At 40.7% G+C, this 288,358-nt stretch overlaps 2 protein-coding genes and 1 long non-coding RNA gene across 6 annotated transcripts; 2 read left to right on the top strand and 1 right to left on the bottom strand.

Moving 5' to 3' along the window:
- The first annotated feature begins 4,097 nt into the window (after positions 1–4,097).
- GC (GC vitamin D binding protein) lies at positions 4,098–35,159 on the top strand. Of its 2 annotated transcripts, XM_025174174.2 has the most exons (13): positions 4,098–4,237; positions 17,151–17,220; positions 18,261–18,393; positions 20,350–20,561; positions 21,239–21,371; positions 22,814–22,908; positions 26,169–26,298; positions 27,499–27,701; positions 28,822–28,954; positions 30,712–30,809; positions 32,421–32,562; positions 33,500–33,585; positions 34,997–35,159. In XM_025174174.2, the coding sequence occupies exons 1-12, from the start codon at positions 4,174–4,176 to the stop codon at positions 33,551–33,553; spliced, it is 1,467 nt and encodes a 488-aa protein (XP_025029942.1). In that variant the 5' UTR covers positions 4,098–4,173; the 3' UTR covers positions 33,554–33,585; positions 34,997–35,159. The 2 variants fall into 2 exon arrangements, with proteins under 2 accessions (XP_025029942.1, XP_007439893.3); XM_007439831.4 differs by lacking the exon at positions 33,500–33,585.
- Positions 35,160–71,135: 35,976 nt separating this feature from the next.
- On the bottom strand, positions 71,136–254,664 carry SLC4A4 (solute carrier family 4 member 4). Of its 2 annotated transcripts, none has more exons than XM_088133174.1 (26): positions 254,104–254,664; positions 218,666–218,739; positions 204,809–204,967; positions 163,057–163,192; positions 155,767–155,927; positions 154,045–154,224; positions 143,015–143,091; positions 133,177–133,334; positions 127,831–127,918; positions 125,763–125,917; positions 123,076–123,189; positions 122,667–122,841; positions 115,509–115,642; positions 114,965–115,236; positions 109,051–109,112; positions 104,383–104,571; positions 103,104–103,217; positions 101,816–101,977; positions 96,431–96,609; positions 95,273–95,345; positions 87,946–88,014; positions 83,807–83,980; positions 81,760–81,921; positions 80,543–80,639; positions 79,312–79,388; positions 71,136–77,966 (listed from the first exon to the last, which is right to left on the bottom strand). In XM_088133174.1, the coding sequence occupies exons 2-25, from the start codon at positions 218,736–218,738 to the stop codon at positions 79,348–79,350; spliced, it is 3,204 nt and encodes a 1,067-aa protein (XP_087989300.1). In that variant the 5' UTR covers position 218,739; positions 254,104–254,664; the 3' UTR covers positions 71,136–77,966; positions 79,312–79,347. The 2 variants fall into 2 exon arrangements, with proteins under 2 accessions (XP_087989300.1, XP_087989301.1); XM_088133175.1 differs by having other exon boundaries at positions 154,072–154,224.
- LOC148216899 (uncharacterized) lies at positions 254,547–258,795 on the top strand. Of its 2 annotated transcripts, none has more exons than XR_015794643.1 (3): positions 254,547–254,646; positions 255,046–255,472; positions 256,391–258,795. It is a non-coding gene; the product is annotated as an uncharacterized LOC148216899 (long non-coding RNA). The 2 variants fall into 2 exon arrangements; XR_015794644.1 differs by lacking the exon at positions 254,547–254,646 and adding an exon at positions 254,749–254,804.
- Positions 258,796–288,358: the final 29,563 nt, after the last annotated feature.

Genomic DNA, 288,358 nt, shown 5'->3' with positions numbered 1-288,358 from the left:
CTGTCTTATAATCTCAGTGACTAACACCAGAGCAAGATGCAAAGAGGAACAGGCAACCTTTGTTTACCAGCAGAATTCTGGCCCATCATTATTGCAATTTTCTTTTGCCAACTGCTGAGAGGAGAATGTTTCCCAAAGTTATAATCATTCTGTAAACAGTAAGTGTAATTTTGCTTGACTGTATATATCTAACACATATTTGTTCCAGTAGTGTACACACATCCATCATATTTTGGGTGGGTGGAGGGTGATATTAGCATGGTACGTTAATGCTAAATTATACATCCAGAGACAATTTCTGTATGAAATTATATTACATTAGATTAAATGTTGTGGGTATCAAAACAAATGGTTATCTAACTTTCTGTTACCAATCCAATTGTGCCAGTGTGGGCGTTTATGCTTTGGACCCATACCTTCATTATATAATTATAATTCATTATATAATGAATATAATAATTATATTCATTATATAATGAATACCTTCATTATATATTCTACAACACATTATATAATGTGTTGTAGAAGGTGTACAGTACAATAGCATTTTGTATACAAGTATGGAAAGTTGCTACTTTTAAAACAATATTCCTGATTATCTAGATTCAGCAGCAATCTGGCTCAAAAATGGAGTGACTAGAACAACTGTGAAGGAGTAGGGGGAAAGACAGTAAATTTGCAGATGGAAAAGGCATTACCTTTTACATCTCTTTTTTGCAGGTTGACGTTAATGAATGGGTGTTGGAACTGTCAACTGAATTTTAAACAGCAGGGTGTGAAGTAAATGAAAACATGCATACATAACTGGGGAATCAAAGATCTTACATCAGACATTGCTATCCAGGAGAAACCATTAAGTGGGATCTGGAACACTATATGGCTTTGTGGTGAGCCTCCATAGTCCATTGGTAGCCCCAGATCAGTCTTGTCTTTTAGCTAGACAGAGGTTTGTACAGTATCTGCTGTAGCTGACTTCTGTATGAAGCAGAGTTTCTCCACTGCCTGTCTGCCTACTTACTTCTGGCCAAGGATTTTTTGCTCTCTGCTTGCTAATCCTCTCAATCCAGCAAAAAACTTGTGAGTTTTGCCATTGGCAAAAGACAGACTGGAGCAATAACCTTGGTGTTTTCAGAACTGAGGGGGGCCACCTTCTTCGTGGCTTGGTGTGATCTCAGACCTACAACACCTCCCACTGATTAATACTATGAATTTCTTCTTGGATTCTGAACTGCAGTTTTTAATGGCTGAAATGCCTCATTTCAGTGACCTTACTTGCTTCTTCCTCACCCCTTGCTTGCTGCAATATCTTGCCTTAGGAAGAGTTCTAGAGAACTCAAGAACCTGCACTCTTCTTTTGTGACCTTTTGGCTGTTCCCAAGAAAATGGAACTATGGATCTCAGATTTCTTTTTTTCACTGATCAGCATGAGTATGATTGTTTTTTACATGGACTCAGAGACATTATAGTTGAAGGGTAGGAAGACCACAGCTAGAAGTTTTTTAATGAAAGAGCTTAATGAGGCAAGGAAACACTTGATGGGAAGCTGAAGCATTGTGATTGACCTTATATAACATTGATTATTGATTAACTGCTATATTATCTGTATAATTTTCTTTACAACTTGACAAGTAGAGGTCCCTAGTATGGTGCCACCACTCCCATTTGAACCATTATCTTTATTCGGCCTCTCCATTCTATCCAATGTGATGATTCCAATCAATCTGGAAAATAAATTTATTCATTCAGTTGATTTATATCCCACTGTCCAGTTTGGGTGAGCTTGATTCAGTTTTCCAAATAAAAGCAGCTTTGGCACAAGCACAAAACCTTTTCTGAATTATCAAATTGATTCAGAGGCATCCAATTCCATTCAACTTTACATACAAATACTCAGTTTGAGTATTTCTTCTCAAGGGGTAAGGTCTTGCTCAGGTAGTATGTGGAGCTTGTTAGTGAGTTGAAACTTTTCCTGCACCCTGGATATCCTTTGGAGTTCTCTGATTTACTTTAGAACTGACCACAAGACATAGAGGTCCAGCTAAGATCTTTCTAGCAAGCCTCATACAGTGCAAAGGTGGCCTTTTCCATTCATAGTAAGAATGGCCCTCAAGAAGTAGTTGGATTACAACTCCCATCAAACCCTGAGCAATGGTGGGAGCTGATGGGAGTGGCAATCCATAAAAAAATTGTAATTGCCATGTTTGTTTATTTATTTACTCGATTTATATAGCTGCCCATCTCATTTTTATGTGACTCTAGGAGGCTTACAATAAAACAAATAAAAACACAAAATGCATAATATAAAACAAAAATAAAAACACATAGCAGCTAGGCACAATCTAATCCAGTGTTTCTCAACCTTGGCAACTTTAAGATGTGTGGACTTCAACTCATGGCTGGCTGGGGAATTCTGAGAGTTAAGTCCACACATCTTAAAGTTGCCAAGGTTGAGAAACACTGATCTAATCCATCATCCATACAACCAGGAGACTGGCTCTAACTCACACCCAGGGCCCCAAGCTCAACCACAAAGCCAGGTTTTCAAGGCCTTATGAAAGCCCATCAGGGATGGGGCCAATATAATCTCAGGGAATGGTGCTTCAAAGGGCAGGTGCCATAGCAGAAAAGGCTCTCCCTCTGGGCCCCACCAGCCATCACTCCCTACCCAGATATCCAATCAGATTAGATTGGTAGAAACCTGCTTTATGGGATAGGAAACCTTAATGAAATAAGGTGCTCTTCCGTTACCTTTATATTATAAGCATTGGACACTTAATAGAAGTTGACTTTTGGAGTGGATGGGGACCTACTGGTTTTATTAGTTCATGCTATGATCGATATGTTAATGCACTGGTAGAAGTCATCATCTTTGACTGCTATCATTGTATTGTTTATTACTGTTAATTTTAACAATCTGCCATCCCTTTGAACTGAGGTGTGATTAAGGGCATAAATAAATGAAGTGCAATAGCATGGGTTCAATTTAACTTTTTAAGAGTGATATCATGAACATTTAGCAGTAAATTTAGTTTACTTACTAATAGAAGAGTTTACTTAATAGTTCACTTAGTGGTTTCTTTAGTAGTTTCCTTAGTTTCCTTAGAGGTTGAGGTCCAGTCTGATAAGAGTGGACCTCAACTGATAGGAAATCAACACTGTGAGGAATGGTTGAAGTAGCTAGGCGTGTTGCAAATGCGGCTAAATGTAAACATGATAGTGGTCTGCAAATATCTCAAAGTTCGACATAGGCAAAAGAGTTCATATTTATTCTCTCTTGAAAGGACCAGGACCAGTAAGTTGACATTAAAAGAAAAAACTTTCAGGCTGAATATTAGAGGAACGTTCTGATGATAAGAGCTGTGGAATAGTGGTGGACTCCTTTTCACTGGAAGGTTTCAGATGGACATTAGATGATCACCTGTTGAGGATGGCTCTGTGGATTCCTGCTATGAGCAGGAAGTTGGACTAGTTGATGTGTAAGGCCCCTTCCAACTTAAACTTTCTATAATTTAATAATCTAGAATCATATCCTTGCCCAGCCAATCAGTGGCAGAGGGCCCTGAAGCAACTGCACAAGAGCGCCGTATAGGATCTATACAAAAGAGAACAGCCTACACTTTCTCCAGAGTTCTCATGGCAGCTATGGCTAAACCAGAGGCCACTAATTGGAGGGGGCATTGCAAAAGAAACCAGCCAATCCCAAACTTGCAACATCTTCAGGATAGGTATAAAACCACCTTGGCAAATTTAGCAAATGGGGACTGCAAGGGAGAAGTCAAACCTCTTTCTTGGAGGATGTTTTGCACCAGTTGTGAAGTGTGGATATCTGATCCTGGAAGAGAGAAGCAATGTTCCTTCTGTGTGGGCAATTCTCCTATTTCAGGCCCTGAGCATTTAAGAGTGCTGAGTTAATGTTTAAACCCGAGCATGGGTTGGGGTCAAGCCTCACCTATTGCTATGTGTTTGCCTGTCTCTGGACCTTTGCTTTATCTCTGCCAGGCCAAGGATGCCTGCTCCCTGACCCTTGCATGGCAATTAATCATTGATCAAGAAATTTGGAGGAAAGCAGTATATAAATAAAGGGGTTTGCTCATCAAGCCTCCGCTTGCGAAGCAGCCATAGAAAGCAGACCTCAATCACACGACAATCCGGTGTGATTGCAAGGGAACTAAAATGAAGGCAGGGATCGTAAGCATCTTGCTGCTCCTGATCTCATGTAGTCATGGACTTGAGAGAGGTACGATTTATATTTATCCTGAAGGTGGGTCGGGTGGCCAGACACACTCACATGCACTGTATTTATGTATTATTTATTCATATATCAAATTTATATAGCCACCCATCTCATGTAAAATGACTCTGGGAGGCATACAACAATGAATAAAACAATAAACTTATGAAAAGCAGTCATCATTAAAAAATTTAAAAGGCACAAGGTGCAAGAGAGATTAGATGTTAACCGCCATACTGGAGCTACCTCAAGATCTCACGCGTGCTGTATTGATGCTCCGAGATGATACACTTTGATTCTCTCTGATAAAAAGAAAAAGAGGGTGATTTTCCTAGCCATCATAGAACAGGCAGAAATGTGGACAGAAACACAATTTGTCTGCTGCTGTACAGTAATTGGAGTTGAATGGGTTGGTAAGCTGCATACTTTTGGCTTTTGTTTGGTAGCGAGAGAAGACTGGTTATTGTACGCTGGAATAAAATAAAATATTCGGCCAAATCTATCAGTGCTCCACCCCGCCAGGGCTCTTGTTCTGTCTCAGATTTTGATTTGTTTGGTACAAACATGGGAAAAAGAAATGAGACTTTTGTGCCTTTGCTCAAACACGCTCCCCAAGGGTTCCCCAGACTAGCAAGGAGACCTGTAGAAATGCTATCCTTTGCTCAGAGACACCAATAAATGTTGAGCTAAATGTTGGAGATTTTGACTTCAGCAAATTCATCCTTGTTAGAGGATATGCTTCTGAGTATATGAGCTAAAGGAATGCCCAGTCATTTAAGTAGCAGAACAATACAGTAAAAGAAAAATGCTCCTAATATAGTCGTCTTGGATCCTTGGTATGGTCTTCCTTACTACCAAGGAATGCTAAAAGGCATTCATTATATCTGAAGTAAAAGGTAGATTTATTAGGAATACCTTGGCAAGGAAGCCTCGCCAAACTAAACTAAATTAAACGATATCTTCAAGAGAGGGAAAGACCAGAGGGAGACAAGAGGCAAGAAGTTCCATTAAGAGTCAAAATTTGCTTGAGATTTGTTTTACTAGCGATAGATCAGGTGAGCAACGACCACTAGGATGGTATGTAAAGAATGTTCTCCTTATCTGTCTATTGCCATTTGCAGTCAAAAGAATCATAGGTGCAACAACTTGATGCAGTTTTCCCACAATTATTCTACTGCTCCATTCCATGCTGTCTTCCTGCTCATTAATTCTTAATCCTTCTTCCTAAAGAGAAGCAAAGAAAGAAACGGTTTGCAATTGCTCTCCATTGTTGGGGTGGATTTTCAACCATTTTCCATCCCAGATGTAATTATAGTCTAGAAGTACAGAAAGGCAGGTTCCAATTGAAGGTTTGCAGAAACTTCTTGAAAGTAAGAGGAATTCATCAGCTAAAGCAAATCCAATTGCTGGAAAAAAAGCATAGAAGAGGACAACTGAAGTGATGGGGGACCCAAAATACCTTCCTTCTGAGCAAAGGACAGAACTGGGGGGGGGAGGAGGGGGAAGCAACTCATAGTCATAGTTGTGTAATGGAAAATGGGTGAACATTCTCCTTCTCACTCTTCTTAATAAACCCCAAAGCTTTTCCAGAGCTTAAGGACTACAAATTACCTGGTAATTAATATTTCCACTACACTGGAGTTAAAGCAGTCCTGGCTCTGTCAATCCTCTAATTGGCATATTTTTGATGTGATAAATGGAAAGTCATCCTAAAAGGGGTTCAAAGCCACAGAAAGTTCTGAGAAATAATACTGATCAACTCCACAGCAGAGTGGGAAAAAACAGGGGACTAATGAGTGTCATGCAGTTTGCCCTTTTTCGACCCGCCTGCCACCCAGGCTTCAAATGAATCAGCATTCACTTTTTCTGAGAACAGGTGTTGGGAATGACAATAGCATCTTGATCTCCAATTTTCCCCCCTGCCTCTCCATTATGAGTGATCAAGGCAGTTTTGCAATGCTTTCATTATGACTCAGCGCAATGTGGTTTGTTTGATGAGAAGCAAAGTACATTAGTTCTTGGCGCAGGTTGGTTTTCAGGGGAAAAGAGTCAAAATGGCAAGCTATGCCTTGCTTGCACCTCCTCCGTTTCCATTTGTTCTGTTACAATTTACTAGTGATGGACCCTGACTGTAAGGGATGTCAACTAAGCTGACCTTTATTCTCCACGAAAGGAAAGAACAGATTTGGGGGCTGAGTTAAAATCTGTACGTCAGAGTGGCTTATAGGAATTTAGAATTTGGCCAAGCCAGATCAAAGACAGCGATCTATTTGCTTGTTTGTGGAGTTAGGTAACTGATTTCTGGATGGCTTTTTAGCTGTGAATCTAAACTGCCAAGTGACACCTACCATCAAATTAGACAAATTAGGTAGAAAAAAATCAGTTGTTCTGTTTGGGAAGATATATTGAGCATTTTTGTGGGAGGGAGGGAGGGAGTTCCTCAGGTTTTTAATGGGTTGTGAGAACTGCAAGATTGGTGTCAGCCCTTCAAGGCGGTCCAGACCAGGAAACCAAAGTTATGAATCCTGTAATTTTTGTTGGTCACACAGTCAGCCAGATGTTTAGACTGGATTTGGCATTTTTGTCCACTTATCAAGCCCTTCCCAAGGACCTGGGATAGGCAGATGTTGTTGTTTGATGGTGTTAAAGGTATCGTCACAGGATGGAAGCTGTTCCAAGTCAAGCTGCCTTGTGCAATTGACTGATGGCCATTTTGTCAATGCCGATGGTCTTCAAGGGGTGCTCCAGATGTTTTGGGATTGCATCCAAGGCACCTATTACTATTGGGACTATCTTTGCTTTCTTTTGCCACAGTCGTTCTACTTCTATTTGCAGGTCTTTGTATTTTGTGATTTTCTCCAGTTCTTTCTCTTCTCTTCTGCTGTCTCCAGGTATTGCAATGTCCACTATCCAGACTTTTTTGCCTTTCTTATCAACAATTGTTAAGTCTGGGGTGTTGTATGGCAGGTGCTTGTCTGTTTAAATTCTAAAGCCCCAGAGCACTTTAGCTTCTTCATTTTCTATTGCCTTGTCTGTTTTGTGGTCCCACCAGTTCTTGCTTGCAGATAAATGGTATTTCTTGCAGATATTCCAAGGCACCAGTGTTGCTGCTTTGTCATACCGTTGTTTGTAGTCAGTCTGTGCAATCTTCTTGCAGCAGCTAACTAGGTGGGCACTGTTTCTTCAGCTTCTTTGCAGAGGTGGCATTTGCTGTCTGTTGCTGTCTTCTCAGTTCTGGCTTTGTATGTATTTGTTCTTAAGGCTTGGTCTTGTGCAGCCAGAATTAGCCCCTCTGTCTCTTTTTTCAACTTTCCTGCTCTTAGCCATTGCCAGGTTTTGTTCTTATTTTCTTGCCTGCTAGTTCTTTTGTGTACTGGCCATGTAACACTTTGTCTTGCCATGTCTCTTTTCTGTTCTTCATTTGGTCTTTCTTGAAGGCCACTTTGGTCTCTTCAGTATTCAGTAAGCTTTCATGGTGTATTAGCTTCAGTGCATCTTCTTGGTGTTTTTCACACTTTCTCAAATATCATTCCTGCTTTGGACTCAGATTTCTCTTATCTGACCTTTGGCTTGGTTGCAGTTCTTGTTCCTCAAGGTTATTCTCACAGCCCATTACAGGTTTCTAGCCACTCCCACCTTCCACATTGGGACAGTTGTGAAAATTCATCAGGTGAAGTTTTCACTGATCTTCATATGAGGAACAGATCTGATTGTCACAGGCCCAGAGAATCAGGCAGGAGTACTTGACCTCTACTGTTTTGCAACTGAGCAAAACCGAGATCTGGCTACTGACTTGGCAGGAATCAGGGGACCCCATCCAAAGGCAATAGGACCCTAGTTACTCCTGAATCATGGCTTTCTGCAACTTGGGTCCTCAGTTTGAACTGTTCTACAGCTCTCACAGAAGCCCATGTTATGACTGCTAGAAGAGATGGGCTGGATCCTTCATTAGCTGTTTTATGGTAATACAGTTTGACAAAGTAATATCTATATCATTGGCTCAGTACTTCCAGCAACAGCAAAAGTGTCTGTCAATTACTAAATATCAGTGTGCTAATAAACTCCTCATCAAATCAAGTGTCAACCAAATGTTTTATTCACATCAGAAGAATGGCCTTTTTTAGTCCCTCGCTCATCAAAAATAGATTCTCCTTGCTGCTTTCCCAGCAGATAGTTTTCCAAGATTTTCAAAGGTCCATTTAAAATTTTTCTTCCATAGGAGATGTTTTTTCTCTCCATGGTCCTACTTTATATTATAAGATAAAGGAATTGTAACATCCTTACCACCACCGCCATTTCCGTTTCCAGCTGTTATGCTTGCATTGGATCGTTTACTTTAATTCTTTTATTTATTAGCCTACTTTTCAGTTTGAGAAATAAGTCCCCCAAATGCAAAGCAACAATGACAAGAAAAGAACTAAAATCTCCTTTGAGTTGAGCCTGACTCCTGAATGACTTCCTGGATAAATCCATGTATTGTTCTTTACAACTGTACAGGTGGTTTGCCATTTTTTCTTCCTGAAAACTTCCTGCTGGTCCAAGTACTTACCAGATCTGGTCCTGCTCACCTTTTGGGGATCAACCAAGGTTGGCTAGATACTGCCACCTAGCTAGGTTAGCCAAACAAATGATGTCTCCAAAGCACATGATATCCCTGAACACTTGAAGAAAGAATCAGAACACCGAGCACTTGGAGTATTCCAGCAGTTCTAAAACTGAGTTGGTTGCAAACTATAAATAGGAAGGAGCAGCTGTTCTCAACTTTTTCTTAGTTAGGTTGAGAGCACTGAAAAAGTTGGAGGGGGGTAGGTTCTTTCAGATTCTTAGCCCCTCTTGACTCACCCATCCTCTGTCAGGAAGCTTTCTGAGACTGAAATTTTGCAATCTCTAAAACAGTCAGCTTTGAAGGTTATGAAAAGGGAGAAGCTGATGTCAGGTTTTCCCCACCTGTGAGGAGCTCTCTTTTCAGCCTTGGAGAGAAAGAACCACACAATTCCTTGCCCTCACCCCAAGAACCTGGAAGCAATATAAAATAACAGTGAACACTTGAAAAAATAAAAGATAAGACACAGAAGCAAGAAAAAAACCACCCTTATTTATCTACATAATTTATGGCCTTGATTACAGCCACTCTGCTCAGAGCAATTCAATTAAAACTATTAAAAAGATCAGCAGAATAAAATTGGGTATTATACTAAAAGCCAAACAAACAAACCCCTCAACCAAAGCATTTAGAATTTTTTTAACTAGGTTACCAACACTGAATATTTAAAAAGAAAAAAAAATCCATCTCAGCCCTATGGGTGGTCTGTGTCTTCCTCCATCTTGGGTCCCCTACCAGAGGCCTGGGAGTTTGAGGGTTCTGCACAGCATCTGAGCTGTTCCTAGCCCTGCATTCTTCTGCACAGAGAGCTCAGATGTTGTTCCTGGGATCTGTTGGAGCCACTCTCCCAGCTTAGGAGTCACGGCCCCGAGTGCTCCTATCACCACTGGGACCACTTTGGCCTTTACTTTCCACATCCTCTCCAGTTCCTCCTTCAGGCCCTGGTACTTCTCCAGCTTCTCATGCTCCTTCTTCCTGATGTTGCTGTCACTTGGCCCTGCTACATCTATTACTACCGCTATCTTCTGGTCCTTGTCTACTACCACGAGGTCTGGTTGATTGGCCAGTACCTGCCTGTCTGTCTGGATCTGGAGGTCCCACAGGATCTTAGCTCTGTTATTCTCCACAAGCTTCTGTGGAATCTCCCATCTGGACTTGGGGGAGTCTAGCCCATATGCTGTGCAGATGTTCCTGTACACAGTGCCAGCTCCTTGGTTGTGCGGTTCAGTGTATGCTGATCCTGCCTGCATCTTACACCCTGCCACTATGTGTTGGACTGTCTCTGAGGCCTCTCTGCACAGTCTGTACCTTGGGTCCTGTCTAGTGTGGTAGACCCCTGCTTCTACGGATCTGGTGCTTAGTGCCTGTTCTTGTGCTGCTATGATCAGCGCCTCAGTGCTGTCTTTCAGTCCAGCCCTTTCCAGCCACTGGTAGGATTTCCCAATGTCAGCCACCTCAGCTACCTGTCAGTGGTACATTCCATGCAGGGGCTTGTCTTGCCATGGTACTTCCTCAGTTGAACTTCCTCCCCTGTCGTCTGCTGCCTCGGGCATTCTCTCAGCAGCTCATCTTTGGGTGCCATCTTACTGATGTACTCCTGGATGCTGTGGGTTTCATCCAGGACAGTGGCTTTGACACTCATCAGACACCCCCCCCCACCCTCTTTGCGGTTGGTGTACAATCTCGGGGTGTTGGACTTGGGGTGGAAACCTCCGTACATTGTGAGGAGCTTTTGGGTCTTCACATCGGCAGCCTCCATGTCCTCCTTTGGCCAGCTCACTATACCAGCAGGGTATCTGATGACTGGCAGGGCATACATGTTGATGGCATGGATCTTGTTCTTCCCATTGAGCTGGCTCTTCAGGACCTATCTTATCCTTTGGTGGTACTTGGATGTTGTTGTCTTCCTTGCCACCTCATCATGGTTCCCATGTGTCTTTGAGATTTTGTTGTTCAGTCGTTAAGTCGTGTCTGACTCTTCGTGACCCCATGAACCATATCGCGCCAGGCCTTCCTGTCCTTCATTGCCTCCCTGAGTTTGCTCAGTTTCATGCTCATTGCTTCAGTGATGCTATCTAACCATCTCATCCTCTGCCGTCCTCTTCTCCTTTTGCCTTCAATCTTTCCCAGCATCAGGGTCTTTTCCAAAGACTCCTCTCTTCACATTAGGTGACCAAAGTATCTGACCTTGAGCTTCATTATCAGTCCTTCCAATGAACAATCAGGGTTGAGATACCAAGGTATTTATAGCTAGTCTATATGTCTTCTATGTGGCTCACTGGCAGTTCCACCCCATCAATCTTAACTACCTTCCCACTCTGTACTACCATCCCTCCATATTTCTCCAGTCTGAATGACGTCCCAATGTCCTCATTGTAGATCCATGTCAGGTAGATCAGTGAGTTGATGTCTCATTCACCCTTAGCATGCAGCTTGATGTCATCCATGTAGAGGAGATGGCTGATGGTAGTTTCACCCTTGAACTTGTATCCGTATCCAGTCCTCATGATTATCTGGCTGAGCGAGGCTCAAGTCTATGCAAAACAGTAGCAGGGACAGTGCATCACCTTGGTATATGCCGCACTTAATGGCCATTTGTGTGAGCTGTCTTGAGTTGACATCTGGTGTTGTCTTCCACAGTCCCATTGAGTTCTTGAGGAAAGTCCTTAGTGTCCTGATGAGACAAGAAAACCTGGAGATGATAGAGAAAGGGGAGGAGGGGGGAGGGAGATAGATGACAGACAGACAGATAGATAGATAGATAGATAGATAGATAGATAGATAGATAGATAGATAGATAGATAGATAGATAGATTTAACACAGAATACTTTGAATAGGGTATGTAGAAATGAGACATAGTGTCTACTGCTGTTAGGTTATAAAACAACACCCAGAACCAAAATCTGCTTTGCGTCAATGTGCTGGGAAAACCCTAAGGCGTACATATGGATAGGAGTTGAGATTCAATAATTTTGTAGACCTCCCTTGACAGTCCTCTACAGCTATGAATCTGTAGCATGATAGTCCCCCACATTAGCACCTCTCAGGTTAAGCTATTGCTCCCATCATCCCTGACTCTATGCTAAATTAGTTGGGTTTATGGAAGTTGTAGCTACAGAAATTCAGAAAAACTTTCCAAAGCAGGGATCTATTGATCCATCTAATGCAAATTTACCTACAAGGTTTGGCAATTGTTTGCTTGCATCTGCAGCCAGAAAATTTCTCAGTTTATGGGCAGAGGTGAGGCATTGAGTTTTCATGTGTGTTCCTGCTCTTTGTTTTGTTTTGCTTGTACCAATAGAAGTGAATATGTGTAGCTCAGGGTTGAACTGTGGAGTCCTTGGGGTCCTCTGAGCTTGGTTGTTTTCTTGCAAACATTTCATTACCCAGCTAGGTAACATCTTCAATGCTGTTTTATTTGTTTCTATATCATATATTCAAAGCCATGAAGCCAGCAGTCTATTCCCCAATATTTGGGATCCAAAATTAGAGTGGCTTAATGGTTTCTCCACTTAAAATGGCCTATTTCCACTTTCCTTCTCTACTGGCTTTCCTCAAAAGAAATGTCCCATCTGTGGAAAACCTGGTACCTGAAAGCAGAATAATTGCAAATGTGGTAAGTGGAAAGATTATGCCAATCAGCTCCAAATCAGCCCTTCTGGAGGACCGAGTTCTTTTTTCAAAACACCAGACTCAATTGGATCTGAATCATCAGTCCAAGTAGAAAAGTTATTTCAATTCAGAGACTCCATAAAATCTCCATTGAATCAAATCTCTGGATCAAAGCTTCATTCAGTCTTATGATGTAGATTGGTGAGAGGTAGAAGTCCACATCCATATCTGGGCCTTGTTATATGGCCATCTTCAGATTAATCCAGATTGTGACTCAGACACTCTTCCCCCTCAAATACTGCCTCATGGCAGTTAACATAAAGATCATGGCTAGATTTCCCATTCTAATTTCTACTTGGTGATGATGGTTTAGGAAGCCCAATCAGCCCACTTTTCCAACTTAATCAATACCACTTTGTTGGATTAGCCATTCATTAACAAGTCCTTTGAGACATACTGCAGATACACACATCACAACATTTTCTTTGGAGCGTTAATAACAGAGGATATTTCTTTGAGATGAGTAAACACAGAAGTGAAGGGCTTATGAAATCAAACATTTTCCACTGTGACCATGCCCAACACAAGTCTACCCTCTTCAGGTTCTTGCAAGAATAGCACATTTATTGTTCAGTTTTGCTCAGTACAAAGAAGGTTCTCCAACATCCAGTTTGTGAAAAGTAACCTCCATATAAATACATTAAGGTGGGTAAAGGAACAAGTTGCCAAAAGGGAATTATTCTGGATGTTTGACAGCTAAATGTCAGTGCTGGCTTGCCACCCAAGTGGTATTCTGTTCCAGAAAAGAGAGAATTGCTGTGCTACATGAGTGGACAGTTTCCCATGAATTGCAGGTACACTTCTGTGTGCCTGTCTTCATGGAACACGTTTAACCTGATTAGTGAACGACCCATTTTCTAGATCTGCACAGTATAGTGAATTACAACTAACCAAAATACACTAGATTTATGCAACAGGTGACGCCACAAAACCCCACACTTTGACTAAGACTAACCAAGCTTAGTGCTTCTGCTAAGCTTTACCTGGTCCTAGTGACATGAGTTGTATGGACACAGTCTCTGTGTATGAATGTTGTAGCCCCACCCATCATCTCCACCTTCCTGTGAAGGTCCTAAAGGGTTCCATGAGGGCATTGTGTTTCCACCCAACTGAAACAGTCTGCTCCCTCCTGACTTATACTAATGCTTGAACTGAGACTTGGATTTGAGGAGAAACTTTTGTTAGTGAACCAGGCCGGCCTGTGGATATTCATTCATGGAAACAAGATGGTTTCAAGGCAACTTCTGGGATGAAAGAACCAGCAAAGATTAGGGATTATGACACATGCCTACACTTAAGAGGAGACAATGATTTAAGGTATGAACTGTCATTAAAGAACAAAAGAAGTAGCTTGGGGACACAGACAGAAACATCCACAAAGGGGTCAGAAAAGTCAAGATGGTATCCACAAGATTGTAAAAGGATGGGGCTACAATCATGCAGTTTTGCCATATTGACTTTTTTGATTGTCCCTGTGGATGCCCCTGAAGGGGAGAGAAAGATGAACAGCCCAAACCATATTGGTCTGCATCACTTGGAATGTGAGGAGTGGTTGGACCCCTCGCTAGAAGAAAAGTTGTCTGCCTACATACGCACGTTTGTAAAGAAAACATAGCTACACAAATATGCAAAGACTCTCCTGCAGTGTTTCTCAACCTTGCTGGCTGGGGAATTCTGGGAGCTGAAGTCCACACATCTTCAGGTTGCCATGGTTGAGAAACACTGCCCTAGTGCTTTTTGTCCTGGTGAGAGACTTGCTTCTGACTAAACAGGCAAACAATTTTACATGTTCTTACCTACTTCAATAATATCATATACCTTATGAACAATCGCGTTTTAAAAAACTAATCTAGACCTTTTTTGCTTATTCTGTGTACTTTAATGCTTACTGGTTTTTTGGCTTCTTGGCCTTGCTGCATTTAACAAGCCTCTCTTTCTTTGTTTCTTCATTCATTCAAGGAGTGAAGCTTTGTCCTCATTCATTTTCTTTCCATTTCTGGAAAACAATGTCAACACCTGAGTTATGCTGGCCCTTAATCATTCATGACACTTGAACTGCTTCTTTCTTCTCTATCTAGATTGCCTCTCTCCTACTCTTGATTTCTGAACCTTAATCTACATTTAAGTATATTGTTCCTAGCTTATTGTTATTGTAAACTGTCCAGAGAGCTTTGGCAACTGGACAGTTGACCATTTTCAGTAAATAAATAAATAAAGGTCAGTCTTTTGAATTCAAAGCAGAAATCCTATAAAATGCTTAGCAAGGGCACATCTCTAGTGAAAGCGATGAGTCTTATTTTTCTGAAGACATTCTTTCTATTAGACAGAGGACCTACATTTCAGGGTCACTCGATATCATCCTGAAGTTCTCATGATTTATTCTTTCCATGTTCAAAGGAAGGGGGGAAATTAAACAGAGAGAAAAAGGAGAGAACCATGCAGGAGTTTGCACAACCCAACAAAGAGGTTGAGTAATTTGTAGTTCAGCAGTTGTAAGGAACCCAGCCATTGTCTTGTCACTGCGAAACAAGCCATAGCGTGTGGGTCATCTGCTTGAGCATAACATGCAACAATGAGCAGAGAAATTGTGAATGGTCTGTGTGGGTTCAGGTAGAGCAATGTTTCTCAACCTTGGCCACTTTAAGCTGTGTGGAGTTCAACTCCCAGAATTCCCCAGCCAGACATGCTGGCTGGGGAATTCTGGGAGTTGAAGTCCACACAGCTTAAAGTGGCCAGGGTTGAGAAACACTGAGGTACAGCATATTCTATGAATGTATCCACTTTTTTTGAGAATCCAAATGCAGCAGGGTAGAACAGTGATTCATTGATGTCCACAGCGGGGGTAAATGGTGAGCATGACAGGGTGATTTAAGCCCCAGTCCCTTTTAACGTCTTCATATAGAAAGGGGTGGGGTTTCAATCATCCAATCACAGTCACCATTCTGACATCATTGACCCTGCCCCCCAAGGACACTCTTGGATGACCACCAGGACTGTTACATTCATCTTGTTGTAATTTGGGAGGAAAAATCATTCAAATAGTTGCATTAAGCCCACTGGAACTGGCCAGTTGTACCAAATTTGATCAGCATAATTTCTAGGGATCACAAATAATGCATTTGGCTGTCTACTGGAGCCATGTGCCTCTCAGTGTTATTCTGCCATTTGAAAGAAGGTGAATCTTTTTTCTTGAAGGTTTTCCTTTTTTTCATAGTTACTCTCTTTGTACCGCATCACTCTATGCAGTAAAGAAGCAAAGATCTTCATTTCATCTAGCATTGTTTTGATTTCTCAAGTGAACAGCACAGATGTAAGAAATGATGAAGGCATGTTCAGAATTTCATATTTCCCAGGTCTAATGGTTTTAATAAATCAGGGAGACAGCAGAACACTAATGGGAAGAGTATCTCCTAAGCATCTGGAGGAAAAAGAAAGAGGTGGCCTTCATCTAAAATTCTCTTTCCCTCAGTGATTGTCAAACTGCACTGAAGTGCCTTAAGTACTCAGAAACAATCATTTAAATGGATGCTCTCCATTTAAGCCAAGATTTATGGTCTCTCTAAAGGAGGAACTATCTAGAGTCAGAGCCATTTCTGAACAGATATAAATAAAGCTTTGAGAGATCAGCAGGATGATTGGGGGATGTTTCTAAACTCCACTTCTATCAAGTAACCTGTCAGGAAAAGACAAGATCAATGTAATTTTTATAGGGCGCTATTTGAAGAATAGACACATATTTCTTTCACTTCTTACTACTTATTAAAGATGGGCTGAACGTTCAAAGGTGATTGTTGACCATCATAATCAAACCCTGTGCTTTTCTTGTCTACTTGGCAGTGGACAAAGTGATAATAGAATTTGTTATGGCAAAGAGGTGGCTAATTTTTCTATCCATGCTTAGCACAACAAAATTTGAGAGATAGCATTTCATCAACATGTCATCCCCCAACAAAAGTGACAGGTACTAAAACGACTTTGAGGAGACACAAAGCCAATTTGTCTATGACTGCTCTCCTGCCTCCAATCTAATTTACATTTTGGAGGCCTGTTTAAGCATCCTTAAATTGTGATAATGGGTTCTGTTAGTGGTTTGGATTGATCTTGTATACATTATAGTCCCTTGTTCACCTTTTTTTAACTGTGAAATTTGAATTGTAGAGAAAGAAAGGAGGTTAGACAGTATAAGTGACCTGCAACTTTGAATTATACAGCTGGTTTTTGAAGCCATTTGTCTTCCTGTCACCACCCTGCTCAGTGCAGGAAATTTAGATGGCTTGCTAACACAAGGCTGTCTATGAGTAGGGAGTGCCATCAGCCCTCTACCTGAATATTGGGTTCTGTTCTTGAATTCTGCATACTTAAGGAATGATCCATAAATCAAATCTCCCTGCTTATATCTAGAGCTCACTAAATCTAGTCTTACCTTCTGAAGCATCAGCAAACTTGCCACCTAATCATCAATGATCATTCTTGAGTTAGCTGAAGTGTAAGTTAGAATTCTACAAAAACTTTGATTATGGTAAGGATCAGAGTCCGTGAAAAAGACCTCTCCTGATCTTTTTTTTTTTTTTTTTTAAGTTTCCTTTCTCTCCAGCATTTGAACTATTTGCTATTAACCCACATTTCATCTTTTGTTTTTACAGGAAAGGACTACTTCAAAGAAAAAGTTTGTAATGAATACAACACATGGGGAAAAAAGAACTTTCGCTCCTTGTATGTATTTTGAAGGCGGGTTGTTTCAGTTTTCAGAGTTCAGAAGACTGGTGTAGCATTTAATATCATAGCATTGTACTTGGTGGTGCCCAGAAACCAGGACTGCTCCAAAGAAATGAAATCAAAGCATCAGCAACAAATAGGAAATAGTGTCAGGAGAACAGGCTGGAATTCTTGTGGTCTTAAAAGTGTGGCAGTTGAGATAATGAGGAGATAGAATTCCCAAGAAGGGTCTGGAGAGAGGAAGCATAGCCAAGAGAGAAACAGCATCTGCAGGATTGTAGAATGGGTGGGCTTTTTAGGCCAGGGGTATCCACAGGGAGGGGATCCAAAAGGTCAGGGTGGTAGCTACAGCCTTGCAATCAAAGCTCTGTCCCTTTTTAATATGCATCTGCTCTGAAAAAATGGGATGGGGCTTCAGTCATGTGGTTGTGGTTACCATCTTGACTTTTGGAACTCCCTTCCTTATGGACATCCCTGTCTTAGGCCAAAGTTTTACTGATAAATAAACAATAGCTGGTGGAAACTGGGAAACCACTTTGTATTTGTATGATTCTCATTTCCTTCAGGCCCTTAAACTGGCCATAGCTTATGCTCAGAACAGTCTTCACCTTCAAGATCTCGAGCTTCATTCCCCAGAATAATCTTAGAGAACTTGGAGGACACGTCAGCATCCTGTCTTCCATGCTGGTTGGACATTTTGACGCTGTATTAATTAAGCCATTGATTCATTCAGTTTCGATCACTCCTTTTTTTCCGTCAAATACTCAAGGGGCTAGATTAAAAAATAAAAGTACAAAAAAATAAAATAAAAGCAAGTTTAAAAAGAAGGCATTTAAAGTGACAAAGTGACTGAGACTACTTATAAAGGCCTGAGTGAAGAGATGTGTTTGACCTGGAAAAATAGAGGGCAAATGACTATCAGATGAGACATTCTGCAGTCCAGGTCTACTCCCACAACTCCAGTGAACAGACCTTTAAAATCAGGTGCAAAGTAATTTTTCTGAGTGTTATCATGAATATTTTAACTTTGCTTGCAGGTCAATTGTCATAAACAGCAGGAAATATTCTAATGCCACCTTTGATCAAATCATCAATCTCGTGGACGAGATGGTAAACCTGGCTGAAAAATGTTGTGCTGCAGGAGCTGATCCGAACTGTTATAATGAAGAGGTACAATTCTGCACCTATCCAGGCATATCCAGTCTTTCTCAGAACCAAGACAGGGGAATACTATTTGAGATACATGGGCCTGCAACCAGTGTTCATTCGAGTCAGCCATGCCCTCGTGCAAGATGGTCACTTCCCTGAGAAGGCTGGGGGGAGGAAATCTTTTCATCCCCAACAGAGTTTTCCTTTTCAGGACAATCTGACAACCTAAGCCTACCGATATCTTCCTCTGATATATGAGTAGCATCATATGGTTCCTGTAGTAGAGAATATATGTAGCTCATGGTTGAGCTGTTGGGTTCTTGGTTTTCTCTGATCTTGGTTGTTTTCCTGCAAGAACTAAGCTCACAGAACACCAAGAACCCAACAGTACTATATTGTGTAAGCAAGGATCCACACTCAAATGATATTTCCTCTGATATATTGGACATTCTTTGAATCAGATCTCCCTTTACTATCACCTGTTTATGCTTTCTCCAGCTCATAATCCATTTCATTAATTCTAGCATATGAATAACCTGCTTACTTTCGTTATTAACAGATGTTTGAAATGTTGCTATCGTTTCTACTGGCATTCCTTCTTTGTTTCCTCCCCCTTTCATATCTACTTTTTCCTGCTTAGCAGCACCTAAAACTGTTTTGTCTACTTTTAAAATCGCTGGATCACTTTGGAGATTAATTCTGAATCATCTTGCTGGTTATCACTTTTTTTTTCACCACTACTCAACTGAAAGTTAAGCACACATAAATCTATTAAGATTACTCTTGCTGCGTTCTTTGTAGGAGGAGAGTTGTGTTAGGCTGTGGTGGTGAAAAATCAGAAGTCTGGTAGCACCTTTTCTGACTAACAAATTTCATTAAAAGGAATAAGCTTTTCTGAGCTGCAACTCACTTCATCAGGATTGAAGTTATGTTGTGCTCTTGATTAATGGACAGAATCACTGGCTATGACCAAGCTACATTTCATGAGAATCGGTGATGGGAATTCTGCAAGGCTTCCTTCCCCATTCAGTAAAATGGGCGGGGGGGGGGGGGGAGAGTTTAATCTGGACTCGGTTTCACACAGTAAGGGATTTGAACTTAAAACAGTTGCATTTGATATTTTGGGAACAACTATTCTCCCCTACTCTTTAAAAGCATCCCTGCTTGGCACCTTGAGCAAAACATGGTAGCCAGATCTGACCTCAACAGAGGGCTTCAGAGTATATCGAACTCAAAAGCGTAGACTAAACTGCCTAACATTGCTTGGAGAACTGTTAATGAACTATTGCTGCACAGAAAATACACTTGAAAAGTGACATTTGGCCTTCCTGATAATTCACTGTTAAACCTCTTTTGGAAATTCCACTTACCATGATGAAGAATGATGAATGAATCCATTCATCCTCTTTTTGCTTCCCTTTTTCCCTCCTCTCTCTCTTTCTCTGCATTCCTTGTTTTGCCTCTCTTCTTCCTCTCATACCATGTTCCTAGAGGAGAGACAGGTTATACTTGCCTAAGTTGCAAGTTGCCCATTCCTAACCAAAATCTGGGAATTGTTAATTATGTTAGGGAGCTGGCACAATGGGGCCCCAATCCATATTGGGCACAGACCTGGGGGGGGGGAGTTTGCCCAGGTTCAAGTCCAGATCTCCATATATCCTGGAATTCAGATGGCTTTAAAACCATCCAGGATTATTTATAAAGTCTAAATAGATACTGTCCATGTTCAAGAGTATGATACCATTGAAAACCAATTGCTGGGGGCCAGCATGGAAGACAGCTACTGCCTTCTCCTGAAACATATAACTGGCTTCAGTGGGAAATACGAGAGTAAATTGAATGAAAATTTGCTGTGATAGAGTAGAATTGCCTTCCTCTTCTTCCACACCAGAGAAAGTCAAATCAGACCAATAACATAGACCTCTTTCTCTCTCGGCCCCCCCTTCCATCTCTTGTTGTCCCACCAACCCCCCCAAGTCTTCTGCTTTATCTAATAAGTCCTGCAGTCCAGATGCTCCTTTCCCAAAACACCCAGGGATAGCTGGGTGCTGCATTGAGGAAGGCCTTGCTCGGAAGCTGTGCCTGGCAGCCTTGAAACACCCACCGAAGGAGTTCTCGACCTATGTGGAGCCATCCAATGAGGAACTATGTGATGCCCTCGAGAAGGACCCTCAGGGCTTTGAAGAGAGGTGAGATGTAGAAAGCATCAACCATCTTCATTGTGACATGAATTTCTGCACAAGTTGCAAATTAGTTCCAGGCAAAGAAAGTTTCCCATTCCACTCATTTAATCTGAGGTGTGGTTTGACTATCACCATTGTTACCTTTCAATGTGCCTCTTGGAATCCCCTTGCCAGTTGAAACATGCTAGCATCACTACACGAGCTTTCATTCTTCCCAGATACACTCTGGCAAGGCTGGAGGGAGAGGGAGCATGCCACAGTCATCCCACTGTTCTAAACCCCATGAGCCTGAAATGATTCTCAGGGTCCTGGTTGTAGCACTATGGGAATCCCCTACATCTGCTCAGGTTTCTAGGTAGTACATGGAACAGGAGAAAGGCTGGAGAAATACATGGAGATCCCCTACCTAACACTTTGCCTCTAAAGGAATCAAATAAGTCACCCAGAACTCTGGAGCCAACCCAGGGTATGCAGAGAATTAGTCTCTCAAAAGATGTTAGCCAGATGCATAGACTGGAACTGTATGGTCAGAATCTATGAACTTGTTGAGTATCAGATGCTGCTGATGAAAGGAAAAAAAATTAAAAATTTCTGAAGGATTTTAGGCTAACTTCCAGCAAAGCTCAACTAGTCTTCTATGCTACTTCTTTACTGTATGTTCTTTTTGCTGGTTTGTCTTCTAGGTTTTTGGCTGAGTATTCCAGTGACTACAGCTATGCTCCTTTGCCAATCTTGCTGAACTCTACAGCAACTTATTTATCCATTGTTAGAACTTGCTGCACCAGCACACAGCGTAACACCTGCTTCTTGAAAGAGGTCAGTGCATTCTTTTCTCAAAATGGAATCTCTCATGCCTCCTTCCCCCTGCTCTTCTCAGCTGTCCAACAAACTGTAATCCCACTCCATGCCACCTCCATTCTGGCTCTCATTGCATTGGAAAATCCATGGTTAAATCTCCATCCCACTAAATGATTTTTCTACGTATACTCAAGTGGTCACTTACTCATGAGTATCAAGCTGGCCAAAGTTGACCCAAATAATAGAATATTTTTAAGGCAGAGAAAAGCCAAGATTTAAATTTTCCAGCTACAGTGCTAATTCAGAAGTGCCAGGAACTTTCCCAATTCTGGCGGAAGAACTATGCAGCAGGATCATGAAACCAGGATTCCCAGAATTCAAGATTTGGTATGGAACAATCCAGCCAGGTACGGATCAGTCCAGCCATGTACTTGCAGCTCACAACAGCTTTTCCCATCCTGGTTCCAACATGCACCTGGAGGATACCAGCTTGGGGAAGATTAGCTTTGAATCTATTATTGCACCAGCCATATCTCAGACTACTGGTCAGTGTCCCAGTTTCCCTCTCTCTTGGCATTCTGGGAATCCCTACCTGGATGCATGGGGCATTGTGACTCAGCTGTCTTCACTGAAGGATAATTGCTCTGAAGATGACTTCAGATGATGGACTTAGGCTTCAAGAACTGAGGCTATTAAGAGGATGCTAAATGTGGGTATACTGTGGAGAATGGGGAAGAACGGAAGATACATCAGCCTTAACATGGAAATTGGACACATTCTTCTTCTCCCCATGGGAGCAAATATCCACACCCTTACCAGCAGCAGGATTCCTCTGCTAGATGAGGCATCTCCTCTGGACAGAAAGAGCCCTTCCATTCATGGAAGGCCATTTTTGAGTCTAACTCAAAAATGATTTGGGAAAATACTTCGCCATCACTCCAAGTGACAGTGGTACAGTGACTCAAGATGCCTATTCTGTGGGTTTCTTAACATACCTTCACCGATTATGTAAGTGCACAACATGTTCTGGCACAAATAGATAATGTTGCATCTCAGTGTTGTCAAGTTATGTGGGGACATAGGTTCTAGGGAATACAGAGGAGTGATGATTTATCACTCCATCTGTAAAATAGAAATAATTCTTATTTATTTTCTAGTGAATTGATTTAGCAGTGATCCTAATATTTGCTCCAGCTTTCTATACCCCAAATGCATTGTTTCCAAGTTATAGACAGTGTATTAAGAAAACAACTCAAACTTACTCATGGCCATTCAACTCTGTGCCTTGAATCAGGAATCCCAGATCAAAATCTCTGTCTGTGTAATTGAGTAAAAATGTATTGTTGCCCCACCAAATTAGCTGATGCCCTATTCATTTTTTGGGAAGCTGTTGCCCATATACAGTACAAGTCAAACATTTTATGTCTGCCTGACAGTTTTCTATTCCTTCTATTTTGCAGAGGCTACAACAGAAGCCTGTTCAGACACTTGCTCATCTATCAAACAAAGCCTGCTCTCTCCATGCCTTATTTGGGAAAAATAAAACAAAAGTCAGGTAAAACGGAAATCCTTTTGTCCCACCCATCGATGTTAGATCAGAAGGATAAAGGTTTAGTAGCTGAAATTCACATTTGAGCCATGAAAGATCCAGTTGGCTATCATCTCTATATACACATCTTTCCATTTTGATTGATTATGTGCCATCAAGTTGGTGTCAACTCTTAGTGAGCACATATATAGATTTTCTCCACCAATCTTTCAATTACTATTCTTCAAAACATGGCAATGCACTGAAAACACCATTGTTTTTTCCCTTGTCCTCCTTCTCCTCCTCTGCTTCCGCTTCTTTGTTACACTGCAAATATAATTAGGTGGAAACACAATATGTCATGGATGTAAAAAGGGGTGAGCCTTCAGTTGCACTGTTGCAGCTGCCATCTTGACTTTGTTGATCTCTCCCCAACGGATATCTCTGAGATGGACTGGGTCTTTAACTGATGCACCACAAGAAATCAACAGAGAACTAGAAATCTCCAGGTGTCCCAGTCTTAAATTCATAAAAATCATGTAGAAAAAAATCCAACAGGAATAAATTTTTTTAAAAAACGTATTTTGTATTTTAAAAAACAAAACAAATAAGCAATAATAACATCAGCACTAATATAATAATACCGGATAGTAAAAATACACAAATATTCAAACAGTTTCATCTTTCTCAGGTGTATACCAAGCAAGATAATCTTTTCAAACCATATCTCCTAACCATTAAAAGTTATTATGCATTCCATTATAATGTAAGATTAAAAATGGGGATGGGGAAAGGATCCAAAATTTTCTTTTACAAAGAAAACATATATAGAGAAATTGTCAGGTGGGAAACAATGTGTTCTGATCTTTTTCCTTAAATCTGTTCACTCTCTCTCTATCTCACCTGAATACTGTTCCTCTTTGGGAGTTTTGGGACTCTTAAAAAGTTACTGCTCTGGTTTAGGTTCCTGGACTTCATCATTTATTGAGATCCACCGCCACCACCCCAAATTGGTCACTGGGCAATTTTGGTGAGATATAATCAAAGCACGTGAAGCTTCAAGGATATGGGAAGTTTGGGAGACTGGAACTCAACAGCTTGGAGAGCTTGCAGACAGGAGTTGTTGGAAGTAGGTAGCTCAGGGTACCTTCATGCTGCCATCATTTCCAGTTCCTCAAAAGCTGCTTGAGATAGATCCATAATCAACTTCAGCGCCGCCAGAATTGAAACTTACCCTTATGAGTTTCCTCTATAAGTACAGTGACCATATTTTCTTGGGAAAAAATAAAGGACAAACCTGGAAAAGGGGAAAATCTGAAAGAGGTGCATAAGGATTTAAAAAAAAAAAACATTGTTTATGTTTATAACTTTGCTTTACAAAGGAAAATTCAAGAGCAAACCAAGAAAAACTACAAAAACACATCATCTATTAAAAATATTTAAAATCAAACAGTATATGTGAATTTATTTTAAAAAGACAATTCAATTTCCATATTTTTCACATGAATGTGAAAGACTGTGCTTTTGTACAGTAGAAGTTAAACGGCCAAAATAAAGGACAAAAGTGAGTTTTGGAAAAATAAATAAATCTAAAGGACAGCTTTCTGAAATAAAGGGCTGTCCTTTATAATAAAGGATGTATGATCACTGTATCTATAAGGTTTACAGTGTTTACTGTATAATTACAGAAAGTAAAGAATATAATTCAGTCATTTCCCCTCCTTATCTACCTGTTTGTTTATGATGTGTGCATTTGTCTGGTTTTGGTTGTAGTTCAGTCGTTAAGTCGTGTCCAACTCTTCGTGACCCCATGAACCATATTGCGCCAGGCCTTCCTGTCCTTCATTGCCTCCCTGAGTTTGCTCAGTTTCATGCTCATTGCTTCAGTGATGCTATCTAACCATCTCATCCTCTGCCGTCCTCTTCTCCTTTTGCCTTCAATCTTTCCCAGCATCAGGGTCTTCTCCAAAGAGATCTCTCTTCACATTAGGTGACCAAAGTATCTGAGCTTGAGCTTCATTATCGATCCTTCCAATGAGCAGTCAGGGTGATTTCCTTTAAGATTGACTGGTTTGACCTCCTAGCAGTCCAGGGAACTCTTAAGAGTCTTCTCCAGCACCACAGTTCAAAGGCATCAATTCTTCGGCGCTCAGCCTTCTTTATGGTCCAGCTCTCAAAGCCATACATTACTACTGGAAAAACCATAGCTTTGACTATGCGGATCTTTGTTGGCAAGGTGACATCTCTGCTTTTTAATATGCTATCTAGGTTTGCCATAGCTTTCCTCCCAAGGAGAATTTGTCTGGTAACTTGCAAAAAAAAAAAAAAAAATCTGAGCAATTGCAATGGGAGGGAGCTGCAAAGCTGTCAAAGCCCTCTGCTACATTTAAAAGATCTGTGAAGTAATAGCATCTCAGCATCACTATAAGGAGAGAAATAGGAGTTACAGTGAAACAAGAGTGCCCAGCTCTGCAAAGTACACTTCAATTGGAAAACGGCCTTTAGCAAGATTTCAGATAACCTGCCTCTAAGTCAGAAACATGTAATGGCATGAAATCATACAGGTCTGGAGCTGATTCTGGAGCATGCACAGATTCCATAAGAAAGTACCCTTAGAATCAGCCAAGAGAACTAGTATCTTTTCCTCTGTAGATTGAATTGCACAAAGATAGGGCATGGGTAAACATTGTCATGCCCACAGATACCAGGGAGCCCACAGACCTCTCTTCATGGCAATTTAAGTCCCCTGTCCCACCAGACATTGTTTTAAGATTCTTTTAATTTTTTAAAAAGGAACAATATTCTGTAGAGCTGCAATCCAATGCTTTGCTTGGAAACGTGGTTACTTGTCCCAAAAAACAAGGCGAAATTGAGTTAGTAAGGAAAGCTACAAAGGGGATCGCAGGGAAGCAACCACAAGGGTGAAGGAGTGTTTGGTTAGGGGCCACACCAACCAAAGCAGTCATTCTGGGAAAGGGAAATTCCATATTCATGGCAGACATTTTGTCTGAGTGCCTACCACACACTCTCCAAATTTCAACTAGGCCCATCGTCTGCTAGGATTCAAGGATTACTTGCGTTTCTTTTCTCGGTGTTGATCTCCAATTCATCACCTAGCAATCTAAATGTTATATCAATTAAATAACAACAACAATAAAGAGAATTACAAATGTATACATCTAAGTCCCACAGCATGAAAAATGCTTAGAAAAGCCAAACATTTTTGAGCGGCTAATTCAACTCTTGGTTGGCTAAATTCTCACTTTCTTATCTCCCTCGTGCTCTAGCTACTTAATCAAATTTACCCAGCAAAGCCCAAGGCTGCCCTTTGCGAATGCCATAGCCCTTGCCGAAGAAGCATCTGAAATTCTTTCCAAGTGCTGTTCTAGTTTGGAAGAAAACTGTATCCAGAATGAGGTGAGTAGGACTAGACAATGCAGCTCTTGCTGGACTTTACTTCCAGTGGCCCAGTGATGAAGGGGAGAAGTAATTCTGGTGGCAGAATTCTCTACTCATACTGAAAGACCTTGTAATGTACGATGTTCTCTAACCACTGATCAAGCAATGGTCATCCTATGTGGTTCATTTGCCGTGCCTAAACTATTCATAAATATCTGGAAGTAAGTCTCACTTCCTTGCACACTTTTCCAATAAGTGTGTATGGAATTGCAATCATCATGTGACCAGCTGGGGAATTCTGAAAAGAAATATTGATGAGTCTGGACTGCTAGTGCTTCCATTTTCATCTGAAGGCTTAAGAGGAATTTTGCCCAGTACAGGGCCAGCAATATTGGACCCATGGGTCCACACGTGCCCACTGCTTGTCACTTGTGCCTGCAAAGCCTTTCGTATCCTGTCTCTGACTGCTGAGAGGGATACCCTATGCTCTTCATCTTTGGGAGGAAAAAGGTAGAATCATGATTATTTTCATTCAACCTAATAAAAACAGCAATCTGTTTTCACTGACAGAGCTGAATAAGTAGGCAAAGAGACCTGCTTTACTCCTTCAATTCACCTCTCCTCTGAGGCCTCCCCCAGCATTCCTCATAGCCAACATTGCTATTAGAAAGCCAGCTAAGGCTTTAAAACAGTGCAAGGGGCCTCACTGAGGAGAACTGGATCACCTTTCTCCTCAGCCAAGAAAAACCAAACTGCTTCTTTACCTCAATGAGGAGAAACATGCCACCTCTTTGCCACCATGAGAATTATACTGCCTGTGCGACACACGGTGCCTCTTTTAAGCTAAGCCACTTCTCACGGGGATAGGCTTTTCCTCTTTCACTGTTCCTAAACTCCTGCATCACCCTTTGCCATCCTTCTCTCTGCTGAATTCAAAATTCACATTGAGCTAAGTTTTGAACCCCACAAGAGGAAAAGCCGAAGTTTCATGGTGAGTGGAAACATGAAGCTTCTTCACTGTCCTGCCAGCCCCAGCTCCAAATCCCTCCAGAACATATAGTGAATAAATCCCACATATACATCTTTATTTAAAAACAACAAGGAAAAAGTTGATGTCCTTTCTAAGGAAGTCTTGTGCAGTTCAGTCAAGTGCAGCTCTATCAATCCAGTCTGTCTGCCTTGGTTATGTTGCAAAGACAGTGGCTTCTTTTCTTCCAGGTCAAGATTCACATCGCCAACATCTGCAATACGGTCTGTGCCCGGAATGAAAGGATTAAAAACTGTTGCACTTCTAAAGATGACATAGGAAAATACTTATGTATTTACTCACTCCCATGGGACAAACATCCCGAAGTCCCTCAGACTCCCAGTTTGATTGATGAAGGCATCTGCAGAGCAGGTGGTGAAGAAGACATATATCAGTAAGTGGATTTGGAACCCCTTTTCTTCTTCTTTAGAGACAGGATTTGCACGCAGTGTTTACTGATAATTTAATAGGGCTTTGGGGAAGAAGGTCAATTGCCCTAGGTCCCAGAGATTTATTTATTTCTTAGATTTATACCCCGCCTTTCCTTCAGGAGCTCAAGGTAGCGTATATAGTGCTGCTTCTTCCCATCTTTCTCCAACGGCAGTTGCGTGAAGTATGTTAGAATGAAAGAGAGTGATTGGTCCAAGGTCACTCAGAAAGTGGCCATTGCTGAGACTGGACTAGAACCCAGCTCATAGTCCAACACCCATCACTATATCACCCTGGTCTCATAAGGGGAGAGTTATCCAAAATGATCAATAGTTTTCAATAATTCATTTGATCAAAAAGACCAACATTTTGGGGAAAATGAATCCATAGAAATAAAATCCCAGAGACGGTGTTAGCCTTGCAAGGTAGTCCAGAGAAGAAGCACAACCATGAGTACCAGCTCCATCTTTATTGTAAGGTTATGTTAACAGAATCTTGCAAGTCTGAAGGTAGCCTTCCTTTCCTTCCCTTTTACTCTTCCAAAAACTAGGGAGGGTCCCTTCTGAGATGCTTTCTCCACCCTTCCTCCTTTGGACTCAAATTTCATTTATCAGACCATTGTCTAGGTTGCAGCTCTTCCTTCTGTCTCCCAAGGTCATTCCCACAGACCATTTCAGACAGGATTCGGTTTAGATGAGAAGGCAGGCTGCTTTGCCTGTCCTTCTGTCTTTTATCAAAATAAAGAGGCCAGTTTTAAATGTGTGCGTTCTAATGATGTTTCTCATCCATTATCATTGACCATGGTGAGGGAAATCTATAGGGTATGGTAAAATAAAAATAAAATTCAAGAGGGTGGTTGTCATCTTGACTGCAGACACCCCTGGCCACTGTAGTCTGTAAGAGGTAGCTGGGGAATTCTACATCTGCTCATGAAGGATTGCCACATATGGTCAGAAATGGTCAAAAATGGCAGGTGGACACACATCCACCACATTCTTCTTGCTGATGTATGTTGCTGTTGAGGTTGTACAGTCTAAGGCTGCAATGGGCCCACAATTTCTGCAATATCTTTTTTTCTTTTGCAGTTATATTTCTGACATCGCTCGGCAGTATACCCGTGCTCCAGAGGCTCTTCTCATTACCTTGTATGATGCCAGCCAAGCTGCTGCCAGTGATTGCTGTGGCCAGGCTGACCCCCACAGCTGTTTTGCAGAGAAGGTAAAATCTTAGAATGTTCTGAGATGATGGAATTTGCCCATCCTATGGCCACCCATGAGTGAGACGTTACCTGCAGGGAAGCAGGACATATTTTGTTCCCACTTCTGGTATCCTCAGAGCAGTGTTTCTCAACCTTGGTGACTTTAAGATCTGTGGACTTCAACTCCCAGAATTCTGGGAGTTGAAGTCCATACATCTTAAAGTCACCAAGGTTGAGAAACACTGCCTTAGACTTTTACAGGGGGGAAACTTCTACTTCATAGGATCAACTTTCTGAGCACTTGATCAGTTCTAGCCCAGCTTAAAAAATATTTTAATTAGGAAAGTAAAAGGAAGAAAGGAGAGAAAGAAATATGAAGTTGCCCTTCCACAGCAACTTTATATATATTTAAGATATATAAGCATTGGAGTCTTTCCTATTATCATGAGAGATGCTTTGTATTTCCATTTAAATTAGAGCCCTTCTTCTTTAACATGCATCTATTTATCTAATGCAAATTGTGGCAGTGGGTGTCTCTTCCCCTGTGACTCTGCAAGGTTGCCAGTCATCTTTGGTTCTCTCTTTCAGAGTTAAATATACTACCCCCATTCATATGGGTTAACGTCAGCCTAAATATGTGAGCATCCAAACATAAAGGGAGGAACAAGAGATCAGACCAAGTCCCCTTTTATAGAGCTTTCCTTTAAGAGTGTGAAGAACTATATCTTTCAGTTTGACACATGGGTAGGAACATCTCAAGAATGCCACAGTGATGTCAAAATAACATTGAGTGCATCATGATGCCATCACACAAAAGATTCCTTGTGTCTTTTGATTCATTTGTATAGATACCCATAGCCACAGGCAACGTCAGATCAATTCTAGTTGATTCACACCAGATGGTACCAGAATATCACTGGGCCATCTAACCAAGGATCATTCTGCACATCTGGTTCAGCCATCTAGAACGGGTCTACTGAGGGTCCTGCTCCCATGAGAAATAAGGGAGATATGGGCCAAAAGGCAGGCCTTCTTTGCATGATGGAATGCATGTCCCCAGAAGTGTGCTTGGCCTCCACCCTTCCTTTTGATTAATTGATTGATTGATTAGGTGCTATCAAGCTTGTGTTGACTCTTAGTGAACACATAGATAGATCTTCTCTATGATGATCTGTCCCCACCCTGGTCTCTGATATTTTGGAAGATGCTAAAACTGTGCTTTTTCAACAGGCCTTTGGCCCATAAAAAGAACTTGTGGGCAACCATCTAGTTCATGAATTTTGATGTTTTAATATGGGTTGGGAGGTATTTTGAAAACTGTTTTGAATTCTGCAACACCCATAGTCTGTAGATTAGGAATACACAGAGAGAGAGACATTCCAGTTCAATATATTGATACATGCCCAGGCACAGACACTCTTTTTATCTAAATCAAATCAACAACTGGAATCAGACCAGACCTGATATACATTTCTCTGGTGAATTTATTTGGATATTGATCTGATCATGTCCAAATGATCCGGTAAGTGGGAGAGGATGACAGGGCAGTTGCCCAAATAAATATTCCATCAATCTTTGTTGCCTTCTTTTTGGAGTAACTCATAATGATGTCCTCAACCCTTCATACCTACAGCACTTCCTCAGTTCCTTCCCCAGAATTCACGACTTCTGCTAGAAAAAGTAATGCTTGCTTATTGGGAAAACTTTGCTGGAGTATTTTTTTAAACAGGGAAATGTTCTTCATGAATGCAGCATGATACTTTCTTCTGAATTCTAGAACTCGCAAACGATCGCCCCACTACAACCTTTGATTGCAAAAGGAAATGAGCTTTGTGCAGAATATTCAGATCATACTTTCGTGGAATTCCTCAAGAGGTAAATGCTCCAGTTTATCCATAGTTGCATGGAACTGTGTATTCTAACAGGCTTTTGAGTATGGCTTCCTGACCAATAATCATTTTCTCAAATGAATTGTCTGAAATAGATGGGATGATTTCTTTCAATCAGAAAAGACATGTTTGATTAATCAAGTGGTATGCTACAGCTGTCCCTTCCAAAAAATCTGCATGGTTACCGCTCTGATTAATGAAATATGAATTGCTTTCTTGCTTGTTTGCTTTTCAAACAGAATCTTTCACTGTGTTTCACTAATTATAAGGTCCCTGTAGAGACACAGGAATTCCTCTGAAAAATGCCAGTTACAGAAACTTGGACTTATTTGTGTCAAAATAAAAATGTGTCCATATTTTCTCTTGGTCTCACTGTCCAGTCTCCACCTGCCTCAACTTGGTGCCCTCTGGGTAGGTTGGAATACCACTTTAATCATTCTTAGCCATCATAGTCCCATTTCAGGTTGCAAACTCAGACAAACATTTGCTAGGTGAGTTTGCAACCTGAGGCAAGACAGTTTGTTTCCCACAGAGAAACAAGGGTCAGGAATGCCTCTTAAATCATGCTACAACCAGCTGTCTTTAATTAAGAGAGTTTCTCCCTTGCTTGGCAAGGAGCCCCACTGAGCCTCTTTGCTCCACTCTACTCTCCGCGTCTGAGGGCTTGGAGGCCATACCTCATCATCTGACTGCTCCAGCTGTCCTGATGGTGCCAGGGTTTGATCAGCCTCAGGTGATTCCTGCCTTGGTGTCTCCTGAGGCTGACATTCCACTGGTTCAGCTGGAGCAGCTTCTTCAGAGTCTGAGTCCTGGACCATGACAATCATAGAGTTATAGCCTAATAAAGTTGAAGGGAACCTGATTGAAGAAGGAGGAGCTATCTTCTGCTTTACTTAAGGTGAGCAAATCTCCCAGATTTTATTGACAGCTGTGAGGTGCGGGGCACATTGCAACCTGTGTGCAATGTCTCCAGCCCTGTTTTTCATCCTCCAGGGTGGTAGCCTCCACAGAGTAGGCAAGGGAGCAGAATAATAAAAGGTGTGTTGAAATCCTGTGCTTCAAGCTTTACCTCTTTTGTATGTACGCCATGAGGTCTTGGACATGTACAAAAGGGGCAGAACTTACAGATGAAGGCAGCAAACTCCTGTAAATACCCAAGCCCTCTGATGATTGCATCATTTGCCTGTGCTTGCACAAATGTGATTTTGGTTGGTGCCTCTTTCTCTTTCTTGCTTTACAATTTAAGCAGCAAAACAGATGCAGCAAACTTCAGGTTCATTGACTATACACTCATTTTTTGTAACTTGGGGCTCAACCCGTGAAAAGGAAAAGGGGCAAAAAATGACCAGGTGTCTCTGCATCTGCTCACCCACATACATAGTGGCTCTCAGAGACTGAAAATTACAAATCCTGCCTTGAAAAAAGTTGTTTATCCATAACACTGATGTGTATGTAGACCTAACTGGCTTGAAAATACAGATGCTATATTTTCTTGTGCATGAATATATGCAAAAATCAGGTCTGTGTAATTTCGGGGGGAACCCTGTTTTCTTGCCTTAAAAAGGGGTTGCTAACATGTAGCTATATTGAATTGCAGACTAAAAGCAAACGCCAGTAGGCTGCTTCCCCCCGGTACTTTGGATACTGAGGATCATCTGTCTGCTGTGGTTGAACAGAGGACTAGTTATGTTTCCAAGTGCTGTCATCTGAATGCACCTCCAGCATATTGTGGAATGCAAGTAAGGCTCAAGCTCCCTTCTTTAGCAAAAGAGTCTTTTAACTCCTGAGGACTCCTGGCCCTCTTGCTAGTGCATTCCAAAGAACATTGCCCTACCCCAAATTCCACACCTGACTATTCAGCTGTAAATTATTCAGTTTGTACAAGAATGAGCTGGAGGACTTCTAATCCACCTCTCACACTCAACCAGTTCACAGGTTTGGTGAATTTGCTCCATCCTTAAATAACTGGGGAAGTCTAAAAGCCTGACTCAGCAATGAAATTCCAAAAACCCATCCCCTTTCTCCCTGTAGGCATCTGCAGAGGTTATACTTCCTGATAAATTTCAAAGAATCAGAGAGATGGAGAGGAATCTTCAGTCTGAAATTATAGGTTCCCCTCCTTTGACTTACGCCATAACATGATTTATTTAATTTGGGGTTATTCTTCAAATCCAGCCATTATGGTTGGTCAAACTGTGGTTTGGGACTTAGCAAGTTGTGTGAACCCAGCCAATAGGGGTTGATTCAATCAGCCATGTTTAAACAACTCTTGACTTAGCACAATAGGTGAATCAGGTCACCTTCATTGAAACTGAGAGATGTTAGTTAATGGAGACTGATTGGCAGATTTCAAAAAAGTTCAGCAAGGTCAGACTTCATTAATACGTGGATGGGAGACCACCAAAGAATTCTAGGAGTATAGGCTAGACTGAGAAGTCAGAAAAACATCTTAGAAGAACTCATGTGTGTGGCTTGTTCTCTTTAGAGAATATCCATCACATAAAACCTTGTTTCTTTACAGCAGTTAATTAGTAATGTTTAAATGGATTACATCTGATTGAGTGGAGTTGGGACATTTGTCAACAATCTCTTGTCCCAAAAATGGAGAACTGTACGCTAAAGATTTGAAAGCTGTAACTGAAATAATCAATTGAGGTTTTGTTGTTGTTGTTTCAGGTCAAACACACAAATAGTCACATTTGTTTCCTTGATGACTGCAGAGAAAACTAATTCTGAGAACATTCCCTTTTTTTAATTCTCAGGTAGGTGGGAAACTAGAAAGAGAGTATGGCTGGGTACACCTAACATGCTAACATCTCAACCATGTTAAAGAAAACACAAGTGCTCCTTCATATTACATGCTATTCCCAAACAGGTAAACCATAATCTGGTTTACCATAATGGAAACAGGCTCAGACAATGGCTGAGTTCCCACAATACAATGAACCACAAACTACCCAACCCCAATTTTTGCCTAGACTAAGTGACTTGTGTGAACCCAACTGGTGTGTGTCTATGCACACACAGGAAAAAAAAATAAACAAGCAAAAACTATTTTATATCTTTCTCAGAGGGATCCAAAATCTGAACTACTGTGAAGAGTGCCGGACCACTACATATTCTGTCACCCCCATTCGGGTTTCAATAAATGTTGAAAAAATGAAACAAAAGATTCACTCTGGGCTTTCACATGCAGAAACATGCTATCCTTGGCCACCTGGACTTGGAAACAACCGAGAATGTCATATGCATAATCAGAAATACAGAGTAGCCATGCCAATGAAGGAGGAATTAGAATTCCACCTATTAGGTTTTATGGTGATGCTAACCATATCAATCACACTTTTAACTTGATAAAGTTAGAAGAATTAGCACTTTACCTAAAGATGAAATGTATAAATGTACCTCTATCAAAAATTAGGGCAAAAAAAATCCTTTTGCCAAAAATATTCTTAAAGAACTGAAACAGATTCAGGATCAATTTCTTCTGAATATGTTCAAAATTTGGAAAAGATGGACCTTTAAATTAATTCACACCCATCACCTCTTCAGCTTTTTATATCATCATGCCATCTATGATGAAGATAAAATTTAGCAGTACCTGAGTTGGGTAATCAGAGGATTTTATTATTTAAAAGATTTATGTGATAGGGACATTTCTAAAATGGGAGGACAATTGCAAATTATTTTAGGAAATTGGGCTCTTTCATGATTCCAAATATATTGAATTCTATATTTCATTGCAGTTCCAGTAGTTAGAATGCAAGCAATTAGAGCCATGATTAAAATAGAAATTAAACTAAATGCCATTATTTAACAGGAACAAAAGGTTATAAGGGTTGAGATTGGCCAGTAATCAAAACAGTTGGTAGAGCCAAGACCAATGAAGTGGGTGGGGCCAGGGCAAGTATCAAAATGTTAATTTAACATACAATTGAAATCAATTGAAATAAAATGAATGAATGGTTGTTCATATAATGATTCCCTGAGAATTTAATTATTTCCCCTTGTAGCGTATTACAAATTATTCTTGGGATAATTTCTAGGGAGGTGGCATCTGCCTGGATTTACAGTTCTTTATTTCAGCTTATTGTTTTGTTAACCCAGTTGATCAAGGAATGCATCTCTTCTAAAAAAAATCACTGATGGGAATATTCTTTGCAATGTTTACAGCTGTAAAGAGCTTTAAGAAGACAAAACACCTCACTCTGGCTTCTGTGATGGGCAGACTATAGTTTTTCCTGGGTCCTCAATACTGTCAACTGGGAGCTCCTTTCTTTTTTATTATTTTCACTTCCTGTCTGTGGAAATCTCAATAAAATATCTGTTCGTCATCCCCTGGTTTTACGAGTTCATTGCAAGAACACTATTTTAAAATTCACAACTTGTCCCCCCAACAATCTACTTTGAAAGGAAAGCAAGGGAAATGGGTCCATCTTGTCCCACCCCATATATCTGGATCCAGAATGAAGGGTATTAAACTCAGACAAAGCTTAAACATGGGTTGACATGGATTGTGTAAATCAGTGCTGGAAAAGTAACTGAGCCTTGCTAAGGCATGTACTATAATGATTTTCGTTTTGAGGAATCAGTAGATTTCAGACCCATGGCCAATACCTACAAACAGCAGAGGAACATTTGCCATCAGCCACCATTATGCAGGATTAGTACCTGACTGTACATAAAAATGCAGTGTGACAATCTCTAGCATCCTGTCCTGTCTGTACCCAATCAGACATTCTTCTTAACTGATAGGTAGAAGCTGAACTTAGGAGAAATAGCACAAGTTCTCATAACTTTCCCATGGCTGGCCAGAACAAGAAAACAGGCAAAGACTTAAAACAGAAGATGTTTCAGGAAGAAGTGAGGAGAGATGGAGGTTTAATGGCTGGCAAATCAAGGTAGATCTAAACAAGGCTATAAGTATGAGGAAAGGCTGGGACAAGAGTCTCAGAAGTAGATGGGTAAGATGTGAAAAAGACCACTGAAGAAGAAGAAGATAGGCCTTTGTGGAAAAAGGCTACCCTGCACAGATGGTCTTCTTGAGGAAGATGGAAGGGTTGGGGAGTCCATGTCCTACCAAGAATGTGAAAACCACTTCAGGCCAGTATAGAGAAACACCACCAGCTAATACAATTACCTCTTACTTTCTTGTAAGTAGGAAGTAGGAATAGAACATAGAAGTACTAATGCGCATATTTAGTCAAGACTCTCAACTACACACACAACATAGACTTCACAAGATGTAGGAAGCCTTATGTTACAAGCAAAGAACTCACTTTAAAATGCCCGGGCAGAGGCCTGACCACTTCATTGCTACTGCGATCCGTGCCAGAAGGCAGGAATGCTACTTAGAATCAAAGCTACAAGCTGGTGTTGCTTTGTTTGCTAAATGAAAAAACAAAACAAGAGGTGTCTGCTGTGCTGTGTCTTAGATCAAAACCCTGAGAAACCACAAAAACCTGCAACACCCAGGTCTCAATTCCTGGTATTGCCATGCAGGGCTGGAGAAACTCATGCCTTAAACTCTGGACAAGTGGTGCCAACTCATCTGACAAGATGGAATTTCTCTAGCTAGAGAACAGGGATGTCCGCAGGGTGTGGTCAAAAATGGCTAATGGTCAAGATGGTAGTCACAACGGTGTGATCAAAACATCACCTGGTTTTTATCTGCTTCAATCACACCATCACAGCCATCTTGACTGCGGACATAAGAGACCAAGAATATGCAAGTTGGGGTGGTAGGAGTAAAGGTAGACAAGGCACTTTCAGATTCTTCAATGACAGGGTCAACAACCTTTCCTCATGTCTAGGATTTTGTGTGCAAAGAGCAAAACCTTGCAAGATCTCAGCATTTGCCCTTAAAATGTCATGAAAATGCATCCAAGAGCACAAAAATCTCATAAGATAAGAAAAACTACATAATTTCAGGCTTCTTTCTATCATTCACATTTCAATTTTTTTTTAATTTAAGTTGTATTTCTGTGGACATGCTTTGGAAAAATTCTGTGACAGCCAGAAATTGCCCCTCATGTTATAACCAATGAAAACTCAAATAACAGCAAAAGGCTCTCACGAGCAGGCAGGCCAAAAAAAAGGGCATCGCCAGGATCAAAAAAAAGTCAGCAAAATGATTGGTGTCCACAATCATGTGATCAAAGTTTCTCTCCTTTCTTTCATGTATACCACATGTTAAAAAAACAGGTGGGACTTCAATCACCTGGGCTTGGCTTCCATCCTGATTTCTTTTTACCCTTCCCGCAGACACCCTTGATGAAAAAAGTTAATTTTTCCTCATTCTGGAGACATGCAAAAAACAGAAAAATGACATTTGAGATGGAGGTGTTGCAAATCTTCAGCCCGGGGTTTGTATGTGGCCTTTCCACATGCAGGCAAAAAAGCAGTGAAGAATAAGATGACAAAAGTGAAGGAGAACCTGGAAGAGGAAGAAGGATGGAAGAGAAGTGGTTTTAGCTTGCTACTCAGCAGAGATGTCCTCAGGGTATGGTCCCAAAAGTCAGTATGGCAGCCGTGATGGTGTAATCAAAGCTCTGGCCCATTTTTATGTGCAATGCACATAAAAAACAGAGCTTCAATTGTGTCCTTGTGGCTGCCATCCTGACATTTTTATCAGACTTTGTAGAAACCCCTGCTACTCTGCCTGCATCCCCTTTAAAGCGAAAAAAGAAAAACTAGGGTTCTAGCTACAGTAATTAGTAACCCTAGTAATTAGTAACATTTATTAGTAAGCATAACCCATATTGGTAACATTTCAAACTATGAGTGGAGGCCTGATTTGTAGAATTGAATTTTCCTCCATTTATAACATTCTTCTAACAACCGGGGGGGGAAATTGCACACCAAAGAACTATGTTGCCTAGTTTTTTATGCTCAGGAATGCTTTTCTGTAGAGGAATATAATAGGTTTCATTCTGTATTATATTTCTCCATCCTCCTAGGTGTATTAATTTTTCCCTCATATGCTTTTTTCCCTCTCTGTCCCTGAAAGAAGAAGGAATCGAAACAAAGTGAGATGAGGGAAAATATCTATCAGGAAGTCCAATTAGTTCTGAAATGTTTCTCCAACATTTGCAAGCCCTGATACCGTACTGTAATACTGTCATGTGATATCCCATAGCAACACGCTCCTGTTTCAGCCTGCAGATGGCAATGTTATGCCATCTATCAAACATTATGACATTCTATGCTTCCTCTTGCCTTCTTCGTGTTCCTTTGGGTGGAAGATATAAAGAAATAAAGATTAAGAATAGCCTTCTGCAACCTGGCGCCCTCCAAATGTGCTGGGAGGTCCCAGCCAACATAACCTTCCTAAGGCTTCTCTTCCCTTCTCTCTTCTCTTAAATTACAAGGATGAAGGGGGGGGGGCAAACCTTTGGGATATTCACTTCTGTTTTAGACTGTATGGTGAGATGCCCATCACCATTCATCTGAGACAACAGCAGTGCCACCCATAAATAGGGAAGCAGATATACCCATGGTGTTTTTGCTCCTAAGTAATCTGAAGGTTAGCTTTAGTACCATACTTAGAATAAAAAGGATTTTAAGATCATAAACCAGGACAATATTGTGCCATTTTAAACCTTATGAGACTGGGAAGAAGAAGCAGGTTGGAGGTGCGAAATGAAAAGTCAGCTATGCTATGACTGCAAAACAGAGGCACAGAGTAACTATACATCCTCTCATCTCTGGCTGCAAGATCTCTGGTTTAGTGCACCCTCCCGTGGCTTACTAAGAATTTTGCATCTTTTGGGGTGCTGTAATGGATTGATGTTTGACAGAGGTTTACTAGAAATAGGGCCTTTATAGTGATGGTGTGATCAGTCACAGCCCTTGCTTGTGCCAACAGTCTTCATGCTAAACGTGAACCATTGTCTTGCCTTAGGATCGTTTTTAGAGGGCAAGGTGTTTTCTTGCCCTTGACCTATTTATACTTTTATCCTTCACACTTTCTGCAAGAAGCTGTTAGCTAATTTCAAATAAAAACTAGATGTAGAAAGAGGGCATCAGACCCAGAAGTGATGCCAGACCAGAAATGTCTTTCAATGGTCATCAGAAGAAAGAAGCAAAACCAAGATAGTCAAGCAGTTACAGGCACATGTGCTTGCAAGTGGAAAAGTTGAAGAAGCGGGCAAATGAAAAACATCAGAATGTTGATATGGAGAAGCGAGGTGACGAATCAATAAGAAGGATGGGTCAGAGTATCAGGAGAGATTATATTGTATCCTAAAAATTTTTAAGGAGAGATCTACCCAGAAAATGTCATTGGCCTTTGAAAGTCTGGTTAGCCCATTGGTTCCTATTCACCCAAACCAGACCTGCCCAAAGTAATTGAAGATCAAGACTACAGTGGATGGTGAGAGATAAGTAAGCTTATATTTAAAGTCCTCTAGAAAGATCTCAAACAACTGTTCTTAATTCCTGAATTCTTCTTTTCTTCTCTTTTTCCCTTATCTTCTGCCTTCTCCCTCCCAGTTTTAGATTAGGATGAATTTCATAACCAGGTGTCAACTTTAAATGTTTAATTGTAATCTTTCACTTAACCAAGTAAAAAAGTGCAAAGAATTTATCTGGTTCTGATTTTTGCATTTTATGCTCAAGGCTTAGTTATATGAACACATAGTAAGAGGAAAAGGGGTTGTGTTCTGTGTATTTGTAGTATGGCCATGCTTGGGAGAATGAAATGGGTGACTGAGTGAAGTCAATACTTACTAAATGCAGGATTCCTGAGCAGAGATATTCTTGGAGTTGAGGACTGACTGACAAGTCCAAGTGCTCAGTGTGAACAGCCCAAAGGAGTGATCTCAAAGTGTGATAAATAATAAATGTGGGTAATTCAAGAGATGATCTCAGAGTATAACCTACTGACAGATTAAAGCAGTTAATGTGGGAAGATATTCTCAGAGTATGACGTTGTTGTTGTTGTTTAGTCATTAAGTCGTGTCCGACTCTTCATGACCCCATGAACCATATTGCGCCAGGCCTTCCTGTCCTTCACTGCCTCCCTGAGTTTGCTCAGTTTCATGCTCATTGCTTCAGTGATGCTATCTAACCATCTCATCCTCTGCCGTCCTCTTCTCCTTTTGCCTTCAATCTTTCCCAGCATCAGGGTCTTCTCCAAAGAGATCTCTCTTCGCATTAGGTGACCAAAGTATCTGAGCTTGAGCTTCATTATCGATCCTTCCAATGAGCAATCAGGGTTGAGAGTATGACCTACTGATACATTAAAAGAGTTAAATTTAGGAAGACACTCCCAGAGCGAAGGTTGGCTAACAAACCCACAGTTAATGTAAGATACTTAGAAAAAAAGATTTCTAGAGAGCAGGATGACTAATGATCCCGAAGTGTATTGTTTGAATGAGGAAAGTGACATTGTATGAAAACACACACAAATACAATCCCATCAAGTATATGGAGCAAATGACTTCTGATGTTCTTCTGAAAATCATCACTTGTGGCCCTACCATCCCAGAAAATTGCTTCTGTGATTTGCGGCCTGCAAATCTAATCATTAGTGTCAACAGAAGAATGACATGATGGCTAATCTTGATTGCAACAAAATGTTACCAAGGACACTACTGTTGTTGAAGGCAGCAAATGGTAGGGCTGATGCTTTAGAAGTAGTGGGTGGAAGAGGCTGACAAGCTTTCTTCTTAAAGATTAATGAACAGGTCACAAAAATGTGAATCTTTAAAAATGGAGTTGGGGGAAAAGGCAAACTAAGAAAACATAGCCAGACAGGGAAGGAAGAGTCATAAGATGTTCAGATTACATTCCTAAAGAACATGCTGTTTAAGAGTTTGCACACTGCACCACGCCTTGTGATACAAGCACCCAGGTGGTAGAAGTTTGAATTAATTTTGCTTTCCTACATGGGAAAGGGATAAACTAGAGATAAAGACAGAAGGGTTTTAAAAAAAAAAGGCACTCCACACACCCACATTTGTGTTTTCCATATGACCACAGATGGAAGTCATTGCCTGGGTAGAGAAATCAGTGCAGCTAACAAACTTTTTGCCATCAGAGCTCAGTCTCCTGCAAGAACAATATGTCCTAGCAGATCAGTCCAAGAATCCAAGTAGCCTAGCTCTTTTAGTTAATTATAATGTCTTACAATTAGAGGACCATCTTGAGATCAGTGGATTAGGTAAGGCTAATTTATGTTCCAGTTCAGCCATTTGGCTGCTACTGGTGTGAGGTGCCAGACGACCTTCTGAGGGTGCATGAGGCCATAGCCCATGAGCTGTACACCTCCAGAGTGTGTGACAAGGGAAAGGCAAGTGCCTTTGCCTATGAAAGTGCCTACAGGTCCAATGATCCAGCTGAAGACTCCTTTCAAATCACAAGGTAGGAGGCTTCCTCACCAAGCCAGCCAAGTTCTTCCAGTCAGATCTGCCCACCCAGAAAACACAGCACATCTTCAGGAGAAATCACTGCCCTAGTGCCAAGAGGAAAATAAAGTCTAGGAACCATTCCCAAGAAATCATGAGGAAATCCCCTGTAGGATGCAGGAAGTTACGAACAAAGTGGATGAAGTGGGAAAAGTGCACCCTTACCTCCTGGAGAGGAGCCAGGAAGCCAAGGAAGGTGTATCTTCTGTCTTCTGGAACAAGCACTTTTCATTCATCCCAGGATGCAGACAGCCATCCATGAGGGAAGGAGTGCAGTTTACTAGCAGTGAGACCCTGATTTCTGTGCCCTAGGACACCAAAATCATGTCCCTAAACATCTCAGGAAAAGGCTCAGGTAGCAGAAAAGAGAAATCACTGGATCCATAGTCTGATCTTGAATATGGCAGCTTTCTGTAATAATTCAGGAACTTTGTTGTTTGAGATCAAACCTGTAGCTTACTTCAGGGTGGACACCATGGCTGTCTAAAATACAAATGTTCCTCTACACCCCTCTCAAAGTCCCCACCACACTTTCTGCCCCAACTGAATTTAATTTTATTTAAAAAATCCTTGTGTTGTTGTTGTTTAATTACATGGGAAGGTGGCATGTTATTCAACCTGTCACCGGCCTCTAGCATCAGGGTTACGTCCGAGAATACCTCTGGATCCCATAAGTTTTCCTAGAAAATAAAATGGGCAGTTACATGCAATGTGAGCCATGTGCAGAAAAGCAGCAAAGTTGGGAACATTCTAGCTGGAGGCACACTGTAAGATTGTACACATTCATTTACAGTAGGTCAACAAACCAGGGTCATCTGCAGGGAGGTGGTCAGAAAGTCAAGATGCTGGTTGCAACAATGCAATCAAAGCCCCACCCCTGTTTACATGCAACACATGTAAAAGTGGGCAGGACTTTGATCATACAATCACAACCACCCTCTTGACTTTTTTGACTCCCCCCAAGGCCACCCCTGTAATAAACATGGCCTTCTCATAATAAAGGCCACAGGTTGGGCTGTCATCACCTTCCACAACCTGGTGTCCTTCAGAACAGTTTCTATCATCCTTGGCCACTAAACTTGCTGGCAGAGGCTAAGGAGAATTTGAATCCAAAAATGACTGGAGGGTGTGAAAGGAGGGAAGGTTGATATGCCATTAATTTTAACATCAAATAGATTGCCAGCTATTTTCTGCCATAGCTTTGAAGGACATCACATTTCATCTCACTGTCTCACATGGGGGTGCCCATGAGTTTCCGAGAGGTATAAGAAGGTGAAGTGCTGCAGAACAAACTCATTTTTGTTTCCTCCGTGTTATGTATTAACAGGGCATGACATTGTTCTGGCTAACTGTTTAATTTTTTTGAGTTCCCAAGAGTTTGCACTTACTCCCGTATCAGCTACCCAACCCCATAATATATAGTTATAGCCCAAATAAATTCAGTAGCAATAGAGAATAAAACAACTTCTAGAGATGCTAAAATGGTTCTCTTTGAGAAGTATTAGAAAGGGCATAAAATCTACTGCCACCCAGGTTATACAGCTATAGTCTGACAAGATTAAATTCTCCAGGAAAGAGAAGAACAAATACAGCAATTTCTAGACCTCACTAGCAGTTATGTGGAAAATACCTAAAGTTGATAAATCCACAGTAGGTATCAATGGAACTTGTGAGCTCATACCCCCCAGAGGCTTCTTAATTTCTCATCAATAACTACAGCCAGTGAGATCAAAGGTACCTAAAGGAAAGCTTGGCTCTCTTCCAACTTACAGCTGGCCTATAATTGGTCCTTCTGTCCTAGGTTGCGATCAAGGACTCACCCCCATGTGAGTTATCAGCAGAATGTCTGGGAATGGAGCAGGGTTTTCTCCAGCCCCCAACAGAGAAACAGCCATTTGTTATTTCCAAGTCAACATTTTTTTCATAATTTATTAAAATCATGGCATTTTCCTCCCAGTTGTGTATCTCAAACAGGCAGTTCAAAGTGTGAGATTATCAACACATCAGACATTAACTTGCTCGACTTTTAAGTGCTACTGAGTCTTGGCATAGGATCATTTTTTCAAGAGACATCTTCACAATGGCACCTGATTGTTGGTGTGTGACGAACAAAGGCCTTGGGCTTCTAACAGGGAAGTGGGTTAAAAAATCAAGATGACAGGTGAGAACACACAATCCTGCTTCTTTTTTATGTATGTTGCCATCTTAATTTCCTCTCCTCCTCCAGATGCCCCTGTCTTCTAACAACTGCAGGGCATTCTAGAGATTTCTAGAGTGGTGATGGTTTAGCAAATAAAAATAATGGGTGGCTGCTGCACAGGACTTTATTCAGAAGAATGCCGATGTAGGACACAGCATCTTGAAATGTTCTCTACCACCTCTACTTTACATAGTATGAAGGAACCCTACCGGCTTACCTGTAGGCCACACCAATACTTCAGCCATTTTCTCACAACATGCTCTCAATATTCAAAATGTGATCATCAACCCAAGAGTGTTTGCCTATCATTGACTCAGAGGTAGAACATAACGCCAGTAACACTGACCTCCCAAAATCTCATGTCGCCTATCAGGAGCTGAGTGAACATTTCATGATATAAGCAGAAACTGCAACAAAATGTGATACACACTTTTCCAGTCCATGTTCCCTTTTCTATGAAAATGTTCCTGCAGCTTGTTTGTTTTTATCACTGCAAACCTTGGAGTTTGCTGGCACTACCCTCTTCTTTGTGGGGAGCACCATTTTGACCATGCCAATGTGCAGAGAATGATTTTCCTATCAGTGAATCAAAGAAAATAAGCACAACTTGTTCTTTCTTATATTTCAATCTCATTCATCATCTGAAAAGCCATTCTCAAGCTGGCTGTCCTCCAAGTCTTGGGGCTATAATATCCATCCTCCTCTACCCATATAGACGTGCCTGGTGGGTCTTGTGGTCCACAATGGCCAAAATCAACAGCTCCGGTTTTTCCTGGCAGAGAGACCTTTGCCTACCATGCTGTAATTAAAGGCACAAATCCACCAACCTTGGCCACCAAATACAATTTCACATGGACCAAAAACAATAATTTTATATTATGTTCATTTCAGACTATTTGTGCAAAACATGGCAGCTGAGAACAATCTACGGATCATGAAAGCAGCATCATACTATTGCGTCAAAAGCCCCTTTCATACACCCATGGGACAGTCTTACAAAAGGCTTGCATTACAGTGCTAACCATTACCATGATGCAAGGCGTTTTCAGCATTCTCCCCTCCCCCTGTCCCCTACAGCATTGGCTCCATATTGGGTGCCTCATTCAGAACATCCACCAAAAAAGTGTTAGGAACCTATCATTATTTTGATTAGGGACTTCTGGCACAGAATTTTTGTCCGACAGCAAATACCCATATATGTTCTTTTGGCTCCACTTTTCTATATCCGGTGGGGAGAGGGAATCTGAAGATTGGAAGAGATGGACATTACAGCTAAGGTAATGCTAAGTTTGATTAATAACCAGGACAAGCTATTAAGTTCAATGTCAGTTTTTGGGGAGCTTGCTGGCTATGATATCATCCCATAAAACTGTAGATTGCAGCATGAAGCAGGGGGATTCCTCACACACACAAGCCAACTCTCGGCACTATGCATGCAACTGCTTGATGTCCTCACAGCTGGACCACAAAAATACAGTTGAAATCTCTGTTGTGTTCTTCAGTGATATTACTCTTTACCAAAATGTCCTTACTTTGCCAAGTGGTGTGTATTTGTGTATATATGTGTGCTTGAGGCTTTGGGAACTGCAAAGAAACCTTGAGAGAGATGTGTAGCATCTCTCTACACTAGTCTTCCCCAACATGGATGCTCTCCAAATATGTGGACTTCAGCTCCCAGAATTTCCTAACCACTAAGATCATCGCTGAGAATTCTGGGAGTTGAAGTGCACGCATCTGGGAAATAAGGAGCTTAATTAATTCCTTTAGATGGCAGGCAGTCTCTGCCAAACCTTGTATGTATGTATCTGGAGTGTGCTCCACTTCTGTTGGATTTCCATAGTCTTCTACTGACTGTGATGGAAGAATTAAATGAAATTTTGCTACATTTAATTGCCTCTCCATTAGTGAGAAGGTGTGCCCAATTTCAGAAAATGAAGTGAATCTTGTACTAAAACCTTAAAAATGGATTTGGGTTGAGAAGTGATCATATCTCCATCTCATATATGTGACCTTGTCTTGGCACTATGAATATTAAATAATTCATATACTTGCATCATCTTCACTGAAATATATGAAAGTATATAATAATAACATCAAGAAACATATTTAGAAGAAGATGCACAATGTCAGGCAGGCACATATCTTATAAAAACAGGGGCAAAAATGCAAAAATTAAACGGGTTAAGAGGGGAAAGGTAGTGATTTGCCTAATAACTAGCAAAAGAGCTCAGATTAAGAAGGAAAACAACCATTTATTTTTTTAAAAAATAATTCATTGTAAAGAAAAACCAATTCTGATATAAGAAAGGGTCAAGAAGCAGAAAACAGCAGCATACTGTGGTATAAAATTAGCTACCAAGTACCACGTTATCTACATGTTGCTGCTTCTAAGTAAAAGTCTTGTAAATACTGAAATAGCTTTTTGATTCATCGGGAATTTTTCATTAGCAAAGTTGTTCCTCAATTGGAAAATGGAGCTGTTAATTACAGAACTACATATCTTGTCCAGTGTCCACATTCTGTCTATCTGGAAGTTCAGAAGAGTTTTCAAGAACATACCAGCAAATGTAACTACTTGAAGATCTCCAAACTGGTTCTGAAGCTCTGGGATACTTTTCAGAATCATTCTGGATCCAAAGTGATTCAGATTTAGGAGCAACTGAGGTATCTCCAGCGCACAAGTTGCCTCAGTTTATGTTTCATCCAAGGCTTTTGCAAAACCCTCAAATGGAAGGGATGGGGAGGTAAAAATGGTACAACATCCTTCAAAGAGTCCTGGTGATTTCAGGGACATTTTCTTGTTATCAGTACAGAAGTAGTTTGCTATTGGTTCCTTTCAGGATTTTTGAGGACTTCCCAGTCTAGCCTACAGTCCTCAAGTATTAATCTTGACTGACCATGTTTAACTTTTCAAGATCAATACATCCATCAGGACAAGATCAATGGATGCTTTAAAGAGATAATATTAACATGTAATGAGCGTCAATTCACAGAAAGGTTTTAGTTAGATACTGGTATTATGACTCCCCCCTTCCAGAAAATCATGAGTTTTCCAAGGGAACTATGAATTTTCCATTACATTCCCCTTCCACTTGGATCCTTTTATAGAGGAAATATATACGATATTTGTACCACCATACCACATTCTGGGAAGAATAAGCAATAGCTTCAGGTTGACCTTTTTGTTTATTTTACAACGAAAGGAAAAAACTAATTAAATAAGTTTGTATACTACTGGAGGTGTCATGAGAAGAAACAGGACACAACCATCATCTCCGGAAGAACTGAACTCTTGCAAATAATACAACTGTGCTCTGCATAATCTCCTTTGCTCACCCCAAGTTGGTCAAAATGTGGTTTCTCTAATGGCAGAGGATTCTGTTTTGACTTTCATGAGAGTTTGCAGTTATTCTGAAAACTCCAAGCAGGTTTATCTCTTGGACAATTTGAAGACTGGACAGTAGTAAGAAAGTGAAGCAAATGGATTTGTAAGGAAACTGACCTCTGGAAAGTACGGCAGTTTAAATTAATTCAGTATGGAAATGCAATGATTTCCCATGTATTTAGTTATTTTTCCTTTCTGGACCTTTGAAAACCACAATTTTGTGGCAAATCTGGAAGGTCTGCAGGAGATAACTAAAATTTGGTAAAGCCCCTTGTATTCCTGAAACACAAGTTGTGGCTCATTAGTGAGGGAGGGAGGGAGGGAGAGAATCTATTTGAATTAGATCAATATAAGGCAGCTTCTTGCTTTTAGAATATTTTATTGTATTAGTTTGCTATTGTTCTGATAGTGAGAGAAGGAAGCAAGAGTTGGCCTTGTTTTTTTCCTTCAATTTATGTCCTGGCTGACATTTGAGAATAAGTCAACTTTCCCATGGTATTCCTAAACAGGAGCAATACCTCTAAATATCACAAATATCACAATCCCATCTAATTATTTGGCCTCCCTCAGAGTAAGAAAGTTCAAGGCACTTCAAAAATTCCCACGAGTGCTGCATCACCAGTGGTCACACTAGCTGGTTCCCCAGAAACAACATTTGGCTGGGATTTCACAACTTCTGTCTTCTTTTCTCATTAAAGGTGTTGCTAATCCCTCTGTCTGCAAAGGTCAGGAGTCTGAACAAAAATCAAGCTTGGATCTCCCAAGAAGAGGGGGGAAAAAACTGATTTGGGGCACCTCATCAACACAGCTTCTGGATCAGATGTTGAACTGCACCTTTTATCCTAGCCAGTGTTGCCAGGGGTGATCGGCATTGTGGTCTGACACCACTGAGAAGGCAATACACAGTACAGCTTATCCCTTCTCCAGACCAACTCAAGTAAATTGATAAAGCTTCTGAGAAAGCAAAGGCAATAAGGTCAGAACTTCAAGTTTAGCCAGACCAGAGATGAAATATAATCAGAGGGTTTTCTAGGGATCAGAGTGTATGATTAATCTCTCTGCTCCAGCAGAGGAAGACTTTGGTGGAAGTGATCTTTGAATAGATTTTGTTGGTAGACACTTTATAACCTAAATTAAGGGAAGAAGGGGGCAGCAATTGACAGGAGATGTACTCCAACCAGGAGATGGGAGAGGAATCAAATGAGATTAATATATAAATGGAATACAATCAAATAAACTTAATTAAATATAGCTAATAGTTTGCCTCATTTATTTAGTCGCTTTGCCTTTCTGTCATGCTAAAAATTACAATTCTAGCAGCATCTCCTGTAACAACTCTAGGAGGCCACATGTCTCAAAATGAACTCTTTTGTGCGAGAGATTTAATTCATTTTTATTTGACTCATTAGTGAATTTATACCCTACCTTTCTGTTTATTCTAACAGTCAAGACTATGTTTTATTTGGAATAATTTCACTAGTGGTTTATTGGTGGGCTATAACATTCATGGTTTCTTTTGTTATGATTGACCATAATATACTGTAGATTATATATAGAATGTGTCAAAATAGACATTCTTCATTGTTTTCTGTTTTCAGATCTCTAGGGAGACATTTGCAGATGCTTTCAGAGCTTGAACTCAACTCTTGATCTGTGTCCAAACTAATATTTCAGTCTGTTCTTTTTCATATCAAGCAGGATTGCCACCTCAGACAGGCAAAACGTTCAGTGCAATAATTACAGTAACGTACCAGAAACAAAGTAGGGTTAGAAAAACATATTGGTTACACTGACCACCAGGAGGCACCACATGACCAGCTTCATCCTATTGGGATTCATCAGATGTGGTCAGGAAGATGGTATTCTGTGGGGTTCAAACCCTCTAGTAGGAATTCAACTTATAGACTTTGCACTTTAGAAGACTACATACAGTGCATTTGCTATGGAGATGTTGTGGTACTTGTTGATGACAGGAAGGGCTATATAGATCTCAGCATGGTGTACAGCCCAGCTCCCATTAAGCTTTCCAAAGAGAGAGATACAGATGTTACATTATGTCATGGCCCATGTATGTAGGTTTACATAAATTCTACCCCCTCTCCTTGGAGAATAGACATTTTCCCCTCTCTAAACGGTGTGGTGGAAATCATGTAAAACCCCATTCATGGAAGCAAGACATAAAGTAACATCCGTAGCTCTCTGCTCTGAGAGCTTAAAGAAACATGGACTGTATATAGCATTCTGAGAACTTCAAAAACTTCTTTGTCTTCACCCAAAACAAAACCAGGTCAGTTATAAACCTAATAGCTTCATTTATATAACTTGCTAAATGTGGTGAATTTAATCTTGATAACATTTTGGAGAAGAACCAGTTTGGTGTAGTGGTTAAGGTACCAGGCTAGAAACTGGGAGACCGGGAGTTCTAGTCCTGCCTTAGGCACAAAGCCAGCTGGGTGACCTTGGGCCAGTCACTCTTTCTCAGCCCTAGGAAAGAGGCAATGGTAAACCACTTCCGAAAAACCTTGCCAAGAAAACTGCAGGAACTAGTCCAGGCAGTCACCAAGAGCCAAAACTGGCTTGAAGCCCACCCCCTCAAAAAAATGATTTTGGAGGGGGATTAGTGCCTTGTGTGAACCTAGATCATTTAGCTAATTTCTGATTCATCATTCTGTAGATACCTGGAAAATGGGCTAATTCACTAACCAGGGTAACTGTGTTGTGTGAAGAAGTTACTGGTATGCTTTTATGCCATCAGCATACCTGTGAATGTTGAAATATATATTTTCCCCTCTAATTTTTAAAATCCTTTCTCTAATTTAATCTAATTTATTCAATTTAGGTGCTGCCTGATTCCAACCAAGGTCTTGGTTCACCATTTAAAGCCTGCTAGGTTAAGGAATTCCCACCAAACGTGGAGGTGAAGAACAGTGTGAGAAGGAATTAGATGTAATATCTGATCAAAGGGTGGGTTAATGTGCTGTAATAACAAAGCCCCAGAACACCACTTGAGATTTATCTGAAGGCCCCAAGGTCAGTCTGACATTTCAAATGGGAGAAATGGCATTTGGTACATTCCACGGGCTAATATGCAAAGCCTGCTTGGGCTGGTGAGAACAAAATTGTTAATTCTGCCAGGCGTCTACAAAGATTTACTTCATAGTATTAGAAGTTTGCAAGGCAGACGGTTTAGCTGGTCCCTAAAGTGCTTTGTCATGAGCCCTCAGTACCAAATGGGAACAGGAATAGGAGCAGTTCCTTGGGTCAAACTAGAAAACGACCTCGTGATATGGGGGAAAGTGGATGAGATAGAGGCCATGCCAACGCAGAGCAAAATTTATGTGGGTCTCAAATCTCAACATTTGGGGAGAAAAGCGCAAACCACTTGGGTACAAACCGCTGACTGACTGATTTATTCAGCGGGCTTACAAGCTGCTCCAATCAGTGGACTCATAATGGCGCTCAACTCCCCCATACGTAATTGGGATTAAAAACACTACAAATCAAATTTGTGTGTGTTACAATTGCATGTTCTAGTAACACACTCAAAAGAATAAAAGCGATTCCTCAGGGGGAATCTGGTTCAGAATCTTGGGATAGAGGCAGCATGAAAGTCAATCAGTCAATCAATCAATCAATCAATCAATCAACAAACCCTATTATTTTGCTAAGGAGGCAAACAGCATCACATCCAATTACCGTGAACCTCCATGGCAACATTTCCCAGACAAATTCATTCAAATCAATGAATGATTTGGGATCAATACCAGTTGCTTCCCCAAGAGAAGGCAAAGTACACTCTCGATATAGCCATGCCACAGAACTACTGAATGGCAGAGTTGAAAGGGCTCCCTGAGACCATCCAAACCAACCTCTGTGCTGTGAAGGAATCCAGCTTCAAGCATTCTTGAAAAATGGCTTTCTAGCCTCTGGCTGAACACTTCCCACGTGGGGGAGCCCGCTAACTCTCCGAGGCATTTCGGCTTGTGAGAAAACAAGCTGAAAATCTCACTCTGTCATTCCAATACAGGCTGCTGGATGGAATACAAAATGGAATATTATAGAAGAGAGACTAAAGGACCTCATGCAGTTTCAGATTTACATGCTTGGCAGGGAAAAAAAAAACCCCACTAAGGAAGTAATTATTATTCCTGCAAGCTCACTTGTGAATTATTAACTTCTTGGGAAGACTCTTTTTTTTTCTTTATGTGTGACCAGGTAGCAACAGCAGAATGGAAGAGGGGAATAACATTCATTGATTCATTCATCGATTATACTTCATCCCCGGTTTTCTGACAAACTGCCCTTTGTTTTTTAAATGCAAATCAGACCTTGGCTTAAAATTTATAAATGAAACGGAGAAGAAACATGGAAAAGGGAGAGGTGAGTTTGAAACAAGCGCCCCAACACAGTGGTCCTCTGCAGGGGGGTGTCAGGAAAGTCAAGATGGCGGGAAGGACAGCATGATCAAAGTCCTGCTCCTTTTTAATGTGGGATGCACCTGTCAAACACATACAAAAGGGGAGGGGGCTTCAATCGCACCTGCCATCTTGACATCTTAAAGCAAACCCCCATCACCATGGACACCTTGATAGCCTGAGGGTTATTGGGCAGTCTGGCTACAGCTAAGTAACTCCTCTGCTAAGGGAATTGCATCGGATGCCACTCCGTTTCCAAATGCAATTCAAGGTGCCAAATGGCTCAGGGCCTGGGTGACTGCAAGTCCATTTTTTCTGGACTGATTTTGTTCACCCCATCCAAAGAAGCAGGGAATTGCCTGGGAAAGCCCCCTTCTATCAGAAGATGGGGTGGGAATGTTCTGAAAGTAGCCATTCTCTCTGGCCAGCTTGCCCCCAAAAGAAACAGCCCCTTCTCTTCCAAAGGCTTATAAAAGGGTTGGCTGTTTCAGAAAAGCTTGGAGATTGATTGATATGGGCATCAAATGTGGACTGTTTTTATATACAGTATTTGTTTATATTTAATATGCTGCTTTTATTGATATTTGCATTAGTAAATTATGGCTGTAACTCTAATGTATACCATTTGGAGCCATTGAGACTAATGTGGTATATAAATCTTTGTTGTTGTTGTTGTTTAGTCGTTAAGTCGTGTCCGACTCTTCGTGACCCCATGAACCATATTGCGCCAGGCCTTCCTGTCCTTCACTGCCTCCCTGAGTTTGCTCAGTTTCATGCTCATTGCTTCAGTGATGCTATCTAACCATCTCATCCTCTGCCGTCCTCTTCTCCTTTTGCCTTCAATCTTTCCCAGCATCAGGGTCTTCTCCAAAGAGATCTCTCTTCGCATTAGGTGACCAAAATATCTGAGCTTGAGCTTCATTATCGATCCTTCCAATGAGCAATCAGGGTTGATTTCCTTTAAGATTGACTGGTTTGACCTCCTAGCAGTCCAGGGGACTCTCAAGAGTCTTCTCCAGCACCACAGTTCAAAGGCATCAATTCTTCGGCGCTCGGCCTTTTTATGGTCCAGCTCTCACAGCCATACATTACTACTGGAAAAACCATAGCTTTGACTATGCGGATCTTTGTCGGCAAGGTGACGTCTCTGCTTTTTAATATGCTATCTAGGCTTGCCATAGCTTTCCTCCCAAGGAGCAAGCGTCTTTTAATTTCATGGCTGCAGTCTCCGTCTGCGGTGATCTTGGAGCCCAAATAAATGAAGTCTGTTACTGCTTCCATTTCTACCCCTTCTATTTGCCAGGAATTGATGGGTCCAGATGCCATGATCTTAGTTTTTTTAATGTTGAGTTTCAAGCCAGCTTTTGCACTCTCCTCTTTCACCCTCATCAAGAGACTCTTTAGTTCTTCTTCACTTTCTGCCATTAGGGTGGTATCATCCGCATATCTGAGGTTGTTGATGATTCTCCCTGCAATCTTAATTCCGGCTTGTGATTCTTCCAGCCTGGCATTTCTCATGATGTACTCTGCATATAGGTTAAATAAGCAGGGTGACAGTATACAGCCTTGTCGTACACCTTTCCCTATTTTGAACCAATCGGTTGTTCCATGACCGGTTCTAACTGTTGCTTCTTGGCCCGCATACAGATTTCTCAGGAGACAGGTAAGGTACTCCCATCTCTTTAAGAATTTGCCACAGTTTGTTGTGATCCACACAATCAAAGGCTTTTGCATAGTCAATGAAGCAGAAGTAGATATTTTTCTGGAACTCTCGTGCTTTCTCCATGATCCAGCGAATGTTGGCGATTTGATCTCTAGTTCCTCTGCCTCTTCGAAACCCAGCTTGTACATCCGGTAGTTCTCGGTTCATGTATTGCTGAAGCCTAGCTTGTAGGATTTTGAGCATAACCTTGCTAGCATGTGAAATGACTGCAATTGTGCGATAGTTTGAGCATTCTTTGGCATTGCCCTTCTTTGGAATTGGAACGTAAACTGACCTTTTCCAATCCCGTGGCCACTGTTGCGTTTTCCAAACTTGCTGGCATATTGAGTGCAGCACTTTAACACCATCGTCTTTTAGTATTTTAAATAACTCAGCTGGAATACTGTCATCTCCACTAGCTTTGTTGTTAGCAATGCTTCCTAAGGTCCACTTGACTTCACTCTCTAGGATGTCTGGCTCAAGGTCAGCGATCACACCAGCGTGGACATCAGGGACATTAAGATCTTTCTTGTATAGTTCTTCTGTGTATTCTTGCCACCTCTTCTTAATCTCTTCTGCTTCTGTTAGGTCCCTGCCTTTTTGTCCTTTATCATGCCCATTTTTGCACTAAACGTTCCTTTCATATCTCCAATTTTCTTGTAGAGATCTCTAGTCTTCCCCATTCTATTGTTTTCCTCAATTTCTTTGCATTGTTCATTTAAGAAGCCCTTCTTATCTCTCCTTGCTATTCTCTGGAAATCTGCATTCAGTTGCTTATATCTTTCCCTTTCATCCTTGCTTTTCGCATTCCTTCTTTCCACAGCTATTTGTACAGCCTCATCAGACAGCCATTTTGCTTTCTTGCATTTCTTTTTCCTTGGGATGGTTTTAGTTGCTGCCTCCTGTACAATGTTACGGACCTCCGTCCATAGTTCTTCAGGCACTCTGTCTACCAAATCTAATCCTCTAAATCTATTCATCACCTTCACTGTGTACTCACAAGGAATATGATCTAAGTCATACCTGAGTGGTCTAGTGGTTTTCCCTACATTCTTCAATTTAAGCCTAAATTTTGCAGTAAGAAGCTCATGATCTGAGCCACAGTCAGCTCCTGGTCTTGTTTTTGCTGTCTGTATAGAGCTTCTCCATCTTTGGCTGCAAAGTATATAATCAATCTGGTTTCGGTATTGACCATCTGGTGATGTCCATATGTAGAGTCGTCTCTTGTGTTGTTGGAAAAGAGTGTTTGCTATGACTAGATTGTTCTCTTGACAGAATTCTATTAGCCTTTGCCCTGCTTCATTTTGTGCTCCAAGGCCAAACTTGCCTGTTATTCCGATTACTCCTTGACTTCCTACTTTAGCATTCCAATCCCCTATGATGAAAAGGACATCTTTTTTTGGTGCTAGTTCTAGAAGGTGTTGTAGGTCTTCATAGAAGTGGTCAACTTCAGCTTCTTCAGCATCAGTGGTTGGGGCATAGACTTGGATGACTGTGATGTTGAATGGTTTGCCTTGGATACGCACTGAGATCATTCTGTCGTTTTTGAGGTTGTACCCCATTATTGCCTTTTCCACTCTCTTATTACTATGAGTGCTACTCCATTTCTTCTAAGGGATTCTTGCCCACAGTAGTAGATATAATGGTCACCCGAATTAAATTCACCCATTCCCGTCCATTTCAGTTCGCTGATTCCCAAGATGTCGACGTTCAATCTTGTCATCTCATGTTTGACCACATCCAGCTTGCCTTGGTTCATAGATCTTACATTCCAGGTACCTATACAATATTGGTCTTTACAGCATCGGACCTTCTTTTCGCTTCCAGATACATCCACGGCTGAACGTCCTTTCGGTTTTGGCCCAGCCGCTTCACTCTTTCTGGAGCTACTTGGAATTGCCCTCTGCTCTTCCCCAGTAGCATATTGGACACCTTCTGACCTGAGGGGCTCATCTTCCGGCGTCATATCTTTTAGCCTTTTAACATTGTCCATGGGGTTTTCTTGGCAAGGATACTGGCGTGGGTTGCCATTTCCTTCTCCAGTGGACCACATTTTGTCAGAACTCTCTGTCATGACCTGTCCGTCTTGGGTGGCCCTGCACGGTATAGCTCATGGCTTCACTGAGTTACGCAAGCCCCTTCGCCACGACAAGGCAGTGATCCATGAAGGGGATATAAATCTTACAAATAAATAAATATCTGGGGGAATCTCCAGATATTTTTGGGAAGGGAAATCTGCAGGGCTGAAGGTGGAAAAGCATAGTTTGCTCGCTTGTTTTCTGTAATTATCCACACGATCATGTTTTTATTGAACTGAGGTTGTGTCAAAATCTGCTTTCCAATTTCTCAGAAGGCTTTTATTTTTCCATCCGTAAAAGCAGCTTCTGGTTTTTTTACCTTATTCTCAGGGTGCTTGAGAATTCCTTTCAAATTTCTCTTAGTCACGTTTTAAGCTGATTTTCTTCTTGGAGATGACAAAGGGACTATTTGTGAGGGGTCTTCGTTATGCTGGACACACCACAGCCTAGCAAAGCTGTACAAAATGCTTTATTGCAGCACACACCTTCCCCAACAACAGGCTATTGCTCTTCACCCATCTAGGACTTGCAAGATGATGTTGTCATGTAAATATGTCTTTAATGCCCCATCCTTTAATACTTAGTTCAAGCAAAAGTCCATGAAATGTATGAAGTCTGTATAAATATATAAAGTTTGTAAAGTGGCCTATAACCTCTAAGTCCTTTCCAAATATTCTTGCACTAGTTGAGATAAGGTGCTTGTTCCTCTTCTAGCTACTACTGACCTCCCAGCAAAGCCCCAAGCTCCAGGCAGGATTCCCACCAAGATAACGCTCACCACAACCTGTGGACTTGGCAGTTGACTGATAAGTTGTCTTGCCTGCTTGTAATAGCTGCCAGTCTTCCGATGTTGCTCTGCTTCCCCATCTGTAGGCCATTTGCTTGTCACCTTTCCTCTTACACACACAACCTCTACACACACCTCCAGTCTTAATGTTTGCTTTTCTAAGATCCTAGGTGGGGTTGAGTCTGCTTCTGGATGCCGGCATGTCCTTGAAAACACCAGGGTGTGGCTCATTATCCCAGGCAGCTGGAAAGTTGGCCTGGATGCTCATGAGTAGTCAGGGAAACAAGGGAAATGGAGTGAGAAGCATTTCTGCCTGGCTGCAGCCCACCTTTCCAAAGCACAGGCAGCAATTCGGATTCCACTCCCTCACATTCCTCCCCCCTTTTTAGAAGGACAAAGTCCCCCTCTTTAACATTCTTTTCTTGGCATAGGTGATTTCGACAGTCTTCATCTATGTGTCCCATTTTGCCCCACCTTGGTGTGGTGTGGACACCTATGTGTCCCATTTTGCCCCACCTCTGACTTTCCCTTAGACTGGAAAAAGGTTGCCTTTCCCTGGATAGTTCCTTTTTCGGTCTCTGCCTTTTTCCTTCCTTTTCCAACCTCTCCAGGTCCTCTTCTAGCTTCCTCAGCTTTTCTGGCTGTAACCATTTTCTAACTAGGTTTGCCAGCCTTATCCAACATTCTCTTATTCCTTCCTGTACCTGGCACTTATATTCCCTTCACCTCTGCCTGTAACTGTATTTTGTAACTTCATAATGGTAGAGGATCACCTCCTTTATTTTCATGTAATCCACCACCTCCTGAACAGGGAGACCCATATGCACCTTTAAATCTTCCTTGTTAAACATGGAGCTAACCCAGTCACTCAATCATCCCTTGGCCATTTGCATGACACCACCACCCATTCAAACATAGTAAGAAATGCCTCTATGTCCCCACCCTCACTTAATGTATGGATCTGTATATCCTTAACATAGGCACCTGCACCCCCTCCTGTATCAGGAGCAGAGCTGGTCAAAACTGGAGACTCTTGTCTGGTGGGTTCTGTGTTCCTGAGCAGGGAAATTAGCTCTCTAAACTCCATTCTTCTAGCTTCTCTTCTCTTCCTTTCTCTTTCTAGGTGATCTCTACATTCAGCCTCACAACATTTCTTTTCTCCTTCTTCTCTTCTCAAGTTGTTGCTGAAGCATTTCCTTCCTAATGTCGGACCATGGTTCAACTGGGCCAAACTTGCTTTCACTTTCATCTTCCATTTCCTCCCTTTGCTCTTCAGCAGCCATCTTTGCCTTTTCTTCTTCCATCTGTTGGAGCCTGGTGTAAGCTCGAGTCTGAGGACATGCTTGTGATAGTAGGTAGCAAACACCGGTTCCTGCTTAGCCTCCTTCTCACTCACCTCTCAGCATGTCTTGGTCACCCTCTGCAGTCACCACTTCTCATAGCATTGAACTGAAATAAGGGGAGCCAAGGAGGCTGCAGACTGCTGAAACGAGAATTGTGCATCAAAGATAGAACATTCACACAGACACGCTCTTTGATCAGCTCATCACTAAAGCATCACCCTCAGAGAAATTCTCTCTTCCTTTGAAAGAAATTACAATGACACATTATGTTTCCTCAAGCTGAGAACCATCAGGGAAAAAAATGCGGGTGAATCTCTCTCTCTCTCTCACACACACACACACACACACACACAGAAAATGTGCCAAGTTCTGGAGCACACCAAGGCTCTACACCAAAGCCTCACCATGCAATGTACATGAGAGGGTCTATAGCAGTGTTTTTCAGCCTTGGCAACTTTAAGATGTGTGGACTTCCCCAGCCAGCATGCTGGAGGGTTGAAGTCCACACATGGGAGTTCTGGGAGTTAAAGTCCACACATCTTAAAGTTACCAAGTCTGAAAAATACTGGTCTATAGTATAGGATAGAATTAGGTGCCCATAGCCACAAGTTCTTGCCACCTGTCATGTGAAACCCTGGATAGGATTTATGTGTTTGATAACTGCACTAAAGCCCAACTAGTGCCCTAGCAGAAAACAATGTAAAGCCTTACATGAATAGTCCTTCAATTTCCTTAATTCCACTATAAGAACAATATCACAGACCATTAACCAGTAATGGCTCCACTAGCTCAGAAAGAAAATCAGAATGTTATAAAGTTTTCATTGTTGATTCTTAATCAACCCTCCTTAGGGCAATAAAATTTCAGAAGGAACCATTGTTGACAATAGCTGTTCCAGCAAGATTTGGATATACTGTATTGCAGATAGTAAAAGTTACTCCTCTCATGCAATTCTTCTGTACTGTCTTTGTTCCCCAGGCTCAGCTGTTGGCAGTGCCAAGCTGACCTTTGCTGCTCTTTGAAGCTAAGCAGGGTCAGTTCTGGTTAGTATTTGGATGAGGTACCACCTGGGGAATTCCAGGGCTGTAGGCTTGACTAGAAGCCAAAAAAACCTTCACAGATTCATCCTAAGGGAACCACATGGAGAGCCATGTGGTATAGTGGGGAAGACTAAGAAGACCCAAATTCAAGTCCACTATATGGAACTTCATCAGCTCATTCCATCTATGGAAGCTCATTGGCTGATGTTCGGCCAGCCGCCCAACCTACTTTACAAAATTGTGGTGGGAAAAAATGGGAGCAGGCAACACAGTGTCCGCTTTGAGAAGAAAAGTGAGATATAAATCTAACCAATAAATAAGCTGATGCCATTACCAGAAGCCAAGTTCAAATCAAGATCATCTTTACTATCTAATATCTCAGAACTTTGGAAGTGGCAGATAGCTAGTTATCTACATGTAGATGCAGGTATTTGTGTGGTTCTTCCAGCTGTATTCCACATCCTAACAGAGGTACCTCTTGATCAACCCACCCAATTTTATTGCCAGGAGTGGATAGATGTCATTCTGTGACCCATCCCTGATTCACACCGTGATCCTGGCTAGAGCAGTTGGAAACTATCATCCTTGGCCACCATTCAATCACTTCTGTTACCGATAGCCTGCTTGCCCCCTTAACCATAATACTAATTGATTTATGCATCTTAATTGGAGACATTAATTCAGAGTGCCCAAGTTATAAATGTAACTGAGCAGAAATCATCAGACTCCACATCAGGATTCAAAAGGCGTAAAAGAGTTGTTTTCTGCACACTATTTAATCCCACTCAATAAATCCATATTGATTTTTTTCTTTTCTAAGTACATATTTAATCACCTCTAAATTCCTCATGCCAGATTACACAAGGGACAGAGCTGACTGTAATGAAAACAAATGATGTCCTTCTTGACTCATTCAAGACAAATGTAGAGAGAAACACTTAGTGTTTACCAGCACGCATCATCCGTAGAGCTGATCACACTTCAGAAATTATTCCAGTAGCCCTCTGCTGTTCATGAAAATGTGCATTCCTGTTTTTAGACTTTGCGAAAGCAGATGTTACTGCCTTGAACATTGTACTAAAGATACAATGCAGAGAAGGCTGAGAAAAGATATGCCTGCTTCAGCTTAGAGTCAGGAGATGCTGTCCTTGTACTCATGAAAAGTTGGAAGCACTCTGTGAAAGTGTTTTTGAAGCGTGCACCACTCTTAACATTATAATGTTATATATATTATAACAATATATTATATATATTGATGCTTAGACAGCCAGGTTGGTCTAATAGATGAAGAACTGGACTAGGAGTTTAGTCCTGCCTTAGACACGAAGCCAGCTGGGTGACTTTGGGTCAGTCCCTCTCTCGGCCCTAGGAAGAAGGCAAGGGCAAACCACTTCTGAAAAACGTTGCCGAAAAAACTACAGGAACCTGTTCAGGCAGTTGCCAGAAGTCAAGGTTGATTTGCTAGACCATAATAACAACAGGATGGATCATAACCCCCCTTTGGTTTGCTCAGAGCTTATTTTGAAGGTCTTGTTATTTCTCTCTAACTCTCCAGATGTGTGGACTTCAACTCCTAGGATTCCCTATCCAGCCAGTACGCTGATTGCAGAGAATTCTGGAAATTAAAGTCCACCCAACTGGATGGTCCTGAAGTTGGGAAAGGCTGAGTTTCCTTAACCTCAACCCAACCTCCTTCCTTCCCAGCTGCTCCTGCTAAATTATGTATCCCATCTGCTCCACCAGATATGTCACATTCTTTTAAAGTGCTCCAGCCATTTTCTCTCATTTCTGTTATTTTGGTTGCGAGTTTCAGACTGACATGTACCACCCATACAATCTTTTTTAAAGCTCTTCCCCCAATTATCAACATTGGTGGTTTAACAGAGAGCTGGTTAATCTGTTGATTGAGGGTCCCATATAGCCTTCACCTTAATTTCCAAAGCCTTTTATAACAATATAATAATTCAAAACTTTGATTCCTGTTGAACTAGATCAGTGGTGACTTATTATCACTTTATCATCATCATCATCATCATCATCATCATCATCATCATCATCATCATCATCCCTGGGTGACTTGCAGCCAGTTGCTATCTCTCAATGCAGCCTACTCCACAGGGTGGTAGGAGGAGGGAGTAACTTGTAAGCTGCCTTAAACTCCCAAGGGGAAAAAAAGGATATAAATTTAAGAAATGAGAACCCACCCTTGCCTTAATTCTTCCTTTTCTTTAATCCCCAGTCAAAATGAAGGCTCTAAGTTCTCCATATACCTCTGCTCATTCTTCTCAATCAGCGGTGGATTCAACTGATGATATCTAGTCTTGGCCCACAGAGTAACAGGTTACGTAGGCACAGGATCATATGTTCAAGCAAGGGCCTCCAACTTTTGCCAAAGAGCAAATGAGGGGGAAAGAAACAGCATTACCACCTATTTCAATGAGGCCAAGTAAACCTTTGTAAATCTGGGTAAAAGAAGTAACTAGAGTTCTTAAGAATCAGATCCCAAGTCAGCTTTTTAATCCACTTAGGTGCTTTGTCAAAAAAGCTTTGTGCACTGGTGGGAATTTTCTAAATAACTTCAGGAATCAATCCCCCTGTCCCCGCTTGAGATATTCTGCTTCAGCACACATTTAACTATGGGAAAGTGTACCGTGTCTGGAGAAGGATAAGTGCCTAGAAGGTGAGACTAACAAAAATCTAGCAATATATTTTGGCCTTGATCCAAAGGAATCATACTCAAAGATCCACGTGCAACATATAGCAGTTATGCCATGGACATCAAAAGAGACACTCTTCTTCTGCACAGAGGCCAGACCATGTCCACAACACGGATGCACACTTTTCCTTATGCGCTAAGACATGCTGCTAGGTTGATGGAGCAATCATAACATCAGAAATGGCCTTAAAGCAGCCTTAATTCAGGGCCTTCCAGAAGTCATAGACTTCCACTCCCACAATACACAGATAACAGGGCCAATCTCCAGTCATGGTTTATCTAATTCCAAGCTTGTTGCCCTACAATGAAGTAGCTGCCATTTCTAGTTAGCATGAAACAGAATCTGAAACAAGCTGTGAAGCTGGATATCAGATTTTGCTTTGTGTTAGTGGGAATGATAGCTACTCCAGATTTGGGTGATACATTTAGACTTATGCCATGGTTAAAGGCCCATGCAGGGTGAATGTAAGATTGCAGTATACCTAATCACATTAAGCACTCAGAAACACTTAAGTCCTTCTCAAAATATGCAGAGCCCTAAATTAAACGTTTGTTTGATTTGCATTTAATACACAGTTTGCAACTGCCTTGCAATGACGGAAATATCATCATCCTTTGATATTCACACTTCTGTAAATTTAGCAATACTACGGTTATGACCCTTCTGAAAATGCATGCTGAGCTGGGTATATGAGTAAGACGTATACAGAATCTACATCTATTCGTTAAAATAGCATACAAATGTATTAGGGTAACAAAATTACATACAACAATGAAATAAGAATACATATTTTGGGAGACTACAGAACTTCATATAGGCTGTCAGAAATGACACAGAAATACCTTTTAAATGTAGGGGTCTGATTTCAAAATAAAGCAATTTTGGCATTTTTGCAAAGCTTCTTTATTTACTTTAACATTCTGCTCGAGAAGCCAAGCCACCATTTCGATGATCGTTGTCATTTTAGCCCAACATTTTCAAAATACATAATTTTGTGAATTTTCTGTTGTAATTACTTTCTTCCAAAGGACACTAGAGGGTGCTCCATCAGTATGTTAAAAATGCTGGAGTTAAACTCCTACCTGTGGAACTGGACAGGATAATAGAATTCTATTTTTGCTGTCTCTGATTCATGATGTCCAGGTCAACATAATACATTATCTGGCATTGTCAGAGCTAATTATGGTAGGCAGAGCAACTTGGCAATGCCCAATCAAGGGGAACTAATTTTGCCCACTTGAATTGAACATGTCCCCTACCCATTCCTGCATTGTGTCAAGAAACCTGGAGAATACTTTAATGAATCCAAAGCTCCTTTGATGCACCTTGACTTGCCTTCAGGACATATATACATTCCTTCTGCCATTTCTAGTAAGGCAGGAGAACATTCTGGCTCCAAGAACGTTAAAAACAAAACACTTTCTCTAGCTGCATCACTCTGTTCTGGCAAATGCTTTGGAGAACTTTCCTTGAAAAAGAAAATCACATTGTCCAAGTGCTGCCTTATTTTATCCATGGATTGCAGCATACCAACAAACATCGCATTAACAGAAAGCCAAAGAGAGAAGCTAAAAGCCAACATATGGTATTTTAGAGGCGTCTCAGTCTTTCCGACAGCTTCTTAGTTCCAGCTTATGTGTTTCTTAGCTGGGTTTGGACTTCCATTAATTAGAATGATTCATAAAAAAGAAATCTTCAGCTTTATTAGATGCCCTACAGGAGATAATACAGAATGATGGAGGTGGTACCTATCTTTTAGAAAGCATTGCATCTGCCAGAGACAGCTGCAGAAAGCCAATTCTCTTCCTCTTCCATTTCTCTCTATTTCTTCTTAAGGTCCACCTTGGCTATGAAATGTACAGCTCAAAACATCCAACTCTTATCTCTGGCTCTACCAAGTGATTGCCTGGTGACTTCATTTTCTCACAGGTTCTTTAGTAGTTTTCCCTCTTATCTCCTTTCTTATCTCCATCACTGTTGAAATGAAAGAGTAAAAATTCTTAGGAAGAACTTTTCGTATTTGCCTTAATTTTTTGGTAGCTACGTTTGGCCAACCAAGTTAGCCATTATCCAGTTAAGTGACTCTCTCCAGGTGCCAGCAGAGCACAGATGACTGACGATCACGTCAACTAGGAAGTGGCTATTTTCCAATTCTTGCCCCTCTCCTCCACCCTGCAAAACACACCGTGGTAAATTGGGTTGGGGAAGGCTTACCTACCTCAATTCCTTTCTGCTTCTTTCCTATTACCTGGGAAAGGGACAAAAAGTGAAAAAGAGGCAAAGATTAAGTACCTAGACAATCCCTATTTTTGTAAGGCCTCTTTATGATGGTTCTGTTTTGGAAAAAAATAGTTGACTAGGATGAGTTGTGGCATCCCAAAAAGATCTAGGGATGTTTCAGACTAGACCTAATCCTCTGTGGATTAGTGTCTGGCGTTATGTGACTAAGTTAATGTCTTTAGCCCTTCCTGTTGTCCTAGTTAAGGCCAGATATGCAACTTCTGTTTACCCCAGTGACAGTATGGGTCACCATCCATTTCTTGAATGCAGGAATGGGCAATGCTGTCTTCCCTTCCTGCCTACTGCAAAGGCACCTTCCCCCACCGCTGTTTTGAAGCTGTACTCCAAAAGTCCTGGTTTTCATCCTGAGATGTTTTAAAGCCTTCAGAGTGCTTAGTGGTAACCCTTCATTCCATTCTAGCAACATCTCCAACTCAGATTGGCCTTAATACCCGGCATGTCCCCTCCCCTCTAGCAGCTGGCTGCTGCCTTTTATGACCATTCTGTGCTGGGCTGCAGTGTTCTCAGCTGGTCAGCAGCTTCTCTTTTTTCCTCCTATTTCAACTATCAATGCCCCCAAAAGATGTATGGAATCCAGTAAAGTCTCCTATGTACCATGTTGTCCTCACCTCTTCTGCCATCACATTACATCCTTCCATCACCAAGTTGGCACCCTTTTGGTCTCTGCCCAGGCTGGGTCAAGCATGCTCTTCTTTTTTCTCATATTGTGCCCACTGTAGTGCAATGGTTCTCTTCCCCCCCCCCACCTTTTTCAAAAACAAAACCCAAACCATAGTTAAGTTGCAATGTGGGCCCATTGGAATGTCACTACCAAAGTTCAACAAATACTACTTCTCCGCTTCTATGAACCTGAACCATCAGTTCTTAGTTGCCATGGATCCACAGTGGAATAAAGGAACATGGCAACAAAGTGTTCCCTTTGTTTACATCATTGTAGTAGTGAAGCAACAATGGTACAGTGGGGAGCAGGGGAAGGATCTGCATTAATATCGAAGGAGAGAATACGGGGTGTGAAGGCATAGGAAAAGAACAGACTAACCGGGAAGGAACAATTGCTGAAAAGAAAGGGCAGGCAGTGGTAGATCCACCCAAGCAGGGGCAATCCAGCAAGCTTTGCCTTCCCTGCACAAATGGGAAGTCCTAAAGCCAGAGAACAACCAACCAGATCCTGAGGTAATCGTAAGCCCAAACCCAGCCCTTTTGCCAACCCAGTGCAGTAGGACTCAAATAAGTCAAGTCAGCTTCAGGAACAGCTGGAAGCAGCAGAATAGACAGAATTGCCCCATATTTGTCATGCAAAGAGGGCCAATAAGGAGTTGTGTGCAATCTTAGCTTATCACCACCCATCAGTAAATTATTGAGAACTAATTGAATATTCAGGCACAGCTCTTCATACTGTTGGTTCCCATTTTTTCTTCCTTCATTCTTTTACTCCTGGGCAGGCATTTAAAGTGTCTGCTTAGCTAGACTGTTCAGGCCTTAAATGTGCTTGTTTACCAAACTCTTGGAAGTTCTTTTGATTTCTGCAGAACTCAGATTTTGACTGTGAACTCATCAACTCCAATCCATAAATGAATGATTCAGTTCATTAAAGCGGCAGCATCTTTTTTCAGGCTCACACAGAAGAAAAAAAGTTGTGGCACTGACATCTGCAAAAAACTCCATTGACCTCAAAATAACCACTTGTGTATCATTATGTCATCTTGCCAAGGACACAACAAACATCTCATTTGTGCTGCAATGCACAGATGGTCATTTGCCCTCCCCCTTTTGCCCCTCTGCAATGCCCATGGACTTAGCTGTTTTAATGAGCAGCAGAGAGATGCTGCGCTCACACAAGGTCCAAAGCCCTTTTGAACCATTTTGGAGTGTGCCTGGCCCTAATGATAATTACCATCCTCAGGGGTTTCTGCAGGGTATAGTCAAAAATGAAGGGACTAACATAAAAACAGGTGGAGTTTTGATTGCACCACTGCCGCTGCCATCTTGGTTTTTTTAACCACATCTGCAGATACCGTGTGTCTTTTGTGTAAATCATTGCTCTCTGACAGACTGTTTCTTATTCCCATTCCTAACCAGAGATAGATGTATCATTTGTAAATCAGCGTAACAATTCCTGCATTCAGTAAGGTGAGCTGTCATCCACAAAAGGCCATTCAATAATAAATTAGGGAGTTTTTAGGGAGTTACAAGGCTTTGGGGTTTCGTATATGCTTTGGGGTTTTGCACAATTCTGAAATAATTGAGCAACACTCATTCGTTTGCTGAAGAACCAGGCAAATGGGCATTTGACCTTGTTCTCTTCCACATCAGAAAGCAGCTGTTGTATAACAAAAGACTTCTCTGTTTGTTAGAGATGGGATGGGCTATTTGCATAGATCTTTATCGGCACAGCGATTGCACAAAATTCTGGTTCTCACCCATCTCACTTTGCCCATCACGGGCTTTCCTAAGCCAACCAACGGCAGAATGCCAGGCCAAATGCTGAGTGAGCAATAAGAGATAGACAAGAGAAATGAGAAGCCAGAAGGCAAGAGAATAAAAGAGAATAATTGGGATTGCAGCACTGATCCCCACCTTTGACAGTCATGATTCATGAAGGAGAATGGCCCAAACAACAAAGCCAGGGTTCCGTAGTCATTAAGGTGCTGGGCTTGGCTCAAGAAGACCCAGGTTCACATTCCCGTGGAGATTCTTCATCTTGGGATCTTTGGGCCAGATGTGCTCTCAACCATCTTCCAGGATAGTTGTTCTGAGAATCAGATGAAGAGAAACCTTTGACTGCTGGAAGAGTGTTGAACTTCTAGGGGAATAGTATGGTGTAAATATAATCATTGAAGGAAACCAGAGCTTTCCATGATTGCTCACCCTCACATTTTAAAAACCATTCAGAACCATAGACACAAAGAGTTGGAAAGTGCCATGGAGTCTAATTAAAGCAACCCTGACAGATTGCTGCTTGAACATATCCAACAAAGGGATGCTCACTATCTTCTTCAACCATCTGTTCCACTTTAGAACTGCTGTTACAGTTGGGAGGGTTGTTCTAACTTTCAGTATGAATCTGTGCTAGAACTGTAAAGTCCTCACACAAGAGATTGTTCCACTGGGTGGAGAACTAGTTTGTATTTCAACCATCTATCATCTATCTATCTATCTATCTATCTATCTATCTATCTATCTATCTATCTATCATCCATCCATCCATGTATCTGGAAGGGAGTTAAATTTTACATCTTTTATTTACTCATTTAAGAAGTTTCATATTAAGTTTCATAAGCATGGAAGAAATTGTAGGACGAGAGCTGCTGTTAGTTTACAGTAGCCAAAACTCAGGAGACTTGTAGCTCCTTTTTCTAACTAAAAAGATATATAAAGACACAAGCTTTCATGAGATGCAGTTCATGAAAGCTTATGCTTTTTAATAACATTTGTTAACCAGAAAAGATACTATCAGACTCATTTTTTGCCTATAAGAATGTTTGACTAACATTCCGTGGTTAGATCTTCATTCTGGAGCTAATCATCATCTGCCCAGGAGCCTGGAAGTGGTACAAAATAGGCTGAAATACCTTCACTATAGGGGAGACTTCAAAACTTCTCTTCTTCTCCCATTAGGATTACTGTGTGTGCATTTCCATGCATTGGAAAAAGAACCCAAATCCCAAACTGGGCACAGTTCAGTTTGGACCATTAAACTACATGGGATCTTGCACAGAAAACATCCAGATTGATTTGGATGCTTTTAATTTGAACTGAACAAACTTAGCTGAGTCAGTTGGAACCATTACCTTATTCGCACAGATCTCAGTCCCAAACAAACAAACTAAAAATATTTGTTTCGTCAGTGAATGGCCTGTTAGATCATATTGGTCTTTCAAGAGAGCTATCATCTCCTATTTTTACTCTTAATAAAATATGATCATATATACAAGTGCTTCACCTCTCCCAGAATCTCAGCTACAACTCAGTCCTCTGCAGCTTAGCCACTGATCAGATTGCAAATATTGAATAAAATATCCTTTCCATTTTATCCCACTCTCACGTTCATATTTATTTTCCTTAGGTGAAATGCCCCAGTGATAACATTCCTCTTTGTTTCCCCCGAAGGGAAAGCATAATTTCCATCTCCTCCAGTGGAAAATATTTTCTTTTATGGTGGCTACAAACGTTCGTGCCTGTTTTGGTTTATAAAAACAGCCGATTTTGCGATCTCCTATAAATCATACGAAGCCCAAGGTACGAGATTGTTTTTATTCCTTTGAATCTTATTTATGAATAACAATCTTCCCCCATTCCCTTAGAACTTTAACTGAAGGCCACTTGTTTGTAATGGGAGAAGGGCAATTTTCAGATTCAAAGCGAGCCTTAAATTGATAAGGAGGTAGCATGGGGTCAGGAAATGCTTCCCCTACAGGTCCACTTGCCAACTCAAGTCCCCATGTGCAGTTCGTTTTGCAGTTATGGATGCAGAGAAGCCCATGAGCATACAGAGATACGACAGCTAAAAGCCCCTACCTAACAATCAAACACCACTTTGCAGACCAAAATATATGTTCTTTGGGGAGGTAAGAATAGCCACAGGCACAGCTCTTGATGAAATTGGGCCTCCTGCTCAGTGATGCTCAACAGTGCCTGACTATATAATTATTCCTCCCGTGGCTAAAATTGGAAAATTTGACACTTGAATGAAACTCAGCACTACTTCTCAGCATGCCCTGGAGCACCGCAGTCAACAGCCATTCCCTGAACCGTAGGAGATGAGGACGACAATTTTCTCAAAGGTCAGATGGGTGACGTCAGGACCTTAATACCCCACAGTTTTGGTCAAAATCCCTTGAAGTTACAGGACCTCCGAGTCAGACTGGCTGATGAATGTTGGCTAAAGGAAGAGGAAGTGAGATCCTAGAACTGGTAACAAAACCTTTGAGGAAAGCTTACAAGACAACATTAGTAATGAAGAAAAACTGGACTAGTGGGAAGAAGATGTTGTGTGTGTGGAATCAGTAATCCAAGAATTCTCATTGCATAGGGAAGTGATTTCTTAGACTTCCCCTGCAAATATTTGAAGTATCCACTAAGATCTCTCCTATCATTAGGTACAGAGAAGCAGCTACTCATACCTGTTTTGGAGCAATCTTAAAATTGTCTGTTGCTTATTACCATCTTTTTATAATATGAGGGTGGGACTCTTCTGCCTTATGGCTAGGTATACATGGGGCAGGATATACTTCTACATCCAGCTGTCTTGAGTGGAAGTTACAGTCAGTGTCAGAATCCTTGTGATATGATCCAAATGTGTCATTCTGATTTTGAATTTTCAAATTTGAGATTGTTTTGCACACCTCTGGTTCAAACCTCAAAGGCATTCTGCACATCTGTCACAATGATTTGGAGGGAAGCCTCTCTTACACTACACCTTTCTCCCCAAGCTATTATCTGCAGTTTAGTAAAGGGGAGCCAATAGCTCAAGATTTTCCAACTGAAAAGAATTGAGGCATGCTTATCACCGGAACTGCATTGTTCAAAGAGTTTGATATTGGAGAGTAAGAATGCCAGACTGCCTTACTGGAATCCAGAAAGGTGTCACATGTGACGTAATCTCTGGATTGGAAGAAAGCCAAGCCTAGGGCAGTATTTTTTGTAGTTATATGAATGGGGGCTGAATACTTAAGATCATTGATGATTGCAGATATAATGAAGGACAGGTTAATGAATGAATGATATAATGAACAAATTAAATTTCTAACATCTCCAGATGTGATTGGGAAGGACTCTTATCTGAAACTCCTGCAAGCTGCTACTCATCAAATGATGGTGATGATGTTGTCCAAAATGGGGTTGTATTGGAGAAATGTTTTGGATCAAAATGTTATGCATTGCTCTGTCCCGCATTCACATCTTTTTTTGGTCCCTCCACATCTTATCCTAGCCTGACCACTTGTAGAAGCCCATCCTCAGCACATTACCTGTGATCAAATGCCCTCTCTGGCTCCAAACTGGCCATTCTTACTGTAGGTAATGCTTCACAAGGGAGCTGTGTGTATTACATGGTATGCCATGCAAGGCACAGTGCTGTCTTTATTTAGCTTCACCTGATTTGTGTTTACTTTTTATTATTTAAAATATATTTAGTGAGAAGACTGCACACTGCCTCTACCATCAGCTTTATTTATAGCAAAAGCCCATAGGCATTCTTGGAAATAAAAATGAGGTGGGCGCAGCCCAGAGATCTTGGCAAGGGCATCCACTGGTTCCTGGACATCTTGGAGGTCCTCAGAGGAGCAGCATTGTGAAAATGCCACAAACGACAGTGGTTGCCAAAGCAGTCTGGTCGACTGACTTAATTTATATCATTTGCATAATTACATAATTGATAGAATTGCATTATTTGCATCAGTCAGCATCATTCCCCAATTATTCATCTCCCCATCATGTAGACTTTTGCAAACCTCCTAAGAATCTATTCAGAAGCCCCAGGAAGAACTGCACATTCAATCATCTTGTCTCTGGCAGAAAATGCCTGTAGCTGAGGATAGTAGGAACACTCTAACAAATACCAGATGTTTCCAGGGACTTGGGAACCATGAAGATTGCTCATGAAAACATCTCCTGGTGTTCTAAAAGTGCAGGGAGAAGGTTGAGGTTCTCCTGTCCCAAAGGAGGCACTGCACAGATGGAGAGGCCTCTGCCTCTCATGTCCTGACTCCCCAGTAGAACTTCCTTAAACAGAAGAATGAGTTACAAGGAAGAAGGGGATTCTAGGTGTCCAATTTATTTTCCAAGGAAACAACGTACTGTTCCCCATACTCCAACTGGAACCTTGCCTGCTGCATTAATTACACTAACTTTTGTAAGAGTTTGCAAGGGGGTATTTTCCCATTCATAAAAAGAGAGCAAATACTAACAGACCCAACAATTCCTTTTGCATGACAGAATGCAAGGTAATTCACAACTCAGATTCTGAATTATTTTGTAAGTTTTTCTTCTTTAAAACAAGACGCTGCTTAGAACACATGCTCCATAATTCAATATACAGTAAATGTGTGAAGCAAGAGCGGAAGCTGGAGATGTAACTGGCAACCTTAGGCTTCAAAGTATAAATCACAAACCGAAAGCTGTTGTCTCTAGGTCTTGAGGCACAGAGGGGCCGTAATTTGGTGGGCCAACAGCCAGAAGCGTTGACCAAGAGTGAATCACTTGGCTCACTTGAAGAGCCTGATGGGATTAACAAGTTCTGTAGCAAAGGATGGCTGAAGATTTCGAAAGACAACAACTGTCATAGTTGCAAGAATTCCCTTCTGCTTTAGCATCAGGAAGGCCACCACTGACCTGAAATGAGCAGAGGTTCTAGAAAATGAAACGGGATAAAGGGGAAACATATGAGAATATTACTGGGGATGCCTGAAGCACCTTTCCCCTCCTGATAAGTTGAGTTATAAATCTAGAGTCAGAAAGGCTGTTGAGTCACCTGGTTGGGAAGGCTGAATTGATTGACTCTACCAGCCTACTGAAAAGATATTTAAGAAATCTTGTAGTGATCTTAGGGGCAAGGCTATTAACATCTGTGGTAGCCCATGTGAACAACCTCTTCTAACACACTTTTGACAGTTCTGCCTCCAAATGCCTCATGTTTCCAACCTTCCTCCAATGAAGCTGATCTTCTGGAATACTTTGGTAGTTACCTTGCCTCTCTACGATGCTATTGGTGCAATAAAGATGTCAAATGCCACCCAATAGTGTAGCAATCATGAAGACTGGAAACTGTGTAAAATGAAACACAGAGGATTCTTGCAAGACTGGGGAGCACACGGTGAATGTGCAAGGGCCAGTGGGGCTACGTGTCTGAGTAACTCACTTTTCATCACAGAACAAACACATATCCAAGTTATTCAGGAGACAAGTGAACATACAGAAATGCCGCACACAGAAAAATGCATAAAATTACTTTATTTTCAGTATACATTTAATTTTGAAAAATATAAATGCTAAAATATCTCATCTTCTTCATTTCTTGATTCCATAAAAGTCACAATAGAAAGCCTCATAAAAGTGTAAAATCATGTTATATAATATGGAATTTCATGGTTTTAGTTTTTATATTATTGACAGAAATCATACCGTAATTTGAGGGGTTTTCCCCAATTTCCTATATGTTCCATAATATTTATTTTTAAATAAAGTGGCTGTGTTTCTTTTTTTTTTTCCTAGTAAGTCATTCCCCCAAAGCAAATACAGACTTTTCATAGTTTTAAAATGAACAAATAACAACAAGAGTAACAATCACCACCCTAACAACAATACAAAATATCTGAAAGTGCATTTTGATTTGTGGAAATCACATCTATGCGGTTGTAGAAAGGAGGACTAAAGAAAAGAAAGAGGGAGAGAGATAGGTAGTCAGCACGTTCACATTGTGATTATCTCCGGCTCCTTAAAAGTTCACTCAATATTAGCCCTGAGCAGAAATCTCTTTGTAGAGTTTGGCTCTGAAGTTGTACGAAGCTGCGTGCCTTTATAAGGCTCTAACCTCAGCAGATCCAAGTGAACCACTTTCTCCTCTGCTTCCTCAACTTTCCTTGCTGTTCATGGAGGGTGCTATAGAACCAGAAAAGGCTAGAGCAGTGTTTCTCAACCTTGGCAACTTTTAAGATGTGTGGACTTCAACTTCCAGAATCCCCCAGCCAGCATGGCTGGCTGGGGGATTCTGAGAGTTGAAGTCCACACATCTTAAAGTTCCAACACTGGGCTAGAGACACACTCACATTTCTTGGGTAGACTACTGAAAGAGAAGCTTGGCATGTTCTATAGATGTAGAGTAATGCCATTGCATTCCTGCCATCCCTATGATGAAAGGTGTTTAAGTTTTTGCCTGGATAATTGGAATGATGACATCATTCTAGTAGTCCTAAAAAATTATGTGGGGCTGTATCCCCTTCTGAGATTGGTTGTACCTTGTCTTCCATGTGTCCTTATGATACTGTACCTTACACACCTTGGTTTAGTGCATGGGATGAAAGACCTCTCTAAGGATTGCAGCTCAGTTTAGTAATACTGCATGGAAATATGGGCAAGGAACAGGCAAAACATTTCTTCCTTAATATAGTCCACAACCTTCCAAGGGTTCTGACTGTCCGAGCCCTGTAATTGGTTTGGGGCTTGTTCATTGGCTTGTTCCCCTCCTCCCAATTTTTTTCCCCCCCATTCCAGCAGCAAATAGCTGTCATGACCCTGTTTTTGTTGGATCTGTCTAGGTAGGATAATGTGAAAGGAGAGCATTAAGAGGAGAGAAGTTTACTACATGATCAGTCCCGGCCAGTTACTGCTTTTTAAAGGGGGAAAAAAAGTTGCTAAGGGGAAGATAAGTGTTTGTGTGGACAGTTACATTTTATTCTGGGCTTTATTTTGCAAGGAAGTGTTTGTGTACTGTGCTTTACAGATGGATTTTGCGAATGCGGTGGCTGCGTAGATGCAAAGACTGCAAGCTATGTTTTGATTTGGTTGATTTGTTGAGCTTTGGTTCCACGTGCGTGCTCTTGTAGCCTTGTTGAGCTTTCAGGGTAGATTTAAAAATGCAGAAACAGAGTTGGATTGGGCTGGTTTGCTGGGCTTTGCGGTGTGCATTAAAGAGTACCAGCAGCCATATCTATACACGAGCAAAATTTGCAAACACCAAAGCAATTCTTGGGCTTATGCCTGAAAAACAACAATAACAGCACGCCAGGTCTGTTCCGTAATTTTGTTAGGCAGGTATATTGGCAGTGCCTACAGAACTAGACATGGAAATGGTTTTTAAAATATTTTCTTGGAAACATTAAGAAGGGGAAGAGAATACATTTTGTGCTACCGGCCTAGATTGTTTCTCTCTACTGCTTACTGAAAGGAACATTAGATAAGTTATTTCTTTGTCTTGTTAATTGAGTTTTACTGGAAAGACTTTTCTGTTGAAGTAACAGGGTTTTGATAACAGATTGTAAATTTACTGAAATGGGGTGGGTGGGGGGACAGAGAGCAGAACTATGTACCCATCATTTCCTGGGGGGAGTATTTTAATTTTTTCAAAAACATTTTGAAATAATTTCTTCGGCATTTTTTTTTTGGTGCCAGTCTACTGGCATGGCCTATCACCCCCCTAATCTTGTGGGCCCTGGAGAAAAAGTAAGAGACCAACTGGCTGGAACATCCAAATGTTTCAAATTTCATTCTGCTGAAACACAGAACTCTTAAACCCCTTCAAGTTTTGTTCCATCAGAACACACTTACTCAAAATGTTTCGCCAGCACATTTTGAATGCAGCTGTTTTGGTCTCAGCCCAAAATAAGACCTTTCCCTCTGTGGCCATACTAGGTAGTCCTTTAGCAGTTCAAAGAGGTGGGGCAAACCATTCCACACATACCCATACAGGTATATATGTTCAAAAGGGGGTGGTTAGGAATAAAATATTATTATAAATATATAGAAAGTACATTAAATCTACAGGTAGTCCCCAGTTTAAGAACGAGTTCCGTTCCCAAATTCCGTCCTTAAGTCAAATTTGTATATAAGCCAGAATAGTATTATTGTATAATACTGTATAAGTAGCACTGTGTAATGAACTCGAACCACTGTGTATTTAACTTGAATCGCTGTGTATTTAACTCAAATTTTGCTACAAGAAGCTCTGTTCCTAACTATAGGTCATCCTTAAACTGGGCCTTCTTAACCCGGGGACTACCTATATTAAGATTGGAAAAACTGCAGTTCAGCTCTCCACGATTAAATCCATCACCCTCCCACCCGCACCCCCATGGCCATGCTACTGTGTAGCACTGAACTATGTTCCTCCATAAACCTTATCCAACCTGATCCGCCAGGTTAGGAAGGCAACCTTGAATCTATGAGCTTCAACCACATTCAGAGCATCGCTTCTGTCTGAGCACTTAGTCAATTGGATGACACTTCCTCTGCACTGACTGGGTTGACGTCCATCCAGGTTATTCATATTGCAGCCCAGTTTGGCTAGAGTAAATCAAGCTAGGGTAACACAGCAAGCTTGCAAATTACCCAGAAGTTACTTTTCTATTGATAGCAATGGTCTTGGGCTACTTTTTAGTTTGTTCCTCTCTCCCGCTCTCGCCCAGAAGTAGTTCAGTCTGTGTAGCATTGGAATCTTTCAACACCTTATGAATGTTTTTGAGAAGGAAGAGTAGCATTACAGATCTTACACTATGGTGACTCTGAAGAACCATAGCACGAAAATACATTTCAGCAGCTAAATCTGTACTTCTACCTCCCGTTCATGCATTAAACTTATCCTAACCTTTGTCATTTAAAAGGGCATTCAGAGGAGGAGAACTCTGATGCTCGTGACCAGAGGAGCAATTACTGTTAGAATATACGAGAGCTAATAAACCCTTAATTTACACAGAGCATTTACATGCTACGCACAAAGGATTCTTTTCCTATGAGCCACATATGGATGGTACCTCGATATATACATACCCTGTCTGGCCTTCATTCTGAAGAATTCTGTGATTCTGAGGGTGCAAACAGATTGAGGCTCTCGCGGTAAACAACAATACCAAATTCCTTTGTGGCAGGAAGTTGCACCAGTTAAACTGGCGTAAAAAGGCTAATCGAAGTGCAGTGTAAATGCATCCTTAGTGCTAGCAATTTAAAAAGAAAATAAATAAACTGTGCAGCTAAGTGCTCCAAATGCCTGGAACTCACACAACGAAATACTTCTCAGTCATTTCTCCAAATTTAAACAGCACAAAGAACCCAAAGAGGGGTTTTATTCTTCTTCCCACAACAAGGTCAGGCTTAGTGCAAAACAATCACTGTGCTGAATAATCATTAGTTACCGCAGTGAATTCAAGTACATTTAATAGAGTTCAGGAGTGGAAGACTGAGGACTTATCCATAGGAACGAACGGGCAGGTAATGAGCATCTGACCTGTTTGGGGATGTGTGTGAATGTGTGAATGCATGTAGTTTATATTACTGCTGAAAAATATCACTGCTCATTTCAACGTACTAAACTTCCTTTCACGCTTCTCACTGTTTACTTTGGCAGCAAGATGGAGGCGCTCTCAGGTATCACCAGGTAATAAAAGTATTTGCTCCCCCATACAGCGGAAATTTATTCCAACAGTTTAGTCATTCGTTTCTGCATGGACCCAAATGCCAGTTTGCTGGCACTGACAACAGGAACCTCTGCTGAATTGGTAAAGATGAACCAATGTCAAACTTTCCTAACATTGTTTGAGAGCTCTAGTGCAGAAAGGCCTTCTTCAAAGCTCTAATTCCTAAGTATGTATGGATTACTATCACTAGATTCATACACAGCACTAAGCCATGATTCATTTAACCATGATTTGATTAAACTGTAAGCCATAAACCATGGCTTACAATTTACATGCTCTGATATATCACTAAGCCATAAACCAATTTACAACTTACAATAGCTGGGTTCTCACAATACGCTAAGCACAAAATCAAATAAACCAAGTAGCAAACATTTCCAACTATCTGAAAACTCACCTAGGATGGCCCCACAGAAGTTGCCTCTGTCTGAAGGGTTTGCCTGGACTCTAGTCTTACATTTTTAATTTCCTGAAGGCTACTAAGTCTGTGTCTGATCATTGTTTTCACAACCCCCCATGTACTGTACAGGACTTGTTCCATTCTAATTCCATCAGACTGTGTCTAATCCAATCCAGATTTAGTTGGACTAGAGCCTACTTGCTTGTCCAGCAGAATTGTGGGTCAGCTCCTCCTGATAAAGTTGGGGAAGGAATGCCAAACTATAAAATTATCTCTCCAAGCCAAGATGCTCCTCCACACAGAAAGAGCATCAGGGAAAGCGAGCTTAAAATCTCTCCTCACTGACAACAGTAGCTGCTGGAAGGAGGTTTCAGTGAAGACACGAGATCCCCATGTACAGCCTGAAATCGAACAGCCCAGAAAACTAGGCTGTTTATTATACTGTTTTATTTTAGGTAGAAACAAAAATCAAGAACTTAGGAGGAATAATGCAGTATAAATTTAGCCAAAATATTATCTTTCTGTACCTCTCATCTTTCGACAGAGGTTGATAAAGTGAAATCAAGCAGGTTGGCAATTAAGGCTTCAAACCCACTTCCCCATCAAACCCATTTCCTGTCAAATGTGCAAGTGCGCACGCATGCACACACAGTCCCACAACAGCAATTTTGTAAAAATGAAAATGAACCACTAACCCAAGTGCCAACAGAAATCAACCCAAGGCAGAAGTCTGCACCTGCTCGTTTTGCATTACCCCTTCCTGTCTGAAGGCAATGCCTGAGTGCTATTGCTGCACAACCCCCTCTGGTGTCACAAGGTGTTTGCACGGGGGTCTGCAGAAATCTCTGCGCGATCAAGGGAGGCACTGCAGAAGCGGGACTTGGCAGATGGCTCCACTTGCACTTAAACAGACGCTAGCTGAAAAATTTTATGAGCGTTTTGAACAAATGGCCTCGATTCAGATTGTTGAAAGGAAAGGAAAAATGGAAAGAAAAGAAACATGATAAAAAAAGTATTGATACAGCTGATTTAAGTTCTATACTATATTATAATGTTTTTCGAACTTGGCAACTTTAAGAGCTGTGGACTTCAACTCCCCAAATTCCCCAGCCTGCATGGAATTCTGGGAGTTGAAGTCCACACAGCTTAAGTTGCCAAGTTTGAAAAACACTGGTATATACCCTTGAGATTGCATTTTTTTGGTGTGGTTTTTCTGTTCTTTTTGTAAAAATCACATTATATATTATACAATTATTATTATTATTATCATTATTATTAAAACATTTTCTTTTCTTTAAAGAAAAAGCCAATATCTAGAAATAAGAGGTAGAACTACTCAAAACTATATTTCCTGCTGCAGGAAAAAAAAGTCATTTTCTTTACACTAAGTTTTTAAAAAATGTTAAAAATTGACAACCCCCCCAAAGGTTATAGATTAGGCCCCCATAATTTAAAACAGATAACACTTTGTCAACACAGCCAAGAGCTTAAGAATCCATTTCAGCGTTACAGAATAAAAGTTGCATAGGAGAGGGTTAATGTTACACAGATGTTATAGTAATGGCAAAAAAGAGATCCATCTGTGTGGGGTTGCACCTTTTCTACTGCTTTGCACAAAAATACAGAAGCAGAGGTGTCATTAAGAGCATGTTAAGATAGCAGCATTTTGCAGGAATTGAGAATTATAGAGAATTTTGCCCGGAAGTCAGTTTTGTTCTGTGAGAGAGAGAGAGAGAGATAAAAAAAATAATAATAATAATAACAAATGCTCCCAAGGAGCAGGGGGTGAGGATGGGGAAACACTGATTCACATCTAAAAAAAAATAACAGTTCTGCTGACAACTCACCAAGCTGCAATAATATATCCTTAATACTTGCACCGTCTTCTGAAAAGCAACAGAGGAGGTGCGCATATTGAGAAGGCAAAAAAGAGGATCTTGGTCAGAATGGAGGGGGAAAGAAATGGTCTGCGCCGAAAAATACACAGATGGATGGAGCAGGGAAGAGAGGCAATGGAACAAAATCTAAAGGAAGGGATACAGTCTTATTTTTTACCTAGATGGAAAACAGCAACTGAACATCTGACTAGAGAAGAAAACAGGAAAAGCCAGTTCAATAAAGGATTAATAAGCAAGTTTCAAAGTGGGTTCTGTTCCCTTGCTATTCCAAAAATAGGCCTGGTCTTCCGGATCCAGCTCTACTCTAATCTGAGGCACAACTTCTGCTGGAGTTTGTGGAGGCCTAGAAAAAAGGATAACAAAACCATAATCAGAGATTGCACACCCCAACGAAATGTAGTATCTAGATCTCAACGGGATGAAGGATTAGCCTCAGGAAGTTCTAGGGTTGTGACTTACACTTCATACTATGTAAATTGCTATCATGCTAAGTAGCAAAGTGAGACTACTCTTCGCTTAATCTTGCATATAGAGTAGGCATTTGAAATAGGAGCCTGTTTCAGGATTTTATGACTGACTTACAGGATCATCGTTCAAGCATTTTCCCTGTTGAGTAAAATAAAACTCAACCAAGAAACTCATCTGAAAGCCAGTTTTGGTGTGGTGGTTAAGGCACCAGACTAGAAACCAGGGTTTTTAGTCTAGTTCTAGTCCTACCTTGGCCACAAAGCCAGCTGGGTGACCAGTCCCGCTTTCTCAGCCCCAGGAAGAAGGCAAGGGCAAAACACTTCTGAAAAATGTTGCCAAGAAAGCTGCAGGGACCCGTCCAAGCAGTCACCAGGAATCAACACTGACTTGAAAAAGAAACCTGTAAGCTACTGAGGAAAAATTTGCGAGTCCCCATAAATGCAGAAAAGAGTTAAAATGTTAACAAAGTTTGCTTATCCTGATTACAAAAAGAGAGCAGAACCATGTAAAATTGACAAATGCAATAAACCGCATAAGAATTTCAAGCCAGTTGGAAATTCTGTGGTTTTCTCCTAATTTAAACCACTAATTTAAGTGAAAGCAGTTTGAAACCGGTATCCTGATATTCTAATTAGATGGAACTTCAAATCTAGAAATCTCTGATTTGATGCCTGCATCTTTATGAACGTGCATGAGACACATCAATCTGGGCATCGTAATAGGAATCTACCTTAGAGGATTCCATGGGTTAAACCAGGATATTGTTTCTTGGTTTGTTGACATGTTTAAAAGCATAGCAAAAAGGCAAAATATTTTTATCTCATGGGATTTGTGGGCTGTGTTAGAATGCGGGAGAGAGAGCTAGAGCTGGGCAGAAAATAATGGGTAATAATGGGTCTAAATGCAATTTAGGTGTTCAGTATAGCACGGAAATTGTCACTGGCATGAAATACTTCCAGGAGGTGTAACGTGGATAACTTTCACCAAAACTGCAAACGCAAATATAGGGATGGAAACAGAGGATTTGGCTTGGATGGAAACATCCTGCATTTACATCCCTGTAATCATTTCTGGAAACTGACTACATGGCTTTGGGTTTGTTGCTATTTTCTAACCTATCATTGCTCTTCGTTATTTTTTTTCCTCCATGAGAAGCCATACAGAAAGACGGACAGACAGAATTAAGACCATATATTTTGGAAATACACAAAGAGACTTACCTTGGCATAATATAGGAATGGAGGTGAGGAATTTTATCAGCATGACGTATGACGTTCAAGGAATGTTGATTTTTCTCCTGCATTATTGCAAAAACAAACACTTTACCTTAGAAAGTCCAACCCTCCTTTTCTGTACGAAGAAACTCAACATGACTGAAATAAAATCTTTTGTTACTTTTCTGGTCTGGTTGTTAATTCCTAATATTCTTTAAACAGAAGCTAAGATTCTCAAAACAAACCAAATATGCCATGGCAGTAACACAGCTCTTTATATACACACGGTGACACCTCACTGCCCTTCCTTAAATGTGTCCTGACCTACTGGACTTTCTGGATTTTGAAATATGGTTTTAATTTGAAGTAATACGAAGAAGAAAGCTGACATACTGCAAACCAAAGGGCCAGCCCCCAGACTTTAAAAAATATGATTTCCCAGAATGAAAAGTTGGCAGTGGAGACAGTGCAATCCAAGCTCTGCCTAAAGTGCATCATGGCTGCCATCTTTTGACCACACGCTGTAGACACCCTTGCAACAGATCCTTAGGATATTCTCAGAAAATGAAAACATTAAGTGGCTGTTGTTGTCAAGGAAGGGAGGAAGGGAGAGAGGAAAGAAAAGATAAACTGGAGGTTGAAAGAGTCTTCTGGGGGGCAGAGAGAGGCAGTAACCAACTGTATCAATTTGCCATTATCAAGTCATTTTCTAAATGGTCAGTGGTCCTTCTTGCAAATGGAATGTTTTCTATGTGCTGCAAATGAGAAGATGAGACAGCAGGACAGAAAACTCCAGGGAAGAAGAAAATATGCAGATGGCCATATCCCCATATAGAAAAATATATAAAAATACTGGGCTAGACATAGGCTGGATAATTGGAAAGCTTAAAAAAGAATTACAGAGAGAGGGAGAGAGAGAGAGAGAACTAGTAACTGCTTGATTAGCAGCTGCCTCAAAGCAACTAAAGCCAGAATCCCAAGGAGGGAAGGAGGGAAAAGAGGTCAAACTCCACACTCTATCTAGGTGCTTCAAAGCAAATACATTCTTTGGAAGCCAACAAAAATTCCACAGGTTGGGTGCGCGAAAAAAGGAAAAGGAAGAAAATAACCTCTACAGAACAAGATTTTTTTAAATCAATAAATGTACATATAGACATATAAGGAGGTACATAAACCTAGGTCTGCTCAGTTTTTGGAAGTGCAATTATGACTGATGCAAGAAGTTAGTCCTACTCACTGTCAGAGGGTTTGCCATCACTCAGGAAGGGTTCCTGTTCCATGATGTCCATTGGAATTTTAATACTGGGGACATTTTCTGAGAAGGGACAGTCAGACTGTGAAAGAAACAGGCAGAGCATTTCTTAGATTTTTTTTTCTTTTAATTTTGCTCATGCTTACTTCTGTCTTATTCTCCCCAGAGATTATCTATAGAAGATCAGCATTCTGGCACTGGGGAGGTTGTTTTGACTGCAGCCCCTTTTAACAATAAGGCCCTGTCCAGGCAGGCAAAGGAATAACCACAAAGTGTGGTCCACTTCAGCTTGTAGCTGCTCAGTTCTCTGTGGCTAAAACCGCAGAAGTTTATTTAGAAATGTTTCCTAGTAGAAGGAGAGGGGTTGGTTGCATCAGTGTACTCAGGGAAGGCGCAATGAAGGCTCAAGTGATTTACATGCTCATATTATCAGAAATTACATAAATTATGTCACCTGCATGATGACATTGTGAGATTCATTGCATCACTGTGATTTGTACCAGACTCCTTTGGCTGATTTTCTTTGGATGTTGAAATGAGATCACTTTCACGCTTGCCTGTATGTGCACCCAGAAAGGAAAATCCCAGGGGCTAGGTGTTGTCTCCATGCATAACCCAAAGCTATATAATTTAACTTCCCTTTCAAAGTTTTGTGGGCACATTGCTGCAATGTCAGCCAAATGCAGATGTTACCAGCATTTGATGGTTTGTACATTAAGGGGGAAGTGATGTTCATCAGTTGTCCTGGGATGCTCCCAGGAAGTGAAGGCAGAAATGCTCCTATCGGAATCCTGCACTTGAGAAATCCAAAACCCATCTCAAGAAAAAACTGAATTTTGAGATCTGATTGAAAATTGCAGCAGCCTCTCTTATTTAGCATATTTTATTCCCATTTTCTTGCCTCAGGCAAGAGTTAAGGACCACGTAGGACAGTAAAACCTACCTTCTCCACTTCTGAGGTCTTCTTGACCTCCATATCCTACTCAGTGACTCTTGCAGAAATGCAAAATACATTCTCCCCTCAGTCCTACGAAAGCCTATCTCGTTGCACATTATATCTCAGGGGTCAATAAAAACCAAACAAATACAATTCTGTGCAGTGGGATGATATGAAGTGAGGCCAGTTCTGGTCCTACTCTGTTCTTACAAATCAGCCAAGGTAATGAAGTTTTCTTTCATTTTAAAAGAGCAAACATTCTTACATCATCATTGTCGCTATCCAGACTGCCCTTCTTTTTCTTCTTCTTCTTTTCATCTTCTTTCTTCTTCTTGTCTTTTTCTGGAATGACGTCATCAAGGAAACTGAGGTCATGTTGGGAGAAGAGGTAATCCATGCCTTTTCTGACTGCCACAAGTGCAAGGATCTATCAAGACAGAATTCAACATTCCCTTATTGGCGTGTAGATATTTTCCACCTCAGCCATCTAAGTTTACCTTCTTTGCCACACCAGATCCAGCATGGGGCTCTTCTCTTAGCTTTCAACCAGCAAAAAGGAGGTTAAATATATTCAAGATCTGAGCTGCAATGGGAATAACCCCAGATCCCATTGGTAAACAAATCATCTTCACTGATGAGATCCCAATATTCAACTTCTGAAATCACAAATACAATATTCATAATATTGTCATCAGCTATTTCTGTTTTCAGAAGGCATAGATGCCAAATTGCTGTGTGTCTTAAATATCTAGGAGAACAGAAGAGGATAAAAGGGAAAAGCTATCGATGCTTTCCTGTTGTTGCATCTAAATTGTTGGAAAAGATTTTAGAAAACACAATCTACTTCCACTGGTGCAAAAGTATCCATCCAACAGTGATATAACAGAAATCTCAAAGCCATTAGTATTCCATAGCTTTTTAATACTTAGTCAAGGCTGATGAATAAAACATTGTTGTTTATCAACAATTTCTGAAGGTGTTAATTTAGGGAAACGGCAGCATTTTACATGGCTTGTATCTCTGGGAAAGTAAAATGGCTTTCATTTGGAAAACTACAGAGTCTGAATTTTAGAATCATTTCATTCCCCCAGCTAAGAAAGAGGTTTAAACGTTAGGTCTTTCAGAACAATTGGATTAATATCCCAATTTTCTTTCAGACTTAGCAACTTCTATGGCCCTTGTCACATATGTCCAAGGAACCTTTTTTTTCCGCTGAAGACCATATTTCATCAAGGATCATCTGTCAGAAGCTGCACACCACCAATGGGACAATCTGGATCTGTTTTTCTCTCTCCTACCAAACCTGAAGTAGGGCAATACATGTTTCAAAATGAATTGGGAGGAGTGCTTTCAACTGCATGCAGTGTCTCTCGCTTTTCATTAAGACAGACTATTTTCAGATTCCATTTAAGTCTGAAAAAAGTCCACAGCATTAAGAGCCATACCAATGAGTGGATTCCTAAATGCAGGAGATTTTTTTCCCCCAAGCTTAAGCAGAAGCCTCTGAGGGGTTGGGGGCTCCATTAATGAATAGCAGAGAGGTGCTGTGCTCGTGAAAAGTCCAAAGCACTTCCTTTTCAAAGTATACACAGTTTTTACTCTGAACTTAGTTGAACAAAGTGGGGAGGGAGAGAAATGTACACATGAGAAATTATCTTGAGTGCATCCTCAAAGCCCCCTCACTAAAATATTTGTTGATTTGTTCTCTGCTACTTTGCATAAGCAGGAACTTAAACATCTCAACCTCAACTCAAAACTGTTGCAGCTTTGCTTCAATTTTGCTGGGGGTGAGGGAAGAAAAATGCAACAGTAATTACCTAGAGCAGAGATTTCTGGGCCCAACGTTTTGAACAGTTTATGACTTTGGAGAAAATGCACCTGAAAACATGACTAGGCAGTTGAACACTAGCCTTTAGATAGGCAGTCCACCCATATCAGAAAACTAGAGACCCGGAAGGGTGCAAGTCAGGGGGTATCAAAGCTAAATAATCAGTTGTGACCCCTGGAAGATTTAGAACAAAGTCAAATTTTGCTATAAAAGATTAGAACATGAAGGTCATTGAGGCTCATTTTAAAAAAACTAAAATAGACATTAGAACCCCATAAAAGAGAGGACCACTGCAAGCAAAATCTTGGGGGCTGATCTTAGGCCCCAAGCAAGCTCATATATGTCCAAGCTGTCCTTAAGAGATTCTGATCCTGAAGTTTAAAGGTAATTGCCAGTAAATGTATTTAGTAACATACTGGTGGGACACAAAACCTGACATCTCCAAAAGATGCAGCAGAATGCAGTTGTGAAAACTTCCACCTACCATGACTGGGAATATGATAGCAGCTACTGTAGACTTCAAGATCCAAAGGAGAGCCAAGCACAATGCTTGAAGGAAAGTGAAGAGGTGGACTCGGCGGAGGGGGACATGTCGCAGGTAGATAAAGTCTGGTTGGTGCTTGAGAGGCATCAGGAGCAGCTTCAAACGATCCATGAACTGGGGTGGAGAAAGGATAATTCTAAAGTACCATCATGATGTAGAAAGAGGAAGTAATAACCTTATTTCTAGCACTCAAGTGTTCAGGCCACGAATCCAAACTGAAAAATGGAAGCTCACCTTCTTTACAAGTGATGGGAGAGTTTCCCACTGCTAAAATGGGACTCCTTGGAAAATAAAATTTCCCAAAATTCAAAAAATAGCTTGTCTTAGTTTTTGAGCCAAATCATCTTGGAAATCACCCATTTTCCATCTATTATCATTCTATCTCTCTCAAATTATCCAAGCCCCATGTTCTTTGTTCCATCTGATCTCACTTATTAAGAAAACACAAGATGTCCTTGAATTGAATTCTACTTCGGTGACTTCACTGGCACATCCATGCAATTTTCCTAATAATAATACAGAAGTGGTTTGCCATTGCCTTCTTCTGATATGTTTGCAAGACCCTAGAAGTCTCCCATTGAAATACTAACCAGACCCATTACTGCTTAACTTCACAGTCGAGACATCTCTCTTATTTTTGTTTGACAAATATAACGTAAAGGACAGGTTGGGAATTAGGAATTGTCAGAGAGAATTTATTATTGCTGTTTTTTATGGGGAGGTGAGCATCAGCTTTCCATCAAGGCAGCCATGCAACACCAAGACACTTAAGAATGATCCCCCTCTACTGATGAATTAGAACTGATCTAAATGCTACCATATTCCTATGAGAAAAAGATTCTACGTAGCAGTTCTCTGCTATATAGACATTTGATGTGTGGAATCTTGGGATAGATAATAGGATCTATTATCTGGGGATCTGACAGTGAGATTGACCTGGAAATTCTCCAAGCAGTGGAGAAGAATAATGGAAAGCTGAACTAGATCCTGCAATCATACCAAGTAGAGCCACTGTACTAAAACTTGCTGCTATGGGAATAAGACAACAAACATAGTAATCCAGATTTACTTAGATAGAGAACAACTTTGCTTATGTAAAGGAGGAGGTCCTATTCAAAGCTCTACTAAGTTCTATGTAACTAGGTAATTGCTCTCTTTCCTTTGGGAGCAACATTCTGCCCGCAGCTGCTTCAAGATCCAGAGAAAAGACATGGCCGCTTTAAAGATTTACAATCAACTAGTATGTTCATTCCCATGCATTCTCTGGTGTATTTGGAACTGAAGAGATGCACAACTATTATTTATATGTACACAGAGTTCTTGAAACCAAAGAAAGTGAGACTGGTGGGGATCACTTTTTAGGCTCCTTGCATGTTGCTTGGATGAACGTTCTTTCATGGAGCTCTGTTTGTATAATAGGACTTTCACTACCACAGGGATAGAATGCCACACAGCTTAATTTTTAGTTAATACTGACCTCTGTGTAAACATGTGAGCCTCTGTGATTCTACCATGTGGATCCTTTATGAAAAGCATGACTCTGTGCAAGAACAACAGCTATGAAGTTTTTGAATATGCTCCTAATTCCATACTGAAAAACTCAAGAAGGCCATCCCCAGAGACTGGCTAAAGCAGTGTTGTCCAAACTTGGCCACTTTAAGATGAGTGGACTTCAACTCCCAGAATTCCCCAGCCAGCATGGAATTCTGGGAGTTGAAGTCCACTCATCTTAAAGTGGCCAAGTTTGGACAACACTGGGCTAAGGTCTCAGATGTTCTTATAGAGTAAGTTTTCTTCCAAGAAGACCCTATTTAGGCAAAGCCCTACAAGGCAGTTAAATCTACTCCTGATGCAGCAGAATATCCATGGTGAGATACCAGAATTGTGGTATGCCTTCTCCAGAGGATCCACCTGGCTGTTTCTTTGTTGGAATTAACCAGTTACAACATTCTCATTCTGTTTTATTGCTTATTAGACAGACTTGCCACTTTCTGGATATTGAACAATGTATTTAATTAAGACAAGTGTAGTATTATGGTAGACAGCTATGTCTATTAACGCTCTTCTAGCTGACCTTGATCTTGAAACACTAAAGAGGGTTGGATCTGGTCAGTACTCGCTAAGGCTAAACTCAGAAAGTGGGAAAAAAAATGTTCAAGGAGAAGGCAATTGCAAACCACTTCTATATTGAGCCACCCAGAGTCACCCTCTGGGGGAGATGGGCGGCATATAAATTCAATCAATCAATCAATCAATCAATCAATCAATCAATCAATTGTTGACAAGAAAACTACACAGATGGAGGCATGAGCTCACCAGGAAATGAACTTGATCTGAGGGAGAAAGTCCACACTAAACAATTTATTATACTTTCACATGTATTTGTTTTACAAGCTGCCTTGTGGGTATTTACTAAAAGACAGGGTGTGCTTCTTGCAAACATATAACTAAAGCTACAAGTAAGATTTATCATCTGATCCAAAGATGAAATCTGAGCATTTCTGCAGAGGACAGGACTATCATGCTTATTGATACTTTTTTTTTTTACTATTTCTCATGAAAACAAATATGTAACAATAGTGCAGGCAAGAAAAAAAAAGTCCCTGTATAAATACCATGTGAGTCCTCACATAGTGAACTATTTTAATATTCTTTCATGCATTTTCCTGAAAATTTACACATGGCTGTTCTTCTGTGGAATCTTGCGCTGGGCCGCTTTCAGCAGCCCCACCCAAAAGATAAATCAGTAAGGTACTGATAGACTTCAAATAATCGCAGTAGTTTTAGCTGGATCCAATTATTCCTAGATTTGGATTTCTGCATTCGTCCATACCCTGACTGACATACAAGTAGTCCTCGCTTAAGGACCACAATTGCGACCAGAAATTCTGTCACTAAATGACATGGTTGTTAAGCGAGACATCACATGACTGTGATGTACTTATCTCACTTCTGTCGCAGTCATTAAGTGAATCACCCATGGTCGTTAAGCAAGACATCATGTGACGGTGACTTGCGATTTTACTGCCAGCTTCTCCATTGACTCCACTGCTTGTTGGAAGCTGGCTGCGAAGTGCACAAATGGGAATCACGTGACTGTAGGACACTGCAACAGTCGCAAATGCCTGTCAGTTACTGAAGCGCCCAAATCTCAATCACATGACCGCAGGGAGGCTGTGACAGTCATAAATGTGAGGATTGGTCGTAAGTTACTTTTTCAGCGCCATCATAAGTTTGAATGGTCACTAAATAGGCAATAGTTAAGTGAGGACTACCTGTATGGGTGGTCCTCACTTAATGGCCGCTTATTCAGCGACCGTTCAAACTTACGATGGCGCTGAATGGATGGGACTTATGACTGTCCTCAAAGTTTTGGACATTGTAGCTCCCCGGGTCACGTGACCACAATCTGGTTGCTTGGCGACTGGCTCACAATTATGATGTTGCAGTGTCCCACAGCCTTGTGATCATCATTTGCAACCTTCACTGCCAGCTTTCGACAATCAAAGTCAATGGGGAAGCTGGCAGGAAGTCACAAATGGTGACCATGTGACATTACGGGATTCCCTTAACGGCAGCAACAGGGACTTCCAGAATTGCTGTCACTAAGCAATGTGGTCACTTGACATCACGCTTTACAAATGTGTCACTTAGCGACTAAAATTCCGGTCCCAAGTGCCATCGTTAACCATGGACTATAAACACACACACGCACGCACGCATATTTGATGTCACTTTCTACCAAGTTCTGTAGCAAGATGGTATACAATTTATTCATAGAATGCTGTCTAATTTTAACATGCCTCTCTTGGACAGGGGGACAGAGGACAAAAGGACAGGATATAAAATAAAATAAAATCCACCAAAACAGCTACCTTAGCTATGCCAAAGAGAACGGAGGAAAGGAAGAGGGCATGAGTGCTTCAACTTAATAACTAGTTAATTGAGCACTGTGTTTTTGTAGGCAATGAATGACCCATTCTAGGTTGCCCATGAAAGACAGTGTGGGTTAATGTTTACCCCCTTCCCAGCCAGGGTCCTCTGGAATGTCTCCTCCACCTGTGAAGGTCAAAACTTACCTGCACACCGTTGAGGGATGCAACACCCATGTACAGAAACACACCATACAGGACAGGCATGGGAATAAACTAAGGGGGGAAATAAAAGGAAAAGCTGGAGTAAAAAACTGCTAAAGACTTAATAACAGATGAATATATATTCTTCAAATTTTCTACACAGGCTTACAAGGTGTCTGATTATTTTTAAAGCAAAATATTTTATTGGGAACATAATTTTGAAAGAAATGCTCTGGATCCTAAATGAACAGTGGTATAGAATCATAAATTGCCCAGGGGGAAAAATAACAATATATTAGGCAGGGAATCAACAGGTTGTCCACAATTTCATCACCTTATATTACATCCAAAGCATGTCTAATATTTTCACAGATTTGTTCCATGGCAGCATTTTAAAAAATGACTGTCAAGTTTCCAACAATAACAGAACTTTCCATTTTTGAACTCTTTTTATAGAACATGACATCTGCACATAAACATTCCTTGCCAAAAATTTTATGCCATTCTAATCTTCAGAGCACAAACTGTACGACTTATGTGACCAATATCTTTCTGCTTACAAACTGTTTTATGCTAGACATTATACTTGACCATCGTCGAGCAGCAAAAAATATATATTCATTTTTAAAATTTAAATAAGGTACCTTTCCATACAGTAATGGCATTTTTTCCTTATCACAGGACCAGTAAATATATTTAAAATTTATATCATGTTTTTAAAAAGTCTCAAACAAGTAGTTTGCATTGTTTCATATATTTTCAGGTACTGTCTGGCATATGTTACTCACAAGTAACACGTTACTCACAATTTTTGTAACATTTTTAGATGCTAGATGATGGGGAGCTGAATTTGAAGATGGAAACTACTGAAGAGCACTGCACAGAAGGCAACAGAAAGATTGGTCTGGGAGCAGATTATTTATATTTGTCCACCTATGAAGGCAACTCTACATTTGATACCCTTGCTGATATGTATGCAAGATCTTTACATTCAGAAATCTATTAATATCTGATAACTTGGTTACTACAGGTTTGATTATCTGCAATGGAATGAATGAGTGAGCTCCATTTGAAAAGCCCTGAATTACAGTAAATGTCTTGGGAATTTCAATCATACAGGCAGTCTTTGAGTTATGAATATGCACATATGAACAAGTTCTCTTGTGACCAGCATCCCCTCACTCGAGAGCGCCCTTAGTGTTAAACTGCCATGTGCCTAGCACAATTCGTTTTCCCAAACTATTAGGAATATAACCAGCTGCTTCATTAAACCAGATCCCCCGTCTATCTCATTCAGCATTTTCAACAGCAGTCTTCCGCACACTGGTTTCCAGATGCGCTGGAACTACAACTCCCAGAATTCCCTCAGGCTGAGAGCAGTCCAAAGCATCTGGGGAGGACAAGGTTTGTGCAAGATAAGAGATTCAAAAGTGACAGGTGATGCAGAGCACGGGTGAGCGCCCACCTGGCCCTTAAAAGCAGTTGGGTCTTGAGTGCCTGCCCTCCTTAGATGCTGCATTATCGTGGAAAAATATATGCTCCATTTAGAATGTTTCCAACACATGCCACATATATGTGCATGTGATCAATAAATCAATTTTGCCATTTCTGACCCGCATCTCTGCCCATCCCTAAAGTCCATCACATTAAGGAAGGTTGGACAGGCAGAAAACTTTCCTAGTCATATCTGGAAAAGGTAATGATTGAAACGGTGACCTTTGCATACAAAGCAAGTCCTGTGCTTTAAATGTCTGGCAGCAGAAAAGGTTTTGTACAGGGCAAGCGGTAAAAAAGAAAAAAGAAAACCAGATAATCAGGAAAAACCAGAAAGAGAAAGGAAGCATTTCACAAGGTTTTATAACATAGCAGTTTTTTGGCTCTGAAAGCCACAATCAGCAAGAACATGAAGAACCGGGAAACAAAGTCTTTTTCTACCTTCCGTATAAGAGTTGACAACACAAGGAAAACAAGATGATTTTTCAGGTAATTACAGGAGACACCCTGTAACCGTTTTTACATGGTTCATTCTATACGAAAGGAAGAGATCATGGAGGCAGATTCCCACCACCCTTTCTTGAGGCTGGCATTTGAAAAAGATTTTTTCCTACCCAGAAAAGATCTGTGTCCTGGCTTACCAGAGCCCCATCTTTGTGGATCTCCTGCAGACAGGTGTGGGACAGGAGCAGGACGCTTGTGTTCCCTCTTAACTAATATTGGGGTTCTCTGATGAAAGGGCCCAGTTAGGCAAAGGGGAGAGCCTAAAGGAGATTAGATCTCCTCTCGTGATTAGGGAGCTGGAGGAGGTCCATGGTAAGACAAGTGTTTTAGTTTGGAGCAAGGAAGATAAGGAGAGGCCTGACAAAGATATATAAAGTAATGCATGGAAAATGCAGAGAGAGAGAGTCTGCAGAGAATTTCCATTCACTATTTTTCATAGCTGGAGGATATAAGATTTTCTAAAATCAAGGTTCTTGAGTTTCTAAACCTACCAACCTTGTGGTGAAAGGAAAACACCAGCCTCCTTGCGAGTCAGCCATAGCACCAGAGCACGAGTGCTTGCAGACTCAGGGCCTGCTAAACAGACAGGCTGCTCTGAAGAAAGGGCAGGGAGGTTGGAGGAGGCGGCTGAGGAGAATGCTGGGCGACAAGAAAGAAAACTGCAAAGAAAGCCCCTGCCCGATTACTCTTATCAGGCCTGCATAAACAAACTCTCCCTCCTTCTAGGCTGCCTGGCTGATACTCAGCTCATTGCCCAGGCAGAGAAGAGAGCAGGTTCCTCATGCTGGGAAGCCTTACTCAGAGGGAAGGAAGGGGCCAGACATTACTCAAGAAAGGAGCTGCTCATCCTTATTGAGATTGTTGGTGTGAGTGCAGGAACACAACCTCAAACTGCTGCCTGGTCCACTTACTTCCTTGGTGAGATATTTTTTGGGTTGGACTGCTGAGGCTCCAAGGACTCTGTTTTTGTTTTCAGCCCCTGTTCCTGAATGATCAAAGGGCTGGGAAGAATATATTTCAGCAGATTCTCTGCATCTTGGAGAGTCCAGTGTTTGCTTTCTGTTACTCATTGGTTAGCTCCCCACCTCTCTCTCTGCAAAGATCTTTGCTACAAATTTCTCTGTAAGCCCAGCCTTAGTGTATTATACAGGTAGCCCTTATTTAGTGACTGTGTGCAGTTATGATGATGATGAAAAAGTAACTTTACAATCAATCCTCACACTGACAACCTTCTCAGTCTGTAAAGCAAAAGAAAGCTGAAGTCAGCTCATAAGCATAGTTGTGGTTTCACTTAGCAACTGCTTTGTTTAATGACTGAGTTGCCAGTGCCAATTGTGGTTCTTAAACAAGGACTACCTGTATAACACACCTTTATCACAGATCAGTTCTTGTGACAGACTCCTTGTAGTTCGAAGCTATGCAGAGAGATGTCCTCATTCCCTGCTATTATAAGAATATTATGAGCTGGGTTGTGTCTTTTCAGCTATGAGGTCAGCAGTAAAGCTTTTCAAATTAAGCATTAGTTCTAGTGGAGTTAAACACAGGAAGGATAAATTGGTGGCAATGCAAAAAATTAGCGGCAGATTTTTACTGCACATCTCTTGGTGTACTTTATTTGAAACTAAGTTATCCAGAAGATAAAATCATTACTTTATTATATAGTACCTCCATCCTGAAATAATATACAGTTTAGTAACTGTCAACAGCCCCTAAAAGGCAGCAGTGTTTACTCAACTGATTTCTTGCAAAAACTGTGTTCTGCTAGACAAAGCTCTGGGGTACTGTAGATCACAGTTACCCAACTTACGTAGCTCAACTTGGCCCCCAGGCTCAGACTGGGCTGAAGTTCCCACCTATCAGTCAACTTGACGTGGTCTAGCTAGATAGGAATCTTTACTGCAAGCTACAATGAAGCTGCACTGGACAGCTGATCGTCAGCAGGAGGATGAAGTTCTTTCTAATACCCATGGCAATTTAAATCCATTGCTCATGTTTCCAAGGAATCTTTGTCCTTCTACTTTATGACCTTGCAACTGGGTGATTGTTAACCTGATATCTCTGTCTTGACAAGCTCTGGGTCCTGGCTTATTTCTCACAATCAGCAATGATACAAATCTATGCTCAATTACATTAACAATCTTGTTACACATGGCATGTTCCTCCTGAACACAGGGTGGGTGAAACAGCCCAAAATGAATGTGCAGAAAGACTTGCTATTTGTTTACCCCACGGGTCAGACTATATAGCCAATGCCCACCCAATTATGAAAGATCCCACAACTTACACACTGGACAATTCAAAGCCATCACGGACCCATGACTTCCACATTAGATGGTTTTCATGGGTAACTCTTTCCCTGGGGAACTACTTGGCACTCAGGGCAGGATCTGGCTTGCTTTCTTACAACTTGGAAATGAGTTCTGAACTTGCTCCCTTTCAATGAACTCCTGCCTGGCTAGGCATAAACTGACCTCTGAATCACTTCCTTCTCTACTCAGATTATAGGCACAAACCAAGCATTTCTATGTTTAGTTGTCCTGAGGATGGATACAATTTTTCAAAATTCAAATCATCCAGCTATATATCAAGCTCTTAAAAATCCTTCCCACACCCTATGTAAAGCAGAAAGAATTTCCATCATAGGATGGTGAATCATAAGGATGATGAACTAAATGAATCCTTGGTATGAACCTGCCGTTCACTGAGCTCACCATCTTTCAGATTCATCATAGGAAATTATGAGCATTACTCTACCAATTTATCCAAATAGAGGTTGGCGATTCGTATCCCACAACCCCATCTGTCATCTAAACTCTTTACAATATAATCCCCATTATAGCCCCATGGGCACCAAGAGAATAATGTTCTTGTTGGTGCCTACCGGACCACCTGCTCCAACTGCCATTTTTTTAAATTGGATATTCTTTTAATTTCAAAATAATTATACATTAGAGGATGCCATATCTGCATAGCAGCTTGCTTTTTGGAATCTCTAGCTCTTAACTTAGGAAAAGCACGTGGAACATGTTTCTGGCTTTCCAACCCTTAACCAGCAGTGGTCATAGGAGGCCTCTGTGATTTCAGTTGTCTAGCAAAATAATGTGCTGTATTTGTATCCCTGTGTTTGTGTGGGTCTAATCAGGGTGAGTGCACATGTTGCCGGTATTTGTATGCGCATGTGTATTTGTGCTGTCTCCTCATGTTGCATCTGTGTGTGTTTGTACACAGGGAAGCACAGGGCAAGCTGCATATTGTGAGAAGGGCACCTCCCAGCACACCCTTCAACCTAAGGAAATCACTTCAATGCAGAATTGTTTCCACCTATTTTTGTAAGTAACACAGACACATGTGCGCAACATAATTATGCAATCCTAATCAGTCTGTTAATAAACAACAGAGGAGCTGCTGAAGCACCAGAGAGGGAAAGAGGTATTTTTTTAAAAAGTAACAAAGAAATGAGCAGGATCTTGATTGCACTTTCTCACTCTGGCCTTCTACTCTGGCAGAAAAAAACACATTAAGATGACAGGTCTCTTTTTTTACAGCCACAACATACCCCTTGGACTTTGCTCTGATCCACTGCAATTCTGAAGACCGCTCCGTACATGGCTTTCAGGATTCAAGATGCTATTCTTCCAACACAAATCATGCCAACCAGAACTACCATGGCTACTTTAAAATGAATCCTTTGACAGTCCTGCTAAGCAATTGTTTTCAATGATGGGGCACAGCTAGACCCCAGGAACACTGTCATACAAGCGTATCTTAACACTTTACAGCGTGGGAAGCCTGCAAACGCATGCCAAAATCCCATGTCAGGACTGGTAAGCTGGCAGCAATTCTCCAGAATTCTGGGAAAGCTCATTCACCATCACCAAAGTGGAGGTACCTGGCATCTTCCTTAAGAATGGAACGTTATTCCCCGGTCCTGCTAGGGGAAAACTGCCCTAGGAACCAAACAGATGTAAAAAATGGAGTCCCCTACTTAACATACCCCTCCCTTAGTTGCACAATTAAACATCTGCAGCTCTTGACCACAGGCGTTAGCTTTAGACCTCTTTAGTTCTTCAAGAAATTCCCTAGGCTCGTAAATATATATACTGGTATTTCCAGCAGGCCTGGGGATCCCCTGGGACCAGGGAGCCCACCTGATCGCTCTACTATGTCTGAGTTTTTAAATATTCTCCTGCATTATATGCATGCTTCTTGTTTTTATGGTTATTTAAGGTGTTTTTATTCTGTTTTTATCGTACGCTGCTCAGAGTCACACGCATGAGACAAGCGGCTATGTAAATGTGATGATGGATGGATGGATGGATGGATGGATGGATGGATGGATGGATGGATGGATGGATGGATGGGATGGGATGGGATGGATGGATGGATGGATAGGAGGGAGGGATGGAGGGAGGGAGGGATGGATGGAATGGATGGAATGGATGGAATGGATGGATGGATGGATGGAGATGGATAGGAGGGAGGGATGGAGGGAGGGAGGGATGGATGGATGGATGGATGGAATGGATGGATGGATGGATGGATGGATGGAATGGATGGATGGATGGATGGATGGATGGATGGATGGATGGATGGATGGGATGGATGGGATGGATGGGATGGATGGGATGGGATGGGATGGATGGGATGGATGGATGGGAGGGATGGATGGATTGGATGGATGGATGGATGGATGGATGGATGGATGGAATGGATGGAATGGATGGAATGGATGGATGGAAGGGAGGGAGGGAGGGATGGATGGATGGATGGATGGATGGATGGGATGGATGGGATGGATGGAGGGATGGATGGAATGGATGGATGGATGGAATGGATGGATGGATGGATGGGAGGGATGGATGGAATGGATGGATGGATGGAATGGATGGAATGGATGGAAGGGATGGATGGATGGATGGATGGATGGATGGATGGATGGATGGATGAATGGGATGGATGGATGGATGGATGGATGGATGGGGATAGATCAGGGGATTCTAATCCAGCAAAAACTGGCAAGGACAGAACACAGCCCAGGACTGCCACTAAATTCAGTACTCAGCCTATACAGCTGAGAAAGACGTTTTCTACAAATGCCAAGGCAAAGTTTCTCTACCCTTCCTCTCCTGTTGAGTATATTCCTTAGGAATTTCCTCTGTTCTTAAAATCATAGCAAGAATGTTTTGATATTCCTCTTTAATGGTTTTATTATAGTCCTTTTAATATATTAAAAATGCATTGCTTTTTTTGATATCCCTAGCCTAGTACTTATTATTTCAGAATTCTATGAAGGATGGGGAAGAGACAAGCAAGCAAATAAAAAGATATTTACCTTCAAGATGGGAGCCATGAAGACTGAAACGCCTGTTAGAATGAATACGATGACTCCCGTCACTCTCTGCTCCCTGAAATCAAATCCAGGAATTACCTACCAATTCTTATTTGAAGGATATTTTACTGTTACAAGAAAGATGTTGAGTTGCATCCATAAACACTCATTTTAGCACCACGGAAGCGCCACTTTTCATCATGTAAAGCTGACGTGCATTTATCCTCATCCAACTTTCCAATATTTTACATTCTGAAGTCTTTAGGGGGGAAAAAAACATGATCTATGGAGAAATAACCATCCTCCCAGAGAGGCTCTCCTTTACTGATGGGTGCACGTGAGTGAAGAAGAGAGTTATTTTGCATAATCTTTTCCTGCCTTTGAGAATCCCTTTTCCACCCTAAGCCTAAAAGTGACTGATCACACATCCTCTTAAAAAGGGCTGAGGATCCTCACAGTAAGAAAGGAAAAGAATTGCTTAAATGGTGGCTAGAATCACAGCTGATTGCCTGTGTGGTCCTGTCCTTGATGTTCCCAGTATGTACCCCAACTGATTAACGGCAATCACTCTTTCCCAATTTAGCATCCTCCATACATGTTGTGTACACAACTCCCAGAATTCGAAACCGGCATGGTTGATGGCCAATCCTGCACATTGCAATCCTGATGTAGCGGGGAAAGCTGATCTACATTTGTGAACCCACTGTCCTGTTTTTAAAATAACCCGTGCTGTTCCCTCCAACTTGTACTAATTCAAGGGAAGCCTCATTTATCCAAAGTGATCCCCACCGCCATGTCCACTTACCAACTCATTCCTTGCCTTCCATTTTAGGAACACAGAAGCTGTCCTACATCAGTTCAAATTGTCTAACTACCTCAGTATCCATGACCTGGGCTAACCAAAACAACTCCAAGGTTTCAGGCAGAGAAGAACATTTTTTGTCACCACCACCTGCAACCGATTTGTTTTAAGGAGAGATCTTGGAAAGGGTGAATTTGCAGCTTATGGCATGCTAAATCAATGATCTACTCTAAGCAATGTTTGCTCCAACTGTTCAGGGAGAGGTAGAGCCTGTAGTTTCTTCTCTGTGAAGAATGCCACGCTAAGCAGCTTCTTAGATTGTCTAGTATCCAAGCTCTCTCTCCACTAGATTGGCATACCTAACTCCCAAAAACTTGGGTTGCTCGCCAGGTGCTGAGGTCTCCGTTTCCATCTTCAAACTGTCGATGTGTGCAATGGAGATCACTGTCGCAGCAACGTACCAGGGCAGACCCATGAAGGAACAGATGATCATTAGCACGGCCACCCAGAAAAGGTCCAGGTGATACCCAGCACCTTTCTGCAAAGGTGAGATGAGAAAAAAGAAAGAGAAGCATGTTAATTTTAGTGTGAAGTCTTGCGATGAGGATGGCAACCTAGGGTTGAAGTACTGGGTTTGAACAATACTACAGACTAGGTCGTTTGTGGTTCAGCATGTCATGAGAACCCAGATGTTGTCTGAGCTTGTTGTGTGAAGCAAGCCATCATGTCATGCCATAACATAATTTATTGGGACACAGCAGGTGATGTGAACACAACAAACTGTTCTGTTCACCTGTGTTACATGTACAGAATATTTTAAAGCTTTAATGTAGCTTTAAAGTGCCATGCTGGACTAAATGTCTTTTTCCCGCTTAAGTGTAAGGAAAGATTCCATAATTTAAGATTTCAGAAGAAGTAAACCCAAGAAGACAAAAAACACATTGATCCCAAGACTGATCCATTAATGCAGGCAGTCCACAATGGCAGAAAAGCAGTGGCCGATGAGCAATCTTACAAGTTTTGTGTAGAAATAATAAGTACATCCTGGCTTTTATCACATGAAACTGAGAGGATGATGTGTAGCGTCATTCATAACTAAGGTTTTTTTCCAACTTCAAGATACATCAGTATTTTGAGAGGAAAGGACCTTCTTACAGTCCCATTCCATTCCTCTTAACTCAAGATTAAAAACTGTATGCTTTAGGTTTGAGAGAGAGGCCTTTTTTTTTCAGAATAACTGGAAGCAACCCTTGCCTCAATCAGATGTTTCCTTCTTGGGGTATAAAACCCATTATTTACCTTTTCAGAGAGATTGGAGTTGATTAGGGAAAGGGCTGGAGATACTCTCCAGTGGTTAGTATCTATAACATCTTCACACACACATACTCCAAGAGCAGTCCTGCAACTGCCTTTACAAAAGCTTTTTAAAATGCAGTTAAAGAAAGAACATATTAATGAACATAAATTTAGGTATGGAGTCACCCTATCTATAATGTAGAAAGATGGACCGAAGTGATGACTGAGTCAAGATTAAGACTCATCAGCAAATCTCCATGATTGGTGCCTTGCAAACCAATACCACGTTAGCTTTTTCCAAGCCTCCCATACATTCAGAGTTTCACGGAGGAGTATAAAGAGAACTACACAGGTGGCTCTGCCCTTAATTTTGCTCCCACAGCAAACAAGCTGATAGTTACTAAGGGAAAAATGCCAGGGATTCAATTCAATAATCACCTTTTTAATCCTACACAAAGTGGCCTTATGCATGTAAAAAGTGGGGGTGGGGGGAGGTACTGTGAGTGAGGACATTTAAAGTGTTAAGTTTCTCTTCACCCATCAGGATGTAGAGATAAGTTAAATGAAGTTCGGAATTCAGGTTCACCTGCAAGTGAGGGAATTATCACCAGAGACAAATATAGATTTTGGAAGTAATGTAGCCTAGGGCAGACACTCTGCAAACCTTAAAAAGACATTAATTAACACCAAGATTTGCATCTTGTCCCCTTCCCATTTTTCCACCATGTAAATTTAATAGGGCTGTTATTTTGTTCTCACATTTTGTGCTGTTTCAAGCATGTATACCTCCTCATTGCATGCACCTTTAAAAAAAAATAGCACCTTCCTTGCCAATGTCTCAAGTTAGGTATGAATGAAGAATAAAAATTCAACACAGCATCAGTGAAGATCTCAGTACAAGAAGAATGGATCAAAGAACTAAGTTTTGGAAACAAGAAGAAATTGGAGAAGTGCTGCAATACAGAAAATAAAGAAAAGTATTGGTAAGAAATACTTTTTTCTCTATTGGTCTTGATGTATTTTGTATTTTGAGTGTTTCATCTGCATATTAATAGCTGTAGGGAGACCATTAAGAGGATTGAAAGCAGGTTCGAATGAGAACATTTCTTTCCACTAAATATATACTTCTTTCACCCATCTGTCATCTCCACCCAAAAACTTTAAAAAACAGCCTAACCTTCTCATTGCCTTCAATTCTGTAAAAGAGAATCTCAAAACAGTATCTGTCCAATAAGTACCCATTATCAATAGCAGTTATAGTTATTTGATTGACAGTATTTTTATCCCACTTTTCAATGGCATATTTTCAAAGCAATAAGCAACATACAAAACTAATACAAAACAGGACTGAGGGCCAGCAATTACAACATGTACAGGGGGCTTCAATAAGACCGAGTAAATACATTTACAGAACTATTCAAGAGCACTGCCAGAGGCACTGATGCCTTACTAGCTTTGCCATCTCACCTCACCTCAACATGTGAGTGTCCTCAATGGTCCCTCACTGAGTTGCCCAGTGTTCCCTTCATCTGGCCAATGGGAAAATATAAAAAACGGCAGGCAGGCAGGCAGCAGCCCACCTCAGTCTTCAGTCTTGTCGTCACCATGTTGGCTGACCCTCATGAGGAAACCCCAAACCCCAAAGAGGTCACTATGTAGTAGGAGGTGGGGAAATACTAAAGCACAATGGCATCTTGGCTACTGGAGGGAGGGGATATTTCCAGGACAGGACGGAGGGGGGTGGGTTGCCTCCAATGGGAAACCATCCTGCCCCACAGCTCGAGAAGAAGAGCGGTGTTTCTTATGGAGCAGGAGCTCAGCCAATGAAGCCCCATAGCATCATAAAAGTGTACAAAGACAGCGTGCCAAAGGGACCACTGTGTCCTTGTCATGCAGAAGTGGTCTTTGGTTCTTCTGACTTACTTGGGTGTTAAGTTCCATTAAGCTTAATGATGCTTCCTTCTGAATATATATGCATGCAAAGCTATAATCTTAAACTTGCTCCTTAGAGCTTCCTTCACCAACTAGGATTCCAATGTGTAGAATTTCCCACCAGAAAAGACAGAGAAGGTCAGATGGAGGAAGACACATTCAGAAGCATCTAAGACCATACTGGATCTGTCTACTGCAACCAAAGTTCAGGACAGCTATGTTTACCCTCCGTTTTTATCCAGCTGGTTTTACCCATCTGTAACCTGAAGTTCAAGAGAACATAGAGTTTCAGCACAACCCTTTTAGAACATTTAAGAAACTTGTTCAGTCTGCTTGCACTGACAAGAATTTCCCAAGAGATGACTATGCCAGAAGATTTAATTAACTTAAGTGGCATCGGAACATAGAGGTCAATGTTTTACCCATATGACTTCCCCGTCTCACGCTTTTACTGGCAATTCCTTCTTTATCAGCTGTTCTTTTAACCGATATAGAATGTCTGGCAAAGTAAGATTACTAATCCTTGATACATCATGGCAAGATAAAGGTTAAGGTCCATATGAGACCTAGTGTGAAATCCCGTCCTATAAGTTTGTCAAAATCAGTAACATTCAACCACATCCATGTTTATATTTGTCTTACATACATCCATATTCTGCCTGCCAAGCAATCACCTACAATTCACGCTTGAGAAGGGAGACTGCTCCATGGAGCAGCCTAAATGCCAGCCTCATGAAATAGCACTTTTGAAAAGCAAATATTATAAATACGATATTCACTCAACTGGAAAAATATGAAAACCTCAGGATCTGCTAAACAAACAAACAAACACAACATCTGATTACTTGGTACACCAAGACCTGGTTCTCCCCCAGGAGGTATCTGGGACTGTATATTTCCATCTGCAGGCATGTATTCACATGACTGGATGGCTATTCCAAAAATAATAAATGAAGCAGTGGTTGAAATGCTTCATTCACTGCAGCTACAGATCATACTTCCATCTTGGATGGAGGCTGATCATACCTGCAGCCACCTGCAAGGAGTCTGGGGTGGCTGCCTGCCAAAGGAGGGATCCTGACTCATCCAAGCACAGTGGCTGGTAGAGTTCCACATTTGGAGAAAAATACTATTCAGATGCTGGAATGAAATAAGGGATAAATTGATAAATGTTGATTTCACAATAATAAACAGCTGGTGGAATTCAAAGATCTTTCCTTCCAGGCTGAACAGTTGGTCCAGCTGTGTTTCCTGATTCAAAGCCAAGACAAAGCCCATTTTTATTTCTTCAGAAAGCATTTCTAATTCTTTTCCTTAAGGGCAAACTCTAGGTGACTGTAGAGGCCATGTTGATTTAATCACATGTCTGCTCCACTCACACAGAAAGCAAGGAAGGGGGGTAGGCATTGAAATGAAGATTAAAAAAAAATGCACTGGGAGGAGGAGAGTTACATATTATGCCTTCTTATCTCCACCAACCCAGCTCACTTCTGGCATCAGAACCAAGACAAAAGAAAAAGAATTTGGGAGATCAATTGCAGGAAAACCAGGCAGAGGAAGAATCATCTACCTTCATTTCCCTTTGACATCAAACTTAAGCACACAGAAACTTACCCATGAACTGGGAAAAATTATGAGTCTTGCCCTTATTGTCTGTTGCTGATACAGCCCTTCAAGTCAGCCCTGACTCCTGGGGACTGTACAAGAAGTCTCTGTAATTTTCTTGGCAGCACTTTGGAAGTGGCTTGCCACTACTTTCTTCTTAGGGCTGAAAGAGAGGGACTGGCACAAAGTCACCCAGTCGGCTTTCAGGCCGAGGGCAGGACTAGAAATCATTGTCTCTCGCTTCTAATCCAGTGCCTTTAACCACTACACCCTCATGTTTAGTACACTGACATTTTTATTCCATGTCTGTGAGCTGGCTAAAGAACACTGTTACTGGGGGAAGGCAGGCAGGAAGGCTATAAGAAGGGCTGAAATAAATTTCCCAACACAGTTTTAATTAGGAGAGAAATAAGTACCCTTTACTAATTAAGCAAATAACAAAATATTAATCCTGACATAGCTTCTGGCACACCTCCACCATGTGAAAAGCATTTCATTCTGGGAAAGAACCATGAAAATCCTTTTTAATCTGTTGCCTAGATTTATCAAAGTTGCTTAATGGTAAGGTTGGGACGGCACCATCAGGGAAGAAGATGCCTTGAAATACAATGAAGAATAGACTTCTTGAGGTCCTCTAGAATTTGGGATTAAAACCTCATAATCTTTAATCATTGTCAAGGCCTTCTGGGAATCATTATCTGAAACATCTGACTGCACCAGAGACTATATCCCTAAGTGCATTATTTTAAGCAGCAAGCTAATTCTAAGGAGATCTCCTTAGAATTTATCACAACTGATCTCAGAACCAATTCTGAATTCTCTGCACCAATCTCCCTGAGAGATTTACTACACTTTACTCTTAAAACAACTTATCCCATCCCTTTTCCAATCTAGCATAACAAGGCACCAACCTTAAGCTTGTGCTCTTTACGGTTGACAATAACAGCTGTGATTTGCTGGTCCATGAAGATGAGGATGGTCACCAGGAGAGCAGGAATAGCTGCAGCCAGGTATACCCACCAAGGGTTTCCTCCGAATGGTGTGATAAACCACCCTCTACTTGGATTTGTTGGCTTCCCAGGGAAAGAGATGGAAAAGGGTATCAGAAAGACAGTAGAAACCATTCTAGATCAAAGGAAGCCTTTCTGATGAAAAACTACTGATTAAACCCAAGTTCACAAAAAACATTACAAACATTTCAAGGGATGGGTCAAAGAATGCTTCCCAAATCCTTATGCATTCTCAGAGACAAAGGCAGAGGAAAAAGCATACAAAGGAGATAGGCACAAACTCAGCAATCCACAATGGAAACAACATGGGTAGTTTTGCAACTAGATCTGGGATGGAAGCATCAAATGCCCACCAGAGGGCAGCAAAGAGATGGGGACTTCTGTGTCTTTTTGCTGCCCTCTGGTGGTCACCATATTTTTTCAGATCAGAGCTGGTAGCCCTATTTTTGAACCAGATTCACATGTTCTACTGGAAGGTAGTTATTGCTGCAGTGTGGAATCAAGACTTACTGGAAACAGTAGCTACATTGCAGAGCAAGATCGCCCAACCTGAAACTATGAGGTCACATGTGTTTTTACCCATAATCTTAAAGGTGTCCCTCAAAGACCTGCAAAAATGACTGCTAGATCGTGATGGTTAAACTTACAGAAAGGAGAAAATACTGAATACACAGAAGTTACCATATTAACCAAATTTAATATAAAAATAAAATCTAAATAAAACTACAACTTAGCTTTGGTCTTGCCCTGGGTCTTTACTCTAGCCTCACCCACTTGTTGGTGCTTACCCCCTTCACATGACTCATCTGCTAAATGTGACCCTCTGCTCAAAGGTATTGAAAAACTTGCCATAATGAGTCAGTGAGACCATGATAAGCTCTTCATTAGTACTTTGCATCATGTAGCTGTCCCAGTGGTTCTTAGTAGCAAACTTTAGAGCCATGTCATATTAATGGAGGGGAGGGGCAGGAATCATGATGCAGAAGTGAATCATACTTTGATTGAGGGCAAATGATTATAGGCTGTAAACATCCCAGAAACCACTATGTGGTAGCAGAGAGCTAGTTTTATGTATATCTTTGCTGCCATCTACTGGTCATCCTGATTTTGCAGCTCAGATTTGATAGTCCTTCATGTATGATAATTCCTTGTCTTCTTAAAAGAATTAAGGACACAGTTTTTAACATACCTTGAATTCACTTGGCACAAGAAGTTTTGGTGTATCCACACCTACCAGAGCATCAATTCCACAGAAAATCAGAATAGAAAGGATGATGGCAAAATCACTGATCAATTTCCTTGCCTGCAATAGAAAGACAATCAATGGCAGTTTAAACTGGCCTGTTTTAATGGCCTTAAAAATATGCATGAAAAAGAAAAGCCAAACACTGAAAATAACAAGTAGAGAATCAGCAACTAGAAACTCCAGAGGCTCCATCTGTCCAGCTAAAGAATATTCTAGGAGATGCTGGCATCCAGTTTGGCAGACAAAAACAGAAGCTTGGCCCAAGTTACCACATTCTCTCCTCAAAGTGACTCTCCCAGAAAACTCATTCTTAATCCTCACTTTAGGAATCTCTTCAGTTGATTGCACGCAACTGGTGCAAAGCTGAATGGGAAGTGGGAAGAGAGAGCATGTGCATAAGAAAACATCCACAGTTGAATGGAACAAAAGCACTCTGCTTCCTTTTTACTAATGTTATTGAGTGCAGTTCAGTGTACAAACTAAGTATCAATGTTACCATGCCAGAAAAAAAAAATTTATTAAGAGAGAACCTCAGTTTTTATAGACTGGTGTGAATCTCACAAGGAAGGATAAAAGTTCTTTTTGAAGGTATTCTTTCCTTATCTTGCTATTCACCAGAAATGAATAAACATGGCAAGTTGTTGCCAAAATTTTAATCATTCCTCACTTGTTACTTTGGCTCTGGCCCCAGAAAAGTTATCCCACTGCTTCTGATTCAAATGTGTTTGGTACTTCATAAACCAAATGAGGAATTAACAAAACATCTGTCTGCCACATACCATCTTTTGCATAAGTGTAGTCTCAAGGCTTACAACAGCATCCAGTGAACCATGTTGAGTTAAAATGAACTTAAATACTCAGGTAGTGAAACTGCTGTTTGGGCAAGGTTCATATATAAACTCAAAGGACCAAGGCAGCAAGAAGACTGGATTAACAGGAATAAGTGTTTTCTCCAAAGCCTTGAGAAGCTTTGGAAACTTGACAGCACTCATGGCACATGGCCCTTAATAGGTGTAGTGGCGGGGAGCTGCCATGATGCAACTGGAGAAACTAGCACACTGCCATCCATGCCTGCAAGTGTACCATCCATTCTCCCACATACTGGCTACAATGAGGAACTCCCCTACAGCTGAAATACAAAGTTAAATATTGAGGCTGATCAAAGGGTAGTAGAAGTACTGAAAAAATGGCTGGGAAAACTATTATAAACCAAATTACTTACAGTGGTTGGGAAATAACGACTGGTCTTGAATTTTTTCAAAGCCATAGAGCATGTGTAGGTGCCCAAAAAGAGAATGCAAGACATGAGGGTGATGTCAGGGACAAATTTGCAATTATTTCCCATGAGGATTCCTCCATATTTCAGGCATTCTTTCTTGGTCAGGGATGACCATTCAACTGTGCCGTTGTGCTGTAAATCCAAAAGAAAGACGGCATCTTTAGAACATACACCCTTATCTTCTCACTCAACACTAGATACCCCTTGGCAGTGTCATGTGAAATTTATTTAGATGTTATTTGTGTTCTGCAAACTACAAAGGGGCTCCTGTGGTTTATATACATGGATATTTGAATGCATGAGACGCTCCGCTAAGTCATGGGGAACAGGATGGTTAACATGTAGTACAAACTCCAAAACTCAGCTAACTGGCCAAGCCAATTAACCAAGGAGGGTTTGGTTTGGTCTAAGCCAATGCTCTGGTCAGCTAGGTCCCATGTCATATGAACTACCAACTTGAGGGTTAACTGTCCCTTCTGGTACTCATGATCAAGATGAAATCCTGGAGGACCTATGAAGAGATCTACTTGTTTCAAGGGTCACTTCAGTTTTCATTTCTCAAGGTTACACGGGATAGAGAAAAAGAGCCAGAAAGGTGTGGGGGCAGGTACACTCCTCCTCCAAGCATGTCTGGGCCGGTACTGTCCTTAATCACACTATTATGGATTAAAAAAAGCTTTCCAAAGTAGTGAAAAAGACAAGAAGTAAGGTGGAAGTACAACCATCCACCCTCCTTTTTGCCCACATCAACAACTGAGACAGTTAACCGGATCGGATTTATCAAACAAATAGGATTGCTGTAATTCAGACAAGCCCAACAATACAGATGGGTCTGTGTTATTGCAAGTTATATCTTGCAAGGATATCCCTTAATCATGACAGGAGGATAACTTAGTTGTTGCTGATCCCTGTAGTATGGTAATGTGTTTATTTAATTTAGCCTTTCTATTCAATTACTCAAAATGGGGTCTTAAGTGAGGGCTTGATTTTGCATTCTACTCTAAGATCAGCTGGCATTTTCAAATGCTTGCATCAAGGAATCCAACAGAAGGGCCAATCCAAGAAGCTTTGTATGTCCTAAGCTAGACAACACCTAACAACTGAGAATCTATTTACTATCACTGGTTGAGTACATAACTCAATCTTCTGAATGCAAAGATCGCATTCCATCACTGAGCTACAGCCTAGTAAACTGGGAGAAATTTTTGCTAGACTAAGGTGATAAAAGCATTCACAGGTTCTTTCCATCAGGCCACAACTTTCACAGCTATCTTCCCAGTAACTTAATTGTATAACCCTGAGGGAGGGAAGAAACCTGTAGTCTTCACTTGACAAAGTTCTTTTCATTTTTCCACTCTGAAGTGTTAGGAAGAGCACCGTGTATGATCCATGTATTGTTGCACTGTCTATTTTATAAAAATGCATGGCTATGTTTTATATCCCCCGTCAATTAAATTTCTGAGCCATGTGATTTATATATAGTTGCTGTTAGCCAACCAATATGGTTTGGTTTCTTTAAATGTGGCCAAATTTTGTTTTAAAACCTGCTGTAACCAATCATAGTGATTATTTGTTACTGTTGTTTATCTTCTTTTATTGTGTATGTTTTAATATTAACCTTCCTTAAATGAAAGTCTCAGCATTAAGTGTAATAAAGTATTGACTGACTTATTCTACCTTGAGATAATAAGAAGGGCACCATATACCCCTCACCCCTAAATTTTCTTTAAATCTTCCTTTGATGGTGAGTTTTGTAGCTTGGGGAAAAAAGTATTATGGGCATTCTGTTAAAAAAAAATGGGAGATAAAAAATACGGATGGAGAATAGTGTACAGCACAGCACTTGAAAATATGAATTGAAGGAAGGTCAATGCATTACTTTACTATCTTAAAAAATGGGACAGATAAACATTTTCCAAGACAGCTGTAGACAAAATGCAATGAGAAGAAAATGAAGAAAGGATTTCTATTCTGTTTCCACTACTTCAGCATTAAAACAGAGCAATAAGCTGTCCAGAAGAATGTAGGCATTTATTTGAATCATTTCAATTCTATCGTATTTCTAACAGCTTTTTCTAAAAGGATCTGAATTTTAAAAGAACCCAGGATGCTTCCAATTTAAAAGAAATTGCAAGAGGCATGCCGTGACACTCGTATACTAGTGTGACATTATCAAATCAAGCTTTGCTTCTATAATTGACTGCCCCAATGCAAAATAAAACATGGAGGACATATATCTGGACAATTGCTTTCCCTGCTCAGGTGTGTTCCAAGACAGTTGGATAATGCTTCAGCAAATACATTTAGAAAATACCATGTCTACTGTAGCACATGAACATCTGTCCAGCATCAGTCTTTTCGGATGCTATATGTAAGAGCTTTGGGGAAAGATGTATCTTCCTATACTCCGTAATGTACCCTAGATGTTGGCGGCATTAGACAAATCACTGTACCATCAACAATTATAAAGCATCATTTGGTAACATCAACAAGCAAGAAGGGATGGATTCCTTCCCCGAAAACTTATAATCTCACTTTTACAATCCAGAAAAGCAAAAGGAAGACTAGAGAATGGCAACAGGTTGAGACAATGGATGAATGAGAAAGACAACAGTGTGCTCGGGGGAGGAGGAAACATCAAGATAAAAAGAGAAAATTTTGAAGCCTACAAGATGGATTGCAGAAGAGGAAGGAAGAGAACACAGCTGCAATTGGGGGACATGGAGGCTGATGGAGCATGCTGTTTCTATGCAAGTAGGGCACAGAGACAAAATGCACCATGGGCTCAGGAGCAGTGGTCACGGGAAAATGTAAGCAATGGACTCTTTCCTTTCCTAGGGAGCTCTTCAGAAATGCTCCCCATATTTAAGAGCTACTTGTACTGGGCTTCTCACAAAAGATAGAGGGCCTGCGAGCAAGAGCAGCAACAGTAGTTTTAGTCATCTTAAGTCAGTGTTGTCCAAACTTGGTGTGAGACTAGGCTGAAGCTGCCATATCCTAAAGATGAAGCAGGCACGTAAGCAGAGAGGACAAAAGCCAGGAATCTTATCTATGAGATCCCTTCAGGGAGGTAGATAAGAAGGAAGCAAGTCATTAAGGAAAATTAAGGAAAAAACATGACCTGAACCAGAAAGAGGAGGTTGGGCCTGAGCACATAGAGGCCCTCACCCCAATCCCATCAAGTTGTCCTTTTGGGGATAAAAGGGGTCCCAAAGCCCGCCCACTCTGAGTCATCTGAGTCGTCTTGGTCATCTGAGTCATCCAGACTTGGCGGCTTCTGTCCCTCTAGCTAGTGCTTGGCAGCCTAGTTGGGAAGGATGTGGGTAAGTGTGTGTGTGTGTAGGAGGAAGAGCAAATATACCTTGCAACCAGTAAAGTTTTGCTGTTACTTTAAATTCATTGGGTCTCCGTGTATTACAAAGAACCTCTCGTGCCCCAGTGTTCGGTTGGAAGTGATCTGTGTGTATCCCCAATTATTTCCCCGCTGTTGACCAGAGCTGTGTGTCTGTCTGCTCCAGCCGCACCTATCTGGAAAACCCAGGTAGAAAGCAAGGGGGGCTGACAAGATCCGCGTGCCTCAACAGGCTGTGAGTGTGTGAGTGAGTGACCATAAGCCAAACCTGGGAGCAGCGTGTATAACATTGGCCACTTTAAGATGAGTGGACTTCAATTCCCAGAATTCCCCAGCCAGCCAAGCTGGCTGGGGAATTCTGGGAGTTGAAGTCCACTCATCTTAAAGTGGCCAAGTTTGGACAACACTGTCTTAAGTCACCAGAATACCCTCAAGGTGGCCCTGGACACAGTCCTAACAACCACTCCTAGCTTGCCTTCTTGGCCACTCCCTCCTTCTACCTCATGCTCTTTCTATCTTCCCTCCATGTACCCCTGTTTAGATTCCCTGTGTAGAGATTTCTGATTTTTTTCTCCATTTCTTTATCATTTCCCCCATCCTGAAAAAAAAATGAGAGCCAAAATCTTACACACAAAGTACTGTCCTATTGTCAATTCAACCATATTCCCTTCCTTAACTATTCCAGGATGATTATAGTGATTAAAAAAAAAAAAACTAAGCAATTATTCTAAGATAGTCTTATATATTCCTTCAAATCCTTTGTTCTTGGTTTTGTATTATGTAACTTGGCACAGAGAAAATGTAAGTCTCAATATCCAGCTTACCTGAGAATAAACATGTTTAAATTAAATCAGAAGTGAGGAAAGATGAACCTATTTGCTTGTTAAGACATTTATTTCTAATCATCTAAATGCATCTAAAACCTATTTCTCAAAAACGTTATCCTTCTTTCCTGCAAATTAACCATTTGTGGTATGAGGAAAAAGCTAGAATATTATACCTACTAACCTAGAAATGAGTCCCAAAGACCTCAGTGGGACTTACTGCTGAACAAATATGTACAGAATTTTGCTGTATGCAAATATCTACTTCACATTGTCATTTTCTTTAAAATGTAGTAATTCTACGAAACAGGTGTTAATTCAACTCAGGGGTTAAAACAAAATAAAAAGGAATGAGAATGTATTAAGGTAGGCAGTGTAATTGCACCGTATATAACTATTTCAAGCATCATAACTTTTCTTCTTATTTCTGCTTACCATTTCTGCAAGCAGACCAGTTGATGATGTGACGGTCTCGTTGATCAATGAACTATTATTCACTGTAAGAATCAAGAAAGCAAAACACAGCACCTTGAATATACCACTGCAAATATAGTGGGGAAAAGTTGCAATTAAAATGAATCTCACGGTCCCTTCACCTCTCTAAAATTAAAATCACGTTAAGCCTTGTAATCCTTTTATGCTACAAGTAATAAGCAGTTTCAGTAACGTTCCTGAATTACATAAAAAGAAGTTAGTATTCCATAACTTGAGCTCCTTCTCATTTGCTTGCTATTCAGCCAGGGAAAAATACAAATGCATCTAATTGCCTCAGATTAGGCTGATGCCTGAATGACAATGGGGTTGGAATACTTCCCGGTGTAAATTCATCATTAAAGAATCCTCAAATCATCCAGGAGATCAAAATTCATTTTTACCTCACTATAAACTGGACTATTAAATGGTATGCCATGTTATCTTTTCCTTATATGTGGATAATATCAACAGAAGAGAACATCTGTAGCTCAGGGCTGAACTGTGGAGTCCTTGGTGCTCTCTGAGCTTGGTGGTTTGCTTGCAGACATTTCATGACCCAAGTAGGCAACATCTTCAGTGCTTGCTACACTGATGATGTTACCCAGTCGTGTAATAAAATGTCTGCAATCAAACAATCAAGCTCAGAGAACATTTAGGACTCCACATGGATAACAGTTTGAAAGATAAAACTGCTAAGCTTCCAATTAAGAAAAAGGAATGGGGTGGCATTTCCTTTCTCTTTGGGTTCAGAAGAAGGGCTTCCACCCCGCATGAATCATAACTGCAGTGTACGTTATAGAGAAAACAAATCTACTTATTTGAGAATTTTCAGTGTTCATTCACTATTGGAAAACAATTGGTTTTCTTTTCTTTTTTTTAACAGCACTCAAACTTAGCTCTAAGCAAATGATGAAGTATTTTTCTAAGATTTAGATTACTGGATCCAGAATAATCAGTATACTGGCTGGCAATATTGGGCACTGGAGTCCAGCACACACAGAATATACTTGATTGGGAAGGACAACTTTACAGTAGACATAAGAATCTTGCAATTTACATGCTACAGGAATAACAGTACCATTTCAAATTGTGCTTATTTCGTTTACCATCATACATACATATTCAACAAGCTAGTCCCTTTTGTGGTAAACAGTGTTATGCAAGGATCAGGAAAAACAATAATAAGCCCAAAAAATGAAAGACTCGTGTGGATATTTCACTTATTTCAAATGCTAGTTGTCCCACTGCCCCCCAGCTTGGGGCCTTTGTGGAAAGGAGGGAGGAGGTGTTTAAAGGACTGGGGCATTTTTTATTTCCCTCCTGTGTTCCTCACTTTTGCACCATGCCATCCCTTGCAAGTATCTGCCTAAAGGAAATGGGAAAGGGCAAACCTTGGACAGCCCAGTACCCCTACGCTTTACGGATGCAAGCTAAATTAGTCGGTTGATCCCTCTGTAGATCTGAAAGTCCTTCACAGTTTCCACACACAGGAAAAGAAGAATCAAGGGACCAGCAGTTGCAGGAGACAAATCTCCCCCTTGCACCAGGACCATATGCCAAACCTTCCACCATGGTCCCAACGAGCACAGCCTTCCCCAAACCAGGCCATAAAAGCTCAGCTCTTGGTTTAAATTCAAGCCAAATCAACAGTAAACACCTTGGCTTTAAAGGAACTGCAGTTCATTTAAAGAACAGCAAAACCTGCTGTGGGCTCACTCAGATACAGCCTTCTGAATGTTATATACCATGGGAGGAAGCCAAACCTTCCTTAATGCTGTTGACGCAACAAATACAGCATTGTCCCTCTCTGTAGTTTCTTCATACAAGCAACTTTTAGTTTCTTAAAAGTGCGTTCATCCCTAGGGAAAGTCAACAATAAACTCACACGGAAGAAATGAAGGAGGCAGCTATAAATCTTTTTTTTTTAAAGGCAGCTACACTGTTTCTCTCTTTCCACCCAGCGTTAAGCAGTATGGATTGATGAACAGCAGGAGACACTAATCCAATCATGAAATCTGGCAACTGAGTGGAAGCCAACATTTCTTTGCAATGGAAGAATTTCAGGCTCTGTTTGCAACATCCATCAAAAGAGCAGTAAGGTTGCTTCCTGGGATTCAAGCACCCAACCACATGTGTGTGCAAGAGAGCTCCAAATATGATTTTTCATAACAGGACCGCTGTGGGGTGTGAGGAAAAGGAACCACCTGATGGAATTTGAAACTCAAACAAGTTCTTCTAATGTGTTCCCCAGAGTGCCAAACAGCTGACATGGAATATAAAGAACTAAGTATGGCATAAAAAAGTGTTGTCAGTTGTACTGCAAGTAACTATATTAAACTTTTCCACAATAGTGCATGCCACCTTTCTTTGACCAAGGTTGATACTAGTCTTTCAGAGGCTTGCTGGGGGCCACATTCAAAAATAAAGGAATAGAGAGAGGTAGGACAAAAACATAATTGAATTTTAAAAAAATATTTGAACTTAAACTTACATTATTTGAATAGGATTATTAAGAGTATTCCCCATTTAATACCGCATAACACTTTGCAATTTGATAGCAATTTTTAGAGGGGCTCCAGGAAGCACCTCAAAGGCCTTTGTGGCCCAGGATACACCGCCTGGTTGTATACCAATCAAACATTGGAAGGAAATGCTAGTGAGACTAGCCCAGCATCTTCATCCCATACATCTCTGGGAGACCTTCTTTAAGACTTTGATTAGTTTTCACTGCTGCCTTATACATTTTATATTGCTTCTTTATTTTACAGTATTCTTGTAAAGTTGTAAGCTACCCTAAGATGACTTAGATGATTCATTCAGTGATTGACTAAATGATTAAATGGCTTCTTTTTTCCAATGGCTAAAATCATAAAAATCACAGAATCCTGGAGCTAGGAAGAGGCCGTAAAGTCAGGGCCAAGAATCCAAATTAAAGTGTCTCCAGCAGATGGCGGTCTGGCTTCCACTTGAACACATCCAGCATAGGGAAGATCACCACTGGAGGAACTGATCTGAATGATCTATTTCAGAACATTAGATGGATGTTAAGAGATGGTTTCAAGGGGGTCCCACACCACCCTACTGGAGTAATCAGAGACAAGAGCCTGTAAATCATTCCAGCCGGGGAACACGGACAGTTGTAATCTCTGTTTGTGGTATTCTGGTTAGGATTATGTATTTGGGGAGTGCTTCAGAAATGCAAAAAGCAGCTTGATGTGCTCAGAATTGTACCCTCAAGCAAAATTGCTTCCTCTAACAGTTCAGTGGCAGTTAAGTTTTTTTCAGAAATAAAGTTCACTAAATTCAGTGAGACAATGGCCCTGCTTGGGATTTGCATGAATGCATGGAGAGTTCAAAATGGGAAGAGAACAGGACTGACCTCTCTTCTTTCCAGTCTCCATGTGTACAAGCTAATATAAATTTTGTTCTACTTCAGACCTCCTGTTTGAACACAGAGGCTGGAAATTGCATCTATATCTCTATTCTCAACCCAATTTGAGCATGTCTTCCAGCATATCCCTGAAAACAGTCTCAAGTCTCCAAGTCTGCATTCCTTAACAGTGAAAATGCAATCCTACAATCAATAATTGGGCTATAGAGAAGATAGGTTCCTCTCCCTCATTGTTGGTTGGGAGCTAACTTTGGTGACTGTTATCCTCTCCCTGCTTTCTGGTGGCTTTCTACAAGATCACATATTTTTCTGAAAACCATCAGAAAGAGATGCTAGTAGTGTTTCTACCACATCCCCTAGCTGGGACTATCTCTAACTCTTTTTCTTTCCATGGGAGGAGAAAATGAATGAAAAACACTCTTCAAAAAGTCTTATTCAAAAAAAAAAAAAGGAGAGATATGTAACCTCTAATTTCTCCTTGCTGGAAACAGATGGAGTGGGACACTAAGACGTTAAATTAAAAATGGAGTCCATCCTGTATGGTCAAGGGAGATGATTGCCCAAATAGTTAAATAATAAATAAATTTTAAAAAATTAATATATTATTAAATTATTAAATTAAATTATTAAAAATAAATTTAAAAAGTTAAATAATAAATTTAAAAAATCCAATTGCCCAAATAGTCATTGATGATCATTCTGGCTGAGGAACCCCAGAATAATCTGGAAGCAACTCACACATCTGGAAGCAACCAGGCTAGAAAAGGCTGAGTTTCAACAAAGAGGTTACAACAGTCTTTTCAGTTCCACTTCTGGGCCTATGATTCCACTAGGAACCACCACTAGGATGTATTCAATAGTGAGCACTGGTGAGAAGTCCTTCTACATCTTTCAGGTGGACTTGAGGTCTAGGACTGGTCATTTGGGAGGCTGAACACGCCACCTTCATATTTAATGCATAACTGAAAAGCATCCAGCAGAGGCTAACTTAGGCAAACAGGTAGGGTTCAAAACAGGACACTGGCTCACCTTCCTCTTTGGCAGGTACACCAGATGCTTAGGTTTGTTTTGCCTGTTGACTCATTTCAACTTAACAGCAATTAGCAGATATCCTGTGCAACGTTATTTAAATTTGGTTCTTTGTAGTGCTGTTTTTTTAGCCATAAGATTCATTTTAATGCTGAGAAGATCTTCAGCTGTGGATTTTTTTTTTTTTCAATTATAAATATTTTACGGTATGCTGGTTGCAACTGGTGTCCTCTGGATTCCCAGCCACCCATCTTTTTTTTCTCAGCAGAGACCAATATCATAAACTATTCACCCTGTTACTGCCCCTCAATCATAATATCTCAATCTTAAATCTCTATCGTGAGACATTTAATGAGGAGTTTTCTCACAACAGGTCCATAGCTTATTTTGGGGAGTTTCTCACAGGCCACAGAGATTGGCTAATGAAACTCTGAAATCACCACAGTGGTTGGTGCCAAAATGTTCAGCCCATTCCTGGGGGTAGAGGATTTCAAAGGGCGATATTTTGCCCATTTAAAACTCCCAGATGGGAATAACAATCAGTAGAAAAAGGTGGGTAAGGGTCAATAATTACCTTAAGCCATTATACCCAACCCCAAAAGTAAAAGGAGGTTGAAAATGTTGATCCTCCAATAGAAGAGAATATCTATAGCTCAGGGTTGAACTGTGGACTTCTTGGTGCTCTCTGAGCTTGGTTGTTTGGTTACAGATGTTCTGTTACCCAACTAGATAACATCATCAATGTGAGTGTGGGGTTGATCCTGCCTACTTCAGCAATACTCTAGAACAGTGTTTCTCAACCTTGCCAACTTTAAGACATGTGGAGGTCAACTCCCAGAATTCCCCAGCCAGCTAGAATTCTGGGAGTTAAAGTCCACATGTCTTAAAGTTGGCAAGGTTGAGAAATACAGGGCTAGATAATCTATAAAATCCTTTCCAATTCTATCATTCCATGATAGCAGTCCCCTAAAAGTAGAAGGTGAAGCTGCATACAGAAAGGCATATAATCAAGATTTCAGTTGGTGCATAGATTTTCCCAGCTGGCTGGGGAATTCTGGGAATTGAAGTCCACACTTCTTAAAGTTGCCAAATTTGAAAAACACTGCTCTAGAAGTTACATAAGAGTCTTGGAGAGACCCAAATAGCCCACAACTGTTCATTTCCATTGTAGCAGGTACAGCAAACAAAAACCTTACTTGTTAAAAATTATGGAAGGTCCCATCTGGAGCAAAGATGCTCTAGGCTTACCTTGGACACTAAAGGGCACAATTAGCTATTGGAAGCAAAATTCATCCTCCTGATCCTACAAATGGAAGCTAATGAAATGAGAATGAAAGTTTGGTACCTGAAACTTTTGTGCGCAGAGATGACAATATTGCAGGCAAGGAAGATTCCAAGTTTTATTAGAGGGCCAGGAATTCACCCTTGAAACAAGGCCACAAAGATCCCCTTTACCTGAATCTGGTGGTGCGCAGGTACAGGAATAAAGTGTAATATCATTCACTTTAAAATGGGAATTAATGGGGTAACAATCGGCTAGTTTGATCATCTTCTTGAAGGCATCGTAGATGAAGATGAAGCTGATAAGAGAGGAGAAGCCTTCTTCTGTGAACCGGGTGAAGTACTGAACTAAAAAGCTGGCATCAGTGGCAACCAAGACCAGACACAGGAATGCTGACCACAAGCCAATCCAGAGGCGGAACTCCAGATAATCAAAGTCATTGTCTCTGCAAATGAAGAAGTCAAGTGAGATTGAAAATAAGGAAAACGCTGTCATATAAAAGAGGGGAAAATAGCATACATCTATTTAAACGGTATATATTTATTTTAGGAGTAACGAGTCATTCCAGAATTTGGGATCCTTCAGAAGGACTGACTGGGAATGATGGGAACTGTAGACCAACATTTCTGGAGGACACTGCGGCTAGAATAGGTTGCTGTACACTTTTCTGCCAGAAGCCACCAAGATACTTCCAGCACCTCTGCCTTTCAGACTTACCTGCTAAAGTTAAATAAAAGCCGTTCAAAGACCAAGACAGGTCCAGTGCTGCTCAGAATAGTAAGCGGCTGGCCAGCAAAGAAACAAAAAAGAGCTCCTGAAACTGCTGTGCCCAGAAAGCTTTCCAACACACCCTAGGAGCAAAGAACAAACAGATACATCCATATCACTAAATTCATTTCCACTCCGGTCTTTTAAATACCCATAATGCCCGCCAGAGAAGAATGGACAATTCTGGACCCCACGAAGGGAATTTTTTTTTCCATTCTTGGAAAGCAGAATCAGCAGGATATGAGGTCTTCTACTGTGACCCTGCGGTTTAGAGGATAAACAATAAATTAGTTTAAACAACAGCTCTGCCACGAACTCACTAGCTGGCCATGGACAACTCACTCTTCAGGTCTTAGTTCCTCTCCCCTCTTTCTATTCAGTGGGAATAAGACACCATAGAACTTCAGCAGTCACTACTAGAGAATCTCTCGTCATTCTAAAACAGTGGGGTGGAACTTTGGATATGGCCAGCATGGTCAGTGAGAAACTCAAAGGGTGCCCCTCCTTGGCAAACTCCTGAAGGAATACAAGCATTTATGACACCAAGCAGACCACCAACCTCCTTCCAAATATGAGCCCTTGACATGCAATATAATTTTAAAAACTTGTTTAAAGGCTACCAGAAATGTGGAAGCTTTTAAATGAGTTTTTAAAATTATACATCAAGGGCTCATATTTGGAAGGAAGTTGGTGGTCTGCTTGGTGTCATAAATGTATGTGTTCCTTCAGGACTTTCCACTTTTTTCACTAGAAATATTTATTTCAAAACAAATAGATCTTAGTTAATGTATCAGCTATTCTTGACAGTGAAATATAGATTTCAACTTGTACCAACCTTCTACTTTCTCTTTCTTGCTTGTAAACATGAAAAATAAAAAATAAAGAGGCTTCACAAAGGTTTCAGGACTTCTACTTCTACAGTTGGGAGAGGGAGGGGGGGAAATAACTGACATACTGAACTGGATGAAGAAGCTGAACTACTTTATTTAATTCATGGTCAGCAAAATTCTTTGCAGCAGAAGTTATTGCTTTTGCAGGAGAGAATTATAGTTTGAAACCTCATAGCACTGCTAAGCCCCATATGTTTCTGAGTCCTTGGCTGATCCTTCTGATTTATGGTAGTTAAAACAGTAAATGATGGCTGAGCTCACAAATATTCATCTGGGGCCCAGATAGGCCCCTACATTCATTTTTCTTGCTTACCTTTTATACCTTCAAAGGGCAATATCAAAGGAGGAAATTGCCTGCCTATAAAAATCTATGCACCAACTGAAATCTTGATTATATGCCTTTCTGTATGCAGACCCACCTTCTACATTTGGGATTGCTATCATAGAATCACAGAAAGGATTCTAGAGATTATCTAATTAGTCCAGGGTTTCCCAGCCTTGGCAATCTAAGGCGTGTGGGCTTCAACTTCCAGAATTCCCCAGCCAGCATGCTAAGGTTGAGAAACACTGATATAGTCCAAATTGCTGCTCTTGCAGGATCCACTAGAACTTTTATGCCAGATGTTCATCCAACCTCTGTTTGAAGATCTCTACTGAAGAACTCCTCACCACTTCATGTGGCAGCCTGTTCCATTGGCTGGCAGACTTATTGTTAGGAAGTCATCCTGATACCCAATTGTGAGTCTACTTCCTTGGGGTGTAACGCACTGCTCCCACCTCTGGGGCATCAAAGTAGAATGAAGAATGTATTCTCCATAGTGGTATCCAAACTTTGGGGATATGTTTGCCCAATGAGACTTCGCTTATTTGTAGGAACCCAGCCAAAAAAAAATTCTTCTTAAACATTGAATGGTACTTTAATTTCCTTTTTGAAAGCTGCTCTTTTTATCAATTTTTTCCCTCTTTTTATCCTTATAGTTATTTTGGACTTTTATGGTTCATATTTATTGTGTTTATTCTGTAGCCTCCGGGGCATTTACATCAAAACTCAGGACTGGACTCTGTCTATGAATAAACAGATAAATCTAGCACTCAGTTCAAACGTTTTAAAATATTCCATACCCAGAAAGCAGCTTATTTTCTTGGAAGCACTAGACCTTGATTCAAGGCCCCCCAAGCCAAAACTACTTGTATCACTACCAAACATCCTCTCTCCACCCTCATGAGCCAAAACACTGGATGAGCAATAACGATTTCTGTACCCCAAGTCCTTTTGAACCAATGCAAATCTGAACTCACTAGCACATAAACAATGAAACACAAAGAACTGTAACACAGCTCCCCAGAATAGACTTTCTTATTTGCAGAGATAAGAAAATATATCTCAGGGGTGGGGTGGGGAAAGCAACTCCCAACCCATCAGCAAATGTAGATTTTATAGGTCCTCCTAAATATAAAAAGAATGAACAGTTTGATCTCCTGTGGAGACACATTGACATGGGCAGAGGCTATTCCAAGTAAGAGAGCAATAGTATTTCTTGACTGTGTGTGCGAACAGGCACTGTATCCTGCTCCAGACTTCTACATGGAGACATCTTTGCAGAACTCTGCATTGCATATGTCTGTGTGTAATATCCAACCTATAACCGTGTGGTGGTTAAACAAGATAAAACTTCCACATCTAGACCTAAAGCTTGCACAGTACTGATGCATGTCAACCTGTAAGTACAGTACTGTACAATTATCAACCTATCTAAAATGTACAGTGTGGATTTCTGTACATTCCATTTTATGTCTGCCATGACCTGAAGAAGCATTGTCAATACAAGCTGACATCTGACTGTCCTAGAGTAAGGTAGAACGGTTATGTTTTGTGGGGAGCAAATGCAACCACAACCATGTACTATACTAGCCTTCTTCAAGTTGCACTCTAACAATCCTGGATTACAACTTCTATCAGCCCCAGCCAGTTTTGCCAATTGTGAGAACCAAACTAGCTTGGTACTTTGGTAGCTTGGAAATGCTTCTGGTTTCTATGCACTGGAATATTCTGAGTGAAATCAATAGTCCATTTGTCTACACCAACCAACAGCCGTTCCTGAGGGTTTCATGCTGGGGACTAAACCTGATGACTCTCCCTGCAAAACATGTGCTTTAGCACTGAGATACAGCTTTTCCCTTCTTCCAAGGCTCTAGGCCAAAGGCCTCATACAACATGGAACCAATCACCAAACATCCATATACCAGAAGGCAAAGAAAGTCCTGGATTCAACCATCCCGTTTTATTTTCTCAAAATGTCTTTACTGACTATATGAAATGCTGAGGCATTGTTGGAAATGCAGATCATGACTGAAGCTGATGCTTTACCTTGCAAAGAATTAAGACAATTTAAAGAATTAGAAAAACAAAACAAAAATTGATGAGGCAAGAAGCTTGGCGGGGGGGCGGGGGGGGGAGAGAGACAGGTGTCCTGTTGCTCCAGTTAGGAACTCAAATCATAGGCCTACAGACCATTCCAGGCTTTCCACTAGAATCCTTGAGTTCCTTCCTTAACTGTTTCTTCAGCCTTGGCTGGCTGTGTCTGGAGTTTCTAAGAAATTCTCATTCAAGGTCTAGTGGGAATTAAGTTGCTTTGTTTTAGGCCTTCCTGAAATGTCAGGGTATTTCTGAGTAATTACTATCACCATGCCCTTGACCTTGGCAGAGACTTTTGTTGGCCTCCAGAGAGATTTCATCCAGCCGTCCAGTCTCTTCCTCATTCCTGAACTGCAACACGAGTAGGAAGAAGGCAATAGGTTGGACTATCAGATGAAAGTTCAGGGCACCCACCACCAGATTACCCTACAAATTCAGAACCTAGCATATTTTTCTTCCCTCCCCCAGAGATTGTCTGGAGAAAAGGATGGTAGAACAAACAGCAGATCTCTACCCAGACTTTTAAAGGAAACAGAGATACTGTCAATGGAACAGTTTGCCACATTAAGTGGCGAGTTCTCCATCGCTGGATGTCTTCAAGAGAAGCTGGATGGTCATCTGTCAGAGATGCTGTAGAAGATCCTGCCTGAGCAGGGGTTGAACTAAATGACCTCTAAAATCCTTTCCAATTCTATGATTCTACGTCAAGTAAGGACAGGGAGGGAAAGAAGAAAGAGTCTGGGTTTGAACAATTAATTTATTTTGGGTTACTGAATTAACCTCCAGGCTTTGCACAGGCTGGGTTTCATAGCACATTAAATTGATCAAAAGCAGCTTGTGGTGCAAAGGCTAAGTTATTCCCTCACCTGGTCACATGTGCCATGCAAATATAGCCAGAGAGTTAAGGAGGAGGGTGGGAAAAGAGAAAGAAACAGCACCACAATGGGTAAAAAGGTGGGAGCAGATAAACTGGCAGGTGGAAAACCCAGAAGAGAAATTACAAGCTGCCAGAAGGAATCTTGTTCTAGTCCTAATATGAGCATGGAGAGAAGAGGAGAAAGGGAAATTTAGCTCTGGATCTTCTGAACAGATCTTTGCTACGTTTCCATCCTTCTGGTGGCCAGTTCAACCCCAAAGCTATGTCTTTTGCACCAGCCATGAAACTGAGCCTCATCAAAACAAAGATTCATTCCACAAGCCAAGGTCCATTTTCCTTCTCTTTAAATATTAATACTCTCTGGCCATGACATCTGAAGTCTAAAATATCTCATTCTCAAGATTATCACCTCTCGTATAGGTAGATCTCCTTGCTGATATGTCTACCAATGTTTTATTTGCATCCGTCACGAAGATCCACAAAAGGCAAGCTGCATTGCCTAAAAACCTTAGACAGAAATTGCACTAAAATGTGAAAGTTCAAAGAAGTAAACCTGGCAGGCCCAGATATTCTGGGAGAGGTAATGAATCAGGGGTGTATTTGTTAAATTAAAGGTTTCCATGCTGCAAACAAATATTTGGCCAGGAAGATGGAGAGCAGATAATGGCTTCTCTCTCCATTTCCTGATGTTCCCTGGAAGGGGATTAATTTTGTTTAGGCTTTCTGAAAATGCAGTACGGAAATAAAAAACAGCCCCCCCTGCCCCCCACCACACACACATCCACCATGCAGGCCAGTAGGGAGTAAATGGCTCTGTATGGCAACATTTTCCTTTGTGGTGGAAAAATCAGTACTCATTTAAATCTACAGGGAGCCTATTTCTGACTTCATCTAAACTAGGCTAAGCCTTGAACCTATTCTCAGTGCTATGATTCAGTCCTAAGACACATGAACTATTAAGAGAAGACTGATGTTTTGGGAACAAGTATGAAGAAAACACACCACATACTACAAATTAAAGATCTCAGAGCTTCCAGACTCTTAGTATCTCTTTTTAGTCATTAAACACTGATACTCCATTAAACACAGAGGAATAAAAATACTGATTAAACTATCAGTATCTGTCTGATATGGATTAGCTATCTAAGAGTCTAGGAACAAAATCATTGTTCTTCTCCAAGGTTTTATTCTGCTCCTTCTGATGCTCCACTAGTTTTTGAGGCTTGTGGCTCTAAATTAGATGAGGTCATCCATCTTTATGTAATTACATATTTAATTTGCAAAATGAAGAACTCAATTATGGTCCCATATAACACAATCCTATCAGTGTTTGCAAAAAGACACTATTAGCATTGATACTTTTGACTTTCAACTAGTTTTTGAGACTTGTGGCCCTAAATTAGAAGAGGTCATCCATCTTTATTTAATTACATATTTAATTTGCAAAACAAAGAACTCAATTAGGCTCCCATATAACACAATCCTATCAGTGTTTGCAAAAAGATGCTATTAGCATTGATACTGCCTAGCAGCCACTTGATTGATTGGTTGATTGAACTTATTCTTTGTCACATCTCATGACTCTTGGTGGTTTACAACAAATACAATACACTGGAATGAAACATCCATGGTACACATAAAAAAAAAAGATAACCAATTAAAATCAAAGCAGACAATGACACAACTATGGCAACTACACAGTTAACATCCAAAATCTTAACTAACCTAATTAACTTTTAGATGGTGGTACATCCAATCACACCACCACAGAGCCAGAGCCATCATGGAGAAACAGTGCCTCCAAGCCTCACCTCCCACCTCAGTTCTGGAAAATAGCACACTAGTAACAGCTTCTCACAAGAGAGATGGTTCAGATGGGTCAAACCAGTTTAAACAGACAGTTCTGAAGGTACTTTGGGGTCAAGCCAAAAAAGGGCTTTACAGATCAACCTACATGCCACCAGCGCCAGGTCTACAGGATTGGTATAACATGGTCCTAGTGTTATTGCACTGCAATAACAATGCTGCATTCTACACCAACTGCAGTTTCTGAGTGGGCTTCAATGACAGCCCCATACAGAGCACAGTGCACTAATCCAAACAACTCATGATATGAATATGAGTCACTTTAACAAGGTCCCTCCAAGTACAGTAGCAATATTCACAGCAACTTATGCTGGGGAGAGGAGTTCCTGGACACAGCCTCCAATACTCTTCAGCAATAGATGTGAGTCCAAGAGGACCACAAGTCACAAGTATCTCAGAGGCAGAGCCACATTCTTGAGAGACACTGGACCTAATAGAAAACTGATGGAAAAGCAGCAACTCTGTCTTATTTGGGTTCAACTTTAGCCTGTTTTCTCCCATTCAGATCCCAACAGCCTCCAGGCATTAGGACAAGATCTCCATGGCATCTCCAGCCAGGCCTGGGGTGGTGATACACAACAGAGCACTTGCCTATTCCCAGTTGGACCACAGGGATTATTTTGGGCCAATATAATGTTTGGCCTCCTTTGATCAAATTGCTACTTGATCAAACAAATATTCATGGTAACCAAGATGTGAATGACCATGAGCAGGGCCTCCTAATACAGGAGGGGTGCAAGAGGTTCACAAGATGGAACTGTGCAAAGGCCTGCAAAGCCATGGCAACCACTTGCTCTTCAGGCAGGAGCCCCAGGTCTAGGAGGACCCTCAAATTGCTGACCACACCTGTTTGGGGCAGTGCAACTCCATCCAGAACTAAGATGAAAAAACCATGGATCCAAGGAGTCCCATGTGACTTACAATGGAGCTCTTTCATGCAATCCTATCAGTTGTTCTGCTTTGCATGGCAAACTGCAAGTGTGGGATGAGGCTACAGACAAAGCTGTGTTGCCTAACTCCATCCTGTTGTGATTGGCTTCTTCACAACTGTGACTTACCTGCATGTTTTCTGTTGCATCTCCCAGCAGCCCTCCAAAAGTGATGGCATTGGTTACAGTTGCCAGATAAATGAAGAGAATAGCAGACAGGGCTTGGATGTTGAAGGCATCGTAGAAGTCACTGGCAAAGAAAGGGGCTTTCCTCTTGATGTCTTTGATTAAACCTCCAAAAAATCTAAGAAGAAGAAGTGTCACAATTGCATTAGTCCACAAAGCAAAGCAAAGCTTGAAAACAGCATCCCAAAGCACATTTTCCAGGGCTGCTGGAATAGCTTCCCCACAAATCCCCGACAGCATGCCCCACAGAATGACGTGAGTTGAAGCTATTTGAAGGGGACTTTATAAAAAAGACCTTTTATAACAAATTAGCCAAATACTCCATATTAAGATATGAACTTTTGTCACTTACTTGCCAGTTCGCTGCAATTCCTCACAGTCCCCATGTCCCCCTCCTCCATTTCCTCCCTCATGAAGGGTATCTCCATTCATCTGGACGTTCTCACCGCCTGCATACATGTTTTTCCTGTGCAGAAAGAGAATAGAATTGCATGTGCACATTTGATGCAAACCTCATACAGATACACACACATAAACCCAGACACACAGAAATGTGTACCTAGCCCTCTATAATCTTCAGAAATCATGCTTGGTATTAATATGAACTAATCTGTCCTCTGCAGAACACCAGGCTCTAACACTGATGCATTTTAGGCATGTTTTAAAAACTTATCTAAGGTTTATCCTTTCCAGCTTTTAATTTCCCTAATATTTGCCTTTTAATGGATGGTTTGTGAAATAATAATAATAATATTTTAAAAAAACTTTTCCTTAATTTTTTGTACTCAGATTTGATTTTAATTTTAATAAAGATCTGGGCCTTTGTAAACTTCTTGTTGTAAGACAAATACTTTTAATAAATAAATGCATACCATGAGCAGAAACTCCACCTCTGAAAAGTATGAAGTTCCTAATCTTTTCTATCTAACAATAATTGAAATATGTGTTTTTATATCCAAACTTCATAAGAAAAGTCCATGGCAGAAAAGCCATGATGACAATAGAATTGCCGTAAACTATTTCTTAGTTTTGCAGATGACTGGAATGTAAAATAACTCATAGATCTGATATGTGACGGAAGTTGCTTTGTGACTCTAGGGAAACAGAACAATGACAACTAATGCTGACATCTTCCATATGGCACAGCTACTCCTCTGGAGAAGTATCTTTGTGTGAGATCAAGAGTAATCACTTCTGCTCTTAAGGATGTTGCCATTATTTTGAGCCAAGCACGTGCCTTCCCTCCATGCAGCATCTAATTTTTTTCCCCCTCTTCCCCAAGAAGGAAAGATCTGGACATGGGGCCTGAATTTTTCCTAAGTTTATTTCAACACCTCCTTCTCCCTGCTTTGTTCATGGACCTATTCTATCTCCTAAGGCTGTAAGGAGAGCTGCTTAATAATCTGTAGCACCTGTTCAACTCAGCTGTTATCAACCAATGGTGATCACATGAAATATAAATTTGGGTGCTTGGAAGCACAAGTGCAGATATCTCCATTCCTGGATTGAGGGCAGGAATGTCAGGTGTGGATACGCAAGAACAAACCAGCTCTGTGCTGTCTTGGCTGGAACTGATCATCTCACAGAATCACCACCCTTTCCCTCAAAGCCATTTTTCAGCTGTTTTAAAATTGTGCTGCTTGTTCTTCCCAACACAAAAGGATGTTGGAAAGAAATTATGTAAAAGGGTTGTAACTCTGTGTTGTTGTTGTTTCATTTGATTTTATCCTGCTGCAATCTCATGATTCTCAGGGTTTACAGTGTCCAATAAAAACAACAACAGAATGAAAACAGCACAGAATCCAAATTGCAAAGAAACAATCCAAAGTAAGGGATAACAATAATGAGAACATCAAGAGATATGGTGATGTTATTGACAGCCTCTTTGAAAAAGTTCTGTTTTAAATAATTTCCTAAAAGCTATCGGGGAGGGGCACAGTCTGATTTCACTGGGGAGCCCATTCCATAGTGTAGAAGGTTGGACAAATCCAGTTGGAGGAGGAGTTGTCCGTCAGCATGTTAACTCCCCAAAAATTGAACAGACCAAACCAGGGTGGGATCAAGCAAAAGAAAGACTGAGTTTGAAATGGGCTGGAGGCCATGAAGCAAAATAACCTAGACAAAAATCACCCAATGAATCTTTATTCTTTCTAAGCCCACAACCCAATAATGGGACCTAGAGTGGAATGCAGCCCACCCTGTGCTTCCCAGTGCCTACATGCACACAAATACACAAGACAAGGGGAAAGCAGAAACACAGACACAGACGTAACCCAATAGTTCACTACACAGAAGAAAATATAGATGCTTTCTATGTCTACAGTTGGTAAAGGAATTGGAAAGAATTCCAGAAGCCATGCTCTGCAGGCTTTTCCTAAAAGTGCTAAAAATGATGTTTGGCTTCTTACTTATTCTCCAAAGAGGAGTAAGTTCAGCTTAGGCCACTGATGCATTAACTGATGTGTCCTAAATTAGTCACCTGGGTAATTCAGCGCTAAGCACTAAGCTGTTGACAATCACATATTTGATTTCTTCTTACCATCTCTTTTTCCTTCCAGCTTAATCATTTGTTCCAATAGAAGAGAAGATCTGTAGCTCAGGGCTGAACTGTGCAGTCCCTTGTGCTCTCTGAACTTGGTTGTTTGCTTGCAGGCATTTCATGACCCAACTAGGTACCATCATCAGTGCTAGTGAGTGTGGGGTTTGCTCCCTGTTTATATACAGTAGCTTGCCCTGCCAGTGTTGGTGGGGGTGTGGTTTTCTCCTTCGTATTTCCTTGATTAGGGCATTGTTTTCTGCTTGGTTAGTAGGACTTGCCTGGAAAGTTAACTCCATGCTTGAATTTCAAATTTGGGCAACAGCAAGAAAAATATTAGGAGCATCTCAAACACAATCGCATGGACTAGAATTCTACCACCTGGTTGACAGTTCCTAGATCTTGACTCTGAAGTTTAAGCCAAAGAATGTGTGCCGTTCTAGAGCTAATTGCATGTACAGTTGCAGTAATGTACTGTAGTAGACAGGATGGGATATTATTACCTTTTGTCAGAAGACGGAAGAGATTTGGGGGGTTCTATCCTAATGGCAGGATCCCATTCCCCAGGAGGAAGCACAATTACTTCATCCAGAAATTCATCAATCCCAGCGACCAGATCCTGTCTGTCTTTGGCTTTGTAGGCTATGTCATGAAATACCTATAAAGGGGTGAACGGAGGTGAGATCAGATGCAGAAGAGAATGCCATCCAGAATATTTTTGTACAGATATACAGCAATTATATACCATATCCATGTAACGTCCATCTGTTTGTCTAGATAAGCCTTCGCTATCTACTCTGACCAGTGGTTTTCCAAGTTTAGAGAAAGAGATTTCATCACTTGCTATATGATCTTTTGAACTCAAGATGGGCATCTCACTGTCTAAGGCCATATCCAGCCCACCAAATCTCTTTTTGTGTCCCAAGGAACTCCCTTCAACTGCACCATCTAATTTCCTATGTACAGATGTGTGAGTTTGTGTGAGTAAAGGCAGACTGTTCCAGAGGAGGGGAGTCACCACTGAGAAGGTCTGATCCTGGAATCCCTGCAGATGGAAGTCCCTTGGAGATGGACAGTCAGCAGGCCTTGTGTCCCTCATCTTACTGGATGGGCAGATTCCTCTTGGAGCATTTCCTGAAGAATTCTCCATGCAACAGCAGGATTAGCACAAAGTATGAGGAGAACCTATACTTCAGCAGAGATGTAACATTTATTGTTGGGGTCTCAACTTGCCAATTTCCTATTGGAAGATACCTGCTACTTTAGTGCTTTTGGGCAGCCATCTACGTTTAACGTAGTACCAGGGAAAGAAATTTGCCTACATTTTTTCCCTACCAGTTATCAACTCTAAACTTCTTTCAAAGAAGAAGAGATCTTTGGTGAAATTCTCATGAGCAGAAGGTGATGTTGTAACTTATTGAGTTAGGAGTGAGCCAGTGGCATGGCAGGTATGAATGTCCTCCCTTTCCTTGTATGATCATCTTTCCAACCACCCCTGACTGCCACATTTCAAATAAATCCCAAGCCAAGACCTAAAGAACTGAGTGGGTGTTCTTTAATAGTGGTGTGACGGAGGAGTCCTGTCCTTGAGACATTGTTAGAAAATTCATCCCTAGAGAAATCAGGGAGACTCTGCACCCAGTTTCTAAGCCCCTGTAAATTCAGTGGAGAATTTTAAAAAGCCATTTGTGCTCAACTTAGCAAGAAACATAACTAACATCTTCAAACATAAACTTGTCCTCAAAAAAAAAACAAGACTGAAGTTCCTGCTATTCCGCAGCTGTTCTGTCCCTGCATCTCACTCAGCCTCATTCATTCATTCATTCATTCATTCATTCATTCATTCATTCATTCATTCATTCATTCATTCCATCTCTCTTATCTAGCATGGCTTGGCCCATGCAGAGTATGGCTATGCTCAATGAATACTAAAGCTGCTTAAATCCTAAAATCTTCTAGGGCTTAGACAAGCCCAGAAACACCCTGATCCTAATAGATCCCAGAGTTCTTTGTTTGCAACAGACCTCCTGGGAATCCTCCATTTTCCAGCTGTGATCACAGGATCAACAGCTGTCCATGCCAGCTAAGTTACAGCTCTTTTTTTTTAAACTATTCCATTCTGTGTATTTTCTTGCTACAAGTGAGAAGACCTTCATCGACATTCCTAATATATCTCTGAGTTGCAAGTCTTCAGACTGAACTTGCTGCAAACAGTATACTTATTATGGACAATGCTATCTAAATGTTGAGATTTCAGATCCATATTTTCATTAGGTCAGAATATTAGTAAGCTTGCTTTCATGGCAATCCACAGTGATGGCTAGTGGCTTTAAAATGGCAGGAGTAATAAGGGGATCAAAGCCCCTCCCCTCCTTTGGGTGTGCAATGAGACTGCCCAGTCGTGCCCACCATTTTGGATCCAGTGACCGTCACTGTCGATGCTCCTGAATGCAAGATAAATACTCTAAAGATTCATAGGAGGTAATCCTTAACATTTCCCAGAAGCACTGGAAGATTAGCACATGGTGGTCCTGGGGGGACCACAGGCATATCAGCAGAAAGGAAGATTACCTCATCTGACATCAAGGTGGCAATGGCTCGTCCAATTTCATGGTAGGATTTTGCTTTGCCTTTTGGGCCCAGCAAAATGAACAGGAAACTGAATCCCAGGAAGAAAAGAAGAAAAACAGTGTTATTATCATATATAGATGATTTTATATATATATATATATAAGAATTTTTACATAAGTAAAAAGCAAATATAAAGAAAAAAAATATGAAGAGAGAAAGAAATAAAGAAGAAGAAAGGGCAAAAAGCAAAACAGAATAAGAGAGAAAGAAACATAATTAAAGAAACAAGAAAAAATAAGCGACTTCTGACCTTCTTTTCAGCAGTTATAAACAAACTCATTATCCCTCCTCCATCTTGATATTACAAAGATCCCTTCAGCCCCTTAGTTAGTCCTTTTTCAATCGTCAAAACCATAAATTATCACTTCATTTTTTTCCATTTTCAGCAAAAAGTTTCCAAGTCTTTTAACGAACTACTGATCGTTTTATCCCTGACCCAAAAAAAACCAGTTTTGCCATTTCTGTCAACTCTGATAGCTTCACAATCCATTCCTCCATTGTGGGAGCTTCAGTATTCCTCCATCACTGTGCACATAATCATTTTGCTAGTGTTATCATCATTCATATCTTTTTGTTTGTGAATATATATATGCCACTCAAATTGGATAAAAGCAATGAATTAGCATTAAAAAGGCAACAATGTAAGAAACGTTGTTTAATTATTAACATTTAAAAGCTATAAGTGAGCATTTATTGGATGCTTGGCAACCAATGGTACTTTTTTTGTTCTTTTTCGGAACAAAAGCAGCAGGATAGCAAAGTAAAACTAGGCTATAGTAGGTGTATTGTACAATCTGAGACAAAAAGTTGGAAAAAATAACATAGAGCAATCCAATAAATCAAATTTATATTGTGGCTTTAATACTAAGCACACGCATCTGATAACCCTGCTTGTTGTTCAGTCGGTTCCAACTCTTCATGACCTGATGGGTATCACTCTGCCAGCATTGTCCATCAGTCTCTGCTTCTGATTTCAGTGTGTGGGTAATGCCATCCTCAAACCATCAAAACCTGCTGGATTCTTCTCTGGCTTCGACTGTACTCTGAACTAACTTGAAGATTTGTGTTATCTTTCCCTTTCTATGCCACAAAATATTGGGAGGGATAGTAAGAATGTTCAGCAATGGGTTGCAGTCTGGTCTTTAACCTCCTGATTAAAGACCTAAAATCCATTTAATTATTGTGGAGTTCTTGGTGTTCTCTGAGCTTGGTTGTTTGCCTGCAGATATATTATTACCCAACTAGGTAACATGTTGTTACCAAACACCAAGAACTCCGCAGTTCAACCCTGAGCTACAGATATTCTCTTCCATTTAATTCTTATTGAAACCAGTGAAGACCCTTGTTCCATTGACTGCACCATAGATAACTGAATTCCTTGAAAAGTGCTCTTGGGGAGTTGCCCAAAGGTTCCTTTTCCACCAAGCAGACAATTCTTCAGTGGGCAAGTCTTTCATTTCTTCCCCAGCTCAAAATATAGGACATAATTTTATTCCTCTCCCCAGTGTCATGCCAGCCAACTAAACAGGGGTGTATGGGTGGGTAAATGATTGATTGCCATTCTGATCTGCCATCCAGCCCAGGTCAGTAAAAATCAGACACCATCTTGGCAAGCAGAAATCCACCCATCCAGTTTGGACACTGAGAGATGATGTCTGCCAAGGATTCTACTCTTACAGGAAGTGAAGGGGCTTGGTCTAGGAAGCAGCTGACCTTGAGAGAGGCTCACGTTTCATGGACCACTCTGCCTCTGGAGGCTCTACCTTCCTCTCATTCAGTAAGACCCTTAAAACCACCCTGTTCTGGTGAGCCTTTGGGCCCTAAGATCAGGAGTGGATGATGGTGCTGGTGATCCATTGATTACTATAGAGTTTTAATGGTTGATCTCTCTTTCTTGGTTTGTTCTGTGTACCACCCAGAAATGGCAAGGTTGGGATGGTTAATAACCACTGTAAATGCATCTAAATAAATAGTTATTTAAAAACAACAACAACCAGGGTTTGGATTTCACAACTATAGGAAACTTCATGGGTTTTAACCAGGGACAATTCTGTTTGTTTTGTGCTTAAGGTGTTTGTTAATGCTTTAATGTATTGTATGAATACCCAAGCATAGACCCTGATCACACATCACGGGGGAGGTGAAGGGTTTGGCAAATAGAAAAATGCAGTAAAATGACCCAGACAATTAACCCAGAGGAAGTCAGTTTTAGCCCAAAGTAGGGGATAAACTGACTTTCCCCAGAGAATTAATCTCCCTTCCCTTAATACTGCATGCATATCAGGCAGTTAACTGTCCCTTCTGATATCTATTATCAAGATGAAATGCTAGAGAGATCCTGACCCTACTAACATTCATTTATTTTTTCAGTTTGCTGGGGGAAAATCATTTCAGAAAGAAGCAACAGCCTCCCAGCTCCTTTGGAGCAGTGGGGAATACCTACAAAATAGCCCATATCATGACTGACCGAAACCATGAAGGTTCGTTCAATCTCCCAGGCTAGGGATATCCCAATTCGCCATGTGATATGGTCAAGGTCATAAGGTTGCACAGGAATGTTCTTTAGATTAAAATTAAGGAATTCCTCCTCAAAGAAGGAGTCCTCTTAAGCTCATCTCCATTTGTTGCAACAACCGATTTCTGTAATTCTTGGAGGAAGAAAAGCTTTAATTGTGATACCTTACAGTTGGCAATTGCATAAACTTCTAAATTATTCATTTTCAATCAGCTAATTAGAACTGCTATATAAATAAATAAAGAGGCTCTGAAGAGGGCAAAAGCCTATATTGCAGCAAAGTAAATGTCATTAGAAAAAAAAGCAAAAGCAAAGTCAACCACAAAGAGAAATTAAACAGAGAGCATTTCTACAGATGCTGCATTAAAATCAACATTAGCCCTCCCAGAACAATTTCCACAAACTAGTGAGGCCATACTGGCTGAGACGTCTGTGAATGTTAGCCCCAGTATATCAGGGTGCTGCCAGGCTGGGAAAGGCAGGCAATTTTGTAGTGCCTACACAACCAAATCCTCCTTGCCACTTCTGTATCGATGCTTTCCTAATTTTACTCCCTTCTTCCACAAGGCACCATCTGTACACAGAATATCCCATTATCTGCCCCTCTCTTGCCAGCATCTTGTGACAAGCATCATCAGATGCAAACTGGTGATTTGGAGGATAAAAATTATGTCACCATTTTTGCTGAGCCAACAACTCAAACATGGTCACTGTAATGAGAACAAAACTCCAGCCCCCCTTCTTCCCCATGGGACAAGTATGCTTTTAGATGGCTAGCTATAACTTTCACATTACATATGATGCTTCTGCATATCAAAGTGGCATGAAAGGTTATATTCACACCCATACACAAAACCCACCACATTCCAGTGAAGCTGCTAAGGAAGAAAATAAGACAGCTTTCCCAGTTCTTCCATTGGTGTGAAAAAATTTCACAGTTCCTAGCAAGCACAGCCAAAAACCAAGAATTCTGGGAGTATTCCCCACACATCTGGAAGGGGCCAGATGGGGATTGGCATATAGCTCAATTAAAAAGAGCAACTAAATGCTTGAACTGCCCCAGCAAAGTATTTAACAGCTGCTGTTGGTTTTCTTTTGATCTCCAGGTGCAAACTTTTCTAGTTCCATCCTTCATGCTACTTTTGAACTTTCCTTCATTTCAAACTGAGTATTGTAATGTGAAATGAGGATACTCTGGCAGAGAAAATCTCAAAGTCTCCATAGGTGTGTAAAAAGAGTGGCAGAGTTTAGGGATCCAGATGGTGATTGTCAATGGAAGCACAGAGAAAAGGCCGCACTTGTGTTGCAATGGAACGTATGTGCAAATTTTATCTTTTGCATAAATTACCATGAAAACACTGACACAGATGGAGGAGAGGCCAGTACAAATTTCTTACTGATACCGAATCTGTAAAAAAAGGCCTTGTTCCTTACAGATGACAAGGAAAACATTCCAGTGATGTTATTATATTCAGTGCAGTTATACCCAAGAGCTAAGTAACTCCATATTTGGTATATGCACCAGATTATAAACAATGCATGATCCACGAGGTACAGAGCTAGCCTCTCCTCCTGTGCTGGCTTAAATAAAGATATCTGCCATTAAAAACCCTAAAAGACCTGTAGTTGGGGAAGGCTGTTATAGGGGATTGTTAGAAATCATCCTGAATGTCCCTCAAGGATTCTGCGAGATAAGATGGCGTGATACAGTTCTTGTAATTCCCGTATCACATTCATCTGAATGCCTGTGTGAAGTTATACTGTACCTAGGTCTATTCTCAGAACATCTAGCTTGGGAAACTTTCTGAGTATCAAACGTATACCAACTCTAGGAGTCAAACTGCATGTTCATTATGTCCAGGAGAAAAAACTCCTTCTCGGTCTTTATTTCACACAAAGGCAAGTGGGGGGACCCCAATACAGATATAGCTGGAGGACTGAATAGTGCTTTGAGTTAATCTCCAAAACATAGTGAAGAAAGCTCCAGACGGTATGGAGAATAGCTGCGTGATCCCAGGGGAAGTTATGGCTGTTTTAAGGCATTACAACTCTTGAGATTGAATCAAAGAGCTTCAAAATCCTATAGCAACAACAACATGTGATGGTGGAGGTTTAATTTTTCCCATCACAGCCACAATCTTTCCACCCCAATACCTGAATTCCCAAACAAGTTACCAAAGATTCTTTTTTTTTTTTTTTTTTTAAGTCCCATCAATGTGAGTTGAGATTCTTCTTCTTACCGAATAAGGGAAAAAAAATACCGCAGAGAGAGCTCACATTTGTTTTTGAGCAAACAAAAACAGAAAGGAAGCTTCAAGCTGCGAATACAACAATAGCAGTTCAACTATGAATGACTGCAAGGAAAATTAGAATTCAAGTGTGATAAATAAATTGCAGATCTGCAATCCTATTATCAACTCCACTGGATCCAAAAGTGTTCTCTCGGGGACTGTCATTACAGCTCCTGGAATTATACTCAATTTGGGGCCTGTTCATCTTCTATTCACACACACAAAACTTTCTCACGAAACACCGGAGGATAACAATTCTGTGATACAGTACAAATATTAATTGGCAAGAAAATGTGAATTCTAGTAGTTTGGTCACTAGCAATCTCTAGTATAATGTTCTTAAAAAGAAGTTTTCCAGAAACTCTCCATGGAAAGCAACACCGTTTTGTGACATGGTCTATTGAAGCAATTATTTGAAATCTGATTGCAGGGTTTCCTTTTTAAATGTAATACAGCAACAGACAAAAAATGCTCATTTACCGAGTAGGTACGGGGACTTCTGTTAGAGCACCAAGCATCACTGCTTGCTGCAACCGCACGAAGGCAATGAAAGGGGCTTCCAGGAAGTCAACTTCTCCAACCAACACATTGGAGGCCTCAGCATCTCGAGGTAACTTCTTCATGAACTTGTTCTTCAACTGAGTGAAAAAGAGGAAAACAGAACTTTTGCAAGGACAAATACTTCTGAAAGTTGAACTCACTTAGCATCAAACCTGAAAGCAACTTGTGTATGTTGTAGTTGCTCTCCTCACAATGTTTAAAAATAATTCTTGTTGTCCTAATAATAAAAATAACCACACTAAATGGGACGATTGACCAAATATTTCGTTAGCTATCGAATGCTCGATATTCCAAACATGGGAAGAGTGATCAGAACAATTTCTAGGAGTATCTGATAAGAATTCCATCCCTCATACTGGCATGTGTTTATAATGCATGCAACTGAATCTAAAACTTTATGACCAGAAATCCCATATGTGGAAAAAAGAATATGGAAGAATTTGACAGTGCAAACATTTGCAGTGGCAATACTGATAAAAGTAGGAGGGAAGGGGAGTATAGCCAAGAACAGGGTACAAAAAGCCAAAAAGCTTATTGGTTCTAACAGACAGACTTCTGCTGCATAGACTAGGTTTCCAATGTCCAAACTACTGGCCAATTCAGAGCACCACCCATCCTGGGCTGACTTTGCAGTAGCAGAAGATTTGGTCCCACCATGACTTGATTGCTAAGTGTGTCCCACCTGCAACTAGGAAAAATGGTAATCCCCACTCAAAGTCTCTTATGAGTTCTCTGTTTGAAAGTGATATTCCTAACACTGCTTAAAATCTGAGAATGGATCAGGCCCAGTTGCTCCCAGACCTGCAATAAACCCGCTGGTGAAATAACAGAACAGGCAAAACACCACATCACACTTGCACAAGTAGGTAACATTTCTTCCTAGCTCCATCAGTCAGCATCACTATATCAGTCATCAGCTCTACAAAAAAGAATATAAAGCCAAGAATGGTGGAGAATTTGCCCTCAAACATAGCTGAAGCCCCAGGGAAGTCTTTACTGTTTGCCAGAGGCAGACCAGAGAGGGAACACAGCCTCTCAGGTCTGCCTGCATATTTCCCACACAAGCTCCAGGCACGAGTCACTCTAGTGGGCCATCTGGAAGAGACAAGTGAAATATGACTCTACCATTCCAATATATTATTAATGGAAACTGCATAATAAACTAACTTAACTGGCATGATGTGATGAATTGAGTTCAGATGTTTATAGAGTAGGAGGTGGGGAGAAACAAGAGATTCCACTTATTTTATTGACAAGTAAGTACAGATGAAAGATCGTATAGCTGTAATTATTCATCCTGTCCCCAACACAGACAATATTCATGTCGGGAAATTCCTGTTATAACATGTGAAGAGTCAGAAAAGGATATTTGAAGATGTTGTTTTCCCCAATTTTTCATATCATGTCCTCCCAACAAATGAATTCATGACAGATTACAGGCCTACACTAGAATATTATAGTTATAATATCCCCTATTTAGGCCATCAAGCAATCCAGCATTCATTTCTGCCATGCGAAGAAAGAAAGGGAGGCAGGTGTCCAACTCTGGTTCTAGTGGGCCATTCACTTTTTCTCAGGCCTATAAGGACTTGTCAAAGGGAAAACCAGTAATCAGCACAGCCTTGATCCTTGAAACATCTTTCATTTCTAAAACAGTGGACCTCAGTCTGGTGTTATCCAGGTGTGTTGAATTAGAACTCCTTCAATCTTGGGAAAACATCAGGTTGGAGAGATTCTCCTGAAATGTGCACCCAAATGGGAATGTATGGCACATTTTCAGTTGACAAGTAGCAAAAGTTAGGCTCAAAAATTTGATCAAATTCAGGGTCTGATCCTACATTCCAAGGATCACAAGGTTTGAAAACCAATGGCATAACTACTTCAGAAATATGCTCTGAGCATAGCATATATTTATTCCACCAGAATAAGTTTCTAACTCTTATGATTGTGGAACCCAAGTTCAGAATGTATTGGCATGGCCTGCTGAATTAAGGAGCCAAAGAAATCAGAGACTAAGACTTCTACTAGTCAGGTATGAGGAAGCAGCTGACTTACTTCCTCATTACGTGCAAAAGAAGAAGAAATTATGGGAATATTTTTACCAACATTTCTGTCCACTTATAGAGCTAGCAGTTTCTGATCAATAACCAGTTTTGATTTGAAGTTTTCAAAGGTATTGTTTGTTAAAAGATTAAAAGATAAATTAGAAGAAAAAACTTATCAACTTTTGGGTTACTTAAAGTCAGTGAAAACTTGTTCTGTGGGAAAGATCTACAATGTTCAGATTTTTCACCATTACTCCAAGAAAGCCTGATTCAGCATCTATTTATAATTCAGAATTTCTTAAAATAACCTGCAATTCAAACATACCCAAATGGTACTAACAGTTCAAAGGTTATATTTTCCAATGAAAGAGATAAGGAAAAACTAACTATGAATCAGGGCACACAAGTTCATGCCATCATAAGCAGAGACTTATGAAGATGAGGGGATCCATGTCTTTCCACTGCTTGCTAATTCATTTTTCTACTTTTATTCTTTCACAGCTGCCAGGAGTCAGTGACCTATATGTTTCAAATAAATCAAGTGTGTGCTTTTTAAAAAATGTTTTTACATTAAAATTTCATATTGCTTCACTGCCAACTTCTTATTATCTCACATGTCAGTCTGAAACAGGACAAGCTTAAGGCTGGGTGGGAGACAGGGACACCTCCCATCATGACACTTCTGAGGAATGAGATACAGGGGTTTTAAGTCACACTGCGCGCACTGCGTTCAGAAAATGCAGCCCAGCGCCTTCAAATCACGAATCATATAACACCTTTTAAGGCAAGACAAACCGAAACAAGTGTTGGACCAACTGTTATAACTCTGAGTGAATAACTTTGATCTGGGAACTGATCACATCCCAGAGTTCAGCTTTACTGTGGGATTTTCACTGCAGGAGCAGTGCTGGAAAAGTTCCCAGCATCCACTGGGACTCCCTGGTACCCCATCTTCAGTCTCCCAAAATTGAGAGATTGCTGTGATGGAGTGGAATTATGAAGGCCAGGCTCAGGGAGATAAACATTTTCTTAGCTCCCCAGAACAGCATGGGAAGAACAAGAGGATGAGACTGGCACCTCCCTGAGGAATTCACACTGTTGTGACTGGCTGACTTTGGGAACTGGGGTTTCAGTCTGGGAAGATTCTTGCTAGAGGTTGTATCTAATAAACATAGCTGGACTGAATTTACATGGTCTCTTGGAGTTCCTTGGGCTAGGCCTGACAATTGCCCTGCTAAAAGCTGGCAGTCAAATGTGTCTCACTTCTTGTTTCTGCCCAACCAGTAAGATCTGAATGAACTGGCATACTCCAGTTCCCCGCTATAAACAAGTGTCATCTTACAGGACCAAGAAGATGGGTAGTTGCCCCTGGCCTGTGGGTCCCTATGAAGTCCACAAGGCCCCAACATTGTAGGGCTTCATAAAGCTATAAAAATCTGGTTCTTCCAACAGACCCTGCAGTAGGGTGTAGCAATCTGCTCCCTGATGGTGGCTACTGAGAATAAGTTGATTTAGTTATTCTTCCCTGATGCATACCATAGATTCTACTCTTGATTTTGTCTTATTTTTTTACTTGAGGTTTTAATTCTATTGCATAAACTTCCTAAGGGTCACTTTTTGAGGCAGCATAGAAAATGAATGAATGAATGAATGAATGAATGAATGAATGAATGAATGAATGAATGAATGAATGAATGAATGAACCCTTCCCCAAATCGACTCCACCCCCTTCCTGTGGTGTCACCACCTATTCAGTGATGTCAGCAATGATCCTCCAGGTGGTTGGAGTGGAGAGTTGCCCCTCTCAATCTTTGGAAAGTTCCTCTATCTTGCCCACACCTAAACAATGGCCTCTACCAACTTCTGATAACATACGTTATCTACTGATTCCTTTGAGAACCACTTTGGTTTAATGGCTAAGGTGCTAGACTAGGAATAGGGAAACCCAGGTTCTAGTCCTGCCATAGGCACAAAAGCCAGCTGGGTGATCTGAGCCAGTCACTCCTTCTCAGCCTTAGGAAGAAGGCAATGGCCCCCACTTCCAAAAACATTGCCTAGAAAACTATATGGACTTCTCTGACTTGTCATGTCTAGCAAGAATCAAAACACCGACTCCTTTGAGAGAAACAGAGATCCTGAAATTCCACTTTGCAAACAGATTACCCAAGTCCTGCCTACTGACTTCCTTTCAGACTGGGGTTAGAGCTGCACGATTTTGCAAAAGGTGTGCCCTTTTTGCTTCAGCACTGGAGGTGAATCCAGGACATGAGAGCAAACACAAGCGTTAGTGCTTAGTGCCAGTGAGTGGAAAGGTTAAACAATTGCCAGCACTGATCAACGAGAGAAAGGAGAGGCAGAGTAAAGCTCTTATACAACCCATCAGAGGAATAAGCTTCCAACAGCAGGAAGTTCTGCCTACATTCCTATTAGCCTGACCACGAGATACTCTTCAACCAAGACAACCTCTTTACAAACTTTAGAATTAGCATTGGCAAAATGGGGAGGGGGGGACAATCTTTCCTGTTGATATGGAAACGCAGGAGTCAGAAAAGTGCCACAAACACAGAGACAAGAGACTTCTGTCTACAACATCAATTCAACTCACCATGACCATTAAAACATACTCTGCATCTTAAACAGGTGTTCTCCCCCCAAAACAGAAACCCAATTCTCATGAATTTTGTTAAAGACCATCAACATGAATACAAATTTTCATCTGTGCCTAAAACTGAATAAAAAGCATTCCCCTTGATAGTGCCATCCCATTCATTTCTGCAACTTCGTAGATTTAAAATGTAAGCTGTTGGGTTAGGTGGGGGGGCCACTGAGATTCACTGTTGGTGAGGGGGGGTTGTCAAGGACATTGAAACAAAGCCCAAAGAACTGAAAGGTTCCTTCCGAGCTCTGAGATTGGCAACACTATTAGAGGAGGACAGGGGTCCAGCTTCCTGTGAAGAGTTCACTTAATCCTCAAAATAAGAGAAGCATTAACAAGGGTAACTTGTGCATCTGTTATGCTCAAAGATACTAGAGCCTGTTTCTGTTTTCAAACAAACACAGAGGACATCTAAGAGCCACCTTTTTAAAAAATCCTCCAGTCCCAAAACGCACACATACACACACTCTCTTCTGTACTAAGGTCACTGACTTCACAAGTTTCAAGAAATGTTTGAGAGATTTGGAACCTGCAGGACCGAAGGAAAAAGAAAACTGTCGCAGAAACACTGAATACATCAATTTACCTTGGCCATAAATTATACTAACACTGCTACTTATATTTATGCATTCAAGGTCATTCATCTATTCCCTTATACAAAGTCATTTTGGGTAATAATGGTCAAAATATAAATCTCCTTCACAGCTTGAGGCATCTTTTCCTTGCAACTCATCAACTGCAACAGCAACTCAACTCTGTTTGCAGTAAAACTAGGTAAGGACACTCATCCCAAATTTGAGCAAGTGTAAATGCAAGTGAGAACATTATTTCTTTATAAATGCAAGTGAAACATCTATTTCCTTTGAAGGTGAAAAGATAGGAAGTTTGCAAGATAATAATAATAAACTGCCTAGGAATTAGAGGAGGATGAGAAAGAGCTATTTTTTTTTATTGCAGCTGGAAAGAAATGTTGTGTAATAGTTGAACTTAGGTAGCATACACACACATACACACACACACACACAGACACACACGGATATGTTTATCAGAGTCAGGAAGGGCACCTTCGTCTGTACTAGAAAAAGATTATGAAAAAATACAGAAATAATTTCAAATTAAAATTTCTTTAACATTGATCTATATAAAGGCTGAATTTGTCACTTCAAGCAGGACTGATATTTAGGAAAGACAGTACTGGATTTTCTGGAGGTCTGGACTCCACAGCTGCCTCATAGATAGGAATGCTTGGCTACCACATTTAGAAAGAGATCCTTATTCATGGGCAACTTCCATTTGTCTCTGACTGAGATGCCCAGTGGTGGTCAAGATGAGTTAAATTCCCTACGTGGTCTTGAATTCTGGGCATGCGTGTTTGGTATTCCACCAATTAAGCAAAATACCGCACTTTGTTTCTAGCTGAGTTTCCACAAACTCTTCTTCAGCAAATCCATTTCCTTCTTCTATGATCTGAACTCTATATTCTACAAACCCATTAAATAACTGGTTCTGCTAGACTATCATCTTATGTCAGACTCTACCTATAAACTATTCGTTTCCTCCATGTCAATGCCCCTTGTCTTTAGCTCGCCAATGTCAACCCTGACTTCAGACTCCAAACAATCACATGCTCTCCCTGTTCACACCCCTTTTCTTGATTTTGCCTAAGAGGCTTTCCGAAAATCAAAATTTGACAACCTGATGATCAAAGCTAAACATTAAATTACTAAGGAGAAATTTCCCAGCAAGTGTTGATAACCGGTTACATTTTTAATACCTAGTTGTCTTCACGTTTTGGAAGTGTTTGTTTCTGTTTACATGTTTCCTGTGCATCTTATTTAAAGAAATGATCCCTTCCTGCTGTTCTATTTTACAAGCACAGCATGTGGGGTTCATTCAGGACCTCTTTAAAGAGCTGTCACTCTGTCACCATCTTGAGTGGGAGTCCGATTGCCATTATAATTTACGAAGCAAACAGGTATCTGTGTGTACTACTTAGTTATTTTCAATTAACAGTCTGAAAAATAAATATACTTTGGGGCAGAGCAATGGGAACAGGAATTCATGTTGATTATCTCTACGCTCTCTCAGCAAAGTGAAACAGATGTAGCTAGTATAATTTATAAACATCAGAGGAAAAACAGTGAATTTCAATAAAGTAGAACCCCCAATGTTTACTATTACAGCACTTAAAACCTTTCTAAATATCTTAAATGGCTGGAAAGTTTGCAATGAAATAGAGGATTCAGTCCCTGGCTGCAGACTTCCTGTGTTTACAGAATGAATTACGTCATTTTTCCTAAGCCTCCAGAAGTGACAGAATATAACTTCCATAATCCTGAAGAACACTATCTGCTTGTCTACAGATGGTGGAGTTGCAGTCTAACACATGTGGAGGATACAAAATTGGGGAAGTCTGAATATATTACATACAGAGCATAAAACTGGTTATGCATTGTCTTAAGTTCTATCATGAAGAATGAATGCAATTTAAGTCCACTAACTTATCAGTTTAATTACATATAATGAGCGTGTACCTCTTCCTGAAAATAATAATTTTAAAACTTTAAAACTTCAGTCTCGGCTGAAATGTAGCTTCACCTTAAAAGAATTTCTTAAGAGGAATTTCTACACAGTAAGTCTTTGCATGCGTAAAGTATTTTGTTACTTAAAAATAGCAAGATTTATTTAAGTCAATTGACTCGGTGTAGTCAGATTGAGTGAAGAAAAGAACGGAGAGGGGGGTTCTGTAATCAGGCAGAAAATGTTTACTGCTATCAAGTGATATGATATTTTATGCTTAAGGTATTAACAGTATCAATAAACTGCTTAACTTAAATGCAGTTTAGGAATGGAAGAAGGAAAATTATTGAAGGAACATACAATCACTGAAAACAAGAAGAAAAATGTGTGTCTCCAGCAACTTAGATGACTAGCATTCTTTGTTTATTTGTTTTTTGCATAATAAGGCCTCACTAGAATATATATTAACTCAGATCCTAGTTACTGTCTTACTATGCTGATGAGTCTTATTTCTCAATTCAATCCACTATTTTTGTATGTACATGCAGACAGTTCCCATTAGAATCACAGAATCATTAAAAAGAGCAGAAAACTCAGTTTCTTTATGGGACATGAACAGGACACCTCAACTCTTGACCGGAGAACAGACAGAAGATTAAAATGAGTAATTTAATCACCAGAGTGATTAACTCATTCCTTATTCATCAGAGAATTACTTAATCACCAATCATTAAGTGATTACTTAATTCAGTTTTCTCTACTCGGTTCTCTCTACCAGCAGGATGGCTGGAAATTATGGGAGTTGAAGTTGAGAAACGCCATTACTGGAGCTGAAGTTGGGCTAGAATATCTGAGATGGAGTGAAAGATCAGATGGAATGAGATAACAGGATGAACACCATGTACTGCTCCATGTCTTCTGTGTTCCATAGTGCCAGATTAGGAATTCTTTTAAAACTGATGCTAATTCATCTCAAAGGACCCAAAAGATGGCCAACTCTACCCAAAGTTGAAATCTGAGCCTAAATTAAATTAATTTGCATTCAAAATCTACATTTTAAATCAGATGTCAATCATGTTTCACTCAAGTTAACTTTACCTTGTTCTCCAGTACATACATTTTGCAAAGCAGTTGCATGACAACAGAAAGGAACAAGTACTTTAGAAATCCAGATACAAGTGCCTCTCTCTTTGCCACATTCAAGAAAGCTGAATGTGATTATTCCATTGCTACACTTTATATATATAAAGAGAGAAAGAGAGCATGAGAGCGAGCGCATGCACGTGCACATATCACATAAAACTGTTGAAGGTAAACATGTTCTATTGCCAGATTATTTCTATGTTGCATTTGTGGCACCCTTCTCCACATGTTTTGGATTACAATTCTCAGCCAGTAGGATTCATGTTGACACAGTCTTAGAATTATGGGGTCCAACCCATCTGAATGTCAATCTCAATTCAGAAAGGATGGCTCATTAGCCATTCAAATTCCTGCCTGTTTGAATTACAAGTTGAGACCTACCTTAGAGGTCTCAATGAAAGATCAATGAGGTGCAGTTTGAAGCAACACAGTAGGACCTCCCTCCTCTAAAATATACAAGTTAATTATCAGGAGCTACTCTTTTTCTGATAACTCTTCTCGAAAAGTATGAAAAGCTTTATATTAAAACCATTTAGACTTATTTGAGAAATCCCTCTGAACTTTAAAGGAGCCTCACTGATGAGCTTTGTTTCTGATCAAGGTGCATTTTAAAAGTTATTGATAATTTAAAACTTTGAACTTTGTATACACAGTATGTTCGCATATGTGTGGTGTTAGGGGGAGAGAGAGGGAGAGGGAGAGAAAAGATCTAAAACTGCCATACTTTCTCAGCAGAGCCTTGATTGAAATTAGAATTAACAGGGGGGAGAGAGAGAATAGCCAATGGTTTAGACCAGCACAATTAAATTATAAATAGAAATGCACTTCACCAATACAAGCAAATTAATAAAAATCATTAAAAATGCATCTAAACTTAATGCATAAATATAAATAATCAACTGAATAAACAGCTATAGCTAAAATAGATGATCAACAGAACTAGATAACAAATACCTACGTAAATGCTACTTAAAGCAAGGTTGCAGTAGAACACTCTTTAGTGACATTCAGCGAAAGAGAGAGAGATTGATCTGACAGTAATAGCTGGAGATAAAAGAAGTCAGAGTGAGAACACTGAAAGGATGGGGGGCTTGGGAAGACATTTGCAGCTGATAATGCTTTTGGCCAATGACACTCTATGGATGTTCAACCCCCAAGCCAAGAAAAAATTCATCACTGAAAAGTAACTCTATACACAAACTATGCATATCATCTTAAGCCAAAACAAAACCAACCAACTACTGTAATGGCTTCTTAAGATGACAATTAGCAAAAGTTCAGGTCTCCTTCCCTCCAAATCCTTCCTGTCCTCACATTCTCATTCTTCTGCATCATAGGCACTCCTGGTACCCCTTGATGTGGGTACACTGATGACCAGAAATGTGAAGCTTACCTGCTCCTTGTCAGGTTTGTCAGAGATGTCATTCAAACTAGAGGAAGTCAAGTTTCTGGGTGTCAAGGCTGGACTACCTGCAAGTACAAGTTTCAAACCACTTAGCATATCAGTTGAAACACATTAGGGACATAGGGACTCAAGGCTATAGCAAAACCTGGCCAAGATAACTTGCCAATTACACAGACCTTGTCTGGAAACCTAGAGGTAAAGAAGCCCTTGAGTCAGGCTTGACTCTTGGTGACTACATGGAAACAACCATGAAACTTTATTGGCAATAATATAGAAGTGCCTTCTGCCTTATTCCAGGAAGTTTTTGAATTTCCCAGCTCTGGGGTTTCCAGGTGATCTTCCAACCAAAGACTTATCAGGCCTAGTTTAGCTTCAGAATCCAGACAAGGTGGGTCAGGTATTGGCACTTGCTAACAACCTAAGGTGCGACAATTACATCTACATAGCTTTATTATGAACATAATTTCTAATCAGCTAGAAGATACAAGATGACAACTATCTCCTATAGCAGTTACTAAAATCATGCAAGAACAATAAAGATTCTTATGACACATTAAAAACTGCAACTTTATCATTTATCCTTTAAGGTGCCTCTAGACTCTCGCTTTTGCTGCAAAAGTCTACTCTTCTTGTAACTAAAGCAATTGCCAAATAAGCATACATGGATGTCTTCAACATCACTCCTTTATGCTCTGCAGGCCACAAAAAGCATAACAGAGTTGCAAAAGAGGGCTACTCCCTTCTTTTCCATATCATGGACTTGCTGAAAGCATTCCATGAATACTGTGTAGAATCAGGATGTGGGATAATGTGGACTTTTGAAGGTTCTTATACACATGGCCAATTTGTTTTTTGGGTAGCTCTATTCATCCTGGGTTAGTTGACCAGGAAAACATCCCAGGTTTTACAGAGCATGTAAAAAATAACTGAACAATATCATGGCATAACAACATTGCACTCTCCCTCCGTCTTTGCAAAATTTGGACAATGTAATCGTACAAGCTATGCATAGCTTTTGCATCTTGAGTATAACATTTTCCTTAACTGGTACAAAGAGCATATGAAGTTTGTAGATTTCTTATTATCAGCGTCCAAAATAAACACACAACAAGGATGAAGAACAACAAAATTAATGTAAAATGGCAGAAGACTTAGTAAAAATAGGGTGCAATACGGAACACGTCTCCCCAAGAGTAAACATGTCCAACAGGATAGGAGCACATATTAAAAGCAGGTAAGTGTGCAGAGTAATGTACATTCCAACAGTAATTGTCACTATTTTAGACAAAGAGAATGTTCTTTTCTTTCAGTAGTCCTAGATTCATAATGATTGCTGGAATTCCATGCAATATTATTCAAAAGAAACATATCAATTGCAGTTATTTTCCCCAGCATGGAGATTTAACATTTAAGCCCATAGTGTTCAGTTCTCATAGCAAAGTTATCAGTGCATATCAGCCCCACCAGGTAGACCAGACTGGCAAATCAATTCCACAGGAAGATTAAACTTCATTTTATTGAGAGTGGCTATCATAACAGAATCATGTAAGTCTGACTGTGCTGTCCCTCCTCCCCTTCTTATACTCACACAAATTAGGGAGGTGTCTGTCTGAGCCACTTACACATAGTTTCTGCTTGTTTTGGACATAAGATAGGTCTTTCTTCTCATTGCTTTGGTAATGGATCTCACTTACCTCTGTTAAGGTCATCTTCCTTACTCTCTACAGTGTGTGATGTAACAGAGAGTTTTATTTTTCAGCTGGCTTGTTACCAAGCTTGATGCTGACTTGATGCTGAGAGGGAGTGACTAGCCCTCGTTCACCCAGCTGGCTTCCATGCCCAAAGGAAGAGTAAACCTGGGTTTTCCTGCTCTTTTTCCAGAGCCTTAACCATTATATCACCCAGACTGTCTCATTTACCCCTTCCATAGACGGAGAAATTTTGAAAAGCTATTTGTGCCCAGTTCTGGTTTCCATGTACACTGTCCTCCAATGTAACATTTCAGTGTAGCTGATGGTACAGACACACACCATGACAGGAAATTCACAAACCTATAGATTTCTCTGCTGATGTGACGTCACAGGGTTGGCTGGCTGGGGAATTCTGGGAGTTGAAGTCCACATATCTTAAAATTGCTAAGGTTGGGAAACACTGATCACTCAAGGAGGCCCACTTTCAGTTCATAACTACCTTTGAGTCATATAAAGGGTATGTGAACTGTATAAACAAGTGAAGCCAGTTACAGAGCATGAAAATCTCCTAGTTGATTTGTGGACTTGGAAAATTCCAATACAAACCTAATTCAGACATGACTGAGGAAGTTTAACTAATCATTATATACAATCCTAAGTCAGTAACCAGTCATTCCAAGGACAGATAAACTAGAACGATCACATGTCTCACATGTGATAAACTACCACCACCACCACCACCACCAAAGTAAATGATATCCAAGCAAGGTTGCTGAGTTCAACTCTGCACCATTGGGAGGGGAACAGAACAAGCTTTCTATCCCAATTTTGCACCAACCTGCACAGAACTGGCCTAGAGAGCAACTTCTAACACAGCTGGAGGAGCAACTTCCCATTTGGCACCTTCTAGATGTGCTAAACCATCATCAACCTTAGCGAATACAGCCAATAGGAGTTGCATAATGGGGGTTGCAGTCCATATCTGGGGCATACTAGATGAGGAAGGCTGTGTTAGCACAAGGTAAGAGCTCAGAGGTGCTATCGCTGAATTAAGACCAGAGGGTTCCACTTCAGGGTCCTTATAGTCAGTGGCTTGACATGGAAGAAGCTATGGGCAAAAATCCCCAAGAGGCCCATTTGGAACACCAACAGCTTGTCATGGCCATCCCACAAAATAACTGTCATGGCAGATGTCAGCAATCTTGGAAATCTATTTAGCAGAAGACAAACTAAACCACTATGATATAGCCCCCTCCAATGTTTTTCCCTCCTCTAAAAATACCTCTGGGATCTATATAGGTGCAGAAGCGTTAGTGGAAATACAAATTATTCATGAAGCTGGGGTCTTTATTTTGTAGAATGCTAGTTTCAGATTCACTTTTTGAAATAAAAGACTATAAGAAAGGGAAATTAGATGGGACAGGGAGTGTGAGAAGCAGCAAGAAATGTTTCGGTGAGCATACTATCATCCACGAGCATCACAGTGAGCACCCAGGAATAGAGACCACACTGTGGCCACCAGGTAACACTTTGGTGTGCTTATCTTACTGTCACTCAAGGAGGCTGTATTACATACCTCTCCTGCATTCTGCATTTTAAGACTTGAGCATCCCACAGTAGCCCCTTAAGCATGATTCTAGTCTCTGACTATGCAGTTTGAGGTTTAAGCCCCAGAGTTCCTGGTAGGAAGAACTGGGCAACTCCTCCAGAAAAGGATGGATTTGGGAACTGTCTTCTCCTGATCCCCGGACTAGCCACCACCCCAGTCCACAACCTCCCACCATCCACTTACTTAGCCATCCCACGCTGGGGCTGCGCTGTATTCCGATTTCATCATCCAGTGTGCGGGTTGCCAGGCAGGGCACAGAACTCTCAAGTGGGTAGCGAGCTTTAGCGTTGCAAGCAGAAGGCAGAACAGCAGTCGAAAGCAGCAGCAAGATGAGAAGGAGACAACAGTATTAGGAAGGAGAGAAAGAAGAGCCACCGTCCCCAATGTGGGAACTTCCAGATCTGTTCGCACTGCAAACTTCAGAACTGGCTGCAAATTTGGGGGATAAGAGTCCCAAATCAACTGGAAGGTCTCAGGTTGGGGGTGGCTGAGGTAAAGCTACTGCATAAGCAATGGAATTAAGACAGGAAAGTCTTCAGGCCCTTGTGTTAAGATGTCACAGAGAACATGCAACGGTCCGTTCATCAGAAATTACTCAGCCAGTACATTTGCCAACACCTTCAAGGTGAATAGCTAGAAAGCGCACTGCATAATTTTGGGCATCTGATCATTTGTAGCTAAGAGAAGAGAAGAGAAGAGAAGAGAAGAGAAGAGAAGAGAAGAGAAGAGAAGAGAAGAGAAGAGAAGAGAAGAGAAGAGAAGAGAAGAGAAGAGAAGAGAAGAGAAGAGAAGAGAAGAGAAGAGAAGAGAAGAGAAGAGAAGAGAAGAGAAGAGAAGAGAAGAGAAGAGAAGAGAAGATGCGGGGTTGCAAAGAAAACCATATACATTACGGATAAAGAATACAAGAAACTAAGCCATAATTAGGCAACCGTTCATAAGATTTTGCTCTTTAACTTAACGGCTTATTCATATGACTTTTTTGGGGGGGGGGTCAGCTGGCCAGTAGAAATACGGGAATTAAGTAACTTTGGCATTGAGCCTAGGGTGCAAAGTCCCATGGCTGTCTGCATGATACTGTTTCATTTACATTATTTCGCCTCATTGCTGAACTGGAGCAGCTTCCCCCAAACTACAAGTGTGCTGAGACCACAAACCCCAGAGTAGCAGGGTCTCCTACCTCAGTAATAAAGCAACAATGATCACCCTTAAGTCAAGTGAGGAAAAACTGAAGTCTCCTTCCTAGGCCATGAAAACTTTTTGAGATTTTAGCACAGTATTAATTGCAGCAGCTGAAAGATTAGCAAACCTAAGTTCTAGAGGGAAACAATGAGCTATATTTTGGGGACTGGCTCTCTAAAACAAATATGCAAAATTAGTTGACATTTAAGTGCCCACAGCGTTCCAGAAACAAGTAGTAACTATAAACAGCGATAGTCCTACAAAATGAAGTGAATGTCTCCAAAGTTTGATTAGGTGAGTTTATGTATACCTAAGAGTGCCAAGAAAAAAAGTAGACCCATTATACTGTATATAACAACTTTGCCCAACCTGCTTCCCTCTAGATATTTGGGACTTCAACTCTCTGAATTCCCAGCCCTCATGGCCAACTAAATTCTGAGAGTTAGGGTGCCAAAACATTGGGTGGAAGAATGCCATTTATAGTAGCATGTTCATAACACCTGGCCTATAGAACACCTGACATTTGGATTGCATTCAAATTATAAGATTAAGTCAAGCCATTTTAGATGACATAATAGAGCTGACTGATTTTTCAAAAAATGTTCAGGTTTTTAAAAAATCAAGATGATAATGATGGTGGTGGTGGTGGTTTCATGTTTAATGAAGCCATCAGGGCCAACAGAATACTGCTTGGGTGCTCTATCTACTCTCTGGGCTAAGTATGAACTTTCCCTAACTAATGAGGCCTAAGTAATGACAAGGACAGCTAGGTTCTGCCATCTAAGATGCTACCTGGTAAAATTTCTGAACATAACTTGTTGGTTTTATTCTTGTAAAGATACCTAAATTACTGAAACAAGTGCAAAAATGTTCACACAAATTATTTTATGACTCATCATAGAAGATATTACAGCCAAAAACATAGTTTGGCCCAAATTTTGCAGGTTGTTGTTGGATTCTAACACATGCTGAGAAATGGCCTACATGAGAAGTTTACACTGAAACAGTTTGTACCTGAACATGTGGAAATGAGTTATTCGTGTTATTCAAGCACGTTCTCAATGAATAAAAACGTGTTCCATTTTATAGCACTTAAAATAAAGTGATAATGACTCATTAGCTTGCTCTTTTTACCTGTCAACCCCCTCCCTCTGTTCTTCTCTCCTTAGTTTTCAAGTTCTATATTATTTAACTATTTAAAATAAGCAGAGCATTTCAAGAATAAAACCCCATTGACTTGCCTCCAAGAATCCAACTTATTGACAATAGCAATCTTCCTGATACATTTTTAACAACCTCTAGCTTAAATAAGTAATCATGATAAATAAATGATAAATTCTTTGTTTTCAAACTGTTGTTTTAGCCTAAGGAATTGAAATAAGATTACTAGGTTTCTTATTTCTAGCATGGCTACTAATTTCACTTTAAAGCTTGTTAGTATCTTCTCTTATTAAGAATAGATGGCATTAGGCTATAACCTTATATATAGGTAACTATTCCATTCACTCTTGAATCACAGTATTTTTTTTTTCTTCTTCTACAGCCTTGTCACTTTTAATTCTCACCTATTTTCCTCTTTGATTTGCTCATACCCTAGTTCTGCAGCACTTAGGTTAGGAAAAAAAATCTTTTGAAAAGTGCAATTCAAATTTATTTTTTGACAAAAGAATCAAATTAGAGGTGTATAGCATTTCAGAGAAAATGACATTTTCTTCTAAGTGACAAAATGCTATTATTGTCCTCATTACAATTTCCATCTTGCAAAGGTGACACAGTATTCTTTTCTGGATTAGGTCTGTGAGGCTTTAACTGTCTTTCCCACTGAAAGAACCTTTTTAGGGGGAAAATGTACAGCTCTACTTAATCATCAAATTGCATCTAATCTCCAGTTCCTGGGAAATTTTTAAAGTTCAAGTATTTCTAATACGTCCTGCTTGGTTCTGCACCTTATGGGTCAAACATCTGTCCTGTCATTTTTTATCATTTACACTTTGAAAACCAGTTCCCTATAATTATATTCTTGGAGAAAAAAAAGAGACTTTCAAATCAGAGTTTATCAAGCAACTGTCCTGCCTTAAATATGACATTTTAGAAGATGTTGTTGCCTTCTGAAGGTAATTCCCTTGCATTTCCTTTGTGTGTGCGTGTATGTGTGTTTTTCTCCTTACTACATTAAAAAGAAACAAGGAAGGAAAGACAGAATAGTTATGCAATATCTGGCAAGTGGTATCATGACATCTGGATAGCACCTGGAATCTTCCATTCTAATTCATGAAGTCCTAAGCTGCAGTTCAGCAGAACGTGCATTGAACAGGATACAATGCAAAGGGTCATTCATGGCAGACTGACCCAACCCAAGACCCAACCCAAGCCAGCTCACCATTCAAGTTGCTCCCAGCCAGTCTTTTTCTGAACTGCACTAGCCTCCTTTAGATAATTAGCCACCACATCTGAACACAACCAGATTATTCAATAAAAGTCCCCTTTGGGAAAGTGAATATTTGCAATCAGAATTTGGACCTGTAATAAACCTCCCTTGAATGCATTCCTGACTCTAAATGCCTCCATCTCAGTCTGGTCCATCTACGTACAGCCACTTAGCAGACTGCTTGTATCAGTTTAGATTACTGTAACTTGAAGACCACCCAAAAACATCAGCTGGTCCAAAATGCCAAGCTGCCCACAATGAGTGGTTGGTCTTGGTACTGCTATGTTAACATTGTCATAGGAGCTGCACTGGCTACCAGTAGGTTTCTTAGAAAGTACCTTTCTCCCAGTAGTTATCACCAGTCCTATCACGCCAACTAGGGAGTGCCTGCTGAAGATCCCACCTACCAGAAGGGGGGACAATGGCAAATATTCTCTGTAGCAGCTCCCCTCCTCTGGAACAGCTTGGTACTGAAGTGTGTGCAGCCCCTATCTTCATAGCCTCCCAGAAGCTGGTGAAAACTTGGCTCTTCTGGAGAGCCTTTGGGGATTGGCCTATTGTAATGCCACTTAATTTTATGATATGTACTTTTAGTTATTTTAATCCTAATTTAATTCTTGATTTGCATTTTCTTTTTAACACTTGATTTCTATAAGCTGCCTAGAGTCTGCCAGGTTTCAGGCAGTAAGATATATGTTTAAATAAATAAATTCTAAATGCTCATACCAAAAATGGATTGTTCCAAGCAGCCTGGAAAATGAGGACTAGCAGAAATAGATATTTGAAGGGATGGATCCTTAGCTCCAGTCTCCCTTGGAAATTTCATCTATATGCCATTTGGTGATAAATGAGGGTCCTCAAAGATTTTTAACCAACCTTCCTCAACCTGGTATGCTTCAATGTCCAAGTTGACTGGGAATTGTGGAAGTTGAATTTGAATGCATCTGGAAGGCACCAAGCTAAGTAGGCTGTAAAATTTGCTTTACTTTGCTATAACTGTGTTTGCTTTGCCATTTCTATTAACTTTCTGTTTTACCTAGCTTTCTCCAATGTTGACCGTGGCCAAAGAGCAAGAGAAATCCGACAGTTGCTACTATGACCACTCTTAAAGTCACTTTTCACATGACATTCAAAAAGTTTACTTGTCTCCCTCCTACATTCCTGTCTAGTGCACCCATGGAACGCCATCATTAAACTGATTCTGCTTTTTCAATTATTATGTAAGAGCAAATGTTCATTAGCTAGCCAAAAGTTGCAAGACTTTATAGTTCTCATACCATGCAAATCCGTGAGATTTTTGACTCTCAGAAATGAAATCACAGAAATCCCATTAGACTGTGGGCATTAGAAACATTATTTCTCATGTCATACTAGAAAAGGTTAGTTACTCTGTAAGGCTGGGAAGGAATGATCACAGGGAAGAAGGCAGACATTGACACAGACTTGGATATGGGAACCAGAAGATGGGCAAGAGTGAAGGAGAAGGAAACAATAACAGGCGAGCACCATGCCCCACAAGTGGTTCAAGGGGGTGGCAGTGTCTCAACAAATGACCAAGAAGTCCAGTTCCAATCAGCAGCACCTGGAAGTAGTGGCTGGATAACCATGGAAAATGTGCATAGACTGGACTTTCAGATTCACACAATTGTGATTGGCCTGCGCATGAAAGTAATAACCACCATGACACATGGTGCTGCCAAAATAGGAAGGGAATAGGCAAAATGGCATTACCTCCCCAACCAAGGTTGACGTAAGTCACCACAGTGCATTGCAGAGTCATGAGACTGGTCCCAGGAGCACTGATCAGTTGGAAAGACAGTTGTACTTCTCATGTGCAGAAACTATGGCCGCATGAAATCCCCAGTACCCTCAGTGGTGGCAGAACTCTCTTTCCCATAGTTGAGATACTATAATTCAGTATCTGTAGTGGATGCTTCAGGATACTGTTAATTAAATTTCTTCTGGGCCTCACACAGCAGCTTAGAGTTTATTCTAACAAGAGACTTAAAGAATGTAATACACGGAATGTGGTGTCTTCTTCAACTCCTGAAAACCCAAATAAAACATCGTGCAAACCCAAGTTACTTACAATAGGCAGTGAGGGTTGTAGTCCTTTCCAGCTGGGGTTTGGTTTTCCATTGGCAATCTAACCTGAATATTGCATTACGCCAAATTCTTCTAAGAGTTTTTTTTTATTTATTCATTGGACTGCATTGAATTATGCTTTTAACATAAAGCTTCTTGGAGAGTAAGGGCAGGAACCTATTTTTAACTAGGGAGCACAGAAAATGACCACATGCTGGACAGCACTGCACGCAAAGTAAAATAAGTAAAATCAGGCTTCCTTCCCCATTTAATAAAGAAAGAAATCCTACACTCTTCCGCAAGACCAATGGGCATTTCAACTCACAGAAGTCCACAGATTTCCAGAGGAATCCAGGCAGCCCATCTCCTGAGTCAGACCATTTGGACTACCTAGTCTTAATATTCTTCATCCTGACTGTCCTCTCTTCTCCAAGGTTTCAGATAGAAATTTTTGCTAGCCATACCATACATCAACATTTCAACAGTTGCATCTGAAGCTTTCTAATACAAAGCTTGGGGGGGGGGGTTGGTTTCTACACACAAGGAGCTCCTGGGCCATTAGATTTGTGGTTGATACAGTCATGCCTGCACAAATAAATGCAAAGCAACATAAATGCTTGGTAGAGCATCTACATCACACTTCAGATTACCCTAAATCATATGTGTACCTTGACAAATTTGAGGGCATGAAATTATGTGTTCCCCGATTGGCAAACTGTGCAATTGAGGCATGGAAGGCTAGTCTTGTTTTGGAAGGAAATGGTAATTCAGAACTGGAAAATCTGCATTTAAAACATCTGTTGTGCTGGAGGTCAACAAGGCAAATCATTAGAAGTTCAAAAACCCATTTCTACATTTAACAGGATTACACAGTACTGCATGTTTCAGACTATCCCACCAGAGGATGCAGGCATGAAGGTGGGAATCACAATTTTGCAGTTCATTCAAACCATAAAGGCAAGTTGAGAAGTTTTCTCCATGCAGTTGTACCATCTCAGTAAATTCTCAACCATTCTTCTGGCTTCCAACATGTACATAAACTATTGTCTCCATTTATTTCCCAAGTCATCAACTTATCTTTTTTACCCTGGATAAAGCCCCAAAGAACTCATTGTAAAAGGGAACATCTTACAACTGTATTAAGAGATAATAAAATCTGTATGTCATATTATCACAAAGTTAATATGCTGCATTTTTGTCAAAGACACTTCCATGGTAAATGATTCTGAGACTTCATTTTATCTGTTAAATACATTTTTCTCTTCTTCACAGAGAATTAACCATTGCTAATTCCTACATAACTCATGCGTATTAAAAATGGTATGATACTCCTTTCCTGTATTTCAAAAGATTTCAGAACAGATGTTGATTTCTTTATCCTTTCATTTTTGGAACTTTAGGACATTTAACACGATTGTACAAACTTTTCCCAGTGAGAACTTTTTATTCAAATCCATTAATGACTGGTTCTCAGAACTGCAGTCTTCATTACTGCTTCTTTTCATTACAGAATTCAAAATGGTCACCAACCTATTTTCTCTGTGATTACTGATGCTGTCAAAAGCTGACACACACACAATTCTAACCTCCCATGGCTGAAAACAGCATACTTAACTTCAGAAGACATGTAATGTATTTGTAACAGTAAAAGATTTTTTCGAAAGACAGAAGCAGTGCTACCCTCTTTATGTACGGGCATGCAACAAGGCACCATAGAAACAAAATGGGTGGCGCCACAGCACAGCACTGTTTTTGTCATTCTTCCCTGCGGCTGCTGCTGCATTCCAGCAATGCCCAAGACTAATTAAAGTAAAACACAACCACAACATTTCCCAGGTTGCAGTAGAGACATGGTTAGAGCAATGCGCCATAGCATTATAAGCCTTCAGAATCCATAACTGATGCATTAGTCAGTATGGTCTGCTAATCTACTCATGGATTAGATGCGCTGCCTTCAGCTGAGAGTGGAGTTAGTTTTTCAGCGGGTCTGTAAGGGAAGGCCACAGCCCACTGGCCTCTGCATTACCATTATCAGGGTTGGTTAACATCCTACTTGCACTGGAGACAGTCTTTCCAATGTCAGCCAACGAACGCAGGTTAGATTTTTTGGTTTGATGCCGATGCTTCCTGAGCAGCGTGTAGATGACTTTGTCCTTCATATCTTGCTTTAGCAGTCCAGTGTCAATCTGATTGTCAACAACCATCTCTGTGATGAGAAAAGAGGCAATCAAGTGGATGAGGGGAGACAAGGAACAGTGAAAGCTGTTTGGAAGTTGGTTGCTAGGTTAGTAAACTTCCAAGATGCAAACAAATAGGGAAGATTTCTGCAGTGGGGCACTTTGGGTTGCAAACCACCATCCCCATGCCATTATTTCCAACCAAAAATGGCCAGGCTTGCTAATGATAACATTGGTTGCAATCTGATGGGTTGGATCCTGCAATGTAATCAGTCCTCCACACAAGTGTATTTTAAATTACCTATTTCATTTCAATTAACTTGAAATAGTGTGTTCCTTTGTTCTTTTATAAAGGAACCAGGTAAGGATAACCACCAATGCCTCAGTTTAAAGAGTGCATGCAAGTTACACTACTGCAAAGTAAACATGTCGCTGGTTGACTATGCAAACCACATCTTTTCTTCAGGTATTGAAATTCAGCTACCACAAAGTTGGGACTGTCACTATATCTGCCAGATTTGTAACTGACCCAGTAACATTGTCATACAGTAATATTCCTCTGTGCCTTTCAACATCTCACCTCTTGCAAGTGCTCTCAAGAGGCTCAATCAAATCAAACTGAGAATTTAATTTACTCTAATTTATGCATTTATAACTTTTGTTATACAACTATTTATTCATATTCCCAGGGCAATTTACAACAGAAATAAAACAACTGGCATAAACATACAAAACCAATTGTAATAAACTTTAGGTGAATAATTCCCCCAAACCAGCCATAAATATGAAAAAAAGCAAATACCAGAATATCATTTGGACATTTTATTCTATAGTTACAGCAGCTGGTTGATTCTTTTTCTGCTTCAATATTTATAAGCTAACATTACTAATTTAATACTATTGTTTGTCTTGGATTCCTCAGGATTATTGATATGTTTTCAGCATGCAGAAACACTTGGTTTTACTTCTTTTGTTATTAGATTCCAACTTTTTCTCCTACTTCCCTCTTTTACTAGACTCCAGGTTTTAATTTGACAAATAACAGTAAATACAGATTGATCAGAAGCAACAATTACATCTTCTTGCTTTAAAAAAATAGAAAAAAGGAATTGTTGGTTTTCTTTACCTGAGGAACCAGCTGTAAACAATGGACATTAAGTGTATAACCCTACAAATAAGCATGTGAGATGAAGTCCAATTGTCCAATTAACTTTCTTGTATAAGAGTAAGCTGTTTATAAAAATTGGAGAACAAAACATGGCTTTTCTTGAACAGAAAGTAATGCTTCTTGCATAACTGTCCTGCAAATCCACTGAATTTGGGGGGCTTAATAAATCATCAAGAATGCTAGGGAGCCTCAAACTCTGACTTGAGTTTAGCATCTTTCAGTCCTCAGAGATGATCCCTCTTGGTGGACCATCTGAACATACTGAACAATGAAGAGAAATTAGAAACCTAGCCTTTCATTCTCATATCCAACATCATATTCAACAGACCACAGTACTGTAGTTCTTCTCAATCAAAACAAAAGATGCTACATACATGAATGGGCCTTCTCTGATAAGACTTACCTACAACTTGAGGGAGTGATGAGGCCTCCAGATCCAGCAGAATAGAGCCTTTCTCTATACATGTCCTCAGTTCAAACAGACTGTGAAGGGATAATGTGGCAACATGGGGCTTACTCCACCTCTCTCCTCCTTGTTCCACTTTCTCTTCAAATTTTATCCACCTGCAACAAGCAGAAGAGTTCATGAGGCTGAACTTATCTAAATGTTGCTTTCGGCCTGCTGCAAATCTGATAAAGTGAGACTAGGCTGACAGAACAGATGCAAACATACCAGAGCAATATTTAAGGACACTTCTAAGCTTTCATTTTCTGTTTATTTAATCACATTTGTATAGCTGCCCATCTCACATGGTGACTCTGGGTGGCATACATAGTAATAATCAAAGTATATAAAAATCATTAAAAACAACCAATTTAAATTAAAATAACAGCAAGATAAAAGCAAACAAATTTCCTTAGCATTTGCAATAAATAAGCAATAAATAAGTTTCCTTAACATTTGGAGTCAAAGCAACATATCTACTTTTTTATTTATGATTATACTTAGTTATAGACTCAGTCCAAGTGCATGCTTTGCACTAAGCTTGTAATAAGGGTAAGCCAATAATTTTGGCTTATCAAGTTCAGTGAATCCAGCCACTGCAGTTTGTAAATGGTTACATACAAACTAGGTCAAAAGGACTTCTTTAATAATGTATTGATTTAAATACCATGGGTTAACACATATGTGATTCTACTCATGTGGGAAACCAACTATGAAAAAACATGGCTTGTAAATCTAACTCAAACCACAGTTTCCAGTTCCCATCTGACCAGTAGCTTCATAGCTTGAGTTGTCACTCTGATGTCATGCTGAACTGCACGACATCTACCTAAGCATTTCACATTCCCATTTAATCTCCCCTCAGACCAGTGGTAACCTAATTCAGAAGGTAAATCTTGCAGGTACCAGATTTCCCATCACCATAGTGGAAGACACTTAATGTTATTCCTGCAGAATCTCTCCTCTCATACAATTATTAAATGACATAGGAGTCCCATCTGGTCAAGAATTCACAATATGTGCATGTAGTTATGAAACAGTCAGTAAGCCTGGAAAAATGTTTTCCATGGAACAGCATTTGCCCTTAAATCTTCAATTAACACAAGAAAATGGCCAGTTTCTTTTCCCCTCATTCATCTTAACAAGCTTTTCTTGAATCATTATAGTAACCAAGAGAAACATCAGGAAACATTCCAGTCTGACTGTCTTCTTGTCTGTAACGTAGATTAAAGATAGATTCTGTTCTGGAATTATACTGTGGGTCACAATAAGGAAACTGTCAGCACAGGAGTTATTGAGGATTATCCATAGTTGACTAAGTTTCACTCAATTAATCCAATGTTGGTTCTTCACAGGAAACACTGAACTATAACTACCACAATAGTTCCCATAATGTCAGAGTGTGGCTATATCATGTGAACACATCCATTGCATAGGACAGCTTCCTAAAAATGAGCAGGAGAGGACTACCCAAGGAAAGTATCATCGTATATCAAAGAAGAAACTAATAATATTGACGGTGTCACCCGACCTTTGGAAAAACACAGTGCCTTGGGCAGAATAAGAACATTCCAGACCCGGTCTTAGCAATTATTTTCTCTTCAGTTACAAAACAGAAGCTGAGTTGCTTATGTGGTTGCACAACACCTTTCTCCAAATCCACATGAACCTCGTCAATCAAGCTGTGGTAAGAGCCAGCATAACAAAAGATCTTCTCCAACTGTCCTTGCTCCTTAAATTGATTAATCTTCAAGGGACACAGCTTAACAACGTTTATTGCTTTGTTGATGAAGCGTTCTTTGTAGTTGAAGTTTCATCTAGTTACCAGCACACTAGGGAAAGCTTTGCAAACATTTTCCAAAAGAACAAATCTACAAATACCAGAGCAGCAGCTAAGCGCTAACCTTTTTACTTGCTATAATAGAATGAGATAAATCACATCTGTACAGCATTAGCAGAAATATCTGAGTTAAGAGACTGCAGTCGTATATCAAACTAACCAATGACAAATGTATCCATGGTTTGCTAAATAAATCAAAACTGGCTGGATTCACATATTGTGTTGTAATCCACAGTCACAAAGCATAGTTTATCAATGACAGTAAGTAAAAAGCAAAAATAAGTATGAACCCTGGCAAATGGGGGAAGGGTATGACTCTCATTTGATTAAAACAATAAAGCAAGTCTTTCCCCTCGTCTGTCTAAGGAGCCTCTCCCAATAACGTGACCCCCAGAGGAGTGGGTTTCAACTCGCAGTTTTCTCAGCTTGCTCATGTTGGCTGGGGAATTGACATCTGGAAGGCATCTCAGTTGCAGAAGACTATTTGTCTTTTGTCTAATTGACTATTTGTCTAGAATGTTACTATGTCCCCCGTTTTTGTACTTAAAGGGAAACAGAGGGAAACAAACTGAATTGGGTTTTATTCCATCTTACTAGCCAGATTCAGATTATGCACCTGAACCTACTATTTTCATATGAACCAAACTGGGTTCTCTCACCATTACCACCATCTGAAATTCAGTTGCATATATGGAGGTTATGGGTTGAGGAGCCCAAGAAGCAAATCTATTTCTCATGCTAAGGAAATAAGAACAGACATAGTTGCATGATACATATCAAAAGCAACACTATGCCATTTCACTCTGAAATGCAAGAAAGGAAAATCAAAATGAATTCTGCAGGGCTGGAAGGCAAGCTTGACTTAAGTACTGAAAATAAATTATTTGGCTGAATATATGCTCAGAGACACCTCTGTTTCTAATTCTTTGCCACTACTTTGCAACTGATTCTAAATTATGGAGTTTGTTTACTAACAGAAAATAATAACACCCACAAAATCAATCCTTCAAACCCTGTAGTTTGCCCACTCCTGATTTAAGTCAAATGTTCAATACCATGATCAGCCTATATCAGGTTTGTACTATTTCACACTGCATGTGGAAGGCTACTCTCCTCCACATGAAAAAATCCTTCTCCAAGTCTGTCCTACTTGATTGCAGAGTCTGCTTGTTTGCACTGTGCTCACCTAGTTCATGTGACAAGGTCATCAATGCACAATGCAACAAGGGTTTGTTTTTCAGCTGCCATGTCACAGAGTCTGACGCTATTTGGGGACTACGAGTGACTGACCCAAGGTTGCCAGGCTGGCTTCTGTGTCCAAGGGTATCCCAGCTTCTAATTCAGTAATTTAACCAGTATCCTACACTGGCTCTTGAAAAATACTTCCTTCCAAAGACAAAAATAGAACAACAGGGAAAAAATAAAAGTACTCTCATATTAAGCATTCTGCCATTCCAACATTTGAGAGGAACATATAGCAAAACAGAATACAGCTCAATTGTGAACATATGCTTTGAACGTGTTCTGATTTATTTATTTATTTAGAGTGCTTATATCTCACTTTTCCTAACAGTTCTAGGAAGCTAGCCAAAAATACAAATGCAAAAAATCAAGTACATTTTGCAACCTCACCAATGAAAAGAATTGGATAACAACACTGGGCTGTCTGGACAAGGAGGCTAATCTGTTTTGAATAAATCAGCTTCTTCCTAACTCTGCCCCTTCCAGGATATTTTCAGCGTAATTCTGCATATATACAAAGCATTGACATGCTGCTAACTTGCAGAAGCCAGAAGGCAACATTCAAATCATAACTCAGTAAGGCTGAAATACGTTTCAGTGGACAATACGTAGTTGTACAACTGGAGACAAGCCAAAATGCCAAGCTGCAGTTAATCAAAATTATGGAAATGGGCAGAGTTGTACTGCTGTAACTTAAACATTTAAGATAATCAAAAGAACACCCTGGCTAAAAGATCTATCTTGTCCATTTCTGGAAGGTGCATTCTATGTTTCCTCCAAATGATTCCCAATATCTCCTCTAATCAGGAAGTGTCTGTACCCAGACCAGGAAGTAAATCACTTGTGTTGTACAGATTAGTAGTAGCTCCACACATTCTTTAGTATGCGCAAATTGTCAGGTTCTGGCATTTCCAGTTTTTACAAAAAAATCAGGGATCAATGATGTGAACAAGATCTGCTATAGAAGTGATCTTGGGCTAGATGGACAAGCCTAGATGGGCAAAGTTTGAATTCCCACAGTACAGCATTCCAGGTTTCTTGGGCAAATTTAACCTAACTCGCAAATGCTGGTGCACAGCTCATATTTAAAATCAGTTTGAATCTAAACAGTTCATCTTACTCAAATAAGAAAGTGCTCCAGACTGCGAGAACTATCTTCCATTCACTGCGCCCATAATTCCACAGTTTGCCATCAGATTTTGGCAATATGGGAGGGGGGAGAGGGGTGGCTTCAACAGCTGGAAAAAAGGGGGGCAAGATACCTGTCATTCCAGGTGAACAGATTTATTATGAGATGGTTATTCTAAGCAAGAATTAAATGAAATTAACTAACGGTAGTTTTTCCTTATCCATTGGTAGCAAAGAATGCTGCGAACTGAAGTTTAGCCCTAACGTTTGAAGGGCACAGGTCTGGAGAAGGTTCCTATAGTGGATGAACACTGCTGCAACTCAACAGGAATGATCTCAGATGTCCCAAGTGAGAATAGAGAGAGAATCTCTTTGTGATCTGAGTCAATTTTACATATATCCAAAAGCCACAGTTGGGTGACTACTTTTTTAGAATCAGTCGGTAGGTGACAAAAGAATAAACAAGCCCTTGTATTCTCCATCCCATTTCTAACTTAATATGCTTTTTTAAAAAGGTCCACCTACTGAAAATTCCTACTGAGAGACATTTAAATATGCACTCTAAACATATTTTCTCACAAAATGCACACTCTTCTGCATTTATTTTATTTAAACAAGTTCTGTTATGTATTGCACCACTTCTAAATGCATTGCGTTATATTACAGATATATGCAATTTAAATGCATTTTGGTCCTTTGTTCTTTAAGCAGGAAATAGCAGCCCAAAACTCAGAGACTTTAGAAATCCATAGTTTAATTATATAAAATGTGTACATTTGTCCCAGAGGAGGTCATTTTGCAATAGAATTCATAAAGGTCCAATACTCAAGCAGCCTTGGTTGTAAGCTTCTTAGCAAAGACAATGACACTAGTGGTGAATATAGAAGAAAATGCTGAGAAAATGTTGGAATGAATTAATGCAAAACAAAAGGCAAATGCCCAGATTAATTTTTTGGCTATTTCTATGAATAATGGGTTATTCATAGAATCATAGGGTAGCAAGGATTCGGGAACTATCTATTCCAATCTCAGCTCAGTACAGGAACTCAAATTAAAACATCTGTGATGGATAGCTATCTAGCTTCTACCCGAACACACAAAAGAAGAGGTCAGTGATTCCACTGTCAACATGTTCTTCCTGTTAGGAAGTGTCTCCTAACATTGACCTATCAAGGACAGTTTCCTATTTTCAATGCAAAAAACAGTGTTGCATTTCCCACAATATGCGTGAGCATGCAGCAACAACCATAAATACACAGATTTCCCACATTTACCTGCTTGGGAAAGTTGGCCAGTTAGATGTCTTAAATGAGTGTAGATTGGAAAGATGTGTGCCTACTGAATGATGAATGGTGCACACTTGGCCACATCTTGATATTTACTGCAAAAGAGATCAATGCATAACGCCAGCATTTGTCTAGGGAAATAATAATATATGGAGCTGCCTTAAAGAACAGAAATATTAGAAATATTACGAACAGATATGCACACAGAGGGAAGTTATCTACCATAACTGATAGACAATTTTAAAAAATCTCTTAAGGCAGAATGTGGAAAGGTAAGTTAGAAGGGCTTAAAAAACAAGAGAAAACTGAAAAGCTAATATTTAAAAGCACTGATGACATGGATCTTGGACAATCCTGAGTCAGCGCTTCGTTCGGCACTGACCCAGTAATTTTCCCCAAAGTGAAAAATAAAGAGTTCAGACTTGGCAGAAAGATAAGTTATTATAACGTCACAGCAAAGATTCAGCTAAGCAAGCAAGGTCCATGGAATCACTAACCTGATTACATTAATGGAATCTTCATTAACTATTGCTTAACTGGGTCATTACTCTGGAACAATTATCTCTATGCATCTCTTCCAGAGAGGCCATAAATTAGTTGGAATCGACTAAGAAACCAAATGCTTGTTTTTGTATTTGTCTGAATTCAACAGCCACTCTCAAAGTGCTTCATTTGAATTAGCCCCAGAATGAAATAACTGAAGGTGTTGAAAATCCATACATTGAGTATTTGATTGTGTCACGATAACATGATTCCATTTCACCACTAAGAACATAAGCAGTGCCCAGCTGGACTGAACCCCTGGCCATCTAGACCAGTAGCCTGTTCTCATAGTGGCCAACCATCTGCACAAGGAAGCCGACAAGTCTCCCAGCAGATGGCCTTCAGAGGCAGTCAAACTGACATCAAGGCTGATAACCACTGATCACCAGGACTTCCATGAATATTTCCATGACTTCCATGAATAAACTATTATGTTGCAAAGCATAAAAACCAGGTCATGTTTTATAACTTGCTTTTTGAGTAGACAAAATATTTCACATACACAGACTAGTTTACACATCATGCTATCCCATGGTTTACTACATAAACCATAATCATGAATTCACATGATATACTGAGCCATAAAACAGGATTTTACAATGACAGGGATCATGCAGCATGCTCAGCCAAAACTAAATACTCATTTATGGCTTAGTGCATTCTATAAACTAGATCATATCTCAGTAATCCTTAGCACAACACAGTGAAGTTGGCTAGTTCTATTATTTCTGTATTACAGAAAGGGATTTGAGGCAGAAAGAGAATGCCTAAACCATCCAGTAAGTTATTGGCTAAAGTAAGATTTGAATGAGGGGCTGCTTAATTCAGCACATATACAGATCCCCTACCTACAATCTAGTTTTCTAAAATGTAAAAAGTTGATATTTGAAAACTATTTTAAGCACTAAAAATTCTTAATATGAAATGTAAGTCACTTTAATATATCCTTTTCTGTACATTGGAATAAAGCAAATTCCAATAAGCTTTATGAAGAAGTACTTAAAAGGAAATGTTAGAATAAATGCTTGCTGTTCAGAAGTACTTTCCTGAACATCAGAGAATAATTATCTCTGTAGAACCTCATATTTTAGGAAAAAGTGGCTCCCCCAAATTAATATGCAAAATTGGTCCAGATTGTTGGGCATGGGACTTGCGTCTTCTTTTCAGAGATAAAAAGCAATCCCAACCAACTCATTCAACATTACTCACCTGGCTGTTTCCTTCCATTCCAGCTCTTGCCCGTCCGCAGGCAGAAGTTCGTCCAGTTCTGTGAAGAGCTGAGGTGGCGCAGGGCTGTCATCATCTTCACCCAAGATGAAACGGATGCGCTCGGCGGCGGGAGAGACTGCAGAGGTGAAAATACTGCGGTTAACGGACTGAAGAATAATCAAGGAAGCACGGTTCCTCTCCTTCACCATCTCTCCATATCCATTGGGTTGCTTCTGCTGGTTGTCTGTTCCATCAGACATGTTAACTTAGACTGTAGGCTGTTCTTTCTCTTCTTTTCCTTTTCGTCCTTAACTTCCTAGGTACCTACGTCTCTATTTCTCTTTTCTTACACTTACTTCTTAAAACTTCAGGCTTGGGGTAAAGTTCAAGAGGACAAGAGACTTCTTTCCCCACTCATTTAAGCTGGATGTCAGCAGCAAGCCCACACAGCTCCTCGTCAAAAAAACAGAACAGAACGTCTAGGCTCAGCACCAATTTGCTCTCTAGTAGATGCCCAGGGAACTTTCATATTCTGATCAGCTGAGGTCCTTTCAAGACTTTTCTTTATAGGCAGAGAACCAGTTCAAGCCAATCTGGGGGGCACCTTATGGAGAGGAAGTGGCTTCCCATTGCCAATTTCCCCTCCCTTTGTGCAAAATGGGAACTTTCATTGGCTTGCGAGGCAGCGTGTTGCCCCTCTAAGACTCATTACCAATGTAAAAGGGAATATTTAACAAAATAGACTCTTTCCCTCTTTTTCATTTTACAGCTGTGTGCTTTGCTCCATTTAGTTATCGGACACGCTAGTGGGGGTAAAGAGAAAGAAAAAAGAAAAGGCACAAGGGATCAAAGCTGTTTACATAAATAAAGGAAATATTAATTAATTGTGACCTCATGTTCTCAGATAACTGGAAATTCACAGGTCTCCTTTTAATTTAAAAAAAGGGGGAAGCAAAATTTAGGGGATAAATCACAAATTAGTCTGTGCACTCTGTGTACGCTCAACCCTCTGTGTACTCTCAAACACAGATACACAGGTAGTAACGATGAGCATATCCATATGATCCACAGTGAAGAACTGGGTAGCACCTCAACCTGAGCTTTGTGCATTAGATTCCAGTTCATCAGACATAGTTTCTTCTCCCTAAAGCTAATTCTCTTAATTAATCCAACGGGCAAAAAATTATGTATATCTGGAGTTTGATACAGAATAGAGTTGCTGTTCTTCCAATTTTCATTGTCCTTATTTCAAAGGAGGGAAGTAGAATTCAATCAGAAAACCCAGAACTCATCTAAAATGATGAGTTTTATACTGTATTATTTATGTTTTTATTGATTTTAAATTGTTTGGTTGTGAACCTCCCAGAGTCCCTCCTTGTGGGGGAGTTGGGCGGTGATATAAATCTGATAGATAGATAGATAGATAGATAGATAGATAGATAGATAGATAGATAGATAGATAGATAGATAGATAGATTGATTGATTGATTGATTGATTTTGGAGATCTAAGCTAGGATGCATTGCTTTACTTTCTATATCTCATTATACTCTGTGGATTGGTAGCTTTTAGAATAAGAGGTGATCCCTTAAAATGTGAGAAATAAAGAAATAAGCAAATAATACTGTACAGATTCTATTCATAATAACATAAATTTATAAATGTAAATTATAAAATGTTTGCATGCATCAAGAATGAAAAACAACATAGGATCAGGATCTAATGGGGTTAGAAATGGGAGTCCCCCAAGTATGGATAGTGAGTATACAGACTGTCAAGACAGATGTTTTAAATGGTGAGAGTTCCTCGATATAGGAACACAGATGTCCAGTAGAAGCCACGATGGAATCAAAATAACACACATGCACCATAACATCATCATGCAAATGATACAAAGTCACGTCATTTGCATGATATCATCATGACATCTGATGTCATTTATCATCCTTGCTCCCTCCTCACAAGGATGTCTATGTATGGGAGTGATTCTACTCATTTAAGTTGGCCTAAACACACTGCAGTGGGAAATAACTTAAGTACTTCCTGTTCAGGCTGGAACTTTGGGCAAACTGCAGCTCTCCTGACTCTCTGATCTGTTCTTCTACTCTACACATTATTTTCCAACTCAACTTAAACTCCTACTCAGCCTATAGGTTACCTATAGGTCAGTTTTGGCAAGCATCACCACAAGAATTTCCAGGGACTCACGAAGAGTATTTCTCACATTTTAAGGGTTCACCTCATATTCTTAAGGCTGCCAGTCCACAGAGTATAATGACATGTAGAAAGTAAGCGAATGCATCCTAGCTTAGAGTTCCTAAATTCTAAAATATCCTGTTGCTTTAATATTTGTCTGGGCATTACTCTTTATTATTAGACAAAGAAAAACTGTATTGTTAAGTTAATCATTTTCATTACTTACTCCATGTATAAATTAGTATTACTAATGTCTAATCCTGCCAGTTAAAGCCTTCCCCTGCTGATTAATCAGCCAAAAAGACTAAAAAAAAAACAACAGACTATAGTTTAAAAAGAGCCTGACAGAAAAACCTTGTGATCTGCTCAAGAACCATTCTTGAATAATTGAAAGACTGATAGAACAATACTTCCCAAACTATATACCACAGATACGGGAGGGAGGGAGGGAGGACGGACTCAAACAAAGTATCCACCCCAGTCAAGGCTATCCAGTGCAACTCTTTATAAGAGAGAAAGCAGATAGTTCATTGGCTCCAATTTAATTCATCCAGCTAGATGACGTTTGGCAAATATTCTACCAACCTCTGTCCCAACTAATCCATCTTTTTGAGGTTGAACCTGATCTTTTCCTCATGTCCTAGGTCTCAATCCCAGACATTTTTACTTTAATGAAGTGGCCCAGTGATTCAGGAAATCACAATTAATTTATCCTTTCTCAGAAATCAATTGGTAAGAGAAACCTTTGTCAGAAGAGCCTCCATAGGAGATGCAACGTCTCCAGTAACTCCAAGAGAAAACTCCTTATTTGAACAAGGATGATTACTTTTGAGGAATCCTCTTAATTCATTGCCACATCAATGTTTTAGGAAAGGTAACAGCTAGTATACACAACCCTTACACAATAATTTCAGTGAGTTTTGAGGTTATTGGCTTCCTGTCCAAAGCCCTATTGAGTACTGTAACAGAATCTCTGGTTCCATAGAACGCTGACCAAGGTGCTGATTTTTGACCACCACTAAATGTTCCACTACACTGAGTGCCTCCTAATCTGCCAATACCTGCAATAATAATGAATAATTGTAATAGTAGTAGTAGTAGTAGTAGTAATAAGCAGCAGATTAAAATACTGTGGGATTTCTGAAAATAAACAGTTTTGGCACATAACACACCAAATTTAACTGTGGTTGAAAAGAAGAAAGTGTGGATAATTGATGTGCCAATACCAGGGGATAGTAGAAAAGAAGACAAAGAATTGGAGAAGATCACAAAGTATCAAGATCTGAAAGTCAAAGTTGAAAGATTGTGGCATAAGCGAGCAGTGGGGGTCCCAGTGGTTATCAGCACACTGGGTGCCATACCAAGAGGCCTTGGATGGCCCTTAGAATATCTGTGCATTGACAAAATTTCCATCTGTCAATTACAAAAGGCCACACTGTTTGGACCTGCATATATACTACATGGATAAATTACAACATCCTAGGTTCTTGGGAAGAACTCGATGCGAATGAAGGCCAACACCAGCTACAGAACTGGCAGCTGTGATTTCATGTTGTTGTGTATATAATAATAATACCATCAAACAACATCTGCCCATCCCAGGTCCTTGAGAAGGACTCAATAGGTGGATAAAAATGCCAAATCCAATCTAAACATCTGGCTGACCATGCGACTAGTAGTAGTAGTAGTAGTAGTAGTAGTAGTAATAATAGCAGCAATATCTCAACTTTTCTCCAATGAAGCAATGTGTTCTGCTTTAGGCATCCAAATGCACGGCCTGTAATTCTCATTATCTCCCAGCCAACATGAATAACCAAGCATCTGATTAGTCACACGAGCAACAGTGGAGACTCAACTGCCTCAACAGTTTCTATATGCACATGCTGTTTATGCATTTAATGAATCCCTCCATTTCTACAATTAAAGTAGAACTGTACAATTGTATTGTCTATTCTCCTATTTTCTTTTTGACTTAGCGTTAGTTGCATTTTGTCTGGAGTTATGATAAAGTTCCAAATGCAGAATTTTGTGAATCACAAGATCTGCTGCGTCTCAAGCTCCACCACATGCTCATTTTAGTGCCACTGGAAATTAATGGGCCGTTCATTAGTTATTTTCATGCTCTCTTTAGTTAGAACAGCATATTTTCATCTTGGTCTCCAGAGGGAACAGGTTGTGCTAAGCATACATCACATACAATCAAGGGTCAAGCTAATTACCCTGAAGTAATGAACTTCTCCTCCTATTTGACCTGCATGTGCAATAGACAAATTTCTCTTGCTAAAAATCTCCAGGCTTTGTGCAGCATCTCAACTCATTCGACATGCTTAATAAGATGCTTAAAAAAGTACCATTAAGAACATTCTTTGGATCATGGATCCATTATGCCTACATCCTAGGGTTGTTACAACAGGACTAAAGCATGATGAAAGGGAGAAATAGTAAAACTTATTAAAAAATCCTTAATGGTATTTTCACAATGTGTTTCTTCTCTATATCAGTCAGCAAGCTTCATCCTTAATAGATAGGTGACCTGAAAGAGACACTGAAGTGATGTTGGAGAACCAGCAGCAAGATGGATGGGCTCGGTTACATAGGCAATGGGTACACCATTGGAAGACCCAAAAGAACAGGTTAGGGATAGATCGTCATGGAGAAGATCTATCTATGCGGTTGCTAGGAATTGAAAATGACTTGATGACACATAATTATAATCACCCAGCTCAGCAGTAGTTCTTGTGAAAAGAAGCTGGGTGTCTTGGTAGACCACAGATTAAACAAGAGCCAGCAGTGTGCTGCAGCTACCAAAAGAACCAATTAGTTTTGGGCTGCATCAATAGAGATATGATGTCAAGATCACAGGAAGTGAGAGCTTTGCTTTACCCTGCACTGGTCAGACCACACCTGGAATCTGGTGTCCAGTTCTGATTGCCACAATAAAAGAAGGGTGCTGAGAAACTGGAAAGAATGCAGAGAAGAGCAACCAAGATGGTGAAAGGCTTGGAGGCTAAATCCCACAAAGAGCAATTAAAAGAACTGGCTAGGTTTAGCCTGAAGAAAAGAAGGCTGAAGGGGTATGGATTTATTCTTCATAGTGCCTGAGGGTAGAACAAGAACCAGTGGATGGAAACTTTACAGAGAGAGATCCAAACTGGAAATAAGGAGGAATTTCCTGACCCTGAGAGCTGTGAAGCAGAGGAACAGCCTGCTCCTGGAGTTGTGGAGGTCCATTGCTGGAGTTTTTCAAGCCATAGTTGGACATTTCTCTGGGATATTTGAGGATTCCTGCCCTGGGCAGGAATTGGATAGAAGGCCTCAATGTTCCTTGCAGCCCTATAATTCTGTATAATAAAAATGCAAAACACAGTTTGTTTAAATATTGTGCTATGCATTGACTTTGGCTTGCTGGAGCTCTCTAATAGTTCTTTCCATCACCTCCTATATATTATTCTAAATGGAAATGCTAAATACATTTTGCATGCAAAACATATCCACTTTCACTGATCCTCAGCTTTGTTTATGTATTAGATTTTTATCCTGCCTTTATTATTTTTTTATAAATGACTCCAGGTGGTGAACATACATAATAGTAGTAGTAGTAGTAGTAGTAGTAGTAATCTTTATTGTCTTTGTACTTCTCGTACAACGAAATTAAATGCCACCCCAGTGCAGCTTTAAAAATATAAAAACCATAGAGCACATAACACACATAAAACACAACCTTCACATTCCATATTGCACAACCCCTGATGCTGCATTAATACTGCACTATACGATAGAATTCAGTATAGTTACAGCTCTAAGATAGAAGCTATTCTTCAGCCTATTTGTCCTTGTTTTCATTATCCTGTACCGTCTGCCAGATGGTCATAGTTCAAAAAAAGAATATCCGGGGTGGGATGGGTCCTTAAGAATATTTTGAGCCTTCTTAAGGCAGCGGGAACTATAAAGTTCTTCCAAAGAGGGGAGAGGGCAACCAATGATCCTCTGGGCAGTGGTGGTAACCCTCTGGAGCGCTTTCCTTTCTGCCACTGTGCAGTTAGCAAACCATACACAGGTGCAGTAGGTAAAAATGCTCTCTATAGTACAGCGGTAGGAGGTCACCAGCAGTTTTTCATTCAGTTGTTGTTTCCTGAGAAGTCTCAGGTAGTATAATCTCTGCTGGGCCCTCTTAACCAAGGCTGCAATATGAGCGCCCCAGGTCAGGTCCTCCTTTATGGTAACACCCAGAAACTTAAAACTGGCCACCCACTCCAGTCGGTCTCCATTGATAACCAGGGGCTGGACATCTAATCTATTCCTTCTATAGTCCACTATAAGCTCCTTGGTCTTATTGATATTAAGAGCCAGATTATTGTCTCCGCACCACGAAAGCAGCCGGTCCACCTCATCCCGGTAGGCAGACTCATCTCCTTCGGAGATAAGCTCCACCACTGTTGTATCATCTGCAAATTTAATGATAATATTGCTGAAGTGAGTGGCGGTACAGTCATATGTATAAAGAGTGTAAAGTAAGGGACTCAACACGCAGCCCTGTGGTGAACCAGTGTTGAGAGTAAGAGCTGAGGAGATCTAATTGCCTAATCTAACCCTCTGGGAGCGGCCAGACAGGAAGTCCAAAATCCAAGAACAGATTCCTCCTTGTTTACTGCTTCCTCCTTGTTTACTGTTTTTATACCTCACCTTTGGCTGAGAACAAAAGATGGTGTACATGAGGGTCAGCTCAATTTTATGCCTTCAGTAACTCTGAGATGTAGGCTGGACTGAGAAAGTGTGACTGGCCCATTATGCACCCTGTTTCAAGACTTGATTTCAGAGCTATGCTTGAAAAAATCCAGCTGTAAAGTACCCTTCTCAATCTGATGCCATCCAGTTGCGGGTGTAATTCCTAGAATTGCTCATCCAACATAGTCCTAGTTTGTTGGCTGCTGAGGCTGCTCTAGGAAAAGTTTTACATAATACACCTGCACACATACACAATGAACATATGCGCATTCACAAACCAACAATCACAAAAAGTGTCTTCTGCTCACCTTGCCTTCCAACAAGCCATTAAATTGCTTAAAACTTTCTCAAACTGGAAAAAAAAAAATCATGGAGACAAGGGGACCAGATGACCTTATTAGCATAGATTAGTTATGCAATAAGTAATAAGAACTCATTAATTAATGTCATTCTGAATTTGCAAGGATGAGAGACAATCATCTATTTCATGCTTTGAACATGGGAAGCCCCTGAATGAAAGCTGTCACAAAATTCTCCCTGAGCTCATTAGAGAGCAGCAGAATGATAGACTAACAAGGAACCAAACAGCAGGTGTTTCTGCCAAATGTCAACAGCAAAAATAAGCAATTGGGGGAAACGAAGAGAAGCCAAGATAAAAGGAGTACACTGGGATGGCATGGAAGAGGCCAAGAAATCCAGTGCCCAGCCACAAAAAACAAAGAAGGAGAGATTTAAAGAGGTCATTTCTGCCTTGCGGTGAATAAAGCCAATCCCAAGGATTAACTGCTTATTTTGCAAAACAAAGGGGAGGTAAAATAGCATGGTTCCAAGCAGCAGGTGATGCTGCCAAATGTCAACACCCAAGGAAGGAACTCTAAAAAGGAAGAGAAGCTGAGATTAAGAGTAGCTGCTAGAGGATCTGGTGAAAGTGGAAAAAGGTATGAACACACAGTGTTAAAGTGGCAAAGAGGGAACAAAGCATTGTGCAAACAGCTCATACACCTTCCCAGGAACACACAACAGCACCTACAGAGAACTCATGGTCAACAAAAGGGGGGAGGAGGAGGGTATTTTCATACAACTGCTTCAAATCCCACTTAAATATAGAGATGAAGATTGCTGAGAAAACATGGTGACTCATGAACTACAGTGCATGTAGGGTTCTACCTGTAAATGTCTTTCAAAGTTTTGCTACTGACATGTGGGGGGCACAAATAATCCAAGAATTTGTCATTCTTCTTCAGTGGTATCTAGTTGAAAGGGACCTGAGCAAGAAGATATTGACTGTACTTGTTTTTCAATCTTCTAGCAACATCTATTGAACTAATTAATTACCTGCTCGCTCCAAGGAATAAGGCAGGAAGCACGTAACTAGAAATAGATGCAGTTTCACTATATAATGAAACGTGTTTGTGTGTGTGTGTGTGTGTGTGTGTGTGTGTGTGAGAAAGAGAGAGAGAGAGTAATTGCACATATTTGGATATTTTATTTATTCAATTATTGCATTTGTATCTCATCTTTTCAGTGACATCTTATAGCAACTGACCACAGAACTAAGAAGTATGCTGAGAAGAGGGTGCCATTGGCTCAATCATCCACTGAACTCTGGGTTGAAAGACAATATCATCCTCAATATCCCTGGTCCAAAAACACTTCAACCACTATGCCACTCTGCAACACCTTACCAAAGTGTGTTTTTGGACCTTCCTCAAGATGAATTATCTTGTTGATAATGAATTTTCAGATACAAGAGGCGGTTTGTCATGAAAATTAAGCTCACTGCATAAGGGGGGGGGAAACAGATGCATTATGGCATATAAAGTTTGTTTATGAACAGGCTAGTTACAGAAAGAGTTCTCTACCATGCACTGAGAAATTTGAGAAGACACTGTCCCAAGATCTGAATTACAATATTTTATGCCAATACACCACAGTACAATGTAAAAACAGTAACTTTAAAGCACAAAATTTATGGTGAACTTGACCTGTCCTGACTTGGACTTAATTCTACCTGGGAAGCTTTAATACAAGGAAAACAAAGTCATTTGCTCAAGCTCCTTACCTAATTATAGTCCAACCAAAACAAGTTTTCCCCCCTCTTTTAAAGCTCTGGTTAATGAAACATTAGCAATTAACGCGCTTAGTAATTGTATGGCATTTAACATTTAGAGTAGCATTTTACAACCCATTTGCGTGCTGGTTTCCTAATGTTTTAGAGTTAATGGGGGGTTTTGATAGTGCATTAAATACCTTGTTAGTTATTAGGCAACAAGGCAAGGAAGAACAGCTATGGGGTGCTGGTTTTATGGCAATCTGGATCAAATAAGCAACAAACTGTAATGAGCAGACTCTAAGAATGGATCATATGATTAGCCAACTAAACTCAAAGGAGGGAGGCCATCAGAGAAAACTGAACTTGAGTAGATTTATGGGCAAACAGTGGAAGAAATAAATGCAGATAACCAGTTAATACTTTGAATTTGGCCACTTAAATCTTGCACAAGGCATAAAATCAAGAAGAAAGAACTGTTATGAGAACTGTAACTGTAATGCAAGCAACTTAAATAGAACAAAGCAAAGAAAGAAGAATATAAACTGTACAACAACTAAAATGGGTTACCAGAAGAAAGAAATTCAGGGCTGGCTTCTGATCAGTTTTGGGCTTCATCATGAGCATTGGTGAGTTTCAATTTTTTACTTGAATGGATCTTCCTTTTTTTAGGACAGAACCTCTAGATTTCCTATTTAATGGGGCAGGAAAAGAGTGGGCTTTCTCCTACATACGCTGAAAGAAGGTGACCCAGGAACCAAATTTAGGGTTTATTCAGTGCTTTCTAAGAAGATGAACATCTTGGATATTCTGGTTCTGGAGAAAGGGTAGGATGGTGGGAGAGGAGTTAGGGTTAGTAATCACAACAACTAGCAAAGAAAACGATGAAACTTCCCCCATTCAGTAAAGCTGATTAACATCATAAATAATGAACTGTTTCTTCACGCCATTCAAAAATTAATTTATGAAATGGAAGGGTGTTACAATAGGCAATGACATCAAAAGAATGAAGTCGCATCACATCTGGAGGTTACCAGGCTGAAGAAGGATAGTTTACATTCCCTACTTAGAAAGAGAAGAAATTCCAAATCGCTTTGGGCACACAACCTTCTTCCCACAAAACTGTAGCCCAATTTCTGCTAGTACAACTTCCGTATAGGGGGAAATGTAACAAAGTATTATGCAGATGTCGGGAATTTAAACAGAAGACTGTGCTTTTGCAATTCTTTTCTCCACTCTTCAGTCATTTCCCCTTTCATTGGTCAGCACTCTATAATATGCAGTTTGGGGGGCACCCAATTGTACATCCTTTCTCTATTCCTTGGAAGTTTAAGAGCTTTACACAACTGCTATATCAGCACCAATAACTCACACCAGGTAAATGGGTCTTCCATGTTTAAAGGCAGTATCATTCAGAACATCAGCTTATATACACAATAGAAGCGTAACTCAATTCAAGCAGGAACGGTCCCTTATTTACAATATATCACAGAGCAAGGCAGATTTAGACATCTGGAACATGGTTTTTAGGTTTCAAAAAGAAATTAACTACAGTTACTAATGTTGGATGCAAAGTTCAGATATTTAAACTATGGTCAGTGGTTGAGGATACAAATGGAGAGGGGTAATTTACTTTTCCTTTTTTCCCTATGGGTTTTTAAAATTCAAATTTAGCCATTGTTTTGTAACATCTTGCTTTTTTGTTTTTGCAATTCAACATACACACACACACACAAACACACAAACACACACAATTTCCCTTGAGCCAAGGCATACTTTCAATATTCTTCAACTTTCACATGCAGGTCTCCAATTTGTGAACAATTTGCATTATTTATCTTCAGTGAGAACTGGGAAAATATTACTAATGTCTTAAAATCCAGTTAATAGTTTATAAAAAGCAAGTATGTAATGTATATTATTTTCTTGTTTCTTTTCTTGCTGGCTTGCCATCAAAAGTTTACACTGATTTGTGCATCATAAGGCCTTAAGTTAAAATGAAACAATAACAGAATGGAAGGGGGAGGAATGATTTTTTTCAGGGCTATGATAATCTTTCTTTTCTTCCATTTTTTTACTTTAATGGTTGTTTAATATGGCCTGATACAGGACAGCTACTATACAGATCAAAGTATATAATATCTGTCCTTATACCAGGCTCTGGTATAATATCTGAGCCTTATACCAGGCTCACCACTGCACCCTAAAATAATCCCAGCAACATCCTAAAGGTTTGGGTTTTTTTTAATGGCCAAAACTGACAGGTTGGTCAGTGGCCATACAAGAGATCTTATAAGACTCCAGCATGCCTGCATGAGATAACACATTACGTTGACTGATCACCAAACATGATCTTCTAAGATGACCACTAACAGTTCTACCTTCTTTTTCTTACTCCTTTCCTTCAATGCCTTCTGCCTTCCAGCTTTGGAGGTCACTGTGGTTAATGCTAAACATCTGTATCTAACCACGGTTGACCCAAAACCAACTTCCAAGCCTGTTTCAGATAATGGTTTCAAAATGCCACTGAATGTGGTTAGCCAACAATAGCCATCATTATCTTCAAAAGTGAAAGAGGGGAGAAGACAGGGAAGGAAACAGAAGAAAATGGTGCCCACGAGACCACAGGTACCACTAGATTGCCAAACAACTGAAACATTTCAACCAACGATACCAAGGATTAAACCTGGGACAGCATTCAAGCCATAGTCTTTCCTTCATTATTTTCACTAGTACTGTACAAACAGTTTGAAATTATGGAGGCTCAAAGACCTGATTCAAAGTATAAAGCAAAGAAAAGGAGTGATTTGTACAATTTACATAATCATATACAATGATATGAGCTATTAACAAGCCTTTTCCTTGTACGTGCAACCCCTTTCCTCTTCATGATTAAATAGTCAGGAAGACTAATTCACTAATGTTTCTTGTTTCAGCAGATCTGTGAAACCAGTGTTGCCACCTTCTGAGCAATTCAGAATATTAAGCCAAATTCAAACTGGAGCTTAATATCCTATCTTGTTCTAAAGCTGGCAAACCTAAATTCCAATCTGGATGAAAAGAAAACCAGGAATAATTAGCAACATTGTTTGATTGAGTCTCCATCATGCCACAAGCAAAGGGGTGATGGGAGAGGCACAAAAGTCATTATTTCATGTCTTACTAAGATACAATTGACCAAATGCATCTGCAGAAAATCACTGCAGTTTTTGACACACTCAAATCCAGTTTCAATAAAGAACAGAAGCTGAAAACTAACGAGATTTTAATGAGTGACCAAAGAGCACAATAGTGAGAGTACAAAGGATTTCACAAAACAAATAAAGGAAAGAGACAAAGACAATTTTGGTTGATGATGGTGCCTCTGAGGCTGAAACACCAAACAGTCTCTTGCTGATGCAACACATAATTGCTTCAGGAAAGTCAGGAAGGCTGCATGAGCAAGAGAAAGTCCTTGTTCAGTAAAACAAGGAATGAATGCGGTGAACTAGGGGAGAGTCAAGGAAGACACAACTTAAAAGAGATACACACAGCAGAAAAGTACACTTCTTCCAGGCAAGCAACTTAGAATCCTGAAGACCAAATGAATAATACTGAAATGCATGTATGGCTTCAGTGCACTATTTGTCAGAGTTGCCCAACATCATAATCTTGCGATGTCAGTGTTTGTAGCTCCCCTCTTTCTTCCTCCTTCCAAAAAGAAAGCATGTAGCTATTTGCAGCTTTTTCAATTTTAGTATGCTCCTTTTTCATTATTTTTTTTAAACCTCAAACTTAGGATTTCAAGGTTCTTTGTCATCCAAATACACCTGCTTCATTTCATGTGACTCAGGGTTCAGATCCACAACTCGATTATTTTATACCCATCAACTATTGCATTCTACTGATTTGCCTAATAAAAATACCAGAGACTCCTCTATGTAAGTGATACAACATGTGCTGTGAAGGATCTGTTTTTAGTTTTGTTGTATGCCACCCAGAGTTGCCTGTGGTAAGATGGGCAGCTATATAAATTGGTTTAATTAATTAATTAATTAATAAGGCCCAAGAAAACTTATCTCACCCCCAACTCCATTTTTACCAGCATCATCTGTTCAGCACTACTCATTTTATCAACATTCCCTCAAGAGATACTTATTCATAGGAATATTCTTGTGGTGGTGTAAAACAGCCATCCCAGCACCAACCAGCTACCGCTGCCAAAAATAATATATTCACCACTTCATGAATGGCTACCAAAAATGGCTCAGTCTTAATTGCAGAATTTATTTCTTCCAAGTGGGCACTGTTGAGACATACTTGATTAGAATTCCTATATGTCCCTATTCACCATCACCTTGCTGGTTGGAGAGACTAGGACAGTGTTTCTCAATCTTGGCAGCTTGAAGATGTCTGGACTTCCCAGAACTGGCTGGGGAATTCTGGGAATTGAAGTCCAGACGTCTTCAAGCTGCCAAGGTTGAGAAACATTGGTCTAGGTTTATTGTGCAAACATACTTGAGGAAGGCCACATTTGGAGAAAGTTAGTGTACCAGATATTTCTTGTTATCCAGGACTGTATGCATACACTGTATTTCCAAGTCATTTTTTAAAGACCATATTCAACTGAAAGCACGTGGGGCGGAGGGAGAAACAGAGAAGCCCACTGCTCTAATGTCCTGAGACCAAGCCAGAATGAGCCAACCATGTTGGCTAGGTAGAGTGGCAGTTGAAATGCAACACGTGCAAAGGACGTCAGGCTGGGGAAGGCTATGTAAATATATAAATAAGCAGTAACTGAATCATGCACAGATGTCTTTGGCGTGGCAGAGAAACTGAAAGCATAAGTTGAAACAGATCAACACAACAGCAATCAGAAGTCCCATTAAAAGGTTTGCTTGTTTGTACAGACACACCAAATGCTGAGCTTACATTTTCACTGTTGCAACAATTAGGCCTTGCCCTACATTACTGTATCCTTCAAATGAGAACACTGTTGATAACCTTATAAGATAAGATATTCAAAACAGTTACAGCCTACTGTATTACTCATTGACTAAAGATACCAAAACATTCTCACTCCAAATATTTAGAGGGTATCATTTCCAACACATTGCCATGTCAATGACTGTCAAGTAATTCCTGGTGTCAACCCAGGGAGCTTAGAGACCTCCTAACGGACCTCGTTATTTGCCCCATACCTTCAGCAAGTGAGGTGTAAAGTCTGCCTGTCTCCATCACTCTAATGAAACCGAGATGCATATCTAGCGGATGGGAAAGGTATAACGTTTTTGAGTGGAAGAACATGAATATGCATGTGTGCGTATTGATTTGAAAAGCTGTTATAACGTGAAACAAGTATTTGAAGAGCATTTGATCCTATCTACTAAAAACAGCTAGCAACTGACCAAAAGTTGGTAACGGTGGAAAATACAAACCACCACTTTAGTCCCTGTAACTGTTGGGTGCTGAGGCCTTTTCACAGCTTAGATCCATTTTATACTGGCAATCTTTTACAAGCCACCTCCTATACCAAGCAAATTCCAACACAGCTGAAATGCAGATGTGGGAACTTCCAGCTCACTGAAGCAACTACTCTGCATCTCCTGTCTTCTCACCATCAGCCATGTGAACCAGGGCAGAAAGGAAATTGAAGTTCAACATCTGAAACAAAAGTATTCCTGATTGGTGAGAAGCTTGTATTATATTCATTGGGGCTAAGCATGCTTCAAATTCAAGTCCAAATGGTGCTTTGGAATATGGAAGAGCCACTGTACTTTATTTTCTAGTGCAGCTAACGCTTATGTTGCCCCATCTCTGGGTTTTGCTGTTTTGGCTGAGAGGTTTCTTAACCCTGCAGCATTTCCATGACAATGGAAAGGAGAAAGGGACAGAACAGATTAGTAGGAGAATAAATTCTGCAATATTAATAGCTACATTGTGGAGCCTTAACAATTCAACAAATTCATTTAGTGAATTTCAGATGCAATGGACAACATTTCTGTCTGGCATCTTCACAAAAGAATGGACAAGTCCATTGCATATGAAATAGTCTGGATGAATTTAAATTTCATTATATTTACATCATTTGCATCATTTAATGCCACATGCATAATACCATCTTTACACTAATGATACGGGGAATAGTGGACACCATTTCCCCCAACTGATTTGTTAAACACTTGTACTTGGATTGAGAGTGCAACATCTGGCAAAGAAGAGTTAACTCTTTCACTCATTCAATTTCATCCATTTAGATGTCACACACAGACTGTGTTCACAAACAACATGCTGACCCACAGCTGGCTGGATTAGTCCCTAGGTTTGAACAACACACTCAACCATAAAGTAACCATATTGGTTGGAAACATGAAATATACTAAGTCACAAATTAGACAACCATAAAAAACCCAGCCATGTGCATATCACAATTATGCACCAGAGGCAGATGGGACCAGAGAGTTAGTTCCCATTCTAACACCATCACCTAATTTTGCGGTACTGAATTTGTGACACAAGTCACCCACAGAGACAAAAAACCAAAACCAGATCAAAATTATCAGGCTGCTCATCGTCCTAGCCATAATCCAGAGAAACTGAGCTCCCCTGCCTTTTTCTTAAAGACTAAAACTCATGAAATGTATCCTTGATCATTTTAAAGAGAACCTTTGTGTCCTACAGAGAAAGGTATCTGTGTAAGCCATAAATTAAATGACCAGGCTGACCAGCATTTTTTACTAGCTCCTGCTTCTGTGCCTTTAATGTAGCAATTTGGTGAGTAAACATTAAGGTCAATGCTCCTGCTTTGTGAAAAATTTACTTGTTAGTTTGCATTGTTGAAGCTCCTGCTAAAAGCCCTATAATTGTTGTTTAGATCTGATTTTTAATGGATTATTTATTTAACTATTTATGGGGGGATTTCTGTTGATGGGGTTTCTGATTTTAATTGTGAGCCGCCCAGAGTCACTCGTTGGGGGGAGATGGGTGGCATACAAATTTAAGAATAAATAAATATAAATATAAATATAAATATAAATATAAATATAAATATAAATATAAATATAAATATAAATATAAATATAAATATAAATAAATAATGCCCTTTAGGACAGTGTATTCTGTCAGAAATAGAACTGAAGACAGAATATTAGCCAACTTGGACAAGTCATAAAATCTTGGCAAGTACAGTGATGTGAACTTGGGCCTCTCCTACATTCACCAACTGGATTATCATTTCCTATTTTCAGCATTTGATTCTATTTATAAGCAACCATTATTTGCTGCCATCTAATCTAAAAGTCTACCAATTTCTCAGATGCATTAATATTGTATTTCACCACCACAGCACTTTCCAGGCAGAGAACTCCAGATGGACTGAAGAACATAAATCACAAATCCAGACAAACTAGCAAACAGCCTTGCAAATCTACTAAGTCTGAGAAGAGACATAGATCCCTGTCTATATCTTCATTAATATTTATACATTCGTTAAATAAGATGCTAAAAAAAAAAAGATTTTTTTTTTCTTCCTGAATGGCTCTCCCTCCTCCTTCTCATTGTTTATTCTTGATTATTCCTTGAAAGTTTAGAAGAGGTTGGGCAAACATTTGCCAGCTCTACTCCAGTTACAGACTACTCTGTTACAGGAGAGAAATTTTGAGACTAAACCAAGCAAAACATTATTTACATTCACAAGATGGAATGGAAGACAACAAATGGGTAGACAAAAAAGAAAAAGAAGGGGTAATCTTTCATTGCTGGGAAAAATTATATATAAATATGAAGGCAAGGCAAAAAAGAGATGATATTCTTGGTCCCCCCTCCATTTTTTTTTTACAGCTTTGGGATCTCTTTTTTGTTGGTTGTTATATGGCCGATCTTGTTTAGGATAGGAAGTAAGTAGGAATAGACTTGGATGGGAGACCTCCAGGAAGTCAAGCAACATATTGGAGGAAGACCGTGGCAAACCACAGAACACATCCAGGATGTCAGCAGAATTTCAGGTTGACTCGAAGGAGATATTACTTATACTCAGCAATTCCTTCCATTTTTCTATTTCTGGCAATGCCAAATAGCCACTGTGTGTGAATAGGACAAACTGCACTCACATCCCTGCAATTAAATAAAAACAGCTGTTTTCTTTTAACAAAATAAGTTAAGATCCCATAGGATCACCAAAGTCTCATGAGATCTTGCAGGAGAAAATTGCACAGGTATTTTAGCAACCTCAGGAAACATACCTACTGAGCCCTCCTCTATCTGGATGGGACAACAGAGATGCTTTTGGGGCCTGTCTCCTTGTACAAATACTATACAACACTCAGTGCTCACCTGTAAATCAAAACACTGGTTCCCACACTATAAATTGTTGGATGGAATTTTCCAGTGGGCAGTACATTAAGTTCCCAACACCCGACTTGGAACTATTCTTTGAAATCAGATTGGTTCTACTTCTCATGGTTTCCAAAACTCAGACTTAAAATCTAAAGTCCTGTCTGCTAAGTGGATCTGCAAAGCTAGTCTAGAGGAACGCCTTATATCTTCCCAGCTCTAACTTAGTATGGGTGTGGGAATGAGAGTCTGTCCTGAATAATTTGCCTAATCTTTATATGCCAATTATCAGAGAAAGATCCAGCAATCAACAACTCCACAAGATCCACTGATGTTCTTTTCTGCCTGCCCTGCGTTCTGTTACCTTACATGATCTCTCTGGGTGCTCCACCCCGCAATGCCACAACTGAAATGTGTACACTGGAATTTATTTACATGAATAAGTCAATGACTTGTCTGGATGCAACCCCCTTACGTTCCCACTGGAAACTGTACTGGCTCTCTCCAACATGCTATAAGTGCATTGACTGCAACTTCCACGCAACTGCAATTCAACATATTGGGAGGGCAGGTTGGACAAGGCTGAGCTAATGCTTCCAGAAAGTTTTCTCTGGATATGAGGAAATTGTGGAATATGAATTCTGACATTCATCATCATCATCAAAGTGTGAATAAGTGGTCTTGGAGATTTTCCCAGGCCAGGAAAAAGAGGCTGCTTGCTAATTATAAAATAATTGCTTATTTAAGTACTAAGCAAATTGATGGAATATCATGCAGTGAATGACTGAGCAGGCTGGCAAAGGATGCTGCTTCTTCTCAAGCCCCACATATAACACAAACAGGATGCTAACGGAGGGAAGCAGTTTATTCTGGGCCCAGTTTAAAAATAAAGTCTTTCTACTAGCCTCAGTGTCACAGCAGATAGCCACACCTAGCCAACCTTGGCTGATTTCAGAAACGCTAAGCAGTCTTGGACATAGCTGGTACTAGGAGACTACCAGAAAATCTTAGGACTCTGCACTATAATGGAAATTTGAAAAGACATCTCACAAATAAGGTAAACCATATCCATTTCTTTACATGGCTATTGTAAAGATAATTAAATGTTTGCATAACTGGCATGGAATATTCATTGCAGATGGAATCTAGAATTTGGAATTAACATTAGAGACTTGTCAAGAGCTCATTCATCTAGCTAAATGCTCTAAATATTTCTTGAATCACATGGATATATACCTTAGCAGCTCCTCAAATACTCACCAATGAAGAACATGGTTTGTTTGGGTTTTTTTGGTGTCAACTGTGTCCAAAAAACTCAGCTCAGAGCTCTACAAAAAGCTATACTGTATTTAAATCCATCTGCATATCATTTATTTTAAGTAGAACTCATTTGAAAACAAGCATATGCAAGACTGTGATCTTATACATAATGATTTGCAAACATGCACAGGATCACACAGATATATTTAGTTCTGGGTAAAGACTGAACATTGAAAATGGCAATCAATAACTTGCCAAAAGGTCCATTTCTCAGAATGAATACCTTTACTGCCATGATCTGCCTTAAAATCCTTCCAATTCTAGCTCAAAATAGAAATGAGAGCGCTCTAACTGCATTAACTACCACCACCATTTAACATTTAGCAGTAGGTAGTGATATCAGCTTAATACATGGAGGAAAACTACCAACCCAACCTAGATCTGATCTGATTTGAAGGTTCGCTGGCATAAGCAAATTCCTACAAAGAAGTGGTCTCTGCAAGAGAAAAGATGAAGAGTTTTATTTGGTGTACCCATCATTCACATCAGTAAAATTTTTAGAGATGGCTTGGAAGAAAATCAGGAAATCCCAGGATGTGAACAAGACAGGAAAATCAGAAACAGGGAACAATCTGCAATGATGCAGTCAAAAACACTGCACTACTCCATTCATGCAAGAGGCAACAGCATCTTGATCCTTTTCTTTTCTCCAAATACTAAGTCACACAAAATAACAGAGAGAAGCACGGACATTTTAGAATTACGTCACCAGGAAAAGCACTGAAATCCTGCTCTGTCAAAAGAGAAGCATCAAAACTATATAAAGCTCATGCCATAGTTCCCCCATAAGGGGACAGCTTGACTCAGCTTTCCAAGATTGGTTTACAGTAACTTCTAAAACAAGGACTGTGGCTCCTGCCAGATGTACAGACAATTCATTGGCATGCGTCTCTTTCTAATTCTTTATCACCAACTAAGCATTTATAGAGAACCAACAGAGAAGTGGTCAATATAGAGACCCAACGATGAAAGGCAAAAAAATATGGTTTCCTGGAACCATTTCCTTTTCTACTAATTAATATGAAACTCCAGTGACCTTGGAAGTGACAGCCCACACAGATGACTTTGGAGAAGGAATGTGTCCATTAACAAAATATCAGTTAAGCCCGGGCAAGGAGAAAACATTAGAAAGAAACTTGAAGGGATTCTGTTTTGACTTTCTTTGGTATTAGAGCAAGGGAAGGGGAAATGCCATCACACCTTCAAGATTCTGTTATTCTAGCTCAGAGTTTTTCAACCCTGGCAATTTTAAGATGTGTGGACTTCAACTCCCAGAATTCCCCAGCCAGCACAGCTGGCTGGGGAATTCTGGAAGTTAAAGTCCACTCATCTTAAAGTTGTTAAAGTTGAGAAACACTCTTCTAGCTTTTATCAATAGAGTTCCAGTATTTCTTGGATATAGGAAGACCAGAGCAGGTCTGAACTTCTAGGCAGACTATTTCTGCTCTGATCTACCTAGAAGGGCTGACAACCAGAAGGTCACTGCTATGGACATTAAAGGAAGGCTTGCACAAGATAATTTCATGGCAAACTCTCCTGCTCTAAATGGCAGCCATCGCCTACAGCTCAAGAAAACTAATCCACATATGACTTCTGAACACCAGACAACATGCTTCTGCTCTTTATAAATAAAATAGCTTCTGCTCTTTACAAGCAAAGAATGAAGCACAGAAAATTAAACCAAAAAAGAGGAGCTTAAAATAGAGTAATTGCAGGTAAACTGAATATTACAGTACTTTAGAAGCATTTTACGTGGCAGGAATTTCAAATAGGAAAAGAAATAGCAGGGGGGTGGGGAGGCATGCCACTTTTTCAGGAGGTAGGCATCATGCAAAATGGTATGCGCCCCAAAAATATTTAAAAATAAATAAATCTTAAATTCTCAAAAGTCTGCCAAATCTGAGTTTTCCACAATCTCTTAGGAGATCTTGTGTGATTTGATGTTGTAAGATTTACGCTATTTGAAAAACTGAAGCCATTTGTGGGGCAACGGTCTGTAAGTGCTGTCTTTGAGTCTTGTAGAGGGTTTGGTGCTTAATAGCAATAGACTATAATCAGGCTGCTGCTGTTAAACAGCAACTTAGCATGGGAATGAGAAAGTGCATCTTCCATTACTAGCAATATTACAGAAACGATTCAATAACTGTTTGTGACAATAGGTGATCCATTACCTAGAAAGCCTTCCAAATAACAATAATCTAAATTATTAAAAAGGGGGGAAATCCCTAGAAATAAATTGTACTTTGATCATCAAAGTTGTTCACTTTCCCTTAGCAGAAAATATTGGAAATGACTTGGACCCTAGACAAGTAACAAGCATGATTCTCAATTCACATTGTATTTGCCTCCAATAACTGTAGGAGAGCATGCTGTCAGCCACATCAAAACTCTATATACTGCTTTTCTTTTTCTTTTTCTTTTTCTTTTATTAAACAAACTTATATGGTCACCCATCTACAGAAGGAACTCTGGGTGGTGAACAAGAATAAAACACAAGATATAATTACAAACAAACAAAAAGCAACATTAAGTCCACAATCAAATTTGCATCCACCGTATTGTTTATGCCATAGCTTATCCTGTGTATGCAATTAACCCATTTTTGGACAATACTGAATCATAAACTAACCAGTCTCCTCAGTGCAACTACGAAACCGTAACAAAACTAACCAGTCTTAAAAAAAAAAAGCAAGCTTGGCATGTTGTATGAATACGGCTGCTGGGTCTAACAAATCTGGTTAAGCATAGTGCGCTGTGTAGCCACAGAGCATACACTAAGCCCTGCTCCCACCTACTTATTCTCATTCTCTCTCTTTCTCTCTCATACACACACAGACATGCACACAGACACACATATATACAGATACACAAACCAAGTTCCAAAACACACCCACAGTCCCCACCCCCTTACTAGAATAACTGCAAGCAAGACACAAAAATGTACCACATGTTGGCCTTTCAGGCAATGAACCCCATTTCCCCAGGGGCAGACTTCGCAATTGCCCTGTTGCAGCAACTTCTGCAGTATCAGCCAACTTCAGGGAACTTGCTGATCATCCCCAGCCAGATCAAGCTGTTGTAGTGCTTCCCCCTTCCCAAGTGTCCTTTGGCTGCCTGAAGGAGGATCAGGTCAAAAAGGAGAGAGGACATGGTCCCATGTTCTCTGTAGTTTAGCTGCACCCATATGTTGGATGAACTCAGCTCAGACAACTACAGCTCTTTACATTTTAATTTAGTTGCCTACATGCACCAATCACCACACTGGTTTGTTTTTTAACAGCATCATCCCTTTGCATGTTCCTTGCCATTGTATTGGCTGGGACCCATCAGATCAGGCAGGGTGGGCGCACTCCAGGTCCACCCCATTAAACACTGTCATCTAGCAGGACCTATGAGCGAGCCTTTTCTGTAATAGTGCCTGCCCTTTGAAACAGCCTCCCCCAAGAGAGCCTACCCATTTAGCCTTCCAGAAGGCCATGAGATCGGCTGGCTCTTCCCCAGGCACCGGACCAGGATGGGAGTTGAACCTAACGCAGGTGTACTTGGGATGGGAGAGCTTTGGCTCCTTGGTTGTGTGCAATGGCTTTTAATTCTGTGGGATGGGGTGGGGGTTGCTTTATTTCTTTAAGTTGCTGTTGTTATCCACCCAGGTGTATATGCATCTTTTAAATATACATCTTTTAAATAAATAAATGCATTCCCCAAACATTGTAGAGATCAGATACACATGCAAGCATCCTCATCTTACTGAAATGTCTGAATCACATGCTTAGAGATCCTTATTGGGTTGATATGCCACTCCAATTACTCCTGACTCTGAGCATCTTCAACCTCCAAAGGTCATACATCAGCTATGTGGTCTCTGCACAGGGACCATTTTGCCCAACCACTCTCTTTCAGCATTTGGGAGGGGGGAATAGGGGGAGACTTATCTAAGAAGCTGTAATCTCTTTTTTACAGAGAACAGTTCACCCAAAAGGTAAGTTTTCGAACATTTTCTCCAGAAGTACTTTCAGAGAAGATCACCTCTAGAAAATTACTGACAAGTAGTAACTTCAGAAACCCTAAAAGAAAACCCAGTTCTTCAAGCTTAAATCCACAGTGAACAGAACCAAGATTTTTCTTAGAACAGGAGTTATTACGAAAGGGGCACCATTTCTCAGGTGTCTGTTATAGTTTCAATTGCTACATTAGAAAAACATAAAGACAAAGTTAAAATAATGAAACATCAGAGGCAGGAACCACAATTCTATCAAATTTGGATAGATTTTATTATCTCAATGGCAACAGACTATAATACAGCAATATTTTACATGTATGATAAATTTGTACGTGTATAGTACTGGTCTCTTTACTTATTTTTTAGTAGATTTTTTGTATGTTCTATATCTTTTTTCTTTATGCATCTTGGATTTATATTATCAAGTTACTTGATAATGTTTGTTAATCATAGTTCAGTAAAAATATATATACACAGAGATAAAATCCACTGACATCTAATGAGGTTCAGTGATCTTTCAGGCAGGTTTAAAACTCTAGAGCAGTTTCTCTCAATCTCAGCAACTTTAAGATGCATGGACTTCAACTCCCAGAATTCTCCAGCCAGTATGCTTAAAATTGCTAGGACTGAGAAACACTGCTGCAGAGACAGAATAAACTTTTGCAATATGACCCTGTAACTCCACTCAAGGGATCTTGGGTGGGCCTGTTGTTAGTGTAGGCTACTGAATATCTAGACAACAAAATAAGGTTATCTAAAGCCCCAGTAATAGATGGGAGCAAGTTCAGAGGAGATCTACCTAGATGTTGAAGATTCTGGGAAGCAAGCCATATCTCAGTCCGTTTAGCCTACAGAAAAGATGACTGAGGGGAGATATGATAGCATTTATCAAATATGAAGGGTTATCACACCAAAAATGGAGTGGATTTATTCTCTATTGCCCTAGAGGGCACAACCAGAACCAGTGATTAAAACTATGGAAGTAGGATCAGGCTGGATATCAGAAGGAATTTCCTGACTATGTGAACTGTCAGCCGATAGAAGAAGCTGCCACATGAAGTGGTGACTTCTCCTTTGGTGGAGGTCTTCAACCAAAGACTGGATGGTCATTTGCCAGAAATGCTGTAGCGAATCTTGCACTGAGCAAGAGGTTGAATTAGATGTCTGACAAGGACCCTTAAAATTCTTTAATGTTCTGCTTCTATGGATCAGGAAAGATTTTCCAGTAGGAAGCTGATATGATCATTCTTCCAAATTATCATCTCCAAGTGCTACTCCAAGTAGGATACAGGTCATAAAGCCCATTCAAAGAACACACCAGGAAGCTGCAGTGGTTGGATCCAAAGCAGACAGTGTTAGGCAAACAACTGTGACAACACTAAGTTAGGTTGGGACCACCCAGATGAGAATTGTCTTTCAACCTGCTTCCAACTGCCTATTATTTGATCTAGCAAGAATTAACTTAAAAACTACGTAATCCTTGAGTAGCCCCAATTTTAAAAAAAACCTATCACTATCTATCTGAAAGCACAATAAGGCTCCATATAATACAGCACGCTAATCATGCTTTCAAATTGGCTTTGCTTACACATAAATTTTAATCCAGGATTATCATTATTTTTAACTTTACTTGGATGAACAAGCCATAAAGGGATTTATTCACGCATAATGCTAAGGCATAATAGTTGGGTTTGTCTATGTCACACTAAGCCAACTAACAGGTAAACAGATTTTGCCTTAGCTGATATTGAATCATATCACTCATACTGTTTGTCGTGACGCTTTGTGGATATGCCTTCAAAGGCTGCAACGTTGGCACTTTCCTGATGTCATCGTACTTGCCTAGACTGCAATACAACACAATATTAGCTACTTAGGCTGCACTTCCGTATTTTTTTTAGTATCTCACAAACAATAAGATTAGAGTTGGATGCTCCTCTTCCCTGCTTATGCCTACCTCCCAACTTCATCCTTAAAGGCTTTGTTAATTCTTACAATGTGACGTTGGCAATCCCTAACTTTTTGTTGTTGTTCAGTCGTTAAGTCGTGTCCGACTCTTCGTGACCCCATGAACCATATCGCGCCAGGCCTTCCTGTCCTCCACTGCCTCCCTGAGTTTGCTCAGTTTCATGCTCATTGCTTCAGTGATGCTATCTAACCATCTCATCCTCTGCCGTCCTCTTCTCCTTTTGCCTTCAATCTTTCCCAGCATCAGGGTCTTTTCCAAAGAGTCCTCTCTTTGCATTAGGTGACCAAAGTATCTGAGCTTGAGCTTCGTTATCAATCCTTCCAATGAGCAGTCAGGGTCGATTTCCTTTGACTGGTTTGACCTCCTAGCAGTCCAGGGGACTCTTAAGAGTCTTCTCCAGCACCACAGTTCAAAGGCATCAATTCTTCGGCGCTCAGCCTTCTTTATGGTCCAGCTCCCACAGCCATACATTACTAAATCCTTAACTACAGTATACCATTTTCCTTTCCAGAGGAAACTTCAGAATACTTGGCAGAAAATCAGTACAAAAGTAAAGCCAGTGCTGATGATAACAATCCAAACAAGATGGCAACACAGAGTTGCCTTGGTTGGGTTAAAGGCCTTGCTCCCTTGCTAACTCTACATGTCACAAGAAAGCTGTCCAAGAAAACGGAAGCCTACAAAGAATTCTCCCTTTCTCAGCACTTGGAATGACGATCCCATGCCTTGATATCAAAATGGTGTATTTCCCATCCTTGCCCATATTGGCTGAGTTCACACAAAATGCTAGAACAAAATGTGGTGTGTTGGTTTATGGAAAGGCTACGCAATGCTTCTAATTTATTTTCTATAAGGTGGTTCAGAGCATGCAGGGGCAAGAACACAAAACCTGCCTGCAACTTTTTATAGTAGCTGCATCTTTAGAGAAGTTGTGTTTTCCTAGGAAAAGATGTGGCTGCTTTAAAGTGTTGCAGACAAATGCTACATTTATGTTCCTGGGTGTTCTGATGCACCTTTGGGGAATCGAACAGGAAGTGAAATATAGCCTTACATTGTGGTTCTGTGCCTTGCGCAGACACAAACCAATGTAATGATTTCAAGACAAGAGTAATCTGTACTGTACATCACTAGAATTGTGAAGAAGGAAAAAAAAGCTCCACAGAATTGCTCTCTTTAACAGTCTGTTTCCCATAATGACTGTTTAGCTCAGAGTGCTAAATCCATGATGGCACAAAGTACAGAATTAAGTCAGCTGGCTGGTTTTCCACAAAACAGTCAAGTCCAAACTGGCCACCTTTCTGGGGTTCCAACAACACACTCAGCCCCAAAGCAGCTGATTATATTTTAGCCTCGTCCTGCAAAGTCAGCCAATCTGTATTTCTGGTACTTAGAAGGTAAACTTGGCATTCATTTGTTGGGGCAATAATTCTCAGGTAGTTTGCCAACTTTCCCACAGTTCCCAGGATTTCTGGAGAAAGATTGTTTAATCCACTTTTCAAAAGGGGGCAGCTTGTGAATACTTCCGTCTTCAAAGGGCCCATAAAAGTCTCTTGGGCTTACGAAGTAGAACTGTGCTCCTTAAGATTTGGTATTGTTTTAAATTCCTGCTACTCCATGCAGCAAATTCTTCTGACTTTTCCTCAGCAGTTTCACGTGAATGCCCACAGAATAGCATTAGATAAGGAATTCAGATGGCTTAGATAATTATAGCTATACACGGTAGTGGTCTGGGATGGGATTAGGGAAAAGACCATAAAGAGGTCCTCCCAAGAGGGAGGCTTCTATTTTTATTCAATTTTAGATATTTTTCAGATGTGCCACAAGACCACAGTATGGTCCTTTGTAATGGTATATTTCTTTATAGCACATTACCAATCATATGAAACATTTGCACATGTCGTCACGAAAACAGGAAAATAATTTGCTTTTTGTTTATCTAACTCAACTCTCCCACATAGTGCCTTCCAGGAATGTTGAGACGGTAATTCCCAGAATCCCCAGCCTTTGGCCACAGAGGTGGAGAATTCTGGGACATGAACCCCCAACACATCTGGGGGAAGCTGCAGTTTCAGGGAAGTAGTAATAACTTACAACTGTCTCTCCAAACAGCAACATCTCTTTATGAATCAAGAACATTTTTTCCCAGCTGCTCTTCAAGACACTTTGAACTAGCGATACCTAGGAAGGAGGCAAGGACCTGAGAAATGCTTCAACTAAATCCAGGTTTGAAACCTTTATTGGTGTCCCCAATGTTTGAAAAAGCCTCACTTGCTTTGCTGAAATGAAGATTTACTGCTCTATTGTTCACATATCAAAATTTTATTCTCAAATTTCAGGTGAAAGGTAATGTCATTCTACTCAGTGCCAGGACATTTTGCAGATGTGTGGGTAGACTGGGAGATAAATCAAGATTACAGAGCAATAACTCTTAGAGAAAGGCAGGAACAAGCATCCATGGTTTAGTGTAACCCAGGTGAACTACAATTAGTTCAAGTCTGCAAACCCCTCTCTCTTCCTTATCTAGGTCATGAAGAAGGAGTTCAAAAGCTTTTGTTTCTGCTTTTTTAAAAATAGAATATTGGGTAAAAATCTCTCAAATGTATTCTTCCTCTATAAAAGAGGCTTCTGATTTTCTACCAAATTTTCAGGCTGACTAAGAATTTGTTTTGCATTTCTCTTAGTGTTTTTGAATTGATTTCATTTGGGGCGGGGGGGGGGTCATGGACAATGCTAGTGTTGTGCTCCTGACAGAGGTGTTACACTGTCTTCTATTCACCCCGAAGCCTCCTTTGGGGGAAGCCTCCTTCAGGGGAAATTATTTCATGATGCCTTTTTGTGGGATGAAGTGGAAGGATAAGAATCCAATGTGGCTACAGACCCCTAGAGAGATGATTACATAGCTAAAGACAAAATGACCACATGTACTCCTTGACCAAGTTGATGATAAATGCATGCAAGAAAATCTTAATCATCCACGAGGAATTTCTCCAAAATTCCCTTCTCTTTTGAAAGCAATGTCAAAAGCAACATGTCTTTCTTCAGGTTGGGAACAGGTTAAAAAATGGAAGCTTCTTTCTTACACGGTACAACTTTAGACACCAGCAAATCATTACCTTAAAACACCCCAGTTTCCAACCATGGTTTCTGAAAGTGTCTTAAATTAACCATGATTTATGCTTACCACAGTTCCAGGTTCAAGTAATATAGTAAGCTGTCAGTATTTAGAAGCAGAAGCTCTCTTGGGTTGGGAAAAAAGAGTGAGGGGATCACCCTCAAGAGGAAGAGAGGACCACAACACTTAAGACTTGTTATATCTAAAAACAGCAGGAAACCAATAATTTGCAACCAAATTCCTGGAAGTGAATCAAGATTTTCCTGTTCTCCCATCAACCCTATTAAAAATCCATCTGGGGGTAAGCAAATTTTTTTTCAGAATTGAAATACCCCATTTTAAGCATGATAAAATGTGTTTTAGACTCAAAACAGGGCACTTTGAATTCTAGACAATTCTCATCTGGAACATTTTACACACCTCTAGAAAACAATGTTTTATTCCACACCTATTTGGCAGCTATAAAAAGAGAGAGATGGAGATGAACTGGAGATGTCCTATTTGAACAAAAGAAGGATTACTGGAAACCTATAAATAGAAGACATGTATCCGCATAGAGTCATTATCATTCACATGGGACATTATTTTCCACCTTCATTATCTGTGTACCTAGAACAGATATAGTTCATATTAAGTTTATCCAGAGATGAGAGAGAGATGAGCAGAATATAGATCAGCATCTACCGGTTGGCTCTGCTGATTTACTCGCCGCCTGCAAGGACCTCTCTCTCGCAATTGTTTTCACAACAGCAACAATGAAATTATCTTCCTCCAGCTAAATTAGGCCAAAAGAAAACTCTGCAGATCCCCAGGAGTGTGTGAAAGGACAGAAAGCTTAGTTTGGGTACTGAAAACAAATCCTAGACCAAAAACAACTTGAGTTGTCGTTCCAAATCTCTACATCAGGGTTTCTCAACATCAGCAGCTTTAAGATGTGTGGACTTCAACTCCCAGAATTCCCCAGCCAGCATGCTGGCTGGGGAATTCTGAGAGTTGAAGTCCACACATCTTAAAGCTGCTGATGTTGAGAAACCCTGCTCTATATTGTACAACTAGTGGGTCTTGTGACACTAATGAAAAGCAAAAGAGGTCCAACAAATCTCAAATCTGCTGACCCTGCAATAATTAATCCAATTTGTATATATATTTTTTTGTCCTTCTCCTTTCCTCTTCTTATATAAATTTGGTAAGTTCAGCCACACCTAGAAGATCCAGTATTCCACAGAAATATTGAGCGTTCAGTCCATGCAATCCCCTCGTAAGATATATTTTGAAGCACAAGAGAGGGGATATGAAGCTCTTCTGTTCAAAACACTAATTCATCTTTTTGCAGGCTCACACAATTGCTCCTGGTGTCTATGCACTTTGCTGGTTGGGGGGAAGGGGAGTGAAATCTATCCATATGTATTCTCTAGAACTGTGTAGCAGAATGGGGAAGAATCTGGTATTTTTAGCAAGTTTGTCAGTTATTATTAGGTTAGATGAATTTCACTGTAGGCAACATTGGTACTAAATAGCCAGTAACTTTCTCCAATTACTTCTAGTGAACTACATTCGAAAGCATGCAAAACATGACTCATAATCATAAGGTGAATATTAAATTGATTAAAATGCATGCAATGCATTATTTTAAAGCAGCTCTCAAGGAAAACCGGAGGAAATATAATGAGGATAAGAAGAACGTACCAAAGTACTCTCAGTATTCATGGGAAAAACGTGGATTAGTTATCCCAATATTTTAAAAATTAAATAAATCAAATACTGCTCTGTCCCAATTATTGGAATGTAACTGGATCACCAATTAGCATTGTTTGTTTAAACCCCAGGATCAGTCTTCATTAACAAAGAGAACTCCTACATCCACAGGTCATTCTAGGCAAAGTAATTTTTAATAAGCATTAGGAAAGGAGCTAGCAAATCCAGTTGCCAGCTGTGACAAAAATAGCATGGATCTTGACAAGGCTTGTGGGGAGGAGGGGAGACAGAAAAAAATAGCAGCTGGCTTGCAAGAATTCAAGTTTCAAAGAAGTCAAAGCATCTTTAAAATATATTGGGGTGGGGGAAAACAAAAACAATGCAGTAAGACCTAGCACGCCCAATTAGTAGGCAGTGCTGAGTGGATGTGTAAGCAGGGCGTATGTAAGTGGGGAAGATGGAATAGAAGGAAGAATCCTTCAAGAAGGCACACCTGGCTCCGCCAATGACTATGATGACCGCTGATGACTGCAGCAACTGTAATGACCACTGTGAAGAACGAAGAGCCGGTGAGTAGACCGGCTCTTTGAACCTCTCTGGACAAGGAGAGAATGGGAGATCGCCCATGAGTGCTCCAGAGAGTTGCTCCTCATGAGGAGACCACAAGACAGAGGTCTCCAGCAGGTTTTGAGCACCAGAAGACTACGGAATAACCATCTTGCTCAAACCACTGTCAGCGCCTTTAAAAGGACACTAAGTTAACATACTTCCTTTTCTAATCACATTCAGAAATTGCTTATTAACTACTTTTCAGCTATTAGAAACTATTAGGTAAGTCTGCCTTTAATCCTTAATGAAAGAAAATTTTAACTACAAGCTTAAGAACTTTAAAAAAATTGAAATAAACAGCAAAAAGCTAATTAAGACTTTGATTTTAGAAAGCTATAAACGGATTAAGGGTCCAGAAACATTTGAAATAAGACTTTGGAATTAATTATAAAGAGTCCTTCCCATGGGAAAGTTATTTGTTTCAAACATAAAAGAGATAAAATTTCAAAAATTGGACACTAGAGGGAACTAAAGATTTTAATTAAAGGAGAATACATAAACCTGATTAATAGCTGCAAAATGATGCAAAATATTCTAACACTGGAAATACTGAAGAATACCTTTGAAAAATGGAATCAGAAGTTAATATCAACAATGTCAATAGCGATGTTTGCTTCTATGGATAGACTATGTCCAAAAGATGTTTTGGAAGAAATGGCAAAAGAGGAACAAGACAGAGATGGTATTGAAACTGGGTCTACAAATGACAGCCTACAAGAATGACATGGGAAAAGATGTCTCATTGGACATACAAAAGAAATTAGCTGATGCTTTAAAAATCAAAAGGGAATTACAAATAATAAACCAAGAGAGTGACCTAGATAATTCTTGTATATTGGAGTTACAAAAGATGTTTGTTAAAGCTTGGATGTATCTTGTGAGAAGGGTTAAAAAAGAAATGCAAAGAAATCAAGTTCTACGATATTATTTGAATAGATTAAAGATTAAGATTGTTAGAAGTAAAAGGAACATAAAGTTGGTTTATTTGATCAAGGTTAAAATGGATATGTTATTTCTGGCAACCCTTAATGGACTTTTGCTGACACTGGGACTGAAATGACGATGCTTTATGGATTGGTTTATAGATAAGAGATGGGACATGGGATGAAGAGATCATTGGTTGTAAATTAAGAGGAGGTGAAAAGTTACTAAAATTGTTTATACTTGTTGTGATGAAGGTTGGAAGTCACTTCTTTATATATTCCTTTTCTTTTTATTATTATATTCTTTTCTTTTTCTTCTTTCTATTCTTTACATTTTTTTCTTTTGCATTTTTTATTCTTTCTATTCTTCTTTCTTTTAGTTTGTATTACTTTTTACTATTGCAATTATAATCTTTAATAAACTTATTTTTAAAAAAAGAAAGGTAGTCCTTCAGTCCATAATATAGAATATCTACTTGCAGTATATGAAAACAGAAAGGAATACCATTTCTCTACATGAAAAAAAAAATAGTGGTGAACATGTTGTCCTATAGATATAGTTGAACTCCCTTACATTGCCAATGAAAGCTAGAATAAGTCTAAACAATAGCTGTGTTAAAACAACATGCTTAACTAGGTCAGGTCAGGTCCTTGCATTTGCACAACATGCTAAGCTGGGTTAGTGTTAAGGTTGGCTAGATATTTTAGTCCCTCAGTGTGTTATCTGATCTCACCCCCTTAACCTAGTTTAGGATTCAATATATTATGCAAACCTAGAAAATGGGTCATTGCAAAGTTTGTTTGGTATGGGTGTGGGTATCTTAATATGTTCTATGGAACCAGGATATTGCACAAATGAGAAAGATGGGTTAGTTTGGCAACTGGGTTAAGTATGTTGGAAGAACGGTCACTAAATATTTTCTGGCTTGTCTCTTACTAGTATAAGGTTTCTAAACATTATTCACTTAGTAGTGAAGTGCTGTCAGTGTTTCATATCTGAGTAACACTTAATGGTTTTTACTATTTTAAGATGAATTCTTAGTTGCCCTTAAGTATGGTTTTAGGGCATCTGTTGCATCTATGCAGTACCATAGCATTTTATTCCAACTATACATAATGTTTATTTTATTCAATTTAGGCAGTGCCAGACTCCAGGTCAACTCTGCATGGCTCACAACATAAGAACAGAATGAAAAGTACAATAGAAAATAGAAAAAAATAGAGCACTAGATGATGAATCCAGCCACCACCACCAAAACACATACAAACATATCCAACAAGGGCCCAAACCACCCTAGCCTAGGGCCTGGGAAGACAGCCAGGTCTTCAAGGCCTTCTGGAACAGCATCAGGATGGGAGCCCTGTAGACCTCGGGGGAACCTCATTCCAGAAGGCCAGTGCCACAACGGAGAAGACACATTTTCTAGGTCCCAATACTGGACACCGTTTGATCAAACGGACCTGGAGCATCCCAACCTGATTGGCTCAAATCAGCCAGGCAGACACCATGGAAAAATAATCAGTCCCTCAAGTAACCAGGTCCTATGCCATGTAGGGCTTTATAGGTCATAACCAGCACACTGAATCACACTTGGAAGCATACTGGTAACCAGTGCAGCTTGTGAAACAGGGGTGCCACATGGGCATACCAAGGCATGCCCAACACTGCCTGCACTGCTGCATTCCGGACCAGCTGAAGCTTCTGAATGGTCTTCTGGGCAACCCCATGAAAATGCACTGCAGTAGTTGACCTATTCAGGCCTTACATAGCAATGAATGCAGAGGAGTTCCTTCAGCAATCACAGGTAATCCTTGAAGGCTCCTGTGAATGCTAAGTATGGTAAGGAAGAAGGCTATCTAAAAGGTCTTAGGCATGTAGCCAAGTTCCAACTGCTGTCTTTTCAGATTCTGGTACAACTTTTTCACTCCCCATTAATGGAAGACATAGCCCTACTTTTGCATACTCATGGGAACACAACAGAGAAAGCAGATAAATAAGAAATAAATACCACCCTGAAACCACCCACAACCATGCAGGTTTTCATTGCCAATGCCCTCCTTTGTTCTCCCCCATTTCTTCTCAGCAGACCCTTCATTACTTCCTCCTCCTCATTACTTAATGTTCCCAATTGTATCTCCCCTCTCTAAACCTCAGGATGAGGTGGCAGAGTTGATGACCCAGGTCCAAGTCCACATTCAGCCATGGAAGCTCATTTTAAGCCCATCACAATCCCTCAAGATCAACATTATGGAGATAAGACTGGAAAAGGGTAATACAGTAAGCGTATGGTGTACAAAATTAGACAAAGGGAGGAAAAGTGGAATATGAAACTAATGAATCTAATGAATCAACAGATCAATAAAGCAGGCCAATATACAAAGCTTTCACTGGAGATGGCTTTAATGCTGGGAGAAGTGGAAGGAAAGAGAAGAGGACAACCAGCAGCAAGGAGGATGGACTCAGTTACAGTAGCAATGGGGGCGCCATTGAAAAACCTGAAGGACTAGGTTAGGGACAGATCATCGTGGGGAAAATCTATCTATGTGGTCAGTAAAAGTCAACAATGACTTGAAGGCATGTAACCAATCGATCAATCATCACTCACTTTCTCTATTTGGCTTAAGAGTTCCCAAAAGATAAAAACACTTTTCACTGTGCAGTACACAGGCCCTACAGTCTCCCGGGAGAGCTGTCATAAATGCAATGGAGCCTGGAATGAGTGTCAAATAGTATGTGGGATGCAACGTGTTTTGTGAGTAAGGCAGAGGTCACAGCAGTGGGATAAAATGCTTGTGCAGATCCTACCAAAGGCAAGGCAACGTAATGGTTAAAATCACAAGGCAGCCTATAGCCAGAGGTGTGAACAATATAGTAGGGAAAGACTTTGAGCTTAAGCAAGTGATCAGCAGAGGTTATCCAGAGGAGAGCCATTCATGCTGGTGGATGCAAAATAATAGTATGGTCTGCCCAGCATAGCACAAAGCCACCTTCATTTATTTTCCCCTTTCATCATGCCCTAGTTGGTTTTTTGACATGCCAGAAGAAATGGAAATGTAGGCAACAGTAGCTCTGAGCAAACGAAAAAGAGAAAAAAAAGCTAAAATGTAAATGAAATTATTTCTTGTACAGTCCCACAGAACAGTCCGGCAGGTGAAATGGGTGAATCACCAGTATTGATTCATTTATGAGTTGTGCTCTGGATAATGTACACAGTATTTGGCTCACGCTACAGCATAACTGAATCACAAATGGCTTTGATGATGTATTTTGTGGAATGGTGCCACCAGATCACAGCCCTGATGAAGCAGTGAGTTTCCTGTGTGCACGCGTGCGCACACACACACACTGAATGACCAGGCGCTGTGCTCCTAGAGGGATTCCACATAGAAGGCTCCCAGTGCAATCAATCAAATGGCACCACGTGTAGCAATTACAACCTCCCTTCCTCTACAAATTTTCTTTGGTAATTAAAAGTAAGCAGCAGTGGGAAAACACTAGAAGGTTCCAAAGGAAAGATGCATCATTTGGACTCTAAAAGTTCAGGTAAGGAAATTGCAGAATAATAATCTCCTCTGGAAGTTCCCCAAGATGCATACGGCCAATTCTTCACTACATTAGGAACAAATGCCAACAGGAAATTTAATTCCTTAATGTTTTATTTACAGAACCCTTCCATAAGAATACAGTTACCGTTGACAAATGACTCATGTCTATAACAATGCCAATTATTACTGCCAGTTAAAATATCATGCTAGTGCCACTGTTGGAAGTCTCCATTCCCTTTCAGAACTCACAAGAAAATGGGCAGAACTGCCATATAACTACTTCCATGTGGACATTAGGGTAAAAAAAAGTGTTTTTATTATATCCCATGCTATAATTTATTCTCCCACTAGAGTTAGCTCCTATGAGAAGAACCACCATATATTCCACAAGGTCTAACCACCTTCATTCAGATCTCTTACATCCTTCTCCTTTCTCTAAGTTGAAACTGTGGTTGAGACTGTCCATGTGTTGTGAGATTAAGGAGTTTTCATTGTGTCTTCTGACTGTTAGTTGCCGTTCATGGATACACTCTACCAATCTTCTGACTGTCTGTCCTACATAGTGGCTGTTACACCACTGAACCCTGGTTGTTAAAAAAAACAGAATTGCTATATTCCCATAACATGTTATACCCAAATAAGTCATATAATATGCTCAGCTCACAAGTTCCTGAGGCACAAATTTCCCAATTTGATTTTACTCCAGTCTAACTTGAGAACTAGCTTATATGTACAAGTCTACCTAAGAGCATAAGCCATGGTCTTTGTAATCTGATAATGGATATTGTAATCTGGATTCTTCCACATCTCTAAGCAGGTGGGTATAATGTAGGGGAGACTCATTGGCCTAGTTGTTCCTTCCAATTCAAGGATTCTATGGGGCACTGATTTCTTTTCCATACCAAGTGTTTAAATCATTCCTTACCTTCAATGCACGTTCCTCAAAGACGAATATTACATGGCCCCAAATAAAATATACAATCAAATAATCAGCTGCAGGCAGGCAGGCAGGCAGGCAGGCAGGCAGGCAGGAAGGAAGGAAGGAAGGAAGGAAGGAAGGAAGGAAGGAAGGAAGGAAGGAAGGAAACTTTCTGCTGCCTTTTGAAGCAGCTGTTAAAAGCTTTACCATAACCTTAGGCTCTGTATGAAACAACTACTGTTGAGATAGTAACAAAGATTTTATTATAATCATTGCAGAAAACACACTGCACAGAAATCCATAGCTGATTTTAGAATTTGAAAAGTCAAGGCAGATCCGCATTAGTGGCCATCTGTTTTTAATGAAACGGAAGCTGCACAAATAATCTTTCAATTCACTCAAGCAAACAAAATCAAATACTATATAATAACAACCCTCCACAGAGTCTGTTATGACTACAAGCACCTGAGAAAGAGGAACTGAAGTGCTGAAGGACCATGTGAGTTGCACTTATTTTCAAATCTGTACCTCCAATGCACACAGAGAGGTGTGCGCTTCCCCTCAAAGCATGCTACATGCCTGAATCTCATTTCTAAAGAAGTAAGGCAGGCTGGGGGCAGAATAACTGAAAAACGTCTTTTCACACTTCAAAAGGGAGATGTATATTTTGAAACAAGATAAAACCCATTCATTCAGCATGAGAAGTTGGATTAAGGAGATGCTGACTAAGGAACCAATATTTCCCACTCTCTCCTTACATTCCATCCAAATCTGGCAGAACTCAAGCTAAAGTAAGTGTAGACAGGTTTTGAGGATGGCAAAGGTAAGAAACTAAGCTGGCAAGGCAGGATTCAGGAGTTTGCAAGGCAGACAAAACCATTATATCAGTCTTGAGCAGATCCCTTCCAATCCCAAGGTGGTGAACGTAATGGCCAGATGTCCATTGACTTGAAAAATGGGGAGGAAAAGGCCTAGAATTTAAATCCTGTAGGACAGACTTATATAAGGGCTTTATTTTCTATGCACTGTAGCAGGTAGATCTTTTTTATGTGTATGGCTTCTGTCTTGCCTTCAGTAGAGCAACTGATCTAACCCTGTAGTCCATGAGCTTCTGCTGTAAGCAGGTTCCTGAATGTGATATTAAGTTGCACTGTCTGGCATGAAACCTGGCAGATGGCACTTTGGAGCATGTAGTGGGCACTCTCACAAAATGGCAGCCACGGGAAACGTTTGACTCTTCACAAAATTATGGGTATGGTCAGTCCCAAAACATCTACTTCCTAGAAGGCGAATGGGTCAAGCCATCTCAGTATCAAACTCAGTGTTTCTCAACCTTGGCAACTTTAAGAGCTGTGGACTTCAACTCCCAGAATTCCCAAGTCAGAAGTCCACATCTCTTAAAGTTGCTAAGACTGAGAAATGCTGGACTAACTAATTGAAAAGTACGTTAATAGTACAGCATAAAGAACCCTTAAACTTTCCTAAAGCCAGCAGGAAACTACAACAAATTCTGACAGCGTTGTCAGATTATAGCAAAAACAGGAGATCTTTTCAGCCTAGTTTCGGGATCTGATTTAACTTTTAGCGTACATTAATGTAAAAGAAATTTAAAAATAAGGATACTTTATGTGTGTGTGTTTAATTATTTTCTGTGTTTGAAAGTTGATCTTATAGGTTTTATGTAATCTTCACATTTGTATTTTCATGTAATTTATATATGAGCAAGAGCAACTGCCTGTCTAGGGGATTTCTTCAGAGACTGAATCAAGAGCATTTGTGCAATCAACAAAGGCCACACAAAGTGAATCTTAGTCTGGATGGAACATTTTTCAACCAGATATTATAACACAAGATTCTAATCAACAATAGAACGATCAACCCTAAATTCATTTTGTTCTTCCTTCCAATACAGTGTGTGTGTGTGTGTGTGTGTGTGTGTGTGTGCGTGTTGGATGTATCCAATCCTAACATTTGCAACTTAAGCATCCAGCATTTAGCTTACTAAATATATCAAGGAGATTAATGGGCCTATAGTTAGCAGAGTAGGCTTGGTTATCTTTTTAAAAAACTAGGAATTCTAGTTGTGCTCTAGCCCTGGAGAAAGCAGGCATATTTGTCAAATATGTAAAAAGTGATTCCAGGATAAGTCAATTATATCTGCCCTTAGGAGGCCTTCTGGAAACAGACAACTTGGAAAACAGTTGTTCAGAGTGAGGCTCAATTTCAAAAAGTGTAGCGTGTTAACCAGGCAACAAGTATCTAAGGCCGTGTTGTCCAAACCTGGCCACTTTAAGATGAGTGGACTTCAATTCCCAGAATTCCCCAGCCAGCCAAGTCCACTCATCTTAAAGTGGCCAAGTTTGGACAACACTGATCTAAGGGTTAACAATTTGGATCCAGAGCAGGATGCAAACTTTCCCAAGAATCACATTCCACAGCACTGTTTAGAATAATAATACAACGGTGTGTATTATTTCCCTATAACAGGTTTCTATCAGAACAGGTTATGATGGGTCATCAAAATAAATGGTTGAAGTCACAGTTGCATTATTTATCCACAGAATACTAGGACTTCACCATTTGGTTTCCACTGATCATCTGTGGTTTCTCTTAAGGGTAGGTCAACATCCTTTTTGAAATACTATGGCCTGCGAGAAGTTGCTTTCAAACATGACCTTATTCAAGCAGGTGTTTTTCTAGATTCCTGTCTGGTGAAAGACAGAACTTTGCTTTCTTATCTGGCAGCTTTTTGATTGTAACAATCAATAGAGGGGACCAGCTTTTTAAGTGGCTGGGAGGCACCTCAGATTGCCATCAGTGTGGATCTTATCTTCTCCTGTCTTGAGATGGTTTCCTTCCATCCTATCTGTGTCAGTTTTAATAAGACTTTAACAAGTTCTTATCTTCTTCTGTCATTTGGAGATATTCCAGCTTTACGGGTGTTGATTTCTGCTTCCTAACAGTTAGCCTTGCGGAGAGGAATAACATTAGCACCATCTGTTTGAGAATAGTATCGCTCATTTTTCCACCTGCTCCTAAGCTACTTTTCATATCTGACCTGGAGAATGCACATAATCTCACTTATTTCCTGTAAGAGCAGAGGAAAAGACGCTCTAGCTAGAAAGATTTGAAAGTCCCAGCAATTAATTCTCCATCCTAAAAACAAATGTGAGCTAATTGGCTGATGGAAGGATAATCATAATTTTCTTTCCTATCCAGCTAGGTATCCAAGTATTCTCTTTCAGATGAGTAAACAGAATTTGGGATCACATAAACTGAGATAGATCAAGGATTGCCTTCTACTATGCCTTTTCCCTTCAGTCATATTATTCACTGTTATTTGCTATATCGCCTTTTGCTTCAAAGGAGCAGGTAGAACTTTAGCTACTGCTATTAACAGATGCTTGCTTCAGCTTAGGGAAACATTTCTCAATGGGTTTCTTAGCCTCAGGTTTGATACAATAATATTGTCTTCAATTCGGTGACAAAGAAGAGGGGGCTGAATCTGTATTAAGAGGGGGAAAGGGGTCATGCACCCAGAAAGTTGCCTAAATCTGAGTGAGGGGTCCTGGTGATGGATATCCAGGAGGGCTCTTGCACAGCTTCGGGTTGTGCACCAGTTACGCCCCTTCCTGGATCGGGATGCCCTTCGAATGGCCACTCATGCCCTTGTTATCTCCCAGATAGACTACTGCAATGCGCTCTACATGGGGCTACCCTTGAAGAGTATCTGGAAGCTTCAGCTGGTCCAGAATGCAGCCGCACGAGCTATTTTTGGGGCCCGAAGAAGGACCCATTTAGCACCTTTTCTCCATGAGCTGCATTGGGTACCAGTTTGCTTCCGGGTCCAATTCAAGGTGTTGGTTATCACCTTTAAAGCCCTACATGGCATGGGGCCAGGTTACCTGAAGGACTGCCTCGCCCCCACAATCTCAACCCATCCCACCCGATCACACAGAGAGGGTATGCTCCGGACCCCCTCGGCAAAAGAGCTCCGACTAGCGGGGTCCAGAAGGTGGGCCTTCTCTGCTGTAGCCCCCGCCCTTTGGAACATCTTGCCCCCGGGGGTGAGACAGGCCCCCTCACTCCCGGCCTTTCGGAGGGACTTGAAGACCTGGCTCTGCCATCTGGCCTGGGGCGGGGAGGGAGGTTGTCAGAAATGGGGTTGGCTAGCCCCCTAGAGGCCTAGTGTGGCTTCCACCGGCCTCTTGGATTTTTTTCCTCTTCTTTCCATCTGTGTAGATGTGTTTGTCTTTTTATAAATTTTAATCGTGTATTTATTGTTTTAATTTGATGTAAACCGCCCAGAGTCCCCCATTGCGGGGAGATGGGCGGGGATAAGTCTATGAATGAATGAATGAATGAATAAATAAATAAATAAATAAATAAATATGCCCATCAACTGCAGCTTACATCCTTCAACTTGAGGTTCCCAGTCTTGCTTGCATGTTTAGATCTAGAGGCCATACTAACAATGAAAAGAGGTCCAGTGTTATTGTCTGTAAAGGTGGGCACCTAGTACCCATTATGGGCTGGTCTGATAAAGCTCTTAGTCAGTTATCTACTTTTGGATGGCAACTTTCTAGACAACTATTTTCCATCCATCAGCATTTACTTAATCATGTTACTTAGAAGCAGGGACAGAAGGGGAATCAGAACACAAAGAACAGAAAAAAGCACTGGATAGTAATGCTTTCTGATGCTATTTATAATCTCAAAAGTACAAGAAATGTGCCTGTTTTGTTTCCTATTTCTACTTTTTCTTTAATGATGCTTTTTTCCCCTTTAAAAAGTACATTAAACCTGCAAATTGCTCTGGATACAATATGTAGCACCTGATACGGTACGTGGTAAAAAATAAATGGAAGAATTCAGGAAATTGAAATATTTGAGTTTGTTTTTTTTAATGTTAATGGCCTTCTTGATTAAGAGTTTTAGAAAAACTTAAAAAATATCCCCCAGGTTTGAACTCTGAAGTCATTTTCAGTATCTGCAAATCTGTATTTTCCAGGCTGAATTTTGTGCAACTTTTCTGCATAACACAAATTATCCCATCCCCCCTTAGCCATATGAACTGCAACAGACCCTAATAGTCTATTCCTGAAACTCTTAAGAAACAAGACAACTGGACTGAAATCTGCCAGGCCTGGCAGATGGGGTGGGTGGAGAAGTTGCTTCAGTGTTTCTCAAACTTGATGGCTGGGGAATTCCGGGAATTGAAGTCCACATGTCTTAAAGTTGCCAGGTTTGAGAAACGTTGCTTTAGATGTTCCTTTTAGCAAGGGGTAGTAGTAGTAGTAATTTTGCTTATTATAGGTTTGCAACAAAGCACAGTACAGACATGGAATAAAACAACTAAAATAACAATACATTGCAATTAATTATACCATCATAATATAAAATAAGGTGCTTCCAAACTAAAAAGTCCAGAATGTATAATACTAACATCTATACATTCAAAGTGAGAAGAATTTGTTTTAAAGCAACTTCACAGTTGCATTGTGAGTTTTAAATGCACTGGACTACAAAATGTTCAAATTCTAACTGAGCCAATGCAGAACAGAAATTGGAATGTAGAGGAAACCCAATTGGGGAAGACTTATTTATATTTATCTTTGAATTCATGTCCATCTTTCAACATATACTATGTCTGTAAAGTGTCATAATGAATTGGGTTGTTGATGCTGTTCCTATCATATAACTCAGTAAGTCCTACTAACCTATGCTTGTTTCCTCAGAAGTACATCTTACAAGTAAACCTTCACAAGACTGTAGTCTTTTTAATGGTTGCATACTAACTAATTGATATATTGTTGGGTTTTTTCGTTTTCTAAAAAGCCCCAGATGTCTGGTCATGATGAGGAACGTGTGCACTGCCAGTACTTAAGTTATTTTATATTTTATGGTTGGTTGATTATTACACCACCTTTTTGTTCCAGATTAACAATGTGGATTATATTGCAAGGCTGTACAAATACAGAAAAATCTTAAAAAACCAAATACATTTAAGCACAAATAATAACACCATAATAAACTAAAAGCCACAGGCAACTCTTAATCTGGAACCATCTCTCAGCCTAATTTAGCACCTGTACTGTCCCAATTAAGCTATCCTTAATTTACATCTTTGAAAACAATACCTCTTGACTTCATAAATAAGTCACTGCACTACTTCAAAGTGTCTGAAAACTTGAAATGTTGAAACCAAGCATCTCAATCAATTCTGAATAGAGAACACAGTGTAATCTGCTTGCACATGTTTACTTTAGGTAAAATCCTTGCATTCTCCTTGCAAAGAATGTTAGCCTCTCATAATGCTGGTCGTCCTACTTCCAAACATTTCCCTTTCTTGAGAAAACTGCAAAAGTCCATTACTCACTCAGCGGCTTGAGGATGTTCCCGCTGATCTCATCAGCATTTTCCACATCTGATTCAGAAATTTTCTCCTTCTCTTTCTTTTCCTTGGGCTTCCTTCTGTGGCGCCGCCTTCTCCGATAACTCTTAGGAACGTGAACCCCAATGTAGACCGTATGATGACCTAAGAAAAATAAAGGCATTGCAGATTCTTTAACAATTTGCAGATTGTGTCAAGCGACATTAATATATCTTCACTGTGTCAGTAAAGCAAAAAAAAATCATTTTTAGGCACCAAGGAGATGCCAAAATGTGACAGATGAGAAGCACAACTAGACGTGGTGTTCACTGACAGCACAATAATAAGTATTTTCCCAGTCACCCTGTAACTTTTAGGAAGACTAAGAGTTTCTGGATTTCTCTGCCTCCGCAAAACAATGGTATACATGCAGGGAGAAGAAGCCAATGCTGCCACACTGATAGACTTAAACATTAGAGAAAGAGGGGGAGCGTGACCCAGAGCTCAAAAACATTTGGAGATGAACAGAATGCACTGTCAGTGTTGGTCTGAGGCCATTCAACAATCACGGAACACATTGTTTGTTTATTTATTTTATTTGTCCCCCGCCCATCTCCCCCCAATGGGGGACTCTGGGTGGCTCACAACTCGTTAAAACAATAAATAAATATACAATTAAAACCTATAACAATTCACATTCACAAAAATAAAAGGGAAAAAATCCAGGAGGCCGATGGTTCAAGGCAGCAATGCCAGGCCACTAAGGGACTAGCCAACCCCACACTTGATGATCCCCCTCCTCGCCCCAGGCCAGATGGCAGAGCCAGGTCTTCAAGTCCCTCCGAAAGGCTGGGAGTGAGGGGGCCTGTCTCACTTCCAGGGCAAGATGTTCCAAAGGGTGGGGGCTACAGCAGAGAAGGTCACCTTCTGGACCCCGCTAGCCGGAGTTCTTTTGAAGATTGAAGTATTGTATGTTGTCACTGAGAGAAACAATTTAATTAGGGGGGGAAAAATACAGACTCCTCCATCACCTTCAAAGAACTAGCCATCTGCACAAGATGGGACTTTTGAAAGAGGCAGTTAGATGCCCCATATGCCAAAAAGCAATTCCTACAGGTGGTAACGGAGTCAGTGGTAGAATGCTAGTGTCCATATGAATATACCCTTCAGCGTTCTTGACTTTTTGCCTTTCTCTCTAGAGCCATGAGTGACTAGAACCTGTGGATTTTAGAATTTAGGACAACCGATGTATAACATCATACACAACAATAAGAATACGAGGGTGAAATTAAAACAATGCTACTTTTGAAACTGAACATTCATTCTATGCACTGAAGGTTTTAAAGATAACAAAGACAGATATGTGTTTACAGCATCATATGCAACACCTCTAAACATCTTAGTCAGATGTTTACTTCATGATCTGATAATCTATCCTCTTCTCTTAAAAGTAAATCTAAATCTCCTTAATTTCACATAGAAGATAAATACAGAAATCCTTTGATGTGGTCAGATAAGCCTGCTTTTACCCACTCATTTCTCAGGGGTTAAGGGTGGAGAAGTGCAGACAGAAATATGTTGATCTGAAGATGCACTTCCCATAAACTCAAGAACAAGTTTATAATCTCTGTGTGCTATCAGCTGCTTTTTATCTCTGTGTGCCATCCGAATGCTTTCATTCAAACTAATATTTTGGTAGATATTTGGCTCACAAATAATTAGGCTACGGAACAGGATACAAATGAGATCATTAACAAATAGGGTGAGGGCTTCATCTGATGTAACTTTGCTGTCTTTCGTGTACCAGATAGGTCCCCACCCCCCGCCTTTAATTTTAAACATTATACCAATGTTTAAACTTTTGCTACTTTTATCCTGTTTTACATTTTTTTAACACTTACATAATACTTTATTTAAAATGTTTGTAAGCCACCTTTTAGTGCAAGAATAGTTATAAGGATGTTTTTACAGCTTTTTAAAACAAATTTATAACCTGCGTTTTCACTGGTAAATAATTCTGTCTATGCACAGAACACATATTATCATAAAAAATAAAAAAAATGAAATAATTCTCATCTGGAAGAGAATTAATGAATCATGGCTGGAGGACAGTTTCCCCAACCATCAAACAAATTCATGATGAAAATTAGATTTGTCCATAGGGTTGCCTTATTTAAAAGACAGCCAGACTATGATTTGAAACTGTGCATCTTGGGAATCAAACGCCTGCCACATTTGTATTATTTTTAAAAATTCTGTGCTTTTTCCCCACCCCAGATTTTCATGCCACATTGGCTGATGAAAAGTTCTTGAAGAGCTCTAAAGCGTTCATATTATTTTGAGTTATTTTGGCTCTTCCTAATAAAGATACTGCTCAACAGTAGATGTCATGTTTTCTTTCTCAGGAACTAACTCATCAAAGATAGCCCCATCATTTGAACGAAGCAGCTGCCTTCAACAGCTGTAGTGAACCAAGGGAATGGCACTGAGGAACAGGAGGAAGAGCCACTATCAAGGCAATAGTGAGATAAAAGAAACCTGAGTCGGGGCAGATTGATGTCAGCCCTTCAAGGTAAACCAAACTAGGAAGCCCAAGTCATGCAGACCAATACTACTTTTATGATAAGGTTACAGCAACAGAATCTTGCAAGTCTGAATGTGCTTACCCTGTCTCTCCCTTTATCTTCGTGAGAACTAGGGAGGGTCTTGTCTGAGACGTTTACTCAGGTTACATTCTGCTCCAGACTCAGGTTTCTTTTATCTGACCACTGCCAGGGTAGCAGCTCTTCTTCCAGTCTCTCAAGGCCATTCCCTTGATCCACTACAATAGCAGACTTGGACAGGAGGCAAACAAACCCACCCACTCCCCATATACATTCTGTTCTTTTGAACATCCAAAGGAGGTGCTTCACTATGCCTAAGGCTCTCTGAAACACTGAAAGTTTTAATCTGGGTGGGCATGCTTAGCCAAATATACTGTGAAGTGACCACATGTAGTAGGGGGAATGGGAATTCCCCCTCACATCTTCAGCATGTCCTTTTGAACCATATCACCCATGAAGGAGGCTGTCCTTTTCAAGCACACCTGGCATCTCTATTAACTTTGCCTATATTTCTTGAAGTAGTCACAAAATTTTGGCTTCTAGATACTCAGAAGTGGGACAGTCTATAGATATTGTAGAAATAAATAAAATGTAAAGACAGGCCCTTTTGCAAACTGGCAGTCACCTACAGGTAAAGTACATGCAGCCAAATGGAGCCTTGTTCCCATAGAAAAACTCAGCTCCACTAGTAAAAGGAGAAAATAAAGCCACCATTGAGAAGCTGTGTCAAGTGTTTCTGCCAATACACTTCTGGGAAGAAAGTCCAGAAGGTTACCTTGGCATTGTAAACAAGGACCAATTTCTTCCTTCCAGCAAGTGTCAGACTGAGCAAGAGAAAAAAAGGAACTGAAAAACCCTTCTCGCCCACTTACACGACAGCCACAAGAGTAACCACAAGAACACACACCCCTCCCGTTGCAAAACAGGGGAGGAACAGAACAGTATGACGGGTTTCTGCTTGCACCTTATTTAGTTTCATATTATCAAAATGTACTCTGTGAGCATGTGACCAAAAGATTAAGGAGACCATCTAATTCTGTTGGTAGCATATTAAAGTATTAGGACTGCAGACTGACTATGATCCATTGTTATAATCAAGCTGACCACAGGAGCAAAACAATTTAACAGAGATTATGACTGCAACAGCAATAAACATTCCGCTACAACTGCAACTTCCGTATTGTCCAGGTTTAGTCCAGGTAACTCTGTTTTCTTTAGCAGATGTTGCTTTTGACTTCAGAAATATTCTGACTTCCACTTACCTTCAAAATACAAATGTTTTTAAAAATTGCTACTTAAATTTCTAACCCTTATGATATTTTTCACAGCAGCTTTGGAACTGAGAAAAATAGGCCTGTGACCCAGAGACTTATCAATCTGAATTTCAATGAGGAAAGTGACAAGGGGAGTGACTTAGGAAAGGGGACTTTTGCATGTGATCGTATACAAGCTTAATGTGCTTGGCAAGAAAAATGCTTGCAGCCACAATTTTGTGGAAAAGAAGAATATGGGGTTAGATAAGGGGTCCCTAAGACTCAAGAAAGATGCAAATGGACTAGAAAGGAGAATAAAGATGTCAAGGGATAAAACTGTCTCTGCTCCAAGAGAACAGGAGAATTTGTGTCAGCCAATGGTAATTAAGACGGACAAATACAGATAATTCTCTGTCAAACTGAGACTAGAACCATCAGGGAAGACACCATCTCTGCCTTGTCTTTTGGTCCTGTTATCCATGCTAACATTTGGAAAACCAGAAAGAGCTTCATTTAGAGGGGAACGTTGCTTGAGTGGACTCGCTGGAAATCTAAGAGAAGCAGGCGGCTGCCTCGTGGTTGGGATAGAGACAATGGTTGGCTAAGAGGCTTGGGAATGAAGTTGTGCCAGCTATAAACTACTGCCAAAAATGTCATGATGGAACCTCACAAGTACAAAAATTCCAGGAAGGAACCAGACCCACCTCTAGCTAAACAGCAAGAGAGAGAAAAAAGAGAGACCAACAGCCTCCCAAAATATTGCACACAACGATCTATTTTCTTTTCCTTGACACAGATAGCAATATCACGGGTACCTCTCCAAGATCTCCCAGATATCTTAGATGTATGCTTTGCCTCGCATTTATTTTGCTGTGAAACAGGCTTCTGTTTCTCTACTCTTCTTTTTTTCTCTAGGATGCTTGAGAATTTCTTTCAGATTTCCCCTGGTAATGTTTTTGATCTCTCTGGATTTTGGAAGTAGAGAGACTGTGCTAAAAGTGGTGTAGCTGGTTTTTTGGTTTTTTGTTGGGTTTTTTGTTTTGTTTTGTTTTTTCATTTTGTTTTCTTTTGTTGGTAACTTGTCTACAGCCTCTCTGACTGCTCATATTCCCAATAGTGAAAAAAAAATGGGAGGAACTCCTGATGTTTTCCCTTGGGATTTAACAGAAGTCACAGAGGCTGCAGAGCATTGGAGAAGTAATGGCACAGTTAAAGGGGTCACACATGTCATTGGCCACATTGCAACTATATAAATAAAAGAACACAACATATATGCATGAATTGACTAATGAAAAAGACCAAATGGATCATCATCTGCAGACTGACATGACAAATAATGTGACTTTGAATATCTCTTATCTTTAACTTTCCCTGACCGTAGAGTGAGAAATTGCCAGCAACATACAGAATTCTTGCTTCTTGGCAAGCATTTTACAGAAGGTGGAAGAGGAACATTTACTGTACAATGCAGTGAAATCACGTTATTGACAGGCAAACTGTGGTATAAACCACATCCGTAACCATCTGTTGGGAAAACACTTCACTTGGCAGTTACTGCTTTAACGGAGATTAGTTTTTTGCCTTTCCAAGCTTAAGCAACACCACAGTCAAGGAAAATATTGACCCACAATCTCACATACAAGTGCTCCATCAGCTTCCAGTGAGCAAGACCAGCCAGAAACAATTCCATTTAATCCTGGCACTGCAGAAGAAGGAAGATGGCAATTCTTATACTCTACTCACAGTACTAAAGTTGAACAGAACCCTAGATCTCATTTTGGTTATTCTGAACATGACAGAACAATGGCAAAGAGTTTTAAGGCTGTTACTAGAAACTTAAAGACTAGAAAATTGCTCTCTTTTCTTGTAAGATTCTTGAGGTGGCTGAGCATAGAAATATGCTTAGAATTAAGGAACAAGGGTTCTGAGCATATTCTCAACCCAAGAATATACAGTATTTTCAGTATCAAAACTTAAGTCTTCAGCCTTTTCACATGAAAATATATATCCTTTCAAAAATTTTCAGCAGCCTAATTTTTTGGGGGGGGGAGGGGGACCTTCTATTACTTCTATTCTTCAGTAATTGACAGACATTAAACCACCTGGATATTTCCTAGGAACTGGCAGATACTAATTTAGCTTCCACTCATCTTAGAACATAAGAACATAAGCAGTGACCTGTTGGATAGGATCCCTGGTCCATCTAGTCCAGCAGTCTGTTCTCACAATGCCCAACCAACTGGACAAGGAAGCCCACCAGTCTCCCAGCAGATGGCCTTCAGAGGCAGTCACTTTGCCATTGAGGCTACACTGCTTTGCTGTAAAGCAGATCAACTCTGTGTATTGTTATTATTCCATTAAATCAGCACTTTAAATAGTTGGCCTCCATTTGATTGGTTAACAATTCAAGTGTTCATGGACCAGCTAATCACCTCCTTAAATTGGTCTGTACTTGTTTTCCCATTCTTTATTTTATTCTGGCCTGTCATGACATCAGTTTGCAAATTCAAACAAAAACAAAAAAATCACTGCAAAATATTACATATGCATTTTCAAGCAGATATCTTTGAATATATTTCTTGAAATATATGCATTTTATGTCTGTATCTTCCTAGCATGTGCAATTTTACAAATTATTTTCTTTAGTACCTCCATTTTGCTTCAACAGATATTGGTGGGTTGTGATTTGCTTCCCAACATTCAGAAGAGTACATATTTTTTCATGCTAGTGTACTCATTTTGCCTACAGATTAGGAAAAACTGAACTGGGTTAATTTGTGCAAGTATTCAGGCTGAATGCATTTCTGCTGCATCCTTAGCTCTAAGGACAGAGTATTGCATATATTATAGAAATATGGAATATTCTTTAAAAAATGAATATGTTAAAATAAATCAACTTGGAACCAGAAAGTATTACCATCTCCCCTGACTACACATTTGTACATCAAGCTAATTTAGTGTTCCCTAATGTAATATTATCCACATCTATTAGGACTCTCATTTTGCTATCAGGATAGAGAACCTCAGATTGGTGAAGGCTTATTTTGTGCACACAGGAATCAGCTTCAGATGTGCTTTCTCTCCTGGACAAGAAAAAAATATTCAGAACAGTACTGGCTCATCTGGACTTTGTGGGTCCAGATGACCCAATACTGTTTGGCTCATCTGGACCCACAAAGAATGTAGTATTATGTTTCATTTCAAAGCCAACTTTAGACCATCTTACTGAAACTGGGTTCTTTCCACTCATCATAATGAAGAATCACTGCAAGTCCAAGCCTTGGTAACTTCTACTTAATCAACAATGTGAGCTAAAATTTCTGAGTTGTTCATCTCAGCCATGTAGGAGCATGTGAAAGCCACATGAATGAAATGTAATTGCTAACAGAAAAACATGGGAGCTACTGAGAGTAAGGGTTGTGTAGCAGCCAAGATGTTAGACTAGGATTGGGGAAGTCTAGATTCAGATCTCCTCTCAGCAATGCAAGCTCAGTGAGAGCCAATCCCTCTTTCCCAGCCCATTAACAAATACATATAGAGGGAATGTCTGTGAGTTTGATATTAATTGTTTCCTGTTCATATTGTCCTTATGATGATTCAGCAGAGTAGTACAGAAGTCCTGAGGGCTGCCCATAATTTGAAGCTACCCTTTCTCGGAAAAGGTAGGAGAAAAAAACTGAATTCCGTTCAAAGTAAATTGAACTAAGCTTAATTAACTAGATGGCTCTGCACGCAAGACTTCCCCAAAGGCTATAGGCAACCCTGAGTCGTCATGGTGTCCCCCCCAGTTTACTGGAACAAGCAAACACAGCTACTGACTTTGCCATGCAGAAGTGAAACTACCGTAGGATTTCAGAGCTGTTCTTTTAAGGGGTTGTAGGTAGGTTCGGCATCTATGCTCTCACATACACCAAAGCACTTTTGGAGATGGAATCTGAAGTACTGCAAGCCCAAACCCAGAAACCATACAAGATTGCTTTCATATCATTACAAGAACACATACAGCTAATTATCAGAGACTGTATGTGGAGTATTTCTATGCTAGTAGATAATGTGGGACTGCCATGCTGATGGTCCATACTGCACCTGCTTCATTCCTCAGGTTTATAGTGAGACAATGCATGTCCAAGGCACCCCTAAACACTCTTGCCAAGGCAGAGTTGGAGAAGGGGCCCTTTGTCCATCATCCTTTAACCCGCGGCTGGCAAACCTGTTGCTGGCTCTAAAAACCTTTTCTTTCTTTGTAAGTGGGAGCAGTCACAAAACCGAACAAACTCGGCCTGCCATTATCTTCTATTGGGCAATACCCCTCTATTACAAAAACGATAAATTTTCACATTCAAGGAGATGTGCAGTCTAAGAACACAACACCTTTATTATGTCCAATCAAAATGTCATCACGTATTGAAGAAGCTTGTAAATTCTCCAAAGTATTTTATCAAGTTGGAGGGGGATGGGAAGGGAAGCGGGAGAACATGCTTGTCAAAGCCTTGATATCAGCATCTACCTAGGCACAGAGAAGCCCGCTTGAATGTGAATCCAAATACTGATTCTCTTGAGAGTCATGCAATGTGCAAATGGAGACATTTGCATTCATGTGCAAATATGGATGTCATATACCCATTTTCAGATGAACATTTTATCCACTTTTAAGCCCAATTAGTCAAGGTAGCACAATTTAACAAGCATTCAGAGAAACTGAAACAGACAGTTCTCTGTCATTCCAGAGCAAATGACCCAGAATAATGGATTTTAGTTAAATCGTTTAGAAGGCTTCCGAACAGTAAGATAAGGTTGGCAGAGCAGAACCAATAACCCAGAATAGAAGCAATTCCCCAATTATTCCCCTTCACTGGATGTGTTCCAATAGAGGCCAGACAGTCATATGTTGGGAATGCCCCGAACAAGGGTTGGACCTAGTCACCTTCATGACTACTTAAACTCCAGGATTAGTATTCTAAATGCAAGGGAATGGCACCTTATTTGCTCCTCTTGTGGACATGCCTTCTCCTTGCCCCCACAAACATCTGATCTTTAGCCTAAGATTAAGCTTTTGTTATTGTTTCTCCCTGAACTTTTGAAAGATAATTTGAGCATATTTTTGTGCAAAGGCACAATCACACCTAAGGTCTTCTTTTCCAGAAAAGAACATAACGAACTTCATTATGGTCAGGGGCCAGTGAAAGCATCTTTTTTTTTTCCAGAAAAGGGTGGACTCTACATGGGATTATCTGAAGCCCTGTGGGAGATCAAGATGCTGCCCACAAATACAGTTCCATTACACAATACATCAATACTGCTGCAAAAGGAGGAGATGGAATTAAAGTTTTGATGCCTACCACTGCATTGCGAGGCAGAGAGGCAGAGAAGAAAATCAGCTTAGAAGGAGAAGGAGAAATCAATGAGGAAGCAGAAGAGGGCCACAATATTCTTAACCGATTGTGGTTGTGGTTCTGACTGTTGTGTAGGATTGAACTGGAGACCTCTTAAGGTGCAGGGCTCTAAGATTCTGGCTATGTCTGGACCAAATATTTCTCCTTTGTATTCCCACAATGAAAAGAAATTATGGTTATACGTTTGCATTTTAGCTGCTGTTCTATTTTGAAAAATCGTACATTTTAAACATTTTGTAAACTGCTCTTGAAAAACTATTTTGAAGGGCAGCATATAAATTCTATCTCTCTCTTTCTCTCTCAATGAAATCAAACTTCCCCAGAAACTCTGGCCTATTAACACCCAAGTTCTGATTTCAACAGTGCATTTACACTTATCTTACCACCACACAGAAAGTAAGGAACAAGCATAGTTAAGATAACCTGATTTCATCCTAGCCACAGAAAGCTGTACAAGTTAAATTCAGCATTTTCAACAGTACCTGGAAACAATGAAAAACCTCTGTAATTCCTGAGAAAAAGAATAAAGATAAGAGCCTCAAAGCTCTGGATCTGATGAAATACACCACACATTAAACATTAGAAGAGATTTATGATTCTTTTAGCTCCCCGTTACTGGAAGTCATCTTAATCTACTTTGCATTCTCCAAAGCATTCTAATTAACCCGTTGCATCAATCTCAGCAGCTGTTCAGCATCCGTCCGTCTTGTTACAGGGATGAAAAGTGTGGCCCTTTCTGGTTTCCTTCTCAAATCCCAGCAATCAATCTGTCAAAAAGAATTCTGGACACCTTCATTCTCCATGAACTCATACTAGAAAACTGCAAGGACTCATTTACGCAGCCAAAACTTTATCAAAAAAGGATAAAGGTGGGGCCCCAAAATGTTTTCCGTTCCTTGCAAAATTGGGTTATCTTGTGATACACATTCAAAGCTCCACCACATTAGGAATGTAGCACTATTTTACCTATCAAGAAAGGAATGTGCCAAGAAGCATATGAAAAGAAAACCATTCTCTCTCAATAATCTGTGCAAGGAACTAACAGGGGCAAGAGGACCTGAGGAACTTCTCTGGATGTTTTAATCCATTACCAGAGCAATTATGAGTTCGGAAGAATGGAAACTAGTAAGGCGATGGTTTAAAGCAGGGGCAGACAACTTTTTGCCTTTTTAAATTAGTTTGAGGGAGGGCAAGTAGAGGATCACAACAGATGTGGGGACAGCATGACTTCGCTAGAATGGCAATATTCCTCATGTTTTGCTTTTCCATTTTAAAAAATTAGAAAAAATATAATATTCGGTGTATTGCATCTATCCAAGGCATCATAGTTTTACTTGCTTTATTTTCCACTTAAAGAAGACCTGTAGAACATTGTGTTGCTGTAACTTGGTGACTTCCCACCCAATTTTGGCAGTGTAATTGTGGGAGACTCTAAAGACAGTCAGAAAAGGGAAGAAGGACCAAATGTAACCCACAGACAGGTGAGCATCCTGATTTAAAGCAGTTTTCAGAGTCTTTCTAACATGCCTCCTTCTAGATAGAAATAGCACAGTTTTCACTCTATAATGGGAGGATGAAGAAAAGAGAGGTCTACAGAATAGAGAAAGCTTGACCAACCAGATACCCTCCAGGCTACCAACTAATTCTAGCCAAGATGCCTGGGAATTATGATGGCTGTAGTTCAGAAAACCCAGCTGAACAGGTCAGGGGAAAGAGAGGTCCCCCCCCCCCATGTTCCAATGGCAGACAATTAAAAGCCTTGGTCCAATGGGAAGTAGACATCTCTCCTGATTACAATAAAGGGGGTGTGATAGCTGTCACTTTCTCAAACTTGTACTTTTTTTAACTGCTGGGGAAAAAATTAAAGATCTGTGGTGCTCCAATCAGAGCTGGTAGCAAGTTATCATACCCTCCCTTCCTTTTTTTCCTTGGTTCAACTCTACCATGTGGCCAGAAAAGGGTAGCTTGAGTGTCCCTGATGGGGACCAACAGACAATAGCATGAGTTTAACACAGAGAAAGGATTGGTTCTCCAGAGAAGCAGCTAGAAGGCAGAGATCAAAGGCAAGTAAATTGTCAGGCCCAGCCCAAGAACAACGGTGAAACAGTTCAGTTGAGTTAAGTTCCTGTATTTGCTTACACCTATAGACAGAATCTTGCCAGACTCAATCTGAACTACTGCAACTAGTGGACATACCCTAGGAGATTCTAGGGAGTGGCTATCCTGAACCTCTTATGCTTCCCATGCTCCCCCTTCAGACTGTGTTCTGTCTTGTCTCCTTTCCCTTCCTGGAAAGTACCCCCTCCTTCCTGATAGCCTTGCTCTCTGCTGCAATCCACCACATCACCCTCCCTTTTGTAAATACATTCCATCACATAAACCCACAGTAAGATAATTACCCAGGTTATGATGCAAAAGCAGCATCAAGCTTATGGCAGAGTCTTGTCACTAGGACTGCTTCAGACTTCATACCAGAGTTTTGCAGTAAATCCTGGCTCTCCAGACACTTAAGAACTTGTGCAGGAATAGACTTACTTGGCAGAAGACTTTCAGACATGACACAGAACAATGATGTTCTTGTTGCTGACAAGAATGAAGCAGATGATTTGCCTTCTGTAGTAAACAGAAGCCAGTACCTATCTATACATTGACAGAGCAAGATTTAAATTCCGAACTCTGTCCTACCAGATTTTCAAGTCAACAGATATTTGGCCATTCTCTTGAAGGCCATGAGAAGCACTTGATCTATATCGACCTAACAGTTCTCTCTAGCCTGGGAACTGTTGATTCCAATCTCACCAACTTCATGACTTACATACTACAAGGATGCCACAACAGGGCTTTTTCGATGGCTTGCCCTCCTACATAAGAATGATCTCCTCCCTAACGAATTTCCATAATGAAGTAAAAACTTGATGTTCAGAAGATGGAAGGTATTAGTAGCTACCTATGTTAGCCAGTGCCATTATAATGCATGTTGTTGAATATTGTTAAGCTGCTTTTGATCTTCTGGATTGTTCTATGTATGCCGCTCTGAGCCACTGGAAGTTGAGCAGCACAAAAGTGTTAGTAAATAAATACTGTTCAGACTTCATAGACTAATAGCGAGGAAACTATGGTCCTCCAGAAGATAACAGACTATCAACCTTATCAGCACAGGTCATCAGCCATGCTGCTGAGGGCTGACAGGTGCTGGGACTCCAGCGATATCTGCTAGACTACAGATGTTCCATCCATGTTTTAGAGTAGTGTTTCCCAACCATGGCAACTTCCAGATATGTGACTTCAACTCTCAGAATTCTTATCAATGGCCATGCTGACTGTGGAATTCTGGGATTTGAAGCCCACACATCTGGAAATTGCCATGGTGGGGAAACAGTGTTCAGCTCTAAGTTGCTCCTTTATTTCCATGGACCACCTGAGTCAGGAGGCTGGGCACAGAATACAGCTTACACTGTATACTCTACGAAACCAATCTGTACAAAAGAAGCTAGATACCATCTCTTGACTGGCATATGAATTATGACTAACAGCCCTGCTACCAGGAATATGGTCTAAACCCACCCTTGTCCTCCTTCCCCAAGAATGGGGGATGTTTTGTTTGCATTTCTAAGGCAAGCAAAGAAGAGATGGTCATTTATTGAACAGGTATGATTCCAGAAAAAAGAATATAAAATTCAGCATCAAGGACAGAAATAGATTTGGAACAGGACTGATGGGAAGAGAGAACAAGGCCTCCATTCGCTTTTGCTTTCCCACATGTTACACCTTCTAGCTTAACTAACCTCTCTATGGCTGTTGCCACGATAAAACAGATTAAGCCTACATACCTGCCTGCCTTGAAAGAATGAAGACGGGAATTCAAATATGATCACAGAAATATAAAATATTGTATGGTAGATTTTGTCGATAGGGAGCATCACTTCTAAAGTGGCTCTTATGTTTTGCCAACTTATAGTAATTCAGCCTTGTTTGGGCTGGAAAATTTTGGGGCTGCAGACTCAGAACATCAGCATGGAACCAGACTTTTGTTGCAAAGTAAGACACAGCCCCAATTGTCCAACAGACAATAAAGGTAAGTGTGCAACTTCTCTTTCCTTCTGTAAAATGAACTGTGTTGGGGAGACAGAGGTACAGACTAGGCAGAAAAGCCATAAAAAGGGATGTTCTTGGTTTGAAAGAATCACCGAGAAACAGGTTCCTTCAGAGACAACACTCCTCACTTCACCCCTCTAACTCCTGCATTCAGAGCCAGCCCTGCCACCCTCTGGGTCTTCCAATGGCCAGGTTTTCCACAGCCAGATGTGGTTCAGTAAATATGCCTTTTGTGCACTCAAAGCCTACCTGCTGCACAAGGAAAACAAGCACCAACTCAAGAAACACAGAGGAATGATAGCACCCAGAATGCATCGAAACATCTCACAAATGTTTTCAAAAACAAGTTTTATAAAAAGCAAAATAGCCAAGCCTCCACATTGATCATCCCTATTGTTCTATGCTAATGTCATGCACAAACCACACTGTAGGATGCCTAATATATACACTCCTGAGCATGAAAAGACATCTTGGAAAAGAAGCAGCTACCTTAATGCTCAAGAGAAGACAGCTTCTTACCTTCTACTTCCTCATCATCGCATACGTGTTTAAGGAAGGAAGCCCCTCTGTCCAATACAGCTTCATCCTCCATCCTGTAATAGTAGAACAGAAAGAATGAGTGTTGAGACTTTTCCTGGAGACCGGCCCAACTCCTGGGAAGATTAACTTGCGGGCTATTTCTCATGTTACGAGAGAGCAGAATCTCATTTCCCCCTGGACTTGACACCCCTTCGTTTAGTCTTTCAGTGATGCTTGGCCAGCTCACCACAGCTCAGCTCCGAACCTTGTGAGCATATAGCAAAATTGATTGGTGAGGGAGAGAGGAGGGAGAAATAATCAAAGCTTAGGAGACTTCTCTTTCTTTCTTCAATTAAAAGGCAACCACAGAGAGAGAGAGAGAGAGAGAAAGACACAGGCTCACAAAAGCCAGGAGCGGTGTTCACATCAAGGTCGCCCTGCAGAGCAAAAGTCCACAGAAAGATCTATGGAAGACAATGAGGAAAAGACAAAAGGTCCACACAATGTCTGAATGCAGCTGAGGTACCTACCAGTCCCTTAATACCAGCAAAGCACACTTTTGTTGCAAAGCAAAGCTGTGTGTCACATATTGGCCTTATGGAAATCTGACATTTGAGGATCATCCATACACCAGTGCCAGAGCTATAGGCTTATTTGAATTTATTCTATGGCCATTCCTGCCACTTCTTTAATCTCCCCTTTCCTCTTTTTTGCATCTCCTCTCTTCCTTTGCTCTCAAGCATATGCATCCCATCACTTCTTTCCAGCTCTCAATAATAAATAAATAAATAGGCCTGCAGTATTGAACCGCGTAGATTCACCATACCCCCCCAAAGATATTATAGGTGAGAAACGCAATCTTCGGTCCTTTTCCCAATATATTTTCTTGATAGAAATCGTTCCAGATCTTTTTGAACAACAAAGTTCCATCTTGTATCACAAAACTGCTTTTGAAAGTTATTGTCATGAAGCTGATAGATAGCTTGACATGTAAAACTGTGGAAGCAGAATGGCTGTAAAAACCATAGATGTGCATGTGGTAGATGAGAAATGAAAAATATGAGAAAGGCAGTTTTCAGAAAACTGCTTTTCCCAAGTTAATGCTATGACTCAAACAGAACTTGCCTTGTGACTTAAGAAGCTCAACAGTACAGTATAACCACTGTACTAAGTCACATTCACAAGTTCTATAGCAGGTCTAGGGTAAATCCTTCCCATGCTTGAAATGACTGCTTACAGTAACCAGATATTCCAATATTCCAGTGTTCTTTCACAGTGGGAATTCTACACCAACATCAACCCCTCTAGGGTCCTTCAAGTTGCACTATCAATCCTGCTTAGTGTCCATTTTGTTCCTGAAGCTTTTACTACTCAGCACTATTTTTATTCCCACAGCCACTTTCACTATTTTCAGCTTCACTTTCCCCTCATGGGTGTGTTGACTCAAACAATTTGGTCTCTTTGTCAGCAAATAGCAACAGATGAGATCAGAGTATCGCAGCCAAACCAATAAAAGATAAGGAAGACAAAATTTCCGATTCCTATTCCTAATTACTCTCTTCTTCTTCAGTAAAATAAAGAGGTACTTTTAAAAGAAAAAAGAAAATGTAAAGCTCTAAATATTCAAATGTATGTTGAAAAGAAGATCATAACCAAATACTACACCAAACATATTTAAGCCCGTTGATACAAAAAATAAAATAAACCTCAGCATATAAGATTCTGAGATTATTACAAAAGCAATGGAATCTATTGCAATAAAAACCAGATATACTTTTTCAGGCATTCATAACTATATTATACTATAATAATAATATATAATAAAAGTATATGTGAAGCCACTGAATGTTAAAGCATATACATCACGATTATGTATAACTAAGGATATTGTGTAAAAATGAAATACTGCTATGGGATCAATACAAACTGGCTGAAAATTGTCATGATAAAAGAAATTGCATATAGTTAAAGAAAGCTCTCTGAATCAGGGTACAAAAATGTCAGGAAGTCGATAAACATCAACACAGCATAAACAACCCAATGGAGACATTACAGATAACTGATAATGACCTGACTTAAAGTCCTTTTCATGATTGACTGGAGAGGCTCCAGACATTTTGTCTACAATTATTATTTCTATGACCAAGATCAAAATACTTAAAGCGGTGGTCTTTCTCGTGGTAAATGTGTGGCTGTGAAAGCTGGACCTTGAGAAGGAACCAAAAAAAAACAACCTTCGAAGTATGGATTAGGAGATAGTTATTAGAAGTACTACGAACTGCAAAAAGAACCATCTATCTGAAATAAAGGCTGACTTTGAACTAATGATAGCAAGCAGAAGCTCACATACTTGAAGCTTGTGATGCCAATGGATGGTGCACCAGGAGAAATGAGAACGTTTGGCAGAAGGGAAGGAAGCAGGAGATGGGGAAGATAATGGATCAGATGGATGGACAGGATCAAAGCACTTAGAGGAATGTCTCTAAAAGTGCTATGGGTTCCTCATGGAGACAATCGCATCCATGCAATCACCAGGAGCCAAACTCAACTGAATGGCACTTTATCTATTCAATAATGTGCTTTAATCATCTGCCTCTACAGGAACTGCTTGCCACCGATTCTCAGTTGACAGTGTGCTTTCCTATATCTGTTCAGATCTACACATGCAGATACACACGCATCCTTTTGACAAATATGATCATCCTGCAACTTTATCAGCAGAGATCAAGCTATCCTAAGAGCTCAAGTAAACGAGACCATCCATACTGCACCATCTAAACTTTGACAATGAAATACAGACTATGCACCCCTTACACCGTGCACAATAAAACACACAAAATTCACCTCGTCTATTATGATCACTAAATTATTCAGTGCCATTTATGTATCCTTTGTTTTACACACAAATAACACGTTCTTTGGTTATTCTTTCTAGTTCTACAGCTATTGTGTTTTATTCTATGAAGCAGCAAAGTACTCTCTTGCTATTAATGTAGCAAAATTAACTTGAGAAGATGATGGGAATCTTTTATTCTGTGCACAACTCTTATGGGCTTGCATTTCTCTTTTAATTGCTACACAAAATCTGCACAAGCATATAGATACATAGTACAAACACACAAATGCATCAGATCCAGGCTAATCAGGCAAAACCCAATTCAAAGATTGATTTTAGTTGGAAACATCTACCTAATTCCATCTGAATCAGTTCAAAAACTTGATCCAATTCAATTCAGACTTTTGAGTCCAACTCTATCAGCTTGAGAAAAGATGTTTCTGCACACGCAAAGGAACATCCATATCAATTCAAAGATATTCAGTTCAATTTTCCAAGTCAATTAGGAAAGCCAATTGGATCTGAAGATTCAATCAAATCACTTTCAAATAAAATCTCCAATTATTTTTTTAATTCATCTGGGGTGCAAAAAGTCCTCATCCTTTCAAAAAAAAAAAATGGACCTCCCAAATATTCTGAAACTGTTCATACTGGAAAAAGCAATGGGGAAGAAAGAATCAGAAGCACACTTCTCATTTCAAAAAGCTTTTTTAAAAAATATATTTAAGATCATTTTTACAAACCACCCAGAGTCGCTCTGCAGTCAGATGGGCGGCGACAAATTTGAAATATAAATAAATAAAATAAATGAGTTTTATCTGGACAGCAATTATGTGTTGTTCTAAGAGAGCCAACACGGTGGAAGAGCAGAAATTCTTAACTAGAACTACGGGGTTCCAGGTTCTAGTGTCTCTTCAGCCATGGAAGCTACCTGGGGAACTTTGTAGGCAATCCCCCTGTCAGCACAACCTACCTCACAGGGTTGTTGGGGAGGAAAATGTGAGGATGAAGCACTATGTATGCTACCTTGAGCTCCTGAGCTCCTGAATGAAAGATGGCATCAGAGTCTAAAAGCTGATGGAAGGGGAGATGCCCACCAGCACTGCAGACCCACCACCATTCTGAAAGGTGTCAAGAACAGCACAGAAAAGCATAACGGTTGTTCTTGTAAGATGTCCTCTCCTTATGTAAGGTGTCCTCTCCCACGGATGGAAGGTCCCCAAACCCCAGAATCCAATTAAATGCATCCTAATGATAGAGGCACAGAAATTCTGAGGCCCTAAAATGTGTGTTCCACAGAATATGAGAACGTGCCAAAGAGAACATTTGCACTTAATTAAGCCTTCTGCCCTCACAGAGGTAAACTAATATTTTCTCTGATTGGTGTGAAACAGCCCCAACAGGGTTTCAAAGCAAATTTTCAAAGCAAAGCCGTACAGAAACAACACAATTTCTCCAGAGAAGAGAACAGCTAAACAGATGGAGTACTGCCATCTTTCGGCTAGAGAGTTCATCACAGCCTTGGGATTTTTTATTTTTATTTTAACTTTTAATACAAAACAAATACACTGCTAAAGCAAATCACTGTACTGGTAAATTTCACCAGAAAATTACTCAACACCAATCATTTCATTTTCCCTTACTGATATATAAAACAATCCCTTTCCCCCAAAAAATCATTTATAAAAATACCTATAATGAAGAAATACTAGTTTTTAATCAGGCACATGTGTGTATGTGTTTGGGTGTGTGCGTGCATCTTTTAAAACTGTAATGATGTTGAAAGCTTTCTAATGGTAAAGCTCCCCCCTTTTTTAAAGTTGAAAATGTTAATCAACTGGGTCTTGCAAGGAAGGAGATTCATGGCTTAGAACTCCAACATATTTAGACATTGCCTGGTTGGAGAAGATCCCTGCAGAATATTAGCTGGCAACTATTAAGCTGCTACACTACCAATTTTGTTTTTGTTGTTATTACTGATATCCAGCCTTTCATGCAAGAAAATGATAGTGGTCATTAAAACAACGATAGGTCCCAAACTTTCAGCTAAAAGGGGGTTCAGTCTAAAGATGCTGAGGACTGATGGTCCAGAGCACCACTGTAATTTAATACACTTGCTTATTTGGATTAGCAGGTAAACGTTAATCCATGAATTGAAATGAAAGGTGCAAAGTTGTTGTTGTTGTTCAGTCATTAAGTCGTGTCCGACTCTTTGTGACCCCTTGAACCAGGCTTCAAATCCATCTCCCTATAAACCAAGGTTTAAAGGTACTCCATCTTTGAGTGTACCTTCAAGTACCTCCTCTTGGTATAATTCTTGGGAGGCTCCATCTTCAGAGATATCACCCAGTTCATGGGAAATGTAGAATGGATGGATGGATGGTTCCATTACAATGTCATATGCTCTTGAAAACCATATCTATTTTCTATTCTCCTGCAATGGCCAGTCTGCCACAGTCTCTGCATAATCTTTATTGACAATTTTGTATTAATGGCTCATCCCTGAAACTGACAAACTTATGTATTCAATGTGATCATACTGTCAATGAAGTCTCTCTTCTTTTCAACTGCTTTGGTTTTCTGGATAAGGAAATAAATGCATTCCAGTCCAAACCCTTCATTATAGGAATGGCAATCCACGATCAATATAATAACACCATTATGAAAAAGACAAAATATTTACAGGGGAACCTAAAATCAAGAAACATCTAACTCAGGGTTCTCCAAAGTGGCCAATATTGACCCCCAAGAGTCAATGGAAATATCCATTGTTGTTATTACTATTATTATTATTAAAGTAGTATTTATTAAAATTATTTTCATATAATAAATGTTTGGGGGTCGATAAGCAATCTGAAACTTCATGAAGGGGTTGATGAGCTGAAGAGTTTGGGGACCCTAATCTAGCTGGCGCCTATAGTGATTGATTTCAGTGGAATCCAGTTATTTGCTTAGTTTGCATTTTCATTTTGATTTGTTTAACTTAGTTAAACTAATGCCATCTTGTGTCTGTAAATTATCTACTTTTATACTTCCTTATTTAACTTTATTATTCTATAGGTCATAGCCCCAGACAGCATAAAAGAAGATACAATATAAAATACAATGTAGCGTACATAATAAAAAGGCCTGTTATCGTGCTTAGTTTATTTGCTGACAACAAGAACAAATTCTACAAGTTACAAATACAAACCTCCTTGCGAAAGCAGAAGTTATCTTGAGATCTTTCGTCTGCCAAAGGAAGCTGTGCACAGAATTTTTCTGCTCAACCTCAGAATGGGCTAAGAGCTGTTCATAGCTCATTACAATTTTTTTCTTCCTAGCATTTTTCCCACAGGTGCAGGGTCTGCTTTTTTCGGATCAACCAAATGTTGATCTATTGCTTGCAACAGGAATTGACCGACCAGCTTGTCACCCGAGCCTGACATCGTGGACTGAGAGAGAGAGACTGGCTCAAAGACACCCAGCCGGCTTTCATGCCCAAGGCGGGACTAGAAGTCACCGTCTCCGGCTTTCTAGCCCGGAGCCTTCACCACTAGGCCAAACTGGCTCTCTAATAGCTCATTACAAACATCTTGGTAAAAATTACAATACAGCAGAATGTGATCCTTCAATTCACTACTCCCGTCTTTACAACGACAACGTCTTTCAACATTGGAGGTTTTGCAATAGTTACTCTACAGCACTGCTGAGTCTAAGATATTACACCTCAGTAGTGTGAAGGTCTTCCAAAATTTATTTATTATTGTTTGTAAGTTAGTCCAAATATAATGCTGGTTTAAAATAAAGCTTACTGTGACCCAACTGAGCTCTGAGTAACATCTTGCTATCCACTTTTATCAAAACATGTAATGGATTCCATTTTTGAAAAAGAAATACAGTAATAAGCTTACACTGTAGAAATGTGGCCTCTGTCTTCTACAGTGACAGGTAACAACCCAAGGCTGGTCCAATGAGCAAAGAACAAAATGGCGCTACATCCTCAATCACTGTTCGGAAATTGACTGGGTTGGCAATCAAAAGCTGGTAAGGAGCCACAATCACTCAAGGCCAGTGTAAGAGATTGCAGAGCTTGACAGACAGCAACCTAATTCAATAGAAGAGAACCTCTGTAGCTCAGGGTCGAACGGTGGAGTCCTGAGCTTAGTGGCTTGCCTGCAGACGTTTCGTTACCCAACTAGGTAGCATCATCATGTAACATCTGCAAGCAAATGGGACCAAGCTCAGGGAGCACCAAGGACTCCACAGCAACTTAATTTTAGGAGGACTAGACTGTACGGCATAAAATGCTCTGCATCTAACAAGGTAATACAATCGCTCTATTCATGGCACAGTAGCAGGCTGTTCAGCTTGCCAACAGCAGAAGTCAACAAACTTTGCCCAACAGTAGGACTGGCTCAGAGAAAACTATAAAAACGCAAAAACAAAATGAAATCTATTCAGTTCAGCACTAAATGGCAGGATCAAATACTCGGACCCAAATCTCACCTTCAAAATCATTTCAGTATGATTTTATTTTAGCAACACTTCTGTTGTTCACCAAAATCCATGCCAATTTCTTTCCAGTTTAGTGAATTCAGAGCATTCTGATTTTAATCATTCTGCTCCCTCAGCTCTTCTCAAAATATCCTATTTCTAGCCTAAAGCCTGCAATGGTTTCACTTTCTGAGCACATTTGCTTACACTCCTTTTCCAGCTATGTAATTTCCTCTAGGAGCATTTCTTCCGTCCCGGCTCTCGCTTTTTAAACACGGAGCCGCACGCGAGTCCCTTTGCAACAGCCTGGTACACAAAATGTTTATAGCTGCTGTGTCAGAATCAAAGTTCAGAACATGCCACAGCCCTAAGAACCTAGGGACAGACGTCGTAGCTCACTGCTACCAAAAAGAAAAAAAAAAAGCATATTATTGCTGTATTGCTAAACTTGCTTTCAAAACCTGCAGGGAAAAACTCAGCAAATCTTCGCACCAAACTTCCTGAAAGAATGTCAACCAGCTGAAAAACCTATATGGGTAGTGTTAAATGCAGCCAGTGAAAAATCTCCACTGAAATACTATTCCCTCCGAGGCCAGTGAGAGAGAGGGAGAAAAAAAACCCAGCGCCATTAATAGCTGCAGCCTTTACGTCAAGGCATGGACAAAATGTTAGAATTCACTCTGTTGGGCCCCTCCCTGTTGTGAAACAAGATCTCCCTTCCAGCAATACACAAGAGGTGCAAAACGGTGTAAAAGGGCAGGATACTATGCTCGGGTCACTGGACCAGAAGCCAGAGGAGGTCAATTTGTGGGAGGGGGGAAATGGGGCCATTGGTCCTTGCAGAAAATCTTTGGGAGCTGCCCAAGTTGACATGACTCCAAAGAAAATCCAGAGAAAATGAGAACTTGCAGGACACAGAGGCACCAGGTATATAAACCCATCCATTGAGATCAGATAAGAGCAGGCAGTTAAAAGTTTCTCTCAGCCCCTATCTGCCAGCAATTCATTCATCTTAAAATCCCCAGATTCCTTCCACCATATCTTCAAGAAAGTATCTGAATCCGTACTGCTAATGGCAGCAGAGAAGTAGATACATTACCTACCGGTAGATGATAATTCTACTGTCCTCCAGCTGACTTGTAGCGTGTTGAGACTACAACTCCCCAAATTGTTACTCTGGCTAGGAATTCTGCTAGCGTAATGTTGTAATTCAGATTAAGGTCCTGCCAAATACATGTTCCAGCTTTGTCTACTGAAAAGCCCCTACAGATGTGTCATGGCATTCTTGCTCACTACAGAGCTAGCATGCAATTCCATTAATTCAGTGAATTCAGTGAATTCCCCCATCTTTTCCGGATTCTCCTGGTCTTATAAGAATTCTCAAATGTTATTACTTTTGGACTTTGGCAGTGCTGCTGTCCAGTCCACAGAGAGTCAAAATTAGAGCATATTATTAAATGTTGACAAGGGCAGATATTTACAAGAACTGAAAGTCTGAGATCAATCAAGTAAACTTTTATTTGATTATCAGTATTTGCTTAGACAAGTTAGTATTATTTATCTGTAAGGGCATGAATGAAAAAAGTATTAAAACACATTTTTCATTCTCACAATTCAGCAGCATTTTTAAAGTACCTATTTATTTAGATTTTCTTTAGGATAAAGAAACATCAAGAAAAATAGATTGGTCAACTGAAACACAGCTTGTCTGTCAACTAAGTATATTTTTGAAATTGACTGACAGCCTTGTATGTTCCTACAACAAGGAAATTTTTCAATTTATATAGGAAGCCAAAATCCAATACAAATAGGAACCTAGAGTATTCTTAAATTGAAACCATAGTGTTTTCTTTAAAAAAAGGCAGAAGATCCAGAATCAAAGGATATGACTATCCCATAACGCTTGAATAGATTTGTGGGGAGGCTCAATACCTTTCTCCTTAATGCCAAAGTGTTTCAATCATCTGAAAACGTTTCACATATTTGGAAGTGCACCTATCCTTATTTTTATCCTGGAATTCCGGAATTTCAATACTTTAAAACTACGTCCTCTTCCTGTTTCTCCCCATCGTCTCTCTTTTCTGTTTTCAGTATTCTGGAAGACTGAAGTAGTTCCCTCTATAGATACAATATACAACTGAGTACTGTGACTAAAAATAATTATATATACCCATATGATTGCAATGATTTGGAGAGGGAAAACAGGTGAAAGAAGCAATCACAGAAGTCTAACAGATAATGTCCAAAACTCTTGTTCTTTACGGATTAAGTTGCCTCGGCTAACCTCTTGAATCCTGTTATTCATTGCAAATGTTATCTTTCGCTGCTACAAAAGATACCAATATCAATATTATGAGAACAGGTTTCAATCAGAGGGTGTGGCCATCTAACACCATTTTATGGACCTGAAATTCCAGTATAAAACAAAACATGTATTTGCACCAGTGTAAGCACATTAAACATTTCTGCCATCCTCAACACTGCTGGGGGGGATAGGGGACAATGAACAGGAGGGGGGGAGGAAGAGAAGCTAAAGAGGGTGTGCAATGATGTTAAAGTCTAAGCGCACCTCATCATGGCCCATTCACTCAGAGCAGGGTTTCTCAACCTTGGCAACTTTAAGACGTGCGGACTTCAACTCCCAGAATTCCGCAGCCATTCTGGGAATTGAAGTCCACATGTCTTAAAGTTGCCAAAGTTGAGAAACCCTGCACTAGAGGGTTCCTTTGCACCAAAATTAACTGAAATGTATGGTGTCAGTTTGAAGTTCCTTGAGTTGACCTCTGAAACACGACCATTAGTGTAGAAGAAGACTTGGATGCAAATCCAGGTTAAGTTTCTGCAGCGAAAGAGCCTAATGGAAAATATACGTTCCACTGCTATCTGTCTTTTTCCTAATAAAGACAAAACATTTTCACAGCCTTCCTCCCCTCCTGTTACAATATCCTCTGCAAGTCTTTGCAGTTTGTCAACATCCTTCTTGAGAGGTAGAAACATCAGCACCTCTCCTGAGAGTCTACCTGTGTTTCTCAACCTTGAGAACTTGAAGATGTGTGGCCTTCAACTCTCAGAATTCCCCAGCCAGCCATGCTGGCTGGGGAATTCTGGGAGTTGAAGTCCACACATCTTCAAGTTGCCCAGGTTGAGAAACACTGTTCCAACCGCTTCTCTCTTAAGAAGAACCTGAGTTTCATAATGGAAACCTTTGTACTGAACCCTGGACTCATGCTGGCATAAACCCATTAAGAATTACAGCCTTTGGAACATGCTATGTGTTACCTAACATGTATACTGTGTACTTGCCCGGGGAGGCGTGGTCTTTTCCCCTTCTATCAATTCCTTTGTTTTACAAAATGCCACTTCCTAATGCTCTGGTGGGTGTGTTGGTTTTGTGTTCGGTTTTATCTTTCGGGGAAATTGCAAAACAGCCATTGCGACCCAGTCAGAGTCGGTACCAGCAGAGAAAACACCAGAACCGAGTTTCCACCCACTGCTGCCCCTGCTCGGTCTCCCTCCCAGCGTGGCTACAGAGGAAGGTAGAAAACATAAAAGGGTGAAAGGAAAGAAAGTCCTTAACATTAAATTCCTCATCCTTAGAGGAAGCCTGTTTTTTTAAGGCTATTCTAAAACTTGGTCTCTATGCTGGCCTCTGGAAGAGAGAATTAAACCTTTATTAGCCCTTATGGGATTCTCTAGGAGTGACCCCTATAGGACAGCTGGTTAGTTTAGCCACAAATAACCCATGACTATTTTGAGCCACAACTAATCCCCTTTAACTCCACTGATGACGGGGTTATGCCATTCATATGACACTAACCCCACCCATAATCCAGTTAAGCCGGCCATGCAAATACAACCAATGTTTTTATAAGGATTATCAAAAAACGCATGAAGTACTTCAGACATGCTACTAATTGGTTTCCATTCTTTTTTTCCTTTTTGCTTAGGTGACCTCCAAAAACAACAGCCATCAGCTGCCTCTCTTCAAAAAGTTTGCTATTCCTTTTTAGATCCCAACACCTCCTTCCAGCCCACCTATGCTGGTGCCCACATATTCAGTTCAAAACATCTTCCTTTGCCCTGGGCAAAGTGGCATTGTCTCCCAGAAACCAAAGACTTGAAACAATTCACAGGCCAGCAGGGAAACTAGCCAGGTATTTTATTTTATTTTATTTTATTTTATTTTATTTTATTTTATTTCCAACACTCTAAACTGCCTACTTGCTGAACTCTGGGCAGTGCGCAGTAAATTGTAAAAAGCTAAAACCATATACAACCCTCTTACTGAAACATAATAAGCATACCTAAAACAGAGCCAAGCAAACAAAAATAACAGTATAATGTCTTGGAAGACATGGAAAGGAGGGGTGATGGTGACAAGCCAGGGCATCAACAAACAAGAAAGGAGACAGGCACAGACAGACTGTTTCAAGACAGCTGTTTCCCTTGCCCATCATGGTTACAAAGGAGCTCTTTTATGCCCGATCATATGCGCAATATCCTCTTACTATGTGCTTTGTAGCATGACTATCTTTAGCTGGGTACTTACACTAGCTTCCCCTAGCCTCACGTCTTCCAGATGTGGTGAGTTATAGCTCCCATCACCTTATGATGACTGGATAATAGATGCTCTTTGGGCCTCCCCCAGCTTCTTTAACTGGAGATGCTGAGGACTGAACCTTGGAATTCATAGCTCCAACTTCAGTAGCCCCAGAACTTCATGCATGGTGGAATCAAATCAGCTGCTAAGCTATATAACTTAATTGTAATTTAAATTACTTATAGCCCCCACCCCATCCTTGAGGTTGTGTAATGCAGCTGGTGTAACTAAGATGGAAGACAAAGGTGCTAGAATTGAGAATTGTCTCACTTCATCCTTCCCAACACTTTACTTTCAATTGCTCTGCAACTGGTAAAAGTCGTCTGCCATAGAGTGGCTATGTTGGCATAATAAGCTTACCCATTAATAATATAACCACTGCATACTCAATATGGGGATGGGTGGGAGTAGAGCAATATACTGAACCACAAATTATCCATGCTCACAACACGTCTTAGTTTCAAATGTGCAGTTCGATATCTGTTGTGTGAACACCCAGCTAGGAAACTGCTCATAGCTAACCTTCACTGATCTCTTAAAGCCAAGTAGGGTCAGTCCTCTTAACACATCCTGGAAGAAAACAGTGGCAAACCACTATCAGGGAAACTGCCTGGACATGTCATCAGCATGAAGACATTATCTTTCTTTTAGCTTTTAACAGGTGAGGGTATAGAGCCAGTATCTGCTCAGCATCAATTTTGACTCTCATCCTGCCCAGTCACTTAAAACCAACTCCCAATGGAAATATTCGGGGCTTTCTGTTTGTTTGCATTCTGTTAACTGGATCAGCATGGCTGCACGTTTCCTGCCAAGGAAAAGTCAGCACTGCACCTAGGTCTTTGCTACTAGGGAGATCCTTGCATTCAGACAACCCCATGATTACTTTCTAAGCTCTTTCCTGGGTTTAAAAGAAATCAGGGACAGGATATGAAACAATCCTACCAGTGTTATAGAACAGTGTTTCTCAACTTCAGCAACTTTAAGATGTGTGGATATCAACTCCTCATATTCCTCCAGCCAGCATGTATGGACCCTAACTCCCAGAATTCTGGGAGTTGAAGTCCACACAACTTACAAGTTGCTGAGGTTGAGAAGCACTGTTATAGAAGCTTTGGCCAGCTGGTGCAAAGGTGCTGACAGTTAGAAGAGGCTTTAAAAATTTAGTATAGACAAAAATCTATTTTAAGTCTCTGTTAATTGCTTATATAGATTTCTCTTCACCACAGGAACGATGCTTCTCGTTTCAGAGGAATAGTGTGTATCAGTAAAAACAGCAAGCGTGAAGTAAAGTGATCTAAAAGTACAATAATGTTGTTTATACTGTGGCTGTGGCCCATTACCTTGCTGTATCTTTCAAGACAATTTTGACATCATCTGAGAAAACAGAACTGAACTGCAGATAAGAAACTGCTGCCTGATCACTCATGGGCAGTGTCGTATGGGAAAGACAAAGTTAATTGAAATATCCCATTTATTTCTATGAGCTAAGAAGAGGAAAGCCGTTGGATACCCTCCAGGTGTTTTGAACTATAGCTTCAACTGTCGGTGGCCACGCTGAGAGTCTCAGTAGCTCAAAGGACCTGGAGTGTGCCAGGTCACACATCCATCCCCTAAGGGAACTGGCTGTGCCACTTTTCAATTTAGGAAAGGAGAATCACAGTCTTGCACAAGTTCACTGCTGCTATATTACCTCCCTACTTGTCAGAACAGGGTTCAACTGCATTTTTAATCACAACCTAGGCCTGGCTTTTTATCCCAGCCAGCTTTGAGATCTGTGGAATAGCTTCACAAAAGACACATCTCACCAAGGTTTGGATTTTCACACATCAGTGCCAGTAGAACAAGCCTCCGTTTTCCAGCCGTAAATCCATTCTTCCAAACGAATGCAAATGAAATTATCAGGAGAATTCTGCAATGATGTGAGTGTTAAAGATGCTATTAAAAGTCCTGATGCAGGCAGATCTTAACCCAGAAAAGCATTCTGGTCTCAAAACAGGTTGACTGCCTCACTAACTCCAGGTGTTTGGTTAATAGTGAAAGAATTAAGGGTAAGGCATCCTGCATGACGCTGTGCCTTTCTCCATTTAAAAAAGGAAATTATGCAAATAAAATTGGGACACAATCTGAGACAGCTCGGTATGCATGTTATTTATCGCTTCATTGCTGAGTCGGCACAGAGCTGTTCACAATTATTACAGGGCCCGTGACTTACCGGATCAAAATCTCTGAAGGAATCAGAACCTGCTTTCACATCATCCTTCAGCTGTGGACTTAAAGGGTAACCTTGGGCCAAGACATTTTATCTCTCTGCAACAGCTCCACGCTTCAGCAAGAAACACCCCTCCAGGCTTTGTGGCAAAGACAAATGGTACAATGACTACAACAGCCTTAACACACCAGAACTAGTGGTACAATAAATCAGTCTCCAATTGCATTCACTGCCATATTTTCCACAGGAATAACTGCCTCTTGTTCTGCTATGCAGCCTCTTAGCCATGCAAACAAGTTTTGGAGAAAAACCGATTAACCATGAATCTTTTTGCACCCTATTTCTGTGGAGCCTCTATAGCTGCCTAAAGGAAGAGGAAATTAATAACACTGAAACATGGTTATCTACAGCCATTATCTTGAATTTCTTTATTGCTCCGGCAAGAAGAACAAATGCCCTGGGACTAGTGCCAGATAACACTAGAGAGTGAGTTCAAAGATTTTAAAATCAACTCAGCAGGGCTTTGAGGGAGGTTACACTATTTCAGAGGTAGCTGGAGGCTCACCTTCACAATGCACCTCCCTACAAAGTCTGCTTTCCCTACAGAAAATCAGATGTCTGCTTGAAGTTCTCTCGCTTAACCTCCTCCTGGATCTTCTAAAAGATATCAGCCCAAGTAACCTGAATTTCCAGCAAAATAATGTTGTAAACTGTACTACGTCAGTCTTCCCCAAGGCAACCCTCCAATAGTGTTGGACTTGGAATTCTGGGAATTGTAGTCCAACACCTCTTGAAGGCAACACCACGAGGGGAAAGTCAACTTCAGAGGATGGTCAATACATTAAATTATGTTTTGCGTTTGCCTGCTGCTCTGTGCAGAAATCAGATCTCAGCCTTCCCCAAATCTCATGCCATAGCTCTTTAATAAGGTTTGTGTTTCTGCTATGTCTAAGCCTATCATTCTGGTTCCAGGAATGCATAAAGGCTGCACCATACCTACTTCCACACCTGGGCTGGAAAACATTCTCAGGGCACCACTATATGTGTACCAGGGTATACTTGGGACTAAGAATCCTGATTGTGCCAAGGTTTCTAATCACATGTTCTGCTCTGGGTCTGCATGGCTTATTTTTCCTTTTTCCGAGAAGTATTAAGGTTGGGAGCAAAGCCAACAGGTGCAGCGAAATCCCTGGCAGCTCCTTGGCATCCCCAAACATGGCAGTGAAGCAAAACAAGAAAAGATGCTCTAAAATAACAGTTGGGGAAGATCCAATCTCTCCAAACCTTTCAGCCTGAAATCTGCGGATCTGCCTTGTTTTATTTGTTTGTTTATTTATCTGTTAAATTGATATGCCACCCATCTCCCCCAGAGGGTGACTCTGGGCGGCTAACAATAAAAATCCAAAGTAGTAGAAACAATGAAAATATAAACATCCATATTAAAATTAGCTAATAACAATTCTTGCGAAGAGAGGACTCTTTGGAAAAGACCTTGATGCTGGGAAAGATGGAAGGCAAAAGGAGAAGAGGACGGCAGAGGATGAGATGGTTAGATAGCATCACTGAAGCAATGAGCATGAAACTGAGCCAACTCAGGGAGGCAGTGAAGGACAGGAAGGCCTGGCGCAATATGGTTCATGGGGTCACGAAGAGTCGGACACAACTTAACGACTGAACAACAACAACAAATAACAATTCTATACAAAAAGGCTATACAATTCAAGGTGATGTGGGGAGCAGTATCGATGATACCACCAGCCGATTCCAACAATGGAAGCCCGCATCACTCTCCCCAGGTCATCTGGGACAGCCATGTCTTCACATCTTCCAGAAGGCCAGGAGAGTGGGGGCAGGCCACACCTCAGGTGGTAAGCTGTTCCACAGGGCAAGGGCCATGGCAGAAGAGGCCCTCCTCCCAGATCCTGCCAGATGAAATTCCTTGACTGGTGCGGTCTCCAACATGCTCCTTCTGCCGAACCGAGTGGCGCAGGCGGATATAACGGGGGCAAGACAGCTCCTCAGATAATTGTCATATGGATGAGCTCACTGATGGGACCACCAAATTATTTTGCACCATCCAGGGCTGTTCAGCTGGCTCTACGACCAGGCGGCCAATTGTGGCTGCCGTGTGAAATGTTTGGTTATTTCTTATCGTCCTTTTAATCATCACCACCACCACCTAAGTGGGTTCTTTACCAATTCTCCAGTTCTGGAGTTAATTCAGCTCCACAGGCAAAGGGGGCTTAGTTTTGTGCAATTATTTCACTCACACAAAGAATCTTTGCTTCATCTTCCAGCATTTAAGTTCACTGTGGATGGTGGTGGTGGTGGACGGCAGTTTAGAAAAACCAACTATGCATCTAAATCCACATAATGCAGTAACCAAAATTTATGACCTGCCTGTGTTAACAGAGATCTTTCTCCTATCACCTTTGTACTCATCCATCTCACTACATTACATTAGCTTTCTATATTAAACCAGAATCATCCCACTCACCTCTCATGGCTAATAATCTAATTAAAGAAAACCCATTGCAAGCCAGAAGGCAAGAGTGTATAGTTCCCCCACTTGCACTGCAGGAACTAAAATTAAGCTCCTGCTTCAGCCTATATGAAAGGTTTGAACTCAAACACAAGCAAATACTAAAGCCTTTTTTTTTCTGAGTAAAATTATACACTCGCACAAGATTATGGATGAAGTTATTTTTCAGAACATAGTGCAAAATAAAAAGGTTAGTCCACCTGCTTGGGTTATCTGTTTTCCCCATTCTATTCAGTATCCGCCTGCTGACACCAGATGAGACAACATCTGGAGCAACAGTGAGCACATCACATCTCCTAGGAGAGAACAAAAGTGACTGCTAGTCTTAGAGGAAGTATTTGCTCTCCGTTCATGTATCACATCAATGAAAAGAGAGAGACAAGTGTTACATTAGTGCTCCCATGTGCTCCAAAACACTTTTTGGTGCCCAACTCTAAAGCACAGATGTCAGTAACTTCTTCAGTTTTTCTGGAAAACCTGATAGAATGAATCAGCAATGGAGACTGTTTGACATCCACTGAAAACTTTAAAAGCACAGACCAGTAGCAGTCAAGCTAGGTGCCTTACAGGTGCTTCAAACTACAAATTCATGGCTATGTTGGCTAGGGCTTAATGGAATTGTAATGCCCAGTCACTGGCCTCAACCTAGGGCAGTGTTTCTCAACCTTGGTTAACTTCAAGATGTGTGGACTTCAACTCTCAGAACTCCCCAGCCTGGCTGGGGAATTCTGGAAGTTGAAGTCCACACATCTTAAAGTGGGCAAGGTTGAGAAACACTGCCCTAGGGAATCAAACACATCTAACTGCCAGATGATTTTCAGTGGTTTTATAAGAATGTACAAGAGAGAAATACTATGTGAAAAAGCCTTTTCTTGTCATTGCAATCTAGTTGCACTGTTTAGGCATTTATGAACTCCAGGGAGATAAGGGGCTATTCACTAAGGCAACCCTTTTCAAACAAGGCCTTTTATAACTGCAGCTCTTACAAAACTTATGGGGACTGTGAGAACTGCTTGCTAATTCCTACCCGAGAGGAAAGGAGAGGGGTAGGTTGCTTTAAAGACCCAGCATCCCAAAGTGCTGATCAGAGACTAAGGAAGGTGACCCTGCCAGTGATACGCAGGAACCATTTCCTAGGCAAAGGGGGTTGAAGCATTCTTTAAGCCCAGAGCAATGAGATAACATTTGGAAGTGGCTCAGACAGACACCCTCCTGATTCGCAGAAGGAGGGAGAGGAGGTACAGGGCAATCAGACTTGCAAGGTTCTTTTATTATAGCTAGTCCCAATAAAAATAGTTTTAGCCATTGTGTGAAGTTGATTTCCTGGTCTAGTCTACCTAGTGGGGCCAACAGCAATCCTCTAATCCTATAGTTCTCACACGGTGCATGCTCTAGGCCAGTGTTCCTCAATCTTAACAACTTTAAGCTGTGTGGACTTCAACTCCCAGAATTCCCCAGCCATTCCCCATGCTGGCTGGGGAATTCTGGGAGTTCAAGTCCACACAGCTTAAAGGTTGAGAAACACTGCTCTAGGCTCACACCCCCAAAGAAAGCAGCATGGCAGTTAGAAGGCCACAAGGGGATGTATCTAAAGCAATGAGAATTAACGATAAAAAGTTCTTTAAATAAATTAGCCACAGGAAGCCACAAGAAAGGGCCTATTTAATAAGCAAAGCGACACTTGAGACCACACACCAAGAACACAAATCTTCAGCTGCACTTTTTTTTTCTTTTTACAGTTCTGCCTTATAGCCCTAGCAAATCATGAAATACTTGACAATATTAATAAAAACTGAACTCAGGGCGACCTGCACTAAGGGGAGGATCAAAATACAGTCAAGGATCTCTAGCAAAGGCGAACAAGCAGAGGCAAAAATAAATAAATAAAAGCCAGTTTTCTGTCTTTTCCTGTTGAATGTTTTGGTGCTCAAATGAAATGGTTTATGAGGGCGGCAGCAACAGCTGTGGCCAGAAAATAAAAAAGTAAATTAAAGCAAAGTTGCTCCACCATCAACCCCCACCCCAGTTAAACCAGACTGGATCTATCCTCTACTTTCAGACAACAACTGGAGGAAGAATCCAACATCTAAAGAGCCAGTAGCTTTCTTGTCTGTATTTTACTTGTACACATGTAAAAACATGTGTCTCATTTCTATAGTTGAGAATCTAAATTTGAGTCATCAGAACATAGACAGGAGATTGATGAATGCCCCATACCCCTACCTCTTACCATGGTTAGCAGAACTAAACCAAATCAAGATCAGGAAAAGAGCCCACATGTTCGATTCAGACATGTTTAAAAGTTTAGCATCTCTTAGTGCAGAAGGTAGGAAATGGTCTCATATCAGGTAAATCTATTTAATAGGGCTCAGGAAAACTAAGGATTCCAAAAAGCTCCTCTAGTGCATGCAGAGTGATCTACTACCTCCACACAAGTCTTTAAAGCAGCCTTTCCCAAGGTCACATAGCTGCCCTGCATAAGTGTCATGAGATCTGAAAAGACACAGCTGCTTTAAAAAGCTGAAGTTTGGTGCTATATTCACACCCCTACATGCTCCAAAGCATATTTTTGGAATCAAATTGAAGCACTACACAGCTTTATTATGTATCCATCAAGCCCAGAATATCTTCTCCAACTGGAAGTGGTCATCTACGTATCCTTCTCCAACCTACACTATAATTCAAAGTGCTATGACTACCTGCATAGCTTGGCCCCATGTATTTACCAGACTATGTCTCCCAAATGGGGCTCTTCCCCTCCTGGGTATTTCTTCTGAGAAGGGATGTTTAGGGTCACCACTTCATGTAAGCTGAAGGGGATGTAGGCCCAGAGCCAATCTTTCTTGATGGCTGCCCCCACACTATGAAACAACTGGATCCCAGGAGGCATTGTGCACCAACCTAAAACAGGGAACTTGCTAGTAATGAAGTCTGGATGCCTTTTTAAATAGGATTTTAAAAAAATAAATTCTGATTTTATTGTCATATTTTATTGTCATCATCTATTTTTCAGAAGACTCTGAATGCGTTGATGTTGCTGGTACTATAAACCACCTGGAGTCCCTGAAGTGGGTAGTAGATAAATTGTTGCATAAATAAAATAAAGTAAAATAATCTTAAGCTTTTGCACCAAATCCGAATGAGTTCTGTGAACTCAATCTGTTTCCTTAATGTTGGGTTCCGTGTACTGTGTGAACCCAAAAAAAATAGTTAACTCAGCAACTAGCTTAACTCTGTTGGGTTCATGGTTTACTATATGCACCAGAGTGCAGCATTTAATTTAGAAAGATACAAGAGAATTCAACTCCGTCAGATCATGCCCTCTGATTAGGGAGTGTCTGGTGTAATTGTACTTTGGAGCAACATGTTTCTAGGTGTGGAACAATCTGCACATACCCAGGAGCACCCTTTGAGTTGTAAATTCCAAGGCTGTCTTTCTAGCATCTATTGCAGGTTTGATTCTACATTCTGGAGAAGACTCACTGAATCTTTCATGTAGCTCTGAGATGGGGAACTTGAGGGGCAAAAGTGAGGGGTGCTAGGAGCTGTACTTAGTAATGTATTTTATTTACTTGATTTAGGCACTGCCTAACTCCCAAACAACTCTGGATGCCCCACAAAATAACAATATCTGAAGGACCACCAGTTCTTAATCTCCAGTACAGTCTCTTCAGAAATGTACGTAATAGTCAAGTCACAAATAAAACTTGCTGATGACTTTCCTATTAGGAAACACCAAAGTTAATCTTTTCCATCTCTTGTAGTTAATCTACATCCTTGGTAGTTCATCTTTTCCCCCTTTTTTTAAGTTTTGGGTGTAAATGGCACCTTTAGAGTGCAACCTTAGGCACATTGATTCAGAAAAAAATACTGAGTTAGACCATACTCGCACAGCCCACTTAACCTGACTACTGAATTCACCCAATTTCTGAGTCGGCACAATACAATGAACCATAAATGAACCACAAGGGCATGGTTTGCCTACCAAGTGAAGCCACAAGAGAAAGCTAAACTTAAAACTAACCAAGCTTAGCAGCTGCACAAATATAACCTCTAGGTTTATAACTAACCTGGTAAACCAGTGTTCCTCAACCTTGGCAACTTTAAGATGTGTGGACTTCAACTCCCAGAATTCCCCAGCCAGCTGGGGAATTCTGGGAGTTGAAGTCCACACATCTTAAAGTTGCCACGGTTGAGAAACACTGTGGTAGACAGTGTTGTGTGAACACATCCATTAACCAGCAGCAGTATTCCAGGGTTACAAACAACATGTTTTCCATCTTTTCCCAGAAATGGCAGGAACTAAACCTGGATCTCTTCCTATACAGTACAAACTGGATACTCTATCACTAATGCTACAAGTTTCCTAATACAAGTCTTGATTTGCTTCAACAGAGTGAACTTTCATTTACATGGAAGACACGTTGGGGGGGTTAAGACGGCTAAACCAATTCTCCGCCCCCCCCACCCCCCCCAGATAATTGCCCTGAGAATCATTTCTTCTGCTTTCTGCATAGCCAAGGTTCTACCCTTTTTGTTGAGATTTGCCAAAACAATGAATTTATGGCAGTCATATCAGGGCCAGAAAAAGCTAATTTGTTACTGCCATCTAACGGTAATCCAGATGTTGGCAGCCCTATTGAACTGGACAATCTCTGTGGAAGGGTGAAAATGCAACTTACTCTCCTGGTTCTTGCAACGGTCACGTCTCTAACTTCAACTGCAGGGCTGTTTCATTCAGGAATGCACTGCATTGGGGTCATTGCTGTGACCCAGCTTGTGTATTACCTTACTGGATTTTATTAAGGAAGCCCACACACAAAACTGGATTGTGGCATGCTGGACATAAGCCTTATGCAAACGTCACGGGGCTGTGTGAATGCCCAGAAACTTTACAGGCAGGACTAGTGTTTTGAGTGGGAAGGAAGAGTGTTTCATCCACACTCGCTTCCAAGCGCATGGTTGGAAAAGGGACAAATGACTCAGCCTTGGAACGCTGGGAATCACATACATTATGTAACTGCTTGGCACCCTCCAAGGGCGTTGGGACCACAACTCTCACAACTCCTGAAGATAGTCAGCCAGCAAAAGCTATATTGTTATTTTCCATTTTCATTCATGTATGAATTGCCAGCTCAATTATTACCCAAATATGCACTCAAAGAACACGGACCTTGGTTTTAACTATCAGCACAAATTCCTTGGAATCAAGTTTAAGGGTCAAGTGCATGAAGGCAGTGTTAACTTGATAGCCAGGTACCATAAAACAATTAATTCTGATCAAAAACTATATGCTAAGGTTAGAACGCTAAGACAAGGAAGCTGCATAATTGCTTTGAGAGAGAGAGAGAGAGAGAGAAGGGGAAAAATACACAAGCAACCTTCCTTCAGAATATTTTAGCTTCATTGCTGATTATCACGAAGAGAACTTACCTTTCCCAGGATTATTGCATAATACAGAACTCTATTATGTGCCATTGAGTCAGTGTCAACTCTTAGCAATCTCATAGATTTTCTCCATGACAATCTGTCCCTAACCTGGTAGTTATACTATACTAGTCCAAAAGAAGATCCAGAATTACCATGCAGTTACCTGGGAATTCTGGACACTATAAGACACCAGTTTGGGAAGGCTAATATATAACTGTTGTACCATATTAGGCCTGAACAAAGTTTGATGAACAAGGGAGGCATATACTACAGATAATTCTCATTTAGCAACCACAATTGGGACCAGCAACATAGTTGTGAAGCAAAGCGGTCGCTAAGTGAAACTGCGACTGTGCTTATGATCTTACTTCAGCTTTCCTTTGCTTTATAGACCTGCGAAGGTCGTCAATGCAAGGATTGGGCACAAAGTTAATTTTTCATCACCGTCGTAACTGTGAACAGTCACTGTACAAGGCAGTCGCTAAACAAGGACTACCTGTATGGGGAAGGAGGGCTGAAGATCACAAAATAGGTGGGGTTGTGTCACATTTGTAAGCAGGAGTGTTGAGGGGATGTCTGGAGCATCTGGGTTCTAACTGTGATGAGCTGATTCTTATGGCTTCCACTACAATTTTAATGTGCTTTCTGTCTCAAAATAGGAAGAAACAGTGCTGTCAATTTTAAGCAGTCATGGTTAGAGTGATCTAATACAGCAGAAAAGGAGATTGAAATGGGCATAAGCAGTCCTGGGACAAATAAAGACAAAGACCACTGCTCTGCAATGCTTCAGATTTAACTGGGAGGAAAAATGTGGAGTTGCCAGAATGTGCTGTGTGTGTCCCCAAACTCCTTTTTTGGAATCGATTCCGAAGCACTACAAAGTCCTAGTTAAAACTGTTTTATGTTTATGTTATGCAGTATTGGTTTACTACATAGTACCCATTTTTCAGAAAACTGTTGAGAGCTGCTTTGGGAGACCATTTTAAAAAAGGAAGATTTCTGATCAATGCAAAGAGCCAGATCTTTTCCTTGTCACAACATTCTTGTGGGAAATCAGTTCCCCCATGGTTTTCTTTTCTTTAGCCAGTGAATGGGGCAAGGTCACCATGGTCTTGAAATCTCCACTGAGAGCCACTATATAAGCACCTACACACCACTAATTCTCAAGTGCTTAAGATAAGGATAGACCAATTACAGGTAGTCCCCAGTTTAAGAACGAGTTCCGTTCCCAAAGTCTGTCCTTAAGTCGAATTTGTACGTCAGCCAGAACAGTATTATTGTATAATACTGTGTAAGTAGTATTGTGTGATGAACTTGAACCACTGTATATTTAACTCAAATTATTGTGTATTTAACTCGAACTTTCCTATAATAGGCTCTGTTCTTAACTATGGGTTGTCTGTAACCCAGGAGTTAAAATGTGAAGAGAAGATGCATGTTCACAACATTCACATAACACTGAAAGATTTATGGGCTGCATTTCCCCAGCAGGCTAAATTTGGTTAGTGCTAATGTAGTTTATGGCATAATGTGTTGTGTTAATCCAGTTCTTTTGGTCAGGTTATGCAAACCCAGAGAACGGATTAACTAGGTAACCAAGTTAAGCATATAGGACAAATACAGCTGATGTCTTCTACAGAAAGAGCCATCTGAACAGTTTTTGACATTTTGATTTGCCACGCTCAATCTAATGACTATGCCACCACACTCTGGCAAGTGTGACATTGACAGCTTTTTCTTCTAACTTTGGAACACAGTTGTGTTCCTGTCAATTCCAACTCTCAACCATGGTAAAAAGCAATTGACCTTTGAGGATGCAAATACACTGTGAGCCACTAGTGTCCCCATGCAACAAACTCTATATCAATTTGTATAGGATAAATGGAAGTTAATACCTTGAGATGATTGCAAATACTCAACAAACAATAAACAGTTTGGAATCCAAGTCAGACAGATATTTTACATAATAAACAACACTTACAGAAAATACAGCAAAAATCTACAAGTATTGTTCAATTTTCAAAACTACTTATTCATGAAATACTCTGTATCCTAGTCTTCTGTAATGATAGGTAGAAACCTGTCCCAAAAAGGAATACAGAAATGGTTGTGATGTAAAAATTTTACTAGTCCCCAAGTAAACCTAGGATAGATATGCAAACATTTCTGAATCATGTTAGATTTCAACCCTGGTCACAGAGTAGAAATATAGCCCAAAAACTGGTTTTTCTTGTTTTTTTCATTCTAGCTTTCTTTATTTGAGATAGCAGTTAAGAACAACAGAGCTCAACTTGTACATTGATGGTCCAAAACTGATGGTTGCACTTGGTTCAAATTGGCAAATCTTCCCCAAAAGTTAACATTCCAGCAGTGTTACCAAACCAAAGACCTGAAAGAATTCAGACTTCTCACTCCAAAATGTTTCTTGATACTGTGCCCCTTCTAACCCAGTTTTTTTTTTTTATTTATTTATCTATCAAATTTGTCACCGCCCATCTCGTTAAAAAACAACTGGTAGGCAGTGAGGCTGGAGGGTTTCAAAGTATAGTATTTGAAACTGAGATCTTCCACCAACGAAGCTTTTATTTTACTACTGAATTTTTTTCATCCCTTCAAAATACAGTGTCCCTGTTTACACATAAATTTAAGTCCTCTGTTGATTTATTTGGTTAAGCATATTGTAAAAACCTTCACTGTGGTTTCTAAACCATGGTTATGGTCCAGCACTATAAGTTCAGCCTCTGTGACTTATTTAACCACCATGGTTTAACAAACCTACCCATCTGTGTTTAGTGCATTGATATGAAACTGTTCTCCCACCAGGGCTCTCAATGGGCACACATGGGATTTCCAAGTGATCAGCCATCCAGGCAGTGACCAATGTAAGAAACCAGTGTTGACTTACGAACTTTCAGATATGTCCCTACTCCTAAAATCACAGCCAGGCAGCAAAAGAGGAAGAGTTATTGGAAGTCTTGGTCAGCTTCCATGCATCAGTGATTTACATTGGCTTGGTGGGGTGACAAGTCTACTCAAAAAGCAACCAGCTCCACATCAACTCTGGAATAACTAACAACATGGAAACTCTTGTAAGTTAAAAGTTAACAGAAGAACATAAGTACTTAAGGATTACATCAGGCACCAACTTGCAAGAATTGAACCTGCCCATCTGGTCCAAACATCTGGAGAGGGTCTGCTGAGAATACTCCTGCACAGAAATACATGGGGATGGTCTAGGCAGCAGGCCTTCTCTGTCACGGCTCCCATATGCCCCTGGAGTTGCATTTGGCCATTTGTTCCTTGCATTTCATAAAGTAATTAAAACCATACATGGGTTTGGCTTGAACCAATCGATCATGGGTGCTCATTTTGGGTAGACATGTTACTGTTTTTATATTATTCATTCATTGCTTTGCTTTGTTATCCACCACCCAGAGTTGTAATTGATTGAGTGGCTTACAAATATTGTAAATAAAGTATGAATTCCATTGCCAGATTATGCCAATACTCTTTAATTTGTTTCTCACAGAGTGCCCACAAGCAATTGATGAAGGTATTCTCCTCTCCTGCTCCTGTTCTTCTGCATATGGCATTTGGATACCTCCGTTCCCAACCCAAAGGTAATGCTGAATATTTCATAGATGGACTTAAAAAGATATTGGATACATTTAAGTTAGCAATTATCACATCTGATAAGAATGAATTCCATTGGTAACTATGTTTTGTATGAAGAACATACTCTTCTTTGATTATCTCTCCTTTGCATTATCAGACCCAGACTCCATATCGCTGCCAACCTGCCAACCATTCTTTTGTCTCTCCTAAGCATGCTTCCTTCCAGTCAACTTCACTGAATGACCTCTGATCCTAATATTTTGAGACAGGGAGCAAAACTCTTCCCTTTCCACTTCTACTTTCTCCAGGCCATGCCTGGTTTTCTCAGTTTTGGTCCCCCATCAGTCACTTTTCTAAATTTGGAAGTCCCCAAATACTGTAGCCTATTTGAGACATCTCATTTTGGTTGACCTCTTCTGTACTTTTCCCAATTTGATTATATCCTTTTTTCAAATGTGACAGTTGATGTGGATCCAGTATTCCAGGAACGGACAATATCACAGCTCTGTATCAGGGTTTTACAATGCTGTGGTTTCATTTTCAATCCCTTTCTTTATGGTTCCTAACAAGGCAACTAAGACAAAGAGAGAAGGGAATTAATTGCCTAGTACTTCAGCTGATCTTCTTGGATTTCTCCCCACTGTTCCTTGCACTCCACCCTGCACCATTTCTGCCCAGAACCACCCCATGTTAGTTCATTCATGGACCAAACCACTCAAAGCAAGTTTTCATTAGGACACAGGCCACCCAAAAATAGATGTTCTGGAATGGTTCGTGCATGAAACATTTTGCACATCCCTATTCTCCCCTTCCCACAGGTTTCTGTTGTACCCACCATATCTAGTATCACCTTGTTTCCAACCAAGTCCTGTAGCCCCTCCACCTTGGCTTGGAGCATGCTACAACAAATCCCAAATTCCCAGCCAGAAAAATAACTTTGGAAGCATTGAAATAGGAGAAATGTATATGAGGGATTTTTGTAACTCTGGCTGTATATACATGCTATGATTCCAGTCTCACATTTCCCCCATGCGTCCTTCCCGTCCAACTACATCATACCTTGTGTGGGAAAATGACTGCATTGATCATATCTAGCTAAACAAGTTAATATCCAAATTTGCTATGCAAATCTCCAGGAAATGAAGGGGAAACTTTTTTCCCCTGGAAAAAAACAATAACTCCCCATCCTTGAGCATTTCTAAAAAATATTGTGAAAGAGAGGTTCTTCCCACCTGTACTTCTGGCATATTTATATCAGAAGGAAGCAATTTTTTTTAGAAGGGGGTGAAGATTCATCTTCTCTCTTACCTGTATGAACTCTTCTCACCTTTTTATAGAACTAAGACACTTATATCTACAGGCTATAACAAGTCTGTTCAAGAACATCGTACTCTATGTCCAAAAATGAAGAGCAATCCAATATTAAACTAGTCAGCTGTATTCTGCAGACCTGAACATCTGCCCGCCTTAATTGCAACAGATGGCTAGACACAGGAGTCATAATTTTAACAAAGCTAAGCATTAATATTTTGTCAATATTTATGCATTCTCTTAAATAATGCTGCTGTTACAACCTGCAGCAATTTGCACTTAAGGGAACTGGAGATTAAAGTACTTAGTATCATTTAAGCTCATTAATTCCAGGTTAAGTGAATGAGGTACTTGACCAAAATATTTATTCCCTATGGCAGTATTTGCTATTTAGAAGCTTCATCTCTCTCGTTTTTAAAGCCAAGATTCACAATTTATTAATATTTAGTTTTTCAAAGTTCATCTATTACTAGATTTATGAACTACCACAAATTTTATTAGCACTATTCCTATCAAAGCTATAGCAACCCATTATTATTAATAATAGTAATAATAATTTCCGTTCAAAAGCAAGGATTAGGGATGATTTGAAGAGGGGGAAATCAATCTCAAAGTTAAGTTAAAGTTAAGTTTACGTGTCCTTACTAACAACAGTTACGTTTGAGGACAAGATGTTCTATGGGTAAACACAAATGTGTCTTCAACCTGAAAGTGAAGGGGTCTCATCCATTCTGACCTAAAAGCCTTTTCCTTTCTCAATTCTCAGTTTTCTTCAACTTTATGTTGCTTTCTTCCCCAATGCCTCAACCTCCTCCTCTGCATCCCAATTGTCACAGAATCAATCCCTAAATCTTCCCATTCTGACATCTGCTTGCCAACACTTTAATCTTCCCACTGGCAGCAGATTATGAGCAATTTTGATCTTAAATTTTCTCTTAACATGTTTACCTATCCCTGCATTTTCCTTTTCTTGGTTTTCTGTCAGTCTCATCTAACCAGTCTTTACTCAGTTTACTCAGGTTTCTTCTTTTTAAGTACCCCCCTTTGGTCCTTCTCCCATGACCTAGCCCTCCCACCACCTTAGCCCTTCCTTCCTGTGAAAGAATATTATCACTTCTTCTTACTATACCTTACATCATTTCTTCTCTTATTAAGATCAATCTTTCCCCACTTGTAAATGTACACTTTGTCAATGTTCTATTGCCAACAGCTTTGTTGTTGTTGTTTAGTCGTTAAGTTGTGTCCGACTCTTCGTGACCCCATGAACCATATTGCGCCAGGCCTTCCTGTCCTTCACTGCCTCCCTGAGTTTGCTCAGTCTCATGCTCATTGCTTCAGTGATGCCATCTAACCATCTCATCCTCTGCCGTCCTCTTCTCCTTTTGCCTTCTATCTTTCCCAGCATCAGGGTCTTCTCCAAAGAGATCTCTCTTCGCATTAGGTGACCAAAGTATCTGACTTGAGCTTCATTATCGATCCTTCCAATGAGCAATCAGGGTTGATTTCCTTTAAGATTGACTGGTTTGACCTCCTAGCAGTCCAGGGGACTCTTAAGAGTCTTCTCCAGCACCACAGTTCAAAGGCATCAATTCTTCGGCGCTCAGCCTTCTTTATGGTCCAGCTCTCACAGCCATCCATTACTACTGGAGCCAACAGCTTTACTTTCAGTAAAAAAGGCAGATTTATTCTGTATGTTAGTCTGACCAAAAAAAATGGCTAGGTTCTTTTTCTGATTGTGCAAAATGCATATGTGAAGATAATCTGCTGATAACACTGGAGATCTAAATTGCAAAAGTTGCCACGAACTAATAGAGAAAATCCAAAACTTATCAAGTGAGTGGATGCTGAAAAGTTCCACCAGCAATATGATTCATTGATATACAAGAGCTTTAATTCTCTAGGAGTATTGCAAATATAGAGAGCCAGTTTGATGTAGAAACCAGGAGGCCAGGAATTCTAGTTCTGCCTTAGGCACAAAGTCAACTGGGTGACCTTGAGCCAGTCACTGTCTCTCAGCCCCAGGAAGAAGGGAACAGTAAACCACTTCTGAAAAACCTTGCCAAGAAAACTACAGGGACTAGTCCAGGCAATCGCCAGGAATCAAAAACTGACTCGAAGTCACACACAAAAAAATTGCAAATGCACAAAATGAAATGGCATAGTCCATAAACAGAGCCACAAGATCCATTTTCAACCAGCAGTACCAACAATATGCCGACAACTTGTCTTTCAGTATTTCCATTACAGTGTACAACTCCCCTCATTTGCTAATGCTTCAACTGGGTCAATGCTTCTGTACTTTTCTAAAACAAGCTTGCTTCACACACCACAGTAAGCTACAACTTGTTTCAACCATGGGCTGAAGAAACAAACTATAGTGGTCTGGTTCAGGTAGACTGGGTTCATATGTTACTCTAAGCCATGGTTGAAGAAACCATAATTAACTGTGTTCATACACTGTACTTGAGCTGTTTTACAAACCACAACAGTTAAGTTCACACTAAGTTAAGTTCACACTAAACCCAAACCAAAAAACATACAGTCTAGCCTTGTGTGGATGTTTTCAATAGATGTCGTATTTTGCCAATGGTACTGGCAAAACCTGGGTCAAAGCAAACCACCTAATATCACTGAGTTTGAAATGTAGATATCCTGCTAGTGTGTGTGTGTGTGTGTGTGGGTGTTTTCCCAATGTAAATGGATACATAATACTTCAAGGGATTGTACTGCTCTTCCGAAATCTGGTTTCCTGCACAGCATGGCTGAAACTTAGGAGCTGCCCTTCAGCATCAAAGCTTATTTTCTTCTTTGTTCTCTCTAACGCAGGGTTTCTCAACCTTGGTAGCTTTCAGATGGTGGACTTCAGCTCTCAGAATTCCCCAGCCAGCCTTGCTGTGAGACTCATTCACAGCTTGATTTCTTCAGGAAGGAACAGTTATGTGAGTAAGTTCCCATAACTTTCTGGACCTTCACTTGAAGGAACCATGCCTTATGTTAAATCAGGCATGACTGTCAGAAGAGGCAGTTATTTCCTTTTCCTCCAACAGCACTGAAGGGCTCCATTCCAGAAAGTGTTAGAACAACCGTCTTAACCTACAACAATAATTTCCTAACCAGGTATCTCCAGATGAGTTGCTAACTAGAAATTACAGGAGCTGAAGTCCAACACATTTGAAAGGCACCAGGATGAAGAAAACTGATCTAGAATTTCTGAACCAAATGTACAGCATGAATCATTCTGTTCCCATAAGTATGTTCCAGTAGGTGACTTCATCTAAAGCAGTGCGATCTGCAGGCCTCCACTCCCAGGTAAGAATTGCAATTTTTCACTTTAAAGACTCACCTGGCTGGAATGGAGTGGTCCACTTAAAACTGTACAAATGTCTGTCCATACATTTCTAACCTCCAGCAAGCTAACATAAAACTGGGCAAACTAAGAACTTTTATGGGATTATTTCTAAGACTGGGGGAACCAAAGTCCCACCATTAGGAAAAACAACACTTGCCCTGGGGGAAGTGCTGCGTAATACAAAAGACCCAAAGGCAAAAATACAAAATGAGGGCACAGATAACTGGGTATTTAATATAAGAGAATATACGTAGCTCAGGATTGAACTATGGAGTCCTTGGGGTTCTCTGAGCTTGGCTACCTGTGCAAAGAAACGTCTGCAAGAAAACAACCAAGCTCAGAGAACCCCAAGGACTCCACAACTGAAGATCTGTTCCAGAATGCTGCCAGGAAAGTAGTTATACAGGATCAGAGATGGCAACTTTTATTTTCACCATCATCAATGTGTCTAGTGCTTTACTTCTCATTTTGTATTTAAAAAGAACCCAAAGCAGTGTGAATTAACCTCCTGCATTCAGCTCCTGCTGATCCCAGTCACTGAAAATCAACCCTGCATAGGCCTATTTTAGATTCTGCCTCTTGATCACACTAGAAAGTGACAAGATGTTAAGAACTGGCCTTTATAAGTTAGTTGATATCAAAAGCATAATGTCATTTAAATTAATGGAAGCTAAGTCACAGCAGGAAAAACCAAAATACAGATGGCAGATAAGTCTTTAAATCAAAAGCAGCAAGAATTATTAACGCACAAATTCAGATGACTCAAGCTGAAAACACTAAGTACGCTACCCCATAAACCCTACAGGTATTAAAGAAAAATTACAAAGCAAAACATTTACCTAAGTCCTAATTGAAGGTTAGGTAAATAAATGTAACTACGTTTCCAATAAATAATATGGGCAAAATAGAGCTACCTCCAAGCTCACAGACCAATGAAGCCAGCATTGGACAAACTCCAAAGTAGGGGATTGGGAATCTAACAAAGGAGAGGCTTATTACAATATTACAATGATGGGCGGGGAGGGGGAGACCGAGAACAAAAGGATGCTAACTCTGAGCAGCACTGATGAGTTAGGGTTAGCTAAGAGCAACAGAGTTAACAGAAGCTCCAAAGACAGGAAGGAGAAGGGCATGTAAGAAATTTGTTCCGCTATGGAACGAGTGCATGGAGTATGTTTTGTTAGCATGATGACAAATCGTAGGGATTTCAAGTGGCTTACAAAAACAAGTCTTCTTAGAATGGGGAGCTGATGTCAGATTAATCAACCTAAGGCAGTTGAGGTGTTTGCATTCCATTTCTTTCTAAATGTGAACAGATTTAAAATGTTAACAGGAGACGTCACATTAAACAATCCAACAGTTGAAGAGAATAGCAGGCTTATTCTAATTTTTCCACAGATTAAACAACCAGAATTCCGGGAAGACTCAATTTTAAAGCGACTCCTGTATTTTGAATCCCCAAGTGGCCACCCCGCCGGGGACCATACTTGTATCTTCAGCCATGCAGTCTAATGCAGGCAACCACAACACAGAAACACCTGTGCCTGTGGTTGCCACAGACATCACCACAACACAGAAACACCTGAGATGGATATCAGTTAATTTAGGTGTATCTGGAGCAACCTGTGTACTTCTGGGCACAAGTCCCTTTCACTTCGGTTGGAACAGAAATGCACCCACCCTTCACTGAAATGGCAGAGCAAGCGGGTTCCACCACTTCACTGTTTATGCGTTAAGCACCGGCGTCTAGAGACAAAGCTGCTCTGACAAATAAGACCTTTAAGTGCCTCAAAATAAGAACGGGTGGTTTCCACAGAACGAATGAGCATCTCACGCGTGCCTCATTTGCACTCAGAACAAATGGTGCCACGTACTCCGTGCACATCCCTACACCATATTTCTCCCAAGGGCTAGTCAAACAGGTTTTGAGAGTAACGCAGATTTATATAAGGTGTTATGCTCATCGCTCAAGCAAAGTGCTTGCGGTTGGCATTTCAGTAAATGCCCCAGGCTCAAAATGCCTTATCAAAAGCAGCCTCTATGTAGTTCTGCTAGGGCAGAAGTCATGCGTTTACTCGAGCATACATTTCTGATCAAATAAATGCATTGCTTTTGTTACTTTCTCAAGCACAGCTCTGATGTCTCCAAAATGAGCGATAATTACTCGCAGAATTTAATCCTGTGGGGATTATGATCATGTTCCTAAAAGTCAAACTGGGCAGCTTTAGTTCAGTTTTAAAGCAAAACTGAGATAAGGGTCTGGAAACATTCTTTTCTTTCTTCCTTTATGGATCAAGCCATAATTAAACGGAAGTACAAGAAATATTTAGAGTAACCTTCCTCAACATGATGCTCAGCAAATATCTTGGGGTGGAATTCATGGCTGATGTACTTTCTGAAATGTTCTGAATGTTGCAATCACAACATAGGTAGAAAGCCCCAGTTGGGGAAGGCTGATTTGGAGAAAAAGAAAGGACATTGGCAGAGGTGTGCCTCTGCCTACAAACATTCACAATGCTCTGCATAGGAGCAGTGTCAATTTATGGTGTATCTTCCAGAACAAACCAGCTCCCAGCAGTGGGACTGGGAAAGGAACGCATAATGGGGCCCATTGAGATTGGTCCCCTCTGCTTTTGGATCAACTATTTATCAATCTCCATACATCTATATTCCACCCTTTCTCTAGGACAGAGAAAAACATGGCGTGACCTAGAGTTAGGGGTGTCCGCGGGGTATCAAAAAGGTCAGCATAGCAGCCATGACTGCACAAGCATGGCCACCATCTTGACTTTTTTTTTCCATAACCCCCTGGAGGCCCGTCTGCTTGGAGTCCTATCTTGTGGACCTCAGATCTCCTTCAGCTATACTAGCAAAAGTCAGCTCTGGCCATTCTAAAATGATTTTTTATGGAAGCAAACACAACATCAAGACAAATACTTTTTAAAAAAGGAAAACAAACACACAAAAACTCTAGTTTAATTCTAAAACGAAAATTCTAAAACTTTAGGCTCACTAAAGTAATTCTAGACCCAACCATGATGTACCTCAACCCCTATACATCATGACCTCTTATTATATCCCCTCCAAACCCTTAACCATGGTCCACAGGAACCAAACTCTCCTCTGGAAATTCTCTTTCCCATTTATATTGCAAAGCATATTCTGTCTTCCTCTGACTTTCTCCCAAATATGTATTTGTCATCTACCCTGATTAAAAAGGGCAACCATAGGATTAGAACCCTAACCCTACAGACTGCATAGAAATCCCCAAAAATGCTTTATTCATAGTAATCCATAGTCAATATCTAGCCTCTACACACACAAAGGTGAGAGAAATGTAAAGTACAGTATGTGCCTTTTAGTGCTGTTTTCCAAAATAAGGCCCAGTTCACAGATCATAACAAGCCAAAATATGATTTACTTGAGTTTAGATTATTGTACACTATTGTGTGAACCAGCTGTGAGTTATTCAAAAACCATGACTAAATAAACCACAATTTAGCATGATGCATGAGCCTAGTCAACAACCCACTGCCCTATAATTAATTCCCTCAGTCATATTCATTTCATGTAATAAAACTCTATCCGATATGCGACGGACACCTTCAAGGCTCTTCCACCTCAAGATCAAGTCAAAGCTTGAGGACAGCAGATTTCTCCTGCCTTCAACCTGGATCACTTGCCACTGATAATTCTTCTGCTCAACAACAATCACGCATGTGGGCATGCACAAACACACATTTTCTCACAAAATGAATAGGCACCTCTCACATAGAAAAAGGCAGTTGAGGGGAGACTTACAGGAGAGAAGAGAGAGACTGAAGCAAACGTTTCTGTCTGCAAATGTTCTGTTAAGGAAGGAAAGGGGGGGAAAGCCAGAGGAACTGTCTTGATTTCTAGATTCTTGTTCTCCTGGCTTCTCCCCTGCTCAAATGACAAACTGATTTCCCCCAAACATCATTTCTAAAGAGTAGCATCAAATACTCCTTTACTAGCTCTTTTTTGCAGCTTGCACCGCTCTTCCTTGGGGCCCATGCACTGGAATCGACTCCAGCTGAGAAAGTTTTTCAACTTTTCTCCTGAATTCCAGCCTTACTTTTTTCCACTACACAAATTCAATCTTGCATGCATGCATGCATGCATACATACATATTCCTTCTTCCACTCGCTTCCTCTTGCCCTAAAGATATGGCAAACTCTCCCTGTAGATGGGGTAATCTTCTCCCGTGCCTTTCCCCAAGCATGTTTAAAGAGTTTTTGCATCACAAGGTCCCACAATTATAGCTGCTGGCAAGAAGCAAGGCAGAAAGTGTGATTTTCAAGCAATTCGCCTTCAGGTGGGAACTGAACCCTGACAACCCCCTCATTGCAGCATCCGTGCACAGCTAACCCACAGCAGGCCAGCAGGGGCTGCATTCCTACAACATACTTAACCTGGCTACTAATCCATCCGACTTCTAGGTTCTCACCCTATACCGACTCATACCCTAAAACTAATCACCCAACATGAAAACCTAACCAAGGTCAACGCTAGCCAGGAGTAGCAAGCTGGGCGAACGCAGCTGCAAGGTCTTGGCCTGACCGGGCTGCATGTGCCGTGCGAACGCAGCCAGCGGGCACCTTTGCGGCCACATTCTTTCTGCCCCTGCTGCGGCGCAGGAGTTGCCCGCGCCCTCCTTAATCCACCCGTCCCGCTTTCATCCCCCAAAGCCGCCTTTTATTTCAAACGCTTGCTCGCTCTTTCCGCCTACAAATGATTTCAGCCTTGGCAGACGCGCTGGGTTGTTTTACGGAGGGTTTTTTTTTCCCCTCCCACAAACAAAACGACCCGGGATTCGCACGTCCAAGAGGTATCTCGGAGGGGCCCTGCCCGGCCCGGCCCGGCCCGGCCCGGCCCCTCGCGGCTCCCCTCTCCCCCTACCCACCCCCAGGGTTGCTGGAAGAGAAGAGGCGGCCAGGCAAAGCCGAGGACCTCGTCCGCCGCCAGCTCCCTGCAGAAGCCCCGCGCCAGGGAAGGCTTCCAGCTGCCCGCGCGCCTCAGCGCCCTCCCCGCGCCTGGCCAACCCTCACCTCCTGGGGTCTCCCTTCCGCCGGTCCTCCAGCGTGGCGGCTGGTTGGGGCCGCCGGGGCGGCCAGCAGACACGAGGAAAGAGCCCGAGACGGGCGAGATCCGCACGAGGCAGCGGCTGGGCCGGACCGGGGCGCGCGCGCGCTCCGCTTCTCCTCCTCCTCCTCTCCTTCTGGCAACTTTTCGGAAATCCGGGCAGGCAGCGAGCGCGAGCCGCGGCTTCCCCGGCAGCGACTCTCCTCCTCCTCCTCCTCGCACGCCCCCCTGGCCGGCGGCGGGGCTGGGAGGGCGCCCGCGAGCGGGGAGAGGCTCCTCAGCTGGGCGGCTGCGCTTGGCGAGGCGCGCGGAGCGGCGAAGGCGCGCGGGCTGGCTGTCAGGCAAGCGTCTGCCCCGGGGCTCCGGTCCTCCGGTGGGCGTGCGAGGCAGCCGGCCGGCTCCGCGGGGGCAGCCCTCCCGTTGCCTGCTTCACAGGAACAGCGGGGAGCGAGGAGGGGAGTCCCGCCGGCAGCGCTCAGGGCGTCCTCCGGAGGAGAAGCCCGTCCGAGGTTTAAAGCCGCGGCTGGGCGCTGCGGCCCGTCCCCTTTCCGTCCCCTCCTCCCGGATCCCATTCCCACCCAGCTAGCCCTCGTGCTATCGCAGCCGAGAAGCGTCACGGGGCCCCGGGCGGCCGGAGGAGGAGGAGCCATCGCGGCTCGGGCTTCTGGTGTGGCAAGGGCTCGGCGGCGGGCGGGGAGGAGGAGGAGGAGGAGGAGGGAGGCGGGGAGGGCGCCCGCTGCCGCCCCAGCCGGCCCGGTGCGCTTCTCGTGCAGGGCTGGGAGGAACGAACGAACGCGGTGCCGGCCCTGCCCGAGGAGCGGCTGCTGCGTCCGGAGGGGGGGGCGGCGGTGGTAATAGCGTTCTCTATTTCTCCCTCCGCCCCCAAAATTATTTCCGTCTCTGAGCAGGTGCTTCGGGAAAGTCCCCGGGAAAACTGTCCAAGAAAAGCCGCCAGAAGTACGCCGGTCCCCGAGACTCGCTGCTGGCTTGAACGGACCCGTTTTGTGAGTTTGGGCACGGCTGGCGCTGAACCACAAACTGACCCGCGGTGTGAACGCATGTGCTAAAGGTGCAAGGCTGTTGTGCCTCTGTGAACCTGATACCTGGCTGGTTAGGTGTGTCGTGGGAACACGACAGCTTATTACCCTGAGGATGTGGCGGGTCGCACGGATCACCTTCCTAGCCAAACACGCCGACAACTCACAAGCGACAACTCACAAGCAAAGCCGACAGCAAGCCGTATAGTTGTGCCACAGACGTCTTTTGCCTGTGAACATCCTGGCACATCCGCTTCCAAACATCCCTCTGAGTGCAATGAGCCTTACTCCCAAGCAGGTGGGGGGGGGGAAGGTTGGGGGGAGTTGCCATCTAAATCATGCAAGTGTAACCTGTGCATGAACTGGGGGGGGGGACGGGGGGCAGAAGAGCGGAGTGAAAGAGAATTGAAATGTTCTGCTGGGGAATTCTGGGAGTTGAAGTCCACCCATCTGAAAGTTGCTAAGGTTGAGAAACACTGCTGTAACATATACTTAGAAAGCCATGTGTGTGCAAGTCCTCCTTGGATATTATCTTTCTCTCCTTCTGGTGCTGCTTCCTTTAAGACCACTGCAGAGAAAAAGGTTCCTCAGGCAAGAGGAAGCAAACTGGTCAGTTACAAATCCAGCGGTAGCGTTTCCCCAAATATTTGCTGGGCTTGATTACTTTTAACTTTGGTCCGTTTTTCTTTTTTCTTTTTTTTTTCTTTGTGGCTTGCAGTATTGCATGAACCCAGGCTGTTTGGTCAGGACTGGGAATGTATGACTCAAAGCCAGAGAAAGGGTGCATTTAGCAACCAGCTTAAGGATGTTGTGTGATCGCAGTCAATAGGTGAACCTATAGACCAGCCCTGGATTAGCCATTAAGCAAAATAAGCACATGTTTAGGGCGCCAAAGGAAGGGGGGCACCACAGAGGAGCTATCATGCCCTTAACTCTTTCATTGCCCACTCAGTTTTAGTTTTTAGCACTTGTTGAGTCTTAAGTCATGTGAATTAACCGAGTTAAGAGCTGAGGGGCACCACTGCTGGGTTGCACTTAAGGGCATCAGTGGGCCTTAATCTGACCCTGCTATAAATTCAAGGGGGATGCAAATAGGGAGGGGCACTTCAAGGAGGCAATGTGGGGAGTGACCCTCCTGTTTGTTCCAGACCATATGTGAGAAGACCGTAGAAGCAGGACGTTCTCTTCAATATAATTCCTTTCTACCCTCCTCCAGGTTCTTGATATCCTTGCACCAGAGAAGCTAAGAGAAATTTAACTTGAAACTTCTTCACGCAAAGCTCATGCTCAAATGAGATTGCAATGCTGCTCCCAACAGGGCCTTCCCCTGAGGGCTTTGCCGCTCTACCCTGCCTCGTCTTCAGGAGCCCAAGGTGGCTTTCATAGCACTCCTTCTTCCAACTTGTCCTCACAACAACTGTATAGATAAGTTGGATTGAGCAAGAGCAGCAAATTGTATATTAAGTCTCTTTTCTCACGTTCTTCATCAAAAAAACCGAACACTGTATGCCGGGCAGCAGACAGAAAAGGACTTAACCCAGCAGTTCATCACTACATCTTCCAAGAGATCCTCAGGAAAGATCCTTGCAAAACACAGCAGCCAAAGGGATGGAGTATTGGTATACACTTATATCTAGGTCTTGTACTGTGGGGTTGTCCCCATCACCACAGGGAGATGGGGCTAAGAGAGAGGGATTGACCCGAAGTCACTCGGAACTTCCACAGCTGAGGGAGGACTAGAAGTTGGCCTGCCTTAACCTTAACCAACTTTAACAATACAGGTAGTCCCTGAGTTAAGAATGCCCTGTCTGCGGATTACCCAAAGTTAAGAACAGTCTATTGTAGCAAAATTCGAGTTAAATACGGAATGGTTTGAGTGAATTACACAATGCTGCTTATACAGTATTATACAATAATACTGTTCCGGCTTCCATACAAATTCAACTTAAGGACACACCTTGGGAACGGAACTCGTCCTTAAACTGTGGACTACCTGTATTTACTTTCTCACTCTTTCTTTGCTGTCATGAATTAATAGTAGCACAACTTGCTTTTGATGACACACATTATCAAGGTTGCCATCTTCTGCCTATTCACTTAACTCCTGCTTTAAAGTAAATTGTGTGGGTAATCTTTCTAGGATCATCTCCTGCTTCCTGTCACCAATCAAACTTCTCTGCCCCCTTTCCCCCTCCCAGAAATCATGGCTGCTTTCACCATCTGTCTTGGACTTTCAGGGGCATTCATGTGGTTGTCCCAGCAAAGATGTGTTTTGCACAACATGGTGCAACCCTGGGTAGTTAGCACAAGCCAGCTTTAGTCCCTCTCCCTGTCCTTAACTAACCATCAAGAACCTTTTGATTCTGGTTAAGGAAATGATGTCTCACCCAAGCTAAGAGCAGCCACTGTGACTGATTAGCGCAAAATGGAATTTGAAACCTAGAGCTAACACATTTGATCATGGGCCATGTTTTTATGGACAAGAGTTCACATCAGATAAATGAAATACAATCCTTCGTTCTCAGGAAGATGTAGAAGGATATAAACAGAGAAACATTAATGGTAATATGATACAAAAAGTACAGTCTGGCAATTTTACAAGGGGTTAAATTGCCTTTCCCCAGGCTGTTATCTTCCTGATGTACTGACTTCTAGTCTTACCAACTGCAGAATGAAGAAACCCACAAATCAGGAATGCAACAGGTGGGGGAAAGCTGGCTTAAATATACATCTTTGTTAATAATTTACAAACAACACACACCACATCAGTCAGGACTATTCATTTTTCTTCCTCTGGATCATCCCCTTATCCATATTATGGAAACCCAAGAGAATGAAAGACACAGCAGTGGAATCTTTTCAGCATGTTAGCCCAGTAGCAAGAGCGCTGGCCTTGAACTCAATCATTTAAAATGATATATTGCATCACCCAGCTGCCACTGGAGTGATAGGTCAATAATGAAGACGGGCCTTATATCACCATAGTATGAGCTGGATGGGGCTAAAGGACGTTAGAAATCAATGGTGTGGAAATGGCCTCAACTAAACAGGTGGGTGAGCTGTATGTTGAAGGAGAAAGTGAAGCTGCGAGTCAACATCTGACACCAACTTCCCTATGAAGAAGTTTCTCTTGGACTCTAAGAAACGCTGATACATTCATGGACCAACAGCGAGAAATGGTGATCAATAGGAGAAGATTGGTTTGGTACCATCAGTTATACATAAGGCAAGTCTGCTTCTGCATCCCTAGATATTTGGTGTACTGTATCTACAAAGACAAAGTGTTTGAAAATACTTCAGATTAACTTGCTCTGCTCATCAGAAAGATGTTTCCCTTTTCCTATGTATGTCATGTTATGGTTGAGTATCCAAGAGAGGTGGGGTTGCAATTCAGGTATGTTTTTATCTGGACATGTTCCATGATATGTGCTGTTGGAAGGTGAATTTTGGACAGGTCGGTGTTGGGCATGTAAGCACCCATTTGGGATTTAAAGACCATCTTCCCTGTTCTGGGGACCTGACCAGGGTTGTCCCAATGTATCTATCTGTATGTGATTTGTTGGTGACTAAGTATCACAGCTTAAGTGTTATTGTTAATCAGTAAAGTTTTAATAAAAGCGATCTGTGTAGTTTATTTGGGTTTTTATATCTTTCTGGGTGTATCAACAACCAGCAAACATACATAGCCTGAACCTCTTTCCTGAACTGGGATTTCTGGCCAAGGCCACAGCTGTGGAACTGCTTCAGTGAATACCAAATGAAGTTGCTACTGCTGACAGCTAACTTTCCTCAAGCAAACATCCATTTCTGTGAAGAGGGGTTCCGTTCTTCCCTACATCATCCTACTCTATGAGTCCCACAACACCGTGGAACAGGTAAAGGGCCTGTAGGGGGAGATCATCTGTGTCTCACCAATGGTATATACCTTTGCAGAGATTCATTTTGTGCACCAGGCCCTTATCACACCTTAGTCATATCTCATTTGGCCTACTGCATAGCACTTGAAGATCACTCAGAAACTACAGCTGGTCCAGAATGCAGCAGCATGAGTAGTTATGGGGCCATATTGGGACACCTGTATGACATCCCTGCTTAATGATCTGCACTGATTACCACTTGGCCTCCAAGTGCAATTCAAGGTATTGATTATCATCTTTAAAGTATTTCATTGCTTAAGGCCTGATTATTTGCAGGGCTGGCTCTTTCCAATTGTCTAAGGTAGGGTAAGGCAAATCAAATCAAATCAGACAGGTTGGGCATGACTGCAGGTCCCAGCAAAGAAATGTCCACTTATGGAACCCATGAGTCATGCTTCCTCTGTTGCTGCTTCTGCTCTCTGGAACAGCATTCCACCAAAATCCACATGAGTCCAGCCTTTCAGAAAGGCCATAAAGGTTTGGCTATTCCAGCAGGCCCTGGGCCAGAAAGATTTGTGAACTAGCTGGTATGTTATGAGTTGTTTCCTGGGTGGTTGAGTGTTATTTCTATTCTTTTTTTATTGTTTTATTTTTTTTCTACGTTAAAGTTGCATGATGATTGGGCAGCCTTATATATATATTCTATTGGCATAAATAGGCCAAATGAAGAATAGAAAAGAGACATGGCAAGGCAAAGTATTACATGGTCAGTACACAAAAAAACTAGCAGGCAAAGCAGATAACAACAAGACCTGGCAATGGCTAAGAGCAGGAAAGTTGAAGAAAGAGACAGGGGGTAATTCTGGCTGCATAAGACCAAGCCTTAAGAACAAATGCATACAAAGCCAGAATTGAGAAGACAGCAACAGACAGCAAATGCCGCCTCTGCAAAGAAGCTGAAGAAACAGTGGATCACCTAGTTAGCTGCTGCAAGAAGATCGCACAGACTGACTACAAACAACGGTATGACAAAGCAGCAACACTGGTGCATTGGAATATCTGCAAGAAATACCATTTATCTGCAAGCAAGAACTGGTGGGACCACAAAACAGACAAGGCAATAGAAAATGAAGAAGCTAAAGTGCTCTGGGGCTTTAGAATTTAAACAGACAAGCACCTGCCATACAACACCCCAGACTTAACAATTGTTGATAAGAAAGGCAAAAAAGTCTGGATAGTGGACATTGCAATACCTGGAGACAGCAGAAGAGAAGAGAAAGAACTGGAGAAAATCACAAAATACAAAGACCTGCAAATAGAAGTAGAACGACTGTGGCAAAAGAAAGCAAAGATAGTCCCAATAGTGATAGGTGCCTTGGATGCAATCCCAAAACATCTGGAGCACCCCTTGAAGACCATCGGCATTGACAAAATCACCATCAATCAATTGCAAAAGTCAGCTTTACTTGGAACAGCTTACATCCAGTGATGATACCTTTAACACCATCAAACAATGTCTGTCTATCCCAGGTCCTTGGGAAGGGCTCGATAGGTGGATAAAAATGACAAATTCAGTCTAAACATCTGGCTGACTGTGCGGCCAACAATAATCTCTATGCATCACATCCCCATAGTGATATTGATAGATTATACCTGCCCTGCAGAAATAGAGACAGAGGTTTACTTCAAGTCAAACAAATTGTTGAAGAAGAAAAGCAGGCATTGGCTGGTTATATAAAAGACAGCCAAGAACAAGCACTGATGCAAGTTAAAAATTAGAACTTACTGAGTGTACAGGAAACAAAAAGTGAATATCAAAATAATGTAATAAAAACACAAACAGATTGCTGGCAAAGAAAATCATTACATGGTCAATTTCTACAAAAGATTGAGGGGAAAGTGGATAAAGATAAAACCTGGTAATTGCTTACAATTAGAACATTAAAAAAAGAAACTGAAGGCTTGATCTTGGCTGCTCAAGAGCAAGCTATTCGAACTAATGCAATCAAGACCAGAATTGAAAAATCATCAAATGATTCAAAGTGCATATTGTGCAAAGAAACAGTAGATCATATACTCAGCTCGTGCACAAACGGACTATAAACAATGACATAACACAGTCACCTAAATCATTCACTGGAACATCTGTAAAAATTATCATGTGCCAGTAATGAAAAATTGATGGGAACATATAGTTGAAAAAGTAGTCGAAAATGAGCAGGATAAAATATTGTGGGATCTCCAAATACAAACTGATAAAGTCTTGGTGCATAACACTCCAGATTTAATTGTGGTTGAAAAGACGAAAGCGTGGATAATTGACGTGGCAATACCAGAGGATAGTAGAAAAGAAGACAAAGAATTGGAGAAGATCACAAAGTATCAAGATCTGAAAATCAAAGTTGAAATATTATGGCATAAACCTGCCTTGGTGGTCCCAGGGGTTATCAGCACACTGGGTGACATACCAAAAAACCTTGGATAGCACTGAGAAAATCTGCGCATTGACAAAATTTCCATCTGTCAATTACAAAAGGCCACCCTGCTTGGATCCGCACATATATTACATTGATACATTATGAAATCCTAGGTCCTTGGGAAGAACTCAGTGTGAATGAAAGCCAACACCAGCTAAAGAATTGCCAGCTGTGATTTCATGTTGTTGTGTAAATAATAATAATAATAATAATAATAATAATAATAATAATAATAATAAATCTGTATACCATTTCCCATTACTGATAGAAAACAACTGTCATTAAAGAGGCACAGGCAACTGGATAAAAAGAGAGCTCTATTTTTTTCTGACAATTGTTTTTGGGATGGATGGATACATAGGCAGATTGACAGACACGTACACACACACACAGACGCACACATGCACAGAGGCTCATCTGAATGACAGCCACATGCTTAGGTGCTTGCAACCCAAAAAATCTGCTCAGCAGATCTTTCCAAAAAGTGCATTTCTGTTTCCCAGGCTGCTCTCCAATATCAATCAAGTTTATCCATTCTGGTAGGTTTTAATTGTTTCATACGGATTCGTTAACACTTGTCTTAGCTGCTGTTTTTTTTTAAATTACCCAGGCAGGTGATTACAGAGTGCTATGTAAATAATAATTCAAAGAAATAAATGTCTTTGGATCTCTCTGATGTTTGTTTCGCATCTTTGCTTAAGGATCTCATCAACCTGAATGTCTGTTTTGCATTGCAGATGGGTTCTGGCAGGTACCCTTTCCCCAAAAGTTTAGCCTTCTTGCAGCAAGTCTTTATTTTCTATAGGTCCAAGGCAAGCTGAGATCATTCTTTTAGAACTCAATATAGCCTACAGACCTGGCATTCCCTGGAGGTCACCCATCCAAGTGCTTAGCTGTCATGCCAAGATAGGTAGGTGCTCAATACATCCTTTTCACCTATATGGAAGTTCTTCTGAAGAACTAATTGCTGGATCCTGACCATGATTTGCACTGGGAAATGATAGATGAGTACAATAAATTCCACTGGGAATCTACATTAACAGAGGTATAGATTATAACTGATTGGTTGATTTTATACCATCAAGATAGTCAGCAACCACATAGACAGATTTTCTCCATGACAATTTGTCCCTGACCTGGTCCTTCAGATCTTCCAATGATGTACCCAATGCCGCTGTAAGTGATTCCATCCCCCTTGCTGCTGGTCGTCCTCTTCTTCTCTTTCCTTCCACCTTTCTCAACAGTAGAGCTGGGTCTTCTCATGCTGAGTCTGAAATAGGATAATTTGAGCCTCGAGTGAGAACTCTGGGTTGATTTGTTTGATGATCCATTTGTTTGTTTTCTTGGCTGCCCACAGTGTTCTCAGGAGTCTTCTCCAACACCAAAATTCAAAGGTCTCAGTACTCTTCCTATCCTGCTTCTTTAAAGTCCAACTTTCACTTCCATAGAATGTCAGGAATAAGTTATAATGGTTACAACTAAATTATTTCTTCAGCTTGAGAAATCTTCTGAGCAGAAATGTTTTACATTTTATTACATTCCTCCCACTCTATAAACATTCTTGGCTGTTGAATGTCTTACTATACAGAGAAAACATAACACAGGCTTAGCACACTCCTTCTATAGTGTTAACTAGTGGGATTTTTTTTTCTTTACACCAGTGCATCTCACCATTATTTGCAACACTCATTTTCAAAGTTATCTAAAAATTTCTCTTTCCCATCTGTTAAAAACAAAAACAAAAAAATCTTGCTTGGAACATGAACAGTGGGGAAATTATTAAAAAAGGATGGAGAAGCAGAGATTATCTAATACTCCAGCAGCATTATAAACTTTACAAATAACTTAAGTATTTTTCTTCCTTTAATTAAAAAAGATAGCTTAATCACATAGCTGGTGAAATAAAACTATTCCTTTGGGCTTCTTACAAATCCAATTCAAGTCCCAGATCAAATTAAAGCAAGAATTTATTAGGAAACAGAAAGAAACAAGCAGAAAAAAAAGATGTTTGCAAGGAAACCAAGTATTAAATCATCTCTATTAGTACTTCTGACATAAGTCTCATATCATCTGCAGTGAGGCCTAGGGATCCCCCAGGGAGATCTCTGCAAAGTGCCTTAAAGATACTGAAATCAGTAACAAAAGGATTCCAACAGAGGCACAGGATTCATAATCCATCGCTGATACTCATAATATGTACTCTAGTTCATGTTGCCAAGAGTGATAGGTTGGTACATCCATTCAGATGAACTCTAAATGATAAGAAACTTTGAGCTTTCAGGCTTGAATGTGGGAGTAAGGCAGTCTTCAAATCAGTTGCCATGCTCTCCAGGTAGACCAGACTAGGAACCCAAAGTTATGAATGCTAATACAACTTTTATTATAAAGTTACAGTAACAGATTCTTGCCAGTCTGAATATGCTTCCCCCCTCCCTCCCTTTATCTTCGTGAGAACTAGGGAGGGTCTTTTCTGAGACATTTACTCAAATTACAGTTCTGGCCCAGACTCAGATTTCTTTTATCAGCCTGTTGTCTCGGTTGCGGCCCTTCCTCCTGTTCCTCAAGGCTACTTCTGCCCGTTACACATGCAGATTGAGCATGCTTGGTATTGTAGTCCAACACATCTGGTACATCAAGACAAAGCTAGCATAACCACTGGAAAACAGGTTTCTTTTTCTGTGGTAGGCACTGATCTCTGATTGAAAGGACCAGGAAGTGTATACACCAGCTGATTGGTTTTTGGAGCAGGGAAAATTATCTAGGTTGGTCAGGGTGTGGTCATTTTAAGGCTCTATATACAAGAAAGGGAGGTCAGTATTGTAGCTTTTTAGCCGAGTGACTCAAGCCAAAAGAAGTGAGAGATAAAGGAAGGTGTGTCCCAGGTTAACAGTAAATGCAAATGGACGCAAACTTGTTAGGATTTCATCCAGGAAGTATAATGTGTTCTGAGGCCCACATGTAAGAGCTATCCAACAAACACCATAATGAGAGGTGTACTTTCCTGGCATCTTTTTCAGCAGCATACGTAGATCCTCAAAAAGTAGACGACCCTGATTTGAGAACAAACAGCCTCTCCCAAAGGGAGATAAGGCAGGGGAAAACCCTAAGAGAGGCTTTCTATATTAAGGAGAAATTATTTGAAGTCAGAAAAATAAATCTTGACCCTCCTTTCGGGAAAATACAGCATTTGCATGGCCCATCCATTCAGGGCGGGCACCACATTTAAGCTGTTTGTGAGTTGCTGGTGTCAGTAAGGTTTATGTAGCCAAAATGGTAATAATGAAATGTTAGTGCCCTGGTACAGATGAGCTCCTGCTCCTTTTTTCTGTGCAGAACTGGCAGGATATGTATCTGGGAGTCATGGTTTATGCCTTTACTACCTGGTGCAGATAGTTCCTGGAGCACCCAAGACTGGTGCCAAACTTGCTTCATTCCTAGCATTACGCAACCTACCAAGGCAGATCTGCCAGCTGTTACAAAGGTGCTGAAATGTTCTCTTCCTTTTTATTCATCCATACAGCTTGCTTCCATAATTTCAAGAGACACTTGACTCCAGATCATAAAGTGAGCCTTCTCTGCCGTTGCCCCCGCCCTTTGGAATATTCTCCCCCCAGAGATGTGGCAGGCCCCTACCCTCCCGGCTTTCCAGAAAGGATTAAAGACCTGGCTCTGCCAGCTTGCATGGGGTGATAAGAACCTTACCCAAACCTGGGGGTGGCTGGCACCTTGATGATGCTCCCCGAGTGATTGCCAATTTTAACATCCATCCTTGGATCTATTTATTCTCTATTTATTTAAGTTTATTGTATATTGTAATTTTAATTGACTTTAACCACCTTGTAAACTGCCCAGAGTCATTTCAACGAGATGGGCGGTGACAAATTTGATATATACAATAAAAATATAAAATATAAATATATAAATGCTGAATTCGCATACATCTATCTCAGGGACTCTCAAGAAACAACAGGTTGTTTACATGTTGGAACTGTTAATTCATAAGGTATTGGAATCAGTCTCACATATAACCTGCATCTCCATTACAAACCTGTCTTCCTTTCCTTTCTTCACCTCACCACAATTTAAATCCTACATCAGTCTAGACGCCCTTTGCATCTGATGCAATGAGCTGCAGTTCACAAAAGCTGATGTCTTTCCTTTTAATAAAATTTGTTAGTCAGAAAAGGTGCTGTCAGACTGGTTTTTTTGCTTTTCCCCTGGAGTTTCTATGGTCAAGTGGCATTTAAACACAAAGAGGCAAAGGTTGTGTCAGGGAACACTCAGGAGGGCCATCATGGTCAGCCCTTCAAGGTAGTGCAGGCAAGAACCCAAAACCATGAGTACTAACACTATCTTTATTGTAAGGTTACAGGAACAGAATCTTGCACTTCTCCCCTCCCCGGTCTTTGCTTTCCAGAGAACTAGGGAGGGACAAGTCTGAGACGCTTTCTCCACCCCCATCCCTCCTTTGAACTCAGATTTCATTTATCAGACCATTGCCTAGGCTGCAGCTCTTCCTCCTCTCTCCCAAGGTTATTCTCACATCCCATTACAACCATAGACCCACAAACTACAACCTGCCTTGTCCAGAATGACCTTGTCTATAACACAGATGACCCAATGTCATCCTCTCTAGTCAACTGGGCTCCCCTTAGTGTTTTAGCAATGCACAAGTCAACCAACTGACTTAATCAGCTAGTCACTATGTTTCTAGTCCTCCCTGCTGCCACAGAAGAAGCTGGGAGACAAGGGGTGTCCACAGGGCATGGTCCAATAAGTCAATGGGTGGAGCTTCAATCACACCATCATGGCCACCAGTTTGGCTTTTTGGGCCACGCCTGAGGACACCCCTGCTCTTCCACCTTCCTCTGTGGTAGCAGGGAGGACTAGAAACATAGTCACTAGCTGATGGAGTCCATCATTTGGGAGAACATTTCTTCCTTCTTTGCATTGATTTCCCCCACCAGAGGGATATATTCTTTAAAAAAGAAATCCATCTTGGCACCGCTGGAGCCAGCATCATTTTGAAAAGATTCATTAGGGGTGTCCCCATCCCCTCACCCAATTCTCCTTGTTCGTCCTCCTAATGTATCCCCATGTGGCCAAAAATTATTACCAAAGAGAAACACCTTGAAATGGAAATATCTGAAATGGGCATTACCTTGAGAGCAGACCTCAGGAGACAGAGCTTGTCCTCAGTGAACTAACAGCAGGAGGGGCTGAGCTAGACCCAACTAAGTCTGGCTCTCTTTGGAACTCTGTCTAACTTTCTCAGAGTTCATTGACTGGGTCAGTAAATTCCCAGCATGCATCTCAGCATAACTAACAGCCAATAAAAGTCTGTCAGACATTTGCTGTCATACATTGGAAATGGTGGAGGTTTTGGAAACTGTTCATAAAAATACCTAGCATTTTTATTGTACTTCAGACAGCATGTCAGGTACAGTCTTTCAGTTGTCTGCATGACAATCGTTCAAGGTTGGCCGCTACTGCAATCCCCATAAGGATGAGATAGGCAGAGGATTGGAAAAAAGCAAGAGAAGTAAAAAATTAAGGGGATCATCTGCTGCCATATGCCACTTCTGAGCAATAAATGGTAAAGAATATAGGACTGCTGACCAAATTGTCACGTCAAAGAAATATAGTGGTATATTTACATATTTTCTCAGTTGCATGGATGTGCTCCATCTCAGTCTCTAAGCCAGTGTTTCTCAACCTCGGCAACTTTAAGATAGGCGGGCTTCAACTTCCAGAATTCCCCAGCCAGCATGGCTGGCTGGGGAATTCTGGGAGTTGAAGTCCACCTATCTTAAAGTTGCTAAGGCTGAGAAAGATTGTTCTAAGCTATGCTTTGTTTAATGAAGGTTGCTTCAATAAATCACCATTCCCTGGGTTCACCCAATTTCCTAAACTGCAATGGATAGGTTCACACAAGATGCCAAGCCAAAGTTAGGTGCTTTGTTGTTTAGTCGTTAAGTCGTGTCCGACTCTCCGTGACCCCATGAACCATACTGCGCCAGGCCTTCCGGTCCTTCACTGCCTCCCTGAGTTTGCTCAGTTTCATGCTCATTGCTTCAGTGATGCTATCTAACCATCTCATCCTCTGCCGTCCTCTTCTCCTTTTGCCTTCAATCTTTCCCAGCATCAGGGTCTTTTCCAAAGAGTCCTCTCTTCGCATTAGGTGACCAAAGTATCTGAGCTTGAGCTTCATTATCGATCCTTCCAATGAGCAATCATGGTTGATTTCCTTTAAGATTGACTGGTTTGACCTCCTAGCAGTCCAGGGGACTCTCAAGAGTCTTCTCCAGCACCACAGTTCAAAGGCATCAATTCTTCGGCGCTCCGCCTTCTTTATGGTCCAGCTCTCACAGCCATACATTACTACTGGAAAAACCATAGCTTTGACTATGCGGATCTTTGTCGGCAAGGTGACGTCTCTGCTTTTAATATGCTATCTAGGCTTGCCATAGCTTTCCTCCCAAGGAGCAAGCGTCTTTTAATTTCATGGCTGCAGTCTCCATCTGCGGTGATCTTGGAGCCCAAATAAATGAAGTCTGTTACTGCTTCCATTTCTACCCCTTCTATTTGCCAGGAATTGATGGGTCCAGATGCCATGATCTTAGTTTTTTTAATGTTGAGTTTCAAACCAGCTTTCGCACTCTCCTCTTTCACCCTCATCAAGAGGCTCTTTAGTTCTTCTTCACTTTCTGCCATTAGGGTGGTATCGTCTGCATATCTGAGGTTGTTGATGATTCTCCCTGCAATCTTAATTCCGGCTTGTGATTCTTCCAGCCTGGCATTTCTCATGATGTACTCTGCATATAGGTTAAATAAGCAGGGTGACAGTATACAGCCTTGTCGTACACCTTTCCCTATTTTGAACCAATCGGTTGTTCCGTGACTGGTTCTAACTGTTGCTTCTTGGCCTGCATACAGATTTCTCAGGAGACAGGTAAGGTGGTCTGGTACTCCCATCTCTTTAAGAATTTGCCACAGTTTGTTGTGATCCACACAATCAAAGGCTTTTGCATAGTCAATGAAGCAGAAGTAGATATTTTTCTGGAACTCTCGTGCTTTCTCCATGATCCAGCGAATGTTGGCGATTTGATCTCTAGTTCCTCTGCCTCTTCGAAACCCAGCTTGTACATCCGGTAGTTCTCGGTTCATGTATTGCTGAAGCCTAGCTTGTAGGATTTTGAGCATAACCTTGCTAGCATGTGAAATGAGTGCAATTGTGCGATAGTTTGAGCATTCTTTGGCATTGCCCTTCTTTGGAATTGGAACGTAAACTGACCTTTTCCAATCCCGTGGCCACTGTTGCGTTTTCCAAACTTGCTGGCATATTGAGTGCAGCACTTTAACACCATCGTCTTTTAGTATTTTAAATAACTCAGCTGGAATACTGTCATCTCCACTAGCTTTGTTGTTAGCAATGCTTCCTAAGGCCCACTTGACTTCACTCTCTAGGATGTCTGGCTCAAGGTCAGCGATCACACCAGCGTGGACATCAGGGACATTAAGATCTTTCTTGTATAGTTCTTCTGTGTATTCTTGCCACCTCTTCTTAATCTCTTCTGCTTCTGTTAGGTCCCTGCCTTTTTGTCCTTTATCATGCCCATCTTTGCACTAAACGTTCCTTTCATATCTCCAATTTTCTTGAAGAGATCTCTAGTCTTCCCCATTCTATTGTTTTCCTCAATTTCTTTGCATTGTTCATTTAAGAAGGCTTTCTTATCTCTCCTTGCTATTCTCTGGAAATCTGCATTCAGTTGCTTATATCTTTCCCTTTCACCCTTGCTTTTCGCATTCCTTCTTTCCACAGCTATTTGTAAAGCCTCATCAGACAGCCATTTTGCTTTCTTGCATTTCTTTTTCTTTGGGATGGTTTTAGTTGCTGCCTCCTGTACAATGTTACGGACCTCCGTCCATAGTTCTTCAGGCACTCTGTCTACCAAATCTAATCCTCTAAATCTATTCATCACCTTCACTGTGTACTCACAAGGAATATGATCTAAGTCATACCTGAGTGGTCTAGTGGTTTTCCCTACATTCTTCAATTTAAGCCTAAATTTTGCAGTAAGAAGCTCATGATCTGAGCCACAGTCAGCTCCTGGTCTTGTTTTTGCTGTCTGTATAGAGCTTCTCCATCTTTGGCTGCAAAGTATGTAATCAATCTGGTTTCGGTATTGACCATCTGGTGATGTCCATGTGTAGAGTCGTCTCTTGTGTTGTTGGAAAAGAGTGTTTGCTATGACTAGCTTGTTCTCTTGACAGAACTCTATTAGCCTTTGCCCTGCTTCATTTTGTAGTCCAAGGCCAAACTTGCCTGTTATTCCGATTACTCCTTGACTTCCTACTTTGGCATTCCAATCCCCTATGATGAAAAGGACATCTTTTTTTGGTGCTAGTTCTAGAAGATGTTGTAGGTCTTCATAGAAGCGGTCAACCTCAGCTTCTTCAGCATCAGTGGTTGGGGCATAGACGTGGATGACTGTGATATTGAATGGTTTGCCTTGGATACGCACTGAGATCATTCTGTCGTTTTTGATGTTGAACCCCATTACTGCCTTTCCCACTCTCTTATTGACTATGAGTGCAACTCCATTTCTTCTAAGGGTTTCTTGCCCACAGAAGTAGATATAATGGTCACCCGAATTAAATTCACCCATTCCCGTCCATTTCAGTTCGCTGATTCCCAAGATGTCGATGTTCAGTCTTGTCATCTCATGTTTGACCACATCCAGCTTGCCTTGGTTCATAGATCTTACATTCCAGGTACCTATACAATATTGTTCTTTGCAGCATCGGACCTTCTTTTCGCTTCCAGATACATCCACAGCTGAACGTCCTTTCGGCTTTGGCCCAGCCGCTTCACTCTTTCTGGAGCTACTTGGAATTGCCCTCCGCTCTTCCCCAGTAGCATATTGGACACCTTCCGACCTGAGGGGCTCATCTTCCGGCGTCATATCTTTTAGCCTTTTAACATTGTCCATGGGGTTTTCTTGGCAAGGATACTGGAGTGGGTTGCCATTTCCTTCTGCAGTGGACCACATTTTGTCAGAACTCTCTGTCATGACCTGTCCGTCTTGGGTGGCCCTGCACGGTATAGCTCATGGCTTCACTGAGTTACGCAAGCCCCTTCGCCACGACAAGGCAGTGATCCATGAAGGGGAAGTTAGGTGCATCAAAGCAAAAATCCAGATGATTTTTAGTTGGCAGCAAAGACTTTGAGTTTTGCATATAATGTCTGCCCTAAAGTGCTCACCTAGATTTTTGAAGCTCCGATGTGGCATGTCTGGTCAAAGCCAGATAAAACCACATGATGCAATCCTCCTTGCATTTGGCAATCCCGTGAACCTCCTAAAATGATAAATGAATCCGTAGGAGCGTCCATGAATAATACTAATGATTTAATTGGGGTTAATAATTCTCTAAAAGCCAAACTTGACTACATGCCTAAGGCAACAATTAAACCAAAGCTGGGGTTTAAGTTGCTGATGACCCTGGGCTTGAAACGTGATTTATGCAGGTTGCTGGTTGTGCTCAAACAACATCCTAAGCCATCATTCCTTCTTAACCATCTTTTGCTGTGTGGACCACAATTGTTTGGGTTCACATAATACAATAAACCATAAAACATAGTTTAGAAAACATGGGGGCTGGATTTATAGAACAGATTAGGCTGTAAGTAAGTAAGCTTTATTTTGGTGTCGCATGTTGTAAACACATCATACTAAGTTTACCTCATGAGGTGATTCATTATGACACAGCCAAAATTTGGACCAGCAATTCTTGGTTCATGTGAGTCCTTGTCTTACAAAACTCACCATCACTAAAGCCAACTAGGTAAGACAGAGAAACCTGCTTTTGTGTCTGTGTGTGTGTGTGAGTGAGAGAGAGAGGGGGAGAGACAGACAGACAGAGAAAAAATAAAGTTATTTATCTGACGCAAAGAGCAAGACGATAAGAACATTTGGGGAGGGGTCTTATCATTGCCATCATATTGCAGTCAATTGGCCCTACGCAGCCCTAGATTAAACATTAAGCAACGTAAGCCAGTGTTTAGGGCGCCAAGGGAAGGGGGGGCACCACAGCGTTTTTTCCCCTAGCTATCATGCCCTTAACTCTTCCACTGCCACACTTCACTTTAGTTGGTTTTTTTGTAATTGTTCTTATCCACCATGTTCAACTTTCATCTGCATTCTTAACAAAAAACGAAAACATTTTCTTTGCCACGGTGACTGACTCAAGTTGAACAGTTTGGTCTGAAGGTGCTGTCAGATACCACATTTGTTCCTGTCTCATGGCATGACAGTTTTGCTTCCCTCGAGGAGCAGCACGGATGGGCTATGCTTAGGGCATCAGTTGGCCTCAATCCAGTCACGGCCCCACACCTGAGCCATAAGCTAACTAGCCATATTGTAGCCATGGATGTTGTGTGACTTCAACCTCTATGATAAGTTTATGGCTCAATCGATGATGTAAACCTAGACAAGAAGCTAATTCTGTAACCTAGATTCATTTAACCAGGGTTCAGCATTGGGTACAAACACAGCCAATAGAAACAGTGTCTCCCACAGGTCCATTTTTCTCTAAACCAATTTTAAGAGGAAGGGGTAAGAGGCAAAGGGTTTTCTGGGAGTTGGGGACGGGGAATAAGTATTACTTTCAGTAGCAGACAGCCCCGTTGGAATCAGATTTCCCCCATGATTAAGAAAAGCTGCTGAATTTTAGATGAATTAAGCATTAAGCAATTCCAGAAGAAGTTGACCATCTGTGTTAAAATTTAGATCAACCCTGGCAGAGATGTTGGATCAGCCTTCCTCTAATGGGTGCCTCCAGAGGTATTAGGATTACTAACATCCAATTTTCCCACATAGCTGTTGTCTTCCAAACACACCTAGAGGACTCCAGACTGGGGAATATAAGGTCAGATATAGGAAGACCACAATTGGGACCAGAACTTCCATTGCTAAGCAATGCAGTTGTTAAATGAGTCACACCAGATTTTATGACCTTTTTTGCTGTGGTCATTAAGCAAATCACGTGGTCGTTAAGCAAATCCAGCTTCCCCCATTGACTTTGCTTGTCAGAAGCCCCCTGAGAAGGTTGCAGATGGTGATCACATGACCCCAGGACACTGCAACTGTCATAAATATATGCCAGTTGCCAAGCGCCCAAATCACAGTCACATGACCGCAGGGACCATGCAACGGTCGTAAGTGTGAGGTCACTTTTTCAGTGCCGTCGTAACTTCAAATGGTTGTTAAACAAATGATCGTAAGTCAAGGACTACCTGTATTAACTTTTTTAAGAACTAATGATTCCTATTCTACCTTTAAGGGCTGCTTAACTTGAGAAGCCTAGCAGATGGTAAAGCTCACTTACATTATGCAAAACTTTTCCTCTGGATTTATGTAGATCCAGCTGTTGACAGAAGCCTATATGTTTCTTAGGTTACTCTTTAAATTGGAATGTACATTGATAGCATACTAGTAGCCACAGCATTTGTTGTATGTCATCCTATTTTCAGTTTTATAGTTCTGATTGGCACAATCCATTTAAAACTCAGCTTCCAGATATTTAATATGATTAAAAGTGCAATCTTGCATCTGTGCAGAAGCAAGGTTCAGTGTACTCATTGGTCCTGCCTGATGAGTACACTGAACCTTCTATAACTTTAGAAGCCTCCTCAACACAGCCCCCTCCAAACACATAGGACTACAATGCTTATCATTCCCAGTCATAGTACCCCCTAGCAATACTGGCTAAACATCATGGAGGTTGCAATCCAACACATCCAGAAGGTACTGTAATAGGGACAATTGACTACAAGAATGTAGCATAAAACTGTAGCTGGTGAATATCTGCTAAACCTTTTGTGGTATGATGAGAATTTCCTTCTGAGAACACATGCTGGAAGGACAACTAGATTTGGGGGGCTGGGGGCCCATTTGGAATTCTGAGAAGATGTGGTGTGGCACACTCACAACATGGATGTGTAGAATTGTGCAATCATAGAACCATGATCTTGGAAGTGGCACAAGAACCATCTAGCCTAACCCTCTGCAAAGTGTAGGAAAATCACTTGAACCATACCCGAGAGATGGCGATCCAGTTTTTCTTTAAAAACCTCCAGAGGTGGAGAACTCACAACCTCCATAGGTTGACGGTCCAACTTACAGTCTTGTAGTCAAAAAGTTGTGTGAGGCATGGTCCAAAAAGTCAAGAGAGTAGCTGCAACAGTGCAATCAAAGCTCTGCCTTTTTTAATGTGTGTTGCTCGTGCAATGCATCTGAAAAACAAGAGAGCTTTGGTTGCACCATCATGGCTGCCATCTTGACTTGTTTTTTAAACTACGCCCTGTGGACACCCCAGCCTTGCGGGGGGGGGGGGAGTGTGATGAAAGTTTGAGTGTACAAGTGCGAGACTATTAGATGCACAAAAATGGAAAGATTCTGAAATACCCACAATGGAGGAAGGTTGGTGAAGATGATGGAGCTAGCAGAGATGGAAAATTAACTTGTTTGTTTAGACAAAGATCAATTACTACATTTATTAATGACTGGAAACCCGTTATGGACTTTTTGCTGAAAAAATAAAAAAATGAACTGGTGATTTATGAATGTGATGATTAGAAAGGGTAGATTATGGAAAGAAGGACATTGTGAATTAGAAGAGAGAGTGAATTAGAAGGAATTAGAGAGGATAAGATATAAATGTACTTGTAACTGCTGTTAGGAAGATCAGAAGCCACTCCTTTATTACTTTCTTTTTTTCTTTTTCTTTTTCTCCTATTTCTTTTTCTTTATTTCTTTATTTCTTTCTCACTTTCTCATTACTTTTTCCTATTCTTTTTCTGTTCAACTCAAAATTTATGTTGTTTTTATTCTGCTGAAAACTTCTTGAATAAAAACTACAAGGAAGTTTGGTGGACAGGGAGGGTGTCAAGCCAAGCAGCTGGGTCAGAGGCACCCTCTTAACACCACAAAGAAATCGCATGTGTCAACCCTTCGAAATAGACCAGACTTGAACCTCATAGTTATGAATACTAAAAATACTTTTACTGTAGGGTTACAGTAACAGAATCTGGCAACTCTCCCTGTGCCTCCTCCCTGCATTTATCCTAAAGAGAACTAGGGAGGGTCCAGCCTGAGACAGTTTCTCCACCTCCATCCCTCCTTTGGGGTCAGATTTCTCTTATCTGACCATTGCCTGACATGGCTCTTCCTCCTGTGTCCCAAGGTTCTTCTCACAGCCCATTACACATGGGACTTTTGAAAATTGTGCAAATGATGTAATTTGCAACATTTGCATGATGACATGTTTGACATCCCTCACCTCCCCTTGTGCCATAATGGCACCATGTATGACATCACTTGCCTACCAACGACATTCTAAGTTCATATTGTTAATAAAATAAAACAGTCTTGGAATAATAGGTAAATGTTATAAAGAAACATCAATGGGTTGGGGGAAAAAACAACTTGAGAATTGTTCTTTAAGATTCCAGGCTGAGTGGCCCCTGGAGATTAGAAGCTGGCCAAATTAGTTCTAATACTGAATGTGATATTGAGGGCTCAGGTCACTCTGTTGAGACATTTTGCAAAAGTTCCCTCTCGGTCTCCTGGATTTGAAATGCTCTTCCTTCCAGCTCTTCTTTTATTATTTTGGAGCCCTCTTCTGGGGAATCAGCCTTTCTTCTACTTGCTTTCAGCAGTCACTTTGAAATTCCAAGTTATTCGGTTTTGGAAAGCAAGGCTCATTTAAATCATACCAGTGCCTGGCTAAAACAGAAGCTGGGTTTTCCAAAATTAGTGGAAGGGAACAAATGTGATCTTCTGTTGAAGCTGATTCCAGAACTGAGATTAGATGTGGAGGTTTTTCAAAGAGCAGTCTAGAAACCTCCTGGGCCCAGCTTTCAATGCAAGATCTCCCAGGGTGGCTCCTGTTCTGTGTGAAAATATTGCATATTCTAAAGAAGCACTCGTAAGAGGCAGGTTAAAAGGAACAAGGCAGGGGAAACCTGCAGAGCTTGGCTTCTGGAATGCTTTCCAACCTCTCCCACCGCAGCCTAGACCTCTGGAGGAGGTTCTAATGCTGGGAAAAGTGGAAAGAAAGAGAAGAAGAGGACGACCAGCAGCAAGGGGGATGGACTCAGTTACAGTGGCGACGGGGGCAGCATTGGAAGGACCGAAAGATCAGGCTGGGAACAGATCCTCCTGGAAAAATCTGTCTGCGTGGTTGCTAAGAATCAGTTCTGACTTGATGGCACATAATTAATCAATAACCAGTATATCAGCAGCTACCCAACTGTGACTCCCATAGGGATGCAGCTGGGAAATTTTTCAGGATTTTTTTTTCCTCAGCAACCCCCAGATGGATTTGGCCCATGCACCAAATTTGGTCCTCTGTTTGGTGGTCTGAAAGTTCCCCTACCAACAGACATAGATAAGTAGATAGAATTCTAGACCTTGACACAATCTCTTTCCAACATCCTGTTGGGTTGGAAAGAATAAAAAGGAAAAGACATACAAAATATGAAAATAGTACCTGGAAATTTCTCCCTCCCCACCTGTTCAAGATCAACTAAAATGGGTTGTAAAATGTTTTGTTTTGAAACCTATCACTAATGTATTCCAATCAACTGGAAATGATTAAATAGCTTGTTTAAATAATCCAAATTGTGAATAGTTTTGCTGCCTTCTTCCCATGTCGACACATTTCATGACATCCTTCCCAAATTGTAAACAATATAAAGAAGGAAGAATGTTGGCTTAGGTTCCCCCCCCCCCACTTGCACATAAATGGCACCGGGAGGTCTGTATCCTGTCCATTTCTTTTGCGTCACTCCAGCAAAACTACTGGTGGTCTGTTTTAAGCCCAAAATGTTTGTTAATTAGAAAGCAGAATGCACAGAAAAAAGGAATTTATTTACAAGAACGAGAAGCAGCAACATTTCAAAGTGAGCACCCACTTTCTCTTGAAAACAATAATGCATGTATCATTTGGCAAAAAGAACTTTGCTCTCTCAATTCTGTACTTCTCTGGTTAGTCTAGCACCGTGTTTTTCAAACTTGGCAACTTTAAGATGTGCGGATTTCAATTCCCAGAATTCCCCAGCTGCTGGGGAATTCTGGGAGTTGAAGTCCACACATCTTAAAGTTGCCAAGTTTGGAAACACGGTGCTAGTGTATGTAGATAACCTTTTCTATATGGAAACAGTGCAGTACTCCAGTACTGCTACAACACTGTTGAAGTGGCAGGCTTCAGCAAGGAATGTGTCACGTGCAGATCTGGATGATATCCTGCCCTAAAATAGATTTCAGGGAGGAAAGTTGAGATTATGTGGGGACTCAACAGAAAAGAAGGTTGGGATTGACATATAAAGTATCCAGATCAGGTTTTTTTCAAACTAGGTTTTGCAGAACTTTAGAATTCCAGAGGAATTTGACAGGGTTCCATGAGAGGCTAAGGGTAAAAATAAAATAAGTTCATTGGAATGCATTCAATTTGCTATCATTAGATCATGAGCAGGGGTTCTCGGAAAGTTTTTTTTTTTTTCCAGTTACAGGTTCCACAGCCTGTAAAAGTTTGAAAACCACTGATCTAAACCTCCCAGAATTCTTGACCTAGGCAAACACATACATTTTATTTATGTATTTACTTGTTCAGGCTTTGCAAGGGAATATGGGAATGACCTTGGGAGACAGGAGGAAGAGCCACAGACTAGGCAACAGTTAGATAAGAGGCAGCTGAGCCCACAGAAGGAATGGGGGCGTGGCAAACATCTCAGAAGGGACCCTCCCTAGTTTCCTGGACTATAAAGGTGAGGGGGGAGAGATGCACTTTCAGACTTGCAAGATTCTGTTAATGTAACCTTACAGTAAAGAGAGCTAGGACTCCTGGGTGTGCTTCTTGTCTGGACTACCTTGCAAGGATGATAGGCTTATAGGCTGCTTCAGTCACAGACAATTGTATGCGGCATATACTCCAGCATTGGAACAATAAGATAGATAGATAGATAGATAGATAGATAGATAGATAGATAGATAGATAGATAGATAGATAGAGTAGATAGATGATGGATGGATGGACGAACAGATAGATAGATAGTATAAATCAAAACAAACAATAATTGTAACATCTTCTTGAGCGTCTACCATACCAAGAGATTGTGGGAATTAGGACATCAGGCTACGTAAGGTCTTACACTGCTCTGGTGATCCAGAGATCAACCCACTGATTTCCATCTTACTTTTTCAATAACTCAGCTATATTTTGAAGCTGCAACATTTTTCTAACATCACCCGCATCTCACTCTGTGCTGGACATCCTTGTCTCATTCTATGTTAGGGGAGTCCATACGGCGATCGCACGTGTGTGTGTGTGTGTTAAGAATCATGCGATTTAAGTATTTTTAAGCAAAACTGATGCCTTTTCCATGCATCAGTTTTGCTTAACAATTATATAAATGTCTACTACCTCTAAACCTTTACTCCTTACTTCTCCCAATTTTATGAACAACATATTTTATTTTACAGAAGTGAAGCCTTTTTAGACCCATAATTACTTTATTACCACATTCTAAAAGCATTTGTAATTGTTCATTGCACGATTTTTCTTTTTGGAAACTAATGATTCAGCACTCCATTAATTCTTCCTTTCTAAAATTACTGTTATTATTGTTCTTTTATAGTTTGAGATATTGCTTCTCATATGTTTTGTACTGACATCCAGTCTTGTGCTGGGTTTTTTATTTTTTTAATGTTTCTTGCTAAACTATAATAAAATCTGGGAAAAATAAGTCCCGCTGAGTTCAACAAAACTTATTTCTGGATAAACACTGTTCTGAATGAAAAGCCATAAATGGTCTGTTCCAAGTTAGGATTACTGTTGAAAAAGTGGTTTGTGTATTGTGGGGTTACGAGGAGGGGACTGGAAAATCAGTCCCAGGATTTCAGAGGAGCTTATCCTTAATCCAGCAAAAACTCAAAGGGTTAAAGGTGTCCAATTCATAGAATAATTTCCAACTACATAAAGGATAGGAAGCTATAACATAGGACAGCCTCCCCCAATGTTGGATCCTTGTGATGATCTTCTTAACAGTATTCTTAAACCCCATCCAATATCACCCACCACTATGGTGGCTGGGGTTTATGGGAGTTGTTGTCCCATGCATCTGGAAAGCACAGCTTGAGAATGAATGTCCCTGCCTGCCTGCCTGCCTGCCTGCCTGCCTGCCTGCCTTCCTTCCTTCCTTCCTTCCTTCCTTCCTTCCTTCCTTCCTTCCTTCCTTCCTTCCTTCCTTCCTTCCTTTGCCAAGCCACCAAAACTTTCTGTACTGACTTTCAAATTGACCAAAGGGCCTCCAAGACTGTTCACAGGAAAAAAAATCCTTGTACAGTTACCAACCCATTCCAAACTAGGTGGAAACAGATAAAATACAACTTTATCTAGATAAAGGTAGATGTCTTGCCCATGTTCTCCTTTCCACTTTAATAGATGCCAGCTATTGAGTTTTTTGCATGCATTGGCAACTGTTGAGCTAAGAGAATTCTTGACTTAAATAAGACAGGAGATTTCAGGAGTTGATTACTGAATCAAATGGTCTTTGAAATGGAGGTCCCTACTCCCTTGTTTTCTTTTTTCCCTCATCCTCAAACGTTTCTAGTTCACTGTCTCCTTTGGGAGGCTGAATTACTGCTTCTGTATGGTGATAATCCATCAGCTGATACCTATGTGGGGAGGCCAGCAATTTTATTTTCTGCAGCCCCTCCTTTTTATTTTCTCAGTGGGCTTCCAAGAAGGAAAGAAACAGATTGGTCTTTCCAGAAGCCTCTTGAAGGAGACCCCTTTTGAAATGAGGCCAAGGCACTCCATTCGGGATCTGGACTCAGATTCAGAACTACCAGACCTGAGGCTGCTCTTCCACCTTCCTCTGTGGCAGCAGGGAGGACTGGAAACATAGTCACTAGCTGACGGAGTCCATTATTTGGGAGAACATTTCTTCCTTCTTTGCATTGATTTCCCCCATCAGAGGGATATATTCTTTAAAAAAGAAATCCATCTTGGCACCACTGGAGCCAGCATCATTTTGAAAAGATTCATTAGGGGTCTCCCCATCCCCTCACCCAATTCTCCTTGTTTGACCTTCTAACGTATCCTCATGTGGCCAAAAATTATTACCAAAGAGGAACACCTTGAAATGGAAATATCTGAAATGGGCATTACCTTGAGAGCAGACCTCAGGAGACAGAGCTTGTCCTCAGTGAACTAACACCAGGAGGGGCTAAGCTAGACCCAACTAAGTCTGGGTCTCTTTGGAACTCTGTCTAACTTTCTCAGAGTTCATTGACTGGGTCAGTAAATTCCCAGCATGCATCGCAGCATAACTAACAGCCAATAAAGGCTGTCTCAAATGTGATGAAAATGAAGGGAGGGGCAGACATCATCTGCCTTCTAATACCATGATCACCAGTGTTAAGATTCCACCAATGGAGAGAAGATTACAGCATTACCAAGTCAGATTTTGAAAGGCTTTTTGGATTTTTATATATGTATGTGTTTGTGTGCACGTGCATGTTAAATCTATTTTGTGGCTTAGAGAAGGGAGGAAGAGAAGGATAGATTATGTCTTAATTGTCAATTTCCTCCTGGAAATTTGATCAGCTTCCACTCTGTTGGCTTTCTGGAAGTTGTTAAAACAGAAACATTTTGGAGAGTTTTTGATTATGAAATGTTGCCATCAATCTATTAGTTGGGTTGAACTGGGTTAGGTTAGGCTGGTCAGGCTGGGACTGGTATGACAGGAGTGGTTGAGATCAATTCCATTTTCATTTATGCTGATTTATTATCACGGACATGTTACCATACTTTATTTATCTTTTCTACTATTATCCCGTAGATATATTAATGTATTTGATGGGTATTTTGTAAACCACCAAGAGTCTCTCAGATGTGGCAATCCAAGAAATAAAATAAATGGGTAAATAATAAAAATAAATAATTGCCCTCCCCACCCCCTGCATTTGAATAGATCTTCACATTGGAAATACATTGTAGTAATTTTGTTATTTCCAAGTTGCTTGATGCAAAAACGTTTGAGAAAGTTTGAACCTGCCTTGAGCAATTTAGAGAAAGCAATCAATACGCTATTTAAAATAATTATGTTTGGGATAATGAGGACGTCATGAACTGCTGGTTAAATGGAGCATCTCACAGAACTTTCATAAGCCTACACAACAGGAGGATTCCACCCATTCCTCCATATTTCATCTAAAACCTTTGTTCTCACAGAAGTTAAGCTATATCCCTCAGCTGTGTTACAAATCATTTGCTATATTTTCTAAGAGCCACATCATCCACTGTGAATTCTTGCTTAAGCCTTGTGACTTCAATAAGAGCTCAAGAATGCATGAGTTTGTTACAGGTATCCAGTCACCATGAACATCTGGGCCCAGTTATCCCAATATCTGTAAAAACAAACCAGTTTAAAGGTCATCTCTGTTGGCTGGCGTAACAGGAAACCCTTATGATTAAGAACCAGAGAGAGAGAGAGAAGATGAGTGATGCAGGATGAATTATGCCTCCTGCTTTTTCCAAAATAATCAACATAAGGGCTTAACACAGAGCAACAGGGTGGGGAGGAAGAAGCATTGAATGAGGCACAACAGAACACTGATGTGCACAAAGACAGCATGTTCTGGGCTCACACACTGAGCATAAACATTTGTGCTTTCATTTCAAACTCACAAAGCACAAGATAAAATATTTTCTTTGGAGGATCTCACATATCATTTTGGCCAGATAAACAAAAATGCTGGTTCTCTGCCTCTGGGCGGCTTCTCTTGCTCCTAGGACTTCCTTGCCTTTCTCTTGTTCAAAGAAAAGGACCATGATAGGAGCCCCTGCTAGAGAATGCTATCCACAAGGACCACTTCTGATAGGTCTTCTTGAATCTGTTTTCAGTCACTCAACACTATGGATTTGCAAATTACTAAAAGTCATGCTCCATATATACTATTTGCATATTCTACTATTTCCAGCTTGCTGCATTTTCTCCCCATGGCTTGAAAGAGTCATTAAAAGTTTATAATTAATTACATACTCATGTATTGTAAGGTATAGACAAGCGGGTTTTTTCCACATTTATTTTGATTTATACTTTGTATCTTTCTTCTAATTGAGGTAATTCTGGAGGGCCATTGCATTAACAGTTGATATAAATTATTCAAGAACATTCTTGTAAGGCAAAATAATGGTTTCTATCTGGGTAAATTTCTCTGTTGTAGACTTTATGAATGCAAATTCTCCCAATGTAAGCTCTCCTTTTAATTATAATGTCTGCTCTTTGAACATCACTTTCAGTAGTGTCCTTTAAAAAAAAAAAAAGTTTTTTGGTCGGGGAGTCACCAGGAATCAAAACTAACTCAAAGGGATAAATAAATAAATAGTAAGAATTTCAACAGACTCTGTTTAACACTACCTTCCATTCTACTATAAAATCTATTGGCAATAGAACTGCCAGCTTTCTTTTCAGAAAAATGTGTGGGAGGATTCTTTTACATCTCTACTCAGCACATCATGTTCTTTTCTGGGACAGGCATTTTTAATCCTAGAACAAGTCACAGAGCATGGACTTGCCATCTAAATGTAGACAGGTAGGTAGGTATTCAATTTTGATGCTAACTGGCTTACAAAATAAAGAACTTAAAAATGAGTAAATAGAAATAAAATGTAATCCAGAGAAGAATTAAGAGATGGTGATAAAATGACAATCCAAATGACACATCAATATGTAGACAGAGTGTGGCAACTCCTCAAACCAGGGGGGGTCCCATCCACCCTACCCCATCTGTAAATAAGTAACAGAATAGCATCAAGGAGCAAGGAATTATGGGATGCTATAGATCACAGAATCTTTGAGACGGGTGATTGTGCCCTCTAGGTGCGGTTAGGGGACTCTGGAAGGCAGAAGTGTTGAGGAAGAAAAGGACACCTTTGAAGAATATCTTTGGAGGGTGATGGTCCCCAAATGCCTTTTTCCATTCCTTTGTCCCATTCCTTCTTGGCTATGTTGATTTGGGAAATGGTTGACAGCCACAGCTTCAAGTGAACTCCTGTCCTATTCCACTTCTCTTTTTTTAAGGCCATACCTTAAGTTTCTAGCTTATCTTTTAAAAAGGAACAACAACCAACGTTTTATTTCCTGAATTTGTTAGCAAAAAGAAAGCCCTACTTAGGTGTTATAACTCTAGATAAACCTTTTCCCTTACTAATGTCTCTCGTATGATGTTAGCCTTCTGCAGAAACATACACAGAGTGCAGATATCTACTGGAGAGAAGACATAACCATTTAGTTAGCCACACTGACCAGGTTCCTGCATTATCAGAAATTTAGCTCACATGGAAGCCAATGAAGTGTTGATGAAAACATTTACAGAGGAGAATCTTGAAGAGGCCAGCAACATGTGAGTAATGGGGTGGAGGGAGGGCTAGGTAACTGTGCACATTCTGAGGTACTCAGAGAGTTGTAGCATCAGTGAATCTGGGAAACTCCAGGTTGTAGTAGGATATGTGATCTGGATGAACCTAAGTCAGGCTTTTAAACCCTATCTTTATATAATGATGAATTCCATCTTCTGGGATTCATCTTCTAGCTCAGAAGTTGACTTCAGGGATCCAATTCTCTTCTAAAACATCCCATCAACAACTAACATCCAACAAAGGAGGCACCAACCATCTTATCCCAAGGTCTAGGAGAACAGCCAGGTCTTTATTGTTCTTTGGAACACTAAAGAAGCCGTCTGGTGGGAGCCATCTGGATCTCAGGGGGAACTTCATTCCAGAGGGTAGGCACTGTGACAGAGAAGGCACACTTCCTGGGTCCTGGCAGGTGACATCATTTAATCAAAGGAACCCAGAGCACACCAACCCTGTCAGCTCAAATTGGCCGGGCAGATACCACAGAAGATAAGCATTCCTTCAAATAACTGGGCCCTATGCCATGTCTATGTCATAACCAGTATCCTGAATTTCACCTCGAAGCAAATTGGCAATCAGTGCATTGTACTGATGATACCAAATCCCAGACCTGCAAGTGACCTCACCCAGTGGTTTCATGTAGATGTTGAATAGAAGGGGAAAGAGAGTTGAACCCTGTGGCACCCCACAGAGGAGGGATCTAAGGAATGACTTCTCCCTTTCAACCAACACCCACACCACTGGCCCTGAAAAAAGAAAAAGAACTACTATAAAATGGTGCCTCCCATTCCCAACACCTCAAACTCATCCCAGATCATACTGCAAGACTGAACTCCAAGCACCACAGCTGGACCTGCCCAAAGTCCAAGCTATTTATTGTTGTAAATCCTGGGAGCCAATGCAGATTACATGGGGGGGGGGATGAAAGAGAGAGAGAGGGAGAGAGAGAAAATGAACTGCCCTGAAAGAAACTTTCTGGAACCTTTCTGCATCTGGACCACCCTCCATATTTATGGCCACCAACTGGCCACCTGGAATTAGTGTAATTTCCTGAGGTCAAATTCCTTCTCTGCTATCACTCATGGAATAATGACTGTTCCTGAATCCTCATGCAACATGAGGTCCTTCATGTGCTTCACTTCTTCAGAGGCATGCCATTTATGAGTTTGTTGAGAAGATAACAATGTGAACTAGTCCTTGACAGCATCTTTTTCAACCCCAGCAGAGATGTTTTTAATATCTTTCATTCATTTTCATTCATTCATTCATTCATATACAGTATATAGAGAGAGACAGAGTCAGAGACAGAGACAGAAAGAGAGATTTAAAAAGGGATGGATGGATGTGTGTATCCATCCCTTTTTTGATGGGTCTCCTATGTCAATTCTACACCACCATCACCACTGTGGCATACTTGTATTTAAATTCAGTAACCTTGTCTTTCAATTAAATCGAATTATTATATGTATTTTCTTTATATTCTATGGTTCCACTCATAGAATAATCAAGGCAAACTGATCTGGTGCAAGGACATTATTAAAGTGGGGCCCCAATGATGGGTCAAGAATGATGTGTGGTGTATGGTGTCGCTGCTGAGCCTGGACACGAAAACGTCCCCTAGGAGAAGAAATATAACATGAGAAAAAACTAACCTTAAGGTTTTTATAAATAGAAATTGAGATCCACAAATTAGGATATAATTAACTGTTACCATCTGTTAAGCTAGCGGCAGCCAAAACGGCAACTGGAATGTCAGGCTGCATTAAGACATGAATGACAAGAAAATCATATGGAATTGGTAATAATAGCACAGCTCAGAAGCACCACATGGGAATTGATTCAAGTATTACTCCAGTGTGCAAATGGCAGCTTCTTCATATACAGCATGAGGAGAGACTTGAGAGGCTTCCTAAGGTTGAGCTGAATGAGCTTCTGTTATGGCCTGTGGATTTCCTACTCCATCTTCAGATTTCACCCCAACCCAGCCATTCTCAAAACACATGGAAAAAATAAGGAAGGGGAAGGGGAATTGGATTCTGACCACCTGTTTGACTAGGGCTGGTCAGTGGGCTTTTGTCATCTAGCATGATCCTGCATGACTCTCTGGCCTGGCTAAAGGTATGGTCTTGAAATTGGTAGGCCAAACCATACCTCTGCATTATTTCCTTTGAGGTTCAAGTTCTTAACCTACAAAGAGCATCAGCTGAGGAAGAGGGAGTTAAGGAAAGCTTTGCTGAAATCCACCTTGGAGTTTTGCAACTGTTTTTCCTCCTGTGAAAAATATAACTGGAAGTTGCAGTCTTCACACGTCTATTGGGCACTTGGTTGGGGAAAATGATCCTAACCCCTCTACTGCATGCTTTACAATGCCAATAGCTTGATGAAATCTATTCTTGCTTCCCTTTCCACATTGTGCTCCTTTCTTTGAAGCTACCTTATTGTCTTTCTGCATCCAGATCCATAGAAAACCCACTTCCATTTTTATTACTTAGGGCTAAACAGATCTGCCTAGCACAACATTGATTTTGGCCTGCTTCTCTCCTGCATGGAAGGGTGGGTAGGAGCAGTTTCTGATTTATATTTCAGGAGAAAACTTCAGTCATGATGTATGGACTTGCAGAATCAGGAGGCCACCTGGTGGCTACATTAGCTAGGACTGGATCATGACCATTTTTTTCTTGTGTCCTCAATAACCCACTAACCTAGTGAAGGAAAGTCAAGGGAAAACAACCAAGACAATTCATGATGCCTCAGCAATGACATAGATGGATGGTTTCTGGACTCAGGACCTAATGACTTCAAAGGGGTCATCCTCTTTAGAAGACCATGCACATTTCTTCACTTGTTTCAAAACCTGCTAAGCTAGTTTTGCCCCTCCTGTTTGTTTTGCTGAGAAGACCCCTGGACATCTGCCCACGACTACAACATGGCATCATTGATTAGCCACCCCCACCCCCCAAACAGCTCTAGAACAGGATTAAACACAAAAGGATATCTATCATACCCACTGGAGGGTAGTAGCTATTTTTGAGAGATTTGCTATTTTTTTTCCATTTAGCTGAGCAGGTCCTGCCACCGGATAAAGTAAATAGGCTGCCTCAGGTAGGTATTTTGTGCTGTCAGAAAAAGGTAGCAAGTAAGTGGCAATTTAATGGGATATTATATTTTTAGAGGCATGGAGAGATGGAGAACAGGTGGGATTTTCTGCTTTAGGGGACCAAAATCATTTGTCTGAGAGGACATGCATCTGAAATGTAGCCCACTTTGTTGTCTCTATGGCAGATTCGGTTCCCAGAAGACCACATTTGATTTTTCCCCCCTCATATCTCAATAGGGCACTCTTTATCTTCTGTTTGATTAGCTGGACTGGACTCTATATTCTTGGATTTTAGGGAGGTTGACAAAGCAATGAATTCCCTGCTTCAGGGAGCAGAATGTGTGAGGCCAACCCTACCATTTGGAGTTCTCTCATATGGATAAATGTTGGTACTGTATCTAGTTTACTATGTGGATATGTTTTGCTTGTAGTACACATGTCTCTGTTTCCTTCTTCTTTAAAAACATAATTTCATATCATATATGTCCTGTTTATTAGTAGTTGTTTATTTAGAAAATACAGAAGGTCACTAGTGTTTCACAATAAAATATGAATTTGATAGTATTTTTTTGTTTGCACCATTTTTAATAAGTTCTCTTCTTTTGTTTGCTTGCATAGCAGAGCATCTTTTAAAAAAAGATATACAAGGGAGCGCAAACATAAATGTCAATATGAACTTTTAAAAACTCTCTTCAGGCAACTGGATATTTTGCTGAAACAAACACGCACACATGCACACATACGCACACAAACCCCTCCACAGTGCTCAATTGGAGCACTTCATTTTAAATTTTACTCTAAACTAGAAAAACAAACTCCAAATTTACCATTCAGGTATTAAGGAAACCAGGCTGAAAGATTTTCTCTGGAACCTCTTCTGATTTGTTTTAATTTTTTCTAGGGGAAAAAAAGTCTTTTTTCTAGGAAAAAGGGAGGAAACCAAGCCCTTTGGAAGGTGTTGAAAAAGTCAAAATGTCAGCCATGATCATGCAATCAAAGCCCTGCCCCCCTCTTTTTTTTTTTTTTTTTTTTTACATGTATTCCATTTCAGATCCAACCTGAAATGGATGGATTTGAGAACGTTCTCAGTTGGGAGATTATCATCTATCTATCTATCTATCTATCTATCTATCTATCTATCTATCTATCTATCAACAAAGCACACAGACGTCCATGCAAATGGCTATTAAAGAACCAGTCTTTGAGCTTCTGTAAAAACCAACATAATTTTTTTTAATCCCTTCAATTGTGTTTAATTCTCAGACACTGTCTGGACAAGTCCCTGCAAGACTTGGCAAGACTGTTCAGAAGTGGTTTGCCATTGCCTGCTTTTTAGGGCTGAGAGAAAGTGATTGGCCCAAGATCACCCAGCTGGCCTTGTGTGTAGGCAGAACTAGAACTCACATCTTCCTGGTTTCTAGCCTGATGCCTTCACCACTACACCAAACCGGCTCTCGCAACTTAAATATTACCGATTGCAAATAGGTGGTCATTGATAGCTGAACTGCTCTCTTTAAAGGACAACTCCATCTGTGACCACCAATTTTCTGGAGGTCTTTCCAAAGCATGACTGGGAATAAACAACTATTGCCCTATTCTCTTTCAAAATCAGCTGACAGATCCCCAAACCTATTCCCTGGAGTGAATATACAAGGTCAGAGATCTTGTGGGTGGTTTCCAAGTCAGTAATCATTGGATGGGCTAAAAATATATTTCACTGGAGCCCTAAAGTGCTTAGTACACATACTCAACATGGGACAGTGATCGTTTTCAAGAATGTTGATAAAGTAAACCTTTCAAAGAAAGAGTGGCTTTAAGGACTGAAATCCAAGACAGAAGGAAAAGCAGAGAAGAACATGAGTTGTAAATGGCCTGGGAATCTTGCTAATCCAGTGTTTCTTAACCTTGGGAACTTTAAGATGTGTGGACTACAACACCCAGAATTCCCGAGCCAGCTGGGGAATTCTGGGAGTTGAAGTCCACACATCTTAAAGTTCCCAAGGTTGAGAAACACTGCCCTAATCAATAGGCTCCCCAACACACCCAGAACCTTAGAATCCTAGCCATCAGTTCTAACCTGTTGCTCAGAAAAGGAATCCCATTGAAATCATCCTCTCCTTGATGACATTCAGCGCCTTCTCTCCCATTCCCAGTTAAATGCCAGCCTGATCTTGTGCAGGTTCTTGCTCTGAGAGCCAGAATGCTCAAAACCAAAGCGAAGACAAGACATCAATGGGAACCCTCTGGAGTTTTCAGAAGCTGGCTTT

Source organism: Python bivittatus, unplaced genomic scaffold (assembly GCF_059951505.1).
Source record: "Python bivittatus isolate LINGU-HERP-01145 unplaced genomic scaffold, Pbiv_v1 ctg000070_np1212, whole genome shotgun sequence".
NCBI classification, from domain to species: Eukaryota; Metazoa; Chordata; class Lepidosauria; order Squamata; family Pythonidae; genus Python; species Python bivittatus.
Note: the sequence above shows the minus strand (reverse complement) of the source record. Positions and strands in the feature narration are given on the sequence as shown.

Excerpts from the sequence above, each read along its gene's own strand:
- SLC4A4 (XM_088133174.1), bottom strand. The coding sequence starts at position 218,738 with ATGGAGGATGAAGCTGTATTGGACAGAGGGGCTTCCTTCCTTAAACAC. Across the intron at positions 115,643-122,666 it reads ATGCAACAGAAAACATGCAG|GGTGTGTTGGAAAGCTTTCT; the intron begins GTAAGTCACAGT and ends CTTTGCTCCTAG. Across the intron at positions 109,113-114,964 it reads CTGCGCACCACCAGATTCAG|TGAATAATAGTTCATTGATC; the intron begins GTAAAGGGGATC and ends TGATTCTTACAG.
- GC (XM_025174174.2), top strand. The coding sequence starts at position 4,174 with ATGAAGGCAGGGATCGTAAGCATCTTGCTGCTCCTGATCTCATGTAGT. Across the intron at positions 30,810-32,420 it reads TTCGTGGAATTCCTCAAGAG|ACTAAAAGCAAACGCCAGTA; the intron begins GTAAATGCTCCA and ends ATTGAATTGCAG. Across the intron at positions 32,563-33,499 it reads CAGCATATTGTGGAATGCAA|GTCAAACACACAAATAGTCA; the intron begins GTAAGGCTCAAG and ends TTGTTGTTTCAG.